The following is a 288,358-nucleotide window of genomic DNA, read 5'->3' as shown; positions in this document are numbered from 1 at the left end:
AAAAGTAGATAAGTCTCCAGGCCCAGATGAAATGTATCCCAGGCTGTTGAGTGAGCCAAGGGAAGAGATAGTAGGGGCACTGGAAATAATTTTCAATACCTCTCTGACCACAGGAGAGGTGCCAGAGGAATGGAGGACAGCCAATGTGGTACCGTATGATTGAGGTGTATAAGAAGGGAGAAAGGGATAAACCAGGGAACTACAGGCTAGTCAGTCTAATCTCACTGATGGGGAAACTATTGGAAGCAATTCTGAGGGGCAGAATTAATCTACACTTGGAGAGGCAGGGATTAATCAAGGACAGTCAGCATGGTTTTGTTAAGGGGAGGTCATGTCTGACCAATTTGATTGAATTTTTCGAAGAGGTGACCAGGTGTGTAGATGAGGGCAATGCATTTGACTTAGTTTGCTTGGACTTCAGCAAGACTTTTGATAAGGTCCCGCATGGGAGATTGATAATGAAGGTAAGAGCCCATGGGATCCAAGGCAATTTTGTAAATTGGATCCAGAATTGGCTGAGTGGCAGGAAGCAGAGGGTGATGGTCGAGGGGTGTTTTTGTGACTGAATGCCTGTGTCCAGTGGGATTCCACAGGGATCGGTGTTGGGTCCCTTGCTGTTTGTGGTATATATGAACGATTTAGACTTGAATGTAGGAGGGGTGATCAGTAAGTTCATGGATGGCACGAAAATTGGTGGGGTGGTAAATAGTGAGGAGGATTGCCTTAGATTACAGGAGGATATAGACGGGCTGGTCAGATGGGCTGATCAGCGGCAAATGGAATTTAATCCGGATAAGTGTGAGGTGATGCACTTGGGCAGGACAAACAAGGCACGGGAATACATGATGAATGGCAGGACCCTGGGAAGTACCAAGGATCAGAGGGACCTTGTTGTGCATGTCCACCGGTCCCTTAAGGTAGCAGGACAGGTAGATAATGTGGTTAAGAAGGCATATGGGATACTTGCCTTTATTAGCCGAGGCATAGAATATAAGAGCAGGGAGGTTATGCTGGAACTGTATAAAACGCTGGTTAGGCCACAGCTGGAGTATTGCGTGCAGTTCTGGAATCCGCAATAATAGGAAGGATGTGATTGCACTAGAGAGGGTGCGGAGGAGATTTACCAGGATGTTGCCTGGGCTGGAGAGTTTTAGTTGTGCGGAGAGATTGGATAGACTGGGGTTATTTTCCTTGGAGCAGAGGAGATTGAGAGGGGACATGATTGAGGCGTATAAAATTATGAGGGGCATAGATATGGTAGACAGGAAGGAACTTTTCCCCTTGGTGGAGGGATCAATAACCAGGTGGCATAGATTTAAGGTAAGGGGCAGGAGGTTTAGAGGGGATGTGAGGAAGAATTTTTTCACCCAGAGGGTGATGGGAATCTGGAACTCACTGCCTGAAGGAGTGGTAGAGGCAGAAACCCTCATAACATTTAAGAAGCATTTGGATGTGCACTTGCAATGCCATGGCATACAAGGCTATGGGCCTAGTGCTGGAAAATGGGATTAGAATAGTTAGGTACTTGTTTGATCAGCGCAGACTCAATGGGCCGAAGGACCTTTTTCTGTGCTGTAGACCTCTATGACTCTATGACTCTTTCAGGAAGTTCGTTCCAGACTCCAACCACCCTGTGAGTAAGAAAATATTTCCTCACATCACTTCTACTCCTTTTGCCCATTATTTTGAATCTGTGTCCTTTAATCCTTGACGTACTCTTGAGTCAGAACAGTTTCTCACTACTTACTATGTCCATACCCTCAGGATCTTGAATACCTCTATCAAGTCTCCTCTCAGCCTTCTTTTCTCCAAGGGAAACAGACCTAACCTCTCCAATCTATCCTCATAGTTACAGTTGTTTATCCCTGGAATCATTCTTGTGTATCTCCTCTGTACTCTCTCCAATGCCTTCACATCCTTCCTCAAGTATGGCGCCTAGAACTAGATGCAGAACTCCAGATGAGGCCTAACTAGTGCCTTATACAAGTTTAACATGACCTCCTTACTCTTGTACTCAATGCCTCTATTAATAAAACCTAGGATACCACATGCTTTATTAACTGCTCTCTCAACACGCCCTGCCACCTTCAATGATTATGTACATATACACCGAGATCCCTTTGTCCCTGCACCTCCTTTAGAGTTTCTCCCTTTATCTTATACTGTCTCCCCATATTCTTCCTGCCAAAATGAATCACCTCACACTTCTCTGCATTGAACTTCATCTGCCACTGGTCTGCCCAATCCACCAATATGTCTATGTCCTTTTGAAGTTCAAGACTAACAATGGCTGTCACTTATTTTGTGCAATGTGTGTACATGTTCTTTCTGTCTGTAAGGTAAAGGGCCCTGTGTATTACTATATTTAGCTTCCAGTACACACAAATGCACCACACTGCGAGCCTGACTGACAATTTTAAATTGGTTGTCAGTGTAATTCTTAGCACACTGAGGATTATTTAGTAAATGTTGTCCAATCGCGGAATCACATCTAATGTTGGACATTGTGTTTTGAGTTTTGCAAGCAGGTGCTGGTTGGGTACAGTCTGTACCCTGCCTGTTATGAACAGCGGCTGGGACATGCTGTTTGATATGATCCACCAGTCTTTGGGACGTACAGCCTACACACCTGGCATCACACTGGCACTGTTAAATTCACATACTACATTACCCATTTGTGTGATAGGCAGAACGTCTTTTTGGCTTTACAGCAGCATCCTGTTAGTGGCGAATACCACTCGTGTTGCGACTGCATAGATCCAGAACTCATTTATTAACATCATCAGTGTGTTAACAGGGTCTTGCCTTTCCTGACTGTATTGGGTTAGATTTCCCTCTCCACCTCCTGAATAGTAACTTGATGAGATTGTCACCCATCTGTTACAGAACCCACCCACTTCTCATTCTGAAACCCAGAGAAGTTCTATAGCTTGTGTTTGATCGACTCCATCAGATTATTGACGAGGCCATGAAGACGATAATCTATCCCAATATTTTATCTGGGATTAATCTATTCTTTAATATAGTGGCTTTGACAAGAGCAAACCTCCATCTTTACAAATTGCCTTATTCTATCATTCTCATCAGAAACTTTTGACAGGACAATATATTGCAAATCTTGAAAAGTTAACATCACACACAGGATCCGCCAGCTTCTCAATGTATCTCGGAAGTAAAAATAAGCACTTGCAAAATTTTCTACTCAAAGCTACCCCACCAACATCCTCCCCTGCCAACCCCCCACCCCCACCCTACCCCAACCCCCCTCCCCACATAAAGGTTCTAAAGTTGATGGTCGGCTTCTGTAATTTGGAAAATTCAAATTGCTGTCGCCTGAGGAATGATTCACTTTGAATCCCGGCATTGATTAACTCAGAAAGTCACTCTGGGGCAAGCTGAGAATATCTCAACAACGCAGAGACAGATAGGTATTTCAGGAATTGAAAGCACACGCGTGTGTCTTTCTTTAACTGATAGCCTCCCCCCTCTGGGTGGAATATCAGCTTAAACCCTCGGGTTTTTCAGAGAGTCTGAGGATTTATGTTAATAAAGATACAGAAAGATACAAAAGGCAAATACCTGATTACTCAGGTTATAAACCTTCGCATTTGTTCAGTGAACTCGCCTGCAGTGAACTGGCTGTAGAAAAATCTTATGAACAATATCTTTGTGGTGAGATGTTTCTTGCATTTTGACCGATACCTCCATTTCTCCCTGTTCATCGTTCCAGAGTTCTGATTCATTTTTCTTTTAGAGAAGTGAAATTTGAGCCAAAGTGAAGAATGGGCATGTATGGGCTTTTGTGCACAAAGTGTGGCAGAACGTGAATTCTGAAATACAGCAGGAAGGGTGAGCACTGACGCTGATTTTCAGAGATTGAAATGGATAAATGAAGTATTTTGCCTCTTGAAATCTCTCCACGTCTTGCAAAGCCAGGAAGATGGGATTGTATATGGGCCAAGGACCTGTCGAGCATATGGGCCTAAATTTTGTGCCCATGCATGCATGATCGGTGGGCTCGGAAGCAGATGCGATGTACGCTTCTGACCGCGATTTCTCGCTAGCTGGCCAATTAACCGGTGGCCAGTGTGAAACACGCATTGAGAGAGGCTCAGTACTGCTGGGGCGGGGCGGGTGCCGAGGTGAGTGAGGGTGTCGGCGGGTGATTTACAACGAGCTCCCTGAAGGCTGGCAACTGCTGTGGAGCTGCCTCAGGGAGCTGCAGTATTGTTCAAAGGATACTTGCACAGGAAAGAATGCCACAAGCTATCTCTAATGCAACTACAAATAACTGACAGCCGCACTCATGGGGCAGAATCTTCTGGCTGGCGTGCGGGTGGTGGAGCCCGCACATCAGCGCTTAAAATGTCGCGGGCTGACATCGCGCGAGCGTCCCGACGTCAGCACGCGGCATCGCGATATTTCGGTCGGCGGGCGCGCCATGCAGCGGGACGCGCGCCCGCCATTAATTAAAGGCCTCGTTAAGGCCCTTAACTTGCCAATCGTCGACGATTTTGAGGGGCCCGTGCGAACTTCGGCTCGGCGCACGGGCCCAACGGGCAGGCGGGTAGGTGATTTTTTTACAAACCTCATCCAGTGGCGGGATGAGGTTTGATAGCGGTTTTAAAAACGTTTAATAAAGTTTTTGTTTATTTCATTAACATGTCCCATCTCATGTGACATTTTCACATGAGGGGGAACATGTTAATGAATTTTTTATTGTTCTTTTTTTTATATTTGCCAGCCTTTCAGCGATCTCCCTGAGGCAGCACTTAGCCTCAGGGAGATGTACGCATGCGCGCGAAAGAGCCCACTCTGACAGGTGGGGAACTCCCCCCTTCCCCCCCTGCACAGGAAGCTGTCGGGCAGCCCACTGGGCGGGCCTTAATTTGCCCACCCACTTAAAATGGCGGCGGGGCCCGTTTCGGTGGTGGCGATCGGCTGCCCGCCCGCTGCCGAGCCAGTGGGGCCCGCCCGCCCATCAAGGGCAAAATTCTGCCCCTAGCTTCTCAGCCTTCAAACATCTTCTGGGCATTTTATCCCACCCTGGGTTGAGAATTTTTTTTTTATTCATTCACGGGATGTGGGCTTCGCTGGCTGGGCCAGCATTTATTGCCCATCCCTAATTGCCCTTGAGAAGGTGATGGTGAGCTGCCTTCTTGAACCGCTGCAGCCCATGTGGTCTAGGTACACCCACAGTGCTGTTAGGAAGGGAGTTCCAGGATTTTGGCCCAGCGACAGTGAAGGAACGGCTGATATATTTCCAAGTCAGGATGGTGAGTGACTTGGAGGGGAACTTCCAGGTGGTGGTGTTCCCATGTGTCTGTTGCCCTTGTCCTTCTAGATGGCAGTGGTCATGGGTTTTGAAGGTGCAGCCTCAGGAGCCTTGGTAAATTCCTGCAGTGCATCTTGTAGATGGCACACACACTGCTGCTACTGTGCGTCGGTGGTGGGGGGAGTGAATGTTTGTGGATGTGGTGCCAATCAAGGAGGCTACTTTGTCCTGGACAGTGTCAAGTTTGTGGGAGCTGCACTCATCCAGGCAAGTGGAGAGTATTCCATCACACCCCTGACTTGTGACTTGTAGATGGTAGACAAGCTTTGGGGAGTCAGAAGGTGAGTTACTCATCACACGATTCCTAACCTCTGACCTGTCTTGTAGGCACAGCATTTATATAGCCAGTCCAGTTCAGTTTCTGGTTAATGGTAACCCCCAGGATGTTGATACTGGGGGATTCAGTGATGGTAATGCCATTGAACATCAAAGGGTGATGGTTGAATTCTTTCTTGTTGGAGATGATCATTGCCTGACACTTGTGTGGTGTGAATGTTAATTGCCACTTGTCAGCCCAAGCCAGCATATTGTCCAGGTCTTGCTGCATTTGGACATGGACTGCTTCAGCATCTGAGGAGTCGGGAATGGTGCTGAACATTGTGCAATCATCAGCGAACACCCCCACTTCTGATCTTATGATGGAAGGAAGATCATTGATGAAGCAGCTGAAGATGGTTGAGCCGAGGACACTACTCTGAGGAACTCCTGCGGTGATGTCCTGGAGCTGAAATGACTGACCTCCAACAACCACAACCATCTTCCTTTGTGCTAGGTATGACTCCCACTAATGGCAATCAGGGGGAGAGATTTCCCACTGATTCCCATTGACTCCTGTTTTGCTAGGGCTCCTTGATGCCACACTCTGTCAAATGCTGCCTGGATGTCAAGGGCAGTCACTCTCACCTCACCTCAGGAGTTCAGCTCTTTTGTCCATGTTTGAACCAAGGTTGTAATGAGGTCAGGAGTGAGTCACCCTGGCGAAACCCAAACTGGGTGTCAGTGAGCAGGTTATTACTAAGTAAGTGCCGTTTGATAGCACTATTGATGACCCCTTCCATTACTTTACTGATGATCAAGAGTAGACAGATGGGGTGGTAGTTGGCCGCGTTGGATTTGTCCTGCTTTTTGTGTACAGGACATACCTGAGCAATTTTCCACATAGCCGGGTAGGTGCCAGTGTTGTAGCTGTACTGGAAGAGCTTGGCTAGGGGTGCAGCAAGTTCTGGAGCACCAGAGGAGGCTGAGAAGAATCATTCACTCGGCACTTCCGGCTGAAGATTGTAGCAAATGCTTCAGCCTTATCTTTTGCACTGATGTGCTGGGCTCCCCCATCATTGAGGATGGTGATATTTGTGGAGCCTCCTCCTCCAGTGAATTGTTTAATTGTCCACCCCCATTCACGACAGGATGAGGCAGGACTGCAGAGCTTAGACTTGATCCATTGGTTGTAGGATTGCTTAGCTCTGTCTATCACTTGCTGCTTATGCTGTTTGGCATTCAAGTTGTCCTGTGTTATAGCTTCACCAGGTTGACACCTCATTTTTAGGTATGTCTGGTGCTACTCCTGACATGCCCTCCTGCACTCTTCATTGAACCAGGGTTGATCCCCTGGCTTGATGGTAATGGTAGAGTGGGGGATATGCCGGGCCATGAGGTCACAGATTGTGGTTGAGTACAACTCTGCTGCTGCTGATGGCCCACAGCACCTCATGGATGCCCAGTCTTCAGTTGCTAGATCTGTTCGAAATCTATCCCATTTAGCACAGTGGTAGTGCCACACAACACGATGGAGGGTATCCTCAATGTGAAGACAGGACTTTATCTCCACAATGGCTGTGCAGTTGTCACTCCTACTGAGACTGTCATGGACAGATGCATCTGCGGCAGGCAGGTGGTGAGGGAACCAAGAAAGGGAAAACATACTTGACCTCATCCTCACCACCTGCCGCAGACCCAGTCTAGCAGCTATGTCCTCTAGGACTCGGCCAATGCAGTCTGTAGTGGTGCTACCGAGCCACTCTTGGTGATGGACATTGAAGTCCCCCACCCAGAGTGAATTCTGCCTCCTTCAGTACCACCCTCAGTGCTTCTCCCAAGTGGTTTTCAACATGAAGGAGCACTGCTTCATCAGCTGAGGGCGAGGGTGGTACGTGATAATCAGCAGGAGGTTTCCTTGCCCATGTTTGACCTGATGCCATGAGACTTTATGTGGTCCAGAGTCGATGTTAAGGAGTCCCAGGGCAATTGCCTCCCGACTGTATACCACTGTGCCAACGCCCCTGTTGGGTCTGTCCTGCTGGTGTGACACCACATACCCAGGGATGGTGATGGTGGTATCTGGGACATTATCTGTAAGATATGTTTCTGTGAGGATGACTATGTCAGGCTGATGATTGACTAGTCTGTCAGACAGCTCTCCCAATTTTGGCACTAGCCCCCAGATGTTAGTCAGGAGGACTATACAGGGCCGACAGGGTTGAGCTACCTGTTGTTGTTTCTGGTGCCTTGGTTGATGCCGGGTGGTCCATCCGGTTTCATTCATTTTGGACTTTTTAATCAATTTGATACAATTCTAGGCCATTTCAGAGGGCATTTAAGAATCAACCACATTGCTGTGGATCTGGACCAGACCAGGTAAGATGGCAGATTTCCTTCCCAAAAGGCATTTGTGAACCAGTTGAGTTTTTACGACAATGGTTTCATGGTCAGAATTTTTTTTTTAATGTAATTCAAATTCCACTATTTGCCATGGTGGGATACAAACCCTGGTCCCCTGGCATTACCCTGGGTCTCTGGATTACTAGTCCAGTGGCACTACCACAACGCTACCGCTACAATTAGAGCTGCTATCACATCAACTAGCAAATTATTAGGTCGGTGCCCAGAGTTTATCCACAGAGGTAGCAAAGGCAATTATAGTGTTCCGCATGATATTGTGTCAAGAGGATTATATTTCCAGGGAACATCAATTTGTATGAAAAAATTATGCTTACAGTTCCATTTCAGCTGTGATTTATGCCACAGAGACCCTTTGGTATTTCTTCACATCAAATGTACAAGCACCGACCAGACTTCAGCAGATTCACAAATTTTGCATATTTTTAGTTACATGTTTCAGCTCTCAGAGTAGCACACTGAGAGTAGATGACAATGCTCAAGTCTGAAAATAGTTGTGGTAAGGATGAGTTTTTCTAGTTCACAGTATTACTGGAGAACTAAAAGAAACTGTCTGAGCACCACAAAAGACTTGCATTTATGTTTTGCCCTTCACTGTCTTGCGATCTCCCAAAATGCATTTACAAGCATTTTTTAAAGTACTGTTATTATTATAATGTATGAAGTGCAGCAGCCAATTTCAAGGTCCCATAAACAGCAATGTGATAATGACCAGATCATTTTTTGACTCTTTTGTGGGTTGTGAGCATTGCTGGCAAGCCCAACATTTATTGCCCATCCCTAATTACCCTTAAGAAGATAGTGGTGAACCACCTTCTTGAACTGCTACATTGTGGTGTGGGTACACACACAATGCTGTTAGGAAGGGAGCTCCAGGATTTTGATCTGTGGCATTGAAAGAATGGGCAATATAGTTCCAAGTCAGGATGGCGCTGGTGTTCCCACGCATCTGCTGCCCTCGTCCTTCTGGGTGGTAGAGGTCTCGGGTTTGGAAGGTGCTGTCGAAGGAGCTTTGTGAATTGCTGCGGCCCAGTGCTTTTCATGATGTTTGCTGAGGGCTAAATATTGGCCAGGACATCAGGGAGAACTCCCAGTTCTTCTTTGAAATAGTGCCCTCGGGCCTTTTACTTTTGGCCGGAGAAACGAACTACTGCCCGAGCACAATAGGTAAATTGGACAAGAGAAAGGGCTGTCAACTGAGGATATTGAACATTGAGTGATCATGCCCACACCAGCAGCCCACGCGGGATATGGTGATAGATGGCTAGGTAGATTTTCATAGATTCATAAAAACAAAAACTGCTGCTGCTGAAAATCTAAAATAAGAACAGAAAATTGTTGAAATACTCAACAGGTCAGGCAGCGTCTGTGGGGAAGGAAATAGAGTAAACATTTCAGGTTGATGACCTTTTGGTATCTAGTTTTAGCTAAGCCAGCATGAAAAAGAACAACTGAACTTTGGCAAAAACTTTACATAGGAAACAACAAATGTTTAGTAAGATCCTATTTGTACGATTATTTTTCTAGCCTAAAAGTGACTGCCTAAAGCTTTGTACATTCTGTGTCCCCATTCATCCTGAGAACATTACATTAAAGCTAATATAATTATCTTGATTAAAACCATAAAATTATCCTTTTAATTGGAAGGCAGAAATATATGCTCAATCAAGAATATGTGTAGGACCTTTTATTCATTATTATTGCTTAAAGGGATTTGAACCTAAAATCAATTTATTTTTTAAAATATTCCAGGCTTATGAAGCACAGAAGAAGTGTTCAGAATAACAGTGCCAAAAGTTGATCCACGAAACTCAAACCAATTAGCCTGATGACAATTTTTGGACATCTTTAAAGTCGAAACATCTTGTAACAATCGATCTCAGGCATTTGGAATATTTCTGACTGCTAAAAGAGATGATTCAATTGTAGGTCTTCCACCTTCTCATATGTCCTTCCCTCTCACATCAGTTTTAGTTGATAATGCCAAATCTCACATCGCTGTCCTTGACCCGATCTTCCATCAATGAGGGCAGCTGGTCCATGTTGTAGGATTAGCAGCCGCACCATGGCAAGATGAGCAATTCTATCATTTCTCCAGCCGTATCATTGAAGTCTTAAGTCTTCGCACTTTTCTGGTGTTCTTCACTACCTTTAAAGACTGAACCCGCTGTGAACACTTAGCTCATCAGCTTTTGATGTTGACCATGTCCCTCGAGGTTCTGACATACCTTCCTCTATAATTTATCCAAAACCTCCAGTTCATCAATGTCGCCACTTCTTTTATAACGTTGAGATGGGGCTTGGCTTTTCCATCACATCAGGCTGAGCATTCACTAAAGACTCTTTTTTTTCACATCGTCTCTAGCTAGTCCCACCAATGGCCAAGAACCTTTATGGACCAAATCTTCCGTGAAATGGCAGTCACAGTTGGATTCCCACTCCCACTCCTTTTTTCCTACCTTAGTCGGGAGCTCCGCATTTCTCTCCAGACTTTCAACGCTGGTCTGTTGAGAAATGTGAAGTGTAGCTGCTCCTGGAGTCCTTCAGTGTAGTGTAGGAGTGTCGGGGGGAAACAAAGTCCTGCCCCGTTTTTACACCACTGGCTGCTGTATTTCAATATGTTTAAATGTCCCGTTGTTTAAATGCTACTTTGACATGCTAGGAGAGGAGGTAAGTATCAGGGGTAAGTGAGTGAGAGGTTAGGGTGGGTCGGGATGGGTCAGGGGTGTCAGGTGTTCAGGGTGGGTTGGTGGTCAGGGGGGGCGGCTGGGGGAGATGGTCAGATGATCGGAGGTAACAGAGTCAGGGTGGTTGAGAGTGTATTTGGGCGTGGGGGTTAGTCGGGTGGTAAGCGGGGTTGGAGATGGGGGATAGTTGGGTGGTTGGGGGGGGTTCAGGAGGGTAGGCAGGTGGTCGAGGGGGATGCAGGTGTCAGGATTGGAGAGGTAGGCGCGGGAGGGGTTGTTGGGAGATTGGGGGGGGTAGTCATAGGAACATAGAATTTAGGAGCAGGAGTGAGCCAGTCGGGTGGTCATGGAGGAGGGCTGGGCAGTCAGGTGTTGTGGGGGGTAGTCAGTTAGTCTGGGGGGTTGGGGTGATAGTTGGGGGTAACTATTAGGACACTATTCCTCGGTAACTATTCTGCTAAGAGAGTTGGAACCATTTGAAGTCTCCAATTTAACTCAGAGTTTCGGAGGGTTCCAGACGCCGGGTAATTGCCCAACGGAAGTTGAAACTTGCGGGGCAATTCCATGCAGTCCTTGCGTGGAGACTTCCAGGGGGTCCCCCAACACATCTTCTGGGGTATCTTCAGGATACGACCATCCGGAGACCAAAAGATCAGGGCGTATGGAACTTTTGCCTACTTTTCCAACTCAAGTTCCCTGACCCATGTTCTTTCATAGCTCCTAAATATTGCACCATAATTGCTATAGGCATGAATCTAACAGTGTCTGCTGTTACTTAGACTTGCCCTTGCCATTTTATCTTAATGATATTTTGCAGAACAAGTTGCTGAAAGTGTGAGCTGATAACAGTGCCTTGAGTGCAATCAGTCTCTCCTTAATCAAAGGATTGTGAAATAAACAGCACAAGGACTGAGGAGCAAGTGTAAATTAGATTGGGTAAATTCAATGTCAAATCAGGTACGGAAAGTCAAAGAAAAACATTGGATTAAGGAACAAAGAAATAGAGATAGAAGGGAAAAGTATTTTCAAAAAAATTATATTTCACCTTTTTAAAATCTCCACCAACAATTCAAAGTTGAAGGAAGGACACTCCAGTCTTGTAATAGTTAAATTTGGGTCCCAGAAAGGTTCATTGGCAGTAATTAGCACTTCGCACATTGTTAAAAGAATCTCAGACAGCTAATCCAGGTTTAGCTAAATATGTGCGGGTTTTAACTGGCTTCAAACCAGGTTCCTAGCCTCACTTCAGACCGGCTCTAACTCCCTGTGGTCAGCTTAGTTTGTAGTTTCCGCATGAGTCCGGCAACTTGACGCCGCTCAATGCATTTCAATAGAGAGAAAGACAGCAAAATGCTACTTTCATGGAGATAACATTGGAGCGGCACATCTCACACTGCCCCACATCTGAACCTGCGGTGGCATTTGCACATAAATAACAATCAGCGCCATTGGCCTCACTATTACTTTGACAGGAAATTATGGCCATCAGATCCGAATTAGCAACTTATTAAGACAAGCTAGAAATTCTTTTTTGGACGAAACGATAGGGGGGTTTATTTAATTTTTATAACATTTTTCTCCCTCACACATACCTTTGTAACCAGAGGGAGTGCTTTCAGCATCAGGGTCAATGCCGCTTGAAAAAGTAGCTTTGCCCTCTCATCATTATGAAGATTAGCATGCAACTAAAATCCGACCGACTTCACAGGGGAGGTGTCAGCTGTGGCTCAGTTCATAGCACCCTCGCCTTTGAATCAGAGGGTTGTGGGTTCATGTCCCACTCCTGGAAACCAAGAACTGTGATTGTACTCGAAAGAGTTGCAATCTGTGACTGTTGATAACTCAAAAGAGTTTCACAGCAACGAGACTGGAGCTAATTGCTCGGGTCAGTGAGATCACAGAAATTCATACAATAGTCAGGGCTGGAACCTGACCTTGTTTCCTTCCAATTGAGGGTCTAAGTGACAAACTTCTGACATGCTTACTGTCCCCTGTTTTTAAGAACTCACTTTATACAAGACAACTTTTTTGTGATCCTTTGTAAAGAAATAATTAAGGTATTGAGATATCTGGTGCCAACCTGGCATGTTGTCATCTTCAGGTTGCTTTGGGAGGAACGAAATTTGTTTCAGAAACAACACGCTGTGCTCACTTTTAAAGCTATTGTCACAACTATTCTTATTCGCGGAATAACTTTTCTTTTTTTATATATATTTTAGCGCAAGGTTTGTTTTCAGCCAGCTAATCTTACTTTGTTACTTTTAAGTGAAAAGAGAACTGTGTTGGAGTTTTGATGCAGGGTGCCACAACGCACCAGAGAATTGAGATACAGGGTATTGTGAAGAGTTGCTGCAGAAGGTTGACTTAAAGAATAAAAGATCAAAGGCTCGCGTAGAACCAGGATAGTTCACAAAATTAAAATGATATTCTCATAAGTAATGCTGCTTCTGACTGAACACTGGGATTGGTCAGTTGGCCAATGGCTGAGAGCATTCGAAGTACGTCTTGCATTTGTATAGCATCTTTCACATTCCCAGGACATCCAGAAAGGCTCCATAGCCAATTAACTTGAAACGTAATCAAAGTTGTTTTTTGGCAGGCAAACTTGGCAGCCAATTTACACCCAACAACAAGGTCCCTGAAGCAATACGATGAATGATCATTAAATTTGCTTTTGGTCGAGGAAGAATGTTGGTCAAGGACACCCCATTGTCCTTTGAAAACTGCCATGGGATCTTTTAGTTCCGCCTGAACAGTCAGGCAGGGCCTCAGTTTAACAGTTTGCTCTAAATGACTGCATTTCCAATATCACAATCCTTGCTCAGTGTTGCGCGGGAGTCTCAGCCTAGATTATGCACCTAAAACCTGGAGCCTTCTGACTCAGAGGCAAGAGTGCTACCACTGAGCCAAGGTGACACTTAACGCTGGTTAACATTGTATCTGTTATGGTAAATATAATGCAGTATAATTTCTATAATGCACACTAGATTGGATGTTGAGTGATGCAGTAACACTGACAAAACCTTCTACCAGTTAGTCAATGCTTATCCTGATTACTAAAAGCAGCAGACAGTAATTGAGCCTGACGCAGCTCTGGATAATTCCCAGCTAGCAGCAATGAGAACACATTTTCCAACCATAGACTAATACACCCAACACTCAAACAATTCAAACATGGCAGGTGAGGTAGGTGCTCCATAAAAGACTTCAGTGATAAAGACGGACATTACCATGTGGCAAAGTTCAACAGTTTGTGTCTTAAATACCTAAGCTATTTGATGTACAACAAAAAGACAAGGAAACAAAGAGTGATGGTCGCCAGGTGTTTTGTGACAGGAAGGCTGTTTCCAGTGAGGTACTGGGTCCCTTGCTGTTTAAGGTATATATCAATGACTTAGACTTAAATGGAGAGGAGGTGATCAAGAAGTTTGCAGATACAAGAATTGATCGTGTGCTGGATGGTTAGGAAGAAAGCTGCAGACTGCAGGAAGATAGCAGATACATGGGAACACCACCACCTGCAAGTTCCCTTCCAGGACACCACGCACCATCCTGACTTGGAAATATATCGGCTGTTCCTTCACTGTCTCTGGGTCAAAATCCTGGAACTCCCTTCCTCACGGCACCATGGGTGTACCTACACCACATGGTCTGCAGCGATTCAAGAAGGCAGCTCACCACCACCTTCTCAAGGGAAATTAGGGATGGGCAATAAATGTTGGCCTAGCCAGCGATGCCCACATCTCGTGAAAGAATAAAAAATGGGCTGGAAGGGTCATACCCCGGTGGTACCCCAGGAGATGAGCTGGGATCCTCCTGGAAATCCCCACAAAGACTGCACGGGAATTGCCGGGAAGTTCAAACTTCCGATGGACAATTACCCTGCACTGGGAACCACCCGAAACTCCAACTTAAATCAGAGACTTTGGATGGTTCTGACTCTCTTTAACAGAATAGTTACCCAGGAAAAGTCAGAAGGGTTAAAGCCACTTCTAAATTCTGGGTAACCATAGGACTGACCCCCGACTGCCCATTGGATCCCTAAACTACCCCCCCACGACCCCGACTACTCTCCTACTGCCCCCGACAACCCTCCCAATCCCCACACTACCTCCCACCCCCGACTACTCTCCCGAAAGCCTGACTACCTCCAACCAACTACCCTCCTGACCACGATGCCCCCCCAACTCCCACTTGTCTGACTACTCTTCGCCCCCTACTACCCTCCTGAACCCGACTACCCCCGACTCCTGACTGACCATCCGACCACTCCCCTGACCCATTATTCACCCCTCCCCACCCTAACCGCTGACCCCTGACCCACTTTCCTTCTCCCTGGCTTCTCAAAGTGCTCAGGACCTTTAAACTTACTCAGTTTGCTGCAGCCAGTGCCGTAAAAAGAGGACGTGACTTCACTTCCCCCTGGCGCTGCACAGAAGGCCTGAGGAACTTGCTGCACCGCACTTTTCTCACCCGGCCCGAGTTGGAAAGTCAGGAGAGAAATGTGCAGCTCCTGACTAAGGTAACTAGAAGGGAACAGATTGGCAATTCGACTGTGACTGCCGCCCCTCGAAAGTTCTGACCTAGAGAATACAAGCAGAGGGTCATTTTAGTGAGCGCTTAGTTTCTCGCTAGTTAGCCCCAGCTGATCCTCTGGCGTATAGAAAATACCGTTTCACCATAATAAAGTTGCCCGTTAACAAAATAAATTCTATTGATGCAAATTTTGTACTTCAGAATTCCATGTTTGCTGAAAAAAATCCCCAGAGGAAAAACGATTCCACCGGATTGTGGCAGATAATTAAATCAAAACCAAAAATCCTCCACTGGCTTTTTCTCTTGCATATTTGCAAAAGTGGAAAATAATTTAAGCAACTGTTTCTTTCCGGGAATGTTTGTCGAGTGTGTTGTTGCTTGAATAAACAAATTGGATAATGTTTATTGAAGTTTATTATAAAGTCTCGAGTAATGTTGTCAATATAACCAGAGTCACAGTACAGTGGTCTATTTATATCAATGCACTCCTTACAATCATCATTAAACAAAAATGAACATTAATACAAATAATAGGCAGGTTTAGAGCACTGCTCGTAAAAAATAGGTCAGTGAGGGAAAAAAATGCTCTATTGCAGCTCCATGCATTTCTGTTCTGTTACTAGAGCACGATGACAATACAACAGTCAGCAACTATGAACAGCAGCTTCACTTTCTCTTAAAAATACATATCTTTTGGCAGGTTACCACAGGTTTGTGCACACATTGGCAGTTCATGTACCTCAGTTTGCTTAGTCACAATGACAGGTCTGTAAACCAAGTAACCCAGGGAAAAGGTTAAAACCATTTCACAACGTGTGCAGGCAGCAGTGATTGTGAGATATTAACTGAGACCCATTACCGTCCTATCAACCACTTTTGTTTGCTTTGCGAGACAAAGAATCTGCTACCACTTGCATCCACTGAACTAGCATAGACTATAAAATCCTGACACTGGGATCAGAATGAAGACTGTAAATGAAAATACCCAGATAAGTAAAATAAACAATGGCTCCACAGGTATAGTTGGTTAAAATGATTTCTAGGGAAATTTCTGTGCTTCACCCTCAAAATCTGTCTGAATTTTCTACTTCGAAATCTGCAGGGAGAAACTGTGTAAAATTTTGGATTAATGGGATTTTGGCTTCCTGTAGAGAAAAACAACAAAACCTAAATTAAAGCAGAGTGCACAATTATTCTTTACCTGTTAATCTGAATAAAGCCTGACAATGCACGCTTAACATTTCAACCTAGCTCCATCCATAATGTCTCATTTCATTTCTCTGCCATGTCATCTTAAGTCATAATGGATCATTCTCCTCGCTCGACATCACCTGGATCTCCGAACATTGCTTTTGTGGTATTCCTTGCCACAGTTTGCAGTCACTTCCAACAACGCCATTCAAGCCTTTTCAAACATCAAGCACCATAACCACAGGACACCAAATTACATCTTTAATAGCAAATGAATTTATGTTATTTTTTTTCTAATTTAAAATGTTATGCATTCAAAGACCAGTACTTTTAATAAATCTGGCAAAATCCCAAACAGCCCGAAAGCCCTAGATTTTTTAAAAATCAGCTTTTGTCACATTGTATGTTTGATACATTAAAAACGATAATTGACTTTGTCACTAAGTTAACTCACAATTTGAAATTCATCTCTATTGAAAATGATGTCCAATTGGACATATCGAATATGTCTTCTAAACAGATGAACTATCATATAGTCAATTATGAACTAAAACAATCCACCATTATAGTTCCATCTCGTACTAGCAAAATAAAGTGTAACTACAACTCAGTCTACCATTTATTCTCAATATCTGCACACATATAAAATATGGCAAACTATCTCCAGTTGACCTAAATTTAGCTTATGTTCCTTATGAATATATACCACTGTGTTAAGTACTAGAGTTAAAAACTGCTACACTTGTATATACAAATCTAAACGCTCAATTCCAACAGTTTGTTTACAAATTTAAATATTAAAAGTATAGACCAATTTATACAATTTAGCCCCAAATAAAGTTGTAGTGTTTTTTTAAAATTTGACTGCAACTGTATTGCACTTGTCTAAATCCTGTTCTCACATCACAGATGCTGGTGACAAAATATGAGCTTTACTTCTGGAGGAGATTGCTACAACTGAAAGAATTACAATGAATTAAAATCCAGGTTTTACAGGATAGTCTAGATTTCACTGTATAAACTGATGCTGCCTACCAACATCAACAGCAGGCGGACTCAAGTTACACTGTGAATACTTTTATTGCATCACCCATTAAAAGGGAGACTTAATAGAGGTTTAGAAATACAATGCCACATAAAGGAAATCACTTTCTATTAATTGTGCACGCTTTCTAGCTTCAAAGACAAAACCCTATCAAAATCCACCACAAAGTACTGTTGTCAGCTGATCTACCAGATTACACCTTGGGTGCAAATCACTTCCCAAATGAATCATTCTTGCAGTTTTATGCGTTTATTCAACTTCCCCAGCACTGGTCTGTAGCCCATGCTTTAAGAGACTAAATGGTTTGCGTTCTTCAGTTCAGCCATCGTCCGGGTATCACGCACATGGGTAAATTTTGAACGCCTTCTGCAGGTTAACAGTCATGTCAGCCACAAGAAATGGCAGTAAATCGCTTTGATATGCAGGACATATTATGCAGGACGATACCAAGTAGGAAAAGGAGGACACAAGCCACAAGTAGCACAGTGCAAACGCCTGAGCAAGTGGAAGTTTTGATACCTTCCCTGCCTTCCTCCTCTTCCTCATCCTCCCTCAGTCCATTTTGGATCTGGTGCTGTCGATGTTGCTGCTGTTCCCCGGGGATGAGCACAGCAGTTACAGTCTTCCGCTGATTCCCTGGCAACAGTCGGCAACCCCCCTCTCCCGGCAACAGAGCATTCTCCTTAGTTACAGTCAGAGGGACCATGTAGCAACCACTGCTTGGGAGCCTGATAAAGACTGGGGTGCGGTCTGAAGTGTGGGGGATACTGATCACAGTGATTATTTCTGGGTCATCAGGCAGTTGAGACACTGAGAGGCTGGGGGAGAGCTTGGTCACACTTCGACACCAGGGGCACATCAGTTCCTTCTGACTGCTCCTCATCTGTTGAAGGCAGACAGAGCAGCAGGTGTGCTTACAGTCCAGTTGCTTAGGGCGGCGATGCGGGCTGTAGTAATTAAAACAAATCTGGCATTCCATTTGTGAATCTTGGGAAACCGTCTCCATTTTCACACTGACAGCAGTCTCTTTTTATTTTAAAAAAAAAAGAGAATTCTAGGTTTCCCGGAAATGTAGGCTTTTATTGTGTTATTTCCTTCTCTTGAGAAGCTCTGTTATCTGACTTAAAGCTCTGCTAATCTATAGGTGCTCCTTCGGGAGGGACAAGTTGTGCAACACACAGTCACTTCCGGCAAACAGCCAACTGATTTACTTCATTACCTGCAAAAGAAAAATAATAAAGTTAAGATTGAAGTGAATTTGAATATTACCAAAGTGATCACTTGCTGGGTGTAGTTACAGGGGGGCAGTTGCTTCTTGCAAATCAATAAGTTTAGTTTACAAGTTGTAAGTGGTACAAAGATAAGACTTTACACACTACCTCTCACATCTTCAGGATACCCCAAGGCAATGAAGTACTTTTGGAAACAGTTACTGTTGTATATTGAAGGCAAACACAGCAGCCAATTTGTACACAGCAAGCTCCCACAAACAGCAATGAAATAAATGACCACATGATCTATTACAGTGGTCTTGATGGTGAGATAAATATTTGCCAGGATAGCTTCTCTGCTTACTTTGAATACTGCTACTGGATCAGTGATGTCCACAAACAAGGTCAGACAGGGCATTGGTTTAACATCTCATTTGAGAGACAGTATCTCTGACAGTGCAGCACTCTCTCAGTACTGCACTGGAGGGTCAGCCTAGATTATGTGCTCAAGTCTCTGGAGTGGGACTTGAATTTCATGACTTTGTGGCTTAGAGACGAGCTGAGCCAAGGGTATTTAACAAGTTTTGATTCACACAATTCATCAACATGCTCCCATCATTATTTGCCTAAACAACAGGTGAAGTTGGCAGAAGGGTCATGAATCAGAGAACACCAATTTAAGCTAATCACCAAAACAAAAACTGAGGAAAACCTCTATGCAGTGATCTGAAATGCACTCCCTGAGAGTGTGGCGGAGGCAGATTCAATCGTGGCTTTCAAAAGGGAATTGGATAATTATCTAAAGAGAAAAAAAATTGCAGGACTGCAGACAGGGGAGTGGGATGAGCTGAGTAGCTCTGACAGAGAGCAAGCACAGACACAAAGGGCCGAATGGCCTCCTTCTGTGCTGTAACTCTTCTATGATTCTATGATCCAAAAAGAAAGCAGCAGAAACCCTCTCAACACATGTAATCCTTCTGAGGAGCAGCAGCAAGCCAGATGTTCCTATTCAACCCCTAAGAACCAAGAAAACCCACTTGGTTCTGTGACAATCCGTTCACAGTTTACCGATTTCACAGGCACATCCTTTTTAGCCGAGATTGCCTGGAGTCTTTCAACTTTATTATTCTGGATAAGTTTACAGAAAGCTGTGTTGGGAAAGAGGGGGGAGGGAGAGGACAAGGGAGAGTGGGACTTTGTTCACGAAACGTCTTGAGACAGAATAAGCAGCTAATATTGCATATTCCACTCACAGCAAGTTATTTTTCTACAACCAGTCAGGAAATAAACGAGAGCATCTGAAAACATGATCGATGGTAAGCGTGTCGGTGCAGACTCTTCTGCACTGTGCGATTCTGTGAAAAGAAGGAAGCTTTTTTTTTAAACAAAAAAAACAAAAGAAATTAAAAATGCACATGCTTAACATGAACTGTTTGATCTGTAGTGAAAGGCTCGCTCTCGCCCTCAACCCCATTACCAGTCAGTGTGTCCCATCTGTTACACAATACCTTCTGTAGCATACACAATACAGTGGGGAACCTACAGACGAGACTGAATCTTCCCAAGGCAGTTTCTTTGTCTCCGAGTGCCCCACACACTTGTACATGTTTCAAGCAATTTAGCCGACTACTTTTAATATTATGGAAATACTTACACTGATATGAACGTGACAACTTTTTTATTACCGCGAGGAGGCAGATGCTTGGGCTTTATATTAGAAAACGGGATGAAATTTCTTCCAGAAAAAAAAATTGGGAATTTATAAGCTTAATTTCAAAGGTGTGAGTGCTGTCACTTTTCCGCACTACGTTAGTTCCAAAGTCTGTTACAACGGCTTTCGATATGGCGATGTGCGAATTAGAGGGACCTTCAATTAAAACGATATCTACTAAAATAAGGACACAGTTCCAAAACCCAAACGCAGGACACTCTGCTGTAGCCAAACAGCTTCATCATTGCAGTCACTTCTGTTCCAAAATAAGCAAGGCTGCTCCCCTTTTTTTGTTGTTGTTGTTGTTGTTCCTGCAGCTGATCAGATCTCAAAAAGCTTAGCTAAATATTTAGAGAAAGATGGGACAAGGGCAACGAGGTTCGGCAATGGCAAGACTTGTTTTCGCGTTCACCCCGGCGGTGTCTTTGGTCCCTTGTAATTCTCTAACTAGTTCCCTGACCCACAGTCTTAAGTGTTATTTTCCCGAGCAAATAAACTATTATTGATCGAGGCAACAAGACCAACGCCAATACGCGCATTGTGGAAAATGGTTATAGCGCCTGATTTTGTGGGGTTGCTTTTTTTTTGTTGTTAATGATTGCATTATTTCCCTCCAAATACGGTCAATGCAGCACAGAAGGCGGCCGCTCGGCCCATCGTGCCTGTACTGTCCCCCCCCCCCCCCCCCGGCCTCTCCCTCTCGCAGCTCTCTGCTGTTAGCAACACTGACAGCGGCTGAGCTGCAGAGCTACGGGATGACATGACCCGCTCAACAAATGAGCAGAGGCGCACACAACTCCAGCTTACCACAGAGGAAGAGGTTCGCATTCTGATTCAAAGTTGTGGTTATTTCTGAGACATTGGGTCGCCGAACCCCTTTTTGCAAAGAATAGAGTCCACATCCCCAGCACCCACCCCACCGTGCAGTTTAGAGACTGTAGCAACTCACTGCATCCGCTTTCTGCTGAGAAACAAGAAGTTATTGGCAGCTCCCTTCCTTGCAGTTGCAGCTGGACACAGACATGCAGCCTCCCCCCCCCACAAACAAAAAAGACAGTCAGAGAGGTCAAGAGAGGAAAAAATATACCTTCAATAAGCTATGATATCACTAGCAATTTTCACAGGCTGCAAATGCTCTGTATTATCTGTGATGAATGAATGCCTCTCTCTCTATTTGCTTATTTTTTTGACGCTCTCACTTGTTCTGCAGATTTTTTCTCCCCTCCTCTCTCTGGAAATCGCTGTCTGTGTGTACTCCTTGCTTGCACCAGCCTCTCCCGCCCCCCCCGCCCTCACCAGCAGTTGCAGCTCCTGTTGTCTGGCTGCTCCCTCTCCCTGCGCTCGGATACATGTAGCCCAGTGGGCTGGCTGGCTGGCCCGCGCGGCGCGCTGGGAGCTGTAGTTTCGCGGGGGGCTCCGCCTCCTTTGTTGGCCACGGGGCGGGGACTACAACTCCCAGGCCGCACCGCGCCCCGAGGCTGTCCCCGCCCCGCTGCCCAGCTGATGCCGCGCGCGCAGGTGAGGGACGCTCATTGTCCCCGTTTGATGGGCAGGTTCCAGGTAGGCGGAGCTGCTCATGATTGACAGCTTGGTTCCTGGGCAGGTAACAGGCTTCTTTTATAATAAGGGAGGCGCAATTATGCTTATTAATTAATACAATGGGAGAAAAATCACAGGCATGGGAGAAAAATCACAGGCAATTCCTTGAATGCGTATAATGTGTTTCTCCCCAATTTTTCACTCAATGTTGAGATTTTCATTTTGCCAAGCTTTGCAAACGACAAGAGGCACATCACCTTCAGTAACAATTTTAATGTTGATTATTGCAGACGCCCGAATAAAAAGTCACCATTTCAAAAACTGCAAACATCTCTTCCTTCCCCAGCTCTCCAGATCAGCAGCCAGCCGGTGACTGAGACATATTTTACAGTCATTCTTCCTAAAAATTCAGGGTAACATTTGTGTTTTTAAACAAAATAAAAGGAAGAAAAAAAATGCCCCCTGGGGTTATCGACTTCTGGCCAAAAAAAAAAGAACATTTCATTTAAACAGGTGCTTCCTTTACACATTATAGTTAAAATGCTGGACTGACCCGTATGCAAAAAGATCATGGTAAAGTACGTAAAATGGTTTCATGTAATTTCCTGCAGTTTCTCTCCTGTGTATAACGGGAGGAGGCAGTATTCCAACGATTGTACATCTGTCGTCTATCTCTCTCTGTTTCTCAGCTGCTTCTCTTCTGTGTTTCTCTCCTGCTTGCCTTCGTTTCAGTCCCAGTGTGTTGTGTCCTCTCTGAGCGTCTGCAGTTTGCGGCTTTCATTCACAGTCTTGGCCATCTTGTAACCCATCAGGCGTTAACCCACATCAGCAGCGCAACTGGGGCTGGGAATGATCCAGCGGACAACTGGAGGTCCATTCGGCCCATCGTGCCCACGCTGGAGATGAGGGACATTGTCCTCTGAGTGTCATGTACATTTTCAAGAATTATTGGCACCTTGCTGAATTTGATAGCCACCACCGCCTGACTGCTGACCCCCATAAAGTCATCAGTTGCAAAATCCATTCGAACCCATGAAATGTTGAGTTTTGGGAATTCATTCCTGCATTTATGCCAGGAATCCTGCGGAATACCATTGTCTGTCAGGAAGATATAATAATTTTCATAATGTTATTGGAATTTATCATAGAGTAATAGTGGGTCTGTGTGTGTGTGGGGCGGGGGGGGACTTAACTGAATTAAAGATGTAAGAGAAGCTAGGTTTGAAATGCTAAATAGGTAAACATGGATGAAGTTTTAGAATGTGAGGTATAAAGGGAACATATGCATTTTTAAATAAACCAGAGTAGCTTGAATTCAAAAGAGAGGGTAAAATGTTACACCTAGCCAGAAGAAGTTGAGAAAGTGTATTAATTTTCCCAAAGATTACTGGTAAAATTAGCACTATGATAGATTTTTATTATTAGAGCGGTAAAGTCCAAAGACATAGTGAAACAATGGGAATTTGCATTCAAAGGGGAAAATATGTATAAAGGAGAGAAGGCTATGCATAATGGCAGGCATTTTAAGATCTAATACAAGTGTGAAAAGCCTCCAGCATCTTAGCCTCAAGCCGCTGTCTACAAGGAACCGAAGCTGAGAAAAACTCACTCTGAATTCGACTATCCAGGGCGTGTGCTTTGCCTAGGTCTGTTTAAATCAATGTTTGGCTTAACAGAGGTATAACTGGGAGTTAGATTAAGTAGGGGAGCTAGGAGTTATCATAGTAGTAATTTGTAAACCTATGTATGTGCTTAAAATCATTTTTTAATTTTAATAAAGGTTTAATTTAGTTTTGTAAGAAACCTATAAGACGTGGTGGTCTTATTACTACTGAATTCAAGGCACACATTTCGAAATGAATAAAAATTGTAAAATAGCTGTGGCAGTTGTTTCAAATTTCCCTCTGGGATTTGAACAGCTCAGCATTTACCATCCGCTGTGCCATAACATTGTCCTGCTCCTTCCCAGGTGGAAGCACTAATAATACATTTAAGGGGACACTGCATAAATGCATGAGGAAACAAGAATAGGGATTACACTGACATGCTGTGGCTCAGTAGGTAGCAGTCTTCAGTGTGACTCAAAAGATTGTCCCACACTAGGGACTTGAGCTTAAAAATGTCGACAAATATTCCAGTCCAGTACTGAGGGAGTGCTGCACTGTCAGAGGTATCATCTTTTGGATAAGATGTGAAACCTAGTCATTGTGTCTCCTCTTAGATGAACGTAAAAGATCCCATGGCACTATTTTGAAGAAGAGGAGGGGAGGTCTCCCTGGTGCCTTAGCCAATAGTTATCCCTCAAACAACACTGCAAGAATCTGGCCATGACCACATTGCAGTTTATGGGAGCTTGCTGTGCGCAAATAGTTGCCGCATTTTCTACATTACAACAGTGACTACACTTAAAAATATTTCATTGGCTGCAAAGTGCTTTGGGATATCCTGTGATCATGAAAGACACTATATAAATGCAAGACTTTATTTTTTTTCTTTATCGTGTCATGTACAGTAAGGTGGGAGAAGGCTTGTGTGGACTAAAAACAGCAGCATAGACCAGTTGGTCTGAATAGCCTGTTTTCTGCTGTTCGCTCCATGTAATCATTGTCAACAACTAGTGTGTAGGACGAAGTAAAGATAAATCTGATAGAAAACTATTTATTTTTAAAGCATGTTAAAATAGAAACAACACAATACCTAGAATTACATCAGGTCTACAGCTCAGAAACAGGCCATTTGACCTAAAATGTCAGTGCCAGTTGTTATGCTCCCCCCTCCCCTTCATCTCTATCAATGATTTCACACTTCACCCTATCAACATATCCTTCTATTCCTTTCTCCCTCACGTACTTACCTTGCTTTCCTGTAAATGCACCCATGCCTCAACTGGTGTACCAAGTTCTATATTCTCACCGCTCTCCAGGTAAAGTTTCTCCTTGAATTCCCAACTGGATTTATTAGCAAGTATCTTATATTTATGGCTGCGAGTTCTGGTCTCCCCCAAAAGTGGAAGCATCAGCAGGAATTTTACCAGCCTTTTAGCGATGGGCTGGAAGGTGGTAAGGCTGGCAAAATGTTGCGGGAAGGAGTCAGGGGCATGCCCAACGTTTTCCTGCCACAATGCCAATTTATCAGCGGCTGGAAAGGTGGCAGATCAATCGCCTGCCGGGAGCCCAATTGAGCCACTTAAGTAGCCGACTGAGGGCTTCTTACCACTTCGACGGCCATTTTGCCTGGTGGAAGAGGACCTGCTGCTGTTTGGGGAACCATCCATTAAAACCTGGCATCCTCCAAGCATGTTCTGGGGTGAGGGGTCCCTCCCTTTTGGATTCTCCATGGCCCTCGGAGGAGCCCCTGGCAGCAAAGGCCACCCCCATGGCACCAGTGCCACTGGCGCTCAGCAACACCCCCACCCCCCAATCGCTGGAGCCTGGCACCAGCACCACTACCCCCACTTCGAAGGTGCCCATCCAATGAGGTGCCTTCCGTGCAGCTGCAGCCCCAGCAACATCCACCGCCAGCAATGGCGCTACTGAGCTGCTGGCCTTCTGATTGGGTCAGCACCGCCTGAGGGGGGGGGGCGGGACCCTATCCTTTAATTGGATGGCAGCCCAGGCAGTCAAGCCTTAATTGGCCACTGCCAGCAAGATGCCAACCCAGGTCCTGCTGCCATCTCGCTTTCGGTTCTGACCGTGGCACTTCAGCTGTCCCTGTTTAAATACAACTCGCCTTCTCCATGTCTACCCCATCAAATTTTAAAGGCCTCTTCTAGGGATTTTTTTTCGAAAAAAAAAGAGTCCCAATCTGTTCTGCTGTTTCTGATAAATATACCCATTCAGCACCGGTATCGTTCTTGTGAATCTTTTTTGGACCTTCTACAGTACCTCTATAACGTTAGTAACCCAGTTTACCATTATATATTAATAGAGGGATTTGCATTCTCATTTTTATCCACAGGAATGGAATAGTCAGCACTGGCTTTCTGAGATAGCTATTGGTGTATGTTTTAATTGTCAGTTCAGGGATGTACAACGTTGCAACAGGCCCATCCTCAAAACTCCAGAAATAGCAAGCTTTTACTTGAATTTACCAAGAGGGTTTAGATTAGCTGTGTTTTGACAACAGTTCTGTTTGAACCAGAATTTATGCTGTTTGCAGCAAGCTCACGCTTGCAAAGGTATTGTTAGTAAACCTTGGCTATACATTGATTAGCAACACTGGGTGGAGAAGGGATCCAATGGATACGAGCAATTCAGCGCAACGCACATTTCTGTTTAAGTTTTGATTGAATTTCTTTTATATGTGAAACCTGTGGCTCAGATCGAACACAGTTTACGTTCACTGCCAGCTCCAATCAGTGGGATTCCTACATCTGTGCAAGCGCAATGCTGCACTCTACATGGAGCGTCCTTTGTGATATGTGCAAAGTGTGAAATGGAATGTCAATCTAAGCCCTTTCTCTAGTAAGCAGAAAAATGTCTTCCTGAGGACAGGTATGGGGAGAAAGTGGGCGAAGGGCTGGGTGGGGAGATTTACATCAACATTGTATTCTGTATTTGGATCAGTATTATGGCCCTACTGCAGTCCCAGGCCTCTATTCCAATGTAATGAGATGTGCACGCTCACTGAGCTACCATAAGAAGAGAAAAAGAAAGACTTCCATTTATGAAGCACCTTTCATGACCACCTGACAAGCAATGGAGTACTTTTTGAGCTATAGTCACTATTTCAATGTAGGAAACACAGTAGCCAATTTACAGACAGAAACAAAATGCAGTATGATAATGACAGATAATCTGTTTTAATAATGTTGACCAGGACACCACGGGTAACTCTGATTTGAAATAGTGCATTGTGATCCACCTGGCAGGGCAGATGGGGACCTCAGTTTAATGACTCATCCAAAAGACAGCATCTCTGACAGTGCAGCACTCCACTGGGGCATCAGCCTAGATTTTTTACAATCAAATCGTGGAGTGGAACTTGAACTCACAACTTTCTAACTCAGAGGCAGGAGTGCTACCAACTAAGCCATAGCTACTAGAGTTAAACATTAGCCAATGTAATAGATGATAGTGTGTGGTAGTTGAACTAGAATGCCATTTAAAGCACCCACATTCCTTTGAGTGGAGGTCTTGTGGCACAGTGGATAGCATCCCTGCCTCTGAGCCAGAAGTTCCAGCTTCAGGTCCCAGTCTAGGGCTTGATAGTCAAGGAAGGTGTTCAAACGTGCAGGCAAACAAGTTGAGTGCCAACTTGTAAATCCTTCCAACATACACCGATGGCAGGCGGTAAGAGTGGGAGAGATTCCTGGTCAGCCATGTTATGGAAAAAAATTGGAGCCTCTACCATAGCTCCAGACTACACAACGTGCATATGAAGGTGTATGTTGCCACAGCAACTCAGGCTTCTTGGAGCAGGCAGTTGGCTGGATGACTGGCTGGTCTGGTTCAGGTTGATTTGTCCCTTGTTCCAGCCGGCTGGGGTGGATTCAGGACCTGCCCCCTTCCTCAGTGCAGATTGTGGTGCTGTGGGTTGGACTTGCCTTCAGGCAGAGGACTGAAGAAGTCCTTTGAGGTGCATCTCTCCAACCCCACTTCCCCTCCCTCCACAGGCATGCACATAACCAGTCACAGTTGTAGCAGAGAGATCAGCATTGCCTGAATTACAGGTGATTTTAGATACATGGAAAGGTCACAATACCCCCAGCAGGCAAAACTAACTACTTCCCAAATGGATTTTCTTAAATTTACACTTACACCTATAGAACAGGTTATGGAGGATATTTAGTCATTCTGCTTGAAGGAAATTAAAAGATTACCAGCCTTGGCTCACACTCTAATCTCTGAAACAAGAACAAAAAATGCTGGAAAAACTCAGCAGGTCTGACAGCATCTGTGGAGAGAAGGACAGAGTTAACATTTCGAGTCCGTTTTGTCTTTTACTTTACTCTAATCTCTGAGTCAGATTGTGGGCTCAAATGGCACTAGAGATTTAAGCACATAATCCAAACTGACACTGAGGGAGTGCTGCATTGTTGGAATTACAGTCTTCTGAGGCCCTGTCTGCCCTCTTAGGTGGATACCAAAGATCCCACGGCACTATTTAGAAAAAGAGCAGGGGAGATCTCTTCAGTGCACTGGCCAATATTTATCCCTCAACCAACATCAATACAAGTGATTATCTGGTTATTATCACATTACTGTTTGTGGGAGCTTCCTGAGTGCAAATTGGCTGCCATGCTTGCTACATTCCTACAGTGACTACACTCCAAAAGTACTTCATTGGCTGTAAGCACTTTGGGATGTCCTGAGGTCATGAAGGGGCCATATAAATGCAAGTCTTAAGTTTTTTTTTTAAAAAGTGTAACTTTACAATCTAAATTTGCTTCTTAAGGTGCAGTTTTCTTTTTTTTAAGAAACCACATGGAAGATCACTTTTCAATGTACACGCGCTGTATGGTTTTATTGATTTGGGCTCCAGGCTTTCTTAATGTATGATATAATCCTGCATGGTACAGGTCAATCTCCAAGTCAAGGAAGACAAACTCATGTTTCCACACATCAAGCTCCATATTCCATAGCTGTACTTTTCCAAATAATGGTTTCTACAAGCAAGATGAAAGCGAGTGGGGCAATTTAAACAAGGAAGTTAAAGTAGTGTACTCACCATTTGTATGGTAAATTATTTCAATCACTCAGCATTGTTCAGGGATCTCATCCTTTCTCACATTTTGACTGGATAAAACATCTCTCAATCCACACAGGTTGCTTTCAATAATAATGGTGCTAAATTGCACAGGAATATATGTTACAGCATCTGAAATAGGTTGTATCATTGACCATACTGCTACTTGTGATCTGGGACATGAAAATCCACGTATACATTACCATCCATTTCTATCCCAGTGTGAACTTGTTGGTTTTTCACTGCAAAGAGTTGTCTACGACCCTGTGTTGCAGACTGGTGCATTCCAAGGTCCAAGACTACGTTTCTGCATCTGCTTTGGTTGTGTTAGCATCACAGGCTAACATCCAAATTCCGCCAACATTGATGTGGGTAGCGGCAGCTTAACCAGACACGACCTGCTGATATGGCAGTCCAGGTAATGACAAACCTATAAATGAAAATAATCTAAAGATGGAGCTTGAAGATTTCAAGTGATGGGGCTGTGACTAGTGCCTTTGGCAGCTTGTTCCACTGTGGGACTGTATTGAGGGATGCAATAAAACTTGAGGCAGCCCCCGCAGAGGCATAGTACACTGAGGGGCTGGAAACTGTGTAGAACCCCTCGGATTGGATGCCTGGCATGGAATGTATATTGTAAACATCAAGAGTATTCCAATTGTATTGTGGCAACTCAGAATGGAACATCCATTATGGAGAAAAGCTGCACTCCCTGTAATGTTCAATTTGAAATATTTCGGAATGTACTTTTACAAATTTTACAAATAAAGTGTATGTTTAGGATTAAAAAAAGCCCTGTGTAGATGAAAGATGATCTAATAGTACGGATGCTCGACAAAAACACTAACTTGCTTTGGTTGTTTGTGGACTCATTCCTTATACAAGTAAATGACACGATGTAAAGGGGAGAGGTTTGCTAATAGAATGCCCACCCCAGCCACCTCCTTTCATCAATGGGTATTATAGAAATGTTAGTTACCTGAAATTATTGTTGGAGTAGAGGGATTTCGACTTTTGGTTCTTTTGCAACAATGCTGTCAAAGGGTTCATATTCCCAGCTAACCTTAATAATGTATTTTTAATTAAATCCAGACACAAAGCCCTCAATGCTCACTACCACAATAAACCGGCAAATTAAATGCTGATTGAGTGTGAATGATGGAAGGAACACTTAGTCTATCACTTTCTCCTTTAAATAAGTAAGAGTTCCTGACTTCTCTGCAATATCTGAAGGACGTACCTGCTGCAATGTTTATCTTTCATGGGAAAAATGTGGTCTGATATTAACATTAGTAAAAACTCAATGCAAATTGGCACTTATGATCTATGAACAACATTCCCTCTAATTTTTCTTCCTCGTGCGCAACCTCTTTGTTGCACTATGCAACCCGTTTTAAGATTGTTGCACAGCCACACCTGTACACAGCTTAAAGGGAATATTGGCCGTGTCTGTTACACTGTTGCTATGCACTCGGGCAGCTTAGAGGGAACACTGGGCTGAATATTACCACAGAGGCAGATTCGGAGGCAGGGGAGGGGTCAGGAAAATTCCGACAACCGGAATATAAGGCTAATCTCAGTAATGGTGACCATGAAACTACCATTGGTTGTTGTAAAAACCCATCTGGTTCACTAATGTCCTTTAGGGAAGGAAATCTGCCATCCTTACTTGGTCTGACCTGCATGTGACTTTAGACCCACAGCAATGTGGTTGACTCTTAACTGCCCCCTGAAACGGCTTAGCAAGCCACCCAGTTCAAGGGCAATGAGGGATGGGTAACAAACGCTGCTCTTGACAACAAGGTCCACATTCCATGAAAGGATGAAAGAAAACGCACATTTTTCAAGACGGCTCCCAATGCTGTCCCACCTCCAGGTGAGTTTCAGAGGGACAGGCGGCCGTGGGAATTGCAAATCCACTCCACAGAGGTGGACAGTCAATTAAGGCCCCACTTAGGGGCCACTTTCAGAAACCTCTGGCACTTTCCCAGCGTCGGAATGGCCCCCATTCCCCTCCCCCACCCCCACCCAGCCCCTGTGCTGAGCCCAAAGACTGGTAGCAATTTGGGGGCAGCCTCCTGCTGGCAGACCAGGGGGCTGTCATTCATTGACTCCTCTTACTGGCCCAATTAATGAGCCACAAAAACTAAAAGGGTATGGCCGCAGCCAAAACCCGGTTCTGTGGAGGAGTTTCCCCTACACTGATGGCTGTCAGAACTGTGGGGTTTAACTTTAAATTTTCAGCAGACCTCAGCAAGCACCTCCATTTGGCAGCACCCTCGCTCCGGCCTTCCTGCCCCAGCAATGCCCTCCTCTCTCGGTGCGGCTGCAAACGATCCAGTGCTGCTGGGCAGCTCAGCGGGTCTCCTGCCTCGGAGACCCACCCGCCTACCCTATGATCGGATGGCAAACGATGAGACAGCCAATTAGGAGCCCGCCTCATGTAAAGTTTCCAACAACGGGCGCATTGACAACAAGCACAGGCTCGGGACCCACACATGGCTCCGACGTCAAGCTCCCAAAACCCACGGGAAGATTTAGCCCATTGTCTGTGACCAAATGATTCTCTTATGACTGCGATTGGATCCTTAAAACAATTGGAAAAAGCTAACCCATCTTCAAGTGCAATTTTTTTCGTTGTTACTGTGATGCGCTAGACACAAGATGTTAATTTTTGAATAGTTTTCCTCCAATTGGAACGCTTATACATTTAAGGGGAGGCTAGATTAAACACCAGAGGCAGAAAGGGACAGAAGGTTATGTTATTAGGAGTAGGTGAATAGGGGTTCGAGGAGAGTATAAACATCAGCGGGGACAAAGTGGGCTGAATGGCCAGTTTCCGTGTTGCAAATTTTATGTAATTTTGTGCAAGAGGAAACCTTCACATTTGCAGTGAGACAGAGAAATGGAATAAAGAATGCTTCATCTTTTGTTCTGGTTCTGTGAAAAAAATCTGTGTTCAGCAGTAACACGTGTGCGCTTTTTTCTTTTAATATTGCAACTTGGATAATTGGCATGGAAAAGATCGCTTAGCAAATGGTGCAATTTCCTTGTAAATGATCAATTTACCACAGAAAAAAGGCACGGGGGCATAATGTGATGACCCCAGCTTTCACTGTGAATGTAAGACTTGCTTAATCAAAGAAGATCGTTTAGTACCATAGTGCAGGGAATAAAGGATCGAGTTTAATGTACAAATTTCTGCATAGTGAATTGTAGATATGGCATGGACTGGAAGTAAATTACACTTGATGCCATTAGAGTTACAAAAATGACCCTCTTAAATAGGTCCATAGACCATGGCTGAATGTGCGCCAAGGACAATTGCAATATGCTAAGGAGAAGAAATTAACAGCTTAACATACCTAAATTGCAGCATCGTGAAGCTGGATTACTAATTTTAGATGCATACTTATAGCATTTTATGTTAATCTCTGTTATTATTAGTCATTCCTTAAACGCATCTTTATTTTAAATACAATGCTGAGGTTCAACAGGATACTATTACCATACTTACCAGGCAATTGGAGCAGATTTTCCTCCCCATTCCTCACCCCACCCCCACAACCTTTCCAGAACCTGGGTGCACATCAGGTATGGCATGCCCAAAATATACTCCATGGCATGACCGTGCCTGTCTTTATGGATTTGGATGTTCTGTGTAGCCCCAACAGATCATAGATTGAGGGCTACATATTGGCAGAAGCTTGCATTTGCAAACAGGAGCAGAATTCTAAACACTCCTGAGTACCTCCTCAGCCTGCATCAGTGGTGACGGCTGCCATTTTTGGGGATCCATCTGGCCATTTGACACAAAAAAAAACCCTCCAAGCTTTCAGGTGCATAGATGACCCATTAAGAACAGATGCCTCACCTATTCAGGTGCTTCGTAATCATGTTGCCTGTCTATGTCCTGTGAGAAAAGAAGGACCTGGTTGCACCTCACTTGGGTGAACTTCCTGATGGACAACTACCTGATGTACCTGCAAAAAAAAAAAAGGCCGGAGGTGCACATCAGAGAGGATCCCCAGGAAATCTTTGGGTAATGTAAAGTAGGCGGAGAGCTCTGCTTTATGCCTGACAACTGGCGAAAGGGGACAGAAATTGGCCCTTTTGTGCTCGCCCTTCATGTCTGTCTGCATAGTAACAGCCACTGCACTCCAAAATTAATTCCAGTGTGTGATACACTTAGAGACGTTTTGACTTAATAAGGCATGCCATACATTCAGATTTTTTTTTGTACCAACGACTAATAACATTTAACAATAACGTTCATCTATCATGGCAAGTGCACAACATATGAATATATTTAAAATCTATAATGGGAATATTTAGTCCTGTGCATCATATGGAATTTTTAGCAGGAAGAAAAACGTGTGAAAGAGAATTGAGATCAAGTTCTATTTGGATCTCAATAACACTTAGGCATTAAAGTTTTGCCGTGGGATATGGCTGTTCAAATGATTAAGACCTGTAATGTCTCTCTTTATGGTTGTAGCAGGGGCATCATTCCATTTGTTTTAAACTGGTTTACAACAGCACCAAGCTAGAATGGTTTTAGATGAAAACGTTGAGCATGCGTATATGAGTATCTAACAGCATAATTTCAACTCATTAGAGAATACTGGCAATCATTTTGTTGGATATTATCGTCATTACATGATTGAAGGAGATTGTACAACTCTCAAGAGACATTTACACCAGATTTTACAGGTCTTCTTTATTCATAGAGGAAGATATTATTGAGTAATTATACTGAACTGTTGATGGGATATATTAACGCTTTGGTTAGAATTTGAAAAAAACAGAAGTAATGTGTAGATTTTTGATGTACTTTGGGTGTAATGTCGCTCAGGCCAAATGTGTTTGGAAATATTGAAGCCATCGTCTTCATCCCCGCCATAAACTCTGTTCCCTATTCATCGATTCCATTCCTCTCTCCAGCCACTAGGGCAGGCAGAAACAGACTGTTCGCGATCTCGGCATCCTGTCTGACCTGGAGTTCAGTTCCAGATCCCATACCATCTCCATCAAAAAGCCCACCTACTTCCCCCTCTATGGTATCACCCCTATCTGCCCCTGCCTCAACCCATCTGCTGCAGGAACACTCATCCTTGATTTCCAGCCTCGAGTACTCCATTGCTTTCTTGACAAGCTTGTCACCTTCCACATCTTGTAAACTTTAGCTCAGTCAAAATTCTGCTGCCCATGGGTTAATTTGAACAAAGACCCATTCATCCATCACTCCTGTGTGCTTGATGACCTCAGCTGACACCCAGTCCAAAAACACCTCAACTTTAAAATTCTCATCCTCATGTTCAAATCTGTCTATGGCTTCATCTCTACCTTTCTCTGTAATCTTTTACAACCTTATAGCCCTCTGAGGGCTGTATACCTGCATTCCACCATCTCTGATCTCCTGTGCAAACCCTACTCTCTGCCATACCACTGGCAATGCATCTTTAGCTGCCTGGGTCCTAAGCTTTGGAATTCCCTCCCTAAACTTTTCCATCTCTCTCTCTCTCCTCCTTTAAGATGATTCTGAAAACCTACCCCTATGACCAGACTTTTAATCACCTGCCCTGATATCTCCTTGTATGGCTTGGTGACATTTTTTATCTGATAACGCTCCTATGAAGCAGCTTGGGATGTTTTAGAATGTTAAAGAAACAATATAAAAGCAGGGTTAGTGGAGAATGTTGGGGGACAGTCAGCAGTGTGTTGCCATCAACTGATGCTTCCATACTTAACAGACATTGTGGGAGAGTACAGCTTTGGCGGAGAGGTTTGTTAGTTTCTAATTCGCTACGGTATTATTTGCGTAAAGCACATTCTAATAAAGGGCCTAGTCTTGCAACATTGATTGGATTGTGGACTTATAAGGGATTATGTGGGGAAATAACAGAGTCCTTGTGAAATGCAGCTGAACTAAAATAACTTGAGATAAAGTAGAGCCCTTGGGCTGATTCTTACTCATCAATATTGTAGCAACCGAAGTGAAATTCAAGCCAAATTAAAAACACATTTTTGATGCGCACACAGTTAAAACGTATGGTCTGGCTTTTCCCACGGCCTTTGGGATTCCTGGCATTGGTACCACATAGGCACCCCAAGCATGCACGCCAGGCAGTGTGTGCGACTGCATAACCTTGATCGAGGTGGCGTCCTAATGGGCAGCGTTTGCGTTTGTCGCCTCATTGAGGATAGTGAGTGAGCTCTCAATGCTGCTGGCCCAGAGGACCGGCTGCTCTGGAGCCTCAGCAGCCCCACTGGGAGAGATGGACGCAGCTGAGGCAGGTCGGAGACAGCGAGGACACCTCAATGCGGAAACGAATCAAGAATTAAGGGGGGCCCGAAGCGGCTGTGGCTTTTTCCAGCTGGTGGCCCTGCCAATGGGACATGGAGCCTCTGTCGTCGACAACATCCCAGACTGCCACAGAGAGGCTCCTCCACTGAGCTGGTGACCTCTGCATGTGGTGGAGTTGGGGGGGCTCCGCCGGTAGCAAAACTGTCCCTAATTGGGGCCTTAAACATGGGAAATGGCTGTCTGCCAGCCTCTGTGGTGCAGACAGTCGATCCACAATTCCCCATCCATCCCTGGGAAGCTTTTCCGATAACCGCAATGCGTTGGGAAGCCAACCTGACGTGGCTTCCCATATCTTTCTGCCTCCACGGTGCCAGTTAAATCCAGCCCCATGTTTGTGAATGTGGGAAGCATTAAATTCCAGCTACCCTAAACTGAATTAAAATCCACTCCTCATAGTTACATATTTTTACCAACAGCTCAAGAAACAGCATCTCAGCTTTTAATTAGACACTTATGTCTTCTAGACTCAACATCAAGTTCAAAAATTTCAGACCATAATCACTGTTCCTATTTTTTTCAGACTGTAGTTGCCGGTAATGATTCAGCTGCTGCCATTTACACCTCCTCTAGTCCCATCTTTTGCTCCTTTACTTGCCCCATTACCATCTCCTTTTTGCCTTACACATTCAACGTTTTTGTCATGTAATCGCTCCTGCCTCCCACCCTATCACAGACTTTCCCTTTTGTTCTTTCCTCCTCTACCCCCATCCCTTTCTCTCTATTTGCTTAAAACCTATTTGTAGTAACTGTAGCTTTAAGGAATGTAGTGACTGTAGCTTTAAGACTTCTTGTACTCTGTAATATCACATGACAGTGTGAATGGATCAGCCTGAAGCGTGGGGCACCTTAGGGGTGGAGTTTGTGTCTAGTTGTGGATCTTGATGGAAGAATGTAACTGCTGCTGAAGCCCTGTAAATAAAGCTCACTGTTTCTTAATGGAAACCTGTCTGGGAATTCAGGTCCATAACATTATTACATTGCAAATTTGCTCCAGTTCTGATGAAAGGTCACTGACCTGGAACATTTAACTCTGTTTTTCTCTCCTCACAGATATTGCCAAACTCACCGAGCATTTTCTGTTTATATTTCAGGTTTCCAGCATTCACATATATTTTGCCTTATAGTTACATGGCCATTACAGTGTAAACCTGGATACAAAAATGGGGGGGTCTTTATGTTATATCGCACCAGCTTAATGTAGAAGCAATTGATGCATTGAAATTTCTCTTTTCATTCTTTTGTAGAGGCCCTAATCCATGTAAACAGAACAGTGTCAGCAGCTGAGAGAGCGTTTTCAGACAAATAGGAAAAGCGTTCAGACAAGGGTGACCCACATTGTCATTTCAAAGCTTTACGAAATATGCGCTGGAAAGAACAAGAGCAACAAAACATTCCCTGCCAATACTAAATGTGCCACATAGTCACTTTTGTTAATATTGTGGTGGCAAACTATGTGAACAAAATTCAAATCTGAGTAATATATTCTCTGAAAGAATACATTAGAGTTTAGTAATAGCCTGTTTCTGTGTTCTGTGAAGTGCTTACTAAAGGGCAGATATGCATACTGATTTATCGTGACAAATATATTTGCTTTGTGTCTTGTTCCAAACTGGGTTTGCAAGGTAGGAGTTTCTGAAGGGGAAAGGATCTGCGTTCGTCTGACAGTGCGTTGCTGAGGTAACTTCAGAAACACGAAGAGTCATACGGACTCAAAACGTTAACTCTGTTTCTCTCAGACCTGCTGTGATTTTCCAGTATTTTTTAAAATTTTTATTGCAAGATAGGAGTTTCCTGTCAGATTCATCATTAAGGTATTAAAAGTCTGCAATTTGTATCCCTCCTGCTCTTCTATCCAGTCTGCTCCGTTCATTTATAATGTGAATTTCAGTGACCGATTCAAGGAATATTTGCTTTTTGCTACCATTGAGCAGACACGGCGGGTGTTACAAGAGTTTGCATGCTGCACATTGACAAGGTGAGCCAGTAGGAGATGCTTGCAAACATCTCAGTGGGCAAGAGTCAGAGGATTATGGCCACTGGTAAACCAGCCGGAATCGTCAGATTACCATTAAATTTTTGGACATTAAGGGAATCAAGGGATCTGGGATTAGGACAGGAAAAAGAGTTGGACTTCTATCTCAATTCCATGATGTCATGAGTGGAGCAGCAGGTTCAAGGGGCCATAAGGCCTTTTACTTGCTCCTATTTCTGATGTGCTTATCACAGACGCTATGTCAAATGTCTGCCTCAGAGAACAGACTGGACTCCACTAGCTGTTGGAAAGCTAGCAGGTCTCATGAATAAGCTGCAGCACTCGATTAGAGCAAAGAGTTCTTAGCAATAATTGGGATGAAGTATTATTTTTAAATGACATTTTCTCCCCAACATTTGCAATTTGATGGTTTAAGAAACGAGCTATGACATATTCTCTGACAGTGCAGTACACCTGGACTTATTTTAACCCATCCTTCTGAGGTTACCTCAGCAACACACTGTTAGACAAACACAGATCCTTTCCCCTTCAGTCAGTTAAACAAAGCACAAGGCAGATTGAGATTCCCTGAAACCTCGGCACTTCAACCAGTTGACTTATGTCAGAAGCCCGCTTGCTGTTAGGAAAGCAAACAAAATGCTTCTCCACTTTCTGATAATGTTTTAAATTAAGTCCATTCTCTGCAGCAATTTAGGTATTCAAATAGTCGCTTGTTAGTACAGAACTTGAGTATTGCTGAAAAAAAAGAGACATGCTGTCAAATCTTTTCATCTCGGACCCATCAGGACAGATACAAGAATGCCAAATTTCAAAGGGATTTATACTGCATGAGAAAAGGGTGCTGACTGGTTGGCAAGTGAACTCTGATTGGTTGAGGTGCTGCCATGGAGAATGCAGCAGGGAATTATTGTCCCTCACACTTCTGTCTATTCAAAAAAGGCACAATTCCTGAACATGTTCTTTTTGCCTGCAGAGGGCAGGTCCCTGCAGATGAATATATGTAGCTTCTAACAAGCATAAGTGAGCCACACTTGCGAGCCCGACCGATAACCTTAAATTGGACGTAAGTGTAATTCTTAGCAAACTCGGGATTGTTGAGCAAGTGCTGTCCAATTGCAAAAATCACATCTAACGCTAGACATTATGTTCTGAGTTTTGCAGGCACAGGCTGACTGAAATTTGACATTCTTGGGTCTGCCCTGATGAGGGCAAGATGAGAAGCTTCAACAGTATGTCTCTTTTTTCAGCAATTTAGAAAATGCTACTGTAGAAAATTTAGCCAAATGCTTTTTTTGTCATGAAATAGCAATGTACCAGTAATTACCTTCATCCTCCATACATTAAAACAACAACTTGCATTTGTATAGTACCTTTAACGTAATAAAATGTCTCGAGGTGCTTCACATGAGTCAGGCAAAAGCTGACTGAACCACATCAGGAGACATTAGGTCAAAGACGTAGTTTTTAAACAGTGTCTTAAAGGAGGAAAGGTAGAGAGATTGAGAGGTTGACGGAGGGAATTCCAGAGCTTACAGCCCTAGACAGCTGAAGACATGGTCATCGGTGGTGGAACGATTAACATTGGGAATGCTCAAGAAGCCAGAATTAGAGGTGCACAGATATTTCTGATGGTTGTAGGATTGGAGGAGGTTATAGAGACAGGGAGCAGCGAGGTCATGGAGGAATTTGAAAACAAGGGTGAGAATTTTGAAACATCACCAAATGCTTCACATAGGCGTTATACAGAAAAATTTGATACTGAGCCAAATATGGAGATAGGACAGGTGGCCAAAAGTTTTGTTATAGAAAGAAGTAGGTTTTACGGAGGGCTGTAAAGGAGAGGAGAGTTGGGGAAATTAGCACTGAATTCTCTCCAGGTCTGGAATTTACTGAGTTCTCCCATATAATGTCTTGAACCATGTCACTCATCACTTTGCACTTACGCTTGTAAAATAAAGTGGCAAGTTAACAACAGTTTAATGATTTGCCATATACAGATAGGTTATCCTTTCTTCTTTAGATAGTTTGACCTTTAGTTAAGGAGGGATTTAAGTTACAGGTTAAAATCTGGCAGGCAACCACATTCAGAGTTCTCAGAACTAAAATATACTTTCCATCCAATGCTCTTTCGCATGTGTAGATTCACAACCCTATGTTTTACTCAGTTATGATTCATCGTATATTTCCAGGCACATTGAGAACAGTTCCTGGGAAGTTAACTTCTTGACCCTGATCACAGCACAGAGTGATTCCTTAAATGAAACACTGGCTTACATAAAGTTCACTTATGTCTGCCTTTGCTACTATTTTAGTTACAATAAACTCCTGTGCAAAGGTTTCTGCAGGAATTAAGTACCCCCACCGCCTGCCCAAAATGCTTTAGTATTGACTGACATAAATCATGACACTGGTTCGTTTGATAAAATTATTTACCATTGCATCATGTCCAGACTTTTTTTCTATTCCTTACTCAAGAGAAAAACACATGATTGAATTTGGAACTGAGTGAAAAAGTCTGCCACTTCTGTTTAGTTTTTAGCTAGCCAGCTTATAGCTTTGAGCTCTGTGTAGGTCTTCAGAACCTGGGGTGCAGATCTCTCCCTCAGGAAGGAGTTCAATATGTGGTGACCCTTTAATAGGAGGCTGCAGTCACCTATGATTTGGTTTTGGGAATGTGAAGCACCGGGCTGCGGGAAACATTAGTCGGGTTTGGAAGTAGGACTGGGAGTTCAGCCTAGACAACAGGATCTCAACCTCGCCCTCTTAGCGAAACTGGTGAGCAGACAACTGGATCTAGAGAGTAGCAAAATGGTGCATGCTAGGTCAAAGATGATTTAGTCTGAGTTGTCAGCTGATAATGGATCGTGAAGTTTCAGGGTTAATGGACATAAGTTGTTCTTAAAGATTGGTGCTGATCCCAAGGCTGCTGACTCAGAGTCTGAGGCCTGGGGTATAAGATAATGAAAGGATAGATGGTGTTCCAGTTGATAGTTTGTTCCAAGTAAACTGGCTAGCGAGGATGAGGGGCCACAAATTTAAATTGTATAAGGCCAGATCTAGGTTAGATCTCAGGAGCTGATTCTTTTTCTGGAGAACAGTGAACCAGTGGCAGAAGCCACTATCTTGAAGTTAGCATCGATTCACCGAATTCCTGCCAGCGAGAACCAGGGTTTTTGAACTGGCTTTTTAACCTCTCCCAGGAGATCACCTGGTTTTGGGTGAGGTGAAGAGTGTGTACATCATGGTACACAGCGAAGCATATCTGTGTGCAAGAGGCTGCATAAACCAGGGACTCTTTACCTGTCCTTCATTGTTTGTAGGTTACCAGGTGATTTAAAAATATTGGTGCTGGTCTGAAGTCCCTAACTATTAAGTCTGGGGCCAAGGTTTCGTCACACCAGTATTTAAAAATGGCCGACAGATTGCTTGGATTCCCCATACACCATTCTTGAAAAATAAATGTTTCTCTATATTGCTTTTAGCATTAAACAATGGCAAAATGGTTAACACAACCAATATTATATGGTTAAGTGAAGTTGGCTTGAATCAATATATGCAGGCCATCACATAGTTCAACAGCTAAAATAGGAAAACATATTTCTGAAAAAACTCAGCTGCAACAGAACAATACTGTTAAGAAAGGAGAGCGCTGGTTATAGACAATACTGGTCAAAGAAAGGAGTTAAATTAGCCTACAACCCTGAGAAAGCTCAGATACGAATGAAGCCTTTGCAGTAGTGATAGGTCTATCCCCATCTTGTGGAAAGAACTCTACTCATCAGGGCTGGTTGAAGAAGCCCTGAAAAAAAACAAGAATAAAGGAGATGAGGCTGATCGGTTTGCTGCCAATTGCAGAGAACAAAGATCTGGATTCAAACCCAGGTGAGGTGTCCCGAGGCACGGGCATTGCAATGGCTAGAAAAACTCTAGACTTGTCATAGAATAGGTGTTGTAGAATTAAGATCTATCTTTGAATGGAGTGCTTAGTTAAGTCCATTGGATTTTGGAACTTAATAAGCAGAGTTCCTTGAATCAACTGGGGCTGCATCTGGTGCAGCCAACAGTTATAAAACGGTTTCTCAGCTAATTCTAAGGGAGTGAATCCCTGAGTTCTGGATGAATGTTCCATGTAAGAGCTGCGCAAAGCATTGTCTGATTTGTAACTGTTGTTCTATCTATGAGTGCATGTCTTTTTTCCACTGGTGAAAAAGATGGGGCAGAATTTTATGGCTCGTTGCTGCAAGGGCGAGGCCATAAAATGCGGCGAGCCATTCAAAAGCCTATTGATTATGGCGGGACCATAAAATCCTGCCGGTGTAAAATTCCACCCATGGGGCAGAATTTTGCCCTTGGTGGGCGAGCGGGCCTCACCGGCTTGGCGGCGGCGGGCGGGCAGCCGACCCCCGCCACCGAAACGGGGCCCACCGCCATTTTGAGTGGGCGGGACGATTAAGGCCCCGCCCAGCGGGCTGGCTGACGGGAAGCGCTATGCACTTCCTGTGCGGGGGAGACGGGGGGAGGGATTCCCCATCTGTCAAAGTGTGCTCCCTGAGGCTAAGTGCTGTCTCAGGGAGATTACTGACAGTCTAAAAAAACTTTAAAAATAGAAAAATAAAAAAATTAACATGTCCCCCTCATGTGACAATGTCACATGAGATGGGACATGTTAATAAAAACAACATAAACTTTATTAAACTTTTTAAAAACGGACATGAAATCTCATCCCGCCAGTGGATGAGGTTTCATGTATTATCAGAAGCCCGTTGGGGCTCCTGGCCTGCCCGCCAGCCTTAAGGCTGGACGGGCAGGGTCTTTAATTATCTTAATTATCCTGCCAATGGCCTCAATTGGCCATTGACAGGTTGGCGGGCGGACAGCTGATTGTGCTGTGCCCCCGCCTTCCTGAATATTTAAATGGACCGGGAAGACATCGGGGGTTCCTCCCGACATCATCCCGCGTCATTTTCGCCCTGCCCCCCAACTCGCTGATGGGAAAATTCTGGCCATGAAGTCAAAGAACAGATCTGGTCTGAAGACAAACATTATCCTGTATAGTTTTTTCTATCCAGAGAGAAAACAGAATCAAGGAGGTAATATCATATTCTTAAAAAATAATCTAGGTGGATATTTAACAGTGACAAGGAACCATACTGAACTTGTGCAAGACCTTAGACCACAGAATTTGCTATAATTTGGGACATGAGAAATGGGAAGGTGGTAAAAGTAATGGAAAGTGTGTAGTATAGTTTTAGGAAATAGACAGTTTAACTAAGTTATATTTGTATTTGTGGGTGTTAGGAATGAGTTACAGCTTCAAAGTTTAAGTTTGATTTGCATTTCTGTATTTGTGTTTTAAGAAAAGGTCGAGTTTTAGTTTCACTTTAAAAGGTGCCTGAATTTTTAATGAGTTTTACGACTCTAGGAGAAGTTAAAGTATACACGAGGGTAGAAAGAACTGTGCAACAGTTCCTAGCAACAGGGGTCCAGAGAGGCAGGCCCCACCCACCCACAGGCAGAGCAGTTGAAAACAGTTTGAGTTCAGTTGAAAACAACTGCCAGGCAGAAGCAGCCTAAAAGGAACAGATAGCCAGTCCTAAACCAAAGTTCAGTTCAAGCCAGGACTCCAGAGAGACTTGACACTGGGAGAATGAAGTGCAGAGTGAGAGCAGAGTTCCCAAAAGAACTGAAAGGTCTCAAGGCCAAGGGGTGAAAGAAACAGGAGAAAGTCCCAAGAAGACCTTCTGGTCAAAGGAAGGACAGGAACCTGGAAAAGGTCCTGTTAAGTGAGGTTAAGAGTGAGCAGCAGAGGAAGGCTCCAAGCTTCAAGCTGAAGGGAAGAAAAGCTGCAGGAAGCAGATTTAAAACAAGAGACCAGAAGGCCCAAAGAGACGGATGATGATCTGTAACTCTTTACTACGGGCATGCGAAGCAGTGGTGCACTGTTGGCACAGCTGAGTATTTGAGGGAGGGTGCGTGGAAGGAAGTTTGAATGCACATGGAGATCCAGGCGAGAGGAACATCGGAAAGAGAGTTCGAAACCCTGGAGATGAATCCTTGCAGAAAGCGTCGGTTTGGGGGAAGGTTTCAAAGCAAGTTCTTCAAGAGTAGACACTGGAAACACCGTGTGTGAAAGGCGGAGTTTTGTGAGACCGGTTGGCTCACAGTGTAACAAGCGTCTGCGGGGGGAGTTGATGAGAAATCCATAGCATCTGTTTGGGGTGGCATCTGTACTTGGTTTCAGTGTGGTGTGCCTGACCACAGGTCTCCAATTGGTTTACATGGACTGTGTACTTACTGTGAACATTAGAGTACAAGATAGCTTTTGTAACTTGTGTTATCCTTACAACTCTGTATATATCTGTAAAGGTATAGTTGTGTGTGAAGGAGTATCGTAATATAGTTCAGCTTTTCTTGTTTAATAAATGTTTTATTCTTTTATTAAAAGTTCATTAGCTGACTCCGGTGACTCTGTTCAGTAGCCACTCTCCACGTATCTAAACAAAAAATAAAAGTTAGGATCTATCAAGCCGGGTTTGAACCTGGGATCAGGCTTATCCAGCTGTAACATCAGCTGGGGATCATAACAGTAGATTAACTTTGATCTCATCAGGGAATAAAGGGCTATAGTTATGAAAAGAAACTTGAAAAGTTATAGCTTTTTTCCCCCACTAGAACCAAGAGGCTAATGGGCAACTTCACAAAGGTCATCAAGATTATGAAGAATTAGGGTGAGGTAAATAGTTATTGATGAAACGATTATCCACAATGGCTGGTAAACTGGAAGAGCAGAAAAATCACAAAAGAGAATTAGAAGGTTAAAAAAAATATATCTCCAGAATGGGTAGAATGTGAAATGATGTGCTGCAAATTGCTGAGGAAGCAGAGCACATAAATTCTTTTAAAGGTGAAGGTAACTTCACTGACCCAAGGCTGATACCTATTTGATGCATAGAAGATGTGAGGGCCTAAGGCGATACAAGGTTCTTGTCTGGATCTTAAATTCTTGAAAGGTCTGCCGTCCCTGCATTATACGATCTATTCCAAACTACTGTTTTTATATTCCACATTTTCCCTGTGCATTAGACATTGAAAGAAAATGCAACTGAAGATGCAGAGGAAATAATCAATGCCTGGGGGAGATAAAACTATCCACACTTGTATTAATGGTGTGTATTGCACATCGGGGAGTTGTAGAGTTAAATTAGCTGTTAACTTTCCATAAGCTACGACTGTCCAACATGCATTCAATTTATACAACAGGTACCTGGGAAGTTATATAAACATTTTGACAGTATCTAATGTCAAAGCTTTAGAACAAAGAATCAAGGAATGGTTATAACACAGGAGGAGGCCATTCAGCCCATTGTGTCCGTGCCAGCTCTCTGCGAGAGCAACTCTGTTAGCCCCACTTCCCCACTTTTTCTGTAGCCCCGCAGTTTTTTTCACTCAGATAATTATCCAATGCCCCTTTGAAAGCCACAATTGAATCTGCCTTCACCACACTCTTAGGCAGTGAATTCCAGATCTTGACCATACACTGCGTAAAAGTTTTTTCCCATGTCGCCTTTGGTTCTTTTGTCTATCCCCTTGAATCGGTGAAAGGCAGTATGCTTTTTTCCTAACCTATAGATCAAAATTTCCATGCACAAGGCAAAGGGCAAGTGAACTCTCCTTGGCCTCTAGAAATATTTATAACATATTCATTGAAAGTGTTGAGCACAGCCCTTACAGGGGCAGACCAGATTAACAGGTGATCCAGACTACTTTTGAGCAATGCCATAGATGATCAGCGAGTATGTCACAAAAAGTAACGTATTATAAGCTTTTGAATTATTTTACGCCGGCTTGTTTCTGTTGGGGTTTTAACTGGCTAAAAATGAACCTGAAAGCAATTACACACATTGAGGTCTTGTTTCATATTCTTCGCCAGACTGACCATGTAGTTGAGATTTTCCAGTTCTATGCTCATTATGCCATAATTTTTAACCCTAAAGTTACCATGCTTATTGAATTCAAATTCACAACTTGCCATTTGTATGAATGAACTCACAACCTCTCTTCGGGTCGCTGGTCCAATGCCATGGTTAGTATATCACACATCAAAACACAAGTCGTTTAACTGGGGATCCATGTGCTTTTGAAACTGGGCTCGCAGTGACCTTTTTCCGATCGGGCTCTTACAGCTAGCAGATAGAGCAGGCTTCTGATTCACCAGCCTAGGCTACAATTAAACCCAAATAACAGGGGTGGAAAGTACTAACTCACTTGAGCACTAAATCCCCAATGGCACACACAGCGTAAGCACCATAAAGTGTGCCCGAGTATAATCATTACCACATTATTTGTCCAATCATTACTACTAGAAGTTTGGTTGTCAATGAGAATGCTGCAGTGAAGTGCGTCCACACCAGAGTTATTAGAAACTGACCTTGGTAAGGAAAGAGTTGTTTGGTTCTTTTTTATAGTCAGTGATGCTTGCGGAAATCTGTGTGGATTGCAGGTTCCTTTTTGTAGGTCAGGCTAATAAATCGCTGTCGAGTTATGTCTTGTTATGCTGACAACCTCACAACTTTTTGTGATGCTTTACAGCTGTGGGCTCGCAGATGCTGAGAGCAGGGAGCGCAGCTGCTCAATTTATTTTCAAAACTCAATTGTTGCCTTGTAGGAAAGTAGTTCTAGTTGGGCTGTCACCGTATCTGTAGGGAATGAATCCCGCATTCCAATAACAATGTGCTGAATCAATTTTTTTTTAAAAAAATTCTAAATAGAGTGTTAGACTATCTAGCAGAACAGTCGGGTGCGGGAGTCATTTTCACTCCGTGGCCAGAAAGCTGGTGTTTATAGACTGGCTGTCTGCTCTAGTGAAAGTTACCCAGTGTAAGGCTACAGTAGCCACGCTGAAGCTTTACGATACAATGGTCAAACTGCACTTCGAATACTGTTCAGTTTGGCGCCAAGCCGAAAAGATAAACTTGCATTAGATAGAATACAGAAAAGAGCACAAAAGCAAAAGACTGCAGTTGCTGTAAATCTGAAATAAAAATAGAAAATGCTGGAAATATAGTCAGCAGGTCAGGAGAGAAACTGAGTTAAAGGTTTCAGGTCGATGACCTTTCATCGGGTTCCGACGAAAGGTTAGTGATCCGAAACGTTCACATTGTTTTCCTCTCTCCAAAGATGCTGCCAGACCTGTCAAGTATTTCCAGCATATAATATAAAAACAAAACCAGTTCAAAACCAGTTCTGTTGAAGGGTCATGAGGACTCGAAACGTCAACTGTACTCTTCTCCGCCGATGCTGCCAGACCTGCTGAGTTTTTCCAGGTAATTCTGTTTCTGTTTTTGTTAAGTATTTCCAGCATTTTGTTTTTATTACAGGGCAGCGCAACAAAAATTGACCCCCCCCCCCCCAGTGCGAAGGGGATGAACTAAAAAGGGAAAGTTAAAGAAGTTTAAGCTCCACAACTAAAGTTTATAAAATTTGAAATGACATAGGTAAGGTTAGCTCAAGTTATGATTTCAAAGTGTAGATGGTAAGAAAGACCAGAGGGTATAAATTAAAAGTAGTAAATTTAGAACAGGTATCAGGAAACTATTTCTTACTTAAAGATAGATAACAAGGCAAGGGTGGTAAATATTATTAGGTCCTTTTAAAATGTACTTAGATGCTGAATAGAGAATTAATATACTCGAAGGATGAGATTCCATAGGCCAAATAGCCATTTCCCATTCTTTATATTCTATTCTTCAGATCATGATGAATACAAACACGTATTATATAAAAATCTGGGTCACACACATTGTATAACAAGTCCATAAATATTCAAGTTGTGTACAGCATATTCAAACCATGACTATTATAAACTTCAGGCATACTGGATGGAGTGAAAAATTTCATTACATTGACAATTATGGACTTAAAATGCAACATTACAGTGAAGGCCACATTTGGTCATTACATTACACCCACACAAAAATCCCAGGAGCCGCATTTGCCTGTTTAATGCATGCATTTAACAGCAAGCTAGTTATGTCTTAACATGGCATAAACGTTAATACCATTTAATTAAAATGTGATGCCAGACATGTGAAAGTTGTGGTGCTGTTTACACTGCCACACCCCTGAAATTCACCTGATACAGCATGTTTGAATAAAGAGCAGCAAGTAGTCTAAATTACATTGTATCAAATTAAAATAAGTGCAAAAATAAGAACCTTTCAAAGGGCTTAATCAGAAAAAAGTAACAGTGGGTATCACAGTAACCTCTTCAATGCCTTTCCCATTTCAGAACTTCTTTTGTGCTTTAAACTTGGTGTTTCTTTTCTAGATTTCCACATTTTCTATCTAGCAGATCACCCGCAGCCTTGCTCCCTCCACTGTTTAATTACAATGTCAGCTTTTGGCTCTGACCATTAACTTCCTCATTGAAATATGCAGCCAAACACACATACAAAACTGGAGGAGGTTTAATCCAGTTGAAAATGGTACGCACATGCCCTGGTAAACACATGTGCTTTTCATTTGCTGTAAATTTAGTTCATTGTGAAAAAATTGCCTGCGCCAAGATTTGCTTACTTCAGTCTCAAACCTAACAAAATTGGTTTGCAGTAAAATTGCCAAGATTTAGTTATTAACATTGTTGTCAGTACTCACGTTCGAGCTGATTGCACATTTGTGTAATTTGCATCAGACTGGTATTGAAAACAATATGACTACAAATCTCTGGTCACTTTCTGCTGCTAGGATAACCATCTCATGCATCCAGTTGATAATACCATCTGGCACAGCAACAGGGTTAGGAGAGAGGGCTTGCATGATCAGTCACAGACTATGTCACTGTCTTAATCTAACCCAAAATGCAGTATGCCATTGCAAATCCAGTTTAATCATCCATGTTACTCAACAATTATGTAAAATGCTGCTTAATTTTCTCTTGAAGTCCAATTCTCCAGGTAGTCAGGGTCTCAGCCAAGCGACTCAGGAACATGAGAAAAATGGTCATCGACATCACAATGACATAATGGCTGATACTGTAACAAAGGAAAGATCAATTAACTTATTTGATTACATAAATTTGAAGAGCCAACATTGTTTTTGCACTTAATCCACCAAATCTGATTAAATGTTTCTGCTGTTGTGGGTTTTATAGACAATGTGGAGAATTAATAGTGGCCAAACGATGTTAGATCACCTACTCTGGATAGGATCTGCCTCACTTGTTGAAAGAGGCCCAAACTCTACAGATATACAAACAGAACATCGTCACTAACCAAGGCGGCATTGACACATTAGGCACTTGCACCCTTTGTGTTAAATGATCTCCCTGCACATTGTGCTGCAGAAAAGGTTTCACATTGGATGAACCCACTGGGATTTTTCCTTCTTGAAATTGGAAAATCTCTGTTGTCTGCCAGACCAGAACAATTTTTATAAAAATTACTGTTTACAAGTTCTTCATGTTGACAGCAGTTTGCAGGATCTCTTCCTACAGTTCTGAACACAAGGTAGAGTTTTGTTGATGTACTTAAGTAGAGGTTGATGGAGGCATAAAAAATGCCTAACCCTACTGTCGCCCTGAAGAATCAGACTAAGAATACACAGCATTGCCACAGGTTCCGCCTTTTACACCGACAATTCCTTTAGAGCGCTGAGGGATGCAACACAGGTGCCAGAGGTATGGGATAAGATTACACTTGGTATTCACACTATTGTTTTGAATGAACCACTCCAGATCAAAACGTAGACTCTGTGGTCACTCCAGACATGTTTTTAAACAACCCTCGCTATACCATGCTTTCTACTTGAATGTAAACATATAATATAAAGACCAATTGAAAATCACAATACAGAGATGTGAATTCTGAATCTGTTCTGGCTGTGCAGCCTCCATCTAGGCCTGCTCAGTTAGTTATGAAGCCATGTGTCATCAGTGCAGGAGCCAGGGTTGATAATGCCCCAAAATCCAATGTAATCCTAGACCCTGACACAGATAATAACTGCCCCATACCAATCTATTAACACCAGTTCAGTTCCTTGGCAAACATCAGTCAACATTATGATTGAGGCTCCTTGATAACGGTGGACATAAGTGTAACATCTAATGAGGTACTAAGCCAGATGGAGCAGTAAGACTCCAGATTCACTCGGGTTTGCGCTGTTTGACTGGATCTTTGCTGGGGAGATGTTAGCTGCTCTTCCAATGGCCTCCGTATTACAGAGCTCCAGAAAGAGCCAGAAAACAGTCAGGGTTATTCCTTTTGATTGTGACCCAGTGATTCTGTTCACATGTGGACAGTCACAGGAGCGGACTCAGCCAAACTGTCCTCGCACACTGAATGCCTCAACTCACATGTAAAGAATAGCCACTGACTGACAAGCTGCCAACGCTTTGAGAGGGTTCAGAGGAGATTTACCAGAATGGTTCCAGGGATGAGAGAACTTAGCCACAAGATTAGGTTGGAGAGGCTGAGTTTGTTCTCCTTGGAGGTTGAGGGAAGATTTAATAGAAGTGTACAAGATTATGACAGGCCAGATTTTTAAAAATTCATTCATGGGATGTGAGCATCTCTGGCTAGGCCAGCATTTATTGCCCATCCCTAGTTGCCCTCGCAAAGGTGGTGGTGAGCTGCCTTCTTGAACTGCTGCAGTCCGTGTGGTGTAGATACACCCACGGTGCTGTTAGGGAAGGAGTTCTAGGATTTTGATCCAGCGGCAGTGAAGGAAGAGCGATATAGTTCCAAGTCAGGGCGATGAGTAGCTTGGTGATAAGGTGAACAAAGAAAAGTTATTCTTATTTGTTGATCTTACAAGGAGCAGGATATACAGATTTAAGATTTTGGGCAAGGGATGCAGAGTGGGAACGTGAGGAAGAACTTCTTTATGCAGAGAGTGGTGGTGACCTGGAACTCACTGCCTGCGAGGGTGGTGGAGCGGAGACAATCAATGATTTCAAAAGAAAATTAGACAGGCACTTGAGGCAAATAGCCTTGCAGGGCTACGGGTGGCGGGGGTGGGGGGGGCAGTTGTGGGAGGCAGGAGGAATGGGACTGATTGAATTGCTCTACAAAGAGCTGATATGGACTCTGCAGAATATGCAGTAATGACTCTGTGATTTGTCACGAGGCTGTGCCCCTTTATCTTTGAAGATATGGCTTTTCAACTTTCAACTGACTGGAAATTTTGCAATTTGAAATGAGACAGATCAAACAACATAAATAATGTAAGGTGTGTGTGTCTGTGTGTGGGGCAGACCCTATGACCAATGGAACTGTACACAACACAGACGGTGGATGAGGATCTGAGAAGGCTAGATTGTATCAGCCAGCATAATGTAGCTATTGCAGCTACAGTAGCATTATTAGACCATAAGACAGAGGAGCAGAAGTAGGCCATTCAGCCCATCGAGTCAGCTCTGCCATTCAATGAGATCATGGCTGATCTGATAATCCTCAACTCCACTTTCCTGCCTTTTCCTCATAACCCTTGATTCCCTAACTGATTAAAAATCTGTCTATCTCAGCCTTGAATATACTTAACACCCTATCCTCTACAGCCCTCTGAGGCAAAGAATTCCACAGATTCACTACCCTCTGAGAGAAGAAATTCCTCCTCATCTCTGCTTTAAATGGGTGACCCCTTACTCTGAGATTATACCCTCTGGTCCTAGAATCTCACACAAGGGGAAACAACCTCTCAGCATCTACCCTGTCAAACCCCCTAAGAATCTTATATGTTTCAATAAGGTCGCCTCTCATTCTTCTAAACTCCAATGAGTACAGGCCCTAACCTATTCAACCTCTCCTTATAAGAAAATCCCTCCATACCCGGGATCAACCTAGTGAACCTTCTCTAGATTGCCTCCAATGCCAATATATCTTTCATTAGACAAGGGGACCAAAACTGTTCACAGTATTCTAGGTGTGGTCTAACTAGTGCTTTATATAGTTTTAGCAAGGCTTCCCTATTTTTATACTCCATTTCCTTTGAAATAAAGGCCAGCATTCCCTATTGCCTGCTGAACTTGTATGCTAGCTTTTTGTGATTCATGCACGAGGACCCCCAAATCCCTCTGTGCTGCAGCTTTCTGCAGTCTTTCTCAATTTAAATAATATTCAGCTGCTCTATTCTTCCTGCCAAAGTGCCTAACCTCATATTTTCCCACATTATATTCCAACTGCCAAGTTATTGCCCACTCAACCTGTCTACATCCCTCTGTAGACTCTGTCATCCTCACCGCTTGCCTTCACATTTATTTTTGTGTCATCCGCAAACTTGGCAATAGTACATTCATTTCCCTCATCTAAGTCATTAATATATATTGTAAATAATTGTGGCCCCAGCACTGATCCCTGCGGCACTCCACTAGTTACAGGTTGCCATCCTGAAAATGCGCCTCATTTATCCCAACTCTCTGTCTTCTATTGGCTAGCTAATCATCTATCCATGCTAATATACTACCCCCAACACCATGGGCTCTTATCTTATTAAGTAGCCTTAGGTGCGGTTCCTTATCAAACACCTTTTGGAAATCCAAATATATTACATCTACTGGTTCTCCTTTATCTATCCTGCTGGTTACCTCCTCAAAGAATTCCAATAAATTTGTCAGGCATGATTTCCCCTTCATGAAGCCATGCTGACTCTAAATGCTCTGCTATTACATCCTTTATAATATTTTCCCAATCACAGATGTTAAGTTAACTGGCCTATAGTTATCTGTTTTTTGTCTCCCTCCCTCTTTGAATAAGGGTGTTACATTGGCAGTTTTCCAATCTTCTGGGACTTTTCCAGAATCTAAGGATTCTTGGAAGATTACTATCTGTGCAACCACTATATCTGTAGCTACTTCCTTTAATATCGTAGGATGCAACCCATCAGGTCCAGAGGACTTATTGGCTTTTAGCCCCATTACTTTTCCCTAGTACTTTTTCTCTAGTGATAGTCATTGTATTTATTTCCTCTCCCCTTTTGCCCCTTGATTATTTAGAATTTTTGGAATGCTATTAGTGTTTTCTACCGTGAAGACCAATGCAAAGTATTTATTCAACTCCTCTGTCATTTCCTGGTGCCCCATTATTATTTCCCCAGCATTATTTCCTCAGTCCCATTCTCTCAGGGGCCTATGTTCACTTTGGCCCCTCTCTTCCTTTTTACATATTTAAAGAAGCTCTTACTGTTCATTTTTATATTACTTGCTAGTTTAACCTCAACGTTTCTTTTCTCTCTTTTTGTTACTTTTTTGGCCATCTTCTGTTGTTTTTTAAAACTTTTCCAATCCTCTGGCTTACTACTAATCTTTGCCACATTGCATGTTTTTTTCTTCAATTTGATACTAGTCTTAGCTTCTTTGGTTAATCATGGTTGTTGTGAGTCATGAACTTTTTCTTAATTGTCTGCCATTGTTCATCAACCATCTTTTCTGCTAAACTCTTTTCTTAGTCTGCCTCAGCCAACTCTGCCCTCATTCCTTTGTAATTACCCTTATTTAAGTTTAACACAGTTGTTTCTGACCCAAGTTTCTCAGTCTCAAACCGAATGCTAAATTCTACCATGTTATGGTGACAGTTTCCTAGGGGATCTTTTACTCTGAGATCATTTATTAAACCTGCCTCATTACACGTCAGCAGATCCAAAATAGCCTGATCCTGGTTGGATCCACAAATATTGTTCCAGGAAACTGTCCCAAATACACTCTATGAATTCTTCCTCGTGGCTATCATTGCCAATATGATTTTCCCAATCTGCATGAAGATTAAAGTCACCCATGATTAATATACTGCCTTTTTTACATGCCCTTATTAGCTCCTGATTTATTCTCTGTCCTACAGTATGGTCTGTAGACTATAGGTCTATACTACTCGCACCAGAGTCTTCTTCCCCTTGTTATTTCTTACCTCCACCCCTATGGATTCTACATCTTCCAATCCAAGATCATTTCTTGCTATCTTCCTTATTCCATCTCGTACTAACAAAGATACACCACCACCCTTTCCTCCCTGTCTGTCCTTTTGAAAAGTCACATACCCCTGAATATTTAGTTCCCAGCTTTGGTCTCCTTGTAACCATGTCTCCGTAATGGCTATAAAATCATACCCATTAACCTCTATTTGTGCCATTAATTCATTTATTTTGTTCCAAATACTATGTGCATTTAAGTGAAGAGCCATTATTTTTGCCTTTCTTCCCCCGTTGAGCCCATTTGCTAATTTTTTTAATGTTTGTACACTCTGTCCATTCCTGTCCCACTCTGGGTAACATTACCTATTTGGCTGCCCTGCAAGGCTGCCATATCCTTTTGCTTTGTAAGCCTACATATTCCCTTTCCTGAACCCTCCACCACTCCATTTAGTTAAAAGCCCTCTCTACAGACCTAGCTATTCAATTCGCCAGGACACTGGTCCCAGCATGGTTCAAGTGAAGCCCGTTGCACTGGAACAGCCCCCTTCTACCCCAGTACTGATGCCTGTGCCCCATGAACTGAAACCCATTCCTCCCACACCAAACTTTGAGCCACGCATTTAATTCCTTGGCTTTATTTACCCTATGTCAGTTTGCCTGTGGCTTAGGTAATAATCCTGAGATTATTACCTTGGAGGTTCTGCTCTCTATTTTAGCTCCTAACTATTCAAATTCTTTCAGCAGAACCTCCTTTCTTGTCCTATCAATGTCGTTTGTACCAACTTGGATGATGACAACTGAATCCCTCCCCTCCCACTCCAAGTTCCTCTCCAGCCCTGAGGAGCTGTCCTTAACCCTGGCAGGCAACACAGCCTTCGGGACTCCTGCTCACGGCTGCAGAGAACCGTATCTATCCCCCTAATAATACTATCCCCTACCACTACCACATTCCTATTTCCTCCCCCCACTTGAAAGCCTCCCCGTACCATGGTGCCGTGGTCAGTTCGCTCATCCTCCCTGCAGTCCCCGCTCTCATCCACACAGCTTGCAAGAACCTCATAACTGTTGGACAATTGCAGGGGCTGAGGCTCCTCGAATGCTACCCCCTGGGTCCCCATACCTGCCTCCCCTGCAGTCACACCCTCCTGTCCCTGATCACGGACCAAATTTGAATGGCCTAATCTGAGGGGTGTGACCACCTCCTGAAGCAAAATGTCCAGGTAACTTTCCCCCTCCCTGATGCGGCGCAATGTCGGCAGCTCGGACTCCAGCTCCTCAATTCAGATCCGAAGTTCCTTAAGCTGCAAACCCTTACTACAGATGTGTTCGCTCTGGATCACCTTGGTGTCCAGCAGCTCTCACATGCTGCAGCAGCAATACATCACCTATCCTGCTATCACTATCATATTTTAAGTTATTACTCTAGTGTCCCTGCTCTTTACACTTCATTGTAATTTATTTTTAATTAAGTTTTAAAATTAATTTTTTAATTAATTGTAATTTTTTTCCCCACACCAATTGCCTTACTAATGCCAAGGGGAAGGCAGGAATATGTTAGTCTCGGCACTGGTGTGAGTTCCACTTCCCATATCCAAGGGTGAATTTCCATGAGTTATGAGAGGTTTACAGATCAATTCTCACTCTACATTGCTACATGGCGTACCAGGCAAGAAAGATGGCCACTTGTATAGGCAAAGATCTTCAGAATTCATACATTTTCTTAGCAATTCTCTTCATTGTCACAGACTGATATGAATGATATTAATGCATGCACACTGTGGTACTAAAAACTAAGCCCGAAGTTTATTTGTAGAAGACTGTTTGCAATTCAATCAACATTACACAGAAGCAGCTAAACATTGTTTTTTTATGGCATTATGTCAACATGGGTAAAATAAAGTCTTCTTTCCTCTGCTTAGGGAATTAACTTGAGGTAGCAATAAGAGGCAGGAACCCATTACATCAGGCCACCGTCCCCCATTTTATTGTCTGGGATTTCCTGAGGCTTTGGCACAACGCAAAACTGGGGTCATTGTCTAAGGTAGTTGCCAGGCCAGTGTTGGCATTGTAATAGATTATAAAAGAGACTTCCAAGTCTTCCAGCTCATTTTCCTTAGAAGCTGTTCATTGGATGATTCAGCACAAAGGTGCTCAGGAAGACGAACGTTATGGATTGCCACCGCCCCGTTCCCCCCAACCCTGTCAATTTGTAGGGAGAGGTTTGGGTTCACAAACCAAAGATATGGAGGCAGCTTAAAGTTTTTATTATACAACCATTAACCCCCTCCTTGCCCCTCCCACACCATCCTCCTACACCCCCCCTACCCCCAGCACACCCCTCCTGGGATGATTCATGACATTCTGGGCCTGGAGAGCAGCTGCAATTTGTCTTTTTTAGCTGCAGAGAGGGTGAGCCTGTGCCTGGAATCCATTGAAAGTGTGCAAAGTGTTCTCAGGAGAAGAAAGAGTTGGCGAGCAGCTTCCTCCCATCAGCACAGTACCCGAAGATGTCCAAGGTATGATCCTAGCAGAAATAATGCAATATATTTTGCGCCAAAATTTACACAAATAAAAATGGGAGTAAATGTATGACCTTGGACGATTTTGAATCAGAGACTTTAGATATTAAAACTGGAAGAGAGGTATAACAGGCAGCTGATTCAATATTGCCCGTTTTATACAATTGGCCGAAGTCAATGTTATACCCAAATTCACCTGCCAAAATTTAACAAGTTTTTTGGGCCTTATTGGCCTTGAATGTGTTGTTAGTGTACATAGTAGTTGTTAAACATACTGACTCTTAATCCAGCTGCCAAAAGGCAACTTTTATTGGTGTTTCCGAGGTGGGGTATTTGCAAAGTTAGTGGACTTGATTATTTTTTGCCTCTCTGTTCTCCTGTAAGGCACTCCTTACAACCTATCTATTTGGCTAATCTTTGAGTCAGCTATCCTAATATTTCCTTACGTGGCTCGGTGTCAAATCTCGTTTGATAACGCTCCTGTGAAGCATTCTGGGACATTTTGCTTTGTTAAAGGTGCTACATAAAAGCAAGTTGTTGTTGTCTCAAACTTTCTAATTCTCCAATCATATTACATCTGTTAATTCTATGGTTTCAGGTTAACAGCAATGAAGATTAGCACTCGCAAGAGTGACAGTGGGGCTTTGGTAGAGTGGGGTTAAATCTGATGCAACTGCAAAAGAAGGGAATTGGATTAGAATAGACCAGGGTGAAGAGGAAAAGCAGCACTGTTGCTGCCACAGGCTGTTACCTTTCCTGATTAATTAAATCCTTGTGATTGAAGTGCTGTTACTCAGCTAGCTGTGGGTATCGACACCATAGCTCCAAGGTGGAGAAAGGGCCACATCTCAACTCAAGGCTTTAATTAACTGGGAAAACCTAAAAATAGAAAATGATAGGCTCTCATTAATTGAGCTGAGTAAAATGTTTTGAGCAATTATTGAAGTTTGCAAACATTATGACAAAGCTTCGGCTCTAGGATGTTGCAAACTGGGAGATAAATAAGGATTAAAAAGGTCATATTTGGTCAACTGAATGAGTGCTTTCATTTGGGATGTTAACATTTTTGATACCTTATCTGACGTATATTAGGTGTGGTCGCTACGATAAAAGCAGTAATGAATAAAGAACAACATGCTAATCATCACAGAATCTTTGCCATTTTAAAAGTGTTGCAGGAAGATCATAGTAACAGCTCTAGATAAGCAACATTTACAGTCTTGGTCTCTTTCAGAGAGGTCGGATAACTTGTTAGAACCAACGTATGCTCTATTCATACTGAGACTAGCATGAAATCCAAGATGGACAATCCAACCCCCTTCAGTGCTTCTGATATGACTCCGCTTACACAGATGCATCATCAGCAATTAATATAAGCGTGGTTAAGATTCATGTTTCAGCATGCTAAATTTGACAAACAACCAGCCTCTTTGAAAGGTTAAACTGACTACTGTGAGGTTAAACCCTCAATATTGTTTTGCCAATGTTTACATTAGTGCAGTGGAGTATTGTGGTGGCAAGGGGTGTGGATGGGAATCAAGGAAGGTGAAACTAAAGTTTCTGCTCTGAAAGATTTGAAGATATGTATCTCACAAAACAAATGTGTGCATATGCATATATATATATATTATACATTATATACATATCTGCATATATAGATATATCAATACATATTAAATATGAATAAATAGGTCCACAATAGATAACATGTATACTATAAATAAAAATGTCAAGTGACCTTAAACCCAATGCAAAATGTGTATATACCTTGTTCCAATGTCCAGCCAGCTCCCATAGTCTTTAACCAGAAAGAAGAAATGCTGTGATGGAAGATTAACGACAAACACCAAAATTACCATCCATTGCAAAATGTTAAAAGGCATTTTTCCCTAAATGAGCACAATAATGTCCCGATCAGATTCCTGCTTTTAAAGCTTCTTTATGTAAGAAGGCAGTAGCCTAGATATCTCGGCCTCCAATTTCGTGCGTAGTTGCACCTGGATACACCCACAATCAGGGGGCAAATCAAATGCCAGCCTAAAAGATTTGCGGAACATTGAGCATGAGTGTGTTGTGTGCCCATATATAAGGTTCCCAAATTTCCTTGGTCTTTTACGATTGTCTATTGATCCCTTCGCTTGTAATAGCAGCCAGGCCTCAGCCACGAGTTACAGAACAGTGTACATGGTCTCCTGCATGCTCAGTCAGAGACTTTCTTCAAATTACAACCAGATTTTCAGCTGCAGCAGAAAACAAAATGATTTTTCTGGTGTTTTATTACATTTGATGGTCTTATTTTTTTTAAAGAAAAGGATCCTCACTGAGACCTGCTCTCTCTGTTTCTCTGAATGCGTGTTTTTATGGCATCAGTTCAAGTCACATCAAAACTGAAAATCTTCCCCAATTACAGGTTCTTAAATGTGCTGTGTCTGATGGGCAGGAATGTTGGTTAAATTAGTTCAAATTTTAATTTTAACTAAATGAAGACATTTATATTCTGAATTTGTGCTTTCCTTGGGCCCCCATTGTTTACACTGATTTCCATCAATTTTACATCTGGCCATATTTTAATGCAACTTGCAGGAAATTTGAGTGTAACTTTGCATCAGCAGAATGAGATGGGGGATGGGTACAACGTTTGGGTCCAACTTCTTGGTAGGTTGTGCCACACTAAAAATTCCAAACCTTATCTCATATTAGCCTGACCAGAAGTGGAGCGGTGCAAAGCATGTTCTCACTCACACTAGGTAGTTCAACCTCGGTTTGATCATTTAAGTATCAGCAGCAACTCACCAAAGCCATGATGTCTGAGATGACAAGCACAATGAGAAACAAACTATTGGGAAAGAACACGAGAAAATATATTAAAGATTCACTGGCAATGAATTTCAGTGACATTTCAAAATGTACACCACAGAAGAAAATTCTTATACAAAATATACATGATCTAATTTGGTGTACCTGTTTGATGACAAACGTGTTGAAACTTGAATACTTTCGAATGCACACATCACGATCACAAAAGGAATTAGTATCTGCAAAAATTGTAAGATATTGCATTTGGTTCCGGCTCTACACCACTGTGAATACCTTCACATATCCCACTGCCCAAAAAAATAAAGATTACATAACTTTAGGTGTCATGGTCAATGTTCTTCAAATGACATAAAATAGGCAAATCAACTATAAACGCGGAATTGTGGCTTTTCCAAGCACAACATCAAGATGCTTCTTTTCTGCACTATCTGACCGGATAAGATCGCAACATTCACTTCTTTATAGCAATCAGAAGTGTTAGCAGGGAGCCCAACAGAAACTGAACACCTTACTGAAGACAGAAATTACAGTACAAAGAGAGGATAAAGATTTAGTACAAACAGCAAGAGGGTGTTGTTTGATAATCAACTTTGTCACTCATGAGTCATTGTCAACATCAGTGAGATATAATCATATTTTATAAATCCTCAGAGTATTTTGTTTATAGCAGGTTAGATCATTAGGATGGAAAGGTTAATGTAAATATTAATTTTAACTTGTGGTTCTACTTTGTTTTTCCATGAGTCTTTCACCAGGGCGCTCAGCACTTCTGCCTGAGCGTAGCTCCTGGGGCAGAATTTCGCCTATGTCAGGCGGGCTCGGCAAGGGCGGGCGGGCGGGAAGCCGATTGCCACCCACGATCAGGGCCGGAAGGCAATTTCACGCTGGTGGGCCAATTAAGGCCCGCCCAGTGTAAAAGGTGAGTGGCAGCGCTCAGTGCAGCCTGTGCTGGCGGGGTGAGGGGGTAGTGTGAGCCAGGCAAGCGTGAACTTGTGCATGCGTGCGAGTGCCATTTGGAAATCTCCCTGAGGCACAAGAGCTGCCTCAGGGAGATGAACAGATTTTTTTTAAAAATTAAAAGATTTTATAAATGTTATAAAACATGTCCCCTCATGTGACTTCATTGGCTGTAAAAGTGCACTGGGTCATGAAAGGCGCAATATAAATGCAAGTTCTTTCTTTAACACAATCCAGGGGAAGAAATCCGGTGTAATGTTCTTGACTATTGACAAAGGATAATTATCTTATACGGTTAATGCAGAATTTGAAAACGAGCAACAACTACACCTTCTTCCTTTGTGCTCGATGCTGCCCGACATGCTCAGCATTTTAGAATTTTCTGTCTTTATGCATTCTTTAAAACCAAAACATGGAATTTTTCCCTGAAGATAGACAGGGAATGATTATAATACATGTAAAATGCACCTACTGCACCACGTCTTCAACTTGTCAGTGGAATTGATATGAGAAATGTGCAGTGAGGTATTTCGTAGACACTGGATTTGAACACAGGTAGCAGGGGTGTAAGACCAGTATCTAGCTACCACACTACCTAATCCCCTGCAAAGCAAAAGGCAACCAACAAAAGAAACCTCAGTGATTTAGTTGGTAAATGAAATATTTATTTGTGAATCTTCCCACTGTAAAAGGGATAATAATTACGTACATTAAAATAAATAATGAAATTAACTGCTCATTTTTAGTATTGATATTTCACATCTGTAGGAGTATTTGATCAACCCGAAAGAGTTTTTTTTCAACGGGAGTTATGAGTCACTAGAACTGTGGCTGTTCAGGGCAATTAGTGACAAGCCCTGGAGCCCTCACACAGAAACTGAACCACTCCTCGGATTTGATAGATGAAACCAGTGACAGATTTTGATCACTGACAATGTATTTGCTGGCTGTTGATGGACACTTACTGAATACCCGGTTCCTAAGTGGCACCTCAGCTGTTTAACAAAAATAGGAGCATGATTGTCAATAGCTTAAATGAAAAGCAAAAATGTATCTGAGTATCTGGGGTAATGGAGTGGCAAGAAATGTTATGAAACCCCAAAATAAGTGCACATCACTTCCGTGAGGAACTGCATGGCATATTCCCATTAACGTGAAAAAACAGTTCAATATATTTCACAAAAGAGTCAGTTTGTCAAACAGCAAAAGCACGAATGGGCATCTAGAATGGACATAAGTTTGAAAAAAAATCTGAACAAATTAAAACATTGCAGCTCAGGCCAGACAGTTTTTATTATCTAACTTTAGCAAGTTGCCAGTTTTTAACTTAATAAGTGACTACGGTTAAGCATCCCAGGTGCCCCTGCCTCCCTGGAGGTTACCCAGGTCAGCATCTATACCCTCAGTGTTCTCACCGTGCTCGTCCTTGGACTCACTACTGGACTCATCATCTGTTGCCTGTGCAGCTGTGTCAAGATCTTCTTCCTCCAGTGCGTCCCCCTTTGCCAATGCCAGAGTGTGGAGAGTGCAGCATGCAATCACTATCAGTGACACACACTCTGGGGGGTATTGGAATGCCCCCTGAATGGTCCAGGCATCAGAAGCGCATCTTGAGAAGACCTATGGTTCTCTCTACCACTGTGGAGGCATGGCTCATGTTGTACTGCTGCTCAGCTTCTGTTCTTGGATGGCGGAGAGGCGTCATGAGCCACCTTTTGAGGGAATAGCCCTTGTCACCCAGCAGCCATCCATCCAGTCAGGCTGGAGCACTGAAGAGCCTCAGCACCTGGGAGTGCCTCAGGATGTAAGTGTCATGGGAGCTTGCACAGACTTGCAGAATCTGCATCCTGTGGTCACACACTATCTGCACGTTCATGGAGTGGAATCCCTTCCTGTTGACGAAGGCTCCCGGCTCACCCACTGGCGGCTTGATGGGCATGTGTGCAGTCGACTGTAACCTGGACGCGGGGGAACCAGTGATCACTGCGAAGCCTCTGGCTCGCACTGCCTGGCTGGCCTCGTCCGTATGGTAACAAAAGAAAGTCAATGCCCGCCTGAACAGAGCGTCACTAGCTCTGTCACTAGCTTTACGCAACTGTGGACAGCTGATTGGGAGACTCCACACAGATCTCCCACTGAGCCCTAGAAAGAGCCAGAGGCATAGAAGTTGAGGGCCACTGTGACCTTCAACGCCACTAGCATAGGGTGTCCACCCACACAGTCGGAGCTGACCTCAGAGCTGATCCTCTGACAAATGGAGGTCACTGTCTCTTTTGAGAGATGGAACCTCCTTCAGCATTGCACGTCGGACACATTGAGGTAGCTGCATCACCATCTGTAAACCCTGGCAGCAGGATAGTGGCGTCTTCTGCAGCCCCTTCCGCCTTGGACTACCTGTTGGCCCTGCGCCCCTTGTGCCTGCGCCTCTCCTCCCTCAGGTCCCTCCCCAGGAAGCTGCATTGGGACACCTGACCTCCTCCCCCTTCTGCCCCTCTCTTCCTCCTCAGAGGAGATGCCTCCAGGGGAGACCACAATCCCCTTACCAGGGTAAGGGAAGGCTGTCTGATACCTGGAAGGGCCCACGCGGTGTGAATCCTCCGAGGGCCTGGAAAACAACACTGAGCCCTGAACTGAAGCCTCAAAAATCTCTGAATGCAGCTCTGAAGCGAAATGAAGTTGTCCTGTTCACAGAAGCAACCAGCAGCAAGTGATATCCTGCGCTCCTCATTAACCACTTTGACAAGGCCACTGACCCCTCTTATCCCACCTGTGGATGAGGTTTTGCAAATGGAGGCCTGCCCACCTGCCCGTTTTGCCCACGCAACGACCAAAAAAATCGCACAGGCTACGTAAAGTCGGAGACAATTGGTGTCCAGAATATTACTTTAACTTAATTGTGGGAATAGGACAGGGGGGGCAATAGGTTCAAATGAGTAAAAGGAAGAGTTTGGACTGACTAGTTCATCTCCTGTGGTTCCACCCAGGGAGTAAAGAGTGAATGTGGCATGGGGTGTCCACCCACACAGTCGGAGCTGATCTTTTACTCATTTGAACCTATTGCCCCCTGTCAGTGTTGTTTTCCAGGCCCTCAGAGGGTTCACACACTGCATGGGACCTTCCATGTATCAGACTGCCTTCCCTTACCCTGGTAATGGGGATTGTGGTCTCCGCTGGAGGCACCTCCTCTGAGGAGGAAGAGAGGGCCAGAAGGCCGGGTGTCCCTATGCAGCTTCCTGGGGAGTCACCTGTGGGAGGACAGGCACAGGCACAAGGGGCGCAGGGCCAGCAGGTAGTCCAAGGCGGAAGGGGTCACAGAAGATGCCACTATCCTGCTGCCAGGGTTTACAGGCGGTGATGCAGCTACCTCAATATGTCCGTCAGGTGAAGCAAAGTTAATATCTGGAAGTTCTGTTCATGTACAGATTATTGAAAATATGGAATGGACTCCCAGGTGTGACAGCGGATATGAAAAACTCAGAACCATTTAAGAAACAAGTGGATGCTGCAATGGGTGGTATTGTAGGGTACTTCTGGTTGAATAAATTAAACATGCTGAGTGAACTACCTTATCGGTAATTATCTTGACAGGGAAAAATCAGTGTGACCTTTAATAATCTATGAAACCAGAGATTTTCTGTACATTAGGCTGAATATACTGACCTTCCACATCATTAATGCTCCCATTACGAAAGGATTGAAAACAGTCAAGAAGCAGTAGACTGATGCAGGATCAAAACTGGAATGAGATAACAAAGGATAAAGCTACATTGGAACACGTATTTATTTGTAAATACATTATTCTGCTCCTTGAACCAACCCCCTTCAGAAAATGCTTAAATTGAGTACTCACCCACCTTTTCATATTTCATATATCCACAATCATTTCTTCATATAATCTAAAAATATATTCTGACTTTCTAATCCTAAATGCTATAAATCAGAAGTGCAGAATATGTGCAATGATGTGAGTTACATGAATTCAATGCAAGAATTCTATGATCATAACTTCTTAAACTTAAAGCATTTCTTGTCTGTGCACAAGGCGGTAACTATTTGAAATCGTTCACTGAGATAATATAAAACTGTCCAGATTACCTGTTGATAGAAGCTATATTTCCAGTCCCAAAGAAAGCTGTCACAATGAAGAAAATCTTACATATTTCCCAGATAAGGAAAATCAGACATCAACAACATGAATCGAATTGAAGCAATTCTCATTGTACTTGAATTATGCAACACTATAATTAGCCACTAGCTTTACAGTCATATCAAAACCAAAATACTGCAGATTAGTCAATGACACATTCAAAACTCTGAATTAGTTTAAATGCAACCTGGAATTCAAATTCAAACAATTCACAAAAATGAGGACGACAAGTGGCCTGGAACAAAACGACTTTCACGGAGATTAAATGCAGCGCAGCTGACATAAGAACAGAAGAAACAGGTGCAGGGGTAGACCACACGGCCCATCGAGCCTGCTCCGCCATTCAACACAACCGCCTGCATAACCTGAATCTGTTGAGATATTTCTATTTAATATAAGCTTTTGTAACCCGTTTTTAAGTAGATCTAAGATGTAAAATTCTTCAATTCCCCTGTCTCTCCCCACACTAATTTTCTCCTCTTCTCCATCTCTCTTTAAAGTATTGGCTTCTTGTCATTGCTTACATGCAAGCCACAGCCAATGTGAAGGCAGGTATGAAGCATCACAGGAGAGCCTAATACTGCTCTCAACCAGCCTCCACATACACACCCAAACACACTTCCAGTAGGGGTGTCTGGATAGTGAACAGGAGAAGTAACACTGGCAGTTTCTTTGAAGAGCAATCATAGCATTACTGCCATGGCTGAGACCAGCTAACACAGCACAGGGCCAGGATGTTCATGGTCCATATGGCTCAACTACTCCGACGTATAACCTCAACAAGCCAATGGGGAGCCCTGTTTAATTTCAACAGCAAATGAGGGAAATGGCACAAATCTTGGCCGCGCAAAGGTGAGGCACACCACAAATTTAGGCCCCGAGATGCTGTGTGTGCTGCACCACAGGTGATTGGAAGTTTCAGCCATGCATGGAAATAAGAGGCAGATCCAATTCAAAACTGTACAGATGAACTCTATTAAATACTTGAGGTGGGTGGCCCACTGCTGTAGGGTGTGACAGAGGCTCCTCACCTCCTCTATCGCAAGGACAATTGGAACGGTTATGAGCCTTACCAAGAGCTGAAGGCAAGTGTACTTTAAGCCTTTCACCTACTTCTTCTAGGCTTTGTTTTTTTTTTAGAATATGCTAATTGATTCCTTCCGGGATTGTTCACATTTATCCTGGGACCCCAAATAAGGCTGCCAAACGAACTCTCGCCGCCTGGTCTCAGCTGGCAAGAGTTTCTTTAGGTTCAAACGAGGGATAATGAGAGGAATTTCTGGGGCAGCACACAAATTGCCCCAGAAATGCCCTTTTGACTCTATGAGAGGACGGGGGCCTCAGAAGACACAGCAACATACATCTCTCCCAACAGAATTTGAGCTGCACTTTAAATAGGATCTGGCAGTTCTGTCCTAAATTCCAGGCCCCAGTGGCAGCTCAACTCTCAGCGGCCCCCAGTGGCTCCTTAATGTTTTCCAAAGAGATAGGGTTGTCTGCATTTGTTTCTGGTTACATAAATGTTTATATACACAGTTGGTCAATCTAGCACCTACGGCTACTTGGTTTAGAATTGTCATTTTCAAGCTTTGAATGATTAACTAGAAACAAATATCTTAATATAATCACAAACCTAGAAGCTAAATGCAGAAGGATACAAAGAAATATGACCGCCTTATGTCATCCAGTCCAAGGTATCGAACCTGTGTTCTGTCTGCCTTCTGGGCAAAATTGATCATGGATAACTGCGGAATGGAAGCAAATCTCAGCGCTAGAAGAAAATAGCATGACTGGAACATCGTGTCAATCTATATTATTGGAAGTATTAAATGAAGGAACAGATGATTGATTGGTGTCTCCCTTACGAATAACCACATTGTAATACAAATGAGGGAGGCCATTCAGCCCACCTTGGTTTCTCCATCCAGAATAAACAATAACGTACTTTGCTCTTGGTCAGTAGAATGAACTGTCTAAAAACAAAAAGCTAAAAGCTACTGCGGATGCTGGAAATCCAAAACAAAAACAGAATTACCTGGAAAAACTCAGCAGGTCTGGCAGCATCGGCGGAGAAGAAATCAGTTAACGTTTCGAGCCTTCATGGCCCTTCGGCAGAACTGAAGCATAGTTAGAAGAAGGGAGAAATATAAATTGGTTTAAGGTGGGTGGGGTGGGGGGGGAAGAGACACATTGAGGGTGTGGTGATTGTGGAGATGAGCAGATAATCAAAAGATGTCACAGACAAAAGGGTCAAAGAGGTGTCGAAGGTGGTGACATTTGTCTGAGAAAAGTGCTAATTAAGAATGGAAGACAGGATATTCAAAGTACAGCTCTAGTGGGGGTGGGGTGGAAAGGCTAACAAGGTTTTAGTTTAGATTTAAAAATAATGGAAATAGGTGGGGAAAGAAGAATCTATATAAATTATTGAAAAAAAAAAGGGGGGAGGGGGTGGGGAAAGAAACGGGGTGGGGATGGGGGGAGGGGGAGTTTAAGATCTAAAGTTGTTGAATTCAATATTCAGCCCAGAAGGCTGTAAAGTGCCTAGTCGGAAGATGAGGTGCTGTTCCTCCAGTTTGCGTTGGGCTTCACTGGAACAATGCAGCAAGCCAAGGACAGACATGTGGGCAAGAGAACAGGGTGGAGTGTTAAAATGGCAAGCGACAGGGAGGTTTGGGTCTTTCTTGCGGACAGACCGCAGGTGTTCCGCAAAACGGTCGCCCAGTTTGCGTTTGGTCTCTCCTCACGCAAACTGGGCGACCGTTTTGCGGAACACCTGCGGTCTGTCCGCAAGAAAGACCCAAACCTCCGTGTCGCTTGCCATTTTAACACTCCACCCTGTTCTCTTGCCCACATGTCTGTCCTTGGCTTGCTGCATTGTTCCAGTGAAGCCCAACGCAAACTGGAGGAACAGCACCTCATCTTTCGACTAGGCACTTTACAGCCTTCCGGACTGAATATTGAATTCAACAACTTTAGATCTTAAACTCCCCCTCCCCCCATCCCCACCCCGTTTCTTTCCCCACCCCACCCCCCCTTTTTTTTTCAATAATTTATATAGATTATTCTTTCCCCACCTATTTCCATTATTTTTAAATCTAAACTAAAACCTTGTTAGCCTTTCCACCCCACCCCCACTAGAGCTGTACTTTGAATATCCTGTCTTCCATTCTTAATTAGCACTTTTCTCAGACAAATGTCACCACCTTCGACACCTCTTTGACACTTTTGTCTGTGACATCTTTTGACTATCTGCTCATCTCCACAATCACCACACCCTCAATGTGTCTCTTCACCCCCCACCCCCCACCCCACCCACCTTAAACCAATTTATATTTCTCCCTTCTTCTAACTATGCTTCAGTTCTGCCGAAGGGCCATGAAGGCTCAAAACGTTAACTGATTTCTTCTCCGCCGATGCTGCCAGACCTGCTGAGTTTTTCCAGGTAATTCAGAATGAACTGTCTCTTGAATTAATCTAGAGCTTTAATTCAAATTCACTTTACCTAGAAGACTATTCGGAGTGTTGATCACTCTTTATGTGAAATTCTTCCTGACATCGTCCTAAATTGCCCGTTGCCAGTTCTGAGCTGGATTCCTTTTGTTCCCGTACTGTACTGTATCCTGGCACACCTTGAAATAGTGCTCTAGTTTAACCTTAGCTATGCTGTTAAATGTCGAGTACCCCTTGGAGTTGCTTCTTATTAAGCGTAAGGACCTTCGGTTTCTTCAGTCTCTTCTCATGGTTCCACTCTGCACAAACTCCATAACTTGAATGTTTTCCATATTTCTTGACCAAAACTGGACACAATGCTTGAAGGCAGCCTGGTTAGGGCACTGTACAGTTTTTAGAGTGCCATATTGCAACTTGTATCCAACTGATGTGACACTGTAGATTAACAAACTACTTTTATTTTGTTTTTTTCTTGCTGCCACGGTGACTTTCCATTAGGGCTGATCTCCCAGTGTTGTGCTCATGGGGCAAACCCTCACACTCACAGGCAGGTATGGGACAGCAAATTGGAGACAGCGAAAGCAGATCCCCTCTAACCTGGTTGCCAAGGCCTGAAAAACTAGTCCCCGGAGTTCGCCCCTGATTTCATACCTAAACAATGCCACGTGGTGACAGGTTCTGTATTTAACTACACAATATTTGGGAATAAAATAGGTGAGTGAGTTCAGTGGTAAGTTTCTTTACAAATTACAGGTACAGATTACAGGTAAATTACAGATACAAGTCAGTAATGACTCAATGTTGAAGTTGTTACTGACCTGTATCTGTAACTTGCCTGTAACCTGTCCCTGTAATTTATAAAGAATCTTACCACTGAACTCACTCACCTATTCATTCAACTATTCATTAAGTTGAATACAGACAGGTTTGCAACAATTTTAATAACCGCCCTCTGTCCAGTGAGTGAGTAAAAATGGACTCATCAATCTGCTTGCCTGAAATAAGCTCAGAAATACTAGTCTGTTTTACTTTAGGATTTGTTTCATGTTTACTTTTGAAATTATTTTAGAATACTTGTCATTTTTTTTTTACCCTGTAGGAACAGATTTTATCAGCTGGTGCTTCCGGCATAGACTTCACTTGACAGGGACTGTGGATCAGGAATTCGAGTGCGGAGGTCAGCATGAATGAATTTTAATTAGGTGAACCACTGTGAAGTGTGCCCTCCCTTCCGCATCCAAATTCATAATGCAGGTTCCTGCAGCAGTGAGTTCTATGCAGGGAACGCAAATTTGTTAAACCTATTAATAGAAGTCACTGTCATGCTTCTGACTGTTCAAGCCCTGGGAAATTACAAGTGGACTGTAGCTTGAGCTGGGTGATTGGAACGTGTGCTCTTGACTAGATAGCGTTTCCCACCCCTGATATCTTCTTCAGCACTCTCTCTCTCATTTTTAAACGTTATTGTCTTTTTGCTGTCCTCACAGACCTAATTTTGTTTTTCCAATCACCAGTTCGTCTCCCACCCCCTCACCTCTGGAATGATCTGTCTTTTGAAGCACTGCCAATGCTATTAACCAACTGCCAGAAGTTGTACAAGAGTGACTCCCCATATTGTTTTCCCAGCTTCCCTGCGGGGAGAGCATCTGTCCTCCATTCAGTGCCTCCCCATGGGAGAGCAGCAGACGTCAGGAAATCAGATCAGTGACGGACTTGAAACTGCACGTCTCTCTCCATGAGTGCTTCATCATCTCTGGCCCAGCTACAAATTGGTTTAAAAGTAACAATGCAACAAACACACTGAGGTACTACTATGTATCTCCACCCGCAGCCACCCCCTCCACTTCCCCCCCCAATTCACCCCACTCCCCACCATCCCCCCCCAACCCCTACCCACCTCCCCCTCAACACCCCCGGCACTGCGTTTCTGCAGCTCTTGGAGGTCCATTTGTGACGGCTGATTCACAGTGGGTCTAAGGAAGCATTCAGGAGTGCACTATTAAGCCAATGTGCCCAATAAATGGAAAAAGCAATGGCCAGCACAGCTCGGTCAACAACTAGAAATGTTCATGTTGAGGTCACATTGTGACATGCATTGTCACAAGATTGTTTAATGTTAAATACCAATATTGCTGATTTGTATTTTTGGAACAACACACAGAATCCATCTCCCTCCATGGATCTGTTTATATAAATACAATCATGTTTTTGCAGGGACTATCATACAACGTGACATTGGTTATAACGTTTAGTAAACCACCAATTTCAAAACAATGGGTTTCTCATTACCTTCTCAACAGGAGAAATACTGTGAAACTGGATTGTTTCTTGTTCCAGGTTAATCCAAATAAACACCAAGCAGGACAGCACTAGAGGGAATAAAGCCTCATATCTGGTTGAAACACCAAGTTGTTAAAGGCTAAACTGTCAATAATAATTCTTCAATATTCTTGAATATCAAACAGTGACATTTGGGCCAGGTCATTATTTATTCATCTGCAACAAATAAAATAAAACTAACTGTTTTCCCCTTTTCTTCAATGGCCCTTTAGTTTGCTGTATCTAATGTCAAAAAAGGACTTAACAGGTCTGCAAAGCATTCTGATCAAAGGGGCGTTGTTTGTTATTTTAATTACATGCATATACATTTTATATCCGAAATCAATCTCAAAAGCAGAGTGCCTGATCTGGCCTGAACCAAACTTCCATGCTTCTGGAAACAGGTCAATTTGTTAAATCCAACATATCAGCAGCCCAGGATCCAAGCCTTCTGCTTTGAAACAGCCAATTGCTGCTGCTTTCCATGCATGCTTTCAGGAGACCCTCAGAAGTACCCCGGCAGTGTGGAGGGCATGGAGGTCCTGTGTCGTGGGTCTCTGCCCTTTTTCCCTTTGCTTGCACTGGGGAAAGCACTCCTGCAGTACTGCAGTGAAATGCCAAACTACCATATGCTTCAAGCAGGGCTCACACCAACAACCTTGTGAGTCAGACGCAGGAATTATAACAGTGCATGTTCCTGCTATCTTAGTGTGTATGTCTGATCACGTCTTTCACGTCTAGATGTTTGGTGTAATTTTGCCTTGAGGAAATCTAAGCTACTGACTTGGTAATCCTCTCAATGGAATATTTCCATGCTGCCTCGATTTACTATCTCATCCCAATGGTATGAGGTGAACAATAAGTAATTTACAGGTTGCACAGGAATCCACCTGGTAATGATGTCTTTTTAACAAACTGGGAAAAAATAGTATGTCTCTTCCAAAATGAGTAGATATAAAAAGTTTCCCAAATATTACTGAATTAGTAATTTGGAGCGTTCCAAAATACTCCAAAATCCTATTTCTCCTTCCCACTTGTAATTCCTGCATGAAAACTGGCTCTCAATCTCACCCAACAAAATAATTACATTCAGGTGACATTTTACCCCCTCTCTTAGAGACATCCAAGGCATATTGCAGACAGGGAACTACTATGGTATCCAGTCACTCTTATTAGGGAAACAAATGCTGCAGCCATCTTGTGCACAGCATGATCCCACGATTGATCTACACGATCACAATGCTCTTCCCCGATTTTAATCACTTCACCATTGGCAGTTGTGCCTTCAGCTACCTTGGCCCCGAGTTCTGGAAGCCTCCTAAATCTCTCTGCCTCTCCCTGCGCCTTTAAGACACGTCGGAAAGCCTATCTCCTTGACCAGGGGTGGAATTTAATGCCCTCCCCCGAGGCGAGTTTAGTGGTGGGGACCATTTAAGTCGGGAGGTAGGGTGGCAGGTGGGGGCCCCGCCTCTTTACCAGCTCTGCCCTGGTTAAGTCTGTGGCAGGAAGGCTCATGAATGACCTTCCTACCCCACTGCCAATTAAGGCCCTTAAGCGCACAATTAATGCCCAGTTAAAAGGCCCCATTCCATCATCCCTGGTATTAACCCAGTAGTCGGCAAGGGCCTCAGGGCCTCGCCATGTGGGAGTCCAAAAAGCAAACCGTGTCGCAGTTGCCTGCGGGCATCTGGGGGTGGGGGTTGGGGAGTCTCTCATTATCAGATATTCAGTGTCCGATCGAAGGACCCGACATTGGGATTGGGGGTGGGGGGGAGGGGGGGGTGGGATGCTTGCTGAGAGCCACCCCTCTGCCCTTGCTGCCAACTCCACTCCTCCACAAACCACCCCCCCACTTCATCACTCATCTGTGCCTGGGTCCCTCAGCAATCCTGGGCCTGGGGGTGGGCGCTTCACTGGCAACTCCCACTGCCTGCTGAGTGGCACTCTGAGCAAGGCACAGCTGCAAGCCTCTGATTGGCCCACAGCTCTCAGGGGGCGGGATTTCTGCCCTGGTGTCCTTGATCTTGGGGAAGGCCTGCGCTGTCCACTTAAGTGCCCGAGTGGCACTTAATTCAGCAGACCTTCTCCAAAGGAGGCCACGCAGGTCTCTTGCCAGCTCTCCGGCCAGTAGGCGAGAACCCCTCTGACTACATTAAACACTGCCCCAAGTTTTTGGTCAACTGTCCTTAAATGTCCTTATGTGGCTCAGTGGAAAAAATGTTTTTATTTGCATCTTGTCAAGCATCTTGTGAGATTTTGCTGCATTAAAAGGCAATATATAAATGTAACTTAATGTTGTTGTCGAATGAATGGCCAGCTAATCTTTTCCCAATGACGTTGGTTGAGGCACATGGAAAGTTTCTGCTCTTTTGTGAACTGCACCATGAGAACTCTTACTGCTCACCTGCAGCAGGCAAGCAAGTTTCATCTGAAGTACAACACATGCCAACAATGCAGCACTGTCGCAGAACTGTAGCGGAGTGCCAGTCTGGTTTACGCTCTAATGGGGTTCAAACCAACAATTTTTTGAGTCAGACACAAGAATTATAACAAATGAGCTCAGCTGACACACACAAAAACCTCCCCGCTTAATATTGTCTCACCTCAAAGATTGTGCTGTACTTTTTCCCTTTCACCCAGTCTGCTATTTATGGTGGAAGTTGTAATATGATTACTAGTCTGAGCCCAGAGGTTTATAATCAGAGTAGAACTCATAGTATGTGGAGTGAGATGTGCAAACAGTCAAAGCAGAACTAAGCAGGTCTGAAAATAAAGTCTTGGTGCTATGAGAGCGATTAATTACCATTAGAACAACTTACTTACATGTTTAAAAACATGATTTAAATAGCTGAAGTTACCTCGGAATCATCCAGCATTTTCCTTTATGTCACTGTTAAGCCTGCTGTGCACGTTGGAAACCACAAACTAAATTCAGTAATAAACTTTGGGATCTATGATCACACTGGAACTGATTACACATGAGAGGTTTACTAACCAATCAAGTGAAAGGATGGGTAGGTCTACATGATAGTTGAGTGTTACCATTACAACAATAGGTTATGGTCTTGCCCAGCTGCCAGACAGTTTACTGCCTTAATATATTTATGAAAACATAATGACTGTAATTAACATTTTATAGTCTATAAAAAGGACCTAAAAACAACTATTTTAGTGTCACATTTTATTTGAAATCAACATATTTAAAATATTGTTAGATAAGCTATGGCACTGAAAATTTCTTTTTTTAAAAGGAATGATCAAAACATTAATAGTCTAATTTGATAGACCTCTAAAGGGAGTATTTATTGTTGGCAGCTTGTCAACAGATCTTTACAATTTTTATACAAATAGTACCCCCACAGGATGCTCAGAATATAACCTCCATACAAGAATGACAATCAAATAAGTTTGTGCTAAACAGTTTTGAAAGGGAAAGGAAAGCGTCTGAGTAAAGGGAGCTATTGACAACAGCAGCAGGAATGAGACCGAGGAAAGGAAATGGTGCAGTCAGGGAGGGACTATGGAGGGGTTTAAGGGAGAAGTAAACTGTTCTCGTGGAAGAGTTGATCTTGGGCAGTGCAGTGGCAAGCTGGAGAGAAGTTGCAGAGCAAGAGGGAATCACAGGTAGAACGAGTAGTTACTTGGTCAGGTGAAGGTGGCCAAAAAGCCAGTTACACAGTGGTCTTGGAGATGAATAAATCCATGAGCTCTCTGCACTTACACTCAAAATAACAAGAGGTTTACAAATATCACCTGAGTTTCTAACTCATTCCAATATGAAGGTACTATTTAATCGCATTTTTTCATGTGGTGGTATAAAAATTTATTATTAACAGACATCTCCTATTGAGGGAGGTAAAATGACAACAGCTTCAAATAGCACACTCAGCATAGTAAAAACATTCCAATGTTCTTCACAGAGGTGCAAGGAAAAAAAATATAAGGCCAAGAGAGTTATTATGAAGGGTGATTAAAAGTTAAGCTTTGAGGAAGGCTTTGAAGAAACATAGGGGGCATGCGTGACAAAGAGAATTTTGGGAGGGAATTTGAAGAATTGGACCATGGAGGGGAGATGCAAGGATGACGATCGGCAATGATATCAAGATGGAAGTAGGAGGTCATTGCAATAGAGAGGATATGGGATGAGAATCTCAGTTTGGGGGTCAAAGAAGACTCCAAGATTGCCAACAATTCGGTTCAGCCCAAAAGAGCAGCCGGAGAAGAGGTCTTGCCAGTGGTAAGGGCCCAGGCTTTGTGTCGGGTGCCAAAGATGATGGCTTTGGTCTTCCTAATGTTCTGGTGCAGGAAATTACGGTTAATCAGGACTGAATGTCATTGTTATGCTTCTGAAAATGACTGACCTGTTCTATGAGCCAATGCAGATGTACTTTGTTCCTCAACCACATACCCAACCACTTAGAGTGCCACCAAACAAGGATAACAAAGAACATTCCGGTAAATAGCGAATGACAGACCATGATTTTACAGATTAAAACTAAAATTATTGATCTTACAGGTATGAGCTATTAAAAGACTTTCTGCATATAATGGACTTCTCACAGTTGTTAATACAATGTGACAACGCATGAGAAGTGTCTCACTGCTGTATAATAAATTGCAGCTGGGACTATATCTGATGCCTCAAGGAAAATACTGTTGCAGTAATGCAAGCTCACTAACATTGGCATTCCCCCTCCTTCTTCACATTAACTTCTCAACCCAGTGTAAATCCTTCCTTACAATATTTCCCCGGTCAATGCAGCACTCAAAACAAAATTAACTCCCTATTCTCACGGATTCAAACCAACTCCTGTGACCAAACGAATCCCAGACAACAAACTCTATCATGGGCGAGGGGGAAATAGAGTGTATTGGAAAGTGAGCACCTCTCATGTGCTTTTGTTAGGTACTGTCAATTTTATGTTCTGATGTGGAACTGTTCAGTGCCCTATTTTACTACATTAAAAAGCACAGCTTATTACATAACTCTGATATTAAAGCGTAACTTTTATTGTATGCATTAAATGATGTTGGATCATTAAGATCACTGGAACTTCTCCTAAAAACGCACACAATAACCCTGCACTATACAGTTTGCCATACTTTGACCTCAATTACACATGGTTCTACTTAAACAGGCAAAGCGTATAAAATATCCTTGGTTAAGCATCCATTTGTACAACGGATAAGGACAGCAGTACATAAAGCAATCCATGTTGTACGGAGTATTCAAAGGGATGGACTATATTTGATATAAAATTACCCTCCAAAAAAATGGTACAAAGCCTTAGTACTTGGTCTTCTATCATTCTCCAAGAAATTATTAGCAGCACTGTGATTTATAAAGAGAAAGGATACCCTGTGCTGAGCAAGAGGTAGGTGGACATCAATGAGAGATTAATGCTTAGCAGTCTTTGGAAAAGAAACGTTGAGCTAAGCAAAGGCATCAGTAAGGAGGAGGCTGTAACAAAACATAATGAGGGAAAATCAATAGTGCTGCAGTGTCAAACATTAATGTAAAATAGGGAATCACATCACTGAAAGTCGCATCCCTCGCATAGCCTATCAATTATTGTATGATGGTCCATAATTTCTGGGTGATTGGGAGTTGGAACTGTGCAGCAGTAAACATTCAGGTACAAAATTAAACTTCAACTTAGCTTCAAAATGGAACATTCCTGAAAAATCCCTAATAGTTAAAACTTTGAGGACAAGGGACAAGGTACCACAACGAGATGAATCTGTTTTAGTGATGGTAGTTGAGAGCTAAGTGTTGGCCAGGATGTCAGGAGAACTCTCCAGTCTTCTTCAAATAATACCACTGGATCTTTGATGTCGACATGAGAGGGCAGATCAACCCTCAATTTAACGTTATTTCCAAAAGATGTCACCTCAAACAGTGTGACACTCCCTCAGCACTACAAATTATATTAAGGAAATGGCAGGTGTTAAATGTGTACTTTGTATCCATTATCAAGTTTGAAGAGGAGGACAAAATACCCGTGATACAAAGCAATTTTAAAAATATGTCAAGAGGGGAACTTAGTGGATTTATTACAAGTTAAAAAGAAATGGTAATGCAGGAAATAGTGGGACATAAGATGGACAAATCTCTGAGACTGGTTGGTTTCCGCTCCAGGGTAATGAAATAGGTGAAGAAATTGCAGTTGCATTAATCATAATTTTTTAAAGCTATCTAACTTCAGAAATTGCGTCTTTGTATTGGACAATTGCAAACTTTACTCCAATTTTTTAAAAAAGAAGAGTTGGGGAGAGAGAAGCCAGGTAACTGCAGACCTGTTGGTTTAACATCAGGTTTGGGGAAGTTACTGGAACCTATTATCAGAGACAGAGTGACTGAGTACTGGACAAGTATCAGTAGATCACTGAGGGCTATTGTGGATTTGTGAAGATTAGATCATGTCTGATTAATCAAGCTCATTTTTTGAGATGGTCACTAACAAACAGGATATTGGAGTCCATGGATATTGTCAATATGGACTTCCAGAAGGCATTTGATAAGGTTCCACACACAGGGTTATCATCAAAAGTGAGCACATTTAATTGGAGGTAATCTTCTCACATGGTGGGAGGAAGGGAACAAAGAGTCGGGTTAAATGATATATTCTCAACTTGGTGGATATGGCAAGTGGCGTTTCTCAGGGATCTGTGCAGGGGCCTCAACTTTTCACCATGTGTATTTTTGAGTTGGATGAAGGAGTTTGCAAATTATGCTAAGTTAGGAGGCACAGTGAGTTGTGTGCGTGGAAACAGGAATTTGCAAAGGGACACAGAGAGACAATATGATTAGGCAAAACTATGGCAGATGGAGTTCAGTGTGGAGAAGAATGATGTTATCCATTTTTGATCTAAGAAAGGCAAATCAGAATATTTTATTAATGGTGAGAAATCAGGAACAGTGAGGAAAAAAGGGAGTTGCTATCCATGCACTAAAGCTGGCATTGATACAAAGAGTAATCAAATGGGTCTTTATCTCTGATGTTGTAAATTCTAGTGAGGAAGTGATGGTTAGGTTGTACTTCGATCAGGTCACATTTGGAGTACTGCACTCAGTTCTGGACATCTTAGCAAACATTTAGGTGCCGTGGTGGGGGTTATAGTGTAGATTCATTATAACAATACCAGGGTTTAAGGGGTTAAATAATGAAGACAGATTGCATAAACTAATCCTTGAAGCTTGGAAATAACTGAGGAATTTACATTAATGAAGGGAGTTAATAGGGTATTTACAGAGAAACTATTTCCTCTGTAAGGAGAATCCAGAACAAAGGGCATAATCTTACAATAAGAGCTAGGCCATTTAGGAATGAAATCAGGGAGCATTTTTTCCCCCACACAAAAAGTAGTAGAAATCTGAATTAATTCCAGAGTTGGTCAACTGGAGTTTTTAAGACAGGTGGATAGATTTTTGTTAGGTAAGGGTGTTGAGGATATAGATCAAAGGAATAGGCCACTCAGACCCTCAGATCTGTTCTGCTGTTTCATTTGATCACAGTTAATCTGTACCGCAAGTACACTTCCCTCAGATTTCTAGGCTGGGACTTCAATCCATACCTTCTGATTCAAAGGGGATAGTTCTATCAGTGAACCATGGCTGCCACTAGTGTTTTAAACTGGTCGGGAGAAGGGGCAGGCCTTTTGCTACAGTTCTATGTTTGTGCTGCTTCTGATCCATTCACAGAGCGATGATCACCTCAGCTCCATACCTTCAGAGAGCAGTTCCAATCGCGATTGAGCGTTGCCACCGAGCCCACAAAACTACAGGGCAACGTCACTGATTGTGCCACAAAGAATTAACTTCATTTGGAAACCTTCCTGCAGCACACACTTACCGAGCGTTATCCAACTGATGACCTGACTGATTAAGGGCAGCCCATGTTTAACAGCCAAACTGGAGTGCGTGGTGTTCACAATATAGATTGACAGGACAATGCTCGCGATCTGCAAGTGAACACCAGTCTTTTGTTAGATCTCTTTCGTACTACTAAATGCTGCAGTCCCAAAAATTCTTCTGATCGAAACAACACAGTGATAGAGATTCTCACTATAAAATATCACAGTGATTTTAGCTCAGCTGCAAAATAGGAAGAGATGTTATGTGAAGTGGGTGTCAGGTGACTGCAAGGAGGCTACAGATAAGGAAACCCAACTGCCACAGGCTAATTTGGTGCACCTCCCTACACCTGTATCAAGAAAATCCTGAAAGCAAATTGCCTTGCTCGTCCAGGCCTGGTACAAAAAGAACTATACTAAAACAGTTTAAAGTGGATTGCATGTGTATGCTAATAAATAAATAATTTAAAAAATTAGTTCATACGCAATTGTAACCTCAAGTTTTTTGAAATAAGTGTCTGAATTTTAGTTTATGTTTTAGTTGATAAAATATCATTGCATTCCAATTATGGACTGTTGCCTTGTGACCTGACCGATGAGAGGAACTTCTCTTTTACTTCTGTCCCATTACTAGTTCCTTTTCCCCATCTCCTCAAACACTGACCCCTCTGGTTTTACACTGTACTATCATATACAATCTATCAGGCTTTGTGACATTTAACCTGTAAAACACTTTGTTTAAAAAAAATAATAATCTGAATTGTGAAAATGGTCTTGATAGAAGAAGGAAAAAAGAAAGTAGCCAGGGTTATTGCTCCCAACCGGAATGCAATGGCCTCTGTAAGGAGTGCATAATGATGGACGCTAGGTGAGGTCAGGGTCTGACTTTCACTGCTAAGATTCACTTATGAATGTTGTGACTTGAGTGAGCCACGATAAGGGATCTGATGGCACCAGGAAAATACACATGGAAAAAATCTAAATTTATAATCTGTACATGCAGCGCTTCCGAGAACCAGCAGAAAATAGAAACAGGGAAATGTTGGGGAAACTGAGGTGTGCCTCTTCTTTAGTTCTGCTGTTCTTATCTATTCTTTTCCACTGATTATGGGCGTCACTAAATTGCATCAAAAATTATTTGTACACATTTAATGTATTAGATGTGCCTTTGACAAACTGCCACTGAAAATGATTACTCAGTGTATTAACACAATGTGAGAATTCTGAATATTAGTCAATTAGCATCTACAAAGCAGCAATAATAAGAAAAAAATCTTTTTTCAAAGGCCTTAAGGTTGCTAAAAGTAATTAGAAGTGCTGGACAAGAATATGATTCCATATAAATATGGGTAATTTATCCAAACCTGTGCAGTGTATACACATCTGTTCACCGTAGTTTCAACTGGTTTTGCCTTTGCAGTCTTGAAAGAACAGAGGAAGATGAAGCTGCAGATGACAGTCAGTAATCCAGCTCCTGTTCTGTTTCCAATAAAAGATATCAAATTAAAATATATGTCCTGTGGCCTGGAGAAGGCCACTCAACCCTTCAAGCCTGTAGAAATCATAGAATGATGCAGCACAGGAGGCCGCCATTCGGTCACTTGCGTCTTGTGCTGAAGAAGTATCCAATTAATTGCACTTCCCTGTTCTGTCCCCATAACTCACCAAGTAAATTTTCAAGTATATTTGCAAATTCAAGTTTATAATGTGACCAATCAGTACATTACTCTATAATAAACAAAACACTTTAACACATTGTTGAAACACGCTGCAAAGTATTTTCCAGGAGCCACACTTACTATTTTTTGAGATTACGGTAATTTTATGACAGATATCAGGAGATTCTTCTTCACACAGAAAGGACAGACCCTGTGGAATAAACCTTGTAATATGGGGGTAAAATGTTGGAGGCATTTAAGGAACACTTGAGCGTTTCACCATTCAATCAGATTATGGCTGATCCGTCCCTCAACTCCATTTACCCATCTTTGTTCATTATTCTTCAATACCTTGGTCCAATAAAAATCCTTCAATCTCAATCCTAAAAATTTCAATTCACCCCCAAGCAGCCCCCAGACTTGTAGGAGAGCGTGCTCCAAATGTTCACTCCCCTTTGCGTAAAATACGTTTCCTGATTTCACGCCTATATGATCCAAGCTCTAATTTTTGGGTCCAATTCACTCCAATTCTGGATTCTGCCACCAGAAGGAGGAGTTTTTGCGTATCTATCTTATCAAATCCCGTTCTCATTTTAAATACCTTGACTAGGTCGCCCCTCAAACTTCTAAACACAAGTTAAGTTTATGCAACCTGCCCTCATAACTTAACCCTTGAAGCATTATTTGGGTGAATCTGCACTGTGCAAGGCTTTCCTGAACTGAAGTATTCCACCAATTGTAGTCTGACCAAGGATCTGTCCAACTGAGACATAACTTTTATATTCCAAATCCCTTAGATATAGGCCACCATACCTTTAGCCTTTTCTGGTTATTTTTTGTGCACATGCACCAGCTTCTAATGATTTGGTCACATGGATCAGTTTTGTACAAATCGTTTTGCTCCTCCACAGTTCCTAGTCTCTCAACATTAAGAAAATATTCTAATCTGACTTTCCTGATCTAAAGTGGATAACCTCATACTTCTCCACATTGAACTCCAAATCCAAGTGAATGGGAAGGGGGATAAACCAATTGTTTCTTAATCACTCCTCTCTCTTTCAGGTCCTCTGAAATGCCCCCTCCCATTTTGAAACCCCTTCTCTTTTCCCTCATTCAGTGCACTACTCCTCTCCCAAACTCCTCTGCTTTAACCTCTCACAATCCACTCTCTCTCCTGCCCAAAATTGCTTTGTTTGTTTTCAAAATTCTATGAAAATAAAATCAAATTGGAATGAAGAAAGAAACTATCTTTCTCTTGCTTCACTCCTGATAACAATCAGGGGCAGAAATCCTAGTCGATTTGTCCTTTGCCTAGCCAGGGGCACCGAGGTTAAAAGTAGTGTCCCTAACATTGCCCTGGCATAGATCATTCAGCTCAGTATACACTAGAGGCTGGACCTTCCTAGTCTATGCAACACATTACACATACAAGATATCAAAATAAACAATTGTGAGTGATTTCTTCCTCAATTATTGTTTGAAAACAGAAAATCTCGTACCTTATTTTTTTCTATCCACATTACCTCAGGATAACACTACTACATTATGCGACCAATTTCCAAGTGACAGAAAATAAAGTTTTGTTTTAAATAAAAGACTTGTGCAAACTTACACAAGAGCAATATTGGGACTTCTTCCAACAACTGGCATCAATGGAAATACAGCCAGGATGAAGCTGAAAAAAATCCAGCTTAAAGACATCACCTAATGAGAACAAAAACAGAATAGATAAAAAACAAATAAAAATAGAATAAAATAAACAAATTAACACAAATTATACTGATGTGCCAACTGAACTTTAGCCTGTGAAACAAGACATTTTCCAGTTTATGTGAATATTAGAGTCAGAGGATTACTACACTCTTTTACCACTGGATTTAAATCCAACTGAGACTAGCCAAGGTACGAAAACTTTGTAGTGTTTCAGGTTCAAGTGAAGGTGCAATAATTGCTACAATCACTGTAAAAGAACAGATATCACAATTCCCATCTCTGGATATACTGAATATTTGATATATGAAGCAAACTGATTTCCTCTCCATTTTCACCTATTTCACTCAGTCAGGGCCACATTGACAAGAATAAAATACTAGGCTTCCATTGTCTAAAACGTTTTTTTTTTTACATGAAGAGTATTTTTATTAGTTTTTGATGTCAGCAGGGAGCCTTGCCTGCTGGCTACGTGAATCAGAAATTCAGACGCACAACGTGCATGACTTTGTTCCAGTCCATTTATGTCCAAAAAGTTGAGGGTGGCGCAGACTCATAAAATTAGCCCCGCTGAGCAAACTCAGCTAAATCTCACATTAACATTACTGCTTATATATTGCATTCGATCAGACTCATTTGTCTCAATTTCAGCCAGACTCAGCTTTTCCAGTGGCTAAGAAGGGAAAGGCACAGTGTGGTTTATTGTGTTAAGCCACGCAGACCAGGGGTTCCCAGGTTTGATCGCTAGTTGATGCCAAGTTAGCTAGCCTCTGCTCAACTAGTCGTTAGGCCAGTGCAATTGGCTTACATCTCCCCGGGCTGCAGGTGGGGAAAAGAAAATAGTCTGGGTTTAGTCCTGCGATCACAACACCCGCCAACGGGACCCAGGCGTTGTCCGGGGTCTGGCGTGAGTCCGTGGCGGTGGGCTGAACTCGATTACGCGGTGACAAGCTCAGGTATGCGGGTGATGCGGGCTTGCCCCCTGGATCACATGGCGAGGGGGTGGGGTACGGCTCTGACGTTGGGAAGTCTGCATCGACTGATGGCCGTGCAGGAACTGCCGCCATATTTAAAGGGCAGCCTGCCCTCCGTTATCGTTGGAAATCGCCTTGCAGTTCTTTAAGGAAACACTGCAGTTTAAATCTCCAGCATCTAAATTTCTGTTGCTCCAGCACAGATAGACACTCCAAAGTCCAGGGAGGAGATTCCTCCGCCATCATACGAGATCACTCGGTGGCATCCACGGGTTGAACTGAGATCTGAGATGTCACAGTCCGGCCAGTGCGTCCCCTCCAGCGCTGGAAGGTGAAAATGGACAGGGTGAGTTCCGTGCTACCAATACCTCTTCCTTTCCTCGCAGGCAGCCAAACTGTCCTCCTATTTGTGTCTCAGATTCTGTGATGCCACTTTAAGGGAAGGCCGCTCGACACTTCTGTTGTAAGCTGCCCCTTTAAAGTTTGGACCAAGTCCTGAATTTCCTCCACTCTGTGAGTCAGTCTCCTGGAAGTTCCAAAGGACTCTCACAGTGAATCAGGGAAGCCACATATAAGTTGCCAGCCTCCACTGGGTGGTTTACTGAAGGGTTACGAGGGACACGTGAAAAATTATGTACAAGTGGGCACATTAAGCATATTGAGCTTCCCACCGCTAATGGGCGAGTTTCTCATTTCGTTACCTTTCCGCCACTGGCTTAATTGCTCATACTGTCAGGAGTCTGATGTGCGGGCTCCCGCACAATTCCCCATGCCCGCCAGCCCTCTTACCCGCTTCAGCGGGCTCCACAAAATCCAGACCAAAGTGCAAGATTTTTACTCGCGCTTACTATTCAACAATTCCTGGTGAAAGGGTGGGTGTGTTTGTGAGTGTGTGTGTGTGCACTGGATGAAGGCAGAATTTGATTTTGTTTGAGATGCTCTTTGTCCTCAAATAGTTTGCAATGCTCAACCATGGAAATACCCAAGTACCCAATCTGCAAAGTACCTCAAGGCTACTGGCACTCAGATTTAAAACAGGTGCCGGCACCCAATACAAAGAAATGAAAATATAAGAAAAAAATCCATCTTAGACGAAAATAAGTCCTATCCACAAACAAGTTATCGGAAAATCAGCATTATTATTAGTGGGATTAAACAGGATGATGAATGGCTGATGATTTCAGTAGTGATTTCCATTGAACAGCACTGGTCTAGTGCAGCAGGGCGCCTTTCTGATGTTAGACTCGAGATACACTGACAGGGCACAGTGCTTTACTGGCGTGTGGCTTGTTGTACTCCCGACTTGGAAATGCTCAGTGCTGGGAAGGTTTTCTATTCACACAATGACTAGAAACTAACAAAAGCACACCTTTAAAAGAGAACACCATAAATTTCATTAAAAAATTACCAGCAGGATATTTTTTTCCAAAAACAGTTATGAAAGGATGAAGATTATAGAGCAGTCAATCTAATGCGAAAGCACAAAATGAGTTTGTGGTAGGCTATGTTTAGATGGGTTAAAGAAACAAACTGCAAGGGGTGGAAACCTGAAATAAAAACAGAAAATGTTGAAAGTACCAAAGGCACCTGAAAACAGCTTTCGGGGGCTGATCCTGTCAGGAAAGCTGGGCCTGTCTTAGACTTAGAAGATTTCCCATGTCTTGAAATGCACGAGGCAGACAATGCGCAGGATTACATCTGTTTTCCGTGGCTTGATTTTCCTGGAACAGGTCGCTAGCCTTAAGTCAGAGGTGATAGCTTGAGGGGCACCACTCCGCATCAAGCAAGGCTGACTACAAGTCTCTCCCACTCTTACTGCCTGCCCTGGGCATGTTAGAAAGATCTGCAGGTTGACAATCAACCTTTCTGGCTGCGTTATGAACCCACTTTCCGTGGCCATTAAGTCCTGGAGTGGGACTCGAACTCGGGAGCTTCTGGCTCAAAAGCAGGGACGCTACCCACTGCACCACAGGACCTCCTCCAGCCAACATAAGAAACATTGAACTCAAGAGTCGGTCCAAACACAAAGAAGCACCCATTTGTATGTTTACAACTTTTGTTGTAAGGCCACTGGTATCAGTTTATATTCAATAGAAAGAAAATTGAAACAGAAACAGGAGATGTTGGGAACGGTCAATAAAATTTGGAAGGAAAAGATAAGGTTAATGCAGTGAGTGGAGCACGGAACATTAATCTATCTTTCTTTCTGGGATGCCGATACAGCCCGCTACACATATCAAAAATTAAAAAAGCCCCTGCTTCCGGCAGACGGCGGGAAAAATAAAGGAGTTCAGTTTGCCTCCCTCTCCTGTCCGCAACAACTACATTTAAAAGAAAGACTTGCATTTATAAAGCGCCTTTCACAACCTAAAGACATCCCAAACTGTTTTATAGCCAATTAAGTAGTTTTTGAAGTGCAGCCACTGTAGTAATGTAGGAAACACTGCAGCCGACTTACAAACAACAAGCTCCCACAAACAGCAATGTGATAACACCCAGATTGTCTTTTTTTCTGACGTTGACTGAGGGATAAACTTTGGTCAGGACACTGCATAACTCCTCTGCATTCTGAAATAGTGCCATGGGATCTTTTACGTTCACCCGAGAGGGCAGATGGAGCCTCAGTTTAACCTCTCATCGAAGGTGGCAGTGCAGCACTCCCTCAGTGGGATGTTGGCATGGAATTTTGTACTCAAGTCCTGGAGCAGGACCTGATCACAAAACCTTCTGACTCAGCCAAGAGCGCCGCCAACTGAGCCACAGCTGACACTAAATTTAGCATATGTTCAGAAGATATTTTTGACGATCCCTAATTCCTTCCAATCATACATACTGAGGTGGACAATGGTCATTGCTTAAGTGTGTCTGTAATAGAAAATGTTTTACTACTCACCATGATTTTGATGCCCGAGGTAGAAGGAGGTAACAATGTAGCGCTTTAAAATCTGGGCTCCAGAGAAGGGATAGTGTTCTAAATTCCTGCACTACTCAGTATCCACATGGTAAATTTGTTTTAAACACCGGTTAATAAAAAAAAGTGAGATCTATTGCTGAAAAGAAAGACATGCTTCTGAAGCTTTTCATCTTTCACTCATCAGGACAAATGCAAGAATGCCAAATTTCAAATGATCACAACAATTTATACTACTGGAGAAAAGGGTGCTGCTTGGTTGGCAAGTTGACTTTGATTGCCCGAGGTATTGCCATGGAGAAAGCAACAGGGAACTATAGACTCCCCAAGCCCCGCCGCCCCCCCGCCCCCGGGTAATTCAAAAAGGCGCAAGGCTTGAACGTATTCCTTTTACTTGTAGAGAACGGGTCCCTGCGTATGAATGTATATTGCTTTGAGCAAACATAAGTGAGCCATGTTACAAGCTCGACTGATTATCTTAAATTGGTTGCTAGTGTAGCTATTAGTGCAATCAGGGTTGTAGTATAAATTGTTGTGATCCTTTGAAATTTGGCATTCTTGTGTTTGCCCTGATAAGTGTAAGATGAAATGCTTGGGCAACATGTCTCTCTTTTCAGAAATATTCAACTTCTGTACTACCAAGCAAAAGTGGGGAGATTCATATTTAGGTAAGTGTACAGATAGACAGTGAAATAGCAGTATCTTTCAAAAAGGGCACATTTTTAGGATATAATAGAGCACTAGATACACAAAATAACAAATGGGCACCTTGTTCTGATGAAACAGCTTCGATAGCAGCGGCCAACCAGCAAACGACAGCAGCCCAAATGTGAGGACTTGCCGGTGGAAGAAACTCACAATCTAGAAACAATGAACATCCTGCCATCAGATATGGATGCAAACAGAATTTAAAGTCAGAAAAACTATAAAACAAAGCACAGAGAAGGAAATGGAAACGTGTCTTAGTGCCACCCAACACAATGGGCGGAATCTTGCAGCTCCTACCATGGCGGGGCCAGCGAGCCATTGAAATCGCTGTTCAGGTCGGCGGGACCAGAAGATCCCGCTGGTGTGGGGGGGGCCGGAAAATTCGGGCCAATGGTTTGACAACACTCAGTGGGTCGGCAGGTTACTTCCACAAAGGCATGCCAGAGTTTGCTTTTTTAACTTCTATATCAATGTCCTAAAGCTGCAGCATTATTCAAGATGGACTCGTACAGTTATGAGTAATATTACACAAGAATGATCCATGAACTGCATTAGAGAAGGGTACTTTATAGCTTAAGTGATGCACTACGTACAGGATTTCAATTGTAGCTAAGACAAAACATCATTTATAGGAAGTACCTTGGTGCAAGTGGGAAAGATTACTAAAAATAATGAGGGTTTTTCTTTTATTCATTCATGGGGTGTGGGCATTGCTGGAAAGGCCAGCATTTATTGCCTGCATCTAATTGCCCTTCAGAAGGTGATAGTGAGTTGTCTTCTTAAGTTGCTGCAGGCCATGTGGTGAAGGTACTTCCACAGTGCTGTTAGGGAGGGAGGGAGAGCCAGGCTTTTGACCTAGGCATGTGAATAGCTGTTGTGTTCTTTTTTCCCTTCCCCACAGAATGTCATATCAATCTCTTTAGGTAGGTAAATATTTAAACAGAATGGCAGTGGACACATTTAAACAATAATACTTGAAGGATTGAAGATTATAGCCTAGAAATCAAATGCAATTTGTTTAAACATGTTATTTCATCCAATTTAATCCTTACTATTATCACAGCCTACTGTATATGGCATTGACCATTCTACAAAGCCTGCTGATCCTTACATGGGGATTCTGAAGTAGAACTGCCAATCAGGCTGGACACCACATACTGGGTGAGGATTCCTGGAAACTCACTCCTGCTATCCTGGAGAGAGTTATCTGAACATAACAAATGTGGATGATTGATTGGAACACTTGAATGATTGGAACACTTGAATTCATTCCTTTTGGCTCCAGTTGTAGGGTAGGTGAAAGAAACCATTTAGCAAAATGATCCATCCAACTCAATTCATCACCCTCCATGCCATCAGTACTTGGCTGCTCTAAGAATCTAATGCTTTATGAGGTAAATATCACTTAACTGTTTCCTCACAAATAGACAGAAATCTCATAATCTAACCCAAGGACTGAATCTTTATGCCACATAGTGCATGGTGCATTATTCTGCTGCTCAATAACAACTTATATTTATATAGGACTTTCAACATAATGAAGTATCCCAAGGCACTGCACAGGGGCATTAAAAAACTAGGAATGACACCGAGCCACATAAGGAGAATTGGGTTAGATGACCAAAATCTTGGTCAAAGGGGCAGGTTTTAAAGAGTGTTGTAAAGGAGGGAAGTGGTGGGGACACAGAAATAGGGAGGGGCGAGGACACGAAGAGATTTGAATACAAAGATGAGAATTTTAACATCAAGAATTTGCTTGACTGGGAATGGAACTTGCTGCAAGTTAAGACACAAGTTTTGGATCACCACAAGTTTACAGATGGTAGAATGTGGGAGACCAGTCAGGAGCGTGTTGGAATAGCCAAGTCTAGAGGTAATGAAGGCACGAATGAGGGTTTCAGCAGCAGATGAACTGAGACAGGGTGAAGCAGAGTGATGTTTCCCAGGTGGAAATAGGTGGGCTCAGCGAGAGTTGTGCTCAACCTAGCCTGTGCTTTTTAAGAAAACAAACTGTTGCATATGTTTAGCTAAATTAGAGGCTAGTTGTAGGCAAGGGCATTAAAGGTTACAGAATCAAGATGGGTCGGTGGAGTTAAGATACAGATCAGCTATTACATTATTGAATAGATGTACAAACTCAAATTGTTGGATGGTCTAATCATTTCTCTATGTTTGTATATTATCCAATTAAATTAGAGACTAACTACTGTTCTTGAGGGGCTGATTGATCAAAGGAAGAATCAGAAAATAAATTCCAGAAAAAAAGAGAAACAGAGGGGGACACTGAGAATAAGAAAGAATGGGCAAACAGAGAGAGAAACCTCCATCTTAAATATAAGATAGTTACGAACAAATCCAAGGAATTCAGGAGAAACCTCTTTGCCCAGAGAATGGCTGCAATGAAGAACTCACGACCATAAGGAGTAGGTGAGGAGACCAGCATAGATACAGCTAAGGGGAAGCTAGATAAACACATGAGGGAGAAAGGAACAGACGGTTTTGCTGATGGGGGGAGATGAAAATGGATGGGAGGAGGCTCGGTGGAGCATTAACACCAGCATAGACGAGTTCTTCACACAAAGAGAGATTGACAATGAATGTCAGCGCAGAGTATTTGGAGAGAAACACCTGCAATCATTTAAGGAGCTGGATACGTTGGCCATATTCTTCCTGGATGGATGGGTTTGGGTAGACCAAATTGTTTTCTTCATTCATATCTTCTAGAGGATCTCAGTAATGAGGAACAGAACCCTTTCCCACTCTATATCCCCATTGTCACCACTGAGCTCTTCCAGATCAATATAACATGAGTGAGAGACAGAATAAAGTGCTCTCTTTCCTGACAAAGTAATGAAGGAAATTTTAACCCCCATCGATTGGTGGGGGGTGAGTGCAATGGGGAAGACAAAACTATCAAAAATCTCAAAACCAATCCCAACTGGCCTGTTTCTGATTTTACTAGAAGTCGGTTGGGGGCAAAGAAGCCAATCCTCTCTCAGGAGACCCATTGGGAATTGAAGTCTTTTAATGAGGCTGCGTGACACCATTTTAATTGGATTTTTATTTTTAACACATCAGCAACCGAAAGAAGGCAAGAAAGGCTAGATCCATGAGATTAGTGACTTTATTGCATTGCCTGTGGGCTAGGAGGAACAAGAGTGCTTCCCTAGGTCCAACGAGCTAACCTTCATGCTATTGGACCTCCACATTATCCAACTCCCACACCACGTGCGTTTTAGACTTACCAGGCACCCAGTCCACAGCTGCTTTCCCACTCTTGAAAAGATGTCCTGCAGTTTAATGTCTACAGGACGCTAGGGAAATACATTTTTCCAGTTCTTGCGACTGGAGGTCCTCCCGTTCTGGCTCAATGCCTTCCACCCGAGTAAATATCTGGGCCGATGTATTTAAATCCCACATTTAAAAAAAAAACCCTCAGTCGATATTAGATACAATAAACAGCCCAGAAACAGGACATTTGGCTCAACCCAGCACGCTGCCGTTTATGCTCCACTCGATTCTTCCTTATCTAACTCTATCCTTCATCCTTCCTCATCTAACACTATCCAAGTAATCCTTTAATCCTTTCTCCCTCATGTACTTATCTAACTTCTCCTTAAATGCATCTATTCTATTTGCCTCAACCAGTCCCTGTGGTAGTTTTAAAATGAAATTTACTTATCCTCATTATCACAGTTTTGTGTGAAAGCCCATGCCAATGTTGTGCTCTGAACTCATAAATCTACTAAAAATTGGGATTTCCCAAAAAGTTAGGACATTTCCATTTGTTAGAGAAAAGAGCTTCATCTATAATTTAGACAGGAAACAAAGGATAGGAAAGTAGTTCACATCACTTACCATAGTTTCAATGCCCAGAATCAAAAGTAGTAAATAGCCAATGGATTTCGCAGGATGAGTTAAAACTAAACCAATTACACTTTGAATAACTCTAAACCTGTTCAATTAAGCAAAAGAGTAAAATATTATTTGGGATCAGTTTTATCTAGAAGTTAAACTTAATTTCCAATTCACAAATAACATTCACAAAACGATATTCTCTAAACTGGATAAAAGTCATAAACATTTGGCGGGATTTTTCAGCCCTGCCCGCCGTCGGGATTGTCCAGTCCCGCCGAAAACCAGTGGACTTTTGGCTAAGCCACCCAATCTCCCGCGGTGAGTCCAGCCACGGAAAATCCCGGCCACCGGATATATACTTCCATAAATTGAATTTACAAAAAAAGAGCAAATTTTACAGGTCAGGAATGCAAATTAAATGCAAACAGAGCAGGAAAGAGTAGCATCTTAAGAGATGCTTAACACTAGTAGCCTGAATTTTGAGAATCCATGCAGTAGTGACTTATCACAGAATCGCATAATTTTAACGGCACAGAAGGAGGCCATTCGGCCCATTGTGTCTGCGCCGGCTCTCCAAATGAGCATTATGACTTAGTGCCATTGCCCTGTCTTTTCCCTGCATCCCGGCACATTGTTTCTATTCAAATAGTTATCTAATGCCCTCTTGAATGCCTTGATTGAACCTGCCTCCACTACACTTCCAGGCAATGCATTCCAGGCCCGAACCACTCGTTGTGTGACAAAGTTTTTTTCTCACATCACATGTGCTTCTTTTGAAAATCACTTTAAATCCGTGCCCTCTCATTCTTGATCTTTTTACGAGCGGGAACAGCTTCTCCCTATCTACTCTGTCCAGTCACTTCATGATTTTGAATGTCTCTATATCAAATTTCCCTTTAACCACCTTCTCTCCAAGGAGAACAGTCCCAACCTCTCCAATCTATCTTCGTAACTGAAGTTTCTCATTCCTGGAATCATTCTTGTAAACCTCTTCTGCACTCTTTCCGATGTGTTCACATCCTTTCTATAGTGTGGCACCCAGAACTGTACACAATACTCTAGCTGAAGTCTAACGAGTGCCTTAAATATATTCAGCATAACCTCCTTGTTCGTGTACTCTATGCCCCTGTTAATAAAGCCCAGGATACTATATGCTTTATTAACTGCTCTCTCCACCTGTCATTCCACCTTCAATGCACATTTACAACCAGATCTTTCTGCTCCTGCACCCCCTTCAAAATTTCACCCCTTATTTTGTATTGTCTGTCCATGTTCTTTCTACCAAAATGCATCGTCTCACGCTTCTCTGCACTGAACTTCATCTTCTACCTATCTGCCCACTCCACCAACTTGTCTATGTCCTCTTGAAGTTCCACACTGTCCTCCTCACAGTTTACAACACTCCCAAGCTTCGTATTATCCGCAAACTTTGAAATTGTCCCCTACACACCAAGATCTAGATCATTAATATATATCAGGAAAAGCAAGGGTCCCAATACCGACCCCTGGGGAACTCCACTACAAACCTTCCTCCAGCCTGAAAAATATCCATTGACCATACTCTCTGCTTCCTATTTTTCAGCCAATTTTGTATCCACGTTGCTACTGTCCCTTTTATTTCATGAATAATAACTTTTCTCACAAGTCTGTTGTGTGTATCAAATGCCTTTTGAAAGTCCATGTACACCACATCAACAGCATTACCCTCATTGACCCTTCTTGTTACCTCTTCAAAAAACTCCAGCAAGTTAGTTAAACATGATTTCCCCTTTAGAAATCTATGCTGGCTCTTCTTTATCAACCCATATTTTTCCAAGTGACGACTAATCTTATTCCGAACAATTGTTTCTACAATCTTGCTACTACTGATGTTAAACTGACTGGTCTGCAATTGCTGGGCTTATCCTTGCAACCCTTTTTGAACAAGGGTGTAAAGTTTGCAATTCTCCAGTCCTCTGGCACCTCCCCGGAGTCTAGGGAAGACTGGAAAAATTATGGCCAGTGTCCCTGCAATTTCTACTCTCATTCCTTCAATATTCTTGCATATCAATGCGGAAACCTGCACGAGCCACAAAGTTAACAGCATCTGGTAACAGGTAACTGTCTGCCCCAGGGGATTGGATGCAGTCTACATAGCACTGCTCTGAAGCAGCACTATGCAAACAATTTTTAGCCTTCGTCTGCTGCTAGCGGGTACATGGACAGAAATCGGCTGCGGTTTTTGGTATGCGATACAGCAGGTAAGGTAATGTACCCTAACATATCATCAAAATCAACTGAATATGTTTAACTAAATACCAAGTTTTGAACAATAACTTCATGTTTCATATCTTCCATGATCTTAGAAGTTTAAAAGACTGCAGGGAAAAAGCTGAAACGGGCTGCAGCAGTATTTTGTGAGTTCATAAGCTGAACACTATTATTTTCTGTATCTTTTTGTTTCATTGATTAGAGAGTATAATGAATGGTCGAGTAGGTTTTAGATTGGAATAGGGAACTTTGAGTTAATTAAAGTTCTTTGCCCCATTCTAGCATTGACAAAATGCTGAAATTTTCTTTATAATCACACAACTTTGTAATAATTTAAGTTTCTTTTAAATACCATACTGCAAGGTATGTGTGATGATCCCATACTGCAGAACTACTGCCCCAAATAACATGTACTCCAGTTTACCTTATTTCCTCAAATAAAAGTAATTGCACGCATTTCGCAGATGAATTTTGTGTAAAAGAATTTCTATTACAAAACATCCGCAACAAAATGTGTTAAATGTCAAATGCACAGCACCGTGCATCAACATGTCAGGGCTGCCAAACGGCAGATAAACAAAACAAGATAAAGGCAAAATAAATTGGGGAAAAACTCTGTTTGCATCCTTCATCTCAATTTTTTGCATCTGTTTATTGCTATGAAGCATGACAAATTTGACAACCAGGTCTAAATTATTTCCCACTTACTCCTTTATTACTGCATACCACACTGGGATTGGCAATAGGCAATAAATGTAATAGGTCCATGGACAGCTCTGAATTTGCAGAAACAGTGTTATCACCACACCAGCCCCAATGAATACTGCAGGAAGGTGACCACTGGACGACAGCTGTGAAACATATGAAATACAACATAAATTTACAATGGTGTAGAATAACTGCCTCTGAAATTACACAAATGATTCAGGATTAAAAAAGTGGCAGGGCAGCATTGGTGTGATTACTTTTAGTGGTTTGAAGCGGCTATAACTTTTAACTGCTATGAGACATTTTGATAGCCTCCAAATTATAAAAACGGTTTTTACTATTTTACAGTACTCAACTAGAGTATTTTTTCTTTGTTAAATCAAAGCTCTCGGGGGTTACTGCAAGTGATGGGCATTTTTAATACTTCATTGAGTACTTTTCACCTACCTTGTCAGGCTTGGAGGTTAGCTTGCTTAGTCTTGTGTGGTGTTTGACAATCAACACAAAAGCATAGGATGTCCAGCCCACAAAGCCCAGCACTACACTAATTCCCAAGAAGACTCGGTCATAGGTATGATAATAAGAAAGTCCTTCCAGAGCAAGGTTCATTAATGACTTGCAAAGAATGATCTGCAAGAGAAAATAACGCGATCAATGGAAATTATTTCACAAATAAAAAATGATTCTCCTTAACCTGGGTTGTCAGACTGAATGTTAATCCTAATAGCATATTTTTTATGTCTGTTGCCTACTGTCAATCTCAGTGTGGTACGCAATAATAAAGGAATAAGTGGGAAATAATTTAGACCCCGGTTGTCAAATTTGTCATGCTTCATGGCACTGAACAGATGCAAAAAATTGTGATGAAGATTGCAAATGATGCTTTTTTCCAATTTATTCTTGCTTTTATTTTTTTTAATCTACTGGCTGGCAGTCTTACCAATTTGATACACACCACTATTGGTACTGTGCAGATTGAGATTTAACGCATTATGTTTCTGCTCTTTTTAACAGAAGTTATTTTTACACAATTCATTTGCACAATTATAAACGCATTGTGAAAGGAATATTTTTTCTTTAAAGCAATAAGGTAAACTGGGGTATATTTTATTTGGTAGTTTTGCAGTTTGGGATCTACAGATAGGCTTTTCAGTGTGGCATTTTTAAAAAAAATTATATTATTACTAAGTTATGCGATTATAAAGAAAATTCCAGAACCTTACCAATGCCAGGTTGGGGCAAAGAACTTAATTCGCTTGCTCCAAATTTCTCTACATTACTAAAGTTATTAATTTCATTTTAATTCTATTTCTCATTTATAGACCTTTGGACTGTAAGGGAACCCTGGATATGGTAATTTTAAAAAAATCTTTCAAGGGATGTGGGCTTTGCTGGCTAGGTCAGCATTTATTGCCCTCCCCCTAATTGCTCTCAAGAAGGTGGTGGTGAGCAACCTTCTTGAACTGCTACAGTCCGTGCGGCGTAGGCACACCCACAGTGCTGTTAGGAAGGGAGTTCTGCGATTTTGCCCCAGCGACAGTGAAGGAACAGTGATATAGTTCCAAGTCCGAATGATGTGTAGCTTGGAGGGGAACTTGCAGGTGGTGGTGTTTAGGGCAGGGAGGTGGAGTTGAAGTAGAAAATCAGCGGTGGTTCAGTTGGCAGCACTCTCATACCTGAGTCAGAATGTTGTGAGTTCAGAGACCTGAACACAAAAATGATGTTGGCTGTTCGAAGTGTTAACTCTGATTGTGTCCAAAGATGCTGCCAGACCTGCTGAGTAATTCAAGCATTTTCTGTTTTAATTCAACTAGATATCCATTTGGACTTGCAGATGTCTAGCTGAAATGTTTATTTTGTATGAACGCATGAAAAGACTGTATCGTGCCACTGTCTTAAGCAAGAATACATCTTCTTTTACACTGCTGGTGAGAATTCCACTAGTCTGCCGCTACAGGATTTCCTATCCTCTTGCCTGTAGCCCACGCTACAGATTTACAGATGCAGCAGTGGAAAGGGAAACTACTGACATGACCCTTGACACCTTGTTCACAAGGCTCGAAGGAAGATACAAAGCCATGCCTGCAATGCTGCAACCTGTATCTGCAGCCTTTCTAGCAACTGTCTGTTACGGAGGGATGAAACTTGTGATGCTTATATATATTACAGGAAATACATTCAGTGTATAATTCTAACTGTGCCTCCCATATTTGGGTGCATGTCAGCGCAATAAGAATTGGTTTCCAGCAATTTTTTTTTAAACCATTTCTCTTCTGTGAACAGGCATTTTCAGTTCGATTTCCAACTATTTTATTTTTTTCCAGATGGAAACTTACCGGCAAATGGATGCAGGTTCATGATAACAAAAAGACAAAAGGCTCTGTATCTGAATGCTGCATGGGATTAAATTGATAGCTCACATTGAAGTAGATAAATATGATCTGATAGCCATTATAGAGACGTGGCTGCAGGATGACAAGGATTGGGTCCTGAATATTGAGGTGTATATGATATTCAGGAAGAACAGGAAGCTAGGGAAAGGTGGAGGGGTAGCACTGTTAATCAAGGATGGCATTTGTGCAATAGTTAGAGATGACCTGGGTTCAGGAGATCAGGATGCAGAATCGGTTTGGGTGGACATGAGGAATAGTAGGGGAAAGAAGTCACTAGTGGGAGTGGTTTACAGGCACCCTAACTGTAACCACAATGTAGGATAATGTGTACAAGAAGAAATATTGGGTGCTTGTGTTAAAGGCAAGGCAATAATCACGGGTGACTTTAATCTACATATAAACTGGAAAAATCACATTGGTAGTAGTAGCATGGATGAGGAGTTCATAGAATGCTTTTAAGATAGTTTCTTAGAGCACGCATTCTGCAACCAACCAGAGGGTAGGTTATATTAGACTTGGTATTGTGTAATATGATAGAATTAATTAATGATCTCAGGATGAAGGCACCCCTAGGTAGTAGTGACCACAATATAATTGAATATTACAACCAGTTTGAAAAGGGAGAAGAGTGGGTCTAAGACTAGTATTTTAACCTTAAATAACGGCAACTATGTAGGCATGAGAGTGAGCTAGCTGAAGTGAACTGTGATACTAGGCTAGAGGATAGATCAATAGAGAAACTGTGGCAGACATTTAAAGGGATATTTCAGAATACACAAAATAAGTATATTCCTACTAAAAAGAAAAATTATAAGGGGAGGACCCAGTGGTTAACTAAAGAAGTTAAGGAAACCATCAAACTTAAGGTAAAAAACATATAACTGTGTTTAGGTGAATGGCAGGTGATTGGTCAGAATATAAAGAACGGCAGAGAGTGACTAAAAGGTTAATCAGGAGAAAGAAATTAGACTATGTGAGGAAGCTAGCTAGAAATAGAAAAATGGACAGCAAGAGTTTCGGCAGGTATTTAAAAAGGAAAAGAGTAAATAAAGTGAGTGTTGGTCCTCTAGAGAGTGACAATGGGGTGTTAATTGTCGATGGTAAGGAAATGGTAAACGAAGTGAACAAATATTTTGCTTGTCTTCACTATAGAATATACAAAAAATATTTCAGTAATAGCTGTAAATCAGGAGGTGGAGGGGAGAGGGGAATTTGGTGAATTTACAATCACTCGGGAAGCGGTACTGAGCAAACTGATGGAGCTGCAGGCTCACAAACCTCCAGGTCCTGATGGACTTCATTCTAGGGTCTTAAACAAGGTGGCTAATGAGGTAGTAGATGCACTGGTGTTAAATTTCCAAAATTCCCTAGGTTCTGGAAAGGTTCCATCAGACTGGAAAGTAGCAAATATAACCCCTCTATTCATGAAGGGAGGCAGAAAACAGCAAACTACAGTCCAGTTGACTTGATGTCTGTGGTGGGGAAGGTGTTAGAATCGATCATTAAGGAGGTTATAGCTGGGCACTTAGAGAAACTCAAGGGGCTGAATTTTTCCGTCGGCGAGCAGGGGTCAAGGCCCACTTGCCGACGCGAAAATGACGCGGGATGATGTCGGGGGGAACCCCTGATGTCATCCCGCCCTATTTAAATATTCAGGAAGGTGGGGGGCACAGTTGAGGCCATTGACAGGATAATTAAAACAATTAAAGGACCTGCCCGTCCAACCTTAAGGTTGGCGGGCAGGCCAGGAGCCCCAGCGGGCTTCTGAAAAAACATGAAACCTCATCCACCGGCGGGATGAGGTTTCATGTAGGGTTTAAAAAAGTTTATTAAAGTTTCAGTGAAATTTATTAACATGTCCCATCCCATGTGACATTGTTGCGAGGGAGACATGTTAAGGATTTTATTATTTTTCTATTTTTAAAGTTTATACAGCTGTCAGCAATCTCCCTGAGGCAGCACTTAGCCTCAGGGAGATGTGCGCTCTTTCGTGTGCCTGCATGAAAGAGCGCACTCTCGCATTTGGGGAATCCCCCCCACCTGCACAGGAAGAGCATAGCGCTTCCCGGCGGACGTCACGCTGGGTGGGCCTTAATTGGCCCGCCCACTTAAAATGGCGGCGGAGCCCGCTTCTCCGGTGGGGATCAGCTCCGCACCCAACGGAGATTGGGTCGGGCTCGCCCGCCCGACAGGCAGAAAATTCTGCCCAAGGTAGTCGGGAAGAGTCAATATTGTTTTGTGAAAGGGAAATCATGTTTAACTAACTTATTGGAGTTTTTTGAAGGAGTAACATGCGCTGTGGATAAAGGGGAGCCTATAGACATGCTGTACTTGGATTTCCAGAAGGCATTTGATAAAGTGCCACATCAAAGGTTATTGCAGAAAATAAAGCTCATGGTGTAGCGGGAAACATATTAGTATGAACATAGTTTGCATAAATGGGTCATTTTCTGATTGGCAGGATGTGACGAGTGGAGTCCCACAGGGGTCTGTGCTGGGGCCTCAAACATTTTACAATTTATATCAAGGATTTAGATGAGGGGAGTGATGGCATGATACCTAAAATTGCAAATGAAACAAAGAAAGGTAGGAAAATATGTTGTGAAGAAGACATAATGAGGCTGTAGATGGATATAGAGAGGTTGATTGAGTGGGCAAATGTCTGGCAGATGGAGAATAATGTAGAAAAATGTGAAGTTGTTCACTTTGGCATGAAGAATAAAAAAGCAGAGTATTACTTAAATGGCGAATGGCTGCAGAATTCCGAGGTGCAGGGGGATCCAGGTGTTCTGGTGCATGAGTCACAAAAAGTTAGTGTGCAGGTACAGCAAATAATTAAGAAGGCTAATGGAATGCTATCCTTTATTACAAGAGGAATTGAATATAAAAGTAAGGATGTTACGCTTCAGTTATACAGGGCATTGTTGAGACCACACCTCAAATACTGTGAACAGTTTTGGTCTCTTTATTTAAGGAAGGATGTAAATGCATTGGAGGTGGTTCAGAGGAGGTTTACTAGGTTTATACCTGGAATGAGCACATTTGCCTTATGAGGAAAGGTTGGACAGACTGGGCTTGTTTCCACTGGAGTTCGGAAGAGTGAGGGATGACTTGATTGAAGTGTACAAGATCCTGAACGGTCCCAACAAGGTGGATGTGGAAAGGATGTTTCCTCTTGTGGGTGAGTCCAGAACTAGAGGAAACCTTTTAAAATTAGGTGTCACCCTTTTAGGACATATATGAGGAGAATATTTTTCCCTCAGAGGGTTGTGCAATTTTGGAATTCTCTGCTTCAGGAGGCGGTGGAGGTGGAGGTAGATTGATTCCCTTGCGCAACAAGAATCTAAGATTATCGGGGTAGATGGAATGTGGCATTTGAAGCACAAACAAATAAGCCATGATCTTATTGAAAGGTGGAACTGGCTCGGGGGGACCCAATGACCTACTTCTGCTCCTATTTTGTATGTTTTGACCATGTTTGCATATTTTGCTGATGACTCACTCATTCTCCACCTTGACCTCACTTGTGACAAATATCTGTTCATGTCTGCAATCACACCAGATTGGTGAGGGAACAGATAGACACAAGGGTCAGCAAATTATAGGCCTGTCTCCCAGTCTCCATTATGGGGTGTTTCTGGATTCCTATTTGTTTAATGGTGGGCTATATGGAATACAAAGGGGCTAAATTATAAGGGCAGGTTGCATTAACTAGGCTTGTATTCCCATGAGTATGATGATCTGATTGATGTGTTTAAGATGATAAAAGGATTTGACTGGGTAGACAGAGAGAAACCAATTTCTCTGGTGGAAGAATCTAGAATAAGGAGGCATAATCTTAAAATTAGAGTTAGGCCACTGAGGGATGATGTGAGGAAGCACTTCCTCAAAGACTATTGGAAATCTAGAATGCCCTCCCCTAAAAAGCTTTTGAGGCTGGCTTATTTAAAAAAAGCAAAACCCATTGAGATTGTGATTGAGATTGTTGTTTGTTAAGGAACTAAGATGGGTAAGTGGAAATGAGATATGGATCAACCGTGATATAATCGGGTGGAGGAACATACTTGAGGAGGCTGAATGGCATCCTCCTATTCCTATATCCCTGTGATGGAGTTAGAGTTGCTTCTGTCTCCATAAGTTCCTCAGGATAGTGTCCTCGGCCCAACCACCTTCAGCTGCTTCATCAATGACCTTCCTTCCATCATAAGGTCAGAAGTGGGGACATTCGCTGATGATTGCACAATGTTCAGCACCATTCACGACTCCTCAGATACTGAAGCAGCCATGTCCAGATGCAGCAAGACCTGGACAATATCCAGGTTTGGGCTGACAAGTGACAAGTAACATTCATGCCAAACAAGTGCCAGGCAATAACCATCTCCAACAAGAGAGAATCCAACAATCGCCCCTGAAATTCAATGGCATTGCCATCACTGAATCTCCCACTATCAATATCATGAGGGTAACCATTGACCAGAAACTGAACTGGACTAGCCATATAAATACTGTGGCTACAAGAGCAGGTCAGAGGCTAGGAATCCTGCAGCGAGTAACTCACCTCCTGACTCCCCAAAGCCTGTCCACCATCTACAAGATACAAGTTAGGAGTATGATGGAATACTCTCCACTGGCCTGGATGAGTGAGGGTCCAACAACACTCAAGAAGCTGGATATCATCCAGAACAAAGCAACCCGCTTGATTGGCACCCCGCCAATAAACATTCACTCCCTCCACCACCGATGCAAAGTGGAAGCAGTTTGCACCATCTACAAGGTGCACTACAGGGACTCAAAAAGGCTCCTTAGACAGTACCTTCCAAACCCATTACCACTACTATCTAGAAGGACAAGGGTAGCAGATGCATGGGAACACCACCACCTGGAAGCTCCTTTCCAAGTCACTCACCATCCTGACTTGGAAATATATCACCGTTCCTTCACTGTCACTGCATCAAAATCCTGGAACTCCTTTCCTAACAGCACTTTGGATGTACCAACCCCACATGGACTGCAACAGTTCAAGAAGGCAGCTCACCACCACTTTCTCAAAGGCAATTAGGGATGGGCAATAAATGCTGGCCCAGCCAGTGATGCCCACATCCCATGAAGGAATAAAAAAAATGATCAGTCAGAGATTTCTTTGTCCAGGTTTATTTGTTAAAGCTGCTCTTCCTTCAGTTATTTTGGTCCTCTGAATATTTTAAACAGAAAACTCAATCTGCAGATGGCAAATAGAGAGGGTAAATAATGAAAGCAATGGCTTCACCGCAGGATTTGAACCATGTTTTAAGGCAAACATAACTGAATGGAGTATGCTTATAAACTCAATATAAAAAAATGATTTTGCTTTATCAAACGTTTCCACATAGAGTCTCTCCAACAACCAGTTTCCAGAATAGTTTATCACAAGTAAACAAGTTTGGATGAAATGGAAATATGGCAGACTGTTTATCAGAATATTAATTTTACATTTCTCAAAAACTTAAAGATAAAATATATTGTATTCTTTGATGTACAGGTATCCCAAGGTACAGTGAAATGCATTGATAGGCTGTACGTTGTATTTTAGATCTGAGCGGAAGGGGGATCAGATAGGTATTTATGTAACGGGCTTCCAAAAAGCAGAGTAACAATGCATTTTCATTTTATATTAAAAGAGTTAATCAACAGTATATTTTCTGTTTAAAGTTATCATAACATGGAATCAGTTTCTTAATGTGAATAATTGTACTTGCAATGTGATACTTACTGCTTTGTTGTACTGTTGCTGCTGAATATATAATCGGGCTGTGCGAAGCATGTCCTGCCCTTTGGAAAGGGGAAGGGGTCTATCGAAAGAAAATAAATACTTGAAGCTCTGAATCCTCAATCAACTTCAAGTTTTCACTGACACAAACTGGGCACTGATTTAAACCTCAATGCCATGAAAAAGGTGCAATTATGAACGCAAACAAAACTTTTAACTAAATAATATATTAAATCTAGTTTAAGAACAGGCTACAAGTGAAATTCATAAGAGAAATATACAAAATGACTTGCTTAACCTGGTTAACCAACTGAACCAAATCAGATCACTGCCAAAACAGAACTGATACATATGTCACTGAGATTGTAAAAATTTAGTCTCATTATTGGGCTATTCCAAATCATTACACATTAAAAATGGATGGGGTTGCGCTATTCTGGAGGCACTGAAACAGTAGGCGGTGCTATCAGTGCAATGTTGCATGACAAAATGTTAACTGAAAGGCCTATCTTGAGGACCTTTAGTTGAGCTCCTGACAGATTGATGCTTACCAAATTAAAAAATGAGGTTAATAAAGAGCAAAAATGCCAATTATGATTCACAGAACTTGTAGAATATAGAAACAGGCTGATGATATTTGAAGATCTGCTTTCATCAACTGAAAGCCCAAACGGAAGAGTGTCATTTGATGTCGAGACAGACAGAGCAATATAAAAGAGACTGCTTCCCCCAAATCAGTGGCAGAACATTGATGAGCTAAAAGAAAAAAAAATCAGCTGCAGCAAACTGTAAACCTACGAGGAGTTACAGCAGCCCATGGTGTAGTGAAGAAAAGGAAGGAAAAAAAAGCCTTGCATTCATACAGCACCCTTCACAACCTCAGGACATACCAAGTTGCTTTACAGCCAACTTGCACATTGCAAACTTCCACAAATAGCAATGTGATCATGACCAGATAATCTGCTGTGATGTTGATTGAGGGATAAATATTAGCCAGGACACCAAGAGTAACTCCCCTGCTCTTCAAAATGGTGCCACTGGATCTTCCATGCCCACTTGAGAGAGGGCCTCGATTTTATGTCTCATCTGAACGGTAACACATCCAAAAGCTTAGTACTCCCTCAGGACCGCACTAGATTTTTGTGCTCAGGCCTCCAAAGTGGGGCTTGAACCCATTCCCTTCTGACCCATGGGTGAAAGTGCTATCAAGTGAGTCATGGATGGCTGTCAAGAATCTACCATATTTTTCATAATATTATTGTGCGCTTATGGGTGTGAGTGTGGATGGTTCTGTCTGCGTGACTGATTTAATTAAACTAGAGATGTTTAGTCTACAAGATTGAAATTATCATAGAGTCATAGAGGTCTACAGCACAGAAACCGGCCCTTCGGCCCATCGGGTCTGCGCCAGTCAAACAAGTACCTAACTATTCTAATCCCATTTTACAGCACTAGGCCCAGAGCCATGGCATCGCAAGTGCACATCCAAATACTTCAGGCAGAGAGTTCCAGATTCCCACTACCCTCTGGGTGAAATAAATTCTTCCTCACATCCCCTCTAAACCTCTTGCCCCTTACCTTAAATTTATGCCGCCTGGTTATTCATCCCTCCACCAAGGGGAAAAGTTCCTTCCTGTTTAACCTATCTACGCCCCTCATAATTTTATATACCTCAATCATGTCCTTCCTCAATCACCGCTGCTCCAAGGAAAATAACCCCAGTCTATCCAATCTCTCCTCATAACTAAAACTCTCCAGCCCAGGCAACATCCTGGTAAATCTCCTCTGCACTCTCTCTAATGCAATCACATCCTTCCTATAATGCGGATTCCAGAACTGCACGCATTAGGTGTAAAGCAGACTTTTGAAATGGAGATAGATAAGTTAGGATGAGGGATGCACAGATAGGGTGTGAAGGAAACTTGCCTTTTTAGATAAGTGAAGGAGTTGTTTGATTTTCAAAGGGATCGTGTAATGTTTACAACTGGCAAGATAAGCGAGGCAAAGCAATGCGTTTATTTTTCCCAAAAGGAAAAGACCATATTGACAACATGAAAGGTTTTTATATTATGGGAAAAGTTAATTTCCAAAGACATGTAGATTTTACACATTAAAAGGAGGGAAACATATATAAAGAAGGATGGAAGGCTATGTGGGGGCAGGCGGACGTGTAAAATCTTGAAAGATACACCGGGTGAAAACATCCAGCCACTCTGAAGAAGAAGTGCTGCTCCAGTAACTAAAGCTGTGTTAAAAGCCTTTGGAATTCCACTTGTCGAGTGGGTGCTGTGGTAACCTTGCTGGATTGCCTATTTAAATTTAAAATCTATTTTGGACTGTTGCCTTAAAGGGGATGTGTAGTTGGGAGTCAGGTTAGTTAGGAATTTTGCGATTTGTTATAATATTAAGTAACCATAATCTTATAGCATGTGTTTGAATTCTTTTCTTTTATTAATAAATGTTTTAAATTAATTTTATAAATCTCTAAAGTTATTAGTGGACTCATTAGTTCTGAATTAAGGACACAATTCTTCTCATAATAAATACAAATTGCAAAATCGTTGTGATAGCGTGGCCAAGTTTCCCTTGTGGATTTGGTCTGCCTAGCACATATCACCTGCCACATCATAACATGACACATTCAGAAAATGGGCAGTAGCACACCGTGAACACCACCCTCAACCCCACCCCTTTGCACCAAGAGAAAGGGGTTGGCCGGGACCATCTGCCCTCCCCAGATGAATAATAATTGAATCTCCAGAGCACTCCCTCCCCAACCTCCTGCCACAAGAATAAAGAAACTTTTTCAATATACAAACAAATTGTCTCTTCTCTTGCAGGTGAAATGCCCACTAAAGAGAAAATGCCCAAACAAAGGCAAAATAAACCCATCAAAACCCTCTTCTGGCTAAGGAGGAAATGGTCCATCTGTGCACTGCCATCATCTCACTCACAGAGGAGAAAATAACAAACTTCCCATGACACTGAGCAGGAATTGTCACTACTAAATCTCTTACCTCAGATAAGGTAAAAATACCCTGATGGAAGCTCCCAATGGGGAAAAGATCCACTAGAGAGAAAACATCCTGATCAACCCTGCCTCCCCCTGTTGCTGAGGAGGAAATCGTTTGATGTAACCAACACACCGCTTCCTTCCACCCCCTAACCCACCACCACCAACTAGGGATGAAAAACTGACCTGTCAGAACCTCTGCCCACTGTGGAGAAAATAACCTTTATTTCCCTCCACTACCAAGGAAGATATGGCCCACTGTCACCCCACCACACTGCTGAGGGGATAATTGTCACCCAAGGCATCTCTCTACACTGATTGCTACATTGTCTAAGGGGCCACACCTCTGCATGCAGCCTCTTCTCTCAGCTCTACCCTCCTCTGCTGCTCTGTACCTATCTCCTTCTCAATCTTTCACCAATCCCTGTCCTCTCTCTCCATCTCAATTTCCTGTCTTCTCTCTCTCCTCCCCTTCCCATCTCACTTGCCCTCACGTCTACATTCCTCAATTCACTTTCCCTCATTCTCCTCCACTCCCTCTCTCCCTACGTCCCATTCCATCTTAGCATCCACATCCTCTCCTTCTCTCCATCTCACTTTCGTACCCCCTCTCCATCTCATTCATCATCGCCTCTTCCATCCTTCTTATGATTTCGTCATCTCTCTTCTCATTTTTCCGCTTCACTTCTCTGCCTCTCCACTCCCTCTGTTCACCTTCTCTGCCTCAGTTTTATTTCCCTGCCCTCTAATTCTATTGACCTGAATAGTGCCCTTGATCTTGACTCTCCATGTGCAACAGCAGGAGAGATGAACCAGCATTCATAAAAATAGCCCATGGGGCACTAATGCTTTTTACTGAACTTTAACTAGCAATAGACAGAACAGAAAATTTTTGTTCATTTAAGAATATAACGTTATATTTTGTCTATTCAGAGAAAAACACCAGTACTGTCTGCTTTTCATCACAATGTACAACTTGCTAGTGAAATCATGGGACCATGTGGCTTTGAAACAAACAAATCCTAGAATCAGTAATGAAAAATAGTAGCTCAAATGAAGCACGCCTATCAAAATGATTCTTTAAGGCCTTCAAGTGGCTAACAGGTCATTTACAGGTGTAAAATCCGCACTTTGCGGATCAAGTTTGCAACTTTGGAGGAAAATGATGTAATGAAATTTGAGAATAAAGCATTTAACTGACCAAGCCTTGAATAGTGTTCTGAATTCTATTGTGGGCACATTTGTGATAGGAGAGGATGCTCCTCTTGCACCACGCCAGATGTACAGAAGAGGATATGGTGGGGCATTATATGACTGTAAGAACGATGAACAACTTGGATGGCACAACAGGATGTCCAGCCGAAGTTGCACTGATTTAAAGAGAAGCACCAAGACAATGCTTCAAAGTCAGAAACCAAGGCTTAAATGAAAGCTGTAGTTTTTTAAAATGCAGGAATAATTATCTGTTCTACAGTGTCCCACTTATCAGAAAACAACAGCAGTGGCTTCTGTGATGGAGGTCCTAGTTATACTGGCCATAGGTACTTTGGATGCATTTCTCACGAATGCTGCTACGGCGGAGGATTTGGGGTCTAAACTCCATAATGCGCGACTGGCTTAAGTTTAATAGAGCACTACAAATACTGCGCCATCATAGTCCAATGCTCAGCCAGATCAATTGGTATCATGAAGAAATGCCTCCAGAATGGTGGAGTACAGGAACTGGCATTATAGTCACTACTTTTATACCACTATGTACCTCTACAATAATTAGGTACATAGGGGGAGGTGGTGGTATAATGGTATTGTCAGTGGACTAGTATTGCAGAGACCAAGGCTAATGTTCTGGGGATCTGGGTTTGAATCTCTCAATGGTGAAATTTGAATTGAATAAAAATCTGGAATTAAAAATCTGATGATGACCACAAAACCATTGCCGATTGTCATAAAAACCCACCTGGTTTGAAAATGTCCATTAGGGAAGGAAAAATGCCATCCTTACCTTGTCTGGCCTACAGCAATGTAGTTGATTCTTAAAATGCTATCAGAAGAGAGCAATTAGAGATGGGTAATAAATGTTGGCCAAGCCAGTGACGCCCACATCCCATGAACGAATAAGGAAAGTAAGAACATAGGAGCAAGAGCATTCAGCCCATCGAGTCTGCTCCGTCATTCAATGTGATCATGGCTGATCATCCACTTTAGTGCCTTTATCCCCACACTATCTCCATATCCCTTTTTGTCACTGGCATTTAGAAATCTGTCAATTTCTGCTTTGAACGTACTTGATGACTGAGCTTCCACAGCCCTCTGGAGTAGAGAATTCCAAAGATTCACAACCCTCTGAGTAAAAAGAATTCTCCTAATATCAGTCCTAAGGGGCTTCCCCTTTATTTTGAAATTGTCTTCCTTGGTTCTAGACTCCACAGCCTGAGGAAACATCTTACCCTGTTCTATCCCTTTAAGTACTTTGTAGGTTTCAATTAGATCACCTCTCATTCTTTGAAACTCTAGAGAATACAGGCCGAGTTTCCCTAATCTCTCTTCAAAGGACAGTCCTGCCATCCTGCAACATGTCTGGTGAACCTTCGTTGCACTCCCTCTGTGGCAATAATATCCATAATAAGGGGACCAAAACTGCACACAGTACTCCAGGTGTGGTCTGACCAAGGTTCTATACAACTGAAGCAAGACTTCGCTACTCCTGTACTCAAATCCTCTCGCAATAAAGTCTAACATACCATTGGCCTTCCTAATTGCTTGCTGCACCTTCATGTTGGCTTTCAATGATTTATTGACGAGGACATGTAGGTCTCTTTGTACATCTACAATTTCTAATCTCTTACCATTTAACAAATATCCTGCACATCTGTTCCTGCTACCAAAGTGGATAACCTCACATTTTCCCACATTTATTCCATCGGTCATGTTCTTGCCCACTCATTAAGTCTATCCAATTCCCCTTGAAGCCGTTTTGCATCTTCCTCACGACACACATTCCCACCTAGCTTTGTGTCATCCGCGAACTTAGAAATATTACATGTGGTCCCCACATCCAAATCATTGACTGTGAACAGCTGGGGCTCCAAGTACTGATCCTTGCAGTACCCCACTAACCATAGCCTACCAACACAAGAATGACCTGTTTATTCCTAATCTCTGCTTTCCGCCTGTCACCCAATCATTAATCAATGCCAGTATCTTACCTCCTATCCCATGTGCTTTAATTTTTGCTAACCAACCTCCTGCAGGGGACTCTGTCAAAAGCCTTCTGAAAATCCAAGTATACCATGTCCACTAACTCCCCTTTATCAATTCTGTTAGTAACATCCTCAATAAACTCCAACAGGTTCATCAAACATGATTTCCCATTCATAAATCCATGTTGACTATGCCCAATCAGATCACTATTATCCAACTGTTCATTTATCACATTCTTTATAATAGATTCTTGCATTTTCCCTACTATTGATGTAAGGCTAACAGGACTGTAGTTCCCTGTTTTCTCTCCCCCTCCCTTCTTAAATATTGGGGAGACATTTACTACCTTCCAATCTGCAGGAACCATTCCAGAATCTATAGAATTTTAGAAGATGATCATCCACTCTCCATAGCTACCTCTGTCAACACTCTGGGATGTAGAATATCAGGTCCCAGGGACTTACAGCCTTCAGCCCCATTAATTTCTCCAATATAACCTTTTTACTAATACTAATTTCCTTCAATTCCTCATTCTCCCTAGTCCCTTGGGCCTCTAATTCTGGGAGATTTCTTATATCTTCCTCAATTATTACAGGCACTGTCTCAAAACAAAGCAGGACCCTAAAAATAATGTACGTTCATCATGGTTAGTTATGCATTCAATTAGCGAGTATTCCACATACCATACAGCTTCTATATGCAGCACTCATTAGTGTTACTCTTCCATTGCCTCCCTGGTGACACTGGACATTAAGTTACAGAACCTTCACGCTCAAGTATCAGCCTGTGTCACTGTTGGCCCTTTATGAATTGTACGAAAGGGAAGGGACCAGATTGTTGAATCCATTCACTATAATTCCCTAAGGCAGCAAGTATTCACTCCAACAAGAGAGAAAGCAATATTTGCTTTAGTTATTAGTAACATATCAGTAATAGAGATCTTGGGAACAGTGACAATAATGTTACTCAGGAACTGGTCCAGCTCGTCTTTTGAAGGTGTGCTGTGATTCTGCACTCACTGCACAGGCCAAAACTGGGTCCATAAGTCTAATATCCTCTAGGAAAAGAGCAACCTCCTGACATCTAATCCAGTTCTGTCCTTGAGTAACTTGTACGCATGAACCCTGGTCTGACCCAGCATAACTAATGGTATAAACGCAAAAATGTTAAACAAAATAATGGGATTGAAGCTGGAACAAATCTATAGGCCTAGGTGGTTTCCATGAGGGAATTAAAATAAGCAGCCGGGAAAATTGGGAACGGATTAGTTATAATCTTCCAAGCCTTGCTGGATTCAAGGATAATTATAACCGCAGATTGGAAGATAGCAAAAATTATATCCTTATTCAAAAAAGAAACGAAGTAGTAAAAACTACAAGGCATTGCGTTTGATGCCATTAGTTCAAAAATTGTGAACATCCATCACCAAGGGCACTTGGAAAATATAAGCTGATTCAGAAGAATCAGCAAGACATGTGAAAAGTAGGTCATGTCTAAATAACATAGTAGAGCGCTTTGACAGATGTGCATCGAGGAAGAACAATGGATGTCATATACATGGATTTTCAGATGACATTTAATAAGGTTCCATACAAGAAATTGCCAGATAAAAAAAAAAGATTCATGAAATTGGAGGCATAGACAGAAAACTGGGTGGGAGGTAGGAAACACAGAGCTGGAACATAGAGTTTTTAAAAAATTCATTCATGGGTTGTAGGCATCACTGGCAAGGCCAGAAAATATTGCCTACCCTTAATTGCCCTTAGCTGAGTCGTTTAGCAGGTCAATTCTGAGGGCAGTTAAAAGTCAACTGCATTGCTGTGGGTCTGCAATCACATACAGGCCAGTGTCATGAAAGTATAATAATTCTCATAATATTATTGCGATTTATTGTAAAAGTAGGTTAAAGTGGGATTTGGATAGTTTGTGTGTGTGTGTGTGTGTGTTGTGTGTGTGTGTGTATGTGTGGGATTTAATTGAATTGGAGAGAGCTGGTCTGGAGGCTTTGACTCATCAAAAGAAGTTAGGTTTGAAATGCTAAATACGTAAACAGGGCTGAAGTTTAGAATGTGAGGTGAGGAGAATTTGCATTTTTAGATAAATCAGGGTAGTTTGAATTTCAAAGAGATGGTAGGATGTTACGCCTAGCCAGAGAAGCTAGGCCAAGCAGTGTGTTTATTTTTCCCAAAGGTTACTGACAACATTAACACCCATGAAAAGATTTATATGATGAGAAAGGTAAAGTTCCAAAGACATATTGGAACAATGGAATTTGCATTAAAAGAGAGAAACATGTATAAAGCAGAATGAGGCTATATGTCAGGGGAGGCATTACAAGATCTACCAGAAGTGAGAAAAGCCTCCAGTATTTGTGCAGTCTTACAGAAACCGAAGCTGGGAAAAGCCACTTTGAATTCTACTGTCCAGGGTATTGTGATGACTTGCCTGGATCTGTTTAAATCTACTTTTTAACCATTACCTTAACGGGAGTGTAACTGGAAGCCAGATTATTAAGGGGTTTTAGGAGTTATTATAGTAGTAATTTGTAGACCTATGTATGTGCTTGAAATATTTTCTTTTGTTAATAAAGGTTTAATTTAGTTTTCTAAAAAATCTCTAAGTCTTGGTGGACTTATTACTTCTGAATTCAGGATAAGCATCTCGAAATAAAATACAAATTGCAAACCATTGTGACCTCATGATCAAGTTTCCCTCATGGATTTGATCTGCCTGGCACACATCATCTGCCGCATCATAACACCAGACCAAGTAAGGATGGCAACTTTCCTGCCCCAAAGTACATTAGTGAACCACATGGGTTTTACAACACAGTAGTTTTAGGGTCACCATTACTGTTAATAGCTTTTTATTCCAAATTTACTAAATTAATTGAATTTGAATTTCCCAGCGTTGGGAGAGATTAATAATCTAGACTTCTGGGTTACTAGTCCACCAACATAACCACTACGCTTCCGTCTCCTCAGTTTGGATGAAAGATGTTTCCCAGCTTAACTCTATTTAGAACTGGTGTGGATTAAGGAATACAGAAAAGCATGTTCAAGTTTGTGGGATGATACTAAGCTTTGGGGGGTGGGGGGGTATAAGGAACAATAGGACAGAAAACTGCAAAAGGATACAGAGAGATTAAATGAGTGGGTGCAATGATGGTAGGCATAGCTCAATGTAACAAATCAGCAAGACATATTGTTGAGTTAAGAGTGGTAGATGGTAATACAATATAAACAGGAAAGCTAGAGTAGGGGGGTGTGGATGAACAAAAGGATTTACTTTGTTCAGACGCAGAAGTAATTAAAAACTAGCTTGCTGGTCTAAAAAATGATCACAAAAGGTTTAGATAAAGAAGTAACATGGTATCCCTCCAGTTATATAGAACCTTGGTGAGACCACATTTGAAACAATGGGCGGAATCTTCCCCTCCCACCAACAGCAGAAATCATGGCAGGCGGGGGCAATTAATATGGCATGAGTCAAAAAATCAGTTTCCCGATGGCAGGAAAGTAGTTAGGAATTTTGTTCTCCCGATCTCCAAGATGGGTTAAAGGTGGGTCAAGTTTCCTGAAGAGCAATGCTGGGGACCCTATTTGCATTCATTCGCATGTCATGAATGCCCATTAAAAGGCCAACTTGTCAGAATCACATTCCTTCTCCAAATTAAGTCCCTGCCATTGGCCAATTAGAACATTCTCCTTTATAATTGTATGTAAGTGGCACGCACCTGGCGAGCTTCACTTCATCCATGACTTTGATGTCAGGAGACACTGCTTTTGTCCTACTTTTAAACCATCACTGCTGCATATTGGGTGCCTGTAGCATTAGTTGTGCCAAGGCTGGGCACAAGGGGCACAATCAGCAGGAAGGGGTGAGATGGAGGCAGGAATGGGAGCAGTGGGGGGTAAGGACTGGAGGGGAAGGGTGAAAGACCGTCCAGGGGCTTGTTTAAGAGGCTATCCATGGGGCAAGTTTAAGACACTGTCTAGTGTTATGATGTCAGCTGATTTCATTACTGGACAGGTCAGATCCCAGAATGCAGCCTAGCTTGATAGACCATAAATTTTTTTTCAAAGTGTGGTGGATACCGTAGCAGCAGGGGTGGACGAGATTCGTCTAGAGATGTTGAAGGCATTGGACAATGTTGGGGTGTTATGGTTAACTCGCCTCTTCAATGTTGCGTGGAAAGCGGGGACAGCACCGCTGGATCGGCAAACTGGGGTGGTGGTCCCCATCTTTAAGAAAGGGGACCAGAGGGTGTGTTCCAATTATACAGGGGTTACACTCCTCAGCCTCCCCGGGAAAGCCTATGCCAGAGTGCTGGTGAGGAGACTTTGTCCGTTAGTCAAACCTCAGATCCAGGAGGAACAATGCGGATTCCATCCCAGTCGCGGAACAGTGGTACAGCTCGCTGCCCTCTCACGGATATTTGAGGGTTCGTGAGAGTTTGCTGATCTGGTCTACCTCTGTTGGAGAAGACATACAACCGCGTTCTTCGGGATATTTTGTGGGAGGTGCTGTAGGAATATGAGGTGCCAGTGCCGCTCCTGCGTGGTCCCTCTATTCATGGAGCAAGAGTTGTGTCCGCATTCTCGGCACTAAGTCGAATTCATTCAAGGTGGGTGTTGGACTCCACCAAGGGTACGTCTTGTCTCCACTCCTGTTTGTGGTTTTCATGGACAAGATAACAAGGTGCAGCCGAGGTACAGAGAGTATCCAGTTTGGGGGCTTGAGAGTGGCAACTCTGCTGTTTGCAGATGATGTTGTGCTCCTTGCCTCACCTGACTGTGATCTCCAGCGCGCTCTCGAATGTTTCGCTGCCGAGTGTGATGCGGCTGGGATGTGGATCAGCACCTCCAAATCTGAGGTCAAGGCTCTCTCCCGGAAAAGAGTGGGTTACTCTCTCCAGGTGAGGGGGGACCAGCTTCCCTTAGTGGAGGAGTTTGAGTATCTTGAGATCCTGTTTGTGAGTGTAGGCAGGGGGGAGCGTGAGATTGACCAGGGGATCAGTGCAGCGGCTGCAGTTCTGCGGGTGCTCTACTGCTCCATGATGGTGAAGTGAGAGCTGAGTTTTAATGTGAAGCTTTCGGTTTATTGGTTGATACACGACCCCATCCTCACCTATGGTCATGAACTGTGGGTAGTGACTGAAAGGATAAGATTGCGGGTACAAGCAGCTGCAATGAGGTTTCTCCGCAGGATTTCTGGGCGTACTCTCCAGGACAGGGCGAGGAGTTCGGCAATCTGGGAGAGCCTCGGAGTAGAGTCGCTGCTCCTCCGGATCGAGGGGGGCCAGCTGATGTGGTCCAGGCATCCGATAAGGAACACCCCTGGTAGGGTCCCGCTGGAGCTGTACCGGGCACGGCCCACTGGGCGGAGACCTCGAGGCTGACCCAGGACACGCTGGAGGGATTACATCTCTCGGCTGGCCTGGGAACACCTGGGAATCCCCCAGGAGGAGCTGGAATCTGTGGCTGAGGAAAGGGAAGTCTGGTCGGCCCTGCCCAGCTTACTGGGGAAATGGATGGATGGATGGATACTTACTGAAACAGATTCACAGGAGTCTGCTGTTGACTTTTTAACAGAACATAAAACATTTATTAAACAAGAACCATTACCATTACACTAGACAACAAAAAATTTGGAAATATTTTGATACAACCAGAAAATATTATTCAAACTCACACTATATCTTTTATCTCAGCATTCTTGCAGACCGACAATCCAGTGAAGAGGTACCACTATTCCCACACCAAGGCTAGAGCTGGTTCAGTTGCAAAGAGGTTTCTCTTCCAGTAGACTTCTGATCATTCACCAGAAGTCCTTCCACAATTGGTATCTCCACAGAGATATCCAGAAAACTCACTCTAAATTTACTGTTACTTAAACTTTAGAGCAATACATATCATTTCTTTAGACTCATGTCTTCAGCTGTCTAGCATCATTTCCAGCTAGAGAGAATCTTAGGCCTTTTCTGTTTTCACTCTGGGGCATACACTTACCAACTTGAACTTACACCTGCCTTTCTGTCTCTCCCTGTGTCTCTGTGGGTCTCTCTCTGATAGGCAACAGCACAATTTTTTCTACTTTTCATGTTTGTTTTAACTTCCCTAAACTACTAACCCCTTGGTAACCCATCTCTTCACTTCAACGGTCATAAAACTGCATTGACAATGCATGTATACAAACAGGGCCTGGAGACTTCCCGGCTCCATCTCAAAAAAAACACTCTAAAATGAAACCAAACCTAGGTTTCACCATTCGTAACACACAAATAAAAAAAAAATATCAATTAAACTTAAAGCCAAATCTTGTTCCTAATACGCACAAATGCAAATATAACACGTAAACCTACGTCTAGTTCCGAACACCAGGGAAGGATGAAAGACTGCCCGGGTGCCATTTTAATATGCCAGGACCTTTGACCCCATGAGGTAATGGTGGGGCAGGTAATTTCCTGCCTGCCACAAGACTTGCCAAGTTCCTCACAGATTCATAATTAATTAGCTCAACAGCAGAAGCTCGCGCGTGTTCAGCCATCCCGCTGCCCAACGGGAATCACTCCAATTTTCCCGCCTGCCACCAGACCTAGGCTCCAGAACAGAAGATTCTGCCCAATGTGTTCAGTTTTGTGCACCCAAAATTAGGGATGATATGGCCTTGGACAAAGACCAAAGGTGATTCACTAGTATGACAGGAAGTATAAAGTGATTGAGCAATAATTTTTTAAAATTTATTCATGGGATGTGGGCATCGCTGGCTCAGCCAGCATTTATTGACCATCCCTAACTGCCCTTGAGAAGGTGGTGAGCTGCCGTCTTGAATCACGGCAGTCCATGTCGTGTAGGTGCATCCACAGTGTTGTTAGGGTGGGAATTCCAGAATTTTGACCAAGCAGCAGTGAAGGAATGTCAATATATTTCCAATTCAGGATGGTGACTAGTTTGGAGGAGAACTTCCAGGTGGTGGTGTTCCCATCTGTCTGCTGCCCTTGTCCTATTAGATGGTGGTGGTCATGGATTTGGAAGGTGCTGTCAAAGGAGCCTTGGTGAGTTCGTGTAGTGCATCTTGTAGATGGTACGCACTGCTGCCATTGTGTGTCGGTGGTGGAGGGAGTGAATGTTTGTGGATGGGGACCCAATCAAGTGGGCTGCTTTGTCCTGGATGTTGTTGGAGCTGCACTCACCCAGGCAAGTGGAGAGTATTAGAGTCTATTATAAAAGACTTGGTAACAGAACACTTGGAAAGTATTAATGGGATTAGACAAAGTCAGCATAGGTTTATGGAAGGGAAGTTATTTAAGTGGGAAATCACTTAAGTGAGAAATGTTTGCTCACTTAAGAGCCTCAATGGCCCACTGGCACCACTGGTATAATTGCAGTGGGGGCAGGGGTGGGCAGGCAGACAGTGAGCAAACCACCTGCTGTATTTAATGAGCCCTCCGTCATCTTCAAACTCGCCAGCGGGACGTGTAAAATCTAGCCCCATGTGAATAAAAATGAGGCATAGTGGGCTCAAAGAGACTACTCCTGTTCCTATGTCTCCTATCGCTTCATTTAAGATGCCCAGGTCATGTATTCATATATACATAGGATTGGGATCTGGTCTAATCTCATATGATGGTTTTTGCTTTCTTTTTATTTATAAATGGCTTGTAGATTCATACTGTAGCCCAAAATAATGAAATGGTTAAATTTGTCCATTCCTAAGGACGTGTTATTCCAGGTTTAATGCCTTTTAGCTTCTACTGAAAGTAGAAGATATGTGTGAGCCTGTTGACTTCTTCTCCTCATAACATTCTGAAACGAGCTAATCGTGACAGTCTTGAGATAAGGAAATAAGACAATAAGCTGAGGATGATTAATCATATCCAAGGTGGCACACAAGTTGGGAGCTGGTGTTTTGTCGGAACTTCCTAATTTCTGGCATCCTGTTTATCCCCTGATAACAGTAATTGTAATGAATCATCGATGGCATTTTGTGTAACTAGAGGCCTATAAAGATCCCGAGCTTCCCTTCACAACTGAGTCAGGGTTGAATGGATTGATGAAGGTTGTGTCTATCCAGAGAAAAACAGTATAATTGTGTTTATTTCTCTGTACGCCTTCTGCTAAAGACAGGGTGGGATGGGATTTTCCAGCCCGGCCCACCAGTGCGATCTTCCAGTCCCGCCGAAGTCAACGGGCTGTCGGCTGGCTCACCGCATCTGCCGGAACCGCCACACCCTGGCCGGAAAATCCCGGCCACTGTGTGTGGCTAGACTTTGTTGCACATGGTAAAAAGATTATGCTGCAACTGTAATTGGTTGGTCAGATTCAAATTTTCTTACTCTGCACCTCCTGAGCCACCATCTCATCTCAATGCTGCTCCATTGGAATATACCTGTCAATCGAAACTACGGTATCCGTCCAAACACTTCTGTAGGATACAGACTGATATACTGCCGTGGGGATATCTGGAAATTTTCTGTTCAGTGAGATCACTAATTCCAGGTCTGACTCCAAGTGAAATACTGGCTTTAAAATTTAACTCTGGTGCTGCAGCATGCTGCCTATGTTCATTCATAAAATTCAAAGTCATAAAAATTCTCTCACTTTTTGCTAATGTTTGTTAATGCATTTTTGGAAGGATAAGAATCCTTGAAGAACAGTCACGGCGAGTAGCATTTTGCAACCAACATTACACCGCTTTCTGCTCAGGCCTTCTTAAAACATATCCATACAGGCAAATCTGGTCCATGGTGAGTGAGGCAATCTCCTGTATGGTAAACTAAACATAAATAGCATATATATGGATTACATTGTACACCTGCAATTTTCAATTCTACTACCTACACTGGCTCCTAGTCTGGCAATGCCTCCATCTTAGAATTCTCACCCCTGTGTTCAAATCCCTCCATGGCCTTGCCCCTCCCGATCTCTGTAATCATCACCAACCCTACAGCTCTCTGAGACATTTGCACCCCTCTGATTCTGCCTCTTGTACGACCTCGATTTTGATCACTCCACTATCGGTGGCTGTGCCTTCAGCTGCCTAGACCCTCAGCTCTGGAATTCCATCCCTCAAGCTCTCTGCCTCTCTCTCTCATTAGTACTGGATCTCTCTTCACCCAAATACCACGTACGTCTGGGTTTCCACATGAAGCCTTTGCTGAACTAAAAGCCGAGAAAATATTGGTGACAGTATTACAAATTTAGAATTTATACCAAGTGCAATTTTCTTCCTTAAGTGTTTAAAAAAAGTGTAGGGTTCTCCCTGAGGAAGGCAAGTCCAGTGATATAGACAACTTGGAAACTGAATTACAAACTGTCCAGAGTATTTCTTTCACTGTGTGAGCTGAAGATGTTTCCCGGCAGAGTGCACAGCATAAAGACTGGAATGTGTACAATTAAGATCTCATAACAGTCTGTTGCTCTTGAAGAAGCAACACCAACAATAAAAAAAAAAGCCCCTTGCTAATTTTAGCTCAGTCTCGAAGCCTAACATGAAAGTAGCCATTTCTGTTAAGTTAGCAAAATTGTGCAACCAAGTATGCAATGTTCTTGAAACAATTTGATATTATAGCTCTAATGAGCTGTACTGCGAGTTTCAAAAAATGTAAACTGTAATTTGTACAGCAGCTGTTAAATAGTATAACTGCATCTACATTGTGCCGCAGAGACAAGATGTCAGCAGATTTTCTTCACAGTGCCATACTTGTCTTCAATTCCAATCAAATGCAGACAGCCACCCCGGAAAGCTCAATTTACACTTCAACGCAAATTCGGCGATAATCAAGTAGTTTCGTGTCACATGCTTACAAGGTAGACGAGTGCCAAAGTATAGCATGCAACAGTCCTCCGCTGGGATTGAAATGGATTGATATTAACCAGCAACTGTCTAAGGCAGCCAATTTTGGCACACAGCTCCTCTGAACCATTCCAGTCATTTCCTCTGCCCCTCGGGTTAACCTCAACAGAGGAAACAGTTAATATCAACATCTGCAAATAGAATAATAAGGTGCTTTCACCTTGATGGAATGCCAACGGCGACAAACACATGGCATTCCTGCTATCGGTGGCAATCTGGAAGATAAATGCCCTAACCTCAGAACAATGACAGCAGCAGAGACTCTAATGATTGTGGCTCTTGCATTCTATTGTGAAATTAACTGTTTCCTCTTCTGGAGGGCCAAATGATCTGAGCTGCACACTTACATTGTTGTGTACAGTAATATCATCCTGACTTGGAACTATAATTGCTGTTCCTTCACTGTCACTGGGTCAAAATCCTGGAATTCCCTACCTAACAGTGCTGTGGGTGTACCCACACCACATGGACTGCAGCAGTTCACGAAAGCGGCTCACCACCACCTTCTCAAGGGCAATTAGGGATGGGCAATAAATGCTGGCTTTGAAGGTCATCCTCACATCCCAAGGACAAATAAAAAGTAATTCAGTGGTGATGTATGTACACTGCTGCACAGAGTCAGTTCTGTGTCAGTTCTCACACCCGCTGAGCGCATCAAAATTTGCAATTGTCTCATGACACAGAACTCTCAGTTCTGTGACCTCAGTTTGGAGAATAGCCAATAAAGACATTCTTCCCTTCATCCACAGCAGCACATCATGATCATAGTGTCATGATGTTGAGAGGCTGCGTGCATCCAGAATGGACCACAGTTGTCAAAGCAGCCTGCAATGAATGACCAATGGTTAATAAATGTGGGAGAAAGTCAAATGGAAGTCATTTTAGCATAATTCTCTTAGGCTACAAGTTACAAGGTAGACGGGATATAAATTAACCCCGAGCCTCATTTCCAAGATCAAGACTAAATGCAGATCAAACAAGAAGTTATGCCTGAAAAATTTAGCAGTAGCTATTAATACCTGAAAACATTTGCAATGGATCACACACAACTGCTGTGGATATCTCAATAAGGAAGTTTTACACCATGCCTCGGACAGTGCAGCAGATACAGACAGATTAACATTTAAAGCAGAATAGGTTTATATTATTCTCATTATAATACTTACCTGTGGAGTGCAGAAAAAGAGAACTAGTATAACAACTTTTATTTATACTGTGCCTTTAACGTAATAAAACATCCCTAGGTGCTTCACAGAAGCTCTATGCAACAAAGTTTGATGCCGAGCCACATATAGAAAACCAAAAGCTTGATCAAAAAGGTAGGTTGTAAGGAGTGTCCTAAAGAAGGAAAGTGAGATAGAGAGCCAGTGAGGTGTAGGGAGGGATTCAGAACCATAAGACCCTGGCAACTGAAGACACAGCCATCAATGGTGGAATTATTAAAATCAAGGATGCTTAAGAAGCCGGAATTAGAGGAGCGCAGATATATCAGAGGGATATGGGGCTGGAGAAGATTGCAGAGATAGGGAGGGGCGGGGACATGGGTGGATTTGAAAACAAGGATGAGAATATTAAAGTCAAGACGTTGCTTCACTGGGAGCCAATGTTGGTCAGCGAGCACAGGAGCAAAAAGGTACTTGGTGCAGGTTGGGACAGGGGCAGCCGAATTTTGGATGATCTCAAGTTTACAGAGAGTAGAATGTGGGAGACCACCCAGGAATGCATTGGAATAGTCAAGTGTAGAGGTAACAGAAAAATGAATGAGGTTTCAGCAGTAGATGAGCTGAGATGGGGCAAAGTCGGGTGATGTTACGCAGGTAGAAATTGGCTGTCTTAGAGGAGGTGAAAATATGAAAATGATCATTTTTAGAGGTGCAATGATACCCGGTGCTGGCCAGCACCCCTTTGAATTTCACACACCACCTCACCCCAATCTGACATAATTTAAAATGGAGCAGGTGACTTACATACCGTTCTCCTGCAGTGATCTGGCTGGCAATAATTTTAAATTGAAGACAACAAGGACACCAGCCAGTGGGGTCCTCTTTAAATATGCAGACAATTTGCTATTTTATGGAATCACAGAACAGTATAGCACAGGAGGCTGTTCAGCCCATTGAGTCTACACCAGCTCTTTCAAAGAGCAATCCAATTAGTCCAAAAGCAAAATACTACAGATGCTGGAAATGTTGGGGTAGGGGGGAGGTGGTGTGGAATGTCCAGGTGAACGTTCAAGGGTGGGGTTTGTGGAGTCAATGAGTGCCTCCTGGGGAGCGAACTCAGGGTGGGTGTAGGAGGGAATGGTTAGAGTAACAGGGGCAGAGGGAGCCGGTAGGGTGGAGGGGTGACGATGTGTCTGTAGCGGTAGAAGAGTGGCGAGGGTGGTTGGTGGGGACACGGGGGCTGACATGGACCCTGGGTGTGGCATAGGGGAGGTCGGGGAGTTCAATGTGGATGGGGGTGGGGGTCTCTGGAAGTTAGGGAACATCGACATCCTGGGGTGAGAAGGATTTGGGCTGGAAGGTGACGATGGGGAGCTCAAAGGTTATGCTACGGGTGTCTATTGTTATGGGAAAAGGGCATGGATGACTGGGGGAGGGGAAATGGGGGGGGGAGCTCATCAGCAATCTGATTAGTGCCATCCTTGTGATATCAAAAGTGAGCAGAGCCTCGTGTTGGACGGGCACTGGTGCTGCATGGGAGTGCGATCAGTGGCTGGGCAGAGATACAGGTCGGCTCAGACAGACAACAGAAAGAGAACCCCAGCAGGCAGCATTGAAAATGCTCCGGACACTGAGAAGAGTGTGATGGATGAAGGCTCTGCATGCGTGGGAGAGTGCCTGCATGAGGCTCTGAAAGGCCCTGGCACAGACACTTCTCCCTCCAGATTCACTCGTGGTCCGGCTGCGTGCAGCTGTGCTGCTAGTGTTGGGGGGAAGCAAGGTCTCATGAAGCCTATATAATGACACTGAATGACAATGGTAGACATTATTTACTGACAGTGAATATATTTGCAGCTAATGCAGTGACAGTGTTCACCCATAAAACCACTCAAGATCAAATTTTCTTGATTTTATGTTGCCTACCACTTTTTCTAGGTGCTGCTCTAACGTCCGCAGCAAGGGTGGAGATAACCTGTGGAGTTGTTTGCCCTGTTCCCTTTGATGACTTCGGTGGCAGTCCTCTTGAGGGCCGAGGCCTGGCGGGCCCTGGCTTACTTTGGCTGTCCTCCCATGGGCCAACTGCTCCCTCTGCAGTGACAGATGAGAAGGTTGAAGGGGGTCACAGGCAAAGGGAATTTGGAGAGAGTGGACAACCTCAGAGTCCTGAGTGGATGACCCAGGGCTGACCAGTTGCTGCTGCTCCTCCCTTTGGGTGCCTGCGGGCCCCAGCCTAACTCCTTGAGGGGAAGGGGCATCTGGAGGGATATCGAGTTGCCCCATTCCTCTCTCCCGTCGCCACTGCATGAGCTCACCCACAGCAAAGGTGATGGAGTGCAGGTCTGCACACACCTCTGGCAGAAACCGGGCGTTCTGCTGGACGCGGGTCTCCCTGGTCCACCAGCCTCCTCGTGGAGACCTCCATGCGTGCACATGTGGGCACCACTTCATCAGCGAGCAGTTGGACGGACCCCTCCAACTCAAATGCCACTCCGTTGAAGGCTTCCAACAGATCCGCACGATGTTCCCCCACCTCTTGCTGACTCTCCACCATGAGTTGGAAGGCTCATCATCTGACTTGGACCTCACAGATGCCTCTTCCACAGCAGTCCTCTAAGAGCCAGGGGGCTCAGCTAAGCTGCCTCATCCTGCTGTGGACATGTGTCCATGCAGTGTCCACCAGGTTGTGAGCCCCTTCCTAAACTAGCACCAATACCCATCAAGGTGTGTGTCCATGAGCTGGTGGAGGGTGCAAGTGACCACTGTGACACCTCTAAAAGTGTAGAGCTTTCCTCTTCTGCTCCCTCCTGGCAGATCTCTGGGCTGGGGCTGGGGCTGGGGCTGGGGCCGGATCAGGAGTCTTCCTCCTCCTCTTTGGGCCTTGGTCTCTTCCTGGAGGCACCTGTAAGTGAGATAGAAGAGCGCAAGTGACAGCACCAGCTGCCTAGAACATCGAGGCACATTTGACCCACAGGTTTGCATTGAATGGGTGAATCCTTACGAGGTGGACGCTCAAAGCCGAGCTCCCCATCGCCAATGGCTCTGTCCTGCTCCACTCCTGCAAGCTCAGATGCCCTCTCCTCGAATTCTGTCAGAGATCTGAAAAATGGTCACACCGTCCATCGCCGCCTGTCTTCTCACATTCTCTGCGATTTTGACGGAACTTCTCCTGTTCATAGAAGAGAACATGTTTGACAGGAGTTGCATGTTGCATGGATTGGAGCAGGGGAAATTGGTTCATTTATCATATCTCGCTCATAAGTTAGCTCACTTTTGTGGCATGTCATCATTGGTGTGAATTGGGCAGAAGGGTTGTGGGCCAGCTCCCTCCAGAGCGCTGAGCAAATCCACCTGCAAGGGGAAGGCTCAGACAAGCCTGTGATTTGCGGAGGTTGCTGGTTCCCTCTGTGCCTAAGCTGGTTCCCCCCGCTTAACTCCAACCCACCCCCCCAGCCCCCTTCCATGCAGTGTTCCATGTCTGCTGAAGGGTGAGGGAGGCACAGTGAGCACTCTGCTGCAGCATGGATAAACTGAGGTGGGACTGTGAGGCTGGACAAGCCATTGCCCCTGGGCCTCGGACCCTGACATATTGAGAGTCTTTGTGATTTATGCAACCATCTGATGAGACTTACCCTGGCGGAGCGAATAAGGTCGTTCATCCTCTTCAGACCTGTTACCGACCTCTTGTGCACCCCCTGGGCACTGATGGCATCAGCCACCCGCACCCATGCAACGTTGGTATCCCTGCTTGGCCTCCTCCTCCCATCAGGCGGGTACAGCACATTCCTGCATACATCAACATGGTCCAGCAAGAGCGCATGGAAGGTAGCTGTGGACATGCAGCCGTTGAACATATTCAAAACAAAGGCTGATAGATTTTTGGGTACTAAGGGACTTCAGGGATACTGCAGGCAGGCTGAGTTGAGGTAGAAAATCAGCAATGATCTTACTGAATGCAAGAGGAGGCCCAAAGGTCCAAATGGTCTACTCCAGCTCTTATTCGTATGCCCTTATTTTCCCATCATGTGTCACACATAATTGCCAAGACAAGAGGCTAGGTGGGTAATCTGTCCGCCAAGTGTCTGTCTTTGCTCACTTCACCTGACTTCCCATTGGCTATTTGTTGCAAACCACCTTGCTTCCATCTGGCTTCTCCCTTGACAACGTTGCCATAAAAGGGAGCCCATCACTGAGGAATCTTCATCATGGGCTACAGTTCTGACACTTCCTGGTGTAGTTGTTTTGAAAACCAAAGCTCTCCAACACCAGACTCCCATTACATTTTGAATGAAGGCACTTGAAATAGCATTGCTCCCTTTGGGTAAAAAGAATAATTCACAAACAGCATTTTTATTCATTTTGATTGCTGCCAACTATTTCACTTCAGGAATCCTTCGAGCGCCAATAATGTCCACTTTTAAATATTATCGTGTTATGGAGCACATTTCAAAATTTAAACATTTACCAGGTAGCTTTCAGAGTACACGGAATTACTGTTCTGCTTTCACAAATCATTCTGCCTCCAATAATAAAATCCACCTTGGACCAATTCAAATGTTTTGCTCCTAATTCATCAAAAATAACCAGCATACAAAGCTTTGCTGACTAGCAGTTTATACAATATTCAGATGTTTGGCAATATACAAAATATTTTTAAAAAATCTTTACTGAGAAGAATAAGTAGTGACATTTCCATAGGGGAAAAATGATGAATGTGAATATAGATGAGTTATTTAAATGCTTTCTCTTAATAATCTATGTGCGCCTACAGCTGTTAAATTCTCCCTTTTCTAGTGCTCCTGACGAAAGGGTACTCCACTTTTCAAGGAATTCCCTCAAGGCCACAGTGAAGCATATGATAATGCCTCAGGGTTAGCACATTTGGCAAAATAACAAGCAATGGGCTGGGATTTTGCTCTCAGCAGTAAGCACATGGTGCCAGATCACAGACTTTGCACTGGAACTTTAATGTAAATTAGAGAGCCATTTCTGAGCAGTGCCCTCTATAGCAGATCTGGGACCTGTGCGAACAGGGAAAGAAGCTGTGAATCTCCCTAACCAATCTGGCTGAGGAATCGTTAATGAGCAGCGTAGAGTCTGAACCAGGAAGTGTCAGTGAAAATATCTAATTCAATGTCGAATCAGGTACAAAAGCAAAATAGAGAAAGAGGAAAAAAGGTGGGACTGTAAAGGAGAAAGGAACAAAAGAAAAAGTAAAAAAAGTGTTTTTTTAAATCTCCATCAATCATTGAAATATGAAGGAGCGAGACTCCAGACTTGTAAAAGTTTAATTTTCAGGTCCAGGGAAGTTGTTTTGCACTAATTAAGACTTATCATGCCATTAAAAATCCACAGTGGATAACTCCCAAGTTCTTCTGGCTATCACATAAATAATGCAGTTTCTCAAGGGCAATTTGAGGTGGGCAACAAATGCTGGCCTTGCCAGTGATGCCCACATCCCATAGAAGGATGAAAAAAACTTCATGTCCTTTCATGTACTTCAATGCAGAGTCTCTATACCAGTGCAATGGCTGAAGGACCAGGGAAATTGAACAGCGACTTCCAGATCTCTGCATTAAACTGTACATGTGCAGTCACCGCAAGATACTCCATAATAAGTGAGCACTGTTAGCCTCACTGTTGCTTCTTCAGCATTAGTGCCAGCTGTGGCTCAGCTGGTAGCACACTCACCTCTGAATCACACTCACCTCTGAATCACAAGGTTCTGGATTCAATGCCCACTCCTGGGCTTGAGCACAAAAATCAAGGCTGACACTCCTACTGAGAGAGTGCTACACTGTCAGAAGTGCTGTCTTTTGGTTGAGATGTTAAACTAAGTCTGCCTGTTCAGGTGAATGTGAAAGATCCCATGGCACTATTTCAAATAAGGTCAGGGGAGTTATCCCCATGTCCTGGCTAACATTTATCCCTCAATCAACATCACAAAAACAGATTGTCAGGTCATTATTAGACTGCTGTTTGCGGAAGATTGCCAAGCACAAATTGGCTGCCACAATTCCCACTTTACAACAATGACTACACTTCAAAAGCACTTCATTGGCTGTAAAGTGCTTCGTGATGCCCAGTGGGTGTGAAAAGCACTATATAAATGCAAGTCTTTCTTTTATTCCTTTCTCTTCAGCAAAGCCTATCCCAATGAGAAATACCAATTGTCACATTCGGATGCCTGATCAATAAAAGCATCAGATGCCATCAGGGTAATCATCAGAGTAAGTGCACTACATGTATAGACTGGTAATGTGCAAAACATGCATGCAAGTAGAATTCCAAAATGAACATAGCATTGCATGAATCCTTTGTTATCTTGGTAACCCTGCCCCAAACCACCTACTTTACAGAATAGACAGTCTCAGCAAACAGAATCACTGATGAATGTCACAAATGGTAAGAATTTTGAAACAAAACAAGGAATGCTAGAAATGCACAACAAGCCAATCAATGATGGATTAGCATTTTAGGTACAAATATTCATCTGAATTAATGATTGAACCTATTCAAAATATTAAACTTTCACCTGCTGATAAATTTTCTGAACACTGGATAAAACACAACAGCACTATTAATGATCATTTACCATTCTAACAACAACTCTGAGTCACATGAAACTTTCTAAGACATTCCTGAATTAGCGTAGTGTTTTGTTGAGGTAGATTAATGGTCAGTCTCAGCAATAATGCCTTTAAAACTTTTCCCAACGATACACCAGTGGGGAAACGCCAAAAATATTTAATTGGCTGTGAAGCGTTTTGGTGATCCTGAGGTCCAATAGGGTGCTTTATATTTGCAACTTCTTTTGCTCTTTTCCAAAGTGCCTCATGGTGGCAAAAACAGGTGCACTGCTGCAGTAGAGGCTTCTTAGGTGATGCTGAAAGGCGTTCAAAGTCTAGAAGGGGCTCTGGAAAATCTGATGAGGCGTAGAAATAGAGGAGTGTAACTTCACCAGAAACGCCACTTACACACAAGAATAGAGTTTACGCCAAGGTTGCAGTGACGTTTGTGAAAGAAGCCCTAGGGAAACCACTCATTTCAATAATAAAATGAAACCTTTGTACAAAATGAGAGAGAGCCATCAGTGTGGGCATCAAGTACAATAGCAAATCACATGGAGTGGCACTCCACTGGGGATCCATGTGGAAAACGTACTTCAATATTGTAAGCAAACCTTTTATAGTCTGACACTAACACAGAGTATGAAACAGTCAGGAGGCCAAGTATGTCTTACTCCTTTCACAGTTACAGACAGGAGGGAAGAGAATTGCAAGCTTCCAGGGAAAAAAAATGTCCTCTTAAACGCTTAATATTAATTTTGTTTTCACAATAAATAAAATATATAGTGGACAAAAAAAAAAATCTAGATCTCATCTTTACAAAAGACCTTCTTCAGCTGGTCAATCAGAAACCACAACAAAGGCAGGAAATGTTAAAAACCTTGGTAACAAGAAACATATGCTCTTGACAGTGACAGCATATCCACCCCTGCTTTCAGTAGCACCAGCTGCTTTAATGAAATCTTCATTTCACATGTTGGCCTCTAGCTCTGACAGCACAACCACAGATTTTGTTTTCCTTGAGGTGAAATAGCAGCCACATGACCACTGTGCTAATAGGGTTATGGTCCTGGCTTGTATGTAACAAAAACAGAGGCAACATAGCAGCTTGCCATCTGGCACTTCGATCATTGACTTTTTCAGTGTTGTCTATGCATTTAAATGTGTCCTCTCCAGTTACTGACAAGTCGCAGTCACACTTATTCCATCTAACATTTAGGTGAAAGGGAAGAACAAATTATATTAGCCTTCTCAAATGTAAACGTCGACTGCCAGCTGTGGCTCAGTGGATTGCACTCTCCGCTCTGAGATAGAAGGTTGATTGTTCAAGCCCCACTCTGGATGCTTAGAATGTAAAATCTCAGCTGATGCTCCAGTGCGAGAATACCACACTCTTGGAGGTGCCATTGTTTGGATGAGACAATTGACTAAAGCCATCTCTGCACTCCCAGGTAAAGGATTACATGGAACAGCAGTGGAGCTCTCCCTAGTGTCTTTGCCAATTTACCCCTCAGCCAACTTCGTTAAAACAGAATATCTGGTCATTATCACAAGCATTTCCAACAGTACAGCAGTGACTGCATTTCAAAAGTACTTCATTGGTTGCTTAGCACTTTGGATGCCTGGAGGTCATGAAAGGTCCTCTATAAATGCAAGGCTTTTTCTTTCTTTTCATACGCCACCTGGACATCGCAGTGGTATCGACACAAGCCACCGACACCCAGGGCACTTAAAAAATGTTTAAAGAAGGAATGCTTTTTGATTCAGTGAAGAGGTTTGTCTGAAGTTACTGCGACTGGGGCTGCAAACCAACGACCTTTCCGGTGCACTCCTGCAAGAATTTGGGTAGGAGTGCACCAGAAGGGCCAGAAATGAGGTTGGGGCATAAATATGCTAGCTCCGAGCCTAAGTCACCGTAGCCAGCCTGCTGAGAGCAAGGGCTCCACCAAAAAGGCATCAGCCCTGGCTCAGTGGGTCACACTCTCTGCTTAGAGTCAAAAGGCTATGGGTTGAAGTCCCACTCCAGGGATATGTACAAAATCTGGGCTAATACTCTAGTTCAGTCCTGAAGGAGCACTGCACCATCACAGTGTCATCTTTCAAGTGAGATATTATTCTGAGACCCCCATTAGTCCTCTCAGAAAGACGTAAAAGATCTCAAAGAAGAACAGGGGAGTTAACTCCGGTGTCCTGGCAACATTTATTTTTCAATCAACATCACGAGAAACAGACTTTCTGCTCATGATCATATTGTGGTTTGTGGGAGCTTGCTGTGCGCCACAGGTTGCTCCATTTCTGTATTACATCAGTGACTACACTTCAACACTGGTGTAAAGCGCTTCGGGGCATTCTGAGGTTGTGAAAAACAGCTACCGGGTAAAAAATAAAGCATTCTATCGGTGTAAGGGGCTAGGGGTGAAGATTTCCTACCTCAGGAATTCCCATGTCCCCGTTCCTCAGAGGGGCCTGGTGTAGGATTAGCGAAAATATACCTGGTGAGATCAGGTCGGACATGCTGGTCGCAGGCAGAAACGGTGCTTTGCTGGAATTGCAGGCCGGGATTGTCATTTGGATCACCGAAGGGGAACTGTATTATCAATTATTAAATATTGTCCAAGTGGTGGCAATACCCTTTGTCTTTCTGAGGAAGCCCCTGCACTTGCTGTGCACAACTTGGCCGGCCGCAGCATTTCCTACATTACAACAATGACTACTCTTCAAAAGAATTTAATTGGCTGCAAAGCGCGCTGGGCATCCCAAGGTCACAAAAGGCTCTATATAAATGCAAGCCTTTTTTTTTAGCACTTCCTGACCCAGCACGGCAATCTCTGCCAGAATGTTTTCCCATGAAGGCTGTCATAATTTAACAAAATTTTAATAATGAATCCATTTATGGAGTGTGAATTATCAACTATCCTCTGTTATTCTGCTACTAATTCTACTATGTCATCATGTTTATCATTAGAAAGTTCTACAAAGTATAAGACATGATGAAATGGGGGGGTGGGGGAGGCAATGTTGATTATATTTTGAAATCTCAAAATGTCTTGGTGCTGAAAGAGTTAACTAACTTCCACATTACTTATTAATATTGCTACATACACAAAGGTAGAAAACTCGCTTCAAAAAACCTGACACATCACCCATAAGCTGACAATTCAAGAACAGCCCTGATACATGAAAACAAGCAGTTAAACAGGTTCTGCAACTTGAATAAAAACAAAAAACTGCGGATGCTGGAAATCCAAAACAAAAACAGAAACAGAAATACCTGGAAAAACTCAGCAGGTCTGGCAGCATCGGCGGAGAAGAGTACAGTTGACGTTTTCGAGTCCTCATGACCCTTCAACAGAACTAAGTAGACTAACTAACTAACTACTTAGTTCTGCTGCCAGACCTGCTGAGTTTTTCCAGGTATTTCTGTTTCTGTTTTTGTTCTGAAACTTGACTAGTAGATATCCATCACGTTCCTTCACTCGTTTTGGAGGAAACAAAAAGTTACGTGCTTGGAAGTCAGAAGGGGAAATCCAAATGTTGCAGGTATAATATTGGCCATGCATTTCTACAATTTGGAGGGTCTGTGATTATGCTGCTCTAGAAAAATTAATGCTTTTGTTTTGAAAAGTGGCATTTGCATTTTTAACACATCCACCCAGATCATCACTTATCAAATGTTACATCAAAAGCTACTCTCTCATATCCAAGCATCCCCCTCCCCACCGTCTTAATTCACAAAGGAACTCTTAAGCCCTCCAGATACAGTTCAGAGACATTGCACCCTATCCACTCCTCCAACTCTTTCTCAGCGGTGTTCTCTTCCTCCAACCCTCTCATTTAATGCTCCACTCTTCCTCAAACTCAACTTGACATTCTTCTCCCCTTCCAATTCAGTCAAGCTGGTAATATTCATCTATTCCCCACCCCCATCGAAACTGGTAACCTCCGTCTCTCCCCCCCAGAGTCTCTGCTACCCACCGTGTGCAATTTAATGCTGGCATTTGCCATGCCCAGACCCAGTCAGTGAATGCCTCCTTCCTCCCCACCACTCCTTAGCCTCTCCCCTTTCCCATGACATTCCCATTCACAGCTTCTTGTCCCTTTACCCATACACCCATTTCTCTCTTCCTTCTATTGCCATTTGTTTACTTCTTATTTATTTTACTCTTTACTTCCTCCCTCTTTCACTTTTAACTTTCCCTCTTTTTTTGCTCCAACAATTCCCAATTTCACTCCTACCACTTCCCTTTTCACTGCCATCCACTCCAACAACTGCTATTCAAATTTCTCTTGAAATCCATTCTGTTCCCTAACTTGCTGTATGTTTCTGCTCTGCTCCCCTCGCATTTCCTCTACCCAATCCTGCTGCAGTCCAGCCCTTCAGGCACTGGGCACGTCCTTCTCCTTTCCTACACTGATGCTTGGCTTTGCTACCTCTGCACACTGCAAATGGGACCTCTGGAGGAAGCTCCCACCTAAAGTCCACAGAGGCAGCAAGGCTGATCATTAGCACTGGGAACGTGCTAAGACGAGGAGTAGGACTTGTCCTGTGTATTAGCCACCATATTCAGGTGGAGTGTTACTGATGGCTAGAGGCGGGGTAGCGGGTTCTGGCACTTGGTCACCAAACATTGGCACACTGACTTCAGTATGCAACACTGATGCTTGGCATTTGCGCACGGTGTCCTTGAAAAACTAAGGGTACATCACATAAATGGTTCATTCTCATCATTCATACAATAGAAAAAATACATTTAGATTAACTCTAAACAAAAAGAACAGAATTTACTTACTTAAAGGGACTAAACAAAAACGACAGTGTTGTCTCTTTCTTGTGAATCATCTTCACCTGCAAAATAATTAAGAACTTCAACAAGGTCCATATGTTTCTCCACACTCAACGGTTTACTGGCATTCACACAATGCAAGGCTACATCATCCCATTAATGTTGCAGTGATAATTCTACCATTTATTTTTCACATTCCTCTACCCATGGCAGCTTACGCTGTGGAACTTTGTTCCTAAACCTCTCTGCTTTGCCAACTATTCCACTATCTTGAAAATTCTCCTGAAAGCTGAACTCTTTCAGTCACCCGCCCCAATGACTACTGTGTCAATCCTTCCTACCCTTCATTTTACACCCTTGCGATGTCCTCCTACATTAACGGTGGTACAGAACTGCAAGTTGCATGGAGGTGGTAGGAGTAACCACTACCCTGAAATGAATGTCATCATAATAAAATGTGACTTAAAACTGTAAGTTCTAAAAATATAACAAATGCTTTGCCTTTCTCCTTCTTTGCTAATTTCTCTTCAATTCCTTAACTAGTCGCTCTCCGATATTATTTTAATTTCTGATCTTTTTTTGGTCAATGTGATTAAATTCACACTAATAAATTCCACATCACACCCTTATATATTCAACAGTATGGGAAGGACAAAACTTTATTCAGAAATCAAACTTTGACATGTGATAGACTTACAATTACTGAGTCTTCTGTTCTAACTCAACCTTTCTCTCAATCCTAAAACTATGGAATATTTTACCTTCCACCTAAATCTTCAAAGTCTTAAAGTCCAAAAAGGCAGCACCTTATCACTGTAATCCTGGGTTAAATTATTAGATGGGATGGGGACAGAGGGACGGGCAGGGGTGGAGGGTCCGGGATGGGCGTTGGTGTCGATGAGTTGTATCCTGATTTAACCTCACCCCCAATTTTACTTCTTCAACCCTTCATCTGGGTCTTTCACCAAAATAAACACATCTTTTTTTTTACAAAAATGAATAGTTTGAACAGGGAGGCCAGGAGTTTCCTCGGTTGTCCTAACCATTTGCCATAATGTCAGTCATTTAGACCATTACAACAGGAGATCATACAATCCCAGGAATGCACATTGCCAGAGGCACTGTCAAGAAGGAATTGCTAAGCACAGGTGACTGGATTTCCCTTAGTGGGAACTTCCATCCACTCGTGCTGCTGAGCTGTGATCCCTAGGTTAGCTTCATTGGTTAAGCAGGGTGGCACCCAGCTGTATCCTTACTGCCAAGAGAGAGCCAAGAAGGAGATCTGTGAAAAGGTGTAGAAGGGTGTTGCTTCGGCACTAAACAAAAGGCAAGTGACATTAAAAAGGGACAGAACTGCCCCATTCAGGGAAGACAGAAACTGAGACCGACTAAGGTGCTGGGAACCAAATTGGAAGGAAAAAGGCTTCTACAAAACTTTCTCCCTCCACTTTGGACATGGAGGTCAGTGATGACACTGCCCTGGGACTACTATCACCTTCTATTTGGGCAGTAGCAGAAAAAGGTAAAAAGGGAAGGCAAAAGGGCGAGCAGACCAAACCTTATGCACCACCAGCATTTCCACGAACGGTTAGGGGTGGTTAGCAGCAGTCCCAGCAAAGTGCGGGAAAGGGAATCCATGTCTGCCATGTCTTCCCGACACACTGTTTGGACCACCATTCTACCTACTGGCATACTGGCATAGCGGACGAAATTCCAGTCAAAGTAACCATGAACCTTTTTTTATTCTTAACAGTGTGATCCCAAAGCTTGTGTATTATTTAAGCAGCTGTGCTAGTCTATATAAAAAGTAATGAATGACATTGTGTCCATCAATTTTGACTTGCGTATAAACTTAATTTGACCCCCGAATCAAATGAGTGGCCACTTAAGAAAGTTCTATGAAAATTTAATCATGTGATTTTGAATTATTTAATTGTGCAAATCAGCTCATGAGCATGAACAAAGATATCCAGACAGATTGGGAAGGTGATTAAGATACAGAAAAACAGCAAACTATTTAATTAAGCATATTTTTAGAAATCATTTTTAAAAATCATATGTTTAGAAAAGTGATAATTAATAATAACAAATTTCATACCGTAAATTGTTCCAATATTTGCATGGTATTTGTTAGCATGCATTCAGCTTTGAACTGGTCGCTGTTGTTTAAATACTCCAAAGGTAAAATGCCCTATCAGAAATAAAATATGTATGACAAATTGATGCATGAGACACAAATGAATTACCTAAAATAACTGAAACAGTTGCTTTAAGTTTCTGAAAACACTTTAAGCCAGTTTTTACTCATACTTTATACCTTTGTTTTCCTTAAAATACAGTTAACAGTATGAAACAGTTGATAGACAAAATAAAGAAATTTGCTAGATTGTCTAAGCAAGACGGCTATCAGATTTCACATCACATCTTGTATACTTGAATAATAGGATGTGGTCTCCCATTGAATTGTGTCACGACTCACTGGAGACAGTGCACTGTAATATCAAACCCCATTGTTCCCTGAGCCACGACAAATTTGAAAAGTTTGACCAAACCACCAGATTGCCCCAATTCTACTTAATTGCTTAATTTAGGTTAACAGAATACAAGCACCAGGTTTGTAAACTTAATAAGTAAATAACTGTCTATTGAACAAACTGTTGTTAACCAGTGGCAAAAGAAAGGAACATGAACTGCTAACTTCTAACTCTATAACTTAAACTCTACCCACTTCTTAAATCTGTATACACACACACATAAAAGACACACACACACTTCACACCAACCCAAGACATATAAGACACACAAGTCATGGATTTTAGGATGGGATAAAACAGTTCAATAGCACCAATTCCAGAGCACAGGATTCGATGGGGTGATTTTGAGCAATGTCTACCAAATTCCTTTCAGTTCTTGCTGATAACACGAGGTGGTCTTCCAGCACTTTCAGTATTTAGTTCACTGGTTGAGGCTAGTTCACTTGCCTTTCAATGTCTCTAGCAGTGATTTTCCCCTTTGCCTCTTGACAGGGGTTTTCAGAGAGAGAGGGACAGCAGGTTTATGGAGATATGCGGAGAAAAAGCCAGCTTGCTATTACTGCGGAATTACTGGAATCTTCCACACACAGGAGAAAGAGGTTTTAGGTCTTGTTCCTTTCAGCCTAGAAGCTATTCTGCTGCACTGCCCTCACACAAAAACCTGGTCACCTGGTCAGGAGCCAATTAAAATATTGTTGCCAGGCAGCTCCCTTGGTCCAGGACTCCTTTCCGGCACCATCCTGTCTTTCATGGCACACTCTGTTCCAGGACTGCAGCATTGTATATACCTCTCATTCTGTTCCAGTGGACATGTCTTTCAAACTGCAGCCATTGTAATTTTAATACACAGTCCAACAGAAATAAAAAGATATGTTCCTTACAATTGGGTCATGGTGAATTTATAGTGTGGCTGAATTACAACTGATCAAAAATAACGGAAGTTCTTTCTGGTAGCATAAACAAACAAAGAAATGCAGTTGATGTTGATAATCCACCTTAAGTTAAATCATTTGAAAATAAGCCTTACAATTTTGTCCTTCATGAGATAAAGATGTATAGTTTCCTAATTTGGAACAGGCTCGATGGACCAGCTGGTCTCTTCCTGCCTGTTAATTTTGTCTAATCGTCAATTTCATTTAAACTTAATTTGGCACATTCATACATAATTGTTACACTGCTTCCCCTCAAAAGTCATTTTAATTCTTTGAATGGCAGCACCCTCTACATGCTGAGGGAGCAAACTGAGGTTTATAAAATGGAAAATAAGTCACTAATGGACTATTTATGACTTTTCTTTCTTTTCAATGCAGCACCATCTAAAGGCTGATGATACGTTTTTCCCCTTTGGCATCAAGCATTGATAGCATTGCCTGAATGAATGCTGCCAGTGCACCACTTTACTCCATGGTGGGATTCCATAAAGACAGACCAGTTAATACCAAAGAGGGGGCTGACCAAAGCATAATATTCTGTAATGGTTAAAACTTAACTAGCCCTAATAACAGCAAGGATCGGAGTTCTACTCAAAGAATGATCTGGTTTTGCAGTATGGTCCAAACTGACACTTATCAAAGCAAAATACTGCGGACACTTATCAAATTGATTGGTTTTTGCAAGCCACCAGACCTCATGATATAACAGCTGGCCTAATGCCACCAAACCTTTCCTTGGACCTGCTCCTTAGTGAGGATATAGGCACACAGATGCTCTTGGTCCCAGTTGAGAGCTCTAATCATGTTTGGAAGGGCTTTATGCCACCCTTCAAGTGGCAGCCAAAACATTCTACATGGCTAACAGCTGTACAGAAAGTCTTATTAAATCATGCACACCAAGAGCCTTCAACATCTTCAAGGTTATAGCAAGTAATCATTACAAACAAGAAAATGCAGTGGTGCACTAGATTGCCAACAGCTGGAAAGTTGAGCATGTGAAACAGAAAAGGCAGGTTCCTATGGACAGCATATAAGGTCACATGCATAAAATCTTAACATAAAAATATAAACTATATTTTCTGAGCATTTGACATTATTAAGAAGGGTTTTCCTAGTGAATCTGAAAATGACAGAGGGATAATGCTGCTATCATTGGTTCTTATAGCAGTTTTTGACATTTTGGATGCCTGGAGAATAATCAGGAGTGAACAGGCTGGATATTATTCTCTAAGGGAACAATGACTATACTGTGATTAAAGTTGACATTAGGTTGAGGGGGAAAAGAGGGTCTGAAACCAAGGTTTTAAACTGAAGCTAGGCAAACTTTGAAGGGATGGGAGATAAATGGACCACAGTAAACTGGGCAGAACTGTTAATGGGTAAATCCACAGAAAGAGGTGGGGAAAAAAACTTGCATTTCTAATATGCCGTTCAGGATCTCAAAATATTCCAAAGTACTTTGCAGCCAATTAAGAACTTTTTGAAATATAGTCACTGTTGTAATGTAGAAAATGCAGCAGCCACTATGTGTGCAGTGAATGCCCACAATAGCAACGTGGTAATCTCTTTTTGCAATGTTGAGTGAAGGATAAATATTGGCCAGAACACTGGGATAACTCCCTTGCTCTTCTTTAAAATGGTGCCTTGGAATATTTTACATTCACCCGAGAAGGCAGCTACGGTCTTATTTTAAGATCTCATCTGACAGTGTCAGCCTAGATTTTTGTGCTTAAGTCCTGGAATGGGACTTGGAACCCACAACCTTTCTGACTTAAGAGGTGAGAGTGCTACCAACTGAGTCACAGCTGGCACCAAAGTATTAAAAAAAGAATGAGGTACTTTACAAAACCAGTATGCACTTTAAGAGGCAAAAGCTCCACTTGTGTGGTTAAGAAACCAAAAAGAAGTAAAGGGTAGTATCAAGCTAATAGAAGACTTGCATAAATGCAAGGAAAAGCAGAAATCTGGAGAACTGGAGGAGCTGTAAAAAGCAACAAAAGGATACAAAGGAAGTAAAGAAAGTAATAGCTGGATGCAAAAAGGGAATATGAAAGAAAACATGCAAGAGGGCCAAAGCTAATAGCAAATATTTTTATGAATAGTTTGAGAAAAAGACTGGAAAAGGAGAATGTGAAACAAAAACAGAACCACCTGGAAAAACCCAGCAGGCCCGGCAGCATCGGCGGAGAAGAAATCAGCCAACGCCTCGAGCCTTCACGGCCCTTCGGTTCTGCCGAAGGGCCGTGAAGGCTCGAGGCGTTGGCTGATTTCTTCTCCGCCGATGCTGCCGGGCCTGCTGGGTTTTTCCAGGTGGTTCTGTTTTTGTTTTGGATTTCCAGCATCCGCAGTAGCTTTTAGCTTTTTGTTTTTATAAAGGAGAATGTGAGTTCAGTGTACAATTTTTCACAGTGGAAAGAGGGCAAAATATCAGCAGTACAAAGGAACTTAAAATTAAGTCAAGGGAAGGAACTTAGTGGATCTAATGCAAGTTAAAAAAAAAGAGATAATGGAAAAAAATAACTTGACTCAAGACCTTTGAATCAGATAAAGTGTAATTATTCATTATTAAGAAAGGAGAAAGAAATTGGCTAACTACAGATCCATTAGGTTAGCCAGTTGTTCCAGTACATTTCCAGTAAGTTGCTCCAGTACAGCAACCTGGCAATGTGGAAAATTGCCTAAGTATGTCCCGTACACTAAAAGCAGGACAAACCCACCCCATCAGTCTACTCTTGATCATCAGTAACGTGGTAGAAGGAGTCATCAGCAGTGCTATCAAGTGGCACTTGCTTCGAAATAACCTGCTCAGTGACGCTCAGTTCCTGACCTCATTACAACCTTGGTTCAAACATGGACAAAAGATCTGAACTCTAGAGATGAGGCGAGAATGACTGCCCTTGACATCAAAGAAGCATTTGACCGAGTGTGGCATCAAGGAGTGCCAGCAAAGCTGGAGTCAAAGGGAATCAGGGGGAAAACTCTCCGCTGGTTGGAATCATACCTAGCACAAAGGAAGATGGTTGTGGTTGTTGAAGGTCAGTCATCTTAGTTCCAGGACATCACTGCAGGAGTTCCTCAGGGTAGTGTCCTCGGCCTAACCATCTTCAGCTGCTTCATCAATGATCTTCCTTCCATCATAAGGTCAGAAGTGGGGATGTTCACTGATGATTACACAATGCTCAGCACCATTTGCGACTCCTCAGATACTGAAGCAGTCCATGTCGAAACGCAACAAGACCTGGACAATATCCAGGGTTCGGCTGACAAGTGACAAGCCACAATCGTGCCACACAAGTGCTAGGCAATGACCATCTTCAACAAGAGTGAATCTAACCATTGACCCTTGACCTTCAATGGCATTACCATTGCTGAATCCCCCACTATCAACATCCTGGTGGCTACCATTGACCAGAAACTGAACTGGACTAGCCAGATAAATACTGTGGCTACAAGAATGGATAAGAGGCTATAAATCCTGCTGCGAGTAACTCACCTCCTGACTCCCCAAAGCCTGTCCGCCATCTACAAGGCACAAGTCAGGAGTGTGATGGAATACTCTCCACTTGCTTGATGAGTGCAGCTCCAACAACACACAAGATGGACACCATTCAGGACAAAGCAGCCCACTTGATTAATGCCACATCCACAAACATTCACCCCCTCCACCACCAATACACAGTGGCAGTAGTGTGAACCATCTACAAAATGCACTGCAGCAACTCACCAAGGCTCCTTTGACAGAACCTTCTAAACCCATGACCACTACCATCTAGTAGGACTCTAGTAGCAGCTGATACATGGGAAAACCACCATCTGCAAGTCCCCTTCCAAGCCACACACCATCCGGATTTGGAAATATATCGTCGTTCCTTCACCATCGCTGGGTCAAAATCCTGGAACTCCCTCCCTAACAGCACTGTGGGAGTACCTAAGCCACATGGACTGCAGTGGTTCAAGGCGGCAGCTCACCACCACCACCTTCTCCAGGGCAATTAGGGATGGGCAATAAATGCTGGCCCAGCCAGCGATGCCCACATTCCATGAATGAATAATTTTATAAAAACCTCAATTGTGGCTAAATTACATTAATTTATCAGGGAACATATCAGGTAACCAAAAAGAAGCAGCATGGATCTGCAATATGTAGATCATGTCTGACTGATCCAGTTGAATCATTTGAAGAGGCCACTAGCATGGAAGTGGAATGCCTATGGATGTTGTTCAAAAGATTTTGATATGGTCCCAGGCAAAGGTATTAGCCATAATGAAAGTGCATGGAATTGAAGGTAATCTTGTGACATGGTTTGATAACTGGTTGGGAAAGGTGGAGATTTGGGATAAAGGCTGTTTTCTGATTGGCTAGTGGTGTTTCCAAGAACCTATACTAGGGCTTTAGCTTTTCACTACGCATATTAATGACTTGGATGCAGCAATGGAGATTGTATATCCAAGTTTGCAGACAACATCAAGTTCTGGGGCACAGTAAGTTGTGCAACTGAAAACAGGAACTTACGAAATGACATAGAGAAGCAACGTGAGTTGGCAAATGGAGCTCAAAATTGGGAGGTAACAAGTCATCCACTTACAATCTGAGAAACACAAGTCAGGATATTTTCTTAATGATGAGAAACTGCGGAGGAGCAAAACTATTTGAATATTCATGTGCACAGATCATAAAAGCTAGTGCACAGATATAAAAAGTAATTTAAAAAGGCTAACAGGATGCCAGTTTTTATCTCAGTGCAAAAGTGAGGAAGTTGTCATGTCTGGTTCCTTCCACTATGTCAAAGGCAAATTTCCATCACATAGCTGATGAGGAAATTATGCAAAGATTTGGGTTGGAAGGTGTTATTTAGAGGTTGAGTAAGATGCCAAAGCCTTAATATATCCAGGGTGTGGTGCCTACCTTTGTTGCTAATTTTGCAGAAAAGCTGTTCTGCTGAAGACAGCTGATGAGGAAATCCTGATAACTGGCAGGAGAAGTGCTAAAAAGAATTACCTAAAGGCTGAGTAATAGACCACAGGCTTATTATGTATTCAGAGTTTATCCTTGTTGAATAGGTTGCGGAAAGGCAAGTAGTTGTTATGGAGTTTTGTAGAATACAGTGCAGGTACGCACCTGGGGCATTGGCATCTTTTCTCTTTGCGGGTGCTAACAAAGCATTAAATTAACTTTTCTCTTTACAAAGATGCTGACAGACATGCTATGTATTTTCCAGCATTTTCTGGAGGTGTTTTCTCCAGATTTCCAGTACTTGAACAAATAAAAAGGGAGAAATTGTAAGATGAATGGTGTGGTTATCATGCTAGTCAAGACAAATTCCTCTCACCTGCTGTTTGCTTACCAAGGGCTCAAGCTTACGTTTTTGTCTTGTGATCAACTAGTGACTATCCGTTTTGGCGGGGGGTGCAGAAAGGGGCAGAGTTGTGTCCAGGATGAACATGCAAACATATGAATAAGGAGCAGTAGGCCATTCAGCCCCTCGAGCCTGCTCAGCCATTTAAGAAGATCATGGCTGATCGGATAGCAACCTGAAATCTGCATCCCACCTACTGCCGATAACCTATCACCCCCTTGCTTAACCAAGAACCTAGCCACCTCTGCCTTAAAAATATTCAAAGACTCTCCTTTTCAGGAAGAGAGTTCCAATGATATATGACCCTCTGAGTGAAAACATTTCACTCTGATGAAATGAAAGATTGGGGGCAATGGCAGATTGGAAGCAATCTAAAGAATTAAATTTAGCGTGAGACGCAGCACATTGCTTGTAACATGACATTATTCTGTCTCCTGAAATCACACGCTGGAGAATTGGACACCTGAGGTTGCACACCTGATTTCTTGCCCTGCATCAGCCATCAGCAAGGTTCTGGACTACTGACAGAGCCTCACAGAAATCACCCCATATTATCACGAAAATACAAAAGCAAATCACAGAAGTTTCTCATTTACTAGCAAGTCCAATTATGTATTGGCTAACTCCAAAAAAGTAAATCACAAAATATTAGCCTACCACAGAATTTAGAGGGAAGGGGACTCCAATTAGAGCAGCCATCAATGGAGCTATATCAGCCTGTGCATTGCAAAATAGAAACAATTAATTGCAACATTTCATGGTGAGCAGAAATAATAAAGTAACATAAACTCCCATACTTATTTTGAATCCAGCATTAAAAAGATTCTGTTAAACAATTATTTCTAATTGAAGTTGATATCACCGTTCCGAAACAAATTAGGTGATTAAAATTAACAGATCATTACTGTTTCCCAACCTGTGAATCAAGGGAATAAGCAGAGATCTGTTTGGAATCCTTTGTTGATATCACTATTAATTAATCATTAGCTGCATGGTGTCCATCTACTTTTCTTCCCTTCCTCAGGGAGCATTTTTCACTTCAGTGGTGCCCCATCTTTGATTAGAGCAACTCATGAGGGCATTTTATGAATCTACAGCCAAATGGTGGGTGTAAAATCCAGTACCACCAGGCAATCTGTGTACCTAGCAAATAGGCCAGAAGCAGCATCTACGCTGAGCTCATGGTACCTGTTTGCCAACTGCTCTTCACTAAGGAATGACAAATAAAACCGGCGATGACGGTGCCTTGGATAGGGACTGAAAATTATGTCCAGAAGAGGAGATAAAGGGAAAATTATAAATATTTTTAACCATTCATGCTCGATTATATAATTAGGAGATCAGTATTATGAAATATTGTATTTATATATTAGAGATTTACTTGTTAAACACTCCAAAAAAACTCACATTTTGAGAAAATAACTACCAAGCAGTTTCCAGTAAAATGAGAGTTGCTGTGAGGTAGTGTAGCACAAACATCATGATCACAATTTAATATTTAAATGTTATCCACAGCTTTTCTGTTCAAGGTGCACGGTACTCTTGTTCATTCATAGAATCATCAAATAATAGAGGAGACAGGAGGAGATTATTTGGCCCATCATACCTATGCTAGCTCTTTGAAAGAACTATCCAATTAGTACCACTCCTCCGCTCTTCCTCTGTACCCTTGCAATTTTTTTCCCTCCAAGTATTTATTCAGTTCTAGTTTGAACATTATTATTGATTCAGGATTGCATTTCAGATCACAACAACTTACCGCGCAAAAAAAGATGTTTTTTATCATGTCGCCTCTGGTCTTTTTGCCAAGCAACTTAAATCTGTGTCCTCTGGTTACCAACCATTCTGCCACTGGAAACGGTTTCTTCTTATTTGCTCTATAAAAACCCTTTTAAGATTTTGAACACCTCTACTGAATCACCCCTCAACCTACTCTGCTTTAAGGGGAACAACTCCAGTCTCTCCACATAACTGAAGTCCCTCATCCCCGGTATCATTCTAGTAAATCACTTCTGCACCCTCTCTAAATTTAAAAAATACCCTCCAAGGATGAATAATTCAGGAAGTGAAGTTAAAATGGCAATCTGCAATTTTGCTTGATTTGTCTGGGAGTGCGGTATATGGAAACCATGCAAAACCCAGGCACGTTAAAATGTTTTGGGATTTATGAGTTTACGAATAAGCGAGCTAGGTCAGTATTTAATTATTATGGCTCTCTATTTTATGAAACGATAACTCTAAAAGGAGCAAAGATACCATAAGTTTAGCTTGTGGCGTCTTTATCATAATCATATTGTTTGATTTTTAATCACTCCACCATTGGTGGCTGTGGTTCATCTGCCTAGGTCCTTAGGTCTGGAATTCCCTCCCTAAATCCTTCTGTCTCTATGTCTCTTTCCTCCTTTAAGACACTCCTTAAAACAGATCTCTTTGACCAAGCTTTTGGTCATCTGACCTAAAATCTCTTTATGTGGCTTAGTGTCAAATTTTGCTTTATAATTCCCCTGTGAAGCGCCTTGGAATGTTTTATTAGGTTAAATGTGCTATATAAAGACAAGTTGTTGCCATTGTTGATGCTCCTTCTGAAAGATCAGAGCTCAGTCCTGTTTCATATCAAAAGAGACCCTGGTGAAGGTTTTCAGCATTGTTGGGCATGAGAGAAGGATGAGGGAGATCCCAAGTCAGGCTGAGCTCATGCTCACTCGGCCTCCACACAACATGCTGGCCGACACATCGATGGCATGTTGGAAACTCCTACCGAAAGCAGGCAAAGAGTGCGTTTAATATTCTAATGGAATTCAACTAAATGGTAACGAACATGCCTGATTCACAACGGAAATGTGACAGGCATCCATCCCATCCTTATAAAATAATTATTCTAGTTGTCAGGATGCACACTAACAGGAAATCAGCATTTAGGGGACAAGGTGGGAAAGTGAGGTGGAGGTAAAATATCAGCCATGATTTTATTGAATGACAGAGTAGGCAAGAGGGGTTGAATGACCTGGTCCTGCTCCCCTTTCTTAGGTTAAGGATTTGATATCTTTGCACTTGGATTTTTGGAGCCCAAAAGATAAGAATATTCCAGGTGTCTTTTTTTTTGGTGGTGCTATTCAGAATATAATGTTAAACCCTGAACAAGTTAAGGGTTTTACCTGATTTACATCTAATCTCTTCCAGTCATTTAGTTTCCATTCTGAAAGAAATAGCAAAGCAAAATTTTAGGAGTACAAGAACAATAATCTTTGATTTCTCCCCAACCCCAACCACCTCTTGCCCCCTGCATCCTCAAACGTTAACACACCTCTGGTGAGTGAAGTCGGAACCTGCCTCAGGAACAGACTCTACTGCACCTCCTCCCGCTCATTTCCACCTTGAACCTGAATATCCCCAGTGACTGCCAGCAAGTCAGTGGCTGTGTATGATGTGGACAGAATAATGAGATGTCATGTGAGACTGTAGTTCCATCATTTCGCCCTCCCCAATTTGAATTACAAGATCAGTGATGAATAGAACAGTCCAGCGGAGGCAACATTTCTATTGTATTTGTACAGAGATTGCCTTGCTTTTCTGATGCAAGAAAGCCATTCACAACTCCAGCAAGCATGTATGAGCCCTACAACCTCTCAAAGGGAAAGTTCTCTTGGGCAACTGCCTCTGGATCATTCCCTGTATCCAGTTTTCCTTGGTGAGGAGGAGCAGGAGGTGCAGAGGGACCTGGGAAGAGTCCCGCTGCATAGGAGGCAAGTGAGTCGGCGATGTGTAATTCAGCCGAGGTTTCATCCACCATGCAATTCTTTCTCCAACTTTAGAGGAGCAATGTACCAGGAGGCAGAGTTGCTCCAAGGAAACACTACATGACTTGTGTAGGATCTTCAAACTGGAACTTAGGCAACCATCTTGCATTCCAACAACACTGGCAACCAATGGCAATGACATTGCATACAACGGACTCATTCCGGTCACATTCTGGTCACTTTGCAACATCTCGCCGTGGATGATGCATCAAGCATGCTATTGATGCCTCGTTCACTGGTGCTGATTTGTACACTTTTGTTTTCCCCTGACACAGTGGATCAAGGGGGGAGGACATAGGGTCTGCAGCACGGAGACAGGCTATTTGGCCCAACTGCTTCTTTTCAGGTTTTAGGCTCCACACCAGCCTACTTCCACTTTACTTCATCTAACTCTATCAGCATAATCTTCGATTCCTTTCTCCTTCATGTACTTATCTAGCTTCCCATTAAATACATCTATGCTATTTGCCTCAACTACTCTTCACGACAGAGAGTTTTACATTCTAACCATTCTCCAGGGAAGGGGTTTCTCCTGAATTTTTTTATTGGATTTATTAGTGACTACCTTATATTTTGGCCCCCGAGTTCTGCTCTCCCTCGTAAGCGGCTATATGTTCTTTAAATCTTCCCAATCAAACCCTTGCAGAGCTTCAAGTCCTCTGGTCTCCATCAGCCTTCTCTTTTCCGGAGAAAAGAACACCAGCCTGTTCAGTCTTTCCTGAGAAGCATATGCTCTCAGTTCCAGTATCATCTTTGTGAATCCTTTTCATGCTGTCTTTGTATCCTTTCTATAATGTGGAGATCAGAACTGAGCACAGTACTCCATCACATCACTAGCTCCTATAATAGAAGTTATCAGTTCAGATAATGGAATGAAGTACTCAGATTCTCAGATTTTTAGCTTTATCACTGTAGCGTTAACCCTATGAAACTAAACCCCTAAAATATTCCCAAATTTAACATTTCATACACTTCCACCTTGTTTCTCCCAGTAAGAAGAAGTATTGTAGTTTTACATCATTTTTCCACAGGAAGGATTTGAGGAGAATAAAAAGCATTTCTACACTAATGCTCGATTTTTAAAAAGCATAACACATTCAGAATAGTTTAACACATTACTATGGTGACTACACTTAAAGAGTAATTGAATGACTGTAAAGTGCCTTGGGATGTCTTGAGGTCGTGAAAGGCACTAAATAAATGTCAGTCTTTCTTTTAAAAAGTGCCCTGACTTTTAAACACCAACATGAAATATACCCTGCAGGAAATCATCCTGAAACTGTTGGTTTGAGCCAACCTGTGGTCCATTTACTCCAGCTCCCCAGGCAACCAAGGGTGTGAGGGTTTCCGAGGGGTGGCCTGCACCATGTGAACCTGTATCAGCAAAGAAATTTAGGGATTAGGCATGAATCTGATGTGCCAAGATACACTGCTATTAACAGGTGTTGACCAAAATATAAAGACACTGAGGAAATTTGGTCTTCTGCATTTTTACACAGGCAATCAAAGCACTATTTTTTCCAGAATGTCAATTTGTTTCTCCCACACAGGCTTTGTTCAGCTGGGCAAAATGATTAATTTATGGAGAAATCTCTCTGGTGATAGTCAAGCCAATTTTTATCTTGCTGCCTCCCATCTGTAAACGCGGCAGCCGCAGGATGAACATTGGAATGTTACCACTCAAGATGTGCTTGTTGTGATTTTTAGGGTGGAGCTCGATTTGGGCAGCTATTGTTCCCACCAGAAAACAAGTAAGAGCCTCATAAATTGATAGGGGTAATTAGATGTTAGTGGGATGACCAACACCGCTTTCATCTCAAATCACCTTACCAGCACCATTTCCTCAACCCACTCACAAACCATGGATTTGCACAGGTCAAGAACCCTCCCCCTTCCACTTCATGACTGTGTCAGGTCTGTGCCACTTCAGGCCGAATCTCTGCTTCAGGTGCCATTTAGTGCAATTTCCTTAGCTGGTAATATGAGTTTCCTGGATTTTTTTTTCCCCTGCTAGGAAGAACACTTTGCACATTAGTTAGTGCAACTTCCTTAACCTTTAGGGCGTGTTTGTTTATGCCACAACTGCAGAGGCCGCACTTCCTGCAATTGCAATGCCTCTGATGTCACTTTCAGTGATGTTCTAGGCAGCTGCCGGCATCAAAGATGGCGGAGACCGAACTCAGCTAGGAAACACAGCTCTCACGGTCCCTCTCCTGAGCCCTCATCTACTTGCTGCCCCTCCCCTGAGCCCTCAGCACCTCTCGCTCCTCACCAGGGCCTGCTTGCTGCCCCACATTCTCCCAAGCCTCATCACCCCACTCGCTCGAGGGCCAGTGAGCAGGAGGTGGTGAGAACTTGGGAGAAGGTGACAAGAGGGAGGCGGCGAGGACTTGGGAGGCAGCAAGAAGGCAGCCAGCAGAGAAGGACAACGGGCCACAACAATGAAGTCAGCAGGAGAAATGGCAAATGCGCCAGCAGATGGTGGGGGTATCGAGTGGACATGCGCAACTGTTCCTGTTCAGCGGCAAAAGTTATAGTGTATGCTTTAGAAAGATACTCGCCATTCCCCAGTAAACACTTTGGTGCAGCTCCATCTCATGGTGGATGTAATCTACTGCATTAAGAATTCAGATAAACATTAGCAAATCAGCTGAACATCAGCAGATTGATGGTCACATAACGTTAGGTGATAAGTGACAGTGTTCAGAGTGTAACGTAACATCACACTCCCAGTGTCACCTAGATGTGCACTATCCTTGGAAAACTGACACCATCTGACTTTTATTTATTACATAATAGAAAAATAGATATCAATGGGCTGTAATCTAAATCCTACTGTCCAGAAACATTAATGCTCTTACCCCACTCTGTCATCCCATGGTCAGAAGTGTAGATGAAGGCAGTCTTCTTATCATTTCTGTAGAAGTCTTCAATGACAGATACAACTTCCTGAATGCCTTTATCCACTGTGTGGATATTTTCCTTGTACTCACTGTATAATAAATGTTCAGAATCAATTACTTGAAAAGCAAATATACACATGACTTCTGTAAATTACAGTAAAAGACTTGAATTTACATAGCATCTTTCACAACCTCTGGATGTTCCAAATCGTTTTACTGCCAATGTAGTACTTTTGAAGTGTAGTCACTATTATAATGTAGGAAACATTTGCACACAGCAAGCTCTTAAAAACAGCAATATTAAAATGACCAGATAATCTGTTTTTGGGATGTTGATTGAGGGATAAATCAACAAGGACACTGGGGAGAATTCCCCTGTTTTCTTCAAAATAGTGCCATGGGATCTTTCACGTCCCCCATGAGAGGACAGGTGGGACCTCAGTTTGACATCTCAGCTAAAAGGCAGCATCTCTGACAGTGCAGCACTCCCTCAGTACTGCACTGGAGTGCCAGCCTAGGTTTTAGTGCTTCAATCTGGGAATGGGACTTGAACCCACAGCCTTCTGTCTCAGAGGCAAGTGGGCTACCAATTAAGCCAGGGCTCAGTATTGAATTGCTGGTCCTTTACCAGAACATTCCAGTTAATTATAAACCCAGAAATACAAATTAAAAATCTAGTGTTATATAAATCACCACAAAGATGTGATATTCTATAAACTATAGAACAGCAGGTGCCATTCGCGGAGTTCAAATGTGAGTACAGGAATTGGATGATTTATCATCCAAACAGTACGAGGAGACGGGAATGGTGCTGAACATTGTGCAGTCATCAGCGAACAGCCCCACTTCTGAACTTGGAATGGAGGGAAAGTTATTGATGAATCAGCTGAAGATAGCTGGACCTAGGACACCATGAGAAACTCCTGCTGCAATGTTCCAGGGCTCCCATATCTAGGCTTTCAATTGCACAAGAGCCACAAGATTTATTTAAAAACTCATAGGCATTGCACGTTTCATTAATTTGGCTGGGATTACTTATTACAATGAAGTAAGAAGGTTGCCTCTGTAAAAAAAATCTCTTAGATATGTAGCAACAGAAATACTTTATCTAATGCTATAAAAGAAGGCTATCTCGTGGTGCAGTGGTAGCAGCCCTAGCTCTGGGCCAGAAACTACAGGTTCAAGTCCCACTTCAGGACTTGATAGCCATGGAAGGCACATGCATAAAGTGGCCAAACAGATTGATGATCAGCCTGAAGGCAACAGCAAACCACTGCAGCAGTTTGCCAAGCACAATCATGGATCAATCCGGTTGAAAGTCCATGGTTCTCTTAAGGCACGGTACCAGGAGCAGGAATGCTATAAAAGTCTGCTGGATGAATGAGCCATAAAGGAAATGATGATACCATTGTATTTTAGCAATAAAAAATATAAATGAGATAGCCACTAACAAATCCCATAGGGAATTCAGAAGAAGCTTGATACCTGGAGAGTGACTAGAAAGTGGAATTTGCTACCTCAAGTACTTTCTTGGCTGTTCAGCACTTTGGGGCTGCATTTCTCGACCTGTAGTCGAAAAAGATGCAGCTTCTCTTCCTTATTATGAACACTAGAAAGAATGTGGATTAAACCTTGCTGGCACTGCATTCCCTCAGCGGGAAAGCTAAAACTGGAGATTGTAATGTGCTTAAGGTCAGAAAGAATTTAAAAATGAATTTCTTAAAATGCCCGTTCAACGCTTCAGCCTTGCAACGAGTACCTAGGTTCTTTATGCTCAAGTGTTGGGGCCTTATTTCAGGCTAGGAAAGAGTGAAGGTAATGAGTACAACTGCACAAAAATCCTGCCTAACAGTGCAATTTGCGTGGCAGAAGTACTCCAGTTAGTTGCACAATGGTAACAATGTTGGATTTGACACACTAGTTAGAATGACAGACTAGCTCAAAAGCTACTCTGCTTCTCTACAGGCTGTTCACCATCAGGTAATAAGCTTACGACTGATCTTGTTTCAGGAGCACACAGGATTGTGACAGGATTTATTCTCATTTAGCACCCAATTGTCAGCAGAAAACACATTTGCTCACAAATAGGCGAGGGGGCCAAAGGCAGCCTTGTCCTACTCATCACAAGGGAGCACTTATTAATTTCCCATGACAACATATGCCCATGAAATACATTTAAAAATCACCATAGAAATATAACGACATGAAACTTAACCTCACTACATCCATCACTCCGCATTTAAAAAGTAGTCTAGTCCCAATAATGTGATGGGCTTAAACAAAAATAAGACTTGTAAAATTTTTTCGTGTGTTATGTAGATTTTTAGGTGACCGAGTGGGAGCTGGCAGACAACATAAAAGAGTTGCATGGCACACACCCCTTGGTGTCTCTCGCTCCGTACTCTTTTTCTAGAGTTTTGCTGCTCGCAGGTTGCTCTAGTTACATCAAGACCTGAATAATGCTATATGCCAAGTTTTAGATCACTTGCAAGCAGCAGGAAAAGGGTGATGAAAGGAATTTCAACAATATGCTTTTTGTTGCAGAGTTCCACATGCCACTATAACAGAAAGTTATTCTAAAGTAGAGCATGTTTGAGGCATCTTCTCGAGCCAATGTAAACAAAAGGATATTAGGATAGCTTTATCTTCCATCTCTGCATGGTAGTCAACACTTCAGTAATTATTTTCAACAATACAAAATATATGTTCACAGCACAGAAAAAGGCTATTCGGTCCTGGAAGTCCATGCCAGCATTTATACTCCACACAAGCATTCATCCACCCCTCTTCATCCAACTCCATCAATATATCCTTCTATCCCTTTCTCCCTCATGTGCTAATCCAGCTTCCCTTCAATGAGTCAATACTATTCGTCTGAACTACTTGTGGATATCAAGTTCCACAATCTAAAAGTACTTTGGGTGAAGTGAAGAGAGGTCTGCTGAATTCCCTATGGATTTATTACTGGACTATCTTACAATTACGGCCTCGAGTTCTGGTTTCACTTGCAAGTGGTAACATCTTCTCTGCATTTACCTTATCAAACACTTTCACAATTCTGAAGGCCTCCATCAGGTCTCCCTTCAATCTTTTCTTTTCTAGAGGAAAGAGCCTCGTATCACAGTAGTGTTTCGTAAACTCAGCCATTTTCGGACATGTAAATCCTTCAAACTCGAGCAGGAACACTTTTGGATAGGTTATGCACCCAATTTCAACAGCATCACTTTACATCTAGATGCAATGTGATGTGAGCATGGCAGCTCAGGGCAGGCTGTTTTTGCGTTTCATTGTATCGGCATTCACCCAAGCAGGCACCAGGGGCCTCAGTTTAACGTCTTATCTATAAAGTGGTATCAAAGAGGCCGATGGAACGTAACTATAACGTAGGTATTCCCACTCAGTAACCATAGCTTGGCCCTTCATTTAAGATATCATTCTGGATAATGGTCACCAGACTGTCGTCAAGGCAAGTAGGTCTTTCCTACGTAAAAACAGAAAGTGCTGGAAAAACTCAGCTGATCTGGCTGCATTTGTGGAGAGAGAAACAGAGTTAACTCCAATATGACTCTTCTTCAATCTTTCCTAAGGTGGGACCACTCACTGGCTGGATAACTTTGTTTCACCCAGCGCTGATATTATGACCGTGCTTGTAAATTCTATCCTTCTTGCTGTGAGGCCCAGCATTCCATCAATCTCTGATCTCTGGCGGAATCTTCCTGAGGAGGGGACGGAGATGGCGGATGGGGTGTACAATGGACTTTCATAAAGCTTTTGACAAGGTACCACGTAGGAAACTGTTGGAAAAGATTAAGGGGTATGGAATTAGGGGGAAGATTTCAGAAAGCCCGGTTAGAAGGGAAGAGAACTTCCGAGCAGTTTCTCGGAAAGATTGCAAATGGGCAGCAGTCTCCACAGGGTTCCGTTCTGGGGCATCTGTTCACTGTACACATCAATGATTTGCAGACAAGGCTTTAGGTAATGGTGGCCAAATCTGCTGCTGATACCAAAATAGGAAGCATAGATAGTAGTTCTGAGAATCTTAGGAAACTGCAGTGGGGCTAGCAATGGTGGAATGATGAAACTGGCCATAAAAATGGCAGACGGAATTCAACTTCAGTAGGTGCGAAGTGGTGCATTTTGGTAAAAAGAAATGTCATAATTATACTTTATATGGCAGAAAGTTGAATGATTTGAGGGTCTGAGTTCATACGAGTACTATTGTAATGTTACACTAGGAAGAATGTTGAAGTAATAATCAGCACAGATTTAGTAGGACGCTGTCTGGTGTGAGGAAATACAAATACGAGAAAAAGAAACAGGAACTGATTTTGTTAGAGAGGAGATTACAGGGCAATTTGACAACCGCATTTAAAATTATGAAGGGATGGGGTAGAGTAGATGCACATAGACTGTTTCCATTCATTGAGGAGGTCTAGAATGAGGAGACAAGATTAATTGCAATAGGACAGAGCGTAAACTTTTTATTTCTTTTCTGAAGGGTATCGAGGTCTTGGAATGTCAGTTTAGTGGTTGAAGCACAGACCATGATTTGAGAGTAGACAGGGTAGGTGATTGAAGGAAAAGGTGATAGTAATTCAGGAACTGCGCAGGCACATGGAACTAGGACTTTTGTTAAAATGCTAACATGGACTGTTTCCATGTAAACTTCTAAGTCATTCTACATAACCTTCTGCACCAGTGGGTTAGCTTTTACTAACTTACTCCCAGACCCTTAACTTATTTTATCTATTGAACTATAATCCAGACATACCAACAGTGACTTTGTGTTAGACTGCATTTGCCATCATTTTACCCATTCTCATTATCAAAGCTCCTTTTTAATATTTTCTGCTCCTTCCTTGATCATATGTCCTCCACTGCTATCAACTACAAACTTTAATGTCGTTCCCAAATCTCAGACACTTTCATGTGGAATGAAATTTCCCATTTATACCGCGATGTTGTGTCTAATTTATCTCGCAATCCCTCGTGTGGAACTGTATTAAATGCCTTATGGGGTGCAGGCAGGAAAGTTGATTTGAGGCAACAATCAGATCTTATCGAATGGTGGAATAGGCTCGAGGGGCCAAATGGCCTACTCCTGCTCCTAATTTTGTCTTCTTGTGTGCCTTCTGAAAATCCACGTCTACAACATCCTTTAGCCCTACTTTATCCATCTATTCAGTGACTGTCAAAATGAAAATGGTCTTATAGGCTGGCTAGACATACCTTTCGCCATACCAAGGGAACTTTCCAAATACTCACTTAAGGATTCTAGCAATTTTCCCACTGCTGATTTTAAACTCACTGGCGCGCAGTCCCGAGTTTGTCTGTGTCTCGGTTTTTGAATGATGATTTAACATTTACTGCCTTTCAACCAGGGAACTATCCCTGAAGCTAGCAAACTTTGGGAGATGGAAAAGGCAAGACCAAAGCGCAGGAAAATAATATAAAAGTTGAAAAGGATAAGGGAGAATTACCTTGACATTGGTCTGTGAGCATGTCCATTAGTGTCCAACCCAAGTAAATGCAGGAAATAAACAACCTGATCTGCGTTCATTTTATTTGAGAGTGTTTTATTACTTTTGGCAAATTCAAAAAAGTCCTGTTGAAAAAAAAGAAACAAGGATTAATTTACGCAGCCAAGTATAGTAATATTCCTTCTACTGTGGCCCCATATGTCTCAGCCCCAACTTCCAAAAAGAGCACCCCCCACTACAGCAATTTATCCCATTTCCACAGCTCATGTGTGATTGACAATTATTGTCAATTCAGGGGCGGTTTTGTACAGTAGGTCCATGCTATCCAGGAATTAAAATTAAGAACACTCAAACCTAGTTTACGTAGGATCCTCACAGTGAGTAAACAAAGAAGATTTTCATTCCATCTGTCCAGGCAAGCTTTCAACTCATGTCCCAGAAGTGAAAGATTAGTGTCCTAACCCACTGCACCAATCACTCCCACAAAACTCCAGTCCTCCACCCCACAAGAGGCATTTCTTACACTGTATCACCATCCCCTAAAGTTAGGTGAGCAATATTTTTATCAATATTACCTGTGCCATCTATGTTTCAAAAGCATCAGGATCAGATTTTAAATAGCTACTGAAAAATACAAAAGCATCGAGAGCACCAGCAAAATAAAAAAGGCCTCCTTTCAACAACAATAACTTGTATTTATATAGCGCCTTTAATGTCATAAAACATCCCACGGCATTTCACAGGAGGGCTATCAAATATTATCTGATACCGAGCCACATGAAGAGATACAAAGGATGATGACCAAAAACTTGGTGAAACAGGTAGGTTTTAAAGGAGCGTCTTAAAGGAGAAGAGGGAGGTGGAGAAGCAGAGAGGTTTATGGAAGGGATTCCAGAGCTAAGGGCCTTGAAAACATCTCCTGAAAAGACCTAAGCATTTCCCATTTAGTGTCAGTAAGTCTCCAATCAGGTGAAGCACATTTCAGATACCTTTACTTCACTAAACACCCAAGTGTCCAGCTTTGATGAATCCTGAGCAGCAAAATCCTCCTTCTCAGCTGGGTACATGTGCGTATAAACATGGTCGCCACTGGAACCTATGTCAGATAAAAATTTTGACAACTTAAGCCAGAATGATTTTAATAGCCAAAAACAGATACTTTGTACACTGGAGTGTGCACATCCTGATCAAACAATCGATCATAATGCTTAATGGAGCCATGGACTCACTTAACAAGAATTCTGACTTATACTTCAGTTAAGTTCCAACAGTAAAATGAATTTTGCTGTAAAGCATTAGTACATGCAATTGGCTTGTCCTAGTCCTTAGTAAAACAATATACATAGCAATCATCAAAATCCATTTTCCACATTTCCACTGATTGCATATTCCTGGGTTTTATGGCACAGTGAATTTGCGGAAAACAATTCCTCTCCCCCACCCCCCTCCACCCACCCAACAACCAAAGTTGAGGGAAAAGGATTTCAGGAATCACACATTGTTTACTATTTTAAAAATCTGCTCAAGAGTTACATACCCATCAAATCTATGGTTTCACAGTGTGTTGAATGATGCCATGATACATAAGATCATAGGAAATAGGAGCAGGAGTAGGCCATTTGGCCTGTTGACCCTGCTCTGCTATTCAAGAAGATCATGGCTGATCTGATTGTGGCCTGAGCTCCAGTTTCCTGTCCACCTCCCCCCCACAACCCTTGGCTCCCTTGTCAATCAAAAATCTGTCTAACTCAGCCTTGAATATGTTCAATGACCCAGCCTCCCTGCCCTCTGGGGAACAGAATTCCAAAAAATAATGACCCTCTAAGAGAAGAAATTCCTCCTCATCTCCAACTAAAAGGGAGAACACTTATTTTTACCTCCACGTTCTAGATTCCCCATGAGGGGAAATATCCTCTCAACATCTACCCTATCAAGACTGAAGTCTGAATCTTATATGTTTCAATAATATCACCTCTCATTCTTTTAAACTCCAATGAGTATAGACCCAACTTTTCCTCATAAGAGAGGAGGAGGAGACAATGGCGTAGTGGTATTGTCAGTGGACTAGTAATCCAGAGACACAGAATAATGCTCTGGTAACCCAGAGTTCAAATCCCACCATGGCAGAGTTTGGAAAAAAATCTGGAATTAAAACCATTGTCGATTGTTGTAAAAATCCATCTGTTTCACTAATGTCCAAATAAGCAATGTGGTTGACTTGACTCAGGAATGGCCGAGCAAGCCACTCAATTATATCAAACCGTCAAAAAAGTAATGATAACTAGACAGTTGAAATGGCAAACTCAACCCTGTAAAGTCCTCCTTACTAACATCTGGGGGCTAGTGCCAAAATTGGGAGAGGTGTCTCACAGATTAGTCAAGCAAAAGCCCGACATAGTCATCCTCACGGAATCATACCTTACAGATAATATCCCAGACACTACCATCACCAGCAGAGGTGGCAGCACAGTGATATACTAGGAGGGAGTTGCCCTAGGAGTCCTCAACATCGACTCTGGACCACATAAGGTCTCATGGAGTCAGGCCAAACATTGGCAAGGAAACCTCCTGCTGATTAGCATGTACCACTGATGAATTAGTGCACCTCCATGTTGAACATCATTCTGGAGGAAGCACTGAGGGTGGCAAGGGTGCAGAATATACTCTGGGTGGGGGACTTCAATGTCCATCACCACGCGTGGCTTGATAGCACCACTACTGACTGAGCTGGCCGAGTCCTAAAGAACATAGCTGCTAGACTGGGTCTGCGGCAGGTGATGAGAGAACCAACAAGAGGGGAAAATCATGACCTCATCCTCACCAACCTGCCTGCCGCAGATGCATCTGTCCATGACAGTATTGGTAGGAGTGACAACTGCACAGTCGTTGTGGAGACAAAGTCCCGCCTTCACAATGAAGATGCCCTGCATCTTGCTGTGTGGCATTCCATCGTGCTAAGTGGGATAGATCTCAAACATATCTAGCAACTCAAGACTGTGCATCCATGAGGCGCTGTGGGCCATCAGCAGGAGCAGAATTGTACGCGAACACAATCTATAACCTCATGGCACGGCATATCCCCCACTCTACCATTACAATCAAGCCAGGGGACTAACTCCAGTTCAATGAAGAATGCAGGATGGCATGCCAGGAGCAGCACCAAGCATACCTAAAAATGAGGTGTCAATCTGGTGATGCTATAACACAGGACTACTTGCGTACCAAGCAGCAAGTGACAGACACAGCTACGCGATCCCACAACCAAAAGGATCATATCTAAGCTCTGCAGTCCTGCCACATTCTGTCGTGAATGGTGGTGGAGAATTAAACAACTCACTGGAGGAAGAGGCTCCATAAATATCCCCATCCTCAATGATGGAGGAGCCCAGCACATCAGTGCAAAATATAAGGCTGAAGCATTTGCTACAATCTTCAGCCAGAAGTGCCAAGTGGATGATCCATCTCAGCCTCCTCCGGAGATCCCCAGCATCACAGATGCTAGTCTTCAGCCAATTCAATTCACTCCACGTGATATCAAGAAACAGCTGAAGGAACTGGACACTGCAAAGGCTATGGGCCCTGACAATATTCCAGCAATAGTACTGAAGACCTGTGCTCCAGGACTTGCTGCGCGCCTAGTTAAGCTGTTCCAGTATACCTACATCACTGACATCTACCCGGCTATGTGGAAAAATGCCCAGGTATGTCCTGTATACGAAAAGCAGGACAAATCCAACCTGGCCAATTACTGCCCCATCAGTCTACTCTCGATCATCAGTAAAGAAATGGAAAGGGTCATCAACAGTGCTATCAAGTGGCACTTGCTTAGCAATAACCTGCCCACTGACGCCCAGTTTGGGTTCCACCAGGACCACTCAGTTCCTGACCTCATTACAGTCTTGGTTCAAACATGGCTAAAAGAGCTGAACTCCCAAGGTGAGGTGAGAGTGACTGCCCTTGACATCAAGGGAGCATTTGACCAAGTTTGGCATCAAGGAGCCCTAGCAAAACTGCAGTCAATGGGAATCAGGGGGAAAAATCATCAGCGAACATCCCCACTGCTGATATTATGATGGAAGGAAGGTGATTGATGAAGCAGTTGAAGGTGGGTGGGCTGAGGTCACTACACTGAGGAACTCTTGCAGTGATGTCCAGGAACTGACATGAATGACCTCCAACAACCATTTTCCTTTGTGCTAGATATGACTCCAACCAGTGGACAGTTTTTCCCTGATTCCCATTAACTCCAGTTTTGCTAGGGCTCCTTGATGTCACACTCAGTCAAATGCTCCCTTGATGTCAAGGGCAGTCACTCTCACCTCACCTCTCTTCAGGTCTTTTGTCCATGTTTGAACCAAGACTGTAATGAAATCAGGAACTGAGTGGTCCTGGTGGAACCCAAACTGGGCGTCAGTGGGCAGGTTATTGCTAAGCAAGTGCCGCTTGATAGCACTGTTGATGACCCTTTCCATTACTTTACTGATGACCGAGAGTAGACTGATGGGGCAGTAATTGGCCAGGTTGGATTTGTCCTGCTTTTCATATACAGGACCTACCTGGGCATTTTTCCACATAGCCGGGTAGATGCCAGTGATGTAGCTATACTGGAACAGCTTGGCTAGGGGCACGGCAAGTTCTGGAGCACAAGTCTTCAGGACTAATGCTGGAATATTGTCAGGGCCCAAAGCCTTTGCAGTATCCAGTGCCTTCAGCCGTTTCTTGGTATCACGTGGAGTGAATTGTATTGGCTGAAGACTGGCATCTGTGATGCTGGGGGCCTCTGGAGGAGGCCGAGGTGGATCATCCACTCGGTGCTTCTGGCTGAAGATTGTAGTAAATACTTCAGCTTTATCTTTTGCACTGATGTGCTGGGCTCCCCCATCATTGAGGATGGGGGTATTTGTGGAGCCTCCTCCTCCAGTGAGATGTTTAATTGTCTATCATTATTCACGCCTGGATGTGGCAGGACTGCAGAGCTTAGATCTGATCTGTTGGTTGTGGGATCATTTAGCTCTCTCTATTGTATGCTGCCTACGCTGTCTGGCACGCAAGTAGTCCTGAGTTGTAGCTTCATCAGGTTGACACTTAATTTTTAAGTATGCCTGGTGCTGTTCCTGGCATGCCCTCCTGCACTCTTCATTGAACAAAGGTGATCCCCTGGCTTGGTGGTAATGGTAGAGTGGGGGTTATGCTGGGAGGGCGTGGGTTATGGGTTACAGATTGTGGTTGAGTACAATTCTGCTGCTGCTGATGACCCACAGCACCTCATGGACGCCCAGTATTGAGTTCTTAGATCTGTTCAAAATCTATCCCGTTTAGCACAGTGGTAGTGCCACACAACACAATGGAGGGTATCTCCAATGTGAAGACGGGACTTTGTCTCCACAACAACTGTGCAGTGGTCACTCCTACCGATACTGTTATGGACAGATGCATCTGTGGCAGGCAGTTTGGTGAGGATGAGGTCAAGTATGCTTTCCCTCTTGTTGTTTCCCTCACCACCTGCCGCAGACCCAGTCTAGCAGCCATGTCCTTTAGGACTTGGCCAGCTCAGTCAGTAGTGGTGCTACCAAACCACTCTTGGTGATGGACATTGAAGTCCCCCACCCAGAGTACATTCTGCGCCCTTGCCATCCTCAGTGCTTCCTCCATGTGGTGTTCAACATGGAGGAGCACTGACTCATCAGCTGAAGGAGGGGGGTGGTACATGGTAATCAGCAGGAGGTTTCCTTGCCCATGTTTGACCTGATGCCATGAGACTTCATGAAATCTAGAGTCAATGTTGAGGATTCCTAGGGCAACTCCCTCCCAACTGTATACCACTGTGCCGCCACCTCTGCTGTGTCTGTCCTGTCGATGGAACAGGACATACCCATGGATGGCGATGGTGGTGCCTAGGACGTTATCTGCAAAGTATGATTCCATGAGTATGAGTATGTTGCTTGACTAGTCTGTGACAACTCTCCCAATTTTAGTACAAGCCCCCAGGTGTTATTTAGGAGGACTTTGTAGGGTCGACAGGACTGAGTTTGCCATTGTCACTTCCAGTGCCTCAGTCAATCTGGTCCGTCTGGTTTCATTCCTTATAGACTTTGTAGTGATTTGATTCAACTGAGTGGCTTGCTAGGCTATTTCAGAGGGTATTTAAGAGTCAACCACATTGCTGTGGGTCTGGAGTCACATGTAGGCCTGACCATGTCAGAACAGCAGATTTCTATCTCTTAAGGACATTAGTGAACCAGATAGGTTTTACAGATCCCTCAGCACCACAGCAATCTGCAGTCTCTCTACATTTAAATAATATTCTGCTTTTTTATTCTTCCTGCCAAAGTGGACAACTTCGTATTTTTCCAAATCATACTCCATCTGCCAAATTTTTGCCCACTCACTTAACCTGTCTATATCCCTTTGCAGATTCTTTGTGTCCTCCTCTCAACTTGTATTCCTACTTGTTTTTGTATAATTAGCAAGTTTGGCTACAATACAGCCGGTCCCTTCATTCAAGTCAATAATATAGATCACACATTACATTAGTACATTAATAAAGATCATGAAAATAATCTTCTGAACCTGATTTTTGGCAGGAAATGAAAACTGTTTGGATTTTTTTTTAAGGGATCTTCTTTAAGTAGAGCTGTGTGAGCCATATTCATAGCACATTCTAAGAAATGCCAGTCTTTGAATATTTGCTTGATATGTGGGTATGCAGATGAGATTTACTAGAATGCTATCAGGCATGAAAGTCTTCAGTTACAGGGAGCAATGGGAGTAACTGGGCTGGTTTTCCCTAGGGCAGAGAAGGTTAAGGGGAGATTTAATAGAGCTGTTCAAAATCTTGAAGGGTTTCAATAAAGTAAATAATAAGAAACTGTTTCCAGCAGCAGAAGGTTTGGTAATCACTGGACACAGATTTAAGGTAATTGGCAGAATAACTAGGGGTGACATGAGGAAAAAAACTATGTGGCAAATTGTGGTGATCTGGAATGCACTGTCTGAAAGAGTGGTAGAAACAATAGCAACTGCCAAAAGGGAATTAGCCAAGTACTTGAAAAAGAAGCATTTGCAGGGCTAGGGGGAAACAGCAGAGGTGTGAGACTTATTGGGTGCTCTTTCAAAGAGCTGGCATGAGCAGATTGGGCCAAATGACTTTCTGCTACTCTGCATCATTCTATGATTCTCTGTACAAGACAGTGCAGTGAAAGTGTTCCCATAAAGACAGTCCTCTAAAGACTCAGGTTCAGCAACAAATGACCATTTCAGATCACACGTCAAAGCCATATTCACTCACAAACATTCCCCACAGCAACAACATATGAACATACAAAATAGGAGCAGAAGGGGAAGCGATGGCGTAGTGGTCTTGTCACTGGGCTAGTAATCCAGAGACCCAGAGTAATGCTCTGGGGATTCGGGTTTGAATCCCACCACTGGCAGATGATGGATTTGAATTCAATAGAAAATCTGGAATTAAAAGTCTAATGATGGCCATGAAACCATTGTTGATTGCCGTAAAAACCCATCTGGTTCACTAATGCCCCTTTAGGGAAGGAAATCTGCCGTCCTTACCTGGTCAGGCCTACATGTGACCTACAGGTCCACAGCAATGTGGCTGACTCTTAACTGCCCTCTGAACAAGGGCAATTAGGGATGGGCAATAAATGTTGGCCTGGCCAGCGATGCCCACATCCCATGAATGAATAAAAAAAATGTAGGCCATTTGGCCTACGTTTTATTAAGATCATGGCTGATCAGCTTGTGTTTCAAATTCCACATTCCCCTCTACCCCCAAAAGCCTTCAATTCCCTTGCCTAACAAGAATCTATCTACCCCCACCTTAAAAATATTCAATGACCCCGCTTCCACCATCTTCTAAGGCAGTTCCAAAGTTACACAATTCTCTGAGAGAAAAAAATTTCTCCTCATCTCTCTCCTAAAAGGACAATCCCTAATTTTAAAACAGTGCCCCCTAGTTCAGGACTCACCCGAAAGAGGAAACATCCTTTCCATGTCCACCTTGTCAATACCGTTCAGGATCTTCAATCAAGATCCAATCATGTCACTCCTCACTCTCCTAAACTCCAGTGGAAACAAGCCCAGTCTGTTTAACCTTTCCTCATTAGACAACCCAATCATTCCGGAAATCAATCTAGTAAACCTCCTCCGAACTGCCTCCAACTCAATTAGATCCTTCCTTAAATAAGGAGACCAAAACTGCACACAATATTTGAGATGTGGTCTCACCAATGCCCTGTATAACTTAAGCATAAAATCCTTACTTTTATGTGCAATTCCTCTCGTAATCAAGGATAGCATGATATTAGCCTTCTTAATTACTTTCTGTACCTGCATTCTAACTTTTTGTGACTTATGCACTAGAACACCTAGATCCCTCTGCACCTCGGAATTCTGCAGCCATTTTCAATTTAAGTAATACTCTGTTTTTTTTATTCTTCCTGGCAAAGTGAACAACTTCACATTTTCCTACATTATAATGCCATATTTTTGCCACTCACTCAACCTATTTATACCCGTATGCAAACTCCTTATGTCCTCTTCACAACATACTTGCCTACCTATCTTTATGTCATCAGCAAATTTAGCTATCATGCCTTCATTCCCCTCATCCAAGTCATTGATATAAATTGTAAAAGTTGAGGCCCCAGCACAGACCCCTATGGGTCTCCACACGTCACATCCTGCCAATCAGATTGACACATTTATGCATACTCTGTTTCCTGCCAGCCAGCCAATCTTCTACCCATGCTAATACATTACCCCCACACCATGAGCTTTTATTTTTCTGGAAATCCAAGTGCAGCACATCTACAGGCTCCCCTTTATCAACAGCACATTACTCCATCAAAGAACTCCAATAAATTGATTAAACATGATTTCCTTTTCACAAAACCATGCTGATTCTTCCCGATTACTTGGAGCTTCTCCAAGTGCCTAGCTATAACCTCCTTAATGATTGATTCTAACATCTTTCCCATGACAGAGACATCAAGTTAACTGGCCTATAGTTTCCTGTTTTCTGCCTCCCTCCCTTCTTGAATAGAAGGGTTATATTTGCTACTTTCCAGTCTGATGGAACCTTTTCAGAATATAAGGAATTTTGGAAAATTAACATCAATGCATTTACTATCTCACTCGCCACCTCTTTTAAGACCCTAGGATGAAGTCCATCAGGACCCAGGGACTTGTCAACCCGCAGTTCCATCAGTTTGTTCAGTACCGCTTCCCTAGTGATTGCAATTTCACCAAGTTCCTCTCTCCCTTCCACCTCCTGATTTACAGCTATTACTGGAATGTTTTTTGTATGTATTTACTATCCCTCCACTACGGTGTCAGATAAGATGCTGGAGCCATGACAATGGGCTGTACTCCATATTTAGAAAAACAATCTTGAAGTTAAGTGGCAGTCTGATGGTAAATCCCACAAAAAGTGGTGTTCGCAAACTGTACAAATAATTGTCGATCATGTGTATCCTTTTTGAGTCCCTTACTTGTTTCTTTGAGTTTTACAAATGTTCTATTTTTTAAAAAAAGAATTGTTATGGTATAGTGAAGTGAATACTTTGTAGCAGGAATTCGTGCCCTTTCTTGTGTTTTTTTCCCCTAATATTTAAGTATTTTTTCAATAAAAGAATACTTTCACCTTCTGTCTATTAAAATACCCAGTTACAGCACGAGAATTAATGCTAGTTTGTTGGCGGAAAGTGCCAGGGTAGCAGCTCTATTCATAGTCATGCAAAAGCAGCAGACAAGATTAAATATTCCCCAGGACAGCCTTCTACTTTCCACCCTCCATAAGCGTGAGCTCATCGAAAACTCTGCTGACCATATCCTAACTTGTACCATGACCACTCACCCATAACCCCTTTGCTCATTAATCTACATGGGGAGACTATAACTAAGGGACACACTTTAAGCATAAGAGGTCTTCCTTTTAAGACGGAGATGTTGAGAATTTTTTTTCTCTCAGAGAGTCGTAAGTATGTCGAATTTTCTTCCCCAGAGAACAGTGGAGGCTGGGTCATCTAATATATACAAGGCTGAGTTAGATAGATTTTTAATAGTCATGGGGTCAAGGGTTAGAGGGAACAGACAGAAAAGTGAAGGTGAGACCACAACCACATCAACCATGATTTTATCGAATGACAGAGGAGGCTTGAAGGGCCAAATGACCTACTCCTGCTCCCAAGTCCTAAATTCCTACATTGGTTGCCGATCCCACAACATTTCAATTGTAAAATTCTTATCTTTGTTTTCAAACCTTCCCATGGCCTCACCTTTCCCTACATCTGTAACCTCCTCCAGTCTAGCAACCGTCCAAGATATCTGCACTCTGCCAATTCTGGCCTCTTGCACTTCCTCAATTTCACCGCTCCTTCACTGATGGCCATGCCTTCAGCTACTTGGGCCCTAAGCTCTGTAATTTCCTCCCTAAACCTCTCCACCTCTCTTGCCTTCTCTAAGACACTCCTTTGGAAATTACAGAAGCACTAGTGACAATCTTCCAGTCTTCCTTAGACACAGGGGTGATGTCAGAGGACTGGAGAATTGCGAATGTTACACCCTTGTTCAAAAAGGGGTACAAGGAAAAAGCCAGCAACTACAGGTCAGTCAGTTTGACTTCAGTGGTAGGCAAACTTCTGGAAACTATAACAAAAACAGAATTACCTGGAAAAACTCAGCAGGTCTGGCAGCATCGGTGGAGAAGAAAAGAGTTGACGTTTCGAGTCCAACATGACCCTTCAACAGAACTAGTTCTGTTGAAGGGTCATGTTGGACTCGAAACGTCAACTCTTTTCTTCTCCACCGATGCTGCCAGACCTGCTGAGTTTTTCCAGGTAATTCTGTTTTTGTTTTGGATTTCCAGCATCCGCAGTAGCTTTTTGTTTTTATTTCTGGAAACTATAGTCCAGAACAAAATCAATGGTCACTTAGACAAGAGCAGGATAATTAAGGAAAGCCAGCATGAATTAATTAAGGGAAAATCATGTTTAACTAACTTGCTGGCGTTTTCTGAGTAGGTAACAGAGAAGGTTGATCAGGGCAACGCAGTTGATGTGGTGTACATGGATTTTCGAAAGGTATCTGATGCAGTGCCACCCAGCAGACTTGTGAGCAAAATTCTTGCTCACGGAATAAAAGGAAGAATAGGCACTTGGATAAGAAATTGGCTGGGTGACAGGAAAGAAAGAGTGGTGGTTAATGGATGTTTTTCAGATTGGAGGAAGGTTTGTAGTAGAGTTCCCCAGGGGTCAGGGTTGGGGCCCTTGCTCTTCCTGATATATTAATGACCTAGACTGTGGTGTTCAGGGCATGATTTCAAAATTGGCAGGTGATACAAAGATTGGAAACGTTGTCAACTGTGATGACGAATAGTCTTGAACTTCAAAAGGACATAGACATATTGGTGGATTGGGCAGACAAGGGGCAGATGAAGTTCAATGCAGAGAAGTGTGAGGTGATTGATTTTGGCAGGGAAAATATGGAGAGATAGTATTAAATAAAGCGAGAAACTCTAAAGCAGGTGCAGGAACAGAGAGGACCTCGGTCTATATATGTACATAAGTCATTGAAGATGACAGGGCATGTTGAGAGAGCAGTTAATAAAGCATATAGTATCTTAGACTTCGTTAACAGGGGCATTGAGTACAAGAGTAAGGAGGTCTTGCTGAACTTCTATAAGACACTAGTTAGGCCACATCTGGAGTACTGCATCCAGTTCTGGGCACCATACTTGAGGAAGGATGTGAAGACATTGGAGAGAGTACTGAGGAGATTCAGAAGAATGATTCCAGGGATGTGGAGCTGTAGCTATGAGGATAGATTAGAGAGGTTGGGATTATTTTCCTTGGAGAAAATAAGGCTAAGAGGAGACTTGACAGAGGTGTTCATGGCCCTAAGAGTGTCGACAGGGTAAATAGTGAGAAACTATTCCCACTCAAGGGAGAATGCTAGGAAGGGGATAAACCAACCATGGTTAAATAAGGAAGTTAAGGATAGGATCAAATTGAAAGAAAAAACATACAATGTGGCAAAGATTAGTGGTAAACCAGAGATTGGGAAAGTTTTAAAAGCCAACAAAAGATGACCAATTTAAAAAAATAAAGAGGGAGAAAATAAACTTTGAGAGTAAACTAGCAAGTAATATATAAATGAACAATAAGAGTTTCTTTAAATATATAAAAAGGAAGAAAGAGGCCAAAGTGAACATAGACCCTTGAGGGAATAAGGCTGGGGAAATAATAATGGGGAACCAGGAAATGGCAGAGGAGTTGAATAAATATTTTGCATCAGTCTTCATGGTAGAAGACACTAATAGCATTTCAAAAATACTAAACAATCAAGGGGCAAAACTGGGGTTGGAAGTAAATATAATAACTATCACTAGAGAAAAAGTACTAAGGAAATTAATGGGGCTAAAGGCCGATAAGTGCCCTGGATCTGATGGGTTGCATCCAAAGATATTAAAGGAAGTAGCTACAGAGATAATGTATGTTCTGGTCGTAATCTTCCAAGAATCCTTCGATTCTGGAAAAGTTCCAGAGGATTAGAAAACTGCCAATGTAACACCCTTATTCAAAAAGGGAGGGAGATGGAAAAACAGGTAACTATAGGCCAGTTAGATTAACATCTGTCATTGGGAAAATGTTAGAGTCTATTATAAAAGGTGTAATAGCACAGCATTTGAAAATACATAATATAATCAAGCAGAGTCAGCATGGCTTCATGAAGGAGAAATCATGCCTGGCAAATTTATTAGAATTCTTTGAGGAGGTAACAAGCAGGATAGATAAAAGGGAACCAGTAGATGTAATATATTTGGATTTCCAAAAGGTGTTCGATAAGGTACTGCACATGAGGCTACTTAATAAGATAAGAGTCCAAGGTTTTGGGGATAGTATGTTAGCATGGATAGAGGATTGGCTAACTAATAGAAGAGAGAGTTGGAATAAGGGGGGCATTTTCACGATGACAACCTGTAGCTAGTGGAGTGCCACAGGGATCAGTGCTGGGGCCACAATTATTTACAATATATATTAATGACTTGAATGAGGAGAGTGAATATCGCCAAGTTTGCGGATGACATAAAAATAGGTGAGGATGACACAGAGTCTACAGAGGAATATAGATAGGTTAAGCGAGTAGGCAAAAACTTGGCAGATGGAATATAATGTGGGAAAAAGTGAGGTTATGCACTATGGCAGGAAGAATAGAGGAGCTGAATATTATTTAAATGGAGAAAGGCTGCAGAAAGCTGCAGCACAGAGGGATTTGGGGGTTCTCGTGCATGAATCACAAAAAGCTAACATACAAGTTCAGCAGGTAACAGAGAAGGCAAATGGAACATTGGCCTTTATTTCAAAGGGAATGGAGTATAAAAATAGGGACGTCTTGCTAAAACCATACAAAGCACTAGCTAGACCACACCTAGAATACTGCGAACAGTTTTGGTCTCCTTATCTTGGTTTTGCTAAAACCATACAAAGCACTAGCTAGACCACACCTAGAATACTGTGAACAGTTTTGGTCTCCTCATCTACGGAAAGATATATTGGCATTGGAGGCAGTCCAGAGAAGGTTCTCTAAGTTGATCCTGGGTATGGAGGGATTTTCTTATGAGGAGAGCTTGAGTAGGTTGGGCCTGTGCTCATTGGAGTTCAGACGAATGAGAGGTGACCTTATTGAAACATATAAGATTCTTAGGGGGCTTGACAGGATAGATGCCAAGAGGTTGTTTTCCCTTGTGGGAGAGTCTAGGACCAGATGGCATAATCTCAGAGTGAGGGGGTCGCCCATTTAAAACAGAGATGAGGAGGAATTTCTACTCTCAGAGGGTAGTGATTCTGTGGAATTCTTTACTGCAGAGGGCTGTAGAGACTGGCCTGTTGAGTATATTCAAGGCTGATTTAGACAGATTTTTAATCAGTAAGGGAATCAAGGGTTATGGGGAAAAGGCAGGAAAGTGAAGTTGAGGATAATCAGATCAGCCATGATCTCATTGAATGGCAGAGCAGACTCGATGGGCCGAATGGCCTCCTTCTGCTCCTACATCTTATGGTCTTATGAGCATCAAGAGCTAGAGGGCACAGATTCAAAATAATTGACAAAAGGAGTAAAAGTGATTTGAGGAAAAATGTTTTCCCAAGAGGGTGGTTGGAGTCTGGGACGAGTTTCCTGAGAGGGTGGTGGAGGCAGGTTCAATCGATGTATTCAGAAACAAATTGCATGGCTATCTGAAAAGGAAGAATGTGCAAGGTTACCGGGATAAGGCAGGGGAGTAAGACTAGGCAGAGCATTCCTCCAGAGAGCCAATGATGGGCCGAATGGCCTCCTTCTGCACTGCAAAGATTCTGTGATTAAAACCTACGACTTTGACAAAGCTTTTAAACAGAGGAATTCTTTTTTTAAGGTATTATTCTCACTGTTTATGTTTCAGCAGCAAGTCCCGTGTGCCTTACCTTTCGCAAACATCGGTAAAATGTCAGGACTTCCCCAGCACCAGGTGTATTTACTCTCGTTAAAAACAGAATCAAATTCCACTGGGTTTTCTTTCCAACCTGTAAGAATTAAAAGATTAAAAGAAAGAAACTGCATCTAATGAATTACTAAATAAGGTACACCAACTCCTGAAACTCTGCCAACTTCTGACATCACGGCAGTTGTTCCTCAGGGTGGTCAGGGTGGTGTCCTAGGCCCAACCATCTCCAGCTGCTTCATCAATGACCTTCTGTCCAACAGAAGGTCAGAAATCGGGATGTTCACTGATGAGTGCACAGTCCCCAGTACCATTCGCAACTTCTCAGATACTGAAGTGGTCTGTGCCCCCACGCAGCAAGACTTGGATACCATTTGGGCTTGGGCTGCTAAGTACATTAAAGTGTCAGGAAATAATCATATCCAACAAGAGAAAAATATAACCATATCCCCTTGATGTTCATTGCCATTATCAATATCTTGGGTGGGGGTGGGTGGGGTTAACTGGACCAGCCATATAAATACTGTGGCGACAAGAGCAGGTCAGAGGCTGGGAATTCTGCAGTGAGTAACTCACCTCCTGACTCCCCAAAGCCTGTCCACCATCTACAAGGCACAAGTCAGGAGTATGATGACTTACCTGGATGGGTGCAACTTCAACAACACTCAAGAGACTCGACATCATGCACAATAAAGCAGTCTGCTCGATGGCACCCCACCCACCACCCTAAACATTCAATCCCTCTACAAGCAGTGTACAAGATGCACTGCATCTACTCATCAAGGCTCCTTCGACAGCACATTCCAAACACACAACCTCTCTCAGCTAGGAGGGCAAGGGTAGCAGAGGCGTGGGGACATCACCAGCTGTAAATTCCAGAACCATAACTGTCACAGCATCTGAATCCTGGAACTCCCTCCTTAACACTGTGGGGATGTATCTACACCACATGGGCACAGTGTTTCATCACCATCTGCACAAGGGCAACAAGGGATGGGCCCGCATCCCAAGATTGTTGTTTCCTCTAAATTATAAGGGATAATTTTATGTGTTCGCATCGCTAGCAGGGAACCTCATCTACCAATGGTGCATAGCAGGAATTCAGGCGATGTCTATACATGATTTTCTAACTGTTGTTGGTCAAAACATTGTGCGCTGTGCATAGCTGCGTTACTGATGTATCCTGCTGGTGGGTGAGGCTCCCTGCTCACAGCAGCAAAAATTACCTTCTATAGCTCCAGCACAAGTTGGACTGAAGTAATCGTGATTCATTTCAGCATGTGAGCCTGGTGAGTGGCTCAATGCTTGCAAATTTAGGAATACAGCATAGTTTGTCAAGATATTGCAGGGGTACTGGCCATAGTTTTTCAGTCTTCCCTTGACTCAGGGGAGGTGCCAGAGGATTGGAGAATTGCAAACATTACGCCCTTGATCAAAACGGGTTGTAAGGACAAGCCCAGCACTTACAGACCAGTCAGTTTAACTTCAGTGGTGGGCAAGATTGTAGAAACAATTATTCTGGATAGAATTAGTAGTCACATGGAAAAATATGGGTTGATAAGGAAGAGCCAGCATGGATTTCTAAAGGGGAAATCGTGTTTAACTTACTTGCTGGAGTTTTTTGAAAAGGTAACAGGAAAGGTCGATGAGGGTAATGCTGTTTGCAGTTGTAGTGTACATGGACTTTCAAAAGGCATTTGATTCAGTGCCACACAACAGACTTGTGAGAAAAGTTATTGCTCATGGAATAAAATGGACAGTAGCAACGTGGATACAAAATTGGCTGAAAAATAGGAAGCAGAGAGTAATGGTCAATGGATATTTTTCAGGCTGGAGGAAGGTTTGTAGTGGAGTTCCCCAGGGGTCGGTATTAGGACCCTTGCTTTTCCTGATATATATTAGTGATCTAGATCTTGATGTGCAGGGGACAATTTCAAAGTTTGCGGATGATACGAAGCTTGGGAGTGTTGTGAACTGCGAGGAGAATGGTGCGGAACTTCAAGAGGACATAGACAAGTTGGTGAAGTGGGCAGATAGATGGCAGGTGATGTTAAATGCGTAGAAGGGCGAGGTGATGGTTCCATTTTGGTAGGAAGAACATGGACAGATAATACAAAATAAAGGGGTGAAATTTTGAAGGGGGTGCAGGAGCAGAAAGACTGTGTATATGTGCATAGGTCATTGAAGGTGACACAACAGGTGGAGAGAGCAGTTAATAAAGCATATCGTATCCTGGGCTTTATTAATAAGGGCATAGAGTACAAGGGCAAGGAGTTTATGCTGAATTAATATAAGACACTCGTTAGACCTCAGCTGGAGTATTGTGTACAGTTCTGGGTGCCACATTATAGGAAGGATGTGAACACATTGGAGACAGTGCAGAAGAGGTTTACAAGAATGGTTCCAAGGATGCGAAATCTCAGCTATGAGGGTAGATTGGAGAGGTTGGGACTGTTCTCCTTGGAGAGAAGAAGACTAAGAGGAGGTTTGATAGAGATGTTCAAAATCATGAGTGGTCTATACAGAGTAGATAGGGACAAGCTGTACCTGCTCGTAAAATAATTAAGAACGAGAGGGGACAGGTTTAAAGTGATTTGCAAAAGAAGCAAATGTGATGTGAGAAAAAACTTTTTCACACAACTAGTGGTTCAGGTCTGGAATGCACTGCATGGAAGTGTGTGGAGGCAGATTCAATCGAGGCATTCAAGAGGGCATTAGATGATTATTTGAATGGAAACAATGTGTAGGGTACGGGGAAACGGCAGGGCAATGACACTAGGTCACAATGCTCATTTGGAGAGCCGGTGCGGACACGATGGGCCGAATGCCCTCCTTCTGTGCCGTTAAAATTCTGTGATCCTGTGACTTAGAGTTAATGCATATGATGTTATTAAAGGTCGGAAACCCCGTTAAAGTTGAAGCTGTGCTCTATAGATAGGCAGTTACTGAGTATTTTTGCAAAAGTGAGTATTCTGCAAGGTTGTTAGCTTTCATGATGTCTCCAATAGAAAATGATTTCATTTATTTGATGTGTTAAACTGTGATTTCTTTTTCAGTTTATTCTTGGGATGCAAGCGTCTCTGACAAGGCCAGCACTTTGGTGCATTTAAGTTTTGAACCTTAATCATTGTGCAAAGCCAAAGCGCAATTATTTCCTTACTGATTCAGAAAAATTGCCTTGAACTTAGGAATTCAAGAGACTCAGACTAATTGTACAGAGGATTGAAGTGAAGCTTAAAAACACATGGATGTGCAAATCACTGTTGCAATGCTGGGGTAAGCTAGGCCAGTGGAACAAGTAACATATCGCATGTCACAATGCTGAAGGTTTTAAATGGATGCAAAGTGAGGTTGTAACCAAGTAAGGGTAAAACATCCAGTTAACATCGGTTAATATTGTTACAAAACAGCTCAAGGATTAATGAACTAAGCTTTATAGAATATAGCATCCTTAAACCTGCAAGATGACAATGAGACGTGTGTAATTTAGTCACAATAATAGTGGGTAGCAAATATTAATTTACACAGTCAGGTGCAGTGTAATCTATAATTTACTAACCAGCAAAAGAAGTCACAAATAATTCCCACATTATTAATAGATGCAAATGATAATTGCGCCATGGGGGAGGAGGTTACTCTTTGAATACACTTTTTGCATTCATTAATTTTCTTTACATACATACTTTTGGTGTTCAACTGATCAATTTGGACCTTGTGGAAAAGATAACAATTATAACCTGCAAGCCAAATACAAATACATAAATTAATTAAATACTGCATACCTTTAGCAACAGCACTGACATCTTCATAAAACCCTGCAATCAGAGCCACATGACCAGGTCTGGATTCAGTAGGAACCCTTGTGTGAGACACACCCCAACTTCCACTGTGCTCCACCACATTCCTGCACGCACAAAAACAACTTACAAAATCAAGCGTGCAAGAAGAAAGCTATTCCAAATATACAGGACATTGTTAAAAGTATGAAACCATTCATTAAAAAAATACTATGCAATTAATATTATAAAAACCAATTAAGTAAAATATGTTGTACTCAGAGAGTGTTTCTGGAGTCAAGTGAATATATCAATGAGGAGCATACCAAACTGTTAACAAACACCTTCGTAATCTCCCTCAACTTCCTCTACCTATCTGGCAAAACTAGATTGGCCAGTGCCATTTGCAATCCCGTTCCACATGGTGCACATCCTACTATGCGGAAAACTCACCACATCCCTTCATCAGGTGCCTGATCTAGCTGCTGGGGTGAGCTTAGAAGATCAAGTCAGGAAGAGCAATTAATTTTTCAAATTTCGCCACCAAACTGGTCACTTGCCTTATTTGCTGTTTGTGAGGCCTTTGTGCATGTAAACTAAACATCACATCTGCCTACAAAGCAATAGCTCCTTTGAGTGCAAATTTCAATTCGTGGATAACTCTGCAACTATTTCCATTTGAAACAAATTTAATTTACTATCTTCACAGTCAACAGAAAAAGGAGAGTTGGTCAGTGCCAATCTGTGCTACATTTGAACTCACTGCACTATTCAGTCCCCAAATAACTTTGTCCTGTTTTTGATATTTATATTTCTACAGGGTGGCTCAATTCAGTGTGTGGGGTTGGAGCTGGAGCAATAAAACTGGAATCTATTGGATAATCTGTGATATGCTTTCTCACACTGATGTTGATGTCTACATGGTTGATTGTTTCTTCTTGCAGCTTATGGTTCAATCATCAGAAAAAAATGTATTATGTATCTATAAAAAGGTAAATTCAGCTAAGTTGATGGCTTTTTTTCTTTTTAAAAAGAAATCATTAATTTCTCCTCTTTTCTGAAACATGAGTTCCACTTTCTCACCACTTCCTGGGTACAAAAAGTTTCTCCTGAATTCTTATTGGATTTACAAGTGACTATCTTATGGTTACTCTTCTCCGAAAGTGGAAACATCTTCTCGGCGTCTACCCCATAAAAAACTTCCGTAATCCTGAAGACATTTTTTTTTTTTAAAAAGTGTTTCATACCGGAGAAACGGCGAACGTGTTTGTCCATTCTCATCCAGCTCAAAAAAGGTGTCTGCTCGCAAACCATCAGCAACAAAGAGGACAAGACGCTTAGCTGGTGGTGGCAGTGGTGTTCGATGAGGAGTCGTTCCACGTACCAGGGGAGAGGTGAAATAGATGTCGAAAATGGAGGCAAAGAAGGTGAGATGCACAAGCAAGCCAATCAGGAAGAATGCCAGCATGCTCACCGACATAAACCCGATCACTTCATTCCAAGACAGGCTGAAAATCAAACAGAAGCATGGAAATATTTTTAGCAGTTCACTTGCAGTGGGTATATTTCTGACAGAACTGAATCTTTTTCACCAGCAACCTCAAGTTAGCATTGTTTTATAATAATTACATATTAAATTGTCCATTTTAACATGCACAGGTATTCAAAAGCCCCTCAGTTCTTGTGAGCCTTTGTGGTGTTATAGTTCTTCACAGCATAACAATTTTGGAGAAAATGTTTTCAGTAAGAAATATCTAACGGAAAATAAACGTTATTGGAAATAATTTTCAAAAAATGGTTAGCTATAGGTTAATAGGTCTGAAATTTGTCATTTACTTTTACGGTTTCAGTTTTACATCACTGAAAAATAATTTCTCCGCCCATTTCTGATATTTAAAGTCAAAAAGAACCAAATAATAAGCAAAATGTTAAATAACACAATGGGCAGAATCATCCCAGATCTGCACTAAGTGCAGTAGCGGGTGTTTTACCCACCAGCCGCGATGGTGGGTTTTCACACCGTATCATCCCAAACCCGCCACGTTATTTATGCACTCCCAGGAAAAACGCCATTTCCATGGCGGGGGGGCACGCCGAGTGCCATAATTAAAGTCCAGCTGCATACAGACATCTCAATGCTTCCAGCCCACAACTACTGCAGGGAAGATGTCCAAGAAAGGCAAATAAGACTGCAGTTGTTAGGTTCAGAACACGTCACTGGAACGCTTTTTGAATGCTGTGGAGCTCCATCGGGATGTCCTCCACCCCAGCTCTGGCCGCAGAATGGGCAGCAATGTCACCGATCAGGTTTGGTAGGCAGTGGCAGAGGTGGTGAACGCCAACGCCCTTCAAAAGAGGACAGCCACCCAGTGCCGCAAGAGGATGAATGATCTCCTCCGTTCCACCAGGGTAAATCACCATTCTCGTCACTCTCAACTCACTCACTCAGAAAACCCATCACAAATCCACAGGGCCCTCACTCATTGCCGGTTCAAGGGACATCACCATTCACTCTCTCATACTCACCGTCATTGTCCTCATCTCCACCATGAGACCACTCATCACCCACACAGACATATTTATCATCTGGTCTGGCAGGCATCCTGCTTACCCTTTCTCCATCTCTACTGATGAAGAACAAGCTGGCATACAACAACAGGGAGAGTTTGCAGACTGGTGGAGGAATGCCTGAAACCAAGGTCCTCACGGACTTTGAAAACAGAGCCATCCAGCTGGCCAGTGATGAGCTGGGCCGGACCTGTGCTGACGGTGAGGTCGGCAGTGCTCTACCAAGTGAGGATCCAGCAGTGCAACATACATCAGACAACCATGCTGTGAGTGATGTGTCCTGTTTCACAGACCATGCACTAATTATCTCTCCTTGCTTCTACAGGCATATCTGGGAAACAGCGAACAGAGTCCATGACCCAGGGGCTCCAATCAAGCCCCGAAGAAACCTCTGAAGCGGAATCTGGAGGCGCCCTCCTTGAAGTCCCATCACAGTGCGCACCCACACCCTCCACCAGTGCAGAGACACACACCTCAGTGGGACCTAGCTTTAGAATAGCTTCGGGGTCACAATCTGGTGAGCACATCGCACTGTCTGATCCACAGCAGGTGGCAGCAGGGACTTCCCAGGTGCCCGGCACTCGATGACTGCTGGAGGCCGGAACGTTGCTGAGTCCGAGTCAGATGACGAGCCTCTGGACTCGGTCATGTCACAGTTGCTGGAGCTGCAAAGGCAAGCTCAGGAACATCAGAAAGGGGTGTCTGCTGCACTCCTCAGGTTGCAAGACACGATGGAGGAGTCCGTCTGCCTTCACTCTGAGGTGATAGCACCGGCATGCCAATGCACCAAAGGTCAACACTGGTAGGATGGCGGCCGCTGTGGAGACCTTGGTCCAGGACATTGGTCTTGCACTGCTGCGTGGTCTCAACTTCATCACTGATGCCATAGTTGGCCCCCCAACAGTTTGTAAGCAAGAGGGGTGAGATCGAGCTGCCCGGCACTCCAGCTACCCCTTCTCCTCAAGAAGTCAGCCTGGGTCCATCAGGCACCCACGGCGAGGAGAATCAGCAGGTGCACACCCCGGCATCGCCCCAGTGCACACCGCCATCCATCCAGGGGACTCTGGGAGTATCCGGCCCATCCAAATCCTCTCTTCCTGTGACCTCAGCAGCTCCAGTTCCACAGGCCGAGGAGGGTGCCACTGCCACACAGCAGGACCCCAAAAGCCGGGGCCCTCCAAGTCTCGACCACAGAACGCCCACCAAGGTCATCACAGACAGGGCGTTGCAGTCAGCAGGCTGCCTCCACCTCTGCTGTGGATATCCGGGGAACACCAAGACAAAGCGGCAGGGTTAGAGAAGTTAAGAAGAATTAGTTGCACATCATGGGTATGGGTGTTAATCACTCGCACATACTGTTTACTATTGTCAATAAACTCCCAAGTATGAATCCCTGCCTATGGCTCCTTGTTCTATGAGCAGTGTTCTTGTCACTCAGATATGAAACCTTTCTGCACAAGGTAAAGGCAGGTGTCTCAGTCCAGGGCCTCTTCCCTGTGCTCTGTGCAGCCTTCAGAACAAAGTGATGGTCCAGCCTCTCACTCCCTGGACACATTACTGATGCCTGCACCTTGGTGGTGCTTGCATTGCTGTCGGAATGTAGTGGGCAGGCGCCACAGAGTTCCGTCATTCTCTCTCTGTGATCTCAGCACCTTTAAGGTGGGGCTGGCCCCCATCTCTTCAGCATCTGTGACTGGTGACTCTGTGCTGCTGAAGGGGTCAGGTGCTGAAGGCGGGCATGGTATCAGATGGTTCTAAAGTTTCATGGCTGCGTCTCTATGATATGACCCTGATCACAGAACACAAGCGAGCTGTTCTCAGCCAGGCAGGAGTCAGGCGTTCTCAGAGACTATGTGAAGATCCATGGAGTGTCCTCACTGCATATCGTCATCATCCTCCTGCAATTGAGCAACTATTAGGGCCTGCCCTGCGTCTCCATGACAGGAGCATTCCCACAGAGGGTATTCACGCTGTCATAAGCCAGACTGGACCAAACATTCACAGGTGCAATGTGAGGATCTATGGGGTCAGCTCACTGCATGTCGTCATCATCCTCCACAAATCTAGCAGCTATGAGGGGCTCCTGAGCGCGCCTGCCTCGTCTAGCCAGTGGGAGAGTCTCATCCCCGTCATCGTTGCCTTCGAGGACCTCCTCACCCTCATCCCACTTCCAGCTCCTCCATCTCCTCCTCAGGTAGCTCGTCTCCCCGTTGCAGCATCGGATTGTAAAGGGCGCAGCAGACGATGACGATGCGTGACACCCTCTGCGGACTGTATTGCAGGGCTCCACCAGACCGCTCCAGGCAGCAGAACTTCATTTTCAGCATCCCGATGGTCTGCCGCTTTGCCCATTGTACTGTATGCTGTGTTCTCAGTTCAGGCGCAGGCATTCTCCTAACCCACACTGCAAGGCTGCACTGTTAGTTTGAACCATTGGGGAAACTGGTCCAAACCAGGATGTCAACATTGCAAGGGGTTGTGGGTGCCTCCACCAGTGACTGCTCCATGGCCAGCTTTAGCAAGGGTATTGTACAATGTGTGCAGTCATTCAATTGTTCTGCAGTTCGCTAAAGCGCTCATGACTTTGCAGTCTGTGCCAGGATGGTGAAAAGCTCTGGTGCGCTTGGTGGTACTTTGATAGCTCTGTGTTACTTCAGTGGGCAGATAAGCTAGAGATCCGACTGCACGCATGTCAATGTGACTGCATCTGAACTGTCTCACTTGCAGAGGAATGGTCAGGAAGGTTTCCCTAATGCGTGGCTGCTTCCCTCACCCACCCTGTCCCTCACCCACCCTGTCCCTCACCCTGAATGCTTGTGCGCTATATTCAATGTCAAGGCTGCCCTTGCCCTCAAGTTACCTCGAAGGCAAGGCTGCTCTTACTCCACCTGCCCCCACAAGTCACCTCAACCGCAAGGCAGCCCTTGCCCTCCCCCCCTTCCACAAGTTGCCTCAATGGCAGGGCTGCCCTTGACGCCCCACTCCCCGACACTCCTCAAGCTTGAAGTCCAACAGGCGACCCTGCCGAGTGCGGCACATCATTGCTGTGTACTCACCTCCGAGTTCCCCTCAAAGTGCAGCCCGCCAAGTGCACGCCTTTTATGTGCTGTTGTGAAACACATCAGCGTACTATCCTGCCAACGTGGCCAGACGGTCCAACTGAGTGGGAGACAATTCCGGCAGGCTGACCTGATAATGACACGCAGGTGTGTTACAATGAGGTTCCCGACATCCGATGGCGGGAAATGCGGCCTGCCTTCGGCAAGCTAAGCGGACGATCACGAACTAGTTTCACGCCGTCGTGAAACTGATCGCGCCATATTACCCGCTCACTCCAGCGAACACGCTCAATGCCGGCGGGCACGGAAAATGTCTGCCTTTATCTTCCCTCTCTTGTGCATAATTGTTTGATCCGCTACGGCTCCATTGACACCCGTAACTGAAATTGTCATGCGTTGTGTGCAATCCTACAATGAGTTATCAGTCAACACAAATCGAGTCCTCAGGCTGCCTCTTGAATAATCAAGATGGTATCTTCTGTCACCTGGTCTTTCCATGAGCCAGGGTAGCAGAATCAACTGTAGGACTACCAGAACTGCTGTCCCAGTTTAAATCACCTAACTCAAAAACAGAAATTAAACATGGGGCTATCTGGTAGGTATAGATCATTGGAGCACAGTATTGAGTGCAGTTACTCATTAAACCATGAGAGAAATATATTGATTTCTTCAAATACTGCCAACCAAAGGTGGACATTCCATTGAAGACTCTCAGCGTAACAGAACAAGAGTTTCAATCCCCACCTTCAGTCCTAAGTATGCAATGACGATTTATTTACAAAGATACACGTCATAAACATGCATCTCCTAACACAACAACAGCTTCAGTCTGTTCCTAGTTATAGCAGCACAAGTGAATCCCCAGTTAATGTGCAACGCCTGGAATAAATACAATTAATACTAAGCTCTGGAATTCCCTACCTAAACTTTTCCACCTCTCTACCTCACTTTCCTCCTTTAAGTCACTTCTTAAACCTACCTTTGTGAACAAGCTTTTTTGGTTATCTGCCCCAATATCTCTTTATGTGGCTTGGTGACATATTTGTTTATAGTACCTCTGTGAAGCACCTTGCAATGCTTTATTACATTAATTGCACTTTATAAATGCAAATTGTTGTTTGTGGCCTAAAAGAATTTGCATTTATCTAGTACCTTTCATGACCTCAGGACATCCCAAAGTGTTTCATAACAGACAAACTACTTTTTGAAGCTAACTCAATGTTCCAGTGTAAGATAAGTAAAATATACTTCAGATTTAAAAGCAACACTTCAATATAAAGTCATATTTGCATCCCTTTGATGGGATGATGGATGGAACTTTCAATAGGCAACACAGGTGTGCTTTAACCTGAACACCTGCCAAAGATAAGCTTGTACATTCCCACTAAAATAGTTGCAGAAAGTACCTAGACAGCACAATATGTAACAAAGGGAAACAGACAAAACATTGCTAGAATTTAGATTGAGACACACGCCAGTACATTACCTATACACATTAATGGATTACTGACTGTGCTGGTCACAGTTAGTCAGAATATATGGAAGTACGAAGGATGAGGAAAGCTGAGAATTTGGTAACACTAATGATAGTGATTTTGAGGTTTGGGCATGACTGAGAAAGATGAAATTCTGTGGTTTGGTATTGTGAAAATGCTCGCATAGCTACATAATTAAATCGTTGGATAAACAAAGCCTATTGCAATTCACCTTATAAAGAAAAGGAAGGACAAATATTGTGATTACAGCACAGAAACTGGTTCATGCCGGTGTTTGTGCTTCACGTGGGTCTCCTACCACCTTACCAGCATAACTTCTATTGTTTGCTCCCTCATGCTTATCCAGCTTCCGCTTAACTGTATCTATACTATTCACTTCACCTTCTCTCCGTGGTAGCAAGTTTCACATTCTCACCACTATTGTTAAAAGAGCTGTCTCCTGAATCCCTTTGGAGAATGGAAAAAAGGAGGCTATTTAGGCCCTCGAGCCTGTTCTGCCCATTCAATGAGTTTGTGGCTGATCTGCGACCTAACTCCATATGCCCACCTTTGCCTCATATCCCTCTGTACATTGGGTTAACAAAAATCTATCAATCTCAGATTAAAATAAACAATTGATCTAGCATCAATTGTCACTTGCAGAAGAGAATTCCAAATTTGTACTACCCTTCATATGATGAAGTGTTTTCCTAGTTTTGCTCCCTCTAGGTCTGGCTCTAATTTTCAGACTTTGCCCCTTAGTCCTGGACTCCCCAATCAACGGAAATAGTTTATCTCTATGTACCCAATCTGTTCACCTTAATATATTGCAAACTTCCATTAAACATCCCTGAACCTTTTAAATTCCAGGAAATAAGACCCTAGCTTGAGTAATCTCCAGCGAATTTGTTAGTGACTATCCATTTATTTGGTCTCTCCAACAAGTGAAAACATCTTGCCCACATCTACCTGAGCAAAATCCATCCTAACTTTAAAAACCTCTCTTCATGTCACCTCTCAGCCTTCTCTTTCCTGGAGAAAACTGTGCCACCCTGTTCAGCCTTTCCTGATAGTTTAACTTAAAGACATTGCAGACTTTACCCACCTGATTCACTAATGGCCTGCAGGGCAGGAAATCTGCCATCCTTACCTGGTCTGGACTACAATTGACTCCAGACCCACAGCAATGTGGTTGACTCTTACCTGCCCTCTGAAATGACCTAGCAAGCCGCTCAGTTCAAGGGCAATTAGGGACGGGCAACAAATACTGGCCTTGCCAGCAATGCCCACATCCCATGAAAGAATTAATAAAACAAAAAAGACTTGAAGGCTGTTTTGAATTGCCTGAAGCAAGTATGGTGCTGTAACTATCAAAGTTCAACGCAATTAAGTGAAAAATACACTGAAAATAGTTAGGCTGTGCAACTTTTGCTCAACAGAAACTTAGTAAATCTAGCAGCAGAGGTGGTGGCACACTTGTATACAGTCAGGAGGGAGTTGCCCTCGGAGTCCTCAACATCGACTCCAGGCCGCATGAAGCCTCAGGCCAACAGGTCAAACATGGGCAAAGAAACCTCCTGCTGATTACCAGGTACCGCCCTCACTCAGCTGATGAATCAGCACTCCTCCATGTTGAACTTCACTTGGAGGAAGCACTGAGGGTGGCAAGGGCACAGAATGTACTCTGGGTGGGGGACTTCAATGTCCATCACCGAGATTTGGCTCGGTATTGCCACTACTGACCGAGCTGGCCAAGTCCTAAAGGACATAGCTGCTAGACTGGGTGTGCGGCGGGTGGTGAGGGAACCAACAAGAGAGATAAACATCATTGATCTCATCTTCACCAACCTGCCTGCTGCAGATGCATCTGTCCATGACAGTGTCAGTAGGAATGACCACTGCACAGTCGTTGTGGAGACAAAGTCCCGCCTTCACATTGAGAATACCCTCCATCATGTTGTGTGGCACTACCATTGTGCTAAATGGGATAGATTTCGAACAGATCTAGCAACTGAAGACTGGGCATCCATGAGGCGCTGTGGGCCATCAGCAGCAGCAGAATTGTACTCAACCATAATCTCCTGGCACAGCATATCCCCCATTCTGCCATTAACATCAAGCCAGGGGATCAGCCCTGGTTCAATGAGAGTACAGGAGGGCATGCCAGGAGCAGCACCAGACATACCTAAAATTGAGGTGTCAACCTGATGAAGCTATAACACAGGACTACTTGCATGCCAAACAGCATAAGCAGCAAGCAATAGACAGAGCTAAGCAGTTCCACAACCAATGGATTAGATTTAAGCTCCACAGTCCTGCCACATCAAGTTGTGAATGGTGGTGGACAATTGAACAACTCACTGGAGGGGGAGGTTCCAAAAATATCCCCATCCTCAATGATGGGGGAGCCCAGCACATCAGTGCAAAAAATAAGGCTGAATAATTTGCTACAATTTCCAGCCAGAAGTGCCGAGTGGATGATCCATCTCAGCCTCCTCTGGAGGTCCCCAGCATCATAGATGCTATTCTTCAGCAAATTTAATTTACTTCATGGTGATATCAAGGAACGGCTGAAGTCACTGGGTGCTGCAAAGGCTATGGGCCCTGACAATATTCCGGCAATAGTGCTGAAGACTTGTGCTCCAGAACTTGCCACACCCCTAGCCAAGCTGTTCCAGTACAGCTACAACACTGGCATCTACCCAGCTATGTGGAAAATTACCCAAGTATGTCCTGTACTCAAAAAGCAGGACAAATCCAAACCGGCTAATTACCGCCCCATCAGTCTACTCTCAATCATCAGTAAAGTAATGGAAGGGGTCATCAACAGTGCTTTTATACAGTACTTGCTTAGCAAAACCTGTTCACTGACGCCCAGCTCCTGACCTCATTACAGCCTTGATTCAGACATGGACAAAAGAGCTGAACTCCCGAGGTGAGGTGAGAGTGACTGCCCTTGACACCAAGGCAGCATTTGAATGAGTATGGCATCAAGGAGCCCTAGCAAAACTGAAGTCAATGGGATTCAGGAGGAAAACTCTCCACTGGTTGGAGTCATACCTAACATAAGGGAAGATGGTTGTGGCTGTTGGAGGTCAGTCATCTCAGCTCCAAAACATCACCGCAGGAGTTCTTCAGGGCAGTGTCCTCAGCACAACCATCTTCAACTGCTTCATCAATGACCTTTCTTCCATCATATGGTCAGAAGTAGGGATGTTCGCCGATGATTGCACAATGTTCAGCACCATTAGCGACTCCTCAGATACTGAAGCAGTCCATGTCCAAAGGCAGCAAGACCTGGAGAGAATCTAACCGTCGCCCCTTGACATTCAATAGCATTACCATCACTGGATCCCCCACTATCAATATCCTGGGGGTTACCATTGACCAGAGACTGAACTGGACAAGCCATATAAATACTGTGGCTACGAGAGCAGGTCAGAGGCTAGGAATCCTGCGATGAGTAAATCACCTCCTGACTCCCCAAAGCCTGTCCATCATCTACAAGGCACAAGTCAGGAGTGTGATGGAATACTCCCCACTTGCCTGGATGAGTGCAGCTCCCAAAACACTCAAGAAGCTTGACACTGTCCAGGACAAAGCAGCCCGGTTGCTTGGCACCACATCCACAAACATTCACTCCCTCCACCACTGACACACTGTGGCAGCAGTGTGTACCATCTACAAGATGCACTGCAAGAATTCACCAAGGCTCCTTAGATGGCAACTTCCAAACCCATGATCACTACCATCTAGAAGGACAAGGGCAGCAGACTCATGGGAACACCATCACCTTGAAGTTCCCCTCCATGTCACTAACTATCCTGACTTGGAAATATATCGCCGTTCCTTCATTGCCGCTGGGTCAAAATCCTGGAACTCCCTTCCTAATAGCACTGTGGGTGTACCTACACCACATTGGACTGTGGCTGTTCAAGAAGGCTGCTCACCACCACCTTCTCAAGGGTAACTAGGGATAGGCAATAAGTGCTGACCTAGCCAGCGAAGCCCACATCCCATGAATGAATAAAAGAAAAACTTTCAAATCATTTGGAAAAGAAAGCTCAATATTATCATAAAGTGAAATAAGACTGACTTTGTAATAAAAGCATCTATAATGTAAAAATTAAATACATTTTCTGTAAGCAATACTTGTCCCTAATTTCTCAGAAACAAAAGAAAGCCCAGATTGTTATCGTTCCCTCTCACTTGATCTAATCTTAATTATATTATTCTGACAAATGTGATTTTCAATTTTTTTTTAATTCGTTCCTGGGATGTAGGCATCGCTGGCTAGGCCAGTATTTATTGCCCATCCTTAATTGCCCTTGAAAATGCCAACTTGAGCTGCCTTCTTGAACCGCTGCAGTCCCTGTGGTGTAGGTACACCCACAGTACTGTTAGGGATAGAGTTCCAGGATTTTTACCCAGCAACAGTGAAGGAACAGCGATGTATTTCCAAGCCAGGATGGCGTTTGGCTTAGAGGGGAACTTCCCGTGTTGGTGTTCTCATGTGTCCGCTGCCCTTGTCCTTCGAATTGGTAGTGGTTGCGGGTTTGGAAGGTGCTGTTGAAGGAGCCTTGGTGGATTACTGCAGTGCACCTTATAAATGGTACACATTGCTGCTACTGTGTGTCAATGGTGGAGGGAGCGAATGTTGAAGGTGGTGGATGGGGTGCCAATCAAGCGGGCTGCTTTTTCTTGGATGGTGTCGAGCTTCTTGAGTGTTGTCGGAGCTGCAATCATCCAGGCGAATGGAGAGTTTTCCATCACAGATCTGCTTCCATTGCCCTTTCAGAGAGTGAATACCAGATCACAAAAACCCACCGCTTTAAAAAAGTGTTTCCCATGTCACTTTTGGTTCTTTTGCCAATCACCTCAAACCTGTGCACTGTGATTATACCAACAGTCTGCTGCTGGAAACAGTTTCCCCTTTATTTACTATGGCACACTTCTATTAAATCTTCTCTTAGCTGTTTGATCTCCATACAGAAGACATTGTGCAGTACCCTTCCAAAAGGAGGGAATATTTGACCAGGGGGCATACCTGGTCAAATTCTGGGGCTAACCTAGAAACAAACTGACACCCTCAGTAAAGTTATTTCAAAGTTAGATCCAGAAACGCACATCCAGTTATTTAAAAACAAAGGACACTTCTTTCTGAATGGTAAACTTACCTGTCTGATCAGGGGTGTCAATGATCTCGAAACAAACATTGACATCTGCCAGATGCGAATGTTCAGTCAGACCCTCCAAGAATCCTCACTGCGCTTGCGCGATAGCGCTCATGTCTAACCTTTGACCCTCAGAATTGAGCTATTCCACGGCTTTTACAGATAAAATGAATTTTAAAAACATTTTTGTAAATAAAAAAGCGTTATCGCCTCAACTTCTGGAACTAATAAGGCTATATGTGGTATAAAATAAAGCTTCATAGACGGCTGCCTGATTGACAGCTTGACCCTGGTCTTTATTGGTTCAGGAGACTGTCAGTCATATGACGTTGCCGGGCTTCCTGTCCAGTCAGCGGTTTAGGGGGTGGATGAGGATGGGGCGGGGTTTATGGAGGAAATTATCGCGAGATTACAACCAGGAAGACGAGAAGTAAGATGGCGGCGTCTAGTGTTAATCCGTTCCTCAGTGACTCGGATGAAGAATCCGAGAGAAAATCGCGGAAAATCAAGGAGGTCGGCGCCCCGGGCCCGCCGACTCCCGCCGCACACGTTCATTCGCTGCCCCTGTCGCCTCAGCAAGAGGCGGGCTACGGTTACAGCGGCGGCGGGGCGAGGGAGACGGCGGCCGGGCTGCCGCTGGGGGCAGAACCGCCTCGCGTTCCCCTGGATACCATCGCGGCCCAGCTGCTGCGGGACCAGTACATCCTCACCGCCCTTGAGTTCCACACCGAGCTGCAGGAGGCCGGCAGGGAGCTGCCCCGGCTCCGCGATTACTTCTCCAACCCCGGCAACTTCGAGAGGCACACGTCCACTCCCCCTAAGGACCTGGCTCCCGCCCCCGGGCAACTCAGTGAGTGGCACAGGCGGCACCTGTACAGGGCTGGTGACGGGGAGGGGGACAGGGAGGCAAACTCAGAAGTGAACGCGGAATGTCATTCATCTTAAGGCGCTAAAGAGACTTGGGGTGGTGGGAAAGAGAGAGGGGGGGGGTTGTGGGAGTTTGACAACAGGGGCGTGATTGCTTTGTAAGGAGTGGAATTCGAGAACGGTTTGCTCTTGGAGGGGTGGGAATAAACCGCTTTGGGTCATCTAAAAGGGGGTTATGATGCCCGTTGTGGGGAGAAAAGCATCAGTAGGGGGGCGAGGGAAAGACCAAGAAAAATGGGTGGATACACCTGAGGGTCACACTGGAGGAAGTTAGGGAACTGCAGACAATAATATACAAGCGCAGTTATATCGCCTTATAGTATGTAATATCATTAGAATTCTCATTTATGGTATCACTTCCTTTTTCGTGTTGGCTATGTAATCTTGGATATATTCACTGAGAGGTGTAGTGTGAGTTATGTTTCACTTGGTGTTTGTAGGTTATTTGGCTTCTTGCGTGATAGTAATGCTCGGCGGCTGTAACGTGTTTGTTTTGTATCAAAATTTCGGTGTGACACTACCTAATGTTATATTATGTAGTATGTTCTACATGACCACAAGGCAGGTTTGGATGAAGGCTGCCTGTTTGGCTATTTGATTCTTTTCTCCCTGGCCTGCTGTTTTGCATCACAGCATCTAACTCTTCCTTACACAAATTCATTGCCTTGGCATTAGCTGGTGTCCTATCAGTCTGCTTTAACTGCTGGATTATGTCTGTGTTATATTCACAGTGCATGTTTTTAAAAAAGCCTGTTTCTTCATTTTCTTGTATTTTTAAATCTACATACTGTTGATACCAACTTTACATCTCCATCACCACCTCTTAACTCCCCTGTTTGTAAATTATCGGGCTGTTTGTCCGACATACAGAACTGCATGAGAAGAAAACTTCTTCAGTTAAATATAAGACAGACTGAAGACATTGTTTTCAGTGCCCAATCGAATCTCCATTCCCTGGCCCTGAATTCCCCCCTGCTCTCTGACAACTGTCTGAGACTTAACCAGACCAATGTCATAACCAAGCTCTGAAGAAGGGTCATACGAACTCAACGTTAACTCTGTTTCTCTCTCCATGGATGCTGCTGGATCTGCTGAGTTTTTCCAGCATTTTCTGGTTTTGTTTCAGATTACTGGCATCCGCAGTACTTTGCTTTTACTGATGTCATATTTTACCCTGAGATGAGCTTCCAACTATATATCTGCGCCACCACTAAGGCTGCCTATTTCCATTTCTGTAATATCACTTGACTCTATCCCTGCCTCAGGGTATCATTGCTGAAACCTTCATCGATGCCGTTGTTACCTCCGGACTTGATTCTTCCAGCTCATTCCAGGCTGCCTCCCATGTTCTCCGCTCCATAAATTCTGCCCATCTCCTAACTTGCACCAAATCCTGTTTACCCATCGCTCTTGTGCTCACTGACCTACACAGGCCCCCAATAACGAAAGGCCTGGCTTTTAAAATTCTCGCCCTTGTTTTCAAGGGCTTCACCCTATGCTTCACCCCTCGCTATCTCTGTAATCTCCTCCAACCACATAGCACTCCTAGTTAACTGCTCTCAAATTCTGGCTTCCTGAGCACCCCCAATTTTAATCACTCCATTATTGATGATTTTGCCTTCAGCTGCCTGCGCCTTAACCTCTGGAACTCCTTCCCTAAACCTTTTCACCTCTCTTCCTCCTCTCCTTAACTTGCCTTTTTAACCAAGCTTTTGGTCATTTGCCTTAATATCTGTGTTTCGGTGTAAAACTTTACTGTATTCCAATTGTGAAGCGCCATGAGGGGTTTTATCATGTTAAAGGTGCTACATAATTACAGGTTGTGTTGCTGCAGCAGCTGAACATTACCCACCCTTGATTTCTTTTGCTATTTGTATTAACATCCTGTGTTGTCAGTATTGATAGAACATATTGTGCATGTTGTTAGCAGATGGAAGTATGGGCTGTGTGAAAATTGCCCAGTTGATTTTGTAATAAAATTAGCGTTGTATAATACATTCTCAATCATTGTCAAAGCTCTTGCTTTTGGATGTAAAGGAGAGAATGCAATAAACTGGATCTCTGTTTGCTTGAATACTTATGCTCCACTAAAATTAAGACCCAGTTTAGTTTTTTTAAATTTAAATATTATCGGATATCATTAAAATTAGAGCATCTCTGGCAGGGTTGGTTGCTGCGCCAGTGTCTGCTGATAGGAGGGGAGTTTTTTGTGACTTTCGGCTGAGGTACAATAGCAAAGTGACTGTTTTGGAACCAGAATGTCTCCTCGGCTCAACGGTCCTAATAGTACAGGACATAACTGAGAATCTTGCTCAATGATTCTTCCCTATTTCATTCCAAGTCTCTTGAAAGTTTTAAAAAAGAACTAGTTTAATTTCAGTGCTTTAATTCTAGGATTTTTAAAATAATTATCTAATCTGATGAATTGTGACTAAAAGTTTCCTGGGTCTCATAATCTAATTGTTTAAAATCCATCTACTCTAAATAGCCTTTTTGTACTCCCCTTTAAACATGTATCATGCCTCCTGTTCTGTTCAGTAGTTTATCTGCTGCTGTAGGAGTAACTATCATGTACCCTTGATACATACTAAATGTTATTTGTAATAAACATGACTTTAAGGTTTCAGCCTCATCTCAGGAGTAGCATTCACATCAAGTCAAAAAGTCTTGAGTTCAAGGCCCCTCACATGAAAAACTAGTTGACATTGTAGTCCAATGCTGCACTGTCTGGGGTACTGTCTTTCAGGTGCAGTGTTAAAATGAGGTCCTGCCTGCCCCACCGGAGTGGATGTAAGTGATCCCAAGGTGGTCTTTGATGAAGAGCATCGAATTTCTCCTAATGTCCTAGATAGTATGTATCTCAACCAGCACTACAGAAAAACATTGGTGGGATCTAGTGTGCAAATCGCCCCACACATTTGTCGGTGTTACGAAATTCACTGCACTTTGATATCTAAAAGCCTATGAAGCAGTTTGGGGCAGCATAAGACATGTAAAATGCTATATAAATGCAAGTTTTTTTCTTTGTTCCTTACACCAAGAGGTAAGGTTTGCATGATATTAATCAACGTAGTGAATGGTAAGCATACGAGTCCTTTGCTTGGACTCCAAACAATTTCAAGTACAAAAAACTTGCCCAGGATATGGTTCTAAGCTGAAGAATACATTTGCATGACAAAATGGTATCGCTGTAAAACAGTTTTTGTTTCACGCATTGCAGCTGTAGTGTAATTGATGAACCTGTACTATACGGGAATGAAACACAAGTGTGTTGAAGCCTTCACACCTGATTTACGCTCTGCATTTAGCATCGAGGCAAGGTGGCTTGCACTTCACATTGATTCTCTAAACCTGTGGTATGTGAATGCATCATAATTCCTATGCAGTAAAAATAAGTTGGGCAGTTTGCAGCAAGCATTGACTTCTGTTGAGATATAAGGAACGTTTTCCTGGATCACCATGTTGCTACAGTTGCAATGTGTTTTAAAAGGAGTGTTATGGGAATAGAGAGGGAGTGAAAATCAATGTTTTGTGGAAGGCACTTCTAAATGTCTTGTCATCTTCCCAGAACAATTAAATAGCTGTTCCAAATGGAGATCTCTCTATTTGGTGCAAGTCTGTAACATCCTCCTGCAGATCTGTCTTCCCAAGAACTCTTGATTAGAAAAACTCACTTGGCCAATGAGCTGATCTCAGCAGTGATGTGACTGAGGATCAACGCTATTGCCTATCCTGGTGCTCAAAATAAGCCAAATACTAAACTAACAGACACTGAAGTTGTTTGAGTAGGTGGTGTGATTCAAAAATTAATGAAAAATTGCTAGCATATCCATAAAACAAAGTTTGTTTACTAAATTAAAACAGTTAGCTTGATACTGGAGTATTGTGCATATTAAATGCAAGTTTAAAGTGTGGGCATTCCATTAATGCTTTTTCCCTCCAAAATGTTTTTTTAAAGGCTCCATAAAACATATTTGGAGCAATTGGATATTTTCATCTAAAGACACAATGTCTTGGAAATACTGTACCTTTTTTCTGTCCCATTCTGGATAACTATCAAGAAAGGAGAGTTGAATCAAATCTCTAGATTTTGCAGACAGCTTGAGATAAATGTTACTTTCCTTGACTGGAAGGCTTTTCCATTCTGCTATTCAAATGTGTTGCAGTGTTGTATAGCTGCATCTACCAACTTCAATCAGATCAGTCTTTTTTGTTGTTACAGCATTATTTTTTTTTTCCTATCACAACTTTTCCCTTTGAATTTCCCCTTTTAAATCTTCCTCTGAAGGCACTGATACACATTTGGTTGTTATTCTGTCAGCAGTGGTGACACACGTGTGGCGTGTTATATGGTTAATTAATTTGCGTCCTGATTCTGAGCTTGAGCAATTGGTGAGGGGAAGCGTCACAGATGAGTCAAACCTTGTCCTCCCTTGGACCAGCAGCTGGCAAGTTGTGAAGAGGAGCAAGTGCTTTAAATCGTAACACAAAAACTCAACTGGCTCAACAATAGAGGGAAGGGACTATGTGGCTGGCTTTTAATGGCCCTAGTTGCTCTGGGGTCAACAATTATTGCCTCCTCAATATTACTCACATCCCAAGAACTAAGGCTAAATGGTTCAGTTTGAGTTTCATCTTTGAGTATTTTGAGATTCCTACATTTGTGACAGCCTTGCGGTACTTCACCTTGGAAGGAATATAGATCCTAATCATCAAACTCTTCAGGTGTTCACAATAGGCAGAGTACTCACCGTACTCGGCCATTCCATGTTTGTAAAACTGAGAACATAATGCCTAACATTAGATGTGATTCTGCGATTGGGCAGCGCTTGCTGAACAATCTTGAGTGCGCTAAGAATTGGACTAACAACAATTTAAGATTATCAGTCAGGCTTGCAATGTAACTCACTTGTGCTTGCTATGTTCATATGCAGGGACCTATCCTCCGCAGGCAAAATGAATATGCCCAGACATTGGACCTTTGTTTTGAATTAAACAAAAGCATAGGGGACAATAGTTCGCTGTTGCTTTTACCATGGCTACACCATTACCAATTAGAGCTGACTTGCCAGCGAATCAGCGGCTTATTCTAATGCGGTTTAAATTGTTGCTCCTTTTAAAATTTGGCATTCATACATCTGTCTTGATGAGTACGAGACACAAAGCTTCAACATCATGTCTCTCTTTGCCCAACAAGACTCAAGCTCTGTACTACCAAATGACATTGTTGTCTATAGATTTATCTAGATAATGTCATTCATTGCTCTAGCCCAGAGACGTTTACCAAAAAGATTGCTACTTTTTTTTTAGAAATTATCAATTGATTATATTTTAACAATCCAAATGTTGGAAAAGTCGCTGCTCAGATTTAAATTACTTTGATCTCAGTTCATAATTTGCACAAAACATTGACACGCTCTCTATTCCCAGAACATTCCTTTTCCATAATGTGTACACAAATTATGAACAGTGCGTAAAAATTGCCATAATGATGCTCTCGTTCCACGTGGATGGCAACAAACTGGCAGCTATTGACCTGAAAGTCTCATCGCTGAGCCTGAATTTTCTTGTACCGTGTTTAAAATAATACCACCATTCTGGTTGCATAAATGTGAAGCTGAGGGATCTAAAAATGGAGTTTTCACTTCATTTAGATAGTATATGAGAATTGAAATGACCGTATCCTATTGGGGAAGAGCTATTGCATTCATCAATCTCAGGTGAGCTCACTGTGGTAGAGATTTCATACTTGAGCGAGAACCAAGCCTGTGTTCAAATCAAAAAACTGTAAACCTTTTACAGCATCAAAGCATTTAAGGTTACAATATGAGGGGGATAGCTTTTACCTTTGTTTACATTTGCTTCATTTGGTAAAAGTAGGGCTTCACTTTGGGAGGCATGGTTTAGTTGGAGTGATTCTCATTCAACTTTACAAAATCTCTCTTTGAATGTACCTCAAGTTGTTTCTATTTTACTTGCATAGGCAGACAATGTTGCTTTGGCAACACGAAGGTTGCTGGGAAACTAATGGAAGGTAGTCTGCAATCGCTTCCAACTGCAGTGCCTCAGAATTTAACAGATGTCACACTTGATTCTTGAATTATCGTGCTTACATAATAGAATTTAAATACCATTGAGTGATGAAATGCAAGTTCACATCAACGATTCTCTGCACTGTGCGTCTGATCATAACCATACCACCGTGTGAATAGTAGCACAGAGACTGCGTGCTTCTGCACATGGAGTCAAAAATTGGATAAGCAGTCACCCCAGACTAAGCCCCTGCACCTCCTTGAGGTTAACTAACAAGTGGCATTGGTAGGGAATGCAAAGTAGATATCTGTGCTGCTGCTTTGACCAGAATTGGTGAGGCGTAGACTTGAGGAAAGGAAATGTAGAAAAACCTTAGAGAAATATTGAAGATGACAAATGTTGTGAGAGACAGGTTAAATATGTCAGATTCCCACAAGAGTACATTACTTCAGATCATCTTTTACTGCATATTTTTAGATGCAGTGTGAATGGCATTAGAAGCAATGTCCAGCACAAACAAAACTTAATTGAATGTCAATTAATTTAAGTATCATTTCCCTCAGTGCATGACTGCCACTTTTGGCGCAAAGGTGAAAACTAGTTTTTAGGATCAGCCATAATTATAATTTTTTATGTTTCTCCTTGCAGTCCATAAGACCATTAGATGTAGGAGCAGAAGTAGGCCATTCGGCCCATCAAGTCTGCTCCGCCATTCAATGAGATCATGGCTGACCTGATAATCCTCAACTCCGCTTTCCTGCTTTTTTTCCCATAATCCTTGATTCCCTTACTGACAGTAAGTATATGGGAATTAAAATGACTCGTATCCTAACAGGGAAGAGCTATTGCATTCATCTGTCTAGCTCAGCCTTGAATGTACTTAACGACCCATCCTCTACAGCCCTCTGCGGTAAAGAATTCCACAGAATCACCACCCTTGGAGAAGAAATTTCTCCTCATCTCAGTTTTAAATGGGCGACCCTTTACTCTGAGATTATGCCCTCTGGTCTTAGACTCTCCCACAAGGGGAAGCAACCTCTCAGCACCTACCCTGTAAAGCCCCCTAAAAATCTTATATGTTTCAATAAGGTCACCTCTCATTCTTCTAAACTCCAATGAGTACAGGCCCAACCTACTCAACCTCTCCTCATAAGAAAATCCCTCCATACCTGGTATCAACCTAGTGAACCTTCTCTGGAATACCTCCAATGCCAAATATCTTTCCTTAGATAAGGGGACCAAAACAGTTCAGTATTCTAGATCTGGTCTAACTAGTGCCTTGTATAGTTTTAGCAAGACTTCCCTATTTTTATACCCCATTCCCTTTGAAATAAAGGCCAACATCTCATTTGCCTTCCTTATTACCTGCTGAACTTGTGTGCTAGCTTTTTGTGATTCATGCATGAGGACCCCCAAATCCCTCTGTGTTGCCGCTTTCTGCAGTCTTTCTCCATTTTAGCTCCTCTATTCTTCTGCCAAAGCGCATAGCCTCGCGTTTTCCCACGTTATATTCCATCTGTCAAGTTTTTGTCCACTCACTTAACCTGCCTATATCCCTCTGTGGACGCCTTTTGTCATCCTCACCCCTTGTCTACACACCTATTTTTGTTTCATCTGCAAACTTGGCGATAGTACATTCACTTCCCTCATCTAAGCCATTCAATATATATTGTAAATAATTGTGGCCCCAGCACTGATCCCTGTGGCACTGCACTAGCTACAGGTTGCCGTCCTGAAAATGCCATGCCACCCCGCCGCCCCCCCGCCGCCCCCCCCCCCCCCCCCCCCCCCCCCCCCCCAGTTTATCCCAACTCTCTGTTTTCTATTAGTTAACCAATCCTCTATCCATGCTAATATACTACCCACAACACCTTGGGCTCTTATCCTATTAAGTAGCCTTATGTGCGGTACCTTATTGAACACCTTTTGGAAATCCAAATATAATACATCTACTGGTTCCCCTTTATCTATCTTGCTTGTTACCTCAAAGAAATATAATAAATTTGTCAGGCATGATTTCCCCTTCATGAAGCCATGCTGACTTTGCTTGATTATATTATGCATGTTTAAATGCTCTGCTATTACATCCTTTATAATAGACTCTAACATTTTCCCAATGACAGATGTTAAGCTAACTGGCCTATAGTTACCTGTTTTTTGTCTCCCTCCCTTATTGAATAAAGGTATTACATTGGTAGTTTTCCAATCCTCTGGGACTTTTCCAGAATCTAAGGATTCTTGGAAGATTATTATCAGTGCATCCACTATCTCTGTAGCTACTTCCTTTAATATCCTAGGATGCAACCCATCAGGTCCAGGGTACTTGTCAGCCTTTAGCCCCATTAGTTTCCCTAGTACTTTTTCTCTAGTGATGGTTATTGTATTTATTCCCTCCCCTACTTTTGCTCATTGATTTTTTAGTATTTTTGGAATGCTAGTAGGGTGTCTTCTACCGTGAAGATTGATGCAAAGTATTTATTCAACACCTCTGCCATTTCCTGGTTCCCCATTATTATTTCCACGGCCTCATTCTCTAAGGTGCCTATGTTCACTTTGGCCTCTCTCTTCCTTTTTATATATTTAAAGAAGCTCTTACTGTCTGTTTTTATATTACCCTCAAAGTTTATTTTCACCCTCTTTTTTCTTTTGGTCATCTTTTGTTGGTTTTTAAAACTTTCCCGATCCTCTGGTTTACCACTAATCTTTGCCACATTGTATGTTTTTTCTTTCAATTTGATACTATTCTTAACTTCATTGATTAACAATGTTTGGTTTATCCCCTTCCTAGAATCCTTTTTCCTCACTGGGATACATCTTTGTTGTGAGTCATGAACTATTTTCTCAAACGTCTGCCATTGTTTATCAACCATCTTTTCTGCTAAACGCCTTTCCCAGCCAACTCTGCCCTCATTCCTTTGTAATTACCTTTAAGTTTAGCACGGTTGTTTCCGACCCAAGTTTCTCTCACACAACATGGTAGAATTTAGCATTCAGTTTATGGTCACTGTTTCCTAGGGGATCTTTTACTCTGAGACCATTTATTAAACCTGCCTCAGATCCATAATAGCCTGATCCCTGGTTAGATCCACAAATATTGTTCTAGAAAACTGTCCCAAATACACTATAAATTCTTCCTCGTGACTACCTTTGCCAATTTGATTTTCCCAATCTACATGAAGATTAATGACACCCATGATTAATATACTGCCTTTTTTACATGCCCTCATTATCTCCTGATTTATTCTCTGTCCTACAGTATAGCTACTGTCAGGGGGCCTATAGACTACTCCCACCAATGTCATCTTCCCCTTGTTATTTCTTACCTCCATCCATATGGATTTTACATCTTCCGATCCAAGATCATTTCTTGCTATCGTATTTATTCCATTTCATACTAACAAAGCTACCCCACAACCCTTTCCTTTCTGTCTGTCCTTTCAAAAAGTCACATATCCCTGAATATTTAGTTCCCAGTTTTGATCTTCTTGTAACCATGTCTCCATAATAGCTATAAGATCATACCCATTAACCTCTATTTGTGCTGTTAATTCATTTATTTTGTTATGAATACTACGTGTTTTTAAGTAAAGAGCCATTAATTTTGCCTTTTTACCATTTTTTCCCCGTTTGACCCTATTTGCTGCTTGTGTACTCTGTCACATCCTAGGTAGCTGCCTTGCAATGTTGCCATATTCTTTTGCTTTGTAAACCTATGTATCCCCTCTCCAGAACCATCCAGAGCCATCCAGCTGAAGGATGTTGGCACTTGGGAAGGTCAGGTGTAAAATAACCAGTTGCCATTTTTCCCATTCCAGCAATGTGTCTCAGCCCCAGACTCTAAAGATAACCCCTTACTGTACCAATAAGGCATCTATTCATTCCCTACGCCTTCATTCTTGTTTGATTACCAACTAATGCTAAATCAAGAATAATTCGGTGCTGTAAACCCATTGCCATTAGGAATTTCATTCAAACTTCTTTCACAAGGTCTCTTAAAGCCTTTCACCCCCTCTGGGTGGATTTAGACCTAGTCCGAGAAGCATTTTGCCAGTATTCAACACAATACGCTCTACCTAACTCTATTGAACTGCTGTAATAGCACTCTTTACATTGAGATATCATCCATGAACTTACACTGAGAAGGAAAAAGCAGCACAGTCCAAAATATGGCTGTGATACTAAAGGGTCAGGTGAAGTGAAGGCTTTTGAAAGTGTTGAGTATGGTGGAAAACTGGGTGGATGCTCCAAAGGACGGGATTAAGTGATGATTAGCAGACAGGTAGCGAGGGGCACAGAATAATAATATTTGATCTACTGTATTCGCTGCTCCCAATGCGGTCGTCCACCATTAGGGAAATTAAACGCAGACTGGGTGACCTCTTTGCGGAACACCTTCGATCATTCGCAAGCATGACCCAGACCTTCCTGTTACTTGCCATTTCAACTCGCCATCTTGCTTTTGTCATGAAGCTATTAATGTATATAATATTATTGGAAAATATTTTTCTATTAAAATGGAGGTTTATTCTGTGGATGTCTTAATTGGATTAAAGCAGCTAGTCCGGATGCTTTGATGTGTACTAGTTTTGATAAGTAAGAAAGATAGCGTGTATTTGCATTTTTTGAATAGAGAATTCAAGAATTGGGGTGAAAACTGAAGCCTTTCTAGCAGATACCAAGCAATATGTTTATATTACTCATAAAATTGGTACTATGAAAGGGGCTTTATTGTTAGAAGAGGCTGGTGATACAATGAGAATTTACATTCATTGTGCGGTGGTAGGTATAACTTCAGTTTTCGGGTGTGCAGAACAGAGGCAATGTGAGATCAAAAGCAGCTGTAAGCCTCCAACTACCTCCACAGGAACCAAAGTGAGAAGAGCATCATTTTGAATTTGTACGGTGAAAATGCTTTGTCTGGTTAAGTCGATGGGTTGCTGCCTTAATGGAGATTAGTTTGGGAATTTTTAAGAGTTATGATAGCAGTAATTTGTAGCCATGCGTATATATATTTTAACCTGTGTAAATTAATAAAAGGTTTCATTTAGTTTAATGTAAAACCTCAAACTGGTAGTCTGATTCCTGAATTTAGAGTCACATCTCAAACATAACACTTAAAATGATAGGTTATGACAGTTATTTAAAGTTTCCCTCTGGGATTTTTAAATAACTCAGCTTTACCAACTGCATCGATCATAACACTTTCATGCCCACATGTCCGTCCTTGGCCTGCTGCCATGTTCCAGTGAAGCCCAACGCAAACTGGAGGAACAGCACCTCATCTTCCGATTAGGCACTTTACAACCTTCCGGACTTAACATTGAGTTCAACAAATTCAGAGCATGAACTCTCTCCTCCCTCGTGACCCCTTATTTTAATCAATTTTTAAACATTTATTTGTTCGTTTGTTTTATCCTTTCTCCCAATACCCAGTCCCCCACAGGGCCATCTGCCACTTGTTTTTATGTTTTACTTTCACAGAGCGCTGACCCTTGGTCTGCTGTTAACACCTTCTGCTATCTTATCTTTATTGCATTATCAGCACCTTTGTCCTGTGTCCATACGATCTTTATCAATCTCTCCTTTGCTATCACCTCTCCTTGATCTTCTATGCTGCTCCACTCCCTCTTGAACGGTATAAAATCCATCACATCACATTTCTACTTCTCTTTAGCTCTGAAGAAGAGCCACATAGACTCAAAACGTTAACTGTTACTCTTCTCCACAGATGCTGCCAGACCTGCTGAGTTTTACCAGCATTTTCTGGTTTTATTTCAGATTTCCAGCATCCGCAGTATTTCGCTTTTATCTGAGTCAGTGATGTATGTAGGGACAGTAATGTAGGACAAGGTCTTGTAAGGATAGGCATTTTTAATTCAACAAGTTGGGCATGTGGAGCTTGGTGGAGGGAATAATATTTGTGGATGTAAAGTAGGCGCAGTTGTGGGCTGTAGCGTTTAAAATTAGTTGTAGATTATACAGGCTAGGAGCTTAGGACTTGAAGTAAACTTTTCAGCCCCTTGAGCCCGTTGCGCTATGCTGTTAGATCATGGCTGACCTATACCTCAACACTATTAACCTGTTGTTTCTCCATATCCCTTGATACTCTTATCTAAGAAACTCAATTTCCCCCGTTCTTCAACATTTTTCTTTATTCATTCACAGGATGTGGGCGTTGCTGGCAAAGCATTTGTTCCCCACCTCTAATTGCCTTTGAAACTGAGTCTCCTACTTGGTCATTTCAAGGGGCATTTTGAGGGGGCAGTACTCTGGATTACCATTACTCCTGTATGAAAGATGATTCCTGATTTCACTCCTAACTGGCTTAGCTCTAATTTCAAGATTATGCCCCTTGACTCTGGATTCCCACACCAAAAGAAGTATTTCTCTCTACCCTTTCAAATCCCTTTATCATTTTGAACACCTCTATTAGGTAACCCAGCCCCATCTAAACACGAGTACGGACCAACGCAATGCAATGTGTCCTCGTAATTTAATTCCCTGAAGCCCAGTATCATTTCCTGAGGTGTGGTGCCCAAAGTTGACTGCAGCACTCCAAGTAGGGTCTGACCTGGGCTCTAAATTACCACTATTATATTCCCTTAAGGTAAAGACCTTTTTGGTTGTTTCTAATAACTCGTGTATGAGGACACTTGCATAGAATATACAGCACAGAAACAGGCTATTAGACCCAATTAGTCTGTGTTGAGTTTATACTCAACATCAGTATCCTCCCATTCTGCCTGCCTCACCTTAGCCTTTCAGCATATCTTTCTATTCCCCTTTCTTCTCTGTATTCATCTATTTTACTTTTGGACACATCTGTGGCATTTACCTCAACCCCTTCCTGTGGTGGTGAGTTCCACATTCTAACCATGCTCTGAGCAAAGAAATTTCTCCTCACTTCCTCATTGAATTTACTAGTTAATACTCTGTGTGTATATGGTCCTTCACTTTGGACTCTTCCACAATTGGAAACATTCTCATCACATCTAGTCTGTCTGACCCATTCATAATTTTAAGGACCTCTTTCGGGCACTAAATCTTCTCTTTTCCACAGAGAAAAGTGCCAATCTATTCAATCATTCCTGATACCTGTACTTGCTCAGCACTGCCATCATCCTTGCAAGTCTATTTTCTCCATTCCTAACGTTCCTTTGTTCCTACACAGATCACATCGTTAAGAAAATATTCTGATTTATTTTTCTTCAATTTTAAATAAATGAATAGATCATACAGCCCTACATTGAACTTCCTCTCGTTGCTATTCTAGTCCTCTTGTTACAAAGGCTAGTGTTCCATTAGCCTTTTTGATTATGTATTTTTATACCTGACTGTAATTTAGTGATCTGTATACATGGACCCCACGTACCTAGCTGTTCACCATTTTCTTTTATCAATACTCTGATCTATCCTTTGGCTCAATTGAACATTTACCTGCATTGAATACCACTTTCATCAGTTTTCCCCATTCTCTTAACCTATCACTTAGGCGTTCCCAAAAAGCCATGGGAAATCGACTTATATCTTACAAATTAGACTGATGCCTCATATTTTCTGAATAATGAGCGACTGCTCATTTCTACCTCAGGATAAAATATAATGGTGTAACTGAGACAATTGTAAAAGGTTGTGCCTCTCATTAAATTGGAGATAGCTATAGTTCTCGGTATTGTGCCAAAAACGGATTCAAGTCCTGGCATCCTGATGTTGATAACTGTTCTCTGATCATGCAAAGTGCACAGACTTTCAAAACCTGAAAATAGTTACCAAGTGAATGGAGCTTTGTGAATCCTCTCATGTATAAATTGCAGCCTAGAGTGTAATTTGCTGCTTGTGCTTCCTAGTCACAGACCAAGAATATGGTATAACAGCAACCTGAAAGCAGGTTGCAAGGTCACAGATGCACTTGGAGAATTGGATAAACGAAATAATGTGAGCATAAAGTTTAACTCCTGTATTCTTTTCTTGGTAGATCGAGCTGGCAGTATAAGCACCTTAGATTCTTTGGAATTTGCTCGGTATTCTGATGATGGAAATCGGGAGACTGATGAACGGGTGGCAGGTAAGCATCATCTCACGTCTTGGCGTAAACTTATACAACATATAGCTGATCGTGTCTTCAGATTCTTGGTAAATGTGAAACTTCTGTGATTAAATCCTGTTTGGGCTGGACAAATCTCTTATTTTTGCGCGTTTTGTCCTGATGTTTCATAAAGGTATTTCTATTTGATTGCAAGTTACGCAAATTGTGTCGAATGTACCTTCCCACCACCTCCTCCACCCTCAAATTGCACCAACCTCTTTCAATGCCATAAAGAGGGTTGCTATTCATAAAACTAATCTTGAAAGTTTCTCTTTGCTTTTTATTTAGCACTGCAGCTAGAGTTCAAAACTAAAAGTAAGCCACATGAGGTGATCGCTTGACTAGCACAGTTTTGAATTTCAGTTTCAACTAAAGTTTGCCATTGGGTTGTCCTTAACCAGCAATGTTTGGTCTGAAGGAGGGGAACTGGCTGACGGGCCTTTCAATCTCCAGCCTTGTTTCCTTTGGTTGAACCATGAATAACATTTGGGTGTGTGGATTAGGGCAAGGTAGGAAAATTTCAAAGATAAAAATTTAGTGCCATAGAGTGCATCTTATTAAAACATGTTTGTTTGCTGCAGAACATTTTAGCAAAGGTCCACTCCAAATGTAGCGTAAATTTTATATAGTGGCTGCCAAATAATCGCATTACAGAGAAAATAAACCGTGGCATTATAACACTGGTAGGAAAGAATGCTTGACAAAGCTTAATATCAGAATTGTTTTCGACACTGAAAAGATGAAGCACATTTTGTACAGTCTAAAATGCAGTATATTCAACTAACAATTTGACATTGGAATTCAGTGTTCAAATGAAGTGTAGTCCCATTTTAGCATGTGCAGGAATAATTGGAAAAAGCTATTCACATGTTGAGCAAGAAATAATATTCCTGCACTGCATGCAGTGTTGAGAATTTATTGAAGTGTCTGGCTCTTTATATGATTTAGCAGGTTTGCTAAATTGTGCAGTTTACACATTAAGATAACTCCGTGTCTGGCTACAGTTAAGTGCTGCTCTGTTCCGTTGGGATGTCAAATTATGTAGCGTTTAATTGCTGCATGACTGGAGATCAACGAGTGTGGTATTGGTTTTTGAGAACATCATGACTGATCTTATGTTTTATTTGCTGAATGACGCAAATGAGTATCTGTCCAGCCAAAGATTGTGTTTTTTATCAAGTGATGGCTTCTATTTTGACTGGAAGAGAAGAATGAGACATTCTGTTTCTCTTAATTTGCTTTTCTGGCTTTCCAATTGACACTGGAATTTCTGCTGGTGTTACCTTACAATTTAAAAAAACAAATACTTTCTCCCTGTTTTGGTGTTATTTTACCCGCCACAGCACTCTGCTTCCTCAGTCAGCTTCCAATTCAGTGCAAAACACTGGCTCCCTTTGGAAATGAAACAGTTCCTGGCCTGTTTCCATAATAAACCACTCCAGTGTCTAATAGAAGCCTAGATGATGAGTTTTCATCATGGGAAATTACACTACCAGAACTGAGAGATTTTCCAAACAGGGCAGAGATATCTTTGTCTGTAACTTAAAGAAAAAGGCCACCTTAGACAGGGCGCAACCTTTCTTTTTTCCTCTTCTCGCCCCAAACCCAGCTCCAGTCTGCCTGTATTTTAAATATTTGTACATAGGATGAAATTGTTCAAGAAATACAACTTGATTGACCTTCTGAGCAGAGAAAATTTAAAGAGACTCCAGATTTATCTTGATGTGCCTTGCTATGGAGCAGGCATAAGAATGAATTACCAGCTGATTGTGCATGCATCGCTGGTGTTGACTGTCAATGGATCCTGTTAACATTGACTTCTCCAGCTGCAGCCCTCATTGATAAATCCCTCCTTGATAAGTTGCTAAATGAAGCGTGTCATTGGTGAATCTGCACAGCTGATAGCTGTTATACTCCATTTTATTATTTCTCAACCAAAGTTAAGGCCAACATTTTGCATCAAGTTACCTGGTGCTCCATAATCTCTATGTAACTTTAATGATATATTCATTTCAGTAGAAGGATGCAATAGTTCATATTAGGAATTTCAATATATTTGTTTCATTATTTAAATTAGAACTCAACTGTAACGTATAAGAGCTTACGCAATTGGTAAGTGAAACTGAAGACCTTTTCAAAGCTCCAAGTATGTACTGCAAATGGGTTATCATTGGATAGAATTTTCTCAGGGTTTTAATTGGAAATATTATTCCTCCAAATTGAAATGAGAATTTTTGGATTGACCTTGCTCTCCAGGGTAAATTACAGTTAAAGTACTTGACCTTTTATGCTGTGAGGTACCTACACTAGCATCCTGAGTTCCTAACGTGAGTGTCTCGTGCAGCTGGCTGGAACTCTCAGGTAAACCTGCAGGGATTTTCCCAAGTCCATCAACCAGAGGACTTTATCTTTAACCCAGTTTTGGGACTGCAGACCTTTAGTGAATCCAGACAACTTTTTGGATCGCAGCCAACCACCTGAAACCCGGTCCCTCTGGAGTTAGCAGTGCTAGTACGGGTCGTGTGTAGCGTAAAATCAAGCCAGATTGCTTACAGTGGTTCCAGGAGAGCCTCAATGCTGGGATGATGGCAGGAAAGCAGCTCAACAGCAGTTGGATTTGGAAACAAAGTGAGGCAGGCCACAGTCAAGTGGGGAAAGTAGGAAGTGTTGAAACCGATACTAGCGCTGGTCATCAGAACAGTCTTGCCGGCTGAACTGTTCCATTTGACTGTTATTTGACAGCGGAGGAGAGAAAATGCAAGGAAGATGGGATTTGATGTGCACTTTAACTAGCCAGTAAATCGTGTACTAATGAAAGTTTTGCTGGTAATATACTTTTCATAAAATGCTTTCTGCTTTAACCCTGTTTATTGCTTATAGAAGATTATCCGGGGTTGGGGGGTGGGGGGCGGTGTTTACTGCAAATTGTGCAACTGAAGGCCATTGATTTCTAAGTGATCTGTAATTGAAGATATGTATCTTTGATTCACAAATGCACCACAGCCATGCTTGAAAAAGCGTTTGTAGTTAAAGGCATGTTTATGTTTGTTTATATTTAACTATCAGCACAAATAAGATCAGCTCTTTTTTTTTGTAAACATTTTTCCAAGTGGTAGGAACTACACGTTAGCCAGTCTTAAACTCCTGTACTTCTTTTGAGCTTTGAACAGTCCTGGTTCCTATTGCAAATATATACTTTTCAAGTGTGGCATGCTGTAAAATACTTGTACTGAGCAACCATTAAAATGAATACCAAGCACAGGTATATTGCCGAGAAATTGGAAAGTTGCATAAGTTATACTGCAGACCTGACGTTTGAAACATTTTTTTATGGTTTGAATTCATTTTGGGCAATCTATAATAAACACGCGAGCTATCGTTGTGAATCTAAACCAATCCACAGAAAAGATACATGTTTATAGCTCATAATTAATAATTAGCGGTGCAGTTTGTGCTTGTCCACTGGCTGAAATAAAGATCAACATAATACATTGTAATTTAACTGACAAGTACTTTATTCTGAGGTCTCTTTAAAACGCTTGCCATTAAGCATTGTATTTACTAATAAAGTAGTAAACTTTAAAAATGTGCAGCGAAGCAAGATCTATTTTACATGTGAATAGCTGAAAGCAGGCTGGTGGCTCCATGTTTAAACCAGCAACATGTCCATGAAGGTGCTACACCTGTGTACTTATACCTGCCTCAGCATTCGTCAGTGTTGAGTTGTTGCTGTCACCTGATCTCTATACGATCCCTTTCTGTTTCACCAGTATTATGTTCCTGCGTGCTTGTAGTTTATTGATGCCGAACCTTGCTGTTCACAACATGCTGCCGCATCTGTGAAATTCTTTCCATTTCCATCCATTTGAATTAATTGTTCTGCACTGTTGATCTGCATTATTGGGAAAAGTAGTCAAATCCTGAATGGACCTTTTTTTTAAAAAAAAAATCTCTCTCCTTCAGCATTGTAGTTTGATAAAATTATGTACTACTAGAATAAGCCCCAGGCATAATAGTTCTTGACTTTATCATTGGAAGCAAAGCGATAGTAGTTGACCAACGGCATTCTCTTGTTCCGGCACAGAACCCATTCCCAACAAGGAGCAGCTGCCCCTCCCATTGCTTCCCCACAGCAGTGCAGCTGAGTTGGGTCTTGAGTGAAGAAAAGGGAATAGTACAGCACAGTTTCCCAAATATACTGCATTGCCATTACTAATAAATTGAATTTCTTTTATTCTCTACAATTTGGTCTGATTTTTCAATTCCAACCTAAACTAGTAGAAGACCAGCTACAAATCTGCTAATTGAATGATTTTCTTGGAAGGGCTTGCTTAGCATCGTAAAACCATTTCGAAGTTGCTGTTCAGTTGATGCATGTAAGTTTTAGATCTATTAAGCCATTAAAACAAACAGCTGAAGTTACTGAGGGAGTGCTGCATTGTTGGAAGTGCCCTGTCTGCTCACGGGTGGATGTAAAAAAAAAAAAAACCCATGGCACTACTCTTAAGAAGAGCAGTGGAGTTATCCCTGGTTTCCTGGCCAATATTTATCCTTCGATCAACATCAACAAAACATTATCTGGTCATTATCACATTGTTGTTGTCGGAGCTTGCTGCATGCAAATTGGCTGCTGTGCTTTCTACATTACAACAGTGACTACACTTCAAAAGTATTTCATTGGCTGTAAATAATTTTTGAGATGTCCAATGGTTATGAAGGGTGCTATATAAATGCAAGTCACCTTGTTCTTATGGGAAATTGTATGTATATGTTGGATGCAGTTGCACTTCGAGTATAAATGTACCTATTTTCTCTACCTCCTCCACACCCCTCAGTCAAATAACCTACTGTGCATCCATAAGTATTTTCACATAACAAAATACCTTATAAAACATTTGAAAAATCGAAAGCCTGCTTTAATGCTAACTAGTGACTAAAATTAACTAATCTTTAAAGTTGACTTACTTTTCAGATTAGTAGGATTAATTCATTTTCCTCTTTTTTTTCCAAACCCTCTTATGTTCCACGCCCCCATGCCACAACAAACGAGCAAAAAAATCCGTAAATTGCTTGTAATAATGAGAGCTGTTTGTTTTCAAATGTTCATAAAGCAAGGAAATCTGTTTCCTGGGGATATTCATATTTGGGACTTCCGCCCGACATTGTAGAAAATGCTGTAGAAAATGGATTGGTTGTAAAATACCAGTAAATGATCTTTTTTTATTAATTGTAACTGTTAGACTCTTAAAACTATTGATAATTTAGGTTGGTTCACATCCATGGCAGGACTGACCATCTACCTGTTGTGCAACTCATTCAGTGTTCATGATGAAGATCAGGTGAACAAGCAAATAATATATTGCATCTATATAGGGCCTTTAACTTGGCAAATCATCCCAAGACTCGCCATAGGAGCATTATCAAACAACATTTGACATGGAATTGCAAAATGAGGTATTAGAACAGGTGACCAGAAGCTTGGTCAACCATCTGGATTTTAAACAGCATCATAAAGGAGGAAAGAGGCAGAGAAGTTTTTAGGGAGGAAATTCTTGGAGCTTGGGGCTTAGCCAGCTGAAAGATACCAATGGTGGAGCGACTAAAATTATGGGGGACACAAAAGGTCCAGATTATCGACCACACCACAACCTTGAAAATCACCCCATCGTCTTATGAGACTTACTTTGTGCAAAATTATCTTTTTGTTTGCAGCATCATTTCTAGTCCTCCACTGTGTCAGTGCAGTTTGCCGGACTGAAATAATGCTGCTGTTAATTTCTGAAAGAAGTCGCCGTTTATGTGTAAGTATTTCCAAGCAAAATGGTCAATTTCCTTTTTCCAAAGTGGGTGGAGTGACTAGTCATCAGTAGGTGTTGGCACAGATGCAGAATCCCGCTTTTGTTTTGATGGACTGGAGAGAATGGGAGAGCAGGAAAGAAAGAGATGGTCGATTACAAAGTGATGTCCCGGATTGACCATCTTTCAGAAAAGCAGGTTTAAACTTCCAAATCTCTGATCACCATTTGCACTCCCTATATTGTGTTATCTGCAGATCAACAATGCATTAGAATGCTGTGTAGCCCATTCTTTATATCCGTATATCTGCTCTTGATCTGTGCATACATAATGTTATGAGAAACATGGTAGGTTATGTCAGCGCACTTCAAGACCTAATTAGACAGTTTTGTTTTTGGTTCAAGCTGAAACTTTACTATGATTTGTTGACCATTTGAAACTGTGAATTTTTTCCATACTATTTTTTCTTTAGGGAATGCTTTAAATTCTGGCTTTAAATAAGATGTAAGTAAAACATAACACAGTTGTGGTTGACAAGGATTTAATATCAACAGAGACATTAACAATACTGCTTGATTTTTTTTTTCCCAGGAGAGGTGGGGGAAGCATCTTAGTAACACTGCAATGGGGGATTAACAGGTGATGTGAGATGCAAGTCCCCGGTAGAATAGTTACTATTATACTTGGGTTTTAATTGGAGGGGCAAAGTAGCCTTTTCTTGCTCTTTCTATGTTCTCGTAGCTGAGTTATCTTTGGGAAACTATTGTGTTACAGGAAATATCAAAACAATCTATAGCTGTTAAATGTTACTTGGCTTTTGGACTGTGCTTTAGTGAAACAAAATCTTCGCGGTTTGCGAGACTTATGATGATAATCCCGTTGTATATTAAGCATATGGACATACTGGGGCTGCTGTTCTGATAGGTATTTTGGCCTGGAGTTTCCGTTCAATTGTGCTTCCTTTTTTTTCTTTCTTGGAACAACTCCCCTAATGTTTGGTGTAACCAGTGTAAAGAATTGCAGAATTTTAACCGCAAATCTAGTTTTCACGATCTTTTTGTGCTAGTTTTAAAGGTGGCTCATTAGAAGCTGCAAAAACTGGTCACATCCCTTGGGCCAATTAGCTGCGTTGGGAGTTTGACTAATTACACTTGTTTACGGGCCTTTGAGGAGATTCCAAAAATTAAACTGTTAACTGTTGTGTTAAGAACTGTGTAAGTTAGGTTTTAAATGAATTGTTTCTTTAAATTTACTAAAGAACTGACTACTGTACCCCAATCTAAACTGAAAATTGTTTTGTATATTTTTATAAAAACTATTTTGGTAATTTAAAATCAGATTACTCAAGTGGACACTGATTGAAAATGCATATTTTTCCTGAACCCTCTGCTGTATTAATCAACTTTTACCAAGTTAACAATCGTAAATATATCAAGGAATAGTTTAAAAAGCAAAATTTTAAAAATAAAATTAACGTTTTAAAATGCCGTCTGTTTGCACTGGGTTAGGGTAGATCTCACATCCAGCAACATATAAATGAGCAGAAACTTGGGTGGCGGGGGGACACTTAAAACGGGTGCAATTTGGGCTTGAATTGCCGGTTGCACCAAAGTGGAAATTCTGCCCCTTCATGTGTGACTTTATTTGCTGCCTCTACAAAAATGTTTCAGAAAGTAATCGCAGCATCACTTTTTGCCCAGCCATTCATTTTCTTTGAACTTACGCAAGCCTCTTGACACACAGGATTGAGCCCATTGGACCAAAGAGTTCTCCATTACTTACCATTAACATTGCTGTCTGCCACCCATCCCGCCTCAGAGATGCAATTAGATGCTTGTGATTGGAAGCAAATGTCTTGGTATAATCAATGGCTTAAGCTTCAAGCTGGTGCAATCGCACCCACCCATTTGAATGTCATCATTTTGTTAAAGCCTCAGAAGATTTATCATCTCACCAGATGACTCGTTTAAAGACTTTTTTTTGTCCAACCGGGTGACATTTGTATTAAGCCGTAAACAATTTCAAGCATACAGTTGAAAATCTATAAAAAGAACGGGAAATGACCTCAGGCTAGAGTTCTCCCATTAACTGTTTCTCCTGAAGCTGTAAATTACAAGATGAATCTTGCCCATTGTAGCTGGAGACACAAGTGCATATTCTAACAGATTGGCGCTCACAGCATAGTATATGATTGAACAGTATTTAGTGACAAAACCCAAACTTGAGTTTCCATAGCAATTTGAACATGCAGTCTTATACTCCTCGATGATAATATGTTAAAAAGTGGAGTATGATCATGCATTGCTCAGTTGTACTACTATAAATTCCTGCGTCAGTCATGAGAAAATCGTGCTGAGCAACTTGTTAACAGAACATGCCGTTCAGAAGATCTCTGCATTGATACAATGGAAGGTAACAGCTACCAAGACCTTATATTGATAAGGTCATTGATAGCTACCAAGACGTTACACTGATAGTGTCAGTAAGGCTGTAAGCAATATATTTGTATATTGACTGGTATGCAGCTAACTACAGGCTGCAAACAATATCATTGTATATCGACCGGTATGCAGCTAACTACAATCGATTAGATCCGTAATTAACAAAGGAAGTAGAAAGACTTTGAGAAGCTAATTGGGACTCTGGTTGAAAGCACTGAGCTTCTGGTTCCCAAAAATGAAGCAAGCCCATGTAACTAAAGCTGAAAACCAAACAAATCATTTCTTACTGAATAAGCAAGATATGGACCAGGAATTCAAAAATGCACATTTAGAACGGTGTCACAGTATGTCCACATGATTTGTTAGTCCCGCCAACCTGTCTTAAACCGTCATGCCTACCAGTGTTACATCTAGCAGTCCGGTTGAAGACGGATGCTGGTGAAATTGCCCATCAAATCAATGTGTTCCTGCTTGAGCTTGAAGGTTTTAGATGTCAGAGATATGTAGAAATCTGCCAAGTTTCCAAAATGCTGCATTGCTTTGTATCAAACATATGATATTAGAGCCAATGTCCAAGTTATAGATATACAGAGCTAGTTGAGTACAAGAAAGAGTGGGACCATTGTCATCACACTGTTGCACTAAATTTCAGTGCATGCACGCAGTGGTGGTAATCATAAACAGGGTCCTATGTTCTGCAAATTAAAAGCTTTGTTGTAAAATGCTATTATGTTGTGTTGTGTACATTCACCTTTTATTTAGGCTTGATGTATAGTTTACTTCAGATGAGCAAGGAACTCTGTTTAATTTTGAAAATGCTGCTGATGATATACTTGCTGGAATTATCTCTTGTGCATTTTAATTAACTCCAAATTAAATATTTTGCTCAACTTTTCTGAACATATGTCTTAATATCTGCTTGAAATTTTGATAACTATTATAAAGATTAACTGGTGGAAGTAATGGTTGTTATAGCGATTAAGCATAGCTACTCTATTTGATGCTCCTCAGTATATTTTTTATGCAGCTTAACTAGGAGGAATTTTTTTTTTTCCAGTGGCTATAATTTAATCGTTTTCATTGGGAAACTGCATTTTTTTAAAAATGAGCGAATTGAGGATTTGGATAGATTGTACTAAGTATGTGAAAGTATGGAAAAAATCTCACCAAACTATTCTTATGCAAACTCTGCTGCATGTATTCACAAGATTCCATAAATTGCACGCGTTCTGTTTTCAAAACTGTTTTTTCTTTTATTTTCACACCCATCCTTGTTTTTATTTTTCCTTTTTCTTGGTTGGATTCCTCTGTGTGTTTAATACAATCCCTGTCCAGTCCTGGAATTTGAACTGCGGAAAGCCAAGGAGACCATTCAGTCCCTTCGTGCCAACCTGACACAAGCTGCAGGTGGTGTACATTATACTTTCTTCTCTTTCTACTTTCATAATGCATAAACAAGCCTGGAACATTTAACATTCGTGTAAATCTATTTTTGCTTTTTCAGCCTTCACAGAAAGTGATGTTCCTTTACAGGAGCGGAAAAATTATAAATCCAGCCCTGAAATTCAGGTAAGATTTCATGGAGGGGGCGGGAGGGGTCGAAGCAAATGAGATTTTTTTATTGTAAAGGTTGACATTGCCTGAGGAAGCCAAATGTTTCCCTGGAGCAATTTTGTTGGTGTTGCCTGTTTTATGTCATTTTGAGAAAAATGTGTACTCATAGTTTGTGACTCTCTTTGTTGGTGGGGCAGGGGGAAAGAGAATTGGTCGACACTCTTGTCAAGTTAATTGTTTGTGTCTGAAAACACATTTTGGATATAACTATCCTATGATAAATTACTCAACCTTTCTGCTTGCTTGCAGAGGTCAGTAGTGTCCATTGATATCAGAACTGTCTTTTCTATGTTATCCTTGACCTTTTCATCTCACTGTCTGGCCAGGTAAGCTAGTATCACTCTTTCCCATGCTGGTTCCAACGCAACAGAATGTAGTGATAGCTTACCAGCTGCCATGGGTTGACACATTGCAACTCTCAACAATCTTTGCACATGCAAGATCTAATGTTGCCACCACCTTCTCTGCACACCCCCACCCATCCCCCAAAGAAAAAGCAACAGCAAGGACGGGATGTGCCCCATAACTTTTTTTGTAGATATATGTATGTTCGAAGCCTCCCCACCTGACTCCCACTTAAAAGTCTGACATTCTGCACATTCTCCTCCGTCGTTTCCCTGTTATGTTCTGTTAGTTCTCAAAGCCCTAGCACAACGGTTCTAGCCACACAGCTCTGAGTTGCACGTGTTATTTTCACTCCCTGATTCCTAGAGAGATTGATACCGTGCTGCTCCAAAGCATGCTTATTATCCAGCACTTCAGGATTTACTCCGACCCTCAAATTCCTGTAAAAGAACAGTCATTTCATGCTAAACTTCTGTGATATAATTGGAGTACATAACTTGGGCTTGGGGTACATACAGATAAATGTGTAGTAATGATTTGGTTGTTAGAATTCACTTGCATCCCTTGCAGTGTCTCTGCATGTGCATTATCTGAACATGATGTGATGAGTTTTTTTTAAAAAATGAAGTGATGTAATGTGTTAGATTACTGGTGAAGCAGCAAGCACGATCGATAGTGTAAACTCAGTACTTCCTAATCTCGAAAGTACTCATTCAGATTGTTAAATTTGTACACTCAGAATTATAATTGCATCTTCTATGTGACTGATACCGGTGCTTTTATTTTCCTTTTACTTTTTCTTACTTGAGCACAGAACATTTCAATGTAATGTTTTAGATTTGTGCTCGGAAAGCATTCATACCATGCATGAAAAAATGTAAAATTTTAAAGAGAGTGAAGAGGAGATATAAGGCATTTAAAACTGAAGGGTTTAATAAAGTAAATAAAGAGAAACTTGCTACACTGGCATTATGGTCGGTAGCCAAAGGAAACTGTTTTGGCATAAGAACCAGAGGGGAGATGGAGAGAATTATGATTGCAGTGCACTGCCTGAAAGGGTGGTGGAAATAGATTCAAGAGTAACTTTCAAAAGGGAATTTGATTATATAATTGGAAAGGAAATATTTGCAGAGCTGCAGGGAAATAGCAGGGGAGTGAGACTAATTGGATCACTCTTTCAAAGAACCAACACAGACACAAAGGGCCAAATGCCTTCCTTCACTGTTGTAGGATTGTGATATGATTCTATGGCTCTGAGTATATTGAAGTTGTTAACAAAGCAGTGATGGTTATAGTACTCTGCATCACCCCACACCAAATTGAGCCCTGGCTTTGTAAAACCTTGGCTTTCGATTTGTTTGTCATTTACTTCCATCTAAACAAGATTAAATAGAATTGGTTAGGTACATTTATGAAACATATTGATAAAAATCTTTGACATTGTAGGTAAAGAAGCAAAGGTTATGGGTATTCTTTTATGAAATAGATCAAGAACATCATCAATTTCACTTTGCCATTTTGAAAAGAAGATTGAGCCTTGATCTTCGACAATGTTCAGTTGTGAATGTGATTTAAAATTATTTTGGTAGTTTGCGTTGTTAATATTTTGCTGGTTTTGTTTCTTCTATTTTGAACAATACTTCCTCTTTGATATATTGAGACCTGCTGGATTTTGTATGTTTTTCAAATGCAGGATTATTAGTAAAGCATTTTTTTAATGACTAAAGGAGGGTAAAATTTGATTATCCATTTTCATCTGGCCTCAAAATTTATAATATACAAAATTACTTCTCTTTTAGGAACACCTGTCTTGTGGGAAAGACTTGATATTTTCCGTTCACACAATGTTTTTGGATGCATTGCCTTATGATGGCTCAAATTCTTATTTTCTTTATATAGGAAGCTGTTAAACCTCTTGAGAAAAGAGCATTAAATTTCCTAGTGAATGAATATTTATTGAAGATTAATTACAAACTCACCTCAATAACCTTTTCGGATGAAAATGATGACCAGGTAATAATGTTTAAAATGTATGTTAATGAACAGCCCAGATAAATTAGCATTTGATCAATTTTTTTCTATGATGTCAGAGGCACCTGTTTATATACTGACTATAGTTGTAGCCTTTAAGTTGCATATCTTAATGGCATGGTTGATGGAAGGATCATCAATACGTTTATAACTGGTTGATTTAAAAGATTATATTTTGTCAATCTTGCATGGCTTTGCCCATAGGGATTCAAAAGTAAGTAGCCTTCAGATGCAGTGATGTTATAGAGGGAGCAAGAATTAATTTGGCCAGAGGGCAGGTGGTTCAGCCTCCATGTTAAAGTCAGCTACAAAAATGGATGGAATATATAAGATTTAATATTATTTACAGAAATTGTGAAATTTACAGTAATTTTAGAAGCAAGGAATTAAGTATTGGTCGGGGCAAGGGAGTTTCTCTGCAACATAGGTTGAAGAGCAAAGGTGCAAGACTAAGGTCCTATAGTGTCACCACTTTTGGGAGAATGTATTGCCAGCATGATGGAAGCACTTTCCATCATTAACATGGACATGGGAACTTCTAATGGAAAAAGTTGCCTTTAAAAACGTGTCTCCAAATTGCAATGGGAAATAAGGATTTGCAGACCAGGAGTGAGAGATATATTTTCCTGCTATCTTTGCTGATGATTTTATTAGTGGTTACTAGGCTCCGGGTGCACCAACAGCCTGATCCCTATTTCATAGACTGCTTCATTGAAGAGTACGGTAGCATTGTTGATATCTTACTGGACTAGTAACCCAGAGAACATGAGTTCAAATCACATTGTAGCAGTTTGAGAATTTGAATCCTTGGATGTTGACTCCAGCTCATGGCTTTATGGTCAAACATGGGCAGGAAATGCTCCTATCCATGACCATCTACTACCCTCCCTCAGCTGACAAACCATTACTCCTCCTTGATGAACACCGTTCTGGGTGAATGACTTCAACTGACTGAGCTGCTGTAACTGGCAGACTGGGCTTGTGACAAGTGATAAGAGAACCAACTGGAGGGGATAACTTACTTTGTTCTCACCAATCAACCTCACTGCAGATGGCTCTGTCTTGATGGTTTGGATAGGAGTGATCTTTGTGAGACCATGACTTTTCTTCACATTGAAGACACCATTTATCATGTCATCTGGACCCTACCGCCATGCTGAATGGAATAGATTAAAAACAGATCTAGCAGCTCAAAATCAATGACAGCAACATTTTATTCCACCACTATTTGTAACCCCAAAGCCCCAAATGTATGTCTCCCCTCCATCATCATCAAGCTAAGTATTGAGTTCCTTGCCCAAAGGCAGGTCCAACCCACACGACCTCCACCATGGGTAGGGCAAGGAGGCAGATCTCAAATCCAGCCCAGCCAAAACTGGATCAAACCCTGTGTGCTGTGGCACCAATCTAATACACACAGGCCATCCAGCCAGCTGAGCCAACCTGGCCCCTAAAGGTGTCAGAGTTGCTGTGGCAATATACACTTTTACATGCATGTTGCAGCCTGGAATTATGGATAATAATGGTAGAGGCTCCAATTTCTTTCAATCAGCAAATTGGCCATCAAGTCCTGGAGTGACACTTGAACCCAGAGCTTCTAGCTGAGAGGCAGGGACACTACCACTGTGCCACAAGACCTCCCAAGCCAACCCTCTTACACTGAGTGAGTGTGGCAAAGCATGCCAGGAGGAGCACCAGGCTTATCTGAAAATGAGTTCCCAAACTAATGAAGCTACTACACGGGGTGACATGTATGTAATACGTAGACATAGCGTGCTAAACTAACCCACAAATCAGGTCAAAGTTGTGGAATGCTGCCATATCCAGTGGTGAACGATGATGGACGATTAAACAACTCTCAGCAGGAAGAGACTCCAATAACATCCCACCTCAACGTTGACAGAACCCAGCATGAATGTAAAAGACAATGCTGAATTTTCAAATCTCTCTTCAGCCAGAAGTATCAAGTAGATGGTTCGTCTCAGGCCCCTCCTGAATTCTTTCTCATCCCAGATGCCAATCTTAAGCCAATTCAGTTCACTATGGGATATCAGGAAATGGAACTCAGCAATAAGATGCACCACAACCTTCTCAAGAGCAACTTGGGATGGGAAGTATGCCCTGGTCTTGCCAGCGATGCTCATGCCCCAAGAATACATTTTTTTTAAAAAAATTAATGCTTTAAATTTAGTATTGTGTGTGAACTTCTTAAAAGCTGCAACTATTTCTCAATTTCATTCTGATCCTTATATAGTAATTCTGAGCTAGGATATATATTGCTGTTAATTGAGTGATGGTAAAACAATAATTCTTCTAGCATTTGGCTCTTAAGTTATTGCTTCAGGGCATAAAGCTTGGATTTTTGTGAAATTAGAGTTCTTTTTAAGACCATTTTGATTGTATAGATTTAATCCTATACTAATTCATAAAATGGCTTCTTAAGCTAGTTTCATTTGGTTACTGAGCAGATCAATTCTCAACCACAATTCTTAGAAATGAGCTTTGTAATTTCGAACAGTGTGTCTGAAATCTGGTATCTGTATAAATCTAGCATATACTGAAATAAGCTGCTTTGCCATGTGAATTACTTTACAGTTATAGCTTTTTCTGCCACATCTATTTCACAGCAGGAAGGCAGTTTTGTGTATACAGACATAAGCCTGCAATAAATTGAGACCCATGCCTTCTGAGATTGTGTACCTGGGCTTAACAATTACTGCACAATTGTAGTTAAAGCTGCCTGATTGTGGTGGACATCTGACACATTCACCTAACACTCTCTCAAACCACTGCAGAAATGCTAATACGTATATACACAAGATAAACAATGCATAAAAGCTTTAAAATGCTGAGAATGCAATGCCAGCATACAAAATGGGATTAGCCCTCATGTGGTTGAAGTACTCTTCTACATACTTATTGCATTGCTTGATCGAAACAGAAATTCTAGATGATTATTCTCTCTAGATGTTCACATTCAAGCCCTGTACTCTAGTCGTCCCATGAAGTTTGGATTTTCAGTCATAACTGAAGACATGAAAGAATTCTCAGTGGCGTAATCCAAAGGCCTCTGAAATCAGGTTTAGTCATTTCTGATCAAAAGCGCAATGGTGCAAATTTTAATCCTGATGAGCAGGTATTCCCATGTTGTGTCTCCCATACCTGCTAATGCATTGTTCACGTGTAATTTAATTAGCACCTAGAACAAAGCCCCTGCAGTCAACATCGTCTGGCCCAGCTGATTAATTTATCTCCAGCCCTCCGTTTTAAAATTGGGTAAAATAAGATAATGTCCATTTTTCTCTAGTTATTACAGAATCATGAAATTAGATACCAACATATTCCCATTTTGTCACAAGGCACTTGTGTGTAATCAGTATTCGACTTGATATTTGATTTATAATTATGGAAAATGTAATTTCCTATGGAAAGTATTAAATAGAATTGTTTTCCAAACTTTTTAGGATTTTGAATTGTGGGATGATGTTGGGTTGAACATTCCAAAGCCTCCAGACTTGTTGCAAATGTATCGGGAGTATGGAAGCCATGCAACCTCATCGAAAGAAATGAAGGACGTGGCTATTGGAGTGGAGCCAAATGAATTGCAAGTTCTACAAAATGTCGAAGAATTAGCTACTTTGCAACAACCACAGTTAGAAGTAAGAAGTTCAACTGAGCAGTATAGTGTATACATTATAAAACCAGTTCAGCTGTTGAGACTGCTTGGATTATGTGTACCAGTACAGTCCAAACTCAGATGCTTATATTGTTGGCTTAGCATAATGAGACTTCGAAATATAGTTTAAAATGATAGCTTTTTAATAAGTGATAAACTAAATGGATCATTCATGTTTTTTTAGGGCAAAGTTTATAAAATGGATTGGTGTTTTCGTCGTGTAATTGTTTTGTGTATATGTAACACACATCTTGCATTGTAAAAATGAGAAAATGTTGCCCCAGGCCTGGAGTAGTGTGGAATCAGATGAACCAGGGAAGGTGCAGGTTCAAGCAGTGCTCTGTACTGAATGAGCTGTTTTCAACTAAGGTAGATGTTTAGATACTATAATTGGTGCTTTATATTCTACAGAAATTCCCTGTTCTCCAGTCAAAATGCTAAATACCCAGACCAAATCAGAACAATATGTATATTGTAGCGGGGAAAATCGCCCAATCTCAGTATGAGGTGAAGCTTTTTAAAGTAGCCTTGACGGTGCTTTCTTACCCCACAGTGGGATAATATCCTATTTGAATGTTTGGATTAAACTTGAATCAAATAATGGTTAAGATTATGCTTAAAGCTGTTACTCGAACATTACAAACTCTCTTTGCAGAGATGTAAGCAAATTATTCCTGCGTGTAATTTATTTCCAGCAAGCAAAAATAGTGCAAAAGCTCCAAGATCAACTTAGTGTGTTAAACAATGAGAAGACATCCCTTGCAACACAAATCAGACAGTTTAAGAGGTATGTGATATTATAAAAAGATGTGAAATCTACATTTTGCCTAACTTTGTCCAATTTAGCTGAAATTTACCTCTGCTGTCCCTCATATTTATTAAAATCCAATTCTTGTATTGGAATATTGGAATTTGAACAGGGGAAGACGTTTTACCACTCATTATGTTGAGGATTCCTTTTCAGTGTCTCCAGCCTGTAAATTACAATTGAGAGCATTTAATTCTAAGCGGTTTCTTCAATTTTAATTGAATAAGATGATTCTGACTTTGTTCCGTGCTATTCGTTTTAAACCCGTCCATGATTTGAGTTTCCCCACTGTAGCTGCTATCTAACTTTGTCTTCAAATTAAACCTTTCTCATTCCCCTGCCTCTCCACCCATCGCTGTTGGTAAAATGAATCTAGCTGTCCAGCTTCAACCCAGTGGTCTTCCTGTGATTGAAGCCAGCTGAATTCAAATACCTGCTTCTGCTAGGATTCAAGTATATGCTTCTGCATGGAGCCCAGCATGTTATGGTTAATTACTAATTATTAGTTAATACTAATGTCCTGGTATTATGTCAGTTTTTATAAAATATTTATTGGACATGCCAGTTCTTTTTATTGTATCTAATATGGGCGCAATTAATTTTAAAAGCACAGCTAAAGTTTAAATGCCTTTCTAAATAGCCAAATGTGTTGCACTATAAATGTAATTTTTTTTATTCGAACAGTGAAATAGAAGCTCTCAAGCAACAAAACTTTGCTGCTGTAGCTGCTACCACTGATAGCACGATGCTTCCTCCGGTCACGACTGAACAAGTGCCTCAGAATAGGCCAATAGATAGCGGGGAATATCTGGACATCCGAAGTTTTGAAAGCTGTAGCGAAGAAAAGGAGATCTCCACTTCTTGCCCAATAGACACTAACACAAGTGCTACAAGTCTTGCTGTCACTTCTGTTACAGTAACAACACTAACGCCACATAAGAAAGAAACTGAACTGGCAACAGTTCGTTCTCAGTCAGCTCGTGAGCCGGTACAGTTCGATAAACCAAACAGGTTAGTCACTATAAGTGCTTATAGAATAGCAAACAATTGATATACTGTTCATCTCTTTTATTCAGTTTATGTTGGATTACTTACATGTATATTAAATTCTTGCCTGCATACTAAACTCTTACCTTTAATTTCAAAAGAAATCAAATTTAACTGGCCTGTTGATCTGTTCTCCATGCTTAATCACCAGGCATCTTTTGGGTTATTACTCACTGTCACCAAGAAAGAGTTCTTGCAATATAATCATTGAAACGCAACAGTAAAAACTTGACTTTTTTTTTGTGAAAGTTATCATCCCTGCTGCGCTTTCCATATAATCGCACGTTTATCTAGTGCTTCTAACTTGTGTTCATCAAGGTTAGGACAAGGAATTGAGGGAAGGTTTGCTACCCAGATACCATAATATAGCAGAAAATGTGGAAATGCTGGCTTCTGAACAGATCTGAACAGTAAGAAATCACTTGGTCCATAATCATCAGTGACTGCTTATGTGGGTACGCCACAGGGCTACCAGATCTTGGTTAGTTCGCTACGTAACTTATTTCTTAAGTTTTTTTTTTGGACGTGAGGTGTGAGTGGTGGTGGACAGGGAGGAAAAGTCAGATTTGTATTCTACAATGACCTGGCCTATTAGCAAATCATGCAAGTGTCAGTGGCAAATATCACTAAATTACACATAGCTTAAGATTCATAGCAGGGTCTGGGCAATGCCGAGAGGATTTGGAGGGAGAAAATGGGATGTTGCTTTGCTCTTCTGGATGAATGGGAAAAGAGGAAGTGGAATAATTTTGTATCCCCAGATTAGCTTTCTTCATTGTTGCACACAGCAGCAGAAATTTTAGACTTTAAGGCAGTCCGTTTTCAAGCCTGAACTGTTGCCATTAACAATATTTAACTTGAAATTTAGAGACAAACTGGCATCTTGGAGTGAACACTTTTCCAAAATGAATGATATATCAAAAAACCCACTAAACATCCTCCTTTCTGCATTGTGAACTACTGATTAGTATGAGCTTATAAAATTTCTCCTGAACAAGTTTTTGCAATCTACTGCAAAACAGTAAAACTAACTTGGCAATTTGACTAAACTATTTATAGAATGTAAAAAGTCTTGAGTGGCAAGATTGCGGTGTTCTGCTCACGCTAATGCCTGGATCTCATCCCAGTTAAATCTCTTTCAAAAGACATTAATTCTCCATTTTAAACTAGAAGAATTTCATCTTGATACATTAGTGCAACTTGTACCAGTGCATCACAATTTCAAGGCTTAAGTCTCTTGTTTCATAAAGATCTATTTTCCGTCCAACTCAAAACATTGGTAGTGACTTGCCCAATGAACTTTCACTGGGAAAATGAGGCTGAAGATTAATGTCTTTCCACCAGTCTGAGTTACCAGTAGAAGACTTTAAACTCTGACTTATAATGCATTACTCTTTTATAAAGAGTGCTAATGTTCTATGTTTCAAATCTTGAATGTGTGCTCTGATCCAATTTTTACTGCACCTTGGTTCAGTGGTAGCACACTCCGTGCTGAATGGAAGGTTATGGGATCAGATCACTGCAGTACAGTACAGAGGGAGTTCTACGCTGTTGGAGGTGCCGCCTTTGAATAAAACACTTGCCCCATCAAATGGATGTAAAAGATCACATGGCACTAATCGAAAGAAGACAAGTAGACACACCCTAGTCAAGGTTCATTCCTTAACCAGCACCCTGAAGAAGGGTCAAATGGACTCGAAACGTTAACTCTGTTTATCTCTCCACAGTTGCTGCAAGGTTTGCTGAGTTTTCCAACATGTTCTGGTTTTGTGCCTAAAATAAATTATCTGGTCATTTTATTTCATTGTTGATATGGGATATTAAAGCTCTTTGGGATGTTCTAAATTTGTGAAAGGTGCAATATAAATGAAATTCTTATTTATTTGTCTTTTTTCCATCTGATCATTTGTCAACCATTTGAGATCACAGTTCCGGACATGCTCAGCTGTGCTGATTCTGGCCTGTGCTGATTTTAACACCGCCTTATGCTTTTGGATCAGAATCCAGGGCTGAACAAGAATTTGATCCTTAGTACAAAGGAAGATGGCTGTGGTTGTTGGAGGCATTTGTTAAGGTGCCACACCAAAGGTTATTGTGGAAAGTAAAAGCTCATGGTGCAGGGGGTAACATATTAGCATGGATAGAAGATTGGCTGGCTGGCAGAAAACAGAGTATACATAAATGGGTCTTTTTCTGATTGGCAGGATGTGATGAGTGGAGTCCCACAGGGGTGTCTCCTGGGGCTGTCTCTGGGGCCTCAACTTTTTACAATTTATATCAATGACTTAGATGAGGGGAGTGAAGGCATGGTAGCTAAATTTGCAGATGAGACAAAGATAGGTAGGAAAGTATGTTGTGAAAAGGACATAAAGAGGTTGCAGACAGATAGAGATAAATTGAGTGGGAAAAAATCTGGCAGATGGAGTATAATGTAAGAAAATGTGACGTTGTTCACTTTGGCTAGAAGAATGAAAAAGCAGAGTATTACTTAAATGGAGAATGGCTGCAGAATTCCAAGCTGCTGAGGGATCTGGGTGTTCTCGTGCATGAGTCATAAAAGGTTAGTATGCAGGTACAGCAAGTAATTAAGAAGGCTTTTTTTAAATTCAATTATGGGATGTGGCCTTCGCTGGCTGGGCCAGCATTTAGTGCTCATCCCTAGTGGCCCTTGAGAAGGTGGTGGTGAGCTGTTGCATTGAACTGCTGCAGTCCATGTGGCGTGGGTACACCCATGGTGCTGTTAGGAAGGGAGTTCCAGGATTTTGACCCAGTGACAGTGAAGGAACGGTGATATATTTTTCCAAGTCGGGATGGTGAGTGGCTTGGAGGGGAGCTTCCAGGTGGTGGTGTCCCCATCTATCTGCTGCCTTTGTCCTTCCAGATGGTAATAGTAGGTTTGGAAGGTACTGTTTAAGGAGCCTTGGTGAATTCCTGCAATGCACCTTGTAGATGGTACACACTGTTGCCAATGTGTGTCGGTGGCAGCAAGAGTGAATGGCACCACATCCACAAACCATCAAGCGGGCTGCTTTGTCCTGGATGGTGTCAAGCTTCTTGAGTGTGGCGGGAGTTGCACTCATCCAGGCCATTGGGGAGTATTCCATCACACTCCTGACTTGTGCCTTGTAGATGGTGGACTGGTTTTGGGGAGTCACGAGGTGTGTTACCCGTCACATGATTCCTAGCCTCTGACCTTCTCTTCTAGCCACAGTATTTATATGGCTAGTCCAGTTCAGTTTTTGGTCAACAGTAACCCCCAGGATGTTGATAGTGGGGGATTTAGCAATGTTAATGCCATTGAATGTCATGGGGTGATGGTTAGATGCTCTCTTATTGGAGATGGTCATTGCCTGGCACTTGTGTGGCACAAATGTTACTTGCCACTTGTCAGCCTGAGCCTGGATATTGTCCAGGTCTTGCTGCATTTAGGCATGGACTACTTCAGTATCTGAAGAGTCGCGAATGGTGCTGAACATTGTGCAATCATCAGCGAACATCCCCACTTCTGACCTTATGATGGAAGGAAGGTCATTGATGGAACAGCTGAAGATGGTTGGGCTGAGGACACTACCCTGAGGAACTCCTGCTGTGATGACCTGGAGCTGAAATGACTGACCTCCAACAACCACAACCATCTTCCTTTGTGCCAGGTATGACTCCAACCAATGGAGAGATTTCCCCCTGATTGGCATTGACTTCAGTTTTGCTAGGGTTCCTTGATGCTACACTCGGTCAAATGCTGCCTTGATGTCAAGTACAGTCACTCTCACCTCACATTGGGAGTTCAGCTCTTTTGTCCATGTTTGAACCAAGGCTGTAATGAGGCCAGGAGCTGAGCAGCTCTGGTGGAACCCAAAATGATTGTCAGTGAGGAGGTTATTGCTAAGCAAATGCCACTTGATAGCGCTGTTGATGACCCCTTCCATTACTAATGGTTGAAAGTAGACTGATGAGGTGATAATTGGCTGGTTTGGATGCGTCCTGCTTTTTGTGTACAGGACATACCTGGGCAATTTTCCATATAGCCCTGCAGATGCCAGTGTGTAGCTGTACTGAACAGTTTGGCTAGGGGTGCAGTAAGTTCTGGAGCACAAGTCTTCAGTACAATTGCCAAAATATTGTCAGGGCCCATAGCCTTTGCACTATCCAGTGCCTTCAGCCGTTTCTTGATATCATGTGGAATGAATCGAATTGGCTGAAGACTGGCATCTGTGATGCTGGGGACCTCTGGAGGAGGCTGAGATGGATCATCTTCTCAGGACTTCTGGCTGAAAATTGTAGCAAATGCTTCAGCCTTACCTTTTGCACTTAATGATGGGGGAGCCCAGCATTTGAGAGTGGGGATATTTGTGGAGCCGCCACCTCCAATGAGTTGTTTAATTGTCCACCACCATTCACAACTGGTTGTAGCAGGACTGCAGAGCTTAGATCTGATCCGTTGGTTGTGGGATTGCTTAGCTCTGTCTATCACTTGCTGCTTATGCTGTTTGGCACACAAGTAGTCCTGTGTTATAGCTTCACCAGTTGACACCTAATTTTTAGGTATGCCTGGTGCTGCTCCTGGCATGCCCTCCTGCACTCTTCATTGAACCAGGGTTGAACCCCTGGCTTGATGGTAATGGTAGAGTGGGAGATATGCCGGGCCATGAGGTTACAGATTGTGTTCGAGTACAATTCTGCTGCTGCTGATGGCCCACAGCGTCGCATGGATGTCCAGTCTTGAATTGAATTGAATCTATCCCATTTGGCACGGTGGTAGTGCCACACAACATAATGGAGGGTATCCTCAATGTGAAGGCAGAACTTCATCTACACAACGACTGGTGTGGTGATCACTCCTACCGACACTATCATGGACAGATGCATCTGCAGCAGGCATGATTGGTGAGGTCAAATGTTTTTCCTTCTTGGTTCCCTCACCACCTGCTGTAGACCCCGTCCAGCAACTATGTCCTTTAGGACTCGGCCACCTCGGTCAGTAGTGGTGCTACCAAGCCACTCTTGGTGATTGACATTGATGCCCCCTATCCAGAGTACATTCTGTGCCCTTGCCCCCCTCAGTGCTTCCTCCAAGTGATGTTCAACATGGAGGTGCACTGATTAATCATCTGAGGAAGGGTGGTACGTGGTAATCAGCAGGAGGTTTCCTTGCCCATATTTGTCCTGATGCCATGAGACTTCATGGGGTCCCGAGGCGATGTTGAGGACTACTCGGGCAACTCCCTCCCTGTATACCATCTCTGCTGGGTCTGCCCTGCTGTTGGTGATGGAATGTTATCCTTTATTATGAGAGGAATTGAACATAAAAGTAAGAATGTTATGCTTCAGTTATGAGGACATTGGTGGGACCACATCTTGAATATTGTGTGCAATTTTAGTCTCCTTATTTAAGGAAGGATGTCAGTGCATTGAAGGCAGTCCAGAGGAGGTTTACTAGATTGATACCTGGAATGAGCAGGTTGTCTTATGAGGAAAGGTAAGACAGATTGGGCTTGTTTCTGCTGGAATTTAGAGGAGTGAGAGGCACTTTGATTGAAGTATATAAGATCTTGAACAGTATTGACAAGGTGGATGTGGAAAGGATGTTTCTTCTTCTGGGTGAGTCCAGAACTAGGGGGCACTGTTTCAAAATTGGGGGTTGCCCTTTTAGGTCAGAGATGAGGAGAAATTTTTTGAGGGTTGTGCGACTTTGGAACTCTTCACCTCAGAAGGCAGTGAGGCGGGGTCATTGAATATTTTTAAGGCAGAGGTAGATAGATTCGTGTTAGGCAAGGGAGTCGGAGGTTATCGGGGCGGGGTAGATAGGAATGTAGCATTTGAAACACAGATCAGCCATGATTTTAATGACTGGCGGAGCAGGCTCGAGGGGATGAGGGGCCGCCTTCTCCTATTTCGTATGTTGCTGCAGGAGTTCCATAGGACGGTGTCCAAACTCAACCATCTTGAGCTGCTTCATCAATAACCTTCCCTCCATCAGCAATTCAGAACTGGGGAAGTTTGCTGATGATTCCAGTGTTCAGTCCCATTTGCAATTCCTCACAATCAGTGCCTGAAAGCAGCAAAACCTGGACAACATCCAAAATTGGGCTAATGAGTTGCATGAATGTTAATTTGCCACAAGTCCCAGGCAATGACCATCACAAAAGAAAAAGTATAACCAACTCCCTTTGACATTGCTATTGTTTAATCCCCCACAATCAATATCCTGAGGTTACCATTGACCAGAAACACAGCTGGACCAGTCATTTAAATATTGTGACTACCCAACAGAGGCTAGTGATTTGGTGGCAAATAATACCTCCTGACTCCTTGAAGCCTGTTCACTCTCTGGACTGCGCAAATCAGGAGTGTGATGGAATACCACCCACTTGCCTGGATGAGTGCAGCTCCAACAATGCACAAGAAACTCAACATCAACCATGATGAAACAGCCCACTTGATCAGCACCCAATCCACCACTGCAAATAGTGACTCCCCTCCATTGACACAGTGTGTACCATCTACAGGATGCACTGCAGCAACTTACCAGGGCATCAACAGCACCTCCCAAATCTGTGACCTCTACCAACGTGAAGGATAAAGACACCAGGAGCTTGGAAACACCACCACCTCAAGTCATCTTGACTTTATTGCTATCCCTTCATTGTCGCTGGGTCAAAATCCTGGAACTCCCAATCTAAAAGCACCAAGAGTATACCTTCACATGGTTCAGGAAGGCAGCTCACCACCGCTTTCTCGAGGGCAATTAGGAATGAGCAATTAATGTTGGCACTGTGACACATCCAAAGTATGAATAGAAGTCAGTGAACTGCACCTTCTTGGGTAATGTGTGTTTTAGTAAATTTCTCCTGCTAGTGCGATATGTTTTTCTCCTCTCAGCTAGCAGAATAAAGACCGTTTGAAACACAGTGTCAATCAGATTTTTTGTTGATTGTACTTCATCTTACCCCTGCCCTCAGCTCCAAGATAGTGATTCCTCTTCAAAGGTGACACTGATTACAAGTGTTGACACTCTAGATGAGCAAACCAAGATACAGGGTGTTACAGAATGGCCAACAATTAAGCTGTATACAATCGATTTGTGTAAATTCAATGAAGAGTGTAGCAATGGAATTGCAACTTTAGCAAAATACTGACATTTTGCTTAATACACTTGTTCATTTTACAGGACGTTATCACCTGCATTTCATCAAGCATTGCTATCTTTTTGTCGTATGGCAACTGACAGTCGCTTGGGAGCAGAGGTAAACGCTTGATTCAACATTTGCACCATTAATGTAAGCCTAATATGTTATCTTCAACAATCCTCAGAATCTGACTCCTGTTTAATATGTTCAATATTGATGTGTAGTCAACATGTGAATCTTAGCTTGTGCAGCATACTGTTTGTGAGACTGTTCTGCACTATTTCATTCCTGCTGCTGCTCTTGTCTGCCTAAAGTTAAAGCTATATTAAGATGAGTACTGAATATCTCTGATTTTTCTTTTATTGCTAATTAATCAGAAGAGTTCAGATTTCTGTCACTCTTTGAGTCTGTTTTATTAAGCATTGTGTTGCCCTCTTACAAGAAATTTGATTTACCACACTGCAGATTTAATTGTTTAAAAAAAATCAGGTAGCCTATCTTTTTGCTTTCCAATTATGCAATCTGCACCTGCAGCATGCTAGCAAACAAGCAAATGCACTGAATCTTGGCTACAGTATACCTACCGTCAGCAAGTACATCACAATTTCTAATCTTTCTATCTTGCATATTCACTCCCATTTTAAAGCAAAACTGAGAACCAGAAGGATGAGTACACCACCAGGAAGCCCTCACAGTATTTGCCCAACTGGAATCTGATTTTTGTGGTTGTATATTGTTCATAGCTGTAAACCCAGTGAGTGCAACTTGAGAACTCTACCATTGGATCACAAGTTAAATAAAAATCAAAAAGGAGCATGTTGAACAATGATAATTGTGGAAATAATTCTACTTGTGAAACTGAGGGGATCGTGGACCATTATAACTAACTGTTAACTAATGAGTAAACATCTAACTTTCACTTAAGTAATGGATAGATATTCTTAAAAGTCTGCAGATGCTTTGTTGGAAACTTAATTTCACAGATCTTGAAGGGTGTGAATTGGAGCTGGTCAATTGCTGAAATCATGATGGTGATATCATCGTTTAAGCTATTTTTGATACAGGCCATCTGTTTTTATTTTAAACATTTATTTTACCAATTTGTGATGAAAGCACAATTTTAAACAACAGGGCTGTAGAAATAGTTGCATGAATAAAAGTTTATTTTCTATTTGTCTAGGTTTCTCGAATCGCAGATAGTGAACAATGTGTGATGCTGATGTTGGGGCGATGTCTACCGCACATAGTGCCGAATGTGCTACTAGCAAAACGAGAAGTAAGAGAAAATAAATTTTTGTCGTCAGTGTAGTTCCAAAAAAATTTAGTGTTCCCTCATTTTGTCTCTTAATTTTACATTTTCAACCTTTTTTGAGCTCACATTCTCGTTTGTTTTCTGATGCAAGTCTGTATTAGTTATTTGAATCCTATTCTTACTCTTGTGCTTGCATCTCTGATCCTAGAAAATGGTTGTACATCTCAGCCAGGTGAGTTAAGAAGACCTCAAGGTATCCAAAAGGCTTTCTCTATTGTTGCTGCTACAATCTTTTTTTTGCTGCAGCTCCTATAAATTAAAAATTTCAGGCTAACCACTTTAATTCTATTAATATTCTAATGTTTGCAGTTGCTACTGTAAAGTCACCTCACTAAGTCTTTTTGCCTTTTAGTGAGTAGGGGTTTTTTTTACTATTAAAATCTCTAACTTCTAGTGTGAGGCTTACCCCACTTACCATTTAAGTTATATTGTGTGGGAAAAGTAATGCGGATGGTATCAACCTTGTGTAAAAATACACATTTATAACATGGATTTTGAATGGATAATTCAGAAGGATTTCACTGAAATAGCTAACAGTATTGGGAGAAAATAGTAATGGTTATAGCATAATAGCGTTTTATTTTAGTTGCTAATATGTTGCTGTTAAACGGTAAAAGTTTAACTTTGATTTATTTCAACATAGCCTTCACTGCTCCTTTCTCCATTCAGTCCCCTGCCACAGTCTCTGTAGCCTTGCCACCAACTCCATTCCCCTCTTTGGAGCACTTAACAAGACCATGGTAACTTCCATGCCCTCTTCAACCACAAACCCCATCCAACCAACTCCAAATACCCTCTCCATTATAACATCAATACCGTATGTACAACATATGACATCATCTACAGTGCTGGAACCTTCGCTCTTTGAGCTCCCTTGACCCTCGCCTCGAACGAGTGGGGGCCTTAAGAAGTTGGTTAATGAAGAGAAGGAAACTGAGGACAGTTTTGCCCTCCTGGTGTATGTTAATAGGTTTGCAGTTGACCTCAGTAGGGGCTAGGCAAACCATGTGATCAGCACACCTGAAAATGCCAGCATGTTGCAGGTAGGCAGTACTGTGTGTCAGTTCCCATCCCTGCATTGTATTAGTGTTACTAAACTAGGTTTTCTCCAGCTAAAAGCAATTTGTTTAGCTTGTTGTAACAACATTTGGGACAAAGTCTCTAGCCTCTCCGAAGGTAAGGTAGATTAATGGGGTGGTTAGAGTGCTATACACACTCGTCGGTGTTTTTGTTTTTGTTTCCTCAGGAGTTTGAGTGTTGGCACTTGTTGAAAACTTGCAATCTTTTGCTTACAAGTATTAACATTTGCTATGCTTTAAGATAAGCATTCAAGACACAAGTAAAATTGGCAATAGGCTTGACATGTCATAGGCTCAGCAACAGAACAGAAGACGGGCTGTTTGTGGCATGATAACAGCAGCAACCAATCCTACAGTCCCAAGATAACCAGGAGAATAAATGGAGAGAAAAGAATGAAGGAATGGCAGACACAAATTGAGGCAAAGCACTCATTTAATAGGGAATAATTTGACAGTGGGAATGAAAGAACTCAAGATGAGGATGTGAAGCAGTTAGATAAGATAACCATAGATAAAGACATGGTAATAAAGGAGAGGGGGAGTTGGGGAGCGACAGGAAAGACTTGTATTTATGTAGCACCATTAATGGCCACAGGATATGCCAAAGTACTTTAGAGTCATTGAAATACTTTTTGCCAATTTGCTCACAGCACACTCCCACAAACAGCAATGCAGTAACAACCAAATAATCTATTTTTGTGACGATTTAGTGGTGGCGATCCAAGTGTGAAAGGCACGGACCCAGGTGGCATGCACTGTAGATTGCTGAGGACCTTGTTATGATATGACAGGTCATAATTGCCGGGCTGACCAAATCCCAAAGGGGAACTTGGCCAAGCTATCACAACAATTTTGCATTTGTACTTATTATGACAAGGTATGTGCACTGAAGTCCGAAGTAAAGAGTCCACTACCACCTTTGGCGATTTTAAATATTAAATTAAAACATTGTTAACAAAAGAAAATAAAACTTAAACACACAAGATTACAGTTACAAAGTTAAATTTAGTCTTACAACATTTCCCAAAAGATTTCTACTTAGCTAGAATCCCAAATAAATATCCTTTTCCTGGCAACAGTCCAAATAGATTCTTAACCTACATAACATCCAGTAATATTACTGCAAGGCACCCACTGTTGCTATAAGGGAAGCATTGCACAGCTTCTCTCTCCCTTTCACTTGACAATGGAAATCTAAGGCTTGTAGCAAAACCTTGCTTCCTGGAACAAGCAAGCACCATTTTGGGGTGGCTAGAGGCTGCTTTTCCACATGTCTGCCTTCACACAGCCCAACTTTCAAGATCCCACATTGGCCACTCATACAGCTTTCAATCTTACCTTAAATATATTTCTCCCCTTTGATCTGCAAATCCATTGTTCTAAACTTTCGTTGGAATTTACCGTTCCCTGAATATAAAAATCTTTCATGTCATTACGGCCAGCACTTCAAGGAAAAATACACTCGATCACTTTGCCTTATTTATTTACGATTTTACCAGTTGTAAAACTTCCTGTTATGCTTCTTTTGAAATTCAAACAGCTGACAATTCACATCTCACTTATCTCCTAATGCAAATTCCCATTCATACTATCTCTATTGGGATCTCATCTTCGCTCACCCATCTCCATTTCAAAATGCCTGCTTTTACACCTAATCCCTTTGATGATTTAAATCTTGCAGTCTGACTGTCTTCAGTTTAATTAGTGTCTCTCACAACACACGCATAGCCCCCACAAGCCTGCTTCAGTATTCCACAGTAATATTAGGAAAAATAATATTCTCTTTGCAATATTCAGCAGAGAAAATGCAAGGGATCTGACCACTATTTCAGTATTCTTGGATATGGAAGCTGCACCACAGGACTGGATGGTAGTGTGTATAGCATAACGGTATAAAGCAAATACCTGTTAGCCTTTTTCTCTCTCAGGTCATGCCAGACTTGCTGAGTTTTTCCAGCATTTTCTGTTTTCATACCACTTAGCCTGATGTTAGTAATGGTTAAATTTGAGGCTGAACTGGATCATGAAATTGATACTTGTATAAAAAGAAATGAGTGAATACAAATTGGTGGTTGCAGATCTTAAAAGAGTAAGCTGTGTCTGACATATTATATAGTGGCCTTTCAGTAAATAATGGAGCGTACTGTTAAAGGATATGCAGTAGGCATCTGCAGGCGCATTTCCAAAAGGTATTTGAATTTTGCACACAAGAGGTTTGTTGATTAAAATTAGTCTTTTATGAAAGGGCTTGTGGCAGCCTGGATAGGAAGTTGGCTGAAAGAGTAGCAAATTACTGGTTAATGGATTCATTTTTGGGCCAGAAAAATTTTAACAGTAATGTCCTGCAGCAGTCCATTGCTTTTTTTTAATGTATGTAAATAATCTATGGCTAAAGGCCACAAATGGAGTTTGCAGATGAAATAGGGAAATAGTGATCGGGGTTAACTGAAGAAGACTGTAAAAAGGGAATGTGGGTTCGTAGATTGGGGTAGACAGGTTCAGGCTTAATGTGGGGAAATGTGAGCTGATGCATTTGGGGGTTGGGAAAGAATACGAAGATTAATTATGCACCAAATGGTAAATCCTCAAGCAGAAAGGTTTTGTGCAAAAGGGAATAATGCACAGATTGAAATTTTGCAGTCTGCACCAGAGCATTTGCCCTCCCTGTGGTCACATTGTAGACTTATTGGCACTGACTCGTGCCATAAATTGCTTGCATCAAATAAATTAAGTTCCTTCGCAGTTAGGTCAGTAATCTGCTTTTGCCAAAGGTTTTAAGTACCGTGCGGATGCAGTAGTGTATTCACGATCACTGTTGTTCGTATTTATTACCTGAAATGCTCATATGATACTGCGACTCGCTGCCTCTTGCGAGTTGACAAAAGGAGTGACCGCATCTTATTAGCTGCATCATTGATGATAACCACGTTAAATACTGGAACTCCACCAGGCCATTACTGGGCATGCGCCAGTATTGACTGCTTAAGGAAAACTGGCATTGCATGGTATGGAGGAGTAAACAGCATTTGGAGACTCGCTGTGTAAATGCCTTTGCCTAGTTCCTACAGCACATCCACTAATAGAGCTTAAATTACAAAGTACCCTGTATAGAGCTTAGATCTGCAGCTCATGTAATATACTGCCCCTTCTGGAATATTTTAATCTGTTTAACATTTTCAAACCTATTCTATTCAAGTTCATGTGACTGTGTCAGCCTCTCACAACACCCTTTGTATTTTGGATTGCATGGTGTTTCCATCAGTACTGTTTCCAAATAATTTGCATATAGACCTTCATTGTTTCCTAATTGGGATCTTAACTTCGACCTTTGCAAGTCAACATGTGCACTGACAAATGACCCAAATCCAGGAGCATCGCATGGAGCCCTTGCCATTTGTAGTGTTGCAACATTTTAATTTCATGCCCTTGAGCATATGGTTCCCCAGAACAGTTCAAGTTGGGCTTTGCTCCCCAGGAGCTCCCCAAAACAACAGGGTATGGAGCTCAAATAAAAACAGAAAATGCTGGAAACACTCTTGATCAGGCAGCATCCGGGGAGCGAGAAACAAGGTCAATGTTCTCTGTTGATGACCTTTTGTCAGAGCTGGAAGAAGCTAAAGATATTGTGGGTTTTATGCAAGTTCAGAGACAGGAGAAATGCGGTGTAGAGGGCAAGAAAGAATGAAAGGCAAGATCTGTGGAAGACAGGAGAGATTAAGTGACAAGGGATAACGATGTACGGCAAGGGAGATGTTAATGGGACGAGTAAAGGAACAAATGATGGAACTAGATGAGGTGTAAATGGAAAAAGCTCTGTCCAGAAAATGAGGGACAGTGATTATGATCTGAAATTGTTGAACTCAATGAGTCAGAAGGCTGTGAAGTGCCCCTGCTTCTGCACCTAAAGCACTTGGACCCTAATTGGAATTGCACTGTTCCATTCTGTGGCATTTTGCATAGTTGCTGTTGCATTTTAATTTGACTTTTACTTTGTTTCCCGTGCTGTGACTTCAGTTTGCCATACTATGGCTAAGCACACGCACCCTTCACACCACCACCTGGAGGTTCCCCCCCACGTAACTCACCATCCTGACTTGGAAACATATCACCGTTCCTTCACTGTCACTGGGTCAAAATCCTGGAACTCCCACCGTAACAGCACTGTGGCTGTACCTACACCACATGGACTGCAGCGGTTCAAGAAGGCAGCTCACCACCACCTTCTCGAGGACAACTAGGGATGGGCAATAAATGCTGGCCCAGTCAGTGAAGCCCATAGCCTGTGAATGAATAAAAAAAATTTTTTAATGAGATGCTGTTCCCCAATCTTGCATTAAGTTTTATAGGAACAGTATAGAAGGCTGATAATGGTGTGGGAGGGGTGCAGAAAATTCAAGTGACAGGCTACCGGAAACTCGGGATCACGGTTGTGGACTGAGTAGAAGTGTCCCACTAAACAGTCCCCAGACCTTTCATCTTCCCAATGTAGAGGAACCTCATCATAAGCAGTGAATACAGTGTACAAAATTTCAAAAAGTGTAAGTAAATTGCTGTTTCACCTGGAAGGAGTGTTTGGCCCCTGGACAGTTGGACGGAAGGAGGTAAAAGGGCAAGTGTTGCGTCTCTTGCAGTTGCGTTGGAAGGTGTTCTGGCATGGATGATGGGGGCGATTGAGGAGTGGAGCAGGGTGTTGCAGAAGGAAGGATATTCTTGGAATGCTAGAAGGGAAGATGTTTTTGGTGGCGGCATCATGCTGGAAGTGAAGGATGGTCAGTTGAATGTGGAGGCTGGTGAGGTGGAAGCTGATGGCAAGGCGAACCCAATCATGACTATACATCTCTGGTACTTGTAACTGCTCCTCTGATGTTTACCACTAGATGGCATCAGTACTAGTAGTTTTGGCCAAGGTTTGCACATGTTTCCTCCCCTACCACTAAATCCAATTAATGGGGCAGCTTCTCCATTCCTACATAACGTACATCTAAAAAGTGATGCGATAACCAGCCAGTGCTTTAATACATAAAAGCAGATCTCACTGGTATGAATTATTCAGAACACGTTGCTAGTTAGTGATATTTATAGAAATGTAGAGATTCCCAATGGAGAAGCAAGTTATCTGCACTTGCAGAATGTTGAAACGGTAAGAATTGAGTGATATCAGCAGTCTTGTGGTACAGGTTTACAGACATCTGTTGGCAGAATTAAGGAAGGAGCATGTTGGTTTAATATTTAATCCTGAGTGTTGATGAGCGTTGTTGGGGAGGGTGATGGTGATGGTATGGGGGGTGGGGGGGCGGGGGGGGGGGTAGGTCCTTGATTTTTCCTTATTGGAGGGATTGGATAGAGACTCGGATTGCTAGATAGCTGCTATAAAACAGCCTTCTGAAATGTTACGTGCTGCTTCTGCACCTAAAGCACTTGGAGCCTAATTGGAATCGCACTGTTCCATTCTGCGACATTTTGCATTGTTGCTGTTGCATTTTAATTTGACTTTTACTTTTTACTTTCCCATGCTGAGACTTCAGTTTGCCATGCTATGGCTAAGCACATGCACCCTTCGAAGATTGTTGCAGTTAATTTGCAAAAAAATGAAATTTACTGTGGGATCTCCCACATCGGCTTTCCATGAATGTGTCCCTGATTTGTATTATTCAGAACACAGTGTCATCCATTTCCCCTAATGGCCCTGGAAAACTACATGGATATTTGAAGATTGATTCAGTGTTCTGTTTTAGCCTGCCACTTAACGGGGGGTCTGACACCTTGTTTTCATTTATCAGACTTGTGTTGGCGACACTGTTTTCAGATGCAGTGCCTTTTTGAATTCTGAAGACAGCAATTGTATCACCTTTCAACCTTTTCTTTTTCCAGTGAGAACATGCCTCAATTTATGTAATAATAGGGAATGTTGATGTATAAAGGGACCTGGGTGTCCTTGTACACTAATCGCTGAAAGCAAGCATGCAGGTGCAGCAAGCACTTAAGAAGGCAAATGGTATGTTGGCCAACATTTGCGAGAGGACTTGAATACGGGAGCAAGGATGCCCTACTGCAGCTGTACAGGGCCTTGGTGAGACCACATCTGGAGCATTGTGTGCCGTTTTGGTCTCCTTACCTAAGAAAGGATGTACTTGCCGTAGAAGGGAGTGCTTCGAAGGTTCACCAGACTGATTCCTGGGATGGCAGGATTGTCGTATGAGGAGAGATTGGGCCGACTAGGCCTATATTCACTGGAATTTAGAAGAATGAGAGGAGATCTCATTGAAACATATACAATTCTGACAGGGATGGGCAGACTGGATGCAAGGATGATATTTCCTCTAGCTGGCGGGGGGATCGTGAACAAGGGGTCACATTCTCAGGATATGGGGTGGACCATTTAGGACTGATATGAGGAGAAACTTCTTCACTCAGAGGGTGGTGAACTTATGGAATTCTCTACCGCCAAAGGCTGTGGAGGCAAAGTCACTGAATATATTTAGGAAGGAAATAGATTTCTGGATTCTAAAGGCATCAAGGAGCATGGGGAGAGCAAGGGAGTACGATGTTGAGATAGAGGATCAACCATGATCGTATTGAATGGCGGAGCAAGCTCGAAGGGCCGAATGACCACCACCTCCTATTTTCTGTGTTTCTATAATAATCTCATCCTTTCATCCCAAATCATCCCAGTTGTTGTCTTTATCCCTTTCATCAGCTGCAGTGACCAGGACTGTAGACAGTATTCTAAGTGAGTTGCATCAACAATTTATAAAGTTTCAGGATGACCTCCCACTATAAAAGGTTAGTACGTCCCATAGTCTGATTTGCTTTCCTCATTGTCACTGAGCATTGTTGCGAGAGCTTCAATTCGCTGTCCGTCGAGACTCTCAGATCTTTTAAGTTTCCAAGCACTTCCTTTTCTTTTTCAGTAATAGTCTCTTCCTATTTTTCTTCTTTGGTCCCCACGTCCAGCCCTTGCATTGGCCTACATTGAATTTTATCCTCCACCAGTCTACCCAAATCCCTCCAGTAACTTTCTTGATTTTAATCAAATTAGCTGAAAGACGTAGAAAGATTGACCTAATTCTCCAATTAATCCAAGTTGTGCTTCGACATGACTGACTGACTGATTGGAAACGTGCCTATGATATTGGGATTTCAATCATCCGGCTTTTGCATGATGAAGTCAGTAAGGCAGAATGGATGTTGGATCAATTTGAAATGAGTAAAAATGGGCAATTTAGATAATAGAAAGTGGAGGCTAAGAAAAGGGAAAAAAAGGCAATTTTATGTAGTTATTCTCAGGGGTTTTAATGAGTTTGAAACCATTTGGGATTCACAGTTTGTTTTGAGCTCCTTTATTAGATTGCTGCCTTATAGTCTCATTGCATTTTGTTTCTGAATAATGGTCCTGAAGATTTTAGTCAGTTCAAATTAAAATTAATGGAATGAGCACATGAGCTTGAGCTGCACCCTGGGAATTTAGCTTCAGCGACCTCCAGAACTACAAACCAGAAAATGCACAGCATCAGAATAGAGATCTGAAAGAGAAGGAGAAATTAACTTTTTAGATTGGGGTAGAATGAATTGTCCTGGACAGGCCTGTTTGGATAGTGATATCAGGAGATGGGGCATGGAGTCGACTGGTTGATGCTGGGAAGGAAGGAGGGAGTGAGAGAGAAAACGGGACTGGGAGAGGGCATCGAGTCAAATCCTGGAGCTGAATGGTGAATCCAAGGATGGAGAGAGAGGCTGGTGATTGCAGACATGTTTGAGACTGGACCAGAGCTAGGAAGTGAGATTTAAGAGCAGCCATTCCAAAACATGGCCAATTACCCCAGCACATTTTGGAATGGGTGGGGGAGTTGGAAAGTTTTCACAAATGATTCAAATCACTGGAAGCATAATATGGAGTTGTCATGGCCCATTAAGAGCGCTAGGTAGTGATGATAACTAATAGGTCAATAAGGCGGTCAAAAGGGGACCTGAACTGAGCGTTGTGAATCACATGTTCAGATAACTTGTTTAAAATGTATTTATAACAACCTGTTACCTTGTGTGGGTTTTATTCTTTCAATTGTCTAAGGAGCAACCCATTTCTTAGATGGAGAACCACCATCATACCATGACCATGTAGCTCCTATCATGAGTACTTTTGTGTGGGACATAAACACTGGCATGTCCCTGTCAGGCCAAATGGCCTGTTTCTGTGCTGTATCAATCATTATCCATCTTGCATTGTGGCAGTGTCTTTTGAATGAAGTTAATTTGGGGTCTTGAGCAATGAAAAGTGCAAGGTGAGATTAATTGTTCTTTTATGTTATCAGTCATCAAGCTTAGCTACAATTCTAAAATATCCTCAACTTTGTGCCTTTCCAAAAAGCTACTGGCATTCTTCTAAAGCTAGTGCCTTAATTGAGAATTTGTAGGTAGAACTTGAAATTAATTGAAGTTGCTTTGTGTTTTAGTGACGCTGCAGTTTATGATTACAGGTGTTGAAGGAAGTAAAAGAAGTCAAGTGCAACATTTGATCATGCTCTCAAACTTACAAATGATATCCTGTAACTTCCCTCCCAAACAAATGCCTGATTGTTAGAGCAGGGGTTTAAAAGCTGATAACTTGCCTATGTGCAGTTGATGGAAACAGAGTTAAATTAAGAGAACATGATGTAGAAGAGTTGAAGAAGTGTCTTTTATATTATGTTTAAATAAAGCAGATGTGTTTAACCAACCTTTTTTAGTGTGCCTATAGACACATGTAGCGTTGTGACAGATTGATGGATTGGTGGCTTTCTTTAATGGAAGGGCTTATCAAATTTGATGAACCGGTTGAATCATTGCCAAACTTGTGTTGAAGCTACAGTGCACTTTAGAAATCAGTTAGGTCGAGGGTGAATTGAAATTCTTTTTATACAAATTAGCAAGCTTTTCATCAGCCAAAATCTGAACACATTTTTGCAGATCTTGCTTTTTTTTTGAGTGGGAGTCATAGAGGCCTACAGCACAGAAAAAGGCCCTTTGCCCCATCGAGTCTCCGCCGGTCAAACAAGTACCTAACTATTCTAATCCCATTTTTCAGCACTAGGCTCATAGCCTTGTATGCCATGGCATCGCAAGTGCACATCCAAATACTTCTTAAATGTTATGAGGGTTTCTGCTTCTACCGCCCTTTCAGGCAGTGAATTCCAGATTCCCACCACCCTCTAGGTGAAAAAATTCTTCCTCACATCCCCTCTAAGCCTCCTGCCCCTTAGCTTAAATCTATGCCCCCTGGTTATTGATCCCTCCACCAAGGGAAAAGTTCCTTCCTGTCTACCCTATCTATGCCCCTCATAATTTTTATACACCTCAATCATGTCCCCTTTCAACCTCCTCTGTCCCAGGGAAAATAACCCCAGTCTATCCAATCTCTCCTCATAACTAAAACTCTCCAGCCCAGGCAACATCCTGGTAAACCTCTTCTGCACTCTCTCTAGTGCAACCACATCCTTCCTATAATGCGGATTCCAGAACTACTCTAGCCGTGGCCTAACCAGCGTCTTATACAGTTCCAGCATAACCTCCCTGCTCTTATATTCTATGCCTCGGCTAATAAAGGCAAGTAACCCACATGCCTTCTTAACCACCTTATCTACCTGTCCCTCTACCTTAAGGGACCGGTGGACATGCACACCAAGGTCCCTCTGATCCTCGGTTCTTCCCAGGGTCCTACCATTCATCGCGTATTCCCGTGCCTTGTTTGTCTTGCACCAGTGCATCACCTCACACTTAATCTGGATTAAATTCCATTTGCCACTGATCAGCCCATCTCACCAGCCCGTCTATATCCTCCTGTAATCTAAGGCTTTCCTCCTCACTATTTACCACCCCACCAATTTTCATGTCATCCGCGAACTTACTGATCAACCCTCCTGTATTCAAGTCTAAATCGTTTATATATGCCACAAACAGCAAGGGACCCAACACCGATCCCTGTGGAACCCCACTGGACACAGTCATCCAGTCACAAACACCTCTCGACCATCACCCTCTGCTTCCTGCCACTCAGCCAATTCTGGATCCAATTTGCTAAATTGCCTTGGATCCCATGGGCTCTTACCTTCGTTATCAGTCTCCCATGCAGGACCTTACCAAAAGCCTTGCTGAAGTCCAAGTAGACTACATCAAATGCAAAAGGAGTGGGAGATCTATCTAATTCATTTTAACTTCCATCTACTAATGGTTATTGCTGTCACCCAAGATTTTGTTACGGTGGGCTGTTTGACCTGATGCGGATGTCTTGAGCTCGGTGAACAGATGTTGACAGGTACCAAAACAAATTGACAAAGTTAATGTTAACCTTTATCTTGGGTGCTGGAATCCAAAAGTGTAAAGTGAGTTATGTAAAGCTCTGGTAAGCCGCACTTGTGGCATGTGTTCATTTCTGGGCACCTTAGATGAAGAAGGCTATGTTGGCCTTGGTGCACAGATCACCAGAATGATATCTGGGCTAAATAAATTGAATTATGAGGCCAGGTTGCATAGTCTAGGCTTATATTCCCTTGCTTTTAGAAGATTAAGGCGTGATCCAATTGAAGCTTTGAAGGTGATTAGGAGATCTGTTGGGGTAAAGAGAAACAATTTCCTCAGGTGGGAGAGTCCAGAACAAGGAGCAGAAACTTTAAATTAGAGCTAGACTATTCAGTGGTGATGTTGGGAAGCAATTCTTCAAACAAAGCATAGTGGAAATCTGGAATACTTTGTCTTTCTCCATCCCCTCCCACCTGCATTGCTGCCAAAAGATATTGAGGCTGGGGGTGGGGTCAATTGAAAATTTCAGAACTGAAATTGATATATTTGTTAGGCAAAAGTATTAATGCTTGTGGAAACAGAGTAGGCAGATGGAATTAAATTATAAATCAAACCTGACCTTGAATGGTGGAACAGACTCGGCTGAATGTTTTTCCTATTCCAATGTTGGACAACCAGCGATTAGTGAGAGGAATTGAAGATGTGACAAGATGGGATAAGTGAAATTTTTACCCCATGCTATCTAGCATCCAGAGAAATGTCAGCTTTTGTGCTTCCACACCTACACGTGAGCTGTTTTATAGCAGGCTGCTTTGATATTGTGCCCTAATATTCTGTAGTAACTTTCGTAACCTCCTCTGGCACATGCTGTAAAATGGGTTTATATAAAGCGAATATTTTGTGATAGTTGAGACCAGTGATTTAAGCATACCATTTTGATTCTTTTTAATCTCCATCCAAAGATCACCTGTATAAACTTGAATTATTTTTGCACAACCAGTGTGATATACATATCTCTTCACAGAATCACAGAATTGTTACAGTGCAGAAGGAGGCCATTTGGCCCATCATGTCTGCACTGGCTCTCCAAATGAGCATTATGACTTAGTGCCATTCTCCTGCCTTTTCCCCGTACCCTTGCATATCCAATGATTATTTGAATACCTCAATTGAACCTGCCTCCACCACACTTCCAGGCAGTGCATCCCAGACTCGAACCACTCGCTTTGTGGAAAAAGTTTTTCTCGCATCACATTTGCTTATTTTGCAAATCGCTTTAAATCTGTGCCCTTTTGTTCTCTATCCTTTTACAAGAGAGACAAGGCCTCTTAAACTATATCTCTTTTTTGAGCACTAAACCACGTAGCTACTGAAACTGAACTTCAGTTATGGTATCATAAGTTGTTACTAAGTATGTGTGATTTTAATCATTAGCGGATGCCCCCTACTCTTCAATTCTTTTATATCCTTGGTATATTTCCCACATCCCTCCCCTTTCTAATTGATAGCATACCCTTCAACTATCATGCCCAAACACACACAACCTTTCCAGCTTGTTACCTTCCCTCACCAAAGTAAAGGAGCCTGACTACAGGCATTGGTGAGGCCACACTCAGAGCACAGTGTGCAGGGTTCTGATGCTTGCCTAAGCAACCTTCCTTAGAGTGCAACAAAGGTTCACTAGACTGCTTTCTGGATGAGGGATCCTCCAATGAGGAGCGATTGAGCAGCCTAGATCCATGTTCCCTGAAGGAGAATGAGAAGCGGTCTAATTGAAACATACGGCCTGTCAAGCCTCCTAACAGTTCTGTATGCTGTGACATTGTTTCCCCAGCTGAGGAATTTAGAACCTGGGGTCACAGTCAAATAAGGTTCTGATGAAGGGTCATGGACCTGAAACGTTACCTCTGTTCCTCTCCACATATGCTGTCTAACCTGCTGAGTATTTCCGGCATTTTCTATTTTTACCCCAAATAAGGGGATGGTCATTTAGGCTGGAAATTAGGGGGAAATTTCTTCATTCAAAGGATTATGAATCTTTGGAACTCTCTGTACCCGAGAGCTGTGGATGTTTAGTCATTGACCTTTGTCTTGAATATGTTCAATATTTTTTTTAGTACTGGGGGAGTTGAGGGATATGGGGATAGTGCAGGAAAGTGGAGTTGAAGTAGAAGATCAGCAACGATCTTGTCGCTTGACGAAGCAAGTTCAAAGGTTCCAGCCCTGATTTAAAGTTTTTAACCATCTACAAAAAGGCATGTTGCTTGTGGTATATAGAGAGTAGAAGGGATACTGGGGAAGTTCAGAGGAGTTGTGACATAATTCTGCTGATGAAGTGGAGAAAGACAAGAAAAATTGCAGTGGACAGGGGAAGGAGCCATCTAGCGGACAAAATAGTTGTTCCTGTATCTTGTCCAGGAGCGCAGGAGTGGCGCTGCAAAAGCTCTCCCAGATACTGTATGCAGTATTTGACCTGGATGGACTTAGGCCTTTTTTTAGAGAATTTGAATTGTTGACCAGAAGGAAATTAGCACAAATGGGGGAACTGAACTTCTAAATCAGCATTGGTATTGAAAGCAATGTGGATGGTTCACCAAAATATTCAGCAACGGAATCCAGGGATGTATAACAGAAACTGAGAAAAAATTGCCAAGTAATAAGTTACTTGAAGGTTAACGATAACTTGGGAAAGCACAATGTAAAAGGAAAAAGAACAAACCTGCATTTCTGTACTGCCTTTCAGTACTTCAGGACATCCTAATTGTTTTATAGCCAATGAAGTACTTCCAAAGTATAGTCACAGTTATAATGTAGGAAAAAAATGAAGCAAGAAGAAAAGCTAGCAACTGCAGCATCAGAGGATTCACAAGTCCTGGCCAGTAAGCAGGAAGACAGCCACCTGGTATCCAGTGACTCCCTAATGATTACTTAACTGGCACAGTTAAAGAAGATCAAAAGAGTGAAATCAACAGTTAGACTAGGGAAAGACAGCAAGTCATGCTTCAAGATGAGAACTGGCATTCTGCAGCAGGTTATGAAACACAAAACAGTGGGTCTGATAACCTGTTGATGAAGAAACAAAAGATTTTTTTGTAAATAAAGTTTATACCCAGCTGTATGCAAATGCTATATTGCTTATTACTTACCTGATTTTTTTTTTCTTCCCTGATTTAGGAGTTAATTCCTCTAATCTTGTGTACAGCTTGCCTCCATCCGGAACCTAAGGAGAGGGATCAGCTTCTACACATTCTTTTCAACCTAATTAAACGTCCAGATGATGAACAACGGTAAGAATTGTTGCTGTGTATCTCAGAAACCCGTTCCTTAATTTCAAGCACTAAGTTTCTTTGGCATGTGCTCTCTCAATCCCTGTTAGTAACTACTGAGCTATTGCTAGCCAGAACTATCGAGAGACGTTTCAGGATTAATCGTTGAACAGAGCTGCAGTGGTGTTTTATTAAGTGTTAAATACCTTGTTTCTAACCCTTTACTACTATCTTTCATCTAACCCATTTATTCCCCTGCACACTCCCCATCTCTTTTAAAAAAGAAAAACCCTAAAAGGCTTCTTAAGCTTCAAGAAAATTAAGCCTTTATTAATTGAAAGGAATAGATTAGCAAACGTGATCCCACAGTTGGATTCTGACTAAATAAGTACCCCAGGAAAAATAATTCTCAAATTGAGTTCAGTTGGAATAATCCAATTACAATCAAGGGCAAAGAATCGTTTGTTGTGGAGACACTCTAGAAGATATTCCATCAGTAATAAATGTTTATCTGGAAGCCAAGGTTGATGGTAAATTTCATTTTCTGATATGCCAGTCTTTTGTTTGTCAGACAAACTGATTTGTTTAAGAAAACGTTTAAAATACATTTTGCATTTGACCAGACGTTCTGAGGAACGTGTATGGAAAGCTGTATGAGAGCAGTGAACTGGCTACCAGAAGACGCTTGATCAAATGGGAGGAAAATCTCATGGGACATAACAGCAAAGACTCTACATCAGTAACCTGGTTCATTTCTCTTCCTTTTCGTTCTAGACAGATGATCCTAACAGGCTGTGTAGCATTCGCTCGGCACGTTGGACCAACTCGTGTTGAAGCTGAACTTTTACCACAGTGCTGGGAACAGGTAAATGCAAAATCTATTTTGAAATTTAAAAATAACTTTAAGAATTTGTTACCAGGGTCAATGATTACCTTTTTTTTTTACTACTTTTGCAACTCAAGTTTTAATATAATAGAAGAAACTTCAAGAAGACTGTAACTTTCTAAAAGAATCTAATTGCAGAAATGGCATAGATCACGTGTGGATATAACATCTGGAGTATTAAGATGTTTACAATTGCTGCAAAGCAGGTTGTCACGGCAGAACTACCTGAGCCTTCATGTTGAATCGAGCATTTGAATGTTGGCTGTGTGAATGCCAGAGAAACAACAAGTTGTTGTGGTTAATATTGCATAAGGAGTTTATGGAGAATAGTCCTCCCAAATATTTCATTGTCGGGGCTCCACATTGTTTAAAAAAAAAACATTTTGCCACCCTCTGTGGAAAATCACCTGTTAGCTAGCACTGTTCTCTGAAGAGATTTGCACCATACTGACCTTGGTCCCATCATTATTTCATTTTCTGCCATTGACAACAGCCTTATCTTCTATCTTCTGCCTTAGAATTTTGGTTCTCTTGTGAAATGTCAACACTGTTGCAAAGTTCTGCTTAAATTTATTAATTTTGCTTTTAAAAATTAATTCTGAAGGTTATACCCTGTGGAATTGACAGGACCTTAGATTAGTGTGGGCCTGCACTTGCGTTGGTCCAGTTTGATGGACTCCATCTTTCCTTTCAGTTCAATTTCAAAGTCTGTACCAAATGTCATGGATTCCTCTTTCACCAATGCACAAGATGCATTGCCATTACATTCTTAAAAACTTTTTGAAGGGTGCAGCTTAATTCAGATTTAGCAGAAACTCTCAATAGTTCCTTTACTCATTGTGAAGCTATCCTGTTGATGGAGATGTGAAAATTGGATTCCTCCTGAGTAAAACATCAATGAACCAGTTAAAAACTTCCATTAGGTGTCAGTTTATAATTGGATTGTTTAACTATTCTTCAGTATACAATGAAGCAGGAAGAAATTGTTTCTGTATCAGCATTCAATAACGAAATAGGCCAGCAGAGTGGAACCGTTATGTGACTGCTGTTATCTCAGTTATATAAATGGGTTAAAGTTTCTGAAACCACGGAGAGGTGTCTCTCAGCCACCCACAGATTCGCCCATTGGTTTTATGGAACTGAGGATTTCAAAGTTATTCTTGCATTCAAAGGTAGAATATTATTTAGCAAGCTGGTGCGTGTACCCTGGGAGCTTCTTAAAGGACTAATGGACATAGCAAGATATATAGAAATGAGCTCCAATAGACTGACTAAGCAGACACCCTGATGGGAAAGAGCTGGAACGCATGTTCACATTTGAGCACTGGCGCAATTTAGTTAGAATTTGAGATTCCATACAGGGTGTGCACCACATTCAGAGTTTGGAAAGAAAACGATCTATCTGATCTTTATTAAAATTCATCCCTGCTGGGAGGGTTATTGAATTGGTTTACATTGATAGATGTACCTTATCTTGTATGTTATACAACTGGAGGAGTTATGAAGTTACATGTGCTCTTTGAGCTTGAGTTTCTTTTGTCTAGGACACAGTACAGAAGTTTCACCTGCTACCTCATTTTCTTTTGCACAACTTGCATGTAACTAGGGAAGGAGATCTCTTACTGGCTGCAGCTGGTTTCCAATGAGAGCACTCTGGAAGCACGTTACTAGAGAGAATGACAGTTTGTGTGGTGGAATGAGTCACATCACACCAGGACAGTATCCACCAGAGCAACACAGTCAATATCCTGGAAGCTATCTCTGGTCCTGTGAAACCCTTTGAAAATTGCAGTCCAGTGGACTGTGGCCTTCTGTGTATCCCCACTCTCCTCACCCCTGATTGGTAGTTTTGTCTTCAGCTGTTTAAGCCCTTCACTCTGGAGTTTCCTCATTAAATCGCTTCATCTCCCTCTTCTGCTTCATGAATCCCCTTTAGAACCACCTCTTTGCCCTTTGGCATCCTCCTAATATTTCCTTTGGCTTAGCATCCATACCTTGGTTTTTTTTAATATTAATAGCACTATATAAAGGCAAGTCATTGTAACACATGAGACTGTAGCATATCAAGAAGATAACTCAACCCTTGAAAGCAGCGAGGAATAGGTAATAGCTGTGGCCTTGTCCACATCAGCCACAAGTTATTTTTTAAAAATTAGCTACAAAAACCTTCAAATGGGAGTATGTCTAATTTACATGTGTAGTTGAAAGAATGCTAGGTTCTGATGATCTGAAAGGGTAGCATTTCAAGGAGGGGTATTGAGTGGAAAATTGTTGCTGGTGGGGAGTCACTGAGCTTCATGTAGATACTGTTTACAATTTTTATCAATGATTTGTAGGATGGAATGTTCCACTGCACATTCATGTTGGTTCCACATTTAGAGGATTACTTAACAGTGTACTTTGGGGAGAACAAGGCAGTTCCCTGTTGCCCACCCCACCTCATTTGAAGCAAGTATGGGAAGCTCTTATACCTAGCCAGTAATATTGGTGACAAAGTTTGCATTAATATGAGCTTGAGAAAAATTATTGCCAAACGAGCTTAACCCATTGTTAAGTTTACTTAATCATTTTGGTATTCTTGACATCTTGAGTGGCCTTCGTTTGTACAAAAAACATTAAAATGACCCACACTTCATAGTGATGTAAGTTAAGTAAGTGGGCAAAGATCTGGCAAATGGAGTATAATGTGGGCAAATGTGAAATTGTCCATTTTGGCAGGAAGGATAAAAAAGCTTATTATCTAAATGGTGAGAGATTGCAGAGCTCTGAGATTCAGCAGGATCTGGGTGTCCTAGCGCATGAATCACAAAAGGTTAGTATGCAGGTAATTAGGAAAGCTAATAGAATGTTATCATTTATTGTGAGGGGAATTCATTACAAAAGTTGGGAGGTTATGCTTCAGTTGTACAGGGCACTGGTGAGACTACCTCTGGAGTATTGTGTACAGAACTGGTCTCCTTACTTAAAGAAAGATGTAAATGTGTTTGAAGCAGTTCAGCGAAGGTTTACTAGATGAATACCAGGAATGGATGGGTTGTCATATGAGGAAAGGCTGGACAGGTTAGGCTTGTATCCACTGGAATTTAGGAGAGTAAGAGGCAACTTAATTGAAACCTTTAAGATCCTGCGAGGTCTCGACAGGGTGGATATAGAGAGGATGTTTCTACTTGAGGGAGAATCTAGATCTAGGGGTCACTGTCTTAAATGAATGACCCCTTATTTTTAAACAGAGATGAGCAGAAATTTTTTCTCAGGGCTGAGAGTCTTTGGATCTCTCTTCCTCAAAAGGCAGTGGAAGCAGAGTCTGAATATTTTTAAGGCGGAGCTAGCTAGATTCTTGATTAACAAGGGGTGAAAAGTTATCGGGGGTAGGCAGGAACGTGGGGTTGAGATTGCATTCAGATCAGCCATGATCTTATTGAATGGCAGAGCAGGCTCGAGGGGCCAAGTGGCAGCCTCCTCCCAATTCATATGTTCATAAAGACTTGGTTGGGGTGAGGTTTCATTTTTGCTTTCATTAAATTTTACTATATGTTCTCAACTGGCAATCTTTTTCACAAAACTATACATTTTAAGGTAGTGCTTCTAAAAGTTATGATCTGATTGCTGCTCCCAGTGCTGCAGTGAAGGATCTGGCAGCAGAGAATGCAGTATTTTGGCTCACAACTAGGATTCTGAGCATAGTTTAACTTGACTGGGAGAAATGTGAAGCAGAGGAATGGATACTACCCCATCTAATCCCTCTCGCCTAAAAAAAAAAAATTGTCAACCTCTTAAGGATATTGGCAAACACTTAGTACTGGCCATGACCCTGGTCTCTATGTGAAAAGCTTATCATTCTGTCCCTTAATTTCAATAATGTACAAGCAAGTTCCCTCCTTGGAGAGATCAGCAAAGCCTAATGTCCATGATGTTAATCAAGAAATAAAAGCAAAAAAACCTTACTGATTCATTTTAAGGGGGGAGGGGGGGTGTCGGGGTCAAGTGAGGAAATCCAACGAATTTCTATTATTTTTTTTTACAATGCTTAATACTTTTTTTCATTCATGAAATGTGGGCGTTGCTGACAAGGGCAATGGTTATTGCCCTTACAATGGTGGTGGTGAGCCACCTTCTTGATCAGTTCCATGATTTTGACCCAGTGAAGATGAAGGAGCGATGATGTATTTCCAAGTCAGGATGGTGTATGGCTTGGAGGTGATGATGTTCCCATCTGTCTGCTGCCTTTGTTCATTTAGGTGGTAGAGGTCGTGGGCTTGAGAGGTGCTTTTGAAGCCCCTGTGGTTTGCTGCATGACATCTTGTAGATGGTACACACTGCAGCCATGGTGAGCCAGTGATGGAGGGAGTGAATGTTTAAGAAGTTGGATGGGGTGCCAATCATGCAAACTGCTTTGTCAAAACTTGTGTTGAGAACGTCTCAGTAATGTGCTTGTGAGAAAGTCAACAATGATATGTTGCATGTCTGTATGTCATGAACCCTTAAATTTGCCAGCAGCACCAGGGATCCCTGAGCTAACCTTGCTTGCCTTAAGTTTTCAGTTTCAGAAGACAGCTCATGATAGCTGTTTGCCTTTATGGGCATCATGATGTTGGTGATGGTATTTTTTTTTCAATGTTGTCATGCTGTCTTTCCAATGACCTAACCAAGACTGGCAGGTCCTCATCCAGACAAAGTTTGGGTCCAAATCTCAGCAGAAGGCAAAATTTGGACCAGGTATTTCATTCTTTGTCACTGTTAAATAATTATGGCAACAGGTTACCAGCCTACAACCTCCAATAGAAATGTTTTTAACTTATTGTCTTCATTTTCCTATTTTCTTACTTTCAACCTATTGTTGATGAATTTGACTTGAAGTAAATAATGTCACCATAGGGAAAAGGGAAGTGTTGAGCATTTTGTTCATGTTACAATGTTTGTCCTCTTTCTCCAGATCAATCACAAGTATCCAGAAAGGAGATTGCTAGTGGCTGAAGCCTGTGGAGCACTTGCACCCTACTTGCCTGTAAGCAACATTTGACTCTTTCTATTTAAAAACAAAAAAATAAGTCCAGTGATTATTGAGCTAAATTGATGATTCTCATTTCCAGAAAGAAATTCGCAGTTCACTGGTGCTTTCAATGCTGCAGCAGATGTTGACAGAGGATAAGGCAGATCTTGTACGAGAGGCAGTCATTAAAAGCCTTGGTATTATTATGGCATACATTGATGATCCTGATAAATATTTGCAGGTATAGTATTCTGCCAAGTTAGCTGTGGTTATGGATTTCATCTTTTTCTATTCAGGTCAAATATCTTTATGGAAGTTCCCACTTTTTTTGTTCCTCTATTTTTGTTCCTCTATTAAAATAGGCTTTTTTCCCCCCACCGCAGGGTTTTGAACTACAAATGTCTGCCTTAAATGACCCTTCAGAGAGGGTAATTAATGCTACACATCAAGTTTTCCTGCCAGCTTTTGCAGCATGGACCACAGAACTGGGTAAACTCCAGTCTCATCTCATTCCGACTCTGCTAAGCAACATTGAAAAAATACTCAGGGTAGGTGTAAAGAATGTAATGTATTTCTTTTTAAACTTGCTGCAAGTCCCATTAACCTATCACCTCTATGCTTACCTGCTTTGGCTCCTGGTCTGATGATAATGGCTCAATTTTTAAATTCTCATCTTTGTCTTTCAATGCCTCAGTGTCATTGCCCTTCCCATCTCTATAACCTCCTCCAGCCCCCCAACCACTCAAACTCTATACTCCTTCAATTCTGGCCCCTTGAGCATCTCCAACTTTAATGGTGCCACCATTTAGCTACCTGGGGCCAAAGATCTGAACTTCCCTCTCTAAACATCCTTGTCTCTGTACCCCTTTCTCCTCCTTTATGACTGTCTTTAAAACCTACCTCTTTGACCAAACTTTCTCCCCCTGTCCACATACCTCCTCACGCAGTTCAGTTTTAAATCTTGTTGGATAGCTCTCTTGTGAATGGCCTTGAGACATTTTAGACAATAGATAAATGCAAGTTTATGGTCTCTGCAGATTACTGTTAATCAGTGATCAGCGCAGGCCAAGAGTATCCCTGGAAAGTTACTAAAATAAAAATGGGGAGATTGGGGGTGAGAAAACTAAGAAAATGTGCCTCGGAACCCAAAAAGCAATGCTTTTCATGACTGATTTTGTTATGTTAAAATGTTTCTTCAGTTGGAAACTACTTGTGGTGAATTAAACTGTTCAATTGCGCTTGTGTTTGTCTTGTTGCAATCCTAAATGTAATCAAACTGATGGTTTCAGGTGGATTTGGGTTGTATATCTCCTCATTGACTCTGTGCATTATAGTGCAATGCGTTTGCAGAGATTGTTCTTCTCAGCCCTGCGTACATTTAATAATGGGATCTCATTTCATGGTTAGTGAATAAGTAGCTTGAGGTGCCCAGGGAAGCATTACAGAAACAAACAACCAAGAATGGGATTGATCTTTGAGAGGCCACGAATGGATTGTGTTTTGGTAGTGTAGAGAGTAAAAATTGCATTTGCCTACAATCCAGAGCCTTCTGCTTTGAAGGACAAACTGGAAGGTAATAGCTCTTGCTTGCCAAAACAGTGACACCTTTTTGTGTGCCATCATTGTGATTACCAACCTCCCAATCTGAACTTTGTTTTTTCAATACATACTTGATCGGAACCTTATGAACCTTGTTGGATAGCTCTCTTGTGAATGGCCTTGAGACATTTTAGACAATAGATAAATGCAAGTTGTTGGTCTCTGCAGATTACTGTTAACCAGTTTCATGAACTGTGTTGTAGTAGTGGTGAATTTAACTGTATTTGGTCTTTCCAGGATTGGATCCAGCTTTAAGCTACTTAGGCTCTGTTTAAGAGACTGGGTTATCTTTTTGCCCTGTAATGGTTGTTGGGCATTGCAGCATAACATACGAACTAGGAGGAGTAAGTCACTTGGCCCTTCAAGCCTGCTCTGCCATTCAATAAGATCATGGCTGATCTGATTGTAATCTCCCGCCAGACCCCAATAACCTGCCGCCCCCTTGTTAATCAAGAATCTATCTAGCTCTGTCTTAAAAATATTCAAAAACCTACTTTCACTGCCTTTTGAGGAAGAGAGTTCTAAAGATTCTCCACCCTCAGAGAAAAGATTTCTCCTCGTCTCTGCCTTAAATGAGCGCCCCCTTTTTTTAAAAATGTGACTACTAGCTCTAGGTTATCACACAAGAGGAAACATCCACCCTATCAAGACCTCCCAGGACCTGCCCATTCCTGGTATTAGCTAGTAAATCTTCTCTGAACTGCTAAAGCATTTACATCTTTCCTTAAATAAGGAGACCAATACTGTACAAGGTACCCCAGATGTAGTCTCACCAGTGCCTTGTACAACTGAAGCATAATCTCCGTACTTTTGTATTCAATTCCCCTCACAATAAACAGTAACATTCTATTTGCTTTCCTAATTACTTGCTGTAACTGCATGCTAGCCTTTGGTGAATCATGCAGTAGGGCACCCAAATCCCTCTGAATCTGAGCTTGGATAAGACCAGTTGAACTGAAAGGTTGTTGAGACTTGGATTTGATTTAGAGTTTATTTTTTATATCAGGAGATCCAATTTGTAGTCTATTAGGCACATGCACCTTCTTCCCCGCTGCCCCTTCTGCCTGTATCAATCTGTATGTTCTGACCATAGCAGTTTTACATCAGTAATGTAGAATATGACACTTCTTGACCTATATATACTTTAAGGACATACGTCAATGTGCATTGAAAAATAAATCCAGTTCATCCCCTAACCTTTTTTGGACTTAAAGTTTGTAAAAATTTGTTTTCCACATGGAAATGACTGGTATAAGAAATTTGCAAAACCATATGTTTTAATATTTACTTTGGGTTAGTTAAAAGAATTTAAGTTGTTCAGCAAGTCCTTAATCTTGAAAGTAATCATGAGCATGTTCCTCTAGAACTTCTTAATATTTGATATTAATAGCTAATTTTGTGTAGGTTGCTATATTTTCTTTTAAATGTCTATCTACTGACCCTCATCTGAGGCTGCGTTATTTCTAAATCTGAAATATTTTGTTTCTGCATATTCTCACCTAGGATGGAGAGCATGGACTTGATGAGCATAAGCTCCACCTACATCTTTCAGCCATGCAATCACTGATTCCACCACTCTTTGCACTCGTATTGAAAAATGCACCTTTCGCAAGCAAAGCAAAGCTTCAAGGAGAGGTGCCGCAGATAGAGGGTAGTATATTGTACAGTGATCTGCTAATGAATAGTGTTTATATTTTTTTTTTAAAACTGTCCAAATGCAGTTTTGGTGAGGCCACACTGGATAATTGCAAGCATTTTGTGTGTCCTGCGTTCAAATCAGCGTTGCACTTCAGGATAATTAAAGAAGATCTTTGAGGATGGTTTGACGACTTGTGGGGGTTTTAACATTAGGAGGCCACTTTTGGTTCCAGCCACACATTCATGAAGTTTAGAGGAAAAATAATAACTGCGTAAAGATTGGTGATTCCCTTCATCATTCAATTCAATATTGTTGTCAGTATAATGTGCGGTCTATTGGCTGTTTATCTGACTGTGCATTCACTAAGGTAAATCACTACGGGATTCTTCCACTCGCCGTCCTCCACGCTTGGCAGATGTGCCATGGAAAACCCGGGAACAAAATTGTCAGGGGTAGCATTTACTGATTCCAGGGTCCCCTGCAAGTTACGAAGGGCAAGCAGGAGAACTCTCGATCATTAGCCCCCTCCTTTTCTCTGATGTAACTGTGCTCTTCAACATTTTCTTTTCTTTCAAACCATTGGGCATCATAATTTGCATCACACACTACATTTTGATCACAAATCTTTATTTCAAAACAATAAACTTAAAAAGTATGCCAAAATTACATACATTAGCAATGTATTGCTTTGGTTATATCATATTCTTCCTTTTAAAGTTTCTAATTAAATGTTTAAAGCTAGGTAGGAATGTGTGTAGACAGATGAAATACTTATAGGACAGATGAAAGATGTGGAGAAGTGTGAAATGATTCATTTTGGTAGGAAGAACACGGAGAGACAATACAAATTGAAGGGTACATTTCTACAGGGGTGCAGGAGCAGAGGGGACCTGGGTGTATATATGTACAAATCATTGAAGGTGGCAGGCCAGATTGAGAGAGTGGTCAATAAAGTGTGGCATCCTGGGCTTTATAAATGAAGGCATGGAGTACAAGAGCAAAGAAGTTATGTTAAACCTATATGAAACACCGGTTTGGCCTCAACTGGAGTATCCTGTCCAGTTTTGGCACCACATTTTAGGAAGGATGTGAAGGCATTAGTGAGGGTGCAGAAAAGATCCTCAAATGGGTGAGGAGTTCCAGTTACATATAGAGATTGGAAAAGTTGGGACTGTTTTCCATGGGGAAGAGGTTGAGAGGAGATTTGACCAGAGGTATACATAATCATAAGAAGTCCGTTGGTAGTAGGATTGAGAACCAGAGGACACCAATTTAATATAACTGGCAAAAGACACAATGGCAAAGAAGCAATGGAGACATGAAGAAAAACTTTTTTTAATGCAGCTGGTGGTTAGGATCTGGAATGCACTGCCTGAGTGTGCTGGAGGCAGGTTCAATTTAGGGATTCAAAAGGGAATTGATCATTTTCTTTTTTTATATTCTTTCATGGGACGTGGGTGTTGGTGGCTAGGCCAGCATTTATTGCCCATCCCTAATTGCCCTTGAAGGTGGTGAGCCACCACCTTGAACCACTGCAGTCCATGTGGTATAGGTACTCTCTCAGTGCTGTTTCTGAAAAGGAAAAATCTGCAGGGCTACAGGGAAGAAATGGGGGGAGTAGCACTAGGTGAATTGCTCCTGCAGAGGGCCAGCATGGACATGACAGGCCGAATGGTTACACCACAGAAAGCAGCCATTCTATGATTCTATTCTAGGATTCTCGGTGGTATGTCGTTTATGGAGGACAGTCAATCAACAACAAGGATTGAATGGTGGTTTTAAGTAATAATAGATGCTCTGGAATTTTGCTTAATAATTGGAGGTCACTGGATTGAAATGTATTTGTGAAAAAGATTCCCTGAATAATTTATTTGCTAGGATAAATTGTTCATGGTCTGTGGATGGTATTGACTTTTTATATTAGCAGTGAGCTATAATGCCCTAATGCCATGGCACCTACCTGAGATCAGCAATGGGACTAAACCAGGAACATCCCCTGGTCTTACTTGGTTAAACTCAGCAAGCACACCAAAGGTTAAGAAAATTTAATGCATCTGTGGAAATTGAGGAGAAAATTGAAGTGGCAAATGCTTCCCTTACTGAAAACATGACCAGCCACATATATGTGTGTCTCAGCCATGAAACCACTTTATTTTCTTTTTAGTGACTAGATTCCCTCGACCAGCTTCCCCTCTTCAAGATGTGGCGACAATCATTGGAAGCAGAGAACAGTTATCGGTGCTATTGCAACTTTATGATAATCAGCTAGAACACGAAGGCACAACTGGCTGGGAGAACCTTCTGTGGGTCGTCAACCAGCTGTGAGTTGGTGGTGTCTCTTATCCTCCTTCCAACAATGTCCTTTAAAAACTGCTGGCTGTAATTCCTTATTGACACCAATGAATGAACCATAGTGCTTATTGCTGCACGATTGTTTCAAAGACAATTCCAACATGGTGCATATTTTAACATGGGTCAATATTAAATATTTACCTTGGAGAATGATGATAACATCCTCAAATATGAAGAATTGTTTGTTTTTAAAATTCCATGTCTTAAAAGAAGCTTTTAATTTTCATCCAATCTTTTGGCTCCTAGGTGTTGACTTATGATTTTATAGACAGCTTATTGACGGTTCAAATGTTATGAATTATTGTAAACATTTTGTTGGAGTGTTCAGGATCATTTGGACCTTAGTCGTTTCATCACTCATCTGAAGGTTACTGAAGGTCCAGCCACAAAATGGATCTAAGTCACTCTATTCTTTCTTTACAGATTACCGCACTTAATAGAAACCGTTGGTAAAATTAATGTTACTTCCACGTCCTGTGTCCATGATTTCTCCCGGTATTTCTGGAGGCTGTGTCGGACATTTGGTAAAATTTTCACAAACACAAAGGTGGGTTAATTTAAACTGCTTGTCAATAGTTATACTTTAAATGAGCATTAGAACAATGCAGATGGTTGTACCTTTAACTAATACATGTAATAGTTTATTTTAGCTTTTAAATGTTCCTGCTCAAGGATTCTCCCCACCTATTTAATCTCTTGAGGGTGAGTTCTGCAATCATTCAAGCATAAGTAGGCCATTTGGCCCCTCGAGCCTACACCGCCATTCAATAAGATCATGGCTGATCTGTTCTATGTTCTAAATTCCACATTCCCATCTACCCCTGATAACCTTCGATTCCCTTGCCTAACAAGAATCTATCTACCTCCACCTTAAAAATATTCAATAACCCCACTTCCACCGCCTTCAGAGGAAGTGTGTTCCAAAGTCGCACAACCCTCTGAGAAAAAATTTATCCCCATCTGTGTCCTAAAAAGGGCAACCCCTAATTTTAAAACAGTGCCCCCTAGTTCTCGACTCGTCCATGGGGAAACATCCTTTCCACGTCCACCTTGTCGAGACAGTTCAGGATCTTATACATTTGTTTCCTCTTACATGCTGAAGTCACCCATCACTCTTCTAAACTCTAGTGGAAACAAGCTCAGTCTGTCTAACCTTTCCTCATAAGACAACCCGCTCATTCCAGTTATCAAACCTCCTCTGAACCACCTCCAATGCATTTACATCCTTCCTTAAATAAGGAGACCAAAACAGCACAGTATTTGTGGTGCGGTCTCACCAATGCCCTGTAAAGCTGAAGCATAACATTATTACTTTTATGTTCCATTACTCTTGTAATAAAGGTTAGCATTCCATTAACCTTTTTAATTACTTGCTGTACCTGCATACTAACTTTTTGTGACTCATTCCATGACACGACCTCAATCCACCTGCACCTCGGAATTCTGCAGCTATTCTCTATTTAAGTAATACTCTGCTATTTTATTCTTCCTGCCAAAGTGAACAACTTCACATTATCCTACATTATATTCCATCTGCCAGATTTTTGCCCATTCACTCAACCTTTCTATATCTCTCTGCAACCTCCTTATGTCCTCTTCACAACATACATGCCTACCTATCTTTGTGTCATTTACAAATTTAGCTACCATGCCTTCACTCCCCTCATCTAAGTCATTGATATAAATTGTAAAATGTTGAGGCCCCAGCAGAGATCCCTGCAGGACTCCACTTGTCACATGCTGCTAATCCGAAAAAGACCCATTTATGCATACTCTGTTTTCTGCTAGCCAGCCAATCTTCTATCCATGCTGATATGTTACCCCCTACACAAGAGCTTTTATTTTCCACAATAACCTTTGATGTGGCACCTTAACAAATGCTTTCTGGAAATCCAAGTACAGTATATCCACAGGCTCCCCTTTATCCACAGTGCATGTTGCTCCCTCAAAGAACTCCAATACTCCAAATTGGTTGAACACTACTTCCCTTTCACAAAAATATGCTGACTTTTCCCGATTACTTTGAGTTTCTCTAAGTGGCCTGCCATAACCACCTTAACGATTGATTGATTCTAACACCTACCCACAACTGACATCAAGCTAACTGGCCTATAGTTCACTGTTTTCTGCCTCCCTCCCTTCTTGAATAGAGGGATTATATTTGCTACTTTCCAGTCTGATGGAACCTTTCCAGAATCTAGCGAATTTTGGAAAACTAACACCAATGCACCTACTATCTCATTAGCCACCTCTTCTAAGACCCTAGAATGAAGTTCATCAGCTCCCATTGGTTTGCTTAGTACCGCTTCCCTAGTGATTGTAATTTCACCAAGTTCCTCTCTCCCTTCCACCTTCTGATTTACAGCTATTACTGGAACATTTTTTGTATCCTCTATAGTAAAGACAGAAGCAAAATGTTTGTTCATTTCATCAGCCATTTCTTTATCTACAATTAACTCCCCACTGTCACTCTAGAGGACTAACTTTTTTTTCTTCCTTTTTAAAATACCTGCAGAAACTCTTGCTATCTGTTTTTACATTTCTAGCTAGCTTCCTCAGTCTAATTTCTTTCCCCGATTAGCTTTTGTCATTCTCTGCCATCCTTTATTTTCTGACCAATCATCTGACCTGTCACTCATCTTTGCACAGTTATATGCTTTTTCCTTAAGTTTGATGCTTTCCTTAACTTTAGTTAACCACAGATGGTGGGTCTTCCCCTTAGAATTTTTATTTATAGTGGGAATGTACTCATTGAGTATTCTGAAATATCCCCTTAAATGTCTGCCACTTCTCCTCTATTGATCTATCCCCTAGCCTAGCATGCTAGCTCAGCTTTTATGCCCACATAGTTGCCCTTATTTAAGTTTAAAACACTAGCCTCAGACCCACTCTTCTCCCTTTCAAACTGGATGTAAAATTCAATCATATTGTGGTCGCAGCTACCTGGCAGTGCCTTCACTCTGAGGTCATTTAATTAATCCTGTCACATTACACGATACCAAGTCTAGTATAACCTGCTCTCTGGTTCCAGAACATGCTGCTCTAAGAAACTACCAATCTTGAAAGCATTCTATGAACTCCTCATCCAGGCTACGACTGCCAATCTGATTTTTCCAGTTTATATGTAGATTGAAGTCACCATGATTATTGCCATCCCTTTATCACAAGCACCCAATATTTCTTCTTGTATACTTTGTCCTACATTGTGGTTATTGTTAGGGGGCCTGTAGACCACTCCCACTAGTGACTTCTTTCACCTACTATTCCTCATCTCCACCCAAACAGATTCTACATCCTGTTCTCCTGAACTAAGGTCATCTCTAACTATTACACCAATGCCATCCTTGATCAACAGTGCTATCCCTCCACCTTTACGTAGCTTCCTATTCTTCTTTAATATCATATACCCCTCAATAATCAGGACCCAATCCTTGTCATCGTGCAGCCACATCTCGGTAATGGCTATCAGATCAGATTTACTTCAATGTGCGCTATAAATTCATTCATACTTTATGAACACTAAGTGCATTCAGACACAGCTTTTAGTTTTGTCTTTGTTATCTTTGTAACATCTAGTCTTGACTATTGGTGTATTCTTAGGTTTTATCTCTGTCCCTTTCTGCTATTCTGTGACTCTCCACCACCCCCCTTTCCCATATTACTAATATGGTGTCCTGCCATGAACTACTCCTTGATTTGCCACATCTACCCAAGCTTCACCCCTCACCACCCTTGTTTAGTTTAAGGCCCTCTCTACTTCTCTAGTTATGTGATTCACAAGAATACTGGTCCCAGCACGGTTCAGGTGTAGACCATCCCAACGGTACAGCCCCCACTTTCCCCATCACTGATGCCTGTGCCCCACAAACCGGAACCCACTTCTCCCGCGCCAGTCTTTGAGCTATGCTTTAATCTCTTATCTTATTTGCTATATGCAAATTTGCATGTGGCTCAAGTAATAATCCAGAGATTATTACCTTTGCAATTCTGGTTCATTTGGTACCTAGCTTCTCATACTGACTATGCAGAACCTCCTTCCTCATCCTACCTATTTCATTGATACCTACAAGGGTATAACGACTGGATCCTCCCCCTCCCACTGCAAGTTCCTCTCCAGCCCTGAGCAGATGTCCCAAACCCTGGCATCAGGCAGGGAACACAGCCTTCTGGACTCTCACTGTTTGCTGCAGAGAACAATGTCAATCGTGCTTACTATACTAACCCTTACTACCACTACGTTCCTGTTTGCTCCCCCCACTTAAATGGCTTCCTGTACCATGATGCCATGGCTAGCCTGCTCATCCATCTTGCACAATTTACTTTCATCTACAGGTTGTGAGCACCTGAAACCTGTTTGACAATTGCAAAGTCTGAGGCTCCTCCACTACTGTCTGCTTGGTCCTATTACCTGCCTCACTCACGGTCACATCCTCCTGTCCCTCACTGCTGACAAAAACAGGTGACCCTAATCTGACAGGCATGACCATCTTCTAGACCAAAGTGTCCAGATATTTCTTCCCCTCCCTTATGTTGCGCAATGTCTGCAGTTCAACTTCCAGATCAACAATCTTGATCCGGGAGTCCTCTAGCTGCTTACACTTTCCGCAGACATATTTGTCATGGGCCGCTTTGTCCAAAAGCTCCCACGTTCCACAGCTGCAACATAACACCTGTCCTGCCACTGTTACTTATATTATTTAGTTAAATTAATTTAATTACTCAATTAACTTAGAGTACTTCCTATGTATAGCATAACTCTTTTCCCCCATGCGCTGAATTCCCACATAAACATAATTTGCTAGTCACTCAGTCTCTGTCTCACTCAGGCATAGTCGCCTGTCTCCTCTCACTGATTGTGCAGTTTGAAAAGCCTGTCTTTTTTATAGACCCTCTAATGAGTCACTGGCTAGTTTAGCTTCCTGCTGCAGTAATTAACACCACTTGAACCAATTGCTTTCAGGTGATTGACAGATAACTGCCACTCCAGCAGTTCTCTGTTTAACACGTTAACTTAACTTAATCGAAGGTTAGTGCTATGTCAGATCTTGATTCTTAATCTGTAGTTAAAAACTGAAAACAACTTACCAGAATTTACCACGTGAACCTAATTCACTACTCACTCAGTCTCCATGTCAGTCTGGCATAGTCGCCTGTCTCCTCGGTTGCCCCTTTCTGATTCAAGCTCCTTGATCTCCAGAAATTGCAATGGTAAGCCACAGGATAATCATCCATGTATGCTGCAGCATGATGAGAGCCAGTGTATCTTATAGAATATTTGATCATTTTGTCCCTGTAATGTCAGAAACCATTGCCAACTAGAGGATTCTAATGGCTCGAGGATTAATGAGTTAAATCTGTTTCTTTCAGAGTTGCACTCATTGTCTAAATCCAGCGAGGCCCCATTTATATCTGTGTCTGTTAGAATTGTAAAGAATCAAATCGTCTTGCCCTTTGTACCCACTCTTTTCTCTAGTAAAGCTGCTGTCTGGAAGTCTAGCTTTTAGGCTTTGTACTGAATTTTCAATTACATCTGATTGAAAATTCCAAAATCATAATTTGAATCACATTTAGATGATTGAATTTCTAAAACAGCAGCTAAAATGACAGCACGTGAAGCAACTGCTCCTGTATAAATGACAACTTAACAACCCGTGACAATCCTGCATGTCCAAATCTAGATTTGATGATTGTTTGCTCTTTTTATAAAATCCAAGTTTGTTCATAAATAACAAAACCAGTAAAACTGAACCACCTGTTGGATCTCTTTTAATTTAATTTTAAAAGGAATGCCTAAAAATTGAATCTTTGATTATTCAATTTACTAAGATGGCTTTTATTTTATTGGTCTGATTTACCATTCCTGTGTTTTGAATGCAGCTGACATAGTAGATATGTACTTGTGTGTGACTTTAGATTGTCTTTGCCTTTGCTGCAATCTAACAATAATGTATATTGTGCACCCTTAGGTGAAGCCACAGTTCCAAGAAATACTGAGGCTATCGGAAGAAGCTGTTGGTAAGCTGCACCCACACACTACCCACACTGTTCAACTTTCCAGTGCTCAAATATTAATTGAAAGCCTCATTTTACAGTTTGACAAGAGAAGAATATAAAACAATATTGCTAGAAAACAAAACATTTAAAATAGATTTAACAGCGTGCCTATCTAGATACAGCTTCAATGAGTTCATTGTGTAAATATGTTTTAATTAAGATTTTTTTTTAAATGTCAGCGCAGCTTATGCAATTGGCTTTCCCAAAGTTTTATCGAACATAACAGGTTTCTGAAACTTAACTGTTAAGTTTTATTCTAAATGTTTCCACTGTTGTCCTTAGGCAGTAGTTTTGAAATCTGTGCTCTTCACTTTTGAGGGGCAACTGTGAAGTTTAAACCCTCATTGACCAGGCATTGCAAAATAAATTAATTCCATTCAGTGATCCATACTGTTGTTAGACCAAAGTTTTAATGTAATTGTCCTATCTAAAGTATCCCCACAAATCTAGAGATTTGTGCTGCACACATGGGTGTACTGAAGAAGGTTATGTTGGTCAAAGTTGTTGTGCATTCTGTTTTATGCTGGTTTTATTATAGCTTTGATTGAATCATTCTGAAGACTAACTCCATTTTAAGTATTCCAATATAATTCTTTGCCTCTTAAAGGTGCCAAAAACTAGTAAGATTAACCATTTGACAAATGGCCTTTGCAACGGGGATTAAGTGCAACAGTTTATGTGACGTTGGTGTTTGTTGTTTTTTTTTGAAAAGATGTATCTGCTACAGCTGGCAATGGGGTGCTAACAAAGGCAACAGTTCCCATATATGCAACTGGAGTACTCACTTGTTACAATCAGGTAAGAGACGTTGGCTTTTGTAATTCTAGAATCATTTAACTCTCGTTTTAGTTAATTAATTGCTGAAATGCTGAGTAAGTGCAACTCTCCTGCAGGAAGAAGACCGGAAACTCTTGGTGGGATTTTTGGAAGATGTAATGACCACACTTTCATTATCTCATGCACCCCTTGATAGTCTGAAGGCTTCGTTTGTAGAACTAGGGTAAGATATATTTTTTCTGAAGACTCAATTCTCCTGAATGTTTGTTTGCATGTTTCTGATGTTCTATATGTAACCCTCTGTCATGCCAACCACCCCCCAAATCCAGTGTCTTATCTCTGATGCCTTCCAGAATTGTGCATATATACATCCTCTTTAGATTTGATGAATGTTTGCTTTGTCCTGATCCCTGATTTGTGTATGTATCAGAGTCCATACTTGCCTACTGAGCACTTCATAATCTGTTCAGTCTTGTCACCAATCCTCTTTCTTCCATCTGTTTCCCTCTTCCATCTTTTTGAATCTTTCTATCTCTGCCTCATTTAGGTGCAGCCTGTTTCTCTAATCTCCCTTGTTCTGATATTCACTATTGTTGTCCATCTGCACATGAACTACCCAATTTTCTTGGTGAGCTGTGCTTTCCTAAACCTTAGAAATAGGCAAGTGAACATTTTTTTTGCACCTCGAGTTCTGATGTGATCCTTATATAAGTGACTGTTAAGACTCCTCTGGTCTGGAACTCTCAGGAAAGAAGAACCAGTTAGAAATCTTATTCCACCCTTTGTGAATTTTTTTAAATCCTGTAACTTGCTGGAAGAGGATGTCTTGTGGTGCAGTTGGTAGCGTCCTGCTTCTGAGCCAGAAGCTTCTGGTTCAAGTCCCACTCCAAGATTTGGTTGCCAAGGAAAGTATGTTCATGACGCAGCCAAACAGGTTGAGTATCAACTTGCAAAACCTTCCAATACATGCCAATGGCAGGTGATGAGACAGATTGAGATTCCTGATCAGCCATGTAATGGAAGGAAAATTGCAGCCTCTATCATTAACCATAGCTCCAGGCTACAGAATGCATGCAAAAGTGTATGTTGCCACAGCAATTCTAACTCCTAGTGGGGCTGGTTGGATCAGTTGGCTGGACAGCCAGTGTGGATCAGATTGGTGCCAACAGCACAGAGTTTGATCCCTGTTCCGGCTGGGGTGGATTCTGGACCTGCCTCCTTGCCCTACCCATGGTGGAGGTCGCTATGCCTTGGGTCAGACCCTGTCTTTGGACAAAGAAGAGGAGCTTGCCGGGATCTCTGTGAACCACAGGACAAATGTCTATCTCCTTAACCAATAAGACTTTAATTTAAAAGCAAAAAACTGCGGATGCTGGAAATCCAAAACAAAAATAAAAATACCTGGAAAAACTCAGCAGGTCTGGCAGCATCTGCGGAGAGGAACACAGTTAACATTTCGAGTCCGAATGACCCTGCAACAGAACTAAGTAAAAATAGAAGAGACGTGAAATATAAACTGGTTTAAGGGGGGGTGCGACAAGTAGAGCTGGATAGAGGGCCAGTGATTGGGGGAGATAGCCAAAAGATGTCACAGACAAAAGGACAAAGGTGTTGAAGGTGGTGATATTATCTAAGGAATGTGCTAATTAAGGGTAGAAAGCAGGACAAGCAAGGTACAGATAGCCCTAGTAGGGGTGGGGTGAAGGAATCGAAAAAAGGCTAAAAGGTAGAGATAAAACAATGGATGGAAATACATTTAAAAATAATGGAAATAGGTGGGAAAAGAAAAATCTATATAAATTATTGGGGAAAAAGGGGGTGGATCGGAAAGGGGGTGGGGATGGAGGAGAGAGTTCATGATCTAAAATTGTTGAACTCAATATTCTGTCCAGAAGGCTGTAAAGTGCCTAGTCGGAAGATGAGTTGCTGTTCCTCCAGTTTGCGTTGAGCTTCACTGGAACAATGCAGCAGGCCAAGGACAGACATGCAGGCATGAGAGCAGGGTGGAGTGTTGAAATGGCAAGAGACAGGGAGGTCTGGGTAATGCTTGCGGACAGACCGAAGGTGTTCTGCAAAGCGGTCACCCAGTCTGCGTTTGGTCTCTCCGATGTAGAGGAAACCGCACCTACTTCCATTATTTTTAAATGTATTTCCATCCATTGTTTTATCTCTACCTTTTAGCCTTTTTCGATTCCTTTACCCCACCCCACCCCACCCCACCCCCACTAGGGCTTTCTGTACCTTGCTTGTCCTGCTTTCTACCCTTAATTAGCGCATTCCTTAGATAATATCACCACCTTCAACCCCTCTTTGTCCTTTTGTCTGACATCTTTTGGTTATCTCCACCTATCACTGGCCCTCTATCCAGCTCTACTTGTCCCACCCCCCCTTAAACCAGCTTATGTTTCACCTCTCTTCTTTTTTTACTTAGTTCTGTTGAAGAGTCATACGGACTCGAAACGTTAACTGTGTTCCTCTCCGCAGATGCTGCCAGACCTGCTGAGTTTTTCCAAGACTTTAATTTACTCTATTTCCACCTCAGTCGTTCCTGTTTCTTGCTCAATCCTTTGAATCAAATCAGATACAGAAAGAGAAATAGTGGGAGGGAAAATAAAATTGAGTTGAGGGGAAAAGTCACTTTTTTTTTAGGACTGTTTTACTTTTACTTTTTTAAAATCCTTAATGACAATTAACTACATTCTGGAATGAAATTGAACCCTTTAAGCTCTTCCTATTTTGGGCCATTTGAGGTTGAATGGCATTGCATTAACAATTATGTTAAAAGGGTGCTTGTGTCTTAATTACCAAACTTAACTTTCTATGGTGAGTTTAATCAGCAATTAATGTGCAACTACAGGAAGTTCTTAAAAATAACAGGGAGACTAAGGATGAGGAGCCATTAATGTGAATCAAACAAGGAGAGCCACATAAACCAACCAGCAAGTTCGGGAGATTCGCGATTCAGGTGCATCTCTTAATCCCCTGAATTTGCTGGCCAATTTGCACGCTAATAATGGCATGGAACATTCACATGCCATTATTTTCCCAGCAGGATCCAGTCCGTTGCTTCACACCACAGGGTCTGTACCAGGTCTGTTTCTGTCCCCTATAACATCCTTTTGCCTTTCTTCAGTAATACTTTTTTTTAATTCTTTCATGGAATGTGAGTGTCACTGGCGAGGTCAGCATTTATTACCCTTGAACTGTGTGGCTTGGCAGTTGAGTGAACCACATTGCAGTGGGTCTGCAGTCACATATAGGCCAGACTGGGTAAGGGTGGCAGAACAAGATGGGTTTTTACAACAATCAATAATAGTTTCATGGTCACCATTACTGAGACTAGTTTTCAATTCCGGATGTTTTAATTGAATTTAAATTCCAACAGTTGCCATGGTGGGATTTGAACCCATGTCCCCAGAGCATAAGCTCTGGGCCTCTGCATTACTCGTCCAAGGCCATTACCACTTTGCCACTTCCTCCCCCTACAGCTTCTGTTGTAGCTCCAACTGAACGGTTTACCACCTTCAAGCACACGTGGCAATCCATTTTTCCTAAGTAAATAATCCATTACATCCACAATTTCTCTTTACTTTTCAACCTTCTCCTTTGTCCAAGCTAACCTCCCTTGTTTATTTACTGTGTTCTTACTTTCCTCTGCATTTTATGGTCTGTGCATGACATCAGTGCAGTTATTTTTGATCCCTGATGGTATCTAGTTACCCACGATTATCTCCTCACTTCTGTCTGCACATATAACTTCCTGCCTTTTCTAAAGTTGTAAATCTTCCCTTGAACTCAATGATCTACTAAACCTAGTTTTCTCATTTGTAAGCATCCCCAAAAAGCAAGCCTCAGCCTCCATTTCACTTTTTACTCAGCCCTTCTAATCTTCTCTCACCACCCTCACTTGATATAATTTCTTATGGGAGCCATTTATTTTCTTTTCCTCATCCTCAACTTCCCATGTTTTTAATCTTCATATGCCCAGGGTGAATTCTTGGGCAGAATTTTCCCCCCATCGGGGGGAGGAAGTTGATGGGCTGGCGCGTGCGGGCGCACTTCCGATCGGCAACCCCAATTGGAGGCGTGGCGCCAATTAAGGCCCACCCAGCGTGACGTTTGCAGGGAAGCGCTGTGCAGGCCAGGGGGCAATCCCAAAATCGAGAGTGCGCTCTTTCACGCATGTGCACAAAAGAGCGCACTCGTCTCCCTGAGGCTAAGTGCTGCCTCAGGGAGATCACCTCTACTTTCAACAATATTAAAAATAGAAAAAAAATCCCTTACTTGTCCCCTCATGTGACAATGTCACATGAGTTGGGACATGTTCATAATTTCCATAACAACTTTAATAAAATTTTTAAAACCCTACGTGGAACCTCATCCCGCCGGTGGATGAGGTTTCATGTTTTTTCTAGTTGCTGCCGGGTCTCCTGGCCTGCCCGCCAACCTTAAGGTTGGACGGGCAGGCCCTTTAATTGCTCAATTGACCCTGTCAATGGCCTCAATTGGCCATTGACAGGTCAGCGGGCGCGCAGCTGATTTTGCTGCGCCCCACCTCCCTGAAAATTTAAATGAGGCATGGTGACGGCGGGAGTTCTGCCCGACGTCATCCCGCGTTACTTTATGCGTCAGCGAGCGGGCCCCACCCCCGCTCGCCAACGGTAAAATCCTGCCCTTTAAGTTTGCTGAGGTGTTCTGATAACATAGTCCTTTTTAAATACTGTAAGATGCTCTCCTTAACATTGCTTCAATTCAGTGATTCCCTTTTAAGTTTTGCTTCTCATATTCAGTTTAGTTTCTAGCAGTTGTGTCCCTTTAAATTTGAACTATTGTCAATGTTTATTTTTTCCCTATACACTGCTGCTTTGATTTTTCTAGCTTCAGAAGGAAAGTTTAGTTTGGTACTGCGCCTTCCTTTTCTATCCAGTATACTTAGGTGGGGATTCCACTGGGACCTGTTTTAATTTCCTATCGCAGGGTTTTAGTCGTCTTCAGAGTTAATCCACCTCAATGTATTTGGATCAAAACTTAAAAGGGAATCACTGAATTGAAGCAGTGTTAAGGAGAGCATCTTACAGTCTTTAAAAAGGATCATGTTATCAGAACACCTCAGCGAACTTAAAAAGTCACCCTGGGCATATGAAGATTAAAAACGTGGAAAGTTGGGGATGGGGAAAAGAAAATAAATGGCTCCCATAAGAAATTATATCAAGTGAGGGTGGTGAGAGAAGATTAGAAGGGCTGAGTAAAAAGTGAAATGGAGGCTGAGGCTTGCTTTTTGGGGATGCTTACAAATGAGAACTAGGTTTAGTAGATCATTGAGTTCGAGGAAAGATTTACAACTTTAGAAAAGGCAGGAAGTTATAAGTGCAGACAGAAGTGAGGAGATAATCGTGGGTAACTAGATCTTATCCTAAGATCATAGCTATGCCAGTGGCCAGAAGCAGTGTGTTGGCAGTTATATTTGACTCGTCTTAATGCTTTTGGTTAACTCAATTGGTTTGTGACGGCCAAAATTATTTTAGTTCCTTTAAGTAGGGTTTTTATCCAAGCTGGTTAATACCATTCTAGTTCGAGATTAGAATTGGCATTTCCCATTCTAATTTTAACTACCTTAATGATCAATATAATACCGCAATTTCAATTATCAGCGTGAAGGAATTTCATTAGTTGTATTCTTACAGGGCTGGTCACACAACTGCTTTTGTTTAAAAATGCTTTCAGCTGAAACCTGAAATGTTTACGTGGGAAGCTGTGGGGTGGGGGGGGGGATCACCTTTCAGAGTCGAGGCCTGTATAGGAAAGATACTTTTTTTCCCCAAAAGCACTAACATTTCACAAATGTTTTAAGGTTGATTTTTCCATTTCTGCTTATTTTGTCAGTGCAAACCCAGCATACCACGAGCTACTATTAACAGTGCTGTGGTACGGAGTCGTGCACACTTCAGCACTTGTTAGATGCACTGCGGCTAGAATGTTTGAGGTAAGACGTTCAGTAAAATAATTTTGTTTACAATTAAAAATTTGTTTTGAAAAACTCATTTTTAAAAACGCTATTGAGATTCTATGTAATAGAGATATCATTGGAGCATCACTTACCCTTCTGGTTTAAGAATGTGACCTGCATGACTTTACAGTAAAGTGTTGTCATACTGGAACATCTGTTAATAGAGGTGTGTGATTGCGTAGTTACCACTTTTGTTATCAGCTGCTGTGTTATAGTCATTTTAAGCAATGTTTTTAGATTCTTCCATGCTTTAAAACGTAAGCTTTGTCTGCTAGGGCGAGAGATCCTTTTCGTGCTTCTGTACCTACCAAAGCTGCCAGACCTGATTTGCCACAGTTATTTGGCTCTTCAGACAGCATAGCCCGCTGCTATTAGTGCGCTGCAGGATTGTATTTGGAGCTAGAACTTTGATTTCAAATTCAGGGGATCAAAAGTTCAACATTTTTTTTGAGGGGGGGCAGGGGGGCGCGGTTTGAGGGTGTGCATTTAGACCAAAAGATATGAGTTGGAGAAATATTGAAATAATTTACATGCTAATTTGTGAGGATGGTATTATGAAGTGGTGATTAATATTCCAGTTACTGATGCTAAGAATTGCTGACTTGGTTGTCTAAGTAGGAACTGTTAGGGAGCCTACACCAAGAGCTGAGAAACAGAGTTAATGTTTTGAGTCCATATGACCCTGAAGAAGGGTCATACAGACACAAAACGTTAACTTTGTTTCTCTCTCCACAGCTGCTGAGTTTTTCCAGCATTTTCTGGTTTTTCTTCAGATTTCCAGCACCTGCAATATTTTGCTTATATCTATACCAAGAGCTGTTAGGCTTTTAATTGAAAGAAACAATCATGTGACTTGCAAAGTTTTTTGTTTTAATAAGAATTCAGAACTGCAGGATATTTGACCTCACTGAGATGTATAAAAGTCTTGAGGGTTTGACAGGCTAAATGCTGAGAGGCTATTTGCTGTTGATGAAAAATCTAGAGAGGGAGGGGCCCTGGTTCAAGTTATTGATTCAACCATTTAGGGATAAACTGAAGATTTTTTTTTCATTTGTAGAGAGCTGTGGATGCTCATTCAATGAGCATATTCAAGACAGAGATTACTAGTTTCTTGGGCACTAAGGGAATCGAGGGATATGGGGATAGTGCAGGAATGTGGAGTTGAGGAAGATCGACCATGATATTGAATGGCGAAACAGGCTCAAGGGGCCATATGCCCTACTCCTGCTCCCACTACTTATAAAGTAGACCCTAGTTTTAAATTTAGCCTACATTTTTTTGTTTTGCAGACAAAGTAAAATTTTAAACTACACTATGAAGTGTATTTACTACCATGTGGGTAGCAAGTTTCGAAATCCAGAGTGGTAAAGTTGGATCTTATCACCTTGATCTGTTACTGAATGGCCAACTCCAGATATGTACCCTGCAGAAAAAGAAGACTTTTTAACATAAATCTATTTACTTAGTGTATAGTCACTAGCCTAGTTGGTTAAAAAGATCGAGCCGTTTCGAAGAAATTAGAAAAATACAATTTTTGAAACCAGTTTCTGTGTCTGAGGAATAAACTTGACACAAGTGGTAACATTTTATGAATCTACATTTGCATTTCACCCACCAGGAACAAATGTCAGGGATTTGGGCATGTAGTGATATATTTAAAATAAATAGGCCTGGAAATGATGCAAATTGGATTGCTTCTGTGGGTAGCAATATTAATATGAAACAAAATAATTCCTCCATTATTACAGATATAAGTCAGTTAAGCTTGTCATTGGTTTTTGTTTGATCTCGTCCTGGTGAGTTTTTTTTGTATATTGGAAACCTGTGAGATCAGCTGATCAGCTTTGGTATGTACTGCTATTTCATAGAAATTTTGAGCTGTTGTAGTGTTTCAAACCCTGTAAATGTTGAGCTGTTCTGTAGAAATTGTTGCTTCTCTAATTTTTGTTTGCTCTTTTGTTCCTCTCTCTCTTCGATGTGCCATGCTACTTCCCATGATACTCTGCTCACTCTTTCTACGTATCACATGTGACATCCCTTGTTCTGCCCAATCAGCTGTTGGTGAAGGGGGTGAATGAAACTCTGGTAGCTCAGAGAGTTGTCCCTGCACTTATCACTCTCTCCAGTGACCCTGAAATGTAAGTTTCTTCCTAGCCAGTTAAAGCGCATCGCTTTTTATTACCTTGCTGAGAAATCACCCTTTGGTATGTTCACTTACTCTTACTGCAGCAATGCACTGCTAATCATGTGACCAGTTGTGCAGATATTGTGTTAAAGGTGCAAGGATATGCTAGCACTGTGCTTATTTTGGGATGTGGTTCCTAGCCTGTGGAAATGCAATATTTTGACCTTGCGAGTAAGGGAAGATTGAGATATGAAAATATCTCGATCCATCTTAGAAATCATTCACCAAAAGACCATTGTAACCATGAAAAGATCACTTTGCATTTTATGCAAATAAACTCCGATTAAGCAGTGTTTTAATTGCTGATTTTTGTTGTGTAAGAGCAAGTTGTGTTGCTACATTCGCTTTTCCTGTTCGTTGACACAACGGCATCCAAAATTGAGTATGTTACCCCCATTTTGGCACCATGAGCTTCAAAGTTAATGAATTTAGTAAAATATTGCTTAAATAATTCACGTTTTATAATTTTGGCCTCCCAACACAGCCATTCTAACAAAATGTCTCATTAGATGGGTGATTTTTCAGAGCAAAAGGGATGCGTGGCTTTTGTTTAACCTACTAATTTCTCACAGGTTGATGTTAACTAGCTGTTGAGCATGTGCCATATGCCTTGTCTTTTTTGTGTGTGTGTGGTTGAATACTTCCTTGAATGCACTGAGAGTCTGAGCGCTCATCCTCTTAACTAATCAATTTTTTTTCATCAATGTGTTTTTTTTTTGTTTTATTTTTGTTGCATTTTTTTTTTGACTGGTTACAGCTGATCGTGCGAGGCATGAATGAAGCCTTAATTGACAAGCGGGTTGCTCCGGCCCTTGTTACCTTATCCAGTGACCTTGAATTGTGAGTTGTTCAGACTGAGACCATAGACTTAAAACAAAAAGCAAAAGAGAAAAAAAAACATAATCATCTGTTTTGACACTGACTTCTGTTTGATAGCATTGCAGTATTCTCTCCAGACTTGATAGCTGACCAGCTGATAATGCTGTTTATAACAACCTCTTGCTTAAAACTTGTTAAAATAGATGCCTTTTACATGTTGTGCTCAAATGCATTACATCATATTTGACATGTTGTCTCTTGAAATATAATGGTGTGGCATACTCTGCAATCACCAGCTCAGCTGTCTATAAAGTTCTGATGAGAAAACTGTATTTTTGGATTTTATATCCACTGACTATTGCATTATAACAGCCTAACAAAACTTACACACTAATTTATGCTATAAAGATATATATATATTTTAAATTGGTACTTTACAGGCATGGAAAGATGCTAACGGTTTTCTTTAATTTTCTAGCTCCGTACGAATAGCTACAGTACCTGCTTTTGGCACCATCATGGAAACAGTAACCCAGAGAGAGGTACAGTGTGAGTTACTTAACCTTAACAGACAAACTGATCTGAATATCTAAGCCTGCTATATTATGTCTGGTTGTCGATCAGCCTGTCAGACCCGACGTGTTATGGCTATAATACAGTAACACCGGATACAGCGTATGTTATCCTATGCAATAGGATCCGATAGAGGACTGAAGAAACCGGTCTCGAGCTCGAGGCACTTAACAAGTATTAATATGTATGTGATTTATTGCACTTTATAGACAAACTGATCATCCTAGAGCAAACTACTGCAGATAAAAACAGAAAATGCTGGAAATACTCAGTCGGTCTGACAGCATCTGTGGGGAGAGGAAAAGCTAATGCTTCAGCTCAATGACATTTCATCAGAACAGGAAAAAGTTAGGGATATTACAGTCTTTAAGCAAGTAGAGGCAAGGAAAGAACAAAAGGGGGAGGTTTGTCATTGAGTGGAAGACAGATTAAATGTACTTGCTTAAAGCCTTTTACACCTCTAGTTTTTTACAGTTCTGCGTAAGGTTATTGATCTGAAATGTTAACTGTTCCTGTCTCCACAAATGCTGCTTGACCTGAGTATTTCCAACATTGTCTGGTTTTAAGTTGATAATCCAGACTGGAGGAAAAAGATCAATGAATCTTATACATGTATGAACTCAGATTTTAAAAAGTGACGTTAAAAAGCGTAAATGCTGGAAATTAAAGACAAATGCTAAAAGTGTACATCATCTAAAAAGAGAAAAAAGTGTGCAGTTTTGGGTAGAGATACTTTGTTAGAATTGTATGAAGGCAAGTGAGTCATTTTACAGGGCTCAGGCAAGCTGAAGGGAGGAGAACAGATCAGTTTCTGGTTAAGTGTGCTCAGTACCAGTAAAGGATCCATTCAACAAGTGACCTATGCATGTTTTCCTTTTCCAGGCACTTTCAAACATGCTATGTATTTCTCTTATTTTCTGCTTTTGATGCAAGTTAAATTGTTGAGTTCAGCAGTTGAAGATTTTCTGGAAATGATAGGAGTAAAGTCCATTGTTTGACAGGTTTTTGGCACTGTGTTTTCAAATTGTATTTTTAACATCTTGCTAATGACCAAGATTCGATTTTAGTAGGAACCTGGGCATTAAATTGCTAATGTTATGCCCCACCATTTGATTTTAACAGCTGTTGGAAAGAGTCAAGATGCAATTGGCGTCATTTCTTGAAGATCCACAGTACCATGATCAACACTCTCTGCACATGGAAATAATCAAGACTTTTGGAAGAGTTGGGCCAAATGCTGAACCAAGATTTAGGGATGAGTGTACGTATTTTTTATATGCTATACATGACCTTTCTTTACTCATCAAGGATCCATAGTCTTACTCACATATTAACTTTAACTTTTGATGCAAAACATGTCAATATATAGAGCGATCTATTATTTGGAGTTGCTTTGGAGAATGCATGTTCTCATTATCTGGATAACTTTCAAGACCTTCTGTGTAAACTTCAGTATGGAGACTGTCCTCCATCTCAGTAATTTAAGAAACCTTGAATGAACTGTATCAAGTAGAGGGGAAAAAAATCACACCTTACTCCCCTGAAATTCAAGATGCCTGCCTCTGCCAAGTGTCGCTGTAATTTGATACATAGCTGAACATGGACCAAGTTCAGTCACTTACTCTGACTTGCCAGTGATAATTGAACATATTTGTTTCAAAAAATAAATTATTCAGCTAACAACGGGACGTTTGATCTTCCTTGAATTGTTCGCAAAGTTTATTTTTTTGCTGTTAACAATCTAGATCGCTGAAACACTTACTTCTTCCATATGGCTGGGTTCTCATGTCTGCACACTATTGGCATGTCTTGGCTGCACCGTGTTATTTCTGTTACTGGACCTATGGTTTCATAGAATCAGAAGCCCTCGCCTCATGGGAGAAGTGAATCACTGAGACTCTCAACTCCAATCAAGAATGTTGTGATGAATAAAGGGGTACTAAAGAGGAGGAGAAAACGAGAAAGGAAAAGACAAATGCAAAGAGGGTGTAAATGGCGAGATAATGTAAATGTTATGTCTGTGCTCCACTGAAGGACACAGCTTTGCTGTATTTTAACAGCAAGCAGGTGTCCTGTTTCCACTGCCTGCCTCCATTCATAGTGTTCTTGTGTGAGCTGCCAGTCTTGAAGTGGAGGCCAAGTGCTTTCCCACAAATTAATAAAAAGGAAGAGCAGAGGACTGAGAGGGCATATAAATAGCTAAATTTGGACTGGGGGTTAGTGCAGTTAGGCTGTGAATGTTTCTCGATGCAGAGATATCCAATAGATGTTAAATGGAGAGGAAATGTCCCCTACCTATTTTTTTTAAAAGGAGGCAATTTCACCTTCAAATTTTTTTTTTAAAAAGATCCCTCAATTATTGTCTAATGTGTTTTCTTTTCCCATTTTATGCAGTTGTTCTTCCCAACCTACACAAGCTGGCCATCTCTAACAACCAACAAGCAGTTGACACAAAAAGACTGGACATTGCCATTCAACTCTTTGAAGCCTACAGTGCTCTGTCCTGTTGCTGTATCCTTTCAATAATACAGCCAGTGTTTACTCTAACCTCATGCCAGTGAATTGGAAAAGGAATCGCTTTAACATGCCATTCAGAAAAATGCAAATGTTTCAATTAAATACAAAACAATTTAAATGGCCATTTGTCTTTTAACCCATCACAGATTAATGCATTTATATGAAGAAAGATTAATTCTAAGTTTAAGCAACCCTTTAATACTTTGCTTTTAACTTTTTTAAACTATCAATCGTGGAATATTTAAGAAAAAAACTTTATTTCAGACTTTTCCATTGATCTAAGAGAAATACATTTAAAAAAAAAAGCTGCTTCCATAATTTCAAAAGCGAGATTACAAGTAGGTGGGCTGAGAATTTTCAAATTCCTAATCATTAGAATTTTGCTTTGGACTTGAATCACATGCAGCCAGGCATGTCGAGTTTCTTGGCTCCAAGCCAGCACTAAAATTTCTCAATACAATGTTAAGAGTTGCATCACATAACAGACAGTAATAGTGACTGTAGTTCAGCTTGTTTTGGTTCCCTCCCCTGGCAATTGAATCAGGGTCTATTTTTTTTTTAAATGAAGGGAGTAGATTGTGCCCACAGTCACAAATTATTTTGGTCAGATTGTGAAGGACCAGAGATCATTCGAAGTCCCACAACAGTAGAACTAGGTTAAATTTGGTAGGGTGCAAGGCAGGAGAGAGGTTCATGGTGCAAGCCCGAAGGGAATCGTTAATGGGACAAGTTTAAAAAGCCTATATCTAGAGGAGGCGTAAATGGCAGAATCATGAACACTTGCCATCCAAAAAGTGAAAAGTAGGAGGATAAAACCAAAACCAGCAAAGAAAAGAGAAACCAAACTGGGACAGAGGTTACAATCTGAAGTCATTGAACTATGTTGAGTCCGGAAGGCTGTTATGTGTCTCACGGAATGGCACTCCCTCTTTTGATGATTTTTCAATTAGATGTAGTGAGATGTACATGGCTGTCCAACTGTTCCACTTCAGAGTATCAGATAGGCTGTGTCAGCTTGTACTACCAGGAAGAAAACAACATTGCTTCATGATGATCTATAGTTTGTCATAAAACTGCAAAGTATTAAAATCTAGTTTGAAATTCTCAGAAGGGGGGGACACAGAATTCTGTGGAATTTCTCTCAAAGTCTTATCCTGGGTAGAAATATATATAGAAATCTTTGGAGATTGGGAGCATAATTGCCTTCTCTGAAGAACGGTTCTCTGTAAATTGTCTCAATTCCATTTCTCACTAGATTACAACAATGGAATTCATCCTGTTGCTACATGTTTGCAAGTGTTAATGAATTACAGGCATGTTGTTGAAGGCTCGGGTGTATTTGCCAGTAGAGCTGAAGATCTCCATAACTAGCCTTATTTGGTGTTAAATGCTGGGAACCCCCATCACCAAACATTATTCTCTCTTTCTCTCTCTCTCTCTCTCTCTCTCTTCAGGTACCATTGGCAACCAGGGACCTCCATGTTAATCTTGTTCTGGAGGTGTGGGTCATCTTTGGTGGAGGTACATTCATCCAGTTTGCGAGGCTCTTTGGAAAGACCGTTCTTTGTCTACCTTGGTTTCTTTTACCATTGATCTTTCCCATCAGCATCAGACTTTAAGTCATGATTTCTTATTACATGCCCAAAAAATTCCAGCTGTCTCTTCCTGATCTTGGCCAGCAGAGTTCTTTTGGTCTCAGATTTTACTAGCACCTTTTCACTGGTGGAGTGACTTGTCCAAAATATCTTCATTATTCACCTCAAAAACCACAACTCTGCGGCCTCAATTCTTCACTGCATTTCTTCACTGTTCAACACTCACTTCTGTAAGTCAAAATTGGTGTGATGTAGCATTCCAGGATTCTCAACTTTGTTTTCATGCTTGGGTTTCAAAGGTGCTTATATCAAATCCACAGACATTTTTGTAAACTACAGAAGCAAAATGAGCAAAAATGAAGTTTGCCGGTCTTTTCCATTCTTTCTACATACCTGACACCTTTCCTCCCTTTTCCATCCAGAACTTAAAAGAATGCTAGTGATCAATTGTGACAAATAATTTCCTTTTGTTCTGTGACATTTGATGTTGCAGCCAGTTCATGGGAAAATTATTTAGGGTTTAGCCTTGAGCAGAAGCTTTTATGCAAGATTAGGTTTTATGATGGTTACATGGCAAGTGAGACTCATAGCATGTTCTGGGTGATAGATCCATCCTGAGCTATGTAGACAAGCTACATTTGAAGAATACTGATTCAAAAATGTATAATTTTTATTTTCATGGCATCCAATGTTTACATAAAACTAAAAATCTGAATCTTAGTCGCAAAGTAATTTCTAAACAATGGCCCATGAGGCTGTAAACTGTGGATCATTTTACATTTATTCCACAAATCATGAACTCCTTAAGTTTTGTGGTTTTATGAATTCTTTGAAAGCCATGGGGAACAGATCAGTTACTTGGGGCTTATTCTTCACAGCTATTAACTTCAAAGAGCTTGATACGTTTCAGATATGAATGTAAGACGACAAGTGTTTGGCTAGAACCATGGTTTCCCCATTTAATCATTATATTTACCACTATTTTGTAACCCAATCTCAATCTCTTATCATTCCTGAAGTTTAGTTTGTGGTAAGTTTTTAATGTGTTGCCTTATTTTTAGCACTAGTGCTTTGTTGAACGAGCTATAAAGCCATGATACAAAACAATGTTATCTGGGGAAGATAAGTAATAGATTGGTAGATATGTGATGGCTTTATTCAGTTCTGTTTTGTGTTGTATTGTCGTCGTATTTCTCTGATACCAGAGAAAAAATAATTTTTATGATTAATTCTTACCTGGTTATTATATTGAAACAACCCTGCGTTGTATTTAAGAATCCTGATCTCATGATTTGAAACCTAAAGCTACTTGATGGCCTTAAAATGGTTAAAATTTAGTCCATGTGTTTTAAAATGAAAATGGAGCGTAACGATCCTTAACAGCCATGTCTGCAGTTATTTCAGAAGAACTGATGGTATGCCATTTTCTCCCTGGCCTAAAGTGTTTGCGAATAGATATGGAGCACCTCTCACCAGAGCATGAGGTTTGTACCTATAAATTAAGTGCCCCAGTTTTCTTTATATATAGCGGAAATGTAATCAGTTGCTCAAATCATTTACAGAACTAGTATATTTTTTTCAACACAAACCACCACCACCCACCCCTGCCCCAACCAAAAGTCAAATTGAAGGATGCCATTGTCAGTGAATTGGGAGTTTTTCCATTTTGGTATCTGGTCAGCATTGGGTGGCCTTGGGTTAAATACAACATGAGCCAGATATAGAGTAAAATTCCCTCTACTCTATACGTTCACACCCCTTCCTATCAATCATTCTTCAGATCTCTCAAACTGCCGAATGCAAATTTCTACATCACGCTTGAGGGGCAGAGGAGTATAAAGAAACGGTCTTATTTAATGTTTTATTGTGATGCTTGTATTTATTTGCCTCTGGCTTATACTTCTCATGGGACTTACCTATGAAGATGTTACTTTACACTCCACAAATTAACCACAAGTTTTCCTAATCCAAATTGAATTTACAAGAGGAAAAACAGTCTCAATTTGTCATGGTTAAACAGAAAATGGAGTATTATTACCTTCAAAAGCACTAAATGAAGTCAAATGTTGGACCAGCTAGGCTGCAGCACTTGACGTAGCTTTAAGTCATTTATGACACGACGTAGCTTTAAGTCATTTATGACACGAGGCTATGCTGCCCATTGAGTCCATGCTGGCTTCTTGCAGAGAAATCTAGCTTGGCCCACTTGGTCCCTGGAACCCTGAAGTTTATTTCATTCCAGTGCCCATCCAATTTCCTTTTGAAATCATTTGATTATTTCTGCATCCACTACCCCTGTGGGCAGCAAGTCCCAGGTCATTGTCACTCATACGAACATACATATGAACGTACGAATTAGGAGCGGGAGCAGGCCATTCAACCCCTCGAGCCTGCTCCACCATTTGATAAGATCATGACTGATCTGATCTGATTTTAACCTCACATTCCTGCCCATCCTCCAATAACCTTTCACCCCCATGCTTATCAAGAATTTATCTGCCTCTGCCTTAAAGATCTTCAAGGACTCTGCCTTAACCATCTTTTGAGGAAGAGAATTCCAATGTCTCTCAACCCTCTGAGAAAGCAATTTTTCCTCATTTCTGTCCTAAATGGGTGACCCCTTATTTTGAGACAGTGACCCTGAGTTCCAGATTCTCCCACAAGAGGAAATGTCCTTTCCACATTCACCCTGTCAAGTCCTCTCAGGATCTTATACATTTCAATCAAGTTGCCTCTTACTCTTCTAAACTTCAGTAAATACAAGCCTAGCCTGTACAGCCTTTCCTCATAAGATAACCTGCCCATTTCAGGTATTAATTTAGTAAACTTTCTCTGTACTGTTAATTCATTTACATTTCCTTAAATAAGGAGACCAATACTATACACCGTACTCCAGATGTGGTCTCACCAATGCTTTGTATAACTGAAGCATAACTTCCCTACTCTGTATTCAATTGCTCTCGCAATAAATGATAACATTCTATTAGCTTGCTAATTACTTGCTGTACCTGCGTACTAACCTTTTGTGATTCATGCACCAGGACACCCAGATCCCCCTCCATCTTAGAGCTCTGCAATCTTTCACTGTTTAGATAATATGCCTTATTTTTTATTCATCCTCTTTGCTGAGTGTTATGAAATACCTCCAACAATGTCTGTGACTGCATCTCTGCTGACCTACCCCTTAACATAATTTCCCAGTTCACTTTCGGCAGTGCTGTTTTTATACCCTCGTAATTGCTTTTAAAATCTTAAACCCTCATTTTAGACCTACTTTTCTCTCCCTCAAGCTGAATGCAAAATTCAATCATGTTATGATCCTTGCTACCTAGAGGCTCCTTTACTGTGAGGTCATTAAGTAATCCTGTCTCATTTCACATACCAGGTCTAGAATAGCCTGCTCTCTGGTTAGCTGTAGAACAAGCTGCTATAAGAAATTATCCCAAAACAGCTCTATGAAATCATCTTCCAGGCTGCCATTACCAATCTGATTCATCCAATCTATATATTATAATCACTCATGATTATTGCTGTGCCTTTCTTACAAGTTTCCATTATTTCTTCCTGTATCCCCAGCCCTACAATGTAGTTACTGTTGGGGCCTATAAACTACTCCCACAAGTGACTTCTTACCTTTGGTATTTATTTCTACCCAACCTGATTCTACATTTTGATCTTTAGTACAATAGTGAGAGATGAGTTCTAATGTCATCCTTAATTAACAGAGCTACCCCACCACTTTTTCCTAGCTTCCTGTCCTCATTGAATCATAGTATTTATGGCAGAAAAGGAGGCCATTTATCCCATCGGGTTCAAGCAAGCGCTCCATGGGGCAAGCCTCCAAAATGTCAAGCACCTTTGAATATTCAGGTTCCAGCCTTGGCCACCTTGCAGCCACGTCTGTAATGGCTATCAGGTTGCATGTATTTATTTCTATTTGAGCTGACAGTTCATCCATTTTATTGCAATGCTATCCATAGTGTTTAGTTGTCTTTTTACGATATTTATAAACTCCCGCCTTAACTGCTGGCACAAACTTAAGTTTGTATCCTCTGTCCATTCCTCTTCTGCTCTGATTATCTATCATTAGCTTATTGCTACCTTGCTGTTCTGCCTTTTTAATTTACCACATCTTCACTGTCATGACCTCTCTTCCCCGTCCCCCCCCACCCCTCACCTATTTAGCTTAAAGCTCCCTCTACCCCACCTCTAGTCTGACTTACCAGAGCACTGGTCCCATCACAGTTGTGAAGACCATCCCACTTGAGTTCCCCATGTTTCACAATTGATTTGATTTGATATTGATAGTTGTACGCTAGACCTTCAGCACCTGTCCTACTGTATTGGGGGCAAGCTTCAACAAGAGAGCATGGGGTCATTGACTGTAAAGTGCTTTGGAACTTCCTGTGATCATGAAGGATGCTACACAAATGCAAATTGTTATTTTCTCAAAGATTTCCCACCTGTGTTAAAATGATAGATATTGAGGTGCTATTTACCATGCATAATTTCAGGTTATCCTGAGCTCCATGATTAAGGAATGTGAACTGAAGGTGGAAAACAGGAGTGTCCAAGAGCCTCAGAGGTAACTATTCAATAGTACATCTATTGTTTGTGCTGCTTTGGTGAAACAGTCAAGAGGTTGGGAAAAGCTGGACATCAATATTCGTAACAAAGGTACTACATGAGAGATTAAAACAAAATGCTGGAAAAACCCAGCAGGTCTGGCAGCATCTGTGGAGAGAGAAACCGAGTTAATGTTTTGAATCCGTACGACGACTTCAGAGCTAAAGAGAGGTAGAAATGTGATGGTTAGTATACTGTTTAAGAGGGTGTGGAGCAGATGGAGCAAAATAGAAGGTCAGGGATAGATGGGAGCTAAGGAGAGATTGACAAAGATGCCATGGACACAAAACAAAGGGAGTGTTAATGGTATGCTAAAGCATAAAGAAGATGCTGATAGTGGTATAAAGGTAAGATAGCAAAACGTGTTAATACAGAACAAAGATCAGCACTCTGTGAAAGCACAACATAGAAACAAGTGACAGATGGCCCTGTGGTGAGGGGTTGTTGGGAGAAAAAGGATTTTAAAAATGAAAAATATATATTTAAAAAAAGAATCTATAAACAAAAATAAATAAAAATGTTAAAATTGGATTTTTTTAAAAGAGTAAAGATGGAGGAGCAAGTTCATGGTCTGAAATTGTTGAACTCAATGTTAAGTCCGGAAGGCTGTAAAGTGCCTAATCGGAAGATGAGGTGCTGTTCCTCCAGTTTGTGTTGGGCTTCACTGGAACATTGCAGCAGGCCAAGGACGGACATGTGGGCATGAGGGCAGGGTGGAGTGTTGAAATGGCAAACGACAGGAATGGGTCATGCTTGTGGACTGAGCGAAGGTGTTCCGCAAAGCGGTCACCCAGTCTGCGTTTGGACTCTCCAATGTAGAGGAGACTGCATTGGAAGCAGCGAATACAGTAAACCAAATTGAAGGAGGTTCAATGAATTTTGGGCTTGGCACAATGCTGAACTCTCCTCCTGTCGCCTCCGTCTCCGTGCTCACCTCTTTGGACAGGGCAAGGACTCCTGCTCAACAGATCCTTTCATCCACCTCCAGTATTCTCCCTCCATTTCTGGTGACAGACTGTCTACCATTATTCATTACTTGCCCACTGACTCCCACTGCTACCTCGACTACAGCTGCTCACACTCTGCTTCCTGCACAGACTCCATCCCATTCTCCCTGTTCTTCTGCCTCCGTCACATCTGTTCCGATGATGCTGTCTTCCAAAGCGGCACTTCTGACATGTCTTCCGTTTTTCTTAACTGAGGATTCTCCCCACTGTGGTTGACAGGGCCCTTAACCAACCCATCTCCTGCACCTCTGCCCTCACCTCTTCCCCTTCCTCCCAGAACCATGATAATCCTCCTTGTCATTTTTCACCCCACCAGCCCCGCATTCAAAGGATCATCCTCCTGCCATTTCCACCAACTCCAGCATGATGCCACCACCAAACACATCTTCCCCTCACCCCCTCTGTCAGCATTCCATTGGGACCGTCCACTGCTTGAGGCCCTGGTCCATTCCTCCATCACCCCCAACTCTTCATCTCCTTCCCAAGGCACCTTCCCATGCAATCACAGAAGGTGCAACACCTGCCCCTTTACCACCTCCTTCCTCACTGTTCCAGGCTCTAAACACTCCTTTCAGGTGAAGCAGTGTTTCACTTGCCCCTCCTTCAATTTGGTCTACTGTATTCACTGCTTCCAATGTGGTGTCCTCTACATCGGGGAGACTAAACGCAGACTGGGCGACTGCTTTGCAGAACACCTTCGCTCAGTTCACAAGCATGACCCAGACTTTCCTGTCGCTTGCCATTTCAACACTCCACCCTGCTTTCATGCCCACATGTCCGCCCTTGGCCTGCTGCATTGTTCCAGTGAAGCCCAACACAAACTGGAGGAACAGCACCTCATCTTCCGACTAGGCACTTTACAGCCTTCCGGACTGAATATTGAGTTCAACAAATTCAGACCATGAGCCCTCTCCTTCGTCTTTACCTCCTTTTTTTTTTAATCCAATTTTTATTTATTTTTGTTTTTTTATCCTTATTTTTCCCCAACCATACCCTCCACCACAGGGCCATCTGTCACTTGTTGTTATGCTGTGCTTTCACAGAACGCTGACCCTAGTTCTGTTATTAACACATTCTGCTATCTTATCTTTATGCGACTATCAACGCCTTTAGTGTTTAACACAACCAGTAAACTACCTTTGTCCAGTGCCCATTTGTCAATTTCTCCTTCGCTCCCACCTGTCCCTGACTTATTTTGCTCCACACCCTCTTAAACCATTTAATATGCATCACATTTCTACTTGTCTTTAGCTCTGAAGAGGAGTCATACAGACTCAAAACGTTAACTCTGTTTCTCTCTCCAGGTGCTGCCAGACCTGCTGAGTTTTTCCAACATGTTCTGTTTTAATTTCAGGTTTCCAGCATAAACAGTATTTTGCTGCTTGAAGAGAGTTTGGTGCTCTAATAAGAGAGTCAAGCTTCCGATGGTGGTGGGGAGGAATATATTAATACATTCCTGATAATGATTGCAGCACAGAAGGAGGCCATACAGCCCATTGTGTCTGTGTTGGTTCTCAGCAAGATCAGCTCACTTAGTCCCACTCTGTCTCTCTCCTGTGGCCTTACATTATTCTTGCTTTTCAGGCAATGATTCAATTCCCTTCTGAATGGTATGATTAAATCTGCCTCAACCGCATTTTACTCTTAAGCTTCATAACAAGTTTCCCGAATCCAGTTTATAAACTTACATTTCATCAGACCACATTCAAAATTCAATATCGTAGATTCAAGCTTAGCATTTCTATTGTTCGGCCATGAGTTTACTAGAATCTCCCTTCAGGAGAGATGGGGAGAGAACAAGTTCCATGCGAGTGTCACTCACTAAAACATTTTGGTAGTTGGGATATCCACTATAATGTGCAACTTGGAAACATCACTTTCTGTCTTTAAACAAGGAAACTGCACATTCCAGAGCTGTAAATGCTGATTTCAGCCTGAAATTTAAAAACACATCCAGAAATTTGCCTGAAACCCGACAGACCAATTTTACACCACGGAACGATACAGCGGATGCAGAAAATCTGAACAATAAACAAAAATTGCTAGAAATACTCAGGCAGCACCTATGAATTGAGAATAAAAGAGTTAGCATTTCAGATTTCATTAGAACTTCCACACGTCAAATCCTGATTTGTTTTTATATGGCAAGTTGTGGTGCATACGGCAAATGGCTAGACAATATTGTAAGGCCCCCGATCTGTCCAGGTGTCTGAAGTGCTTTTTCAAGATGGTTTATACAGTTTGATAATCCTAGGTATGGGTCGTGTATATATGCTTTGCCATCCTGGATTTCAGCAATTGGATAGGAGAGCTTCAGTTCCCAAGGAGCCAATATTTCAGTCTTTTTCTTCATCAAATAGTCCGTCTCTAGTGCTTTAAAACAAAGGGATTATGACTTCTGCCTGGGAAGAGGGTTTTCTCCATTGACTGTTGCAGCGGTCGAGGACAATCGACACTTGGATAGGACCGATATTTGTGGAGATTGCGTGCAGGATTTCAGAGGACCATATTAGTGTCATCAATGAGCCCATTGATTTTCAAAAATACCCCTTGTGGGAAAACAAATGCACAGCCCTCTCCTTGTGCCACTACCAATATGTTGGGGACAGGGGGCTAGGGAGAATGATCAAATTAGCTCCCTGGTGACCAGTGCATTAGTCACTTGCTTGTGAACTGCAGATGAACTGATGTTGCTGCTGTTGTCTGTAGCAACTTGGACTGAACTGAATGCGCAATCATGCATGCAGTGACTTTGACCATTGATATTGGGGATAGGTTCCAAGCAAGAGTGCAGCCTCCCTTGTGAAGCAGAGGTCTGAAGGCTGTTTTCTATCGACGTTCCATTTGCTTTCTTCATGGAATCCTATAACTGATCACCTGTGGTTATCTATGCATGGAGCCTGCATGTCATTGGAAGAACTAGACAGGCTGTCTATACTGTACCTGCAACATGAGGGAACATCTTGTACAACCTGAAAACTAGTTAGTGTGTTATCTTTAAATGTATTTATTTTTCCATTCATTCTCTGAGAGTGATATTGGCGAGGGTGAATTTATTGCCCATCCCTAGTTGCAGTGAGATGCAGCTGATGGACCAACTTATTGAACTGCAGCAATCCTCAAGCTGATGTTGCCACAGTAATGTTCGTATCAGAATTTTTAATCTAGGAGCAATACAAACTAGGAGCAGGAGTAGGCCACTTGGTCCTTCAAGCCTGCTCTGCCGTTCAATAAGATCATGGCTGATCTGATTGTGACGACCTGCCTACCCCCAATAACCTTTCACCCCCTTGTTAGTCAAGAATCTATCTAGCTCTGTCTTAAAAATATTCAAAGACCCTGCTTCCACTGCCTTTTGAAGAAGAGTTCCAAAGACTCATGAACCTCAGAGAATTTCTTCTCATCTTTATCTTAAGTAAGCAACCCCTTATTTTTAAACCGTGACCCCTAGTTCTAGATTCTCCTACAAGAGGAAACATCCTCTCCACATCCACCCTGTCAAGACCCCTCAGGATCGTAAAGGTTTCAATCAAGTCACCTCTTACTCTTCCAAACTCCAGAGGATACAAGCCTGTCCAACCTTTCCTTATAAGACAACCCGCCCATTCCTGGTATTAACCTAGTATACCTTCTCTGAACTGCTAATGCATTTGCGTCTGAAGGAAAGGACTTAATGTCCGAGTTGGGACTTCGTAAAATTGTAACATCACTGACGCCAGTAACTGGATATGAGGCGGTGATTAAATCTTGCTCAAAGACAGTGAAAAACTTCACTCGGAGGGGAGTGAACCTGTGGAATTCTCTACCACAGAAGGCTGTGGAGGCCAAGTCACTGAATATATTTAAGAAGGAAATAGATTTCTAGACTCTAAAGGCATCAAAGGGTGTGGGGAGAGAGCGGGAGTACGGCGTTGAGATAGAGGATCAGCCATGATCATATTGAATGGTGGAGCAGGTTTGAAGGGCCGAATAACCACCTCCTGCTCCTATTTTCTATGTTTCTCTGTCTCTATCCAATTCGAAACAGAAACTGATTTTGTAATACTGTACAATTATATGGATAAAATCAGGCCAATTATCTCCCTCCTCTCTTTGCTACTCCACCAGAGTTGCCTTGTGTGTAAGTGAGCCACCAATTCCTCATTGCCACCTCAACAGCACCCCTGAAATCAGAGATGCAACATGCCCTTACCATTTGTAGCATTCACTGGAGGGTGGCAAGTTACACTACTTTAATTTTGCTTTTATGTTAATGATTCGTCTTTGTTTTGGAAAGGATGAAATGTATCTTACAAATGCATAATTTGGAGTATTAATCCCATATTTGGTGAGTTTTTAGTCTGTTATATTTTAACCCTGCTGGTGTTGATCGTTTTGCTTCAGTGGTTAGGAATTTTAAGCTAAGTGGTAAAAGATCATAAATCGTTGCATAATTTGAGGTGAACATGAAAAATTACACTCTTGGAAGATGTAACCACTGCAAATGCTGATCTGATGAGAGGTTATTTGATTTGCGTTGTTGCGTGTTAATGGTTAATGAGCTAAGCTGGGTTTTTAGAGGCCAAATTCAACATGACATAAAACCAAGTTATTTATTCTGTTTTGTGTTACTTAAGCTCGATGTCTATTGCTGCAAGTCTCGTCAGTGAGGACACAAAGACGAGGTTCTTGAACAAAATGGGTCAGCTGTCCACTTCAGGTGCAATGCTGGCGAACGTGTTCCAGCGGAAGAAGTGATTTGAAGGAAGTCTGTCCACTTACACTAAACTGACCTCTTGCGGGTCAAAATCTTGTACTTGAAGTAAATTTTCTGCCTTTTTAAAAAATATTTTGTTCTAGTATAATTATTTTATTCTAACTTCCAAAGATATTTGCACTTAATATTTTTGTGTGTATATTGCTGTTTCTTGTGTGATGGCTGTAAAGATGATAGTGTCGGTGTCCATGTATTTTGTTGTCCTCTTTTTGCTGTATCCAGTATTTTCTCCTATATGGGCAATTTTTTTTTTCTTATTCTGCATTGAGACTTTGAACAGTAAATACTTGTATTATACACTGAAGCACTATATCTGTAACTTCTTGGATATAATGTAAATTCCACATCTGTGTCAAAATAATGAAGTGAAACCCATTTGTGTATTTAATTATGGGGAATCCATTCAGACTGCTTTTATTGACTGGATTCTTGACTGATGATTAGAAAAGTCACCAGCATATTCCTGTGCCTTCCGACCATAAGAAAGCAAGACTACAGCATAATACATGACTTTGGAAATTGCCGTAGGGAAGCTGTTTTGTCACTTGGTGTTTCTTTTTTAATTTAGGACTATTTTCTGTTGCATTGCAGTAAAAATGACTTTTTTTTTGTTGCAATAATCAGTTAAATAGTTCAGTTGTGTTGATGAAGAAGCCACGATTTCTCAACTAACTTTACACTTGTAAAATCAAGAATGTGAATTAGTGTGTCTGCTTTGTGATGTTTATACAAAAAGACATTGCAGAATGGCTGTGAATATTGAACTCCTGCATTGCTTTTAACTCTGCTCAATTTTAACTGTGACCAAGGGATGTCGGTTACATTTAACTGAACAAATGAACCAAACGCAAACTGCATGAGTGTACTGTTTACCTACAGTGCAATACAGTTTTTTTTTTCCATGTAAAGTTCGGAGATTATTATATTTCACTAGCTGGAAGTTTGTGTATTCTTAATATAAATCTATAATGTTTATGTTTGCGCTGGTGATGAAAGATTTCATGCAAAACACAAGTAGATTAGACATTCAATAATGTAATTTTAAATAGTTTCTGTGAACGGTGAAATGAAACAATAAAAGTATTTCTGTGCCATGGTACCTTTATATTAATCATGCAGCATTCTTATCTTTTCCGTATCGAGGAACTGATCAACCCACTGGGTTGAATAATGCTTAAAGCTGTTTGTTTTCATGGATTTATTTACTAGAGCAGTGGAGTGCATTCAACACAGTGATGGCCAGGCCTTGAACATATCCCAGCTGTATTGCTGAAAACCTACAAACTAGAACTAGCCGTCTGTTTTCCTGTGGCCCGATCAGATATTGCAGAGCATCAATGGCATCTAGCCAATGATGTAACTAGCTAATTACCACACGATTGCCCTCTAAATCGAATAGGAAAGTGCCATCAACATCTACACACAATATTTTCCCAACAGTCCAGTCCAGATTCCATCAGAACCGCTTGGCTCCAGACCACATCACAGCACAGCAAAGTGTGAAAGGGCAGCTTACAGTAACTGCCCTAAACATCAAAGCAATATTCAACTAAGTATGGTGCTGAGATGCTCCAGCAGACCATAGTCGAGGGGGAAAGCACCCTGTGGCTCGAGCCTTAACTCACTGGCCAATGGTCATGATTGCCTGAGGTCAATTGTTACTGCCCCACCAGTGCAGCATCTCTGGACCAACCATCATTGCTTGTTCCATCAATGAACTTCCTTAGGCTCCGTTGTAGCTGATTGCCAGTGATAGTGTCATTTCATTTGTATTTCCAATATGTCAACCTACAACATCCAGTCTTAAGTTGACAAGTGGTGAATAGCAATCATTGCATGCCAGCTAGTTACCATCTGCAACAAGGAAAAGTCCAATCACTTCCCCAATGTACTATGGCACCATCATTGAGGCAGCCGCCATTGGCCAGAAGCTGATTACTTGGACCTGTCTTATCAGCAGTGTGGCAGGGTAGAGGTTTTGTAGCTGAGGACAATTGGCAGACAACCTAACGTTCCACAACCTGCAAGGCTCAGTTCAGGAGTGTGATTGAATACTTACAATTTGTCGAGATGACCAACACAAGTGCCATCCTGATCAAGTAGTACACATGATTGGAACCCCAGCACTGGACTCGATCCCCACCCCCAGGACATGGTGTGCTGCTGTGACCCCTACCTAAGGGATACACTGCAGCAACTCGCCAAGTGAGTTTCTGGCATAACCGCCCAGCTGTAACACTGAGAGTGAGAGCAGCAACATCGTGGGAACCCTCACCTTGACATGGATCTATTCATTGCTGGGTCAGGGTGATGAAATTCCCTCCCCAGCATCATTGCGGGAGCAGCATCAGCACCAGGACTGCACCAGTTCAAGTAGTACACCCACCAGCACCTTGAGGCCAGCTGGGGATGGACAATTGATGCAGCCTGTCAGCAATGGCTTCAAAGGAAATTTTAACCGGTCTTGGATCCGATAAGCTGATTTTTATTTCAATAACTATCGACTTGATACTGCTCCTGTTTTCTACTTCCTTGTTTCCTGGGTGCTCTGCTTACCTTTAGGGTGGGCCCACCGATCTAACCTAGAAATTAGCACAAGCCCCTTTAAGAATGTTATACTGCCTTGCTATGAGAGATTCCACCTCTTGCCCCTCTCTGCCATTCTGCACAAAAACCGGTCTATGTGTCTATTGAAAGTTCCCATAGATAATGCTTTTATCACAGGCTGAAGTTCTTGGAAATCTTTTTTCTGCCCGAACTGGTGAAGTTTTGGCATCATTCTCTAGGCGTATATCGACTTGATGACTTTTGACAAATTTCCTGTGAAGTTGCTCACAGTAAGTTGCATTGTAATAAATGATGCAATGTTCAATGTATTCTGGTTTAAAGTGGAACTGTGCAAAAAGTACAATATCTAATTGCTGTAACAAAATGCACATGCACTTAACTTCTATATTTTAGACATGACATTTTTAATGGTTTTATTACTGTCATCTCTTTAATACAGCTGTCACTAAAAGTGGATCTTAATCTCTACGATGCTACCGTTGTACCCTGTATTCTGCTATTGAAGAGCTGTGTTCCAGAGGGATTTCAGTTCTCACTTGATTTAAGTGTCTCATTCCACATTGCCAATTTCTCTGATACAGCTAACACCATACAGACTACAGGATTCCAGACTAAAGTAACTAATAACCACTTACAAATAAAAATGTGAAGCACAATAATGTAAAGATGCTAGAAGTACAATCTAAATATTGCAACAACAAATATTGGATTAATCATGCTTAGTAAGCATAACTCCTAATTTAATTTATTTCCGTTATTGAGCATATGAACAAACGTATGCATTAGGAACAGGAGTAGGCCATTCGGCCCCTCCAGCCTGATCCACCATTCAATAAGATGGTGGCTGATCTGATTGTGGCTTCAACTTTCCTGCCTGCCCTCTATAACCTTTGACTCCCGTGTTAGTGAAAAATCTATCTACCTCTGCCCTAAAAATATTCAATGACCCTGCCTCCACAGTTCTCTGGGGAAGAGAGTTCTACAGACACACAACCCTCAGAGAAAAAATTTCTGCTCATCTCTGACCTGAATGGGAAGCCCCTTATTTTTAAAGCCTGTCCCCTAGTTCTAGTATCTCCCACAAGGGGAAACATCCTTTCAGCATCCACCCTGTCGAGTCCCCTCAGGATCTTTTATGTTTCAGAAGATTGCCTCTAATTCTTTTAAGCTCCAATGGATATAGGCCCGATCTGTCCAACCTTTCCTCATAAGACAACCATCCCCCACCCCAACTCCCTCGATCATCCCAAGAGTCAGTCCAGTGAACCTTCTCTGATGAAAGGGCTAATATCCTTTAGGGAAGGAAATCTGCTGTCCTTACCTGGTTTGGCCTACACGTGACTCCAGATACACAGCAATGTGGGTGGCTCTTAAGCGCCCTCTGAACAAGGGCAATTGGGGATGGGCAATAAATGCTGGCCTAGCCAATGAGGCCCACGTCCCATGAATGAATATAAAAAAAACTGCTAATGCAATTATTTCCTTTCTTAACTAAGGAGACCAAAATTGTATAAAGTACTTTAGGCGTGGTCTCACCAATGACCTCTACAACTGTGGTAAAACATCCCTACATTTGTATTTCATTCTCCTTGCAATAAATGACAATATTCCATATGCCTTCCTAATCGCTTGCTGTATCTGCATACTAACCTTTTATGCCAATTGATTTGTGACGTTGTATTTTATAGGCCACCTTTAATTTGAGCCGGAAACATTTTTTTTAAAAATTGAGCATGATTTTTGAAAGAATGGCTGTGCTGCACCCATTTATTTTTCGGATGAGCTGTTAAACCAAGGTCCGCCTACACTCGGGTGGGCATAAAACAACTCATAGCATTATTTAAAAGAAGAGCAGGGGAGTTATCCCTGGTGTCCTGCCACTATTTATCCCTCGAGAAACAGGTTATCTTTATCTTGTCATCGTTACATTGCTGTTTGGGAGCTTGCTGTGTGCAAAATCGGCTGCCGTGTTTCCTATATTTGAAGTGTAGTCACTTCAAAATACTTCATTGGCTGTGAAGTCCTTTGTGATAGATTGAAGCTGCCAAAGGTTCTATATAAATGCAAGACTTTCTTTATGCTGTATTCCCATTTGTTAACTTCATAGATCCTAGGCTGATGGCTTTGATACCTGTTAGCAGTTGTCTTCCCAGATAAAACCAGATGATATTTGTCTGTCTTTCTGATTGTTATTAGATTGCTGCTCTCACACATCCTATGCAATGCAGGCTAGAACTCAAAAAAAAATGACAATGGAGTACCTCACTTTCAAATGTTTTTTGCCTGTTTATCTAAAAACTTTGAAGCTACGCATTTCTGAATTAAGGCTTCCAAAAGGATTTAGGTAATGTTTACAATCTATGAACATACAAATTAGGAACAGGAGTAGACTGTTCGGCCCCTCGAGCCTGCTCCGCCATTCAATAAGATCATGGCCGATGTGACTGTGGCTTCAAGTCCCCCATTAACGCCAATCCCCGATAACCTTTGATCCCTTGTTAGTCAAGAATCAATCTACCTGCTTCCACAGGTCTCCAGGGAAGAGAGCTCCGAAGGCTCATGACCTCCTGAGAAAAAAATTTCACGTCATCTCCATTTTGAATGGGAGACAGTTCTAGTATCTCCCACAAGGGGAAACAGCCTTTCAGCATCCACCCTGTTAAGTCCCCTCAGCATCTTATGTTTCAATATATCTAATAGATCTAATCCTGCTTTGTGGCTGCAGTTTGATGCAATTATGGCCTCGTAATATACTATGTAAATTGTATCCCTTCTGCACTCCACCCCCCCCCCCACCCCCAGTAAATGGCACAACCTCGATCATTTTTTTAAGTGACTGTGGAGTAACTTTTCACCCAGTTGTAGGCAGTGAGTGGAACGTGTATGGGGTCACTTTACTTTTTCAAATGACAGTTTACACTTTTAGCTGATTTGAGCAGAAATGGAACGGTGGTAGTTTGGGGAATTCCAAAGGGCAGAAAATTTCATGGAGAAAACTGTAAACACTCCCAAAAAAAAAACTGGTTTGGTTGTCTTTCAAACAGTTGCCATCAATGCACAATTGGAACAGATGTAATACAGTTATGTACACTACTACACAATGTAGACTTCCAAACAATACAGGTGTCAGTTGTAAACTCTGCATGTAAATAATCTTCAGGAGTTTGAGAATATGAACAGAACTCTACTAAATAATACCGTATGGACAATCATTGTAAGGTAGTTGTTTCAAAGCATTTTAAAAAAAAGGTTATGCACTAACTACAGATTATCTTGAGGGGAAAACAATCTGCTGTTAGATGAATAATAAGTATTTTGGCCGGTGTGTTCAGCATTCTTGAGTAGTTGAAAGATTATCAGAAATTGTGTAGGGCACCTCTAACAACCATGTAACATTAGACAGTTCTATTTTAATACTATTGATTTCATCCTGGAATAATTATAATATGACTTGAAGCTTTGTTTATATCTTACTCCCTTTCTGTAAATATTCAGGATGGAGTGATTTATATTACTGTTTTATAACTGATGTGTGCAATGTATTCATTATTTAGAGTTATTAGCAGGTCTGGAAAGATTGCAAAGTTAAGTATGGTGAAAGGACAGCTGTACAGCCATTGCGATTATCCATTCACTGAGACCTATGGACCTCGATTTTGCAGTAAGTGGCAAAGCAACAGTGCTCGATGCTGACTTGGAAGAATTTCCCCTTTCCCTATGGCAGGTTAAATTTGGTGCCATCAAGGAATCTCCAGGCTTGCAGGAGCATTGATGTCAGCAAGCAGGGTAAGCAGCCAATCACTTTGAAGTATCCCCACAGACAGCAAGCCAGAAAGCCATAAGCATGAATGGCCATCATTTTTAATTTAAATTTTTAGACCGTGAAATAAATTGATTGGACTAAGGTGGAAGCTAAAATAGCAATATAAAATAACACTCTAAAATAAAATTCCACATATTTCAAATTATATTATTAAAATGGAGAAATTTGATATTCCACAAATATAACATTAGCTGGTAGGGGCAGTGAGGGTGTTTAACAGTAAGTGAGATTAGTGCACCATTAAAAACCTAGTTACATCTCATTTAACAGGGTGTAACCTTTTCAACAGTTTTTACAACAAGATGAACATCGTAAGAATGGAATTTCTTAGCTACAATTTCCCATTAATTGCAGTCTGAGGGACCTCAACAATGCACCCTTTCAAGTAGCATAAAATTACTGTTAGTAACTTATGGATTTCTGTGTTGTCCTGTGCCTCTGTAGACTCCCAAAGCTGCTGTCTGGTTCACTGGGGTAATAATGGCAAGTGCTGACAGCTTCACCATCAACACCACAGCAAAATCTGGGCTTTGACCTCTTGTCGTCACCCTCTTCCATCACCTCTACCCCCCCTCTCCCAGCACCACAATTCTCAATTTGCTATCAATTACAACTTGAAATGCGATTCTGAACTTTAAGTTCTCAACTAACCCCTACCCCAGTCTACACCGATGTGACAAGTAGATACAATTTACAAGCAAGCAACATCCTGTGAATTAGCATTGACCAGCGACCGAGCAGACCAGCCATATAAATACTGTAACTATAAAAGCAGGTCAAAGGCTGGATGTTCTGACATGTGTAACTCATGCCCTGACTCTCCCAAAGCCTATCCACCATTAAGGCACAAGTCAGGAGTTTGATGGAATACTCTCCGCTTGGTTGAGTGTGGCCCCCAACAAGCTCCACGCCGTCCAGGACAAAGCAGCCCACTTGACTGGCTCCCTGTTGAGGTTGATTCAGGATCTTGATTTTCATATCACGTTTTTTTTTTAATCAGTACCTGAGTAAGCCAGACCCACCTCTGAGTCAGGTACCTGGGTTGTTTTCCCAGGGGTGCTGAATTAAATAAATACCAGGATAAATTCTCGACTGAATATATTTTTTAATTCAGCCATAGTTTTGCTCTCAGAATTTGATAAATGCGACAGGGTGCATATGGAACAAAAACAAAAATTGCTGGAAAAACTCAGCAGGTCTGATAGCATCTGGACTGATGCTCAACTGAACATTGAGTTCAAAATGTGTTTCATCACATTTCTTTGTGTTGAAGCAATATAGTCACATTAGCATTGGATCTGTGCAACATTGTAGTGAAAAATATGCAATAGAAACAATTCAAAAGAAACTTAACGAGGTTCCTGATGTGGTACTGTAACCTGAAATTTAGGTCAAGCCTTCAGACAACAGTGATATTGTCTTCCAATAAAATATGTTGTGTCTGTTCAGATACAGTACAATAGGATCAATAGTAAGACAAACATAGAAATCCAACAAACTAGCATTTGGTTCTAGGGAAGAGGAAAGTTATTTGCAAACCCACATTAATTTTGCATAAAACGTTGCTTTAAGTTTTTCTGACTGGGATCTTGTCACAAACAAAGCTTTGGTTTAGTTTTTTTTAAAAAAATGAGGCAGAAATGTAATTGAAACAAAAGTCTGTGGCTCATAATTGGATGACTCAATAGGGTTGCCAATTCTGGCTGGACACATTCCAGGAGATGTCATCACAGGACCTCCTACCTTTTTTCCTTTAATGCCGTCGCTGGCGAGCCCAGAATTTGTTGCCCATCCCTAATTCGCTTTCAACTGAGTGGTTTGTGAGGCCATTTCAGGGGGCAGTTAAGAGTCAGACACATTGCTATGGGTCTGGAGTCACATGTAGGCCAGATCAGGTAAGGACAGCGGATTTCCTTCCCTAAAGGACATTAGTGAACTAGATGGGTTTGGAGTTGTCCATCAGGCAGCAGGTGCTGGATGTCCAATGGGATGCGCGGGGAGAACTGGCGGAGATCCATGAGGGGCTGCGTGCCATGGTCCCTATCATGGAGGAGTCTGTGTGGAACATGAGCTCTGCATTGACCCTTAACACCGAGCGCACAGCCTCCTCCATGGAGTGAGTGGCGACTCTCATGGAGAGGCAGCTTCAGGAGCTGACTCAGGGGTTCCTGGGGTTGCACTCAGACCTGCAAGTCCTCACCTCAGGAGGTCACTGCCAGTGTGAGAGATGGATGAGGCACCTAGTCTCCCTGCTAGGTCCCCCGTCCATTAATGGTGAGCAGGGAGGTGCAAACACGCCTCGCACTGGCAGACGAGCTGCCTGTCGTCTCTATAGGCTTCTCTCAGGGTGCTCTAGATGAGGGCACCAGATCCCCTGCCCCTCTGCCAGTGGCCACTGCATGCCGCGATGACTGAGGAGTGCCCAGCTACGGGGCTCGATGCACCCTCCCAGGCAGAGCATGATCAGGATCCAGCAGCCAGAGGACGCTCTCCAAGGTCATCAGGGTCACCAGGAGAGCAGAGGCAGCAGCTGCTTCCAATACCACTGTCAGCGAGCAGGGTGGGGGGGTCACCAAGACACAGCACCTACAGACGTAGGTGAAGACACCTTGAGCACAAGGGCATGTCACGGCTTTCCTTTTTGTGTTAATTATTTTGATGTTTGTGGTGGGGATGACACATTGTTTGTTCTTTGTTTGTTCATATGAAGTAATATAAACATTTAATTGACTTAAATGGGCTGAGTTGCTTGGATGGTTTGAATTGGTGCCAAATGCAGCAAAGGCTTGTAAAAGTCTGGTGTTATGTGGTGTTGGCGTACTGGGTTGGGTTCTCATTTATTGGCTGTTAGCAAAGGAGACAGTGCCATTGTCTTGACGAGGCATCGATGCCTTGGATGCCGAGCAGAAGGTTCGCTGGATCAAAGCATCCCTGGTGTCCCTGTCTCCATGAGGGTTCCTGTCCTCTGCCTCAAGGTCCCTCACCCTGCGCCTTCCTCTGAGCCATCACCTGAATCATCCTCCATGGCCTGTGGAGCTGCCTCGCTTTCCTCAGTCTCCAGTGGGTCCCCCCTTGCCAGAGCCAGGTTGTGCAGGGTGCAGCATGCGACGACTATGAGGGAGACACGTTCTGGAGGATACTGCAATGCTCCCCCTGACCAGTCCAGGCATCTGAAGCACATCTTCAGCAGCCCGATGGTCCTCTCCACCACCGCCCTGGTGGAGGTTTGACTCCTGTTGTATCTCTCCTCGACCTCAGTTCTTGGGTGACAGAGTGGGGTCATCAGCCACCTCTTCAAGGGGTAGCCTCTGTCGCCCAGGAGCCATCCAACCACTCGTGCAGGAGCCAGGAACAGCCTTGGTACCTGTGAGTGCCGCAAGACATAAGCATCGTGTGAGCTCCCAGGGTAACGGGCACAAACTTGGAGAATCTGTGTCCTGTGGTCATGAACGATCTGAACATCCATTGAGTGGAGCCCTTTCTGTTTACAAAAGCTCCAGGCTCACCTGCTGGTTCCTTGATGGCCACGTGAGTGTGATCTATTATACCCTGGACACGGGAGAACCCAGCCATCACTGCGAGGCCTCATACTCCCTCCTCCTGGCTCACCTCGTCCGGAAGTGGATGAAGGTGCCGACATGTCTAAAGACAGCACCAGTCACTTGGTGCATCTGTGTGCAGCTGATTGAGAATCGCTGCACAGATCCCCCACTGAGCCCTGGAAAGAACCAGAGGCATAG

At 42.1% G+C, this 288,358-nt stretch overlaps 3 protein-coding genes across 11 annotated transcripts; 1 reads left to right on the top strand and 2 right to left on the bottom strand.

The window, feature by feature from the left end:
* Positions 1–15,630: 15,630 nt before the first annotated feature.
* Positions 15,631–21,671, bottom strand: rnf152 (ring finger protein 152). Of its 2 annotated transcripts, none has more exons than XM_078539647.1 (2): positions 21,584–21,671; positions 15,631–18,680 (listed from the first exon to the last, which is right to left on the bottom strand). In XM_078539647.1, exon 2 carries the CDS (start codon positions 18,474–18,476, stop codon positions 17,856–17,858), a length of 621 nt encoding a protein of 206 aa, XP_078395773.1. In that variant the 5' UTR covers positions 18,477–18,680; positions 21,584–21,671; the 3' UTR covers positions 15,631–17,855. The 2 variants fall into 2 exon arrangements, with proteins under 2 accessions (XP_078395773.1, XP_078395772.1); XM_078539646.1 differs by having other exon boundaries at positions 15,631–18,689; positions 21,480–21,667.
* Positions 21,672–46,695: 25,024 nt separating this feature from the next.
* Positions 46,696–178,009, bottom strand: pign (phosphatidylinositol glycan anchor biosynthesis, class N). 2 transcript variants are annotated; one of them, XM_078539641.1, is made up of 29 exons: positions 177,872–178,002; positions 168,957–169,217; positions 167,716–167,837; positions 163,917–164,015; positions 150,432–150,538; positions 149,443–149,567; positions 143,921–144,051; positions 142,317–142,433; positions 140,418–140,458; positions 137,920–137,979; positions 130,538–130,630; positions 128,446–128,501; positions 99,858–99,936; positions 92,163–92,345; positions 91,716–91,858; positions 88,758–88,854; positions 84,960–85,052; positions 80,209–80,300; positions 78,303–78,417; positions 76,938–77,046; positions 74,443–74,545; positions 69,055–69,157; positions 64,974–65,060; positions 63,264–63,319; positions 62,829–62,904; positions 58,356–58,429; positions 58,188–58,230; positions 57,162–57,214; positions 46,696–48,008 (listed from the first exon to the last, which is right to left on the bottom strand). In XM_078539641.1, exons 2-29 carry the CDS (start codon positions 169,187–169,189, stop codon positions 47,885–47,887), a joined length of 2,814 nt encoding a protein of 937 aa, XP_078395767.1. In that variant the 5' UTR covers positions 169,190–169,217; positions 177,872–178,002; the 3' UTR covers positions 46,696–47,884. The 2 variants fall into 2 exon arrangements, 1 of the variants encoding a protein (XP_078395767.1); XR_013576264.1 differs by lacking the exons at positions 46,696–48,008; positions 57,162–57,214; positions 58,188–58,230; positions 63,264–63,319 and having other exon boundaries at positions 58,412–58,429; positions 64,949–65,060; positions 177,872–178,009.
* Positions 178,010–180,402: 2,393 nt separating this feature from the next.
* Positions 180,403–279,326, top strand: relch (RAB11 binding and LisH domain, coiled-coil and HEAT repeat containing). 7 transcript variants are annotated; one of them, XM_078539637.1, is made up of 30 exons: positions 180,413–180,835; positions 194,921–195,010; positions 204,604–204,675; positions 204,773–204,837; positions 207,127–207,240; positions 210,723–210,917; positions 211,630–211,721; positions 212,427–212,753; positions 219,958–220,033; positions 221,097–221,192; positions 221,377–221,400; positions 235,754–235,866; positions 236,620–236,710; positions 241,665–241,736; positions 241,822–241,962; positions 242,105–242,269; positions 244,824–244,971; positions 247,124–247,280; positions 247,735–247,858; positions 253,278–253,326; positions 254,078–254,163; positions 254,259–254,365; positions 260,026–260,125; positions 263,092–263,174; positions 263,632–263,695; positions 264,849–264,987; positions 266,121–266,237; positions 269,234–269,322; positions 272,353–272,423; positions 278,088–279,326. In XM_078539637.1, the coding sequence occupies exons 1-30, from the start codon at positions 180,421–180,423 to the stop codon at positions 278,206–278,208; spliced, it is 3,603 nt and encodes a 1,200-aa protein (XP_078395763.1). In that variant the 5' UTR covers positions 180,413–180,420; the 3' UTR covers positions 278,209–279,326. The 7 variants fall into 7 exon arrangements, 5 of the variants coding, with proteins under 5 accessions (XP_078395766.1, XP_078395763.1, XP_078395762.1 ...); XM_078539636.1 differs by lacking the exon at positions 263,092–263,174 and adding an exon at positions 262,205–262,287; XM_078539640.1 differs by lacking the exons at positions 204,604–204,675; positions 263,092–263,174 and adding an exon at positions 262,205–262,287 and having other exon boundaries at positions 180,403–180,835.
* The last annotated feature ends 9,032 nt before the right edge of the window (positions 279,327–288,358 follow it).

Source organism: Cetorhinus maximus, chromosome 3 (genome assembly GCF_964194155.1).
Source record: "Cetorhinus maximus chromosome 3, sCetMax3.hap1.1, whole genome shotgun sequence".
Lineage (NCBI taxonomy): Eukaryota > Metazoa > Chordata > Chondrichthyes > Lamniformes > Cetorhinidae > Cetorhinus > Cetorhinus maximus.
Note: the sequence above shows the minus strand (reverse complement) of the source record. Positions and strands in the feature narration are given on the sequence as shown.

Coding starts and splice junctions, on each gene's coding strand:
- rnf152 (XM_078539647.1), bottom strand. CDS start 18,476: ATGGAGACGGTTTCCCAAGATTCACAAATGGAATGCCAGATTTGTTTT.
- pign (XM_078539641.1), bottom strand. CDS start 169,189: ATGTCGGTGAGCATGCTGGCATTCTTCCTGATTGGCTTGCTTGTGCAT. Junction 150,539..163,916: donor TTTACCGATGTTTGCGAAAG/GTAAGGCACACG, acceptor TATCTGACATAG/GTTCCAGTGGCGACCATGTT. Junction 88,855..91,715: donor TGGTATGCAGTAATAAAGGA/GTAAGTGGGAAA, acceptor TTAATTGAACAG/GTTTAGAGTTATTCAAAGTG.
- relch (XM_078539637.1), top strand. CDS start 180,421: ATGGCGGCGTCTAGTGTTAATCCGTTCCTCAGTGACTCGGATGAAGAA. Junction 204,838..207,126: donor AATCCAGCCCTGAAATTCAG/GTAAGATTTCAT, acceptor TTCTTTATATAG/GAAGCTGTTAAACCTCTTGA. Junction 221,193..221,376: donor TGCTACTAGCAAAACGAGAA/GTAAGAGAAAAT, acceptor CTCTGATCCTAG/AAAATGGTTGTACATCTCAG.